This window comes from Acartia tonsa, chromosome 4, assembly GCF_053477335.1.
Source record: "Acartia tonsa isolate MP-2025a chromosome 4, ASM5347733v1, whole genome shotgun sequence".
NCBI lineage: Eukaryota > Metazoa > Arthropoda > Copepoda > Calanoida > Acartiidae > Acartia > Acartia tonsa.
In genome coordinates, this window is record NC_137263.1 from 1,327,507 (window position 1) to 1,615,864 (window position 288,358).

The following is a 288,358-nucleotide window of genomic DNA, read 5'->3' on the forward strand; positions in this document are numbered from 1 at the left end:
GATAATATTATACTTGTTATAGTTGATATTATATTCTTGTATGACATATAGGAATAAAAGATCTGGGTTTATGTACAATATTATACTTGTTATGGTTGATATTATATTCTTGTATGACATATAGGAATAAAAGATCTGGGTTTATGGATAATATTATACTTGTTGGTTGATATTATATTCTTGTATGACATATAGGAATAAAATATCTGGGTTTATGGACAATATTATACTTGTTATAGTTGATATTATATTCTTGTATGACATATAGGAATAAAAGATCTGGGTTTATGGATAATATTATACTTGTTACAGTTGATATTATATTCTTGTATGACATATAGGAATAAAAGATCTGGGTTTATGGATAATATTTTACTTGTTATAGTTGATATTATATTCTTGTATGACATATAGGAATAAAATATCTGGGTTTATGTACAATATTATACTTGTTATAGTTGATATTATATTCTTGTATGACATATAGGAATAAAAGATCTGGGTTTATGGACAATATTATACTTGTTAGTTGATATTATATTCTTGTATGACATATAGGAATAAAATATCTTGGTTTATGGACAATATTATACTTGTTATAGTTTATATTATATTCTTGTATGACATATAGGAATAAAAGATCTGGGTTTATGGACAATATTATACTTGTTATAGTTGATATTATATTCTTGTATGACATATAGGAATAAAAGATCTGGGTTTATGGACAATATTATACTTGTTATAGTTTATATTATATTCTTGTATGACATATAGGAATAAAAGATCTGGGTTTATGGATAATATTATACTTGTTATAGTTGATATTATATTCTTGTATGACATATAGGAATAAAATATCTGGGTTTATGTACAATATTATACTTGTTATAGTTTATATTATATTCTTGTATGACATATAGGAATAAAAGATCTGGGTTTATGGACAATATTATACTTGTTATAGTTTATATTATATTCTTGTATGACATATAGGAATAAAAGATCTGGGTTTATGGACAATATTATACTTGTTATAGTTGATATTATATTCTTGTATGACATATAGGAATAAAAGATCTGGGTTTATGGACAATATTATACTTGTTATAGTTTATATTATATTCTTGTATGACATATAGGAATAAAAGATCTGGGTTTATGGATAATATTATACTTGTTATAGTTTATATTATATTCTTGTATGACATATAGGAATAAAAGATCTGGGTTTATGTACAACAATATTATACTTGTTAGTTGATATTATATTCTTGTATGACATATAGGAATAAAATATCTGGGTTTATGGACAATATTATACTTGTTATAGTTTATATTATATTCTTGTATGACATATAGGAATAAAAGATCTGGGTTTATGGATAATATTATACTTGTTGGTTGATATTATATTCTTGTATGACATATAGGAATAAAATATCTGGGTTTATGGATAATATTATACTTGTTATAGTTTATATTATATTCTTGTATGACATATAGGAATAAAAGATCTGGGTTTATGGATAATATTATACTTGTTATAGTTGATATTATATTCTTGTATGACATATAGGAATAAAAGATCTGGGTTTATGTACAATATTATACTTGTTATAGTTTATATTATATTCTTGTATGACATATAGGAATAAAATATCTGGGTTTATGTACAATATTATACTTGTTATGGTTGATATTATATTCTTGTATGACATATAGGAATAAAAGATCTGGGTTTATGGATAATATTATACTTGTTATAGTTGATATTATATTCTTGTATGACATATAGGAATAAAATATCTTGGTTTATGGACAATATTATACTTGTTATAGTTGATATTATATTCTTGTATGACATATAGGAATAAAAGATCTGGGTTTATGGACAATATTATACTTGTTATAGTTTATATTATATTCTTGTATGACATATAGGAATAAAATATCTTGGTTTATGGATAATATTATACTTGTTATAGTTGATATTATATTCTTGTATGACATATAGGAATAAAAGATCTGGGTTTATGTACAATATTATACTTGTTATAGTTGATATTATATTCTTGTATGACATATAGGAATAAAATATCTTGGTTTATGGACAATATTATACTTGTTATAGTTGATATTGTATTCTTGTATGACATATAGGAATAAAAGATCTGGGTTTATGTACAATATTATACTTGTTGGTTGATATTATATTCTTGTATGACATATAGGAATAAAAGATCTGGGTTTATGGACAATATTTTACTTGTTATAGTTTATATTATATTCTTGTATGACATATAGGAATAAAAGATCTGGGTTTATGGACAATATTATACTTGTTATAGTTTATATTATATTCTTGTATGACATATAGGAATAAAAGATCTGGGTTTATGGATAATATTTTACTTGTTATAGTTGATATTATATTCTTGTATGACATATAGGAATAAAATATCTGGGTTTATGGACAATATTATACTTGTTGGTTGATATTGTATTCTTGTATGACATATAGGAATAAAAGATCTGGGTTTATGGACAATATTATACTTGTTATAGTTTATATTATATTCTTGTATGACATATAGGAATAAAAGATCTGGGTTTATGGACAATATTATACTTGTTATAGTTGATATTATATTCTTGTATGACATATAGGAATAAAAGATCTGGGTTTATGGACAATATTATACTTGTTATAGTTGATATTATATTCTTTTATGACATATAGGAATAAAAGACCTCTATCTGCAGTGCACTTCACTCATGGGAGAATTATGTTCTTAAAAACAAAGTTTGACATCGATAAGACAATTTTAACATGTCTAATTTAACGAACGGAGCTACCCGCGACCGTGGCTCAACACGTAGCGCATCCGCTCGTCGTCGGGAAGGTGATAGGTTCGAATCTCGGGCCGACACCGCGTCATAACTAAAGACGTTAAAAATGGTTCCTACTGCTGCTATGTCAGATGCGCGACATAAATAGTTAGAGTGGGGGGAATACCTTGGCCCAAAACAGGCGCAACTCGTTACCATGCACAGTTGGGACTTCTCAGACAAAGGTCGTGCATCACAGAGAGTTGGTTGTCTGTTGGATGTTACTTAACCTAATATCCTTGGGTGTTTGGACAGAGAAGGATGCGTAACAGTCATCCTTAGTTCTCCTGGATTGCTGGACCAGGACATAGACAGTACACCAAGTCGAAAAGGTCTTGGACTGTAATCCCGCCCGTACGAGGTAATCTAGGTAACAAACGGAGCTAACAGTTACGAACGGACGGACCCTAATTATAGAAAAGATTCGATTTAAAAAAAATTCAAACAAGGTTGACAACATCTATAAGTAGCGAAGTAAAAATGTTGATGGACCAACGGGTAGCGGGACAAAGTGTCTCAAAAATAAGCCATGTGACGTCATTAAAATTAGTGATTATCCCTCTCTTGTTTAGGGGTTTTCTTTCCAATTTATCTCATCTCCCTCATTTTTATAACGTCACATGGCTGATTTTTGAGACACTTTGTCAAACAACAACAAACGGACAAAGTGAGATATAGAGCAGTACATTATAATCTAGTGTAAGATCATAGTATTAATAAGAGATCTATAGTAAAAATGTATATACAGACATAGACAACTACCTCCCTTCCTTTTCAATTACCTTTTTCGTCCGCTTCTAAATTACTTCCTGCTACTTGGCTGTGATTTTCAATGACCCAATAGAAAGGTTGCACAAGGTTGATGCGAAGGGGAGATACAGTTATTTAAACCTTTCTCCCTCTAGTGTTTTACTCTAATATGATAATAAATCCATTTTTGATATAGTTTTCATTTCTCATGAAAGTAATACCTAACCCGTTGAGATGCGCATATCTATTGAAACCAGAAGATCAACTGAAAATGGATTTCCCCTTTGTTCCCTAATTTCCGAAGTTGTACGACAGATAACCTAACTATTGCATAAGCTATTTTCAGCTACTCCGGTCAAAGTAAAGCGATATAATGTATAAACGATTTATACATTTAAAACTTTTTTGGGAAGTTTGAACTTTATTAGCTAGTAGTAATTATTAAGATAGGATAAGGGTGCTATGTACACAATCGTAAACTAAGATTCAGCTGACCAACCAGAAAGAATAATTTAGTGTTCATACATTTGAGACAAAAATAATTTGGTTAACTAGCATATCTAGTAACCTGTTTATTACACTAGTCCCCAAAGTATTATAATCTTATTCTTTGGCTTAACAACTTTGGGGACTTTAGTGATTTTTTTTTATTTGTTAAATTAGTTTAGTGTTCAAACTACTTATTTCAATTTACAGAATGAGAAATTTTGTGTATCATCATTGGGGATGTACATCAATTTATCGTTCATTGTCTTATCCCTCTTATCCCTTTAGATCCCTAATGTTTATATATAGATATTTTGCTATTTTCATCATTTGTGAAAATTTACGAAAAATGTAGAAACATATACAAATAACCCTTCCTCTGTTTATTCTCAAAATACCAGGGATCTAAAGGGATAAGACAATGGACAATAAATTAGTGTACATCCCCAATTATGATAAACTAAATTACCCCTTGTGTAGATTAAAATTATTTATTCCACCAAACAATGAAGATTTATTAAGATTAAAAGTTTTAAAGCCACCGAATAAAAGAACGTTTTTCTAAACTTTGGGTAACAGTACAATTTTTCAGTCCAATAACCTATCCCATCCTGCAAAATAATGACTCATACATACATACACACACACACACACACACACACACACACACATACACACACAAAACTCATTAATATTCTATTTTGTAATAGTTGCTTCCAGGGATAAGACAATGGCCGATAAATAGATTTATATCCCCAATAATGATGCACAAAATTACCCCTTCTGTAGAATTAATTTGGTAGTTGAAACGTTTGAACACTCAACATAATGCCAATCAAATTCAGGAAAAGTCCCCAAAGTTGTTAAGTCAACGAATAAGAAAACATTATTATAAAACTTTGGGGACTAGTGTAATTAACAGCCCATTGTCCCCTCTCTCTCTCTGAGTGGCTTCGCCCCTAGTCTCTAGGTCACGATAATAGAATTAAACAACCTAAAGACACTCATAAATCATCCCTGAAAAGTAAAACACAGTCGTAAAACCAGCAATTTTTTTAATGTTGAAAAAAATAAATCTTAAATTAGCTTCTAAGAAGACATATTACTTAAAGCAAAGTCGATATAGAATTAATGACTTGGATGTTACACCAGATTTTCATTTACACTATTAAAGTAATGATCACAGCTGGCTAAAAAACGATGCTCCCCTTTTACCCCAAACCCTCCCCTTCTACTGGATAAACGAACTTACCAATAAATGAGGTTCATATTAGCAACATAAATTGAAGACAAATTTTCTCCTGTCAATATATCCACGTATTCTACATCCATTTAAAGCAAACAAGCTCTAAAATTCTTCAAACAACATATTGATTGTTTTTCCTATATTCTATAGGTTATTAGGTTTCTTTTCTTTCTAAAGATATCATTTTTCAATCTAACTAACATACATTTATAATCATTAATTTTCAATTATCTATCTATCTATTCATCAATCTAAACACAAATCAATCTATTTCTCCACATATCTATCTATCAATCTATTTATCCATCCATACATAACCATACTTATTTTTTTCATTCATCCATCTATCATTCTATCTTCATTTTGCATTGATCTATCTATCTATCTATCTATCTATCTATCTATCTATCTTTCTATCTATCTATCTATCTATCTATCTATCTATCTATCTGTCTGTCTATCTATCTATCTATCTATCTATCTATCTATCTATCTATCTATCTATCTATCTATCTATCTATCTATCTATCTATCTATCTATCTATCTATCTATCTATCTATCTATCTATCTAGTCTTCTATCTATCTATCTATCTATCTATCTATCTATCTATCTATCTATCTATCTATCTATCTATCTATCTATCTATCTATCTATCTATCCATCTATCTATCTATCCATATATCTATCTATCTATATATCTATCTAGCTATCTATCTATCTATATATGACCGCATGAATGTCTGCAAAATGATGCAGAAAATTAAAAGGAAAAAAAGGTGGTTTTGCATCCAGGGATATTTTTATGGAGAAAAAACAGGATTTTTAATAAATGGCCAAAAAGAGCACTTTTTTAAAGTAAGAAACTTATACTTTTAGTGTAGATTCGTATTATAGTTGAGTTGCATTTTTATTCAATTTAAATTGAAATATTTTTAGTCATATTTAATTAATATTTAATTGCTTTTTCATGATTCATAACCTTTATAACCTCTAGAGGACAGGTACACATATTTTAGTTTACCTAAACCTAGATAACCTCTAGAGGACAAGTACACATATTTTGGTGTAATTAAACCTGGATAACTTCTTTAGGACAGGTACACATAATTTGGTGTACCTAAACCTGGATAACTACTAGAGGACAGATACACATATTTTCGTGCACCTGAACCTGGGTAACTTTTATAGGAAAGGTCCACATATTTTGGTGTACCTGACCTAGATAATTTCTAGAGGACAGGTACACATATTTTGGTGTATCTGACCTAGATAATTTCTAGAGGACAGGTACACATATTTTGGTGTATCTGAATCTAGATAACATCTAGAAGACATAAACACAAATTTTGGTGTACCTGAACCTGGATAACATCTAGAGGACATGACTCCTAATATAGTAATACCAGCTGCGCCCCTGTCCTCTCTACCACAGCTGTAGTATGAGTAATACAAATCTTCTGATATAGTAATACCAGCTGCGCCCCTACCCTCTCTACCACAGCTGTAGTATGAGTCATACAAATCTCCTAATATAATAATACCAGCTGCGACCCTACCCTCTCTACCACAGCTGTTGTATGAGTCACACAAATAATAATACTAGCTGTGCCCCTACCCTCTCTACCACAGCTGTAGTATGAGTCATACAAATCTCCAGATATAATAATACCAGCTGCGCCCCTACCACTCTGGTCCAAATACAATTTTTACAAATTGAGTCCTAGGACAGTTTTTAAAATTAATTTTGCATCAATTTCTTAAACTGGAAATGAGCAAAACAGAATTTAAAAATAATTTAGATTTTACAACAAGTCTAATTTTCCAGAAAGCAAAAAGGATAAAATAGCCTAAAACCATCCTAAGATTTATTTAAGCATTTTCCGAGATCTTTAGCTTCAGACAATATAAAACATCTTTTTGTTTCTAAACGTTTGCTTGCCTAATTTTTCATTACTTATATTTTTTAGCTTTGAAGTTGAAACTAGGAAAGGAGGAGACAATGGACTATAAATTCATACTGCCCCCAATGTCATAAATTCATTTTGCCATTCTTAAGTTTAACACTTTTCGGTGTTATGATTGAACAAAGTCGTACAAAATTATAGTATCCAAACTTCTCCAGCAATAAATTTGATTTATTCATGAGGAATAATTTTGTTCTTCATAATTGGGGGTATGTTAACCTATCGACAATTGTCCTTCCCTTAAGATCCCTGACTTGTTCCCCTACAAGCCAATTTGCTATTAAAACCCGACCTCAAGTATACATTGCTGGTCTACATCAGAAAGGGACAGGACAATGGCGGAATTATTAACCTCCCACCTAATCTTACACCTCTGTATCTTCTAGCTTTCACAGTCATAATTTAGCACCACAATAATTGGGGACAGGATTGACCTATCTTCCATAATCCCATCCCTGCCTCCATGAGTCCAGACAAAGTTGAAAATAGTGCATCAATGGAATTTTCAGTGTGGTTGAGTGTGGGGAGGGAGAGAAATTCAAGATGGCGGGCGGACACACAACAAAATTGGCGCGAAAAGGGAAAAATAAAACAATTGAGAACAGAGAAGGGGTTACAAATTTGGCGGAAAACTTTAGGGGAAAGTGGAAGACATAATGTAAGAGGGACAGAGGGTTGGAGAAGAGGAAAATGGAAATAGTGGAGAGGGGGGGGGGGAGTTGTGACAGCCCAACTGCTGCAGGCAGGGTGTTGCCAATATCGAGGACAGGTCAACAGGAAAAGGGAGCCACCACAGCACACAACACACCAGAGTATTTAGAGCAAGAGGAGTATTAGGAATATGGCTTGAAATCATTTTTAAAAACTTATAGATAAATACAATTACTTGCTGAATTTAACAAAAGTTTCCTCTTAAAGCGAAAAAAATGACTCCAGTTCTTTAAAAAAATGAGAGGGCATGGACTAGTCCACCAGTTTACACTAGTACCCAGGGAAAATGGAATGATTCTGACAAACAACTCTAAAGGAAAATTTCTCCACAACCCCCTTCAACTTTTCCTCCCCTACTTTCCCACCCCTCTTCAGTTACATGACAAAAACAAAATATACAACCAGATACTTTATAAGGTTTCGTGATTTTTTTGTAAAATTGTTGGTTAGAATAGCTACCCCTGACTAGTACCATACTAGCTCGCAGATATACAGGGATTTATTGGATTATGGATGACTAGGGAGCTTGGTGACGCTTCAGATACAAGTCCTCTACACGTCACCTTGGAACATATTAAACTGCAGTGTAATGCACTTAATCGCCTAGGGTAACGCGCATTAGACAACCAACCCTTTGGTGGCAGAATAACTGTGCACGGTAATGAGTTGCGCCTATTTTAGGCCAAGGCATTCCCCCTACTTTAACCATGTATGTTGCACATCTTACATAGAAGCAGTAGGAATCATTTTTAACGTCTTTAGTCTGACTGACTCGAACCTATCACCACTGAGACGACAAGCGTATGTTATTGGCATTGAGCCAATATTAAAGAGATTTAAGAATAATAAAAAGTTGTCATTTGCCATATTTTTTAGGAAAAGTTTACCAGATATGTTTTTCAAACAATAGATATCATATTATTCGCATTAAATTGGGCTGTTTTATAACCTGGTATGGACGTTGCAAAAGCTAAACATACCAATAAAATATTATTAAAAAGTGATCCGCAACTTTCCTTTTTCAAACAGATTTTTTTCCTGGGTCAATTTCATTTGAGAGAGAGAAAGTATGCTCCTTCAAAATAGCTATAAACCTTTCCTGGACCTATCAGAAGTGTCACTGTCAATTTTTACAATTTTTTATGAATTTTTACGAAATTGGCAAATTTTGCGAATTCGCCATTTATTTGCAAAAATTTGCTATCCGTTTGCATTTTTTCGGCTGGATAGGTAATAGAAGATGTAATTATACCTCTTGTGGCAAAGCCCCTAGAGGCTAGGGGCGAAGCTGCTGGTAATACATAAAACGATAGAGTATGATTTTTGAAAGGATAATTTTATGAAATTTTGCCAATTTCACATATTGTCTTTCTACCTATCCTTTCCTTATACCATTATATGCCTGAGACTGCTTGAAAGCAGCTTGTAAGGGCGGGGTTCTTCTGCAGTAATGGCGGGGCAAGGGAGGGGGAAGGGTTGTTTAAAGAGAGAAGAAACAATTTGTTTTTCCAAAGAGAGAAGGGTAAATTTGAAAACAGGGATGGGGTGGAATTCAAGATGGCGGGCGGACACTACAAAATTGGCGGGAAAAGGGAAAAAACAATTGAGAAAATAGAAGGGGCATGGACACAAGTTGGATCAATATTTCCATGGACAACTTTGATAAGGAGGTGATAGGGAGGGAAATATCCCTGGCAAAAAAATTTTGTTGTTATTAAATCAATATAAGAATATAGTTTTAGTTTCATTTTGTCGATATTATGTCAGCCATGACCACTTTAAAGCCATTTAATCGACATAAATCTTTGAAATTGGATATTGATAGAATATGTCAACAATTTTAACAGGGTATAGAGGGGGGAAATGGTAGTTTTGGCTTCGGGGGGAAAAAGGAATGTTGATTGTGGGGGGAAAAGCAGGGATCCAATGGGATAAGACAATTAAAATTATTCGTGGAAAGTTGGGACATCCCCTATAAGCTCTTAGGACTACGAATTCGAGATAACGTGGTTATAAAACTTTGGGTATCAGTTTAATTTCAAGTCCACTGTCCCCTCCCTCCCTGGGGAAAAGTAAAATTTATTTAGGCTGCATGCTTTACAATCATTCTTCTTATACTTTTTATTTACCTTATTTTAGTAGCCAGGCTGCTCTATTTAAAGTCGAAATGTCTGTCCGTCCGTCATTAGGCTAAGCTAAGTTCCTGAGAAACGTGCTTTTCTCTCCTGCTTTTTAAGATAGGCGGCTGAAATTTTTAAAAGTAAAGCTTTTCTATAATTAGGGATGGTCCGTCCTTCCATAACGGTGAGCTCTTTTCGTTTATTTAGACATGTTAGAATTGTCCTATCGATTTCAAACTTTGCCTGATGATCACTACCATTTAAAGCATGTTGGTTTTTAACCTTTAAGGACAAGAATTTTTATGTGATATAATTATAATATTCATCTGATTTTTTAATACTGATTCCTATTACAACAAGGTGAAATATTATAAACGAAGCATCTTTATAATCAAGTCCTAAAAATGTAAGTATGTCGTTCAACAGTATCCTCAATTTTTGCAGTTTTAAAACAAATTTAATAACAATTTTGTTTAGATTATATAATATATATATATATATTTAGATTATGCTTATACAGTTCTGACACTACAAGTGTTAATGTTCGTTTGTCCTACTGTATAAAAAGCATTCAGTATATAATTTACTTCGTCTGTTTGTCTGTTGTAGTTATGATATATGTAGTTTTAAAGCATATATAAAATATATGTGAAAGGTTTCGTGATTTTCTGTATTTTATATGTTTGACTTATGAAGATCTACTCTACAAATCTCTTAAGTCGATATGGTATGTCCATCCATGAGTTTTTTGCGCTTCTTTGTCATCTTTCTTTGGGGGGTTTTTTAAGCGAAGCTTTCCTACTTTTAAGTTATATTCGTGATTGATAGAAGTTTCCTATCAAGTTAAAACTTTTTCTTATAACTATAATTTGATTATGATTTCTCATCGCCTTGATATTATTCTCAAATGGTCATTCCTATGACAATTATTAGCCATTAATCAAAGCATTTCTAATAGCTATTTTTTTTGTCTATTTTGTTGTCTGGTTTGTCGGCCTTTGCTTTTATGAATGTTGTTATCCTTGTTATCAAAAAATTTTACTTTTTAATTAATGACAAAACAAGGATGACAACATCCATAAAAGCGAAGCACTGTAACGGTAGGACAAACGGACGTTAACACTTATATAGTGTTATAACTGAATAATCAGAATATAAATGTATAATAGTCGAAGCAAAATTGTAAGTAAATTTCTTGAAAAACTGCTTGATACAGGATAATGTTTATGGAGATACTTACATTTTAGGACTTGATTATAGAGTTGCTTCGCTCATAACATTGTAGTTTGTTGTCCCAGGACCCAGGAATCAACCAAAAATCAGACCAATCGGTTGATTAGATCACATAAAAATTTGTTGTTGAAAAAGTAGAAAAATCAACATGTTTAAAAATGGACCTACGGACATTCTGGTAATGATTATAGAGTTGCTACCTAGCTACTACAGGAATCATCATGCAAAGATTGAAATCGATAGGACAATTCCAACATGCCTAAATTAACGAATAAAGGCTTTTTATCTCAAAAGGACCGACCCTAATTATAGAAAAGCTTCGCTTTTAAAAACTCATGAATTTTCAGAAATTTTCGATAAAAAACTTAGATTTTATATAAAATTTTAAGAAATAATGTAATGTTAGAAGGGGGAATAATAGATACATTATTAGGTCAATTTACCTAATAGGGGGAAAAGTGGAAAGGGTTATGAGAAAAAAGGGAGGTGGGTAAAAAAGTAACTCTTTTCCATGAATCGGAGCTGGATAAAGTTTCTAAAAAATCAGCCACGTGAAGTCATAAAAATGAGGGAGATGAAGTTGGGAAAAAAGCATAAAAAAGAGATGAATGATCCCTCATTTTTATGGCGAAGCTACTCTATTGTAAGATGGTATGTCCATACGTCCAATGTTCACTTTAGAATAATTAAGATAATTCATTATGATTTCCTTGTATTTTAGAGGATTTTAAAGTTTAAAAACCCTAATGATTTATTGATAATAACTGCCTAAATGAAGATTATTATTTATTATTGGTTAATAATCTATTCCAATATGGCTTCGAAACCGATTAACATCCTCTGGATTATAACCGGTTCTCAGCCATACTAAAGAATCAAGCATAGCATCGTATTACAGACACTGTTCCACAAATTTTAAAATATAAATCACAAAATAAATACCCCTTTTTCAATTCTAATAAAAGTATTAGTTTTTTTGTGAAGTTAAAGATCACAAAAAATGTTGGTCCTAACTGGTTTTACTTTTTATGTAAGCTTTTTAAGTGTCTTGGTGTGGTTTTTGTATACTACAGAAAGGATAATTTTGTGTATTGTCATTTGGGATGTATATCAATTTATCGGCCATTGTCTTATCCCTTTAGATCCCTGAAGTAAAATTGTTTGAATTTACACAGGGAATATTAACCTGGTTATTTCAGAGATTTGGAACATGTATTCCAGTATGGCTTCCAAACTGATCAATATCCGCTGGATATCAACCATACCGAAAAATCTTGTATAGCATCGTATAACAGACAATTCTCCTCTAATATTGAAATAAAAATCATAAAATTAATACCTGTTTTGATAAACCGAGCCTTCGGCCCCTCATGGATAACAAAACTGTAATGTTATAATGAGATAAATGCGCCTATAAATAAAGCTGGTACCCAAAGTCTTCTAACCACGTTGTTGGCTCAATAACTTTAGGTACTTTTTAGAAAATTTTGAAGTGTACAAACTTTTTTTAAAAAAATAATTTATCCTCCATTATGTTATCCCTTAAGCTTAATTTAACAAGGATGACAACATCCATAAAAGCGAAGCACTGAAACGGTAGGACAAACGGACATTAACACTTGTATAGTATCTGAACATCCAACTAAACTCAAGACTGATGAGGGTGCAATGTCCACCGAAATATATTTCAATAAATAGCTGGGAAGTATCAAGACTTTTTCACTTAGTGAATTTATCATATTGAATAATCAGAATTTAAAAGTATAGGAGCCAAAGCAAAATTGTAAGTAAATTTGTTGAAAAGCTGCTTGAAGCAGGATAATGTTTATGGGCATACTTAAATTTTTTGACTTGATTATAGAGTTGCTTCGCTTATAATATTGTTCTTTGTTGTCCCAGGAATCAATATACCAAAAATCAGATCAAACGGATAATTAGAACACTTGAAAATTTGTTGTTAAAAAAGGAGAAAAATCAACATGTTTAAAATGGACGTACGGACATTCTGGTAATGATTATAGAGTTGCTACGCTTTCTAAATCGTACCCAACTACTACAGGAATCATCATGCAAAGTTTGAAATCGATAGGACAATTCTAACATGCCTAAATTAACATTAACGAACAAAAGCTATCTATCTCGGACGGACGTACGGACGGACCGACCCTAATTATAGAAAAGCTTCGCTTTTAAAAATATATATATAAAACAAGAAATAAAAATATAATATGATCCAAATTGTTGAAGAAATATTCCAATTCCTGATTATTAATATTAGCATGACAAGCAAACTTTGTCAAACCAAAAATATTTTCAAGGATTTCTTGGGAAGGCCTCGTGCTGGTCCTTTGGACAGCAGACAGGTCATGGACACACTTTTGATCAACCTATCGTAGTAGGACAAAGTGTCTCATGCCCTGTGACGTCATAAAAATGAGGGATTTTCAATCTCTTTTTTGGGGGTTTTCTTTCCCACTTCTCCTCTCACCTCCCTAATTTTAATGATGTCACAGGGCTTATTTTTGAGACACTTCGTCCCACTACAACCTATCCATACATATATCTATCCATCCAAATATCTATCCATCCATCTACCCATCCATACATCTATTTATCTATCATCCATCGAAGAAACTATCTGTTTTACATAAATCTATCCATCCATATGTCTATCCATCTAATTAACTATCTATCCATCTGATTTTTCATAAATCTATCTATCCATCTATCTTTCTATTTTTCTATCTATCTATCCATCCATCTATCTACCCATCCATCTATCTATCAATCCATCTATCTATCCATCCATCCACCTATCCATCGATCTATTTATCTATCATTTATCCATCCATTTTCCTATCCATCCATATGTCTATCCATCTAATTTCTAATTATCTATCTATAAATCTGATTTTTCATGCATCTATCTATCCATCTATCTTTCTATCTATCCATCTATCTATCTATCCATCTATCTACCCATCCATCTATCTATCAATCCATCTATCTATCCATCCATCCACCTATCAATCGATCTTTTTATTTATCATTTATCCATTCATTTTCCTACCCATCCATATGTCTATCCATCTAATTAACTATCTATCTGTCTGATTTTTCATACAATTATCTATCATATTATCTATTTATCTATCTATCCATCTATCTATCCATCTATCTATCCATCTATCTATCCATCTATCTATCCATCTATCTATCCATCTATCTATCCATCTATCTATCCATTCATCCAGATATATCCATCCATCCATATATATATATATATCCTTCTATCTATCCATCCATTTCCCTATCCAACCATCTATCCTTTTATCAATCCATCCATCTATCATCTGATTTTTTATTAATCTATTTATCCATCCATCTATCTATCTACCCATCCATCTATCTATCTATTCATCCATCCATATATCTATCTATAACCATTGTAGTGACACGTTCTCCATTTTATGGAAGCTTCACATAGGTCCGAGTGTTGTTTTAGGCTATCAAATTATTATTTTAAGTTTTTAGGTCCTGGAATAGTCCCCTTTTCACTCCTTCCAAAACAGAGCACCTGTAGGATAAGGGCGTAGCCGCTGACCTTTTATAAAAGTAATCCTGTAATCGCTGAACCGATCGGGTTCTCCTTAACAGGGTAGCTTCTCATATGTCTCGGGAAAGAAATATTTTGATGGAGGGTACCACCACCCTCCCAAGAGAAATCGCCCATAGAAAAAAATCCCCCCCCAAAAAAAAAAAATTTCAATTTAATTTTTTAACCTAAAATTTAAATTTCCCCCACTAAATTTTTTAAAACTTTTTTTAAAAAATCTAAATTAAGAAATTGGGTTATCCAATTCAATTCCCCCCTCCCTAAGTGCCCCTAGATCCTTCGAGGGGCGTAGCCGCTAGCATCATATAAAGTTGTAGTATTCTTTTTGTATTTTGCTAAAGATATCAGAAAATGCTTGTCCAAATTGAATATACTTTTCAAGAAATTTTATAAATATTATATGATAGTTTTAGCCTATTTTTCTTACCTCCCACGCCTTCCCCTGGTGACTAGGGACGAAGCAAAGTTAGTTTATTAATATAAAGCATGACTATTAAATTGTCGAAAGAAGTAAAAAGTATTGGTTTGAAGAATTTGTTGAATGCGCTGTCTCATTTCATAAGAAATAGTCCAGACTAAACAACTAATAGATAGATAGATAGATAGATATGTAGATAGATAGATAGATAATTAGATACTTAAATAGATAGATAAATGCGCTGTCTCATTTCATAAGAAATAGTCCAGACTTAACATCTTTAGAAACATCCTTTCAATTTAGGCTCATCCATTTATTTAGTCATCTATTATTCTATACATTTATTTTCTATCCATTTATCTATTTATCCTTCTATCCATGTATCAATTCATCCATCTATCTATTTATCAATGTATCCAACCATCCTTCTATCCATGTATCAATTCATCCATCTATCTATTTATCAATGTATCCAACCATCCATTTATCAATGTATCCAACCATCCATCTATTCATTTATCAATGTACCCAACCATCCATCTATCCATTTATCAATGTATCCAACCATCCATCTATCCATTTATCAATGTATCCAACCACCCATTTATCCATCTATTCATTTATAAATGTATCCAACCATCCATCTATCCATTTATCAATACATCCATCTATCCCTTTATTTATCTATCCATTAATCAATACATCAATCTATCCATTTATCAATTTATCCAACCATCCATCTATCCATTTATTGATGTATCCAACCATCCATCTATCCATTTATTGATGTATCCAACCATCCATTTATTCATCTATTCTTATATACAATTGTCATCTATCTAGTTATCTGTATCCATTTATACACCTTTCCATATATTCATTTATATATCTATAATTTAATCCATCTTTCTACTTATTTAATCCATTATACCATTTATCTATCAATTAATTTATCAATGTATCCATCCATCTATCCATTTATCAATGTATCCAACATCCATCTATCCATTTATCAATGTATCCATCCATCTATTCATTTATCAATGTATCCAACATCCATCTATCCATTTATCCTAGCATCCATCTATCCATTTATCAATGTATCCAATTATCCATTTTTTCATCTATTCATTTATTTATCTATCCATTTATACATTTTTATATCTATACATTTATCGATGTATCCAACCGTACACTTATTAATCTTCAAATTTGTCCATTTCCATCTATTCATTTATCCAATCCATCTATCTATTCATCTATCTATCAATTTATCTATCAATCTAACTATAAATCTAGCTATACATATATTTTTAAATCCATCTATCAATAAATTCAACAATCCATCGCTCAATCTATCCATCCATCAATCGAAGCATAAATAAATATTTTTCTAAAGGTTTTAATTGAGATACAAGATGAAGGTATTTTATTGTATTTCTTCTATCATCTAGGAAAATGATAAAAATATTGAAATCCATGCTTTTTCTATTTCTATTTCTGCTGATTCATTATTTTTTCTTGCTAAAAGGTCATTTCATTTATGGAAATTTGAGCTATAAACTTAATAAAAAGGTTGCAATTTCAATTTTTTATAATATTAAATATGTTTTTGTCATTTGGAATCTTGAGGGAAAAGACAATTGACGATATATTTATATCCCAATTGATGATAATCAAAATTACCCTGTATGTAGATCAAATTATTGGTTAAAAAGTTTGATCACTACCACTTTGGAATTAACGTATCAATGTTCAATAAAAGTTACCAAAGTTATTGAGCACAAAAATAAAACTTTGGGTACCAGTGTAATTTTACAGTGCATTGCCCCCTGGGTTTAAACAGCATGGAAAGACGGACATACCAACCAACTCTAGCTAATTCAAGAGTTGCTTTGCTCACAGAAAATGATAAATATTTTTTTAGTCCATCAGTCTGAAGTACTATTACAAGTATTGTTTTTTCTTTCCAAAATAAAAATAACTTCTAAACACAGAGCAATGACCTCTAGCTGTCTGGTTCGTGGCTGGTTCTCTGCTACACAGATATATAGATAGATAGATAGATAGATAGATAGATAGATAGATAGATAGATAGATAGGTAGATAGATAGGTAGATAGATAGATAGACAGATAGATAGATAGATAGATGGATAGATATATAGATAGATAGATAGGTAGATAGATAGATAGATAGGTAGATAGATAGATAGATAGATATATAGATAGATATATAGATAGAAGTAGATGAATAGACTTACAGTTTTTGCAATTAAAAATTATGTTTGATCTGATTATAATAATATAATTGATTTATTTTTACTTGGATCTTACAATAAATTACTTTAATTACTTTAATGATCTTACACCAGATTATTATCTGCTCTAAGAAAGTGAAACTTGTAGCTGGCTGATATAACGTTAACCCCCTTTACACTATCCCCTCCCCCCACCAAATCACCCCCTTCATACTATATCCTCCCCCAAAATAGTTATAAACCTTCCCGGGACCAACGAGAAGCTACCCTGTTAAGGAGAACCTGATCGGTTCAACGGTTACTGCGATAATTCGGTACAAACAAACAGACAGACAAACAAACACACATCCTGTTACTTTATTATAAGGATATCCATTACTAAAATAAAATGTATAAAATTTAAATATTTGTTTTTGCAATTGGTGTCAGTCAAACTTTTATTGGTTTTTAACTTTCAGTAGGGAATAAAATAATTTTTTGTTTAATTTTCATTTATTATAGATAGATAGAAAGATAGATAGATCATGTTACTTTATTATAAAGATATTCTACATCCATTAACGTAAGTACAATGATGAAGTTCCAATAATCCATCTTAACGTTCACGCATGACAATTAGAATACACCTAGTTAGCCTCCAAATCTTAATATATAACTAAAACAATAAAAATTGTATAACATTATGATAAATCTCTTTTAATTTAAATTATTTTTTTATGATTTTCAAAAATTCCTTTTAATAAAAGTAATTTTTTTTCAAATATTTTTTTCTTTTTATATATTGCTCTTTATAAATTAATAATTTAATTGATTGTTTGATATGCCGAAGTATAAATAAAATTTAAAAGAAATCAAAACAATCATCTCTAATATCACCTAGAAACAATTTTTTAGCTAAACTTTTGTAAAATTGAAAAGTTAGTCATTATCAAATTTAACCCTCTCATGGCGAGATTATTAAATTTAAAATAATAATAAATAATCTATTTAAAGTGTGAATTAAAATATTATACCTTATATTAATCTAAATTCTTATCAATAATACAAAGTAGTACGATGTCTGTCTGTCTGTCTGTCTGTCCGTCCGTCCGTCCGTCTGAAGCTTAAGATCTTGGTAACCACTGAACCGATCGGATTCTACTCTTGAGGGTATATACCTATTGGTCCTGTGGTGGTTTTAAGCTATTTTCTTGGGGGGTGGGACACCCCTAACCCCACAAAAACAAAAAAATCCCCCCCTTATTTTTTATTTTGCTCTGGTACAGGCTGCCGCAGGCTGCCCTTTTTATTATTTTCTATTCCAGCATTTATACTGAATGAAAGTGTGGTAAGCCGAATCGTTTCAGCTTACCGTCGCGAGTTCGAATCCAACGAGCCCCTAGCCTTGAAGAATTCTACCAATAACAAACTAGCAGGATTTACTCATACAAAATTATATTTTAAACTGAATACATTTACAATGGGTGATTACTATATATACAAAAATAGATGATAACAATAAGTTAGGTTTGAAGGGGGTGTGGGGAGACAAGGGCGTAGCCCGCGGCGGTAGGCATCTGTGGGGTAAGCTGCAGTAAAGGGGAAGGTAACCACCTCCCGGTAGGATAGTTGCCTGAGGGGCGCGGGGTTGCTAAGTGGCCGCGTCCCTCCCCCATTTAGCCAGTCCAATCTGACCGCTGCCGGTGGGGTCATCAGCGGTCATGAGGTGAATGGTGATAATAGGCTTAGTGCAGAAGGCTTGACTTGATAAGCCACTGCGTAGCAACTCTGTAAAATGCCCGTCCGTATGCTGCCGTCTTACCACAAAAGAATAGCAACATTCTCTCACTAAAAACAATAAATATTAATTTTTTTATCACCTCTTGGGGCAAAGCCCCTAGTTTATAATATAATAATAACATAATAGATAATTATGATATTAAAACATAAAATATTTATTTATCGCATCGTATTATAAACACTAAACAGCTTTCCGCGGATATAGAATGTACGTACGTAGATGCCGAAGGCACGGACTTAAAAAACTTGTTTTAATCTTATAATTGTACATTTTTATATTCGCAGAAAACTGGGTGGATATAATACGATGCTAAACATAAGTTTTTAGTATGGCTCGGAACCGGTTCTAATCCATCGGATACTATTCGGTTTCGAAACGATACGGGAAAATCGTTACCTATATAATAGCCGCTACCGTCGTAACGGTGCGTACTATACGTCTATGTTGATAGCTTTAGTTAGGGTTTAAAAGTTAAAACTCCCAAGTTGTGCCTAATCGTCAAAAGAATCAATTTGTATTACGTTTACTTTTCGGACATCATGTTTGAAATTAATAGGACGATTCTTTGACCTATATAAAGGTCTGGAAAAGATTGCCATGAAAAAAATCCATAGATTCCAGTGGAATGAAGGTAACATTGAACTGTAAAATATACTGGTACCCAAAGTTTTTTAAGCACGCCTTTTAAACCTTGGCTTAAAAACTTTGGGGACTTATTTTGAATTTTGATTGATTTGTTCTGAGAGTCCAAACGTTTTAACCACAAACTGTAATCTACAGAAGGGTTAATTGTGTGTATCATCATTTGGAGATGTACACCAATTTATCGACCATTGTCTTAGCCCCTTAGATCCCTGAAAAGTTCCATAGATTCCAGGGATGAAGGATCATACTGGTACTAGGGTTGGGCCGGATATCCGGCAATTTTCAATATCCGTCCGTATACCGGATATTTAAACTTTCCGGATACCGGATATCCGGCTGATTTATAATGCCGGATAGCCGGATATCCAACTGGTACCAAATTTTTATAAACACGTTCGTTCATTCGTTGGCTTCAAGGTCTTGGTAAATTTTCATTGGTTGTTACAAACTCGACGTAGTGCCCAAAGTTTTCAACCAATAATTGTAATCCAATAAAAGGTAATTTTGTTTATCATAATTTGATATATAAACTTCTTTAGATTATAATTAGTGGTTGAAACTTTTTAACACTCAACTTAATGAAGCAACCAATCAAAATTCAATAAAAGTTCCCAAAGTTATTAAGCTAAAAAAGGGAAACGTTATTGCAACCTTTGAGGACTAATCTAATTAACAGCCCAATGTCCTTTCCCTCCTTGCATTCAAATACTTTAAACGTAATATATTATATCTAATAGATATATTTTATTGACTATTTTGTTTAATCAATATTAGTCAAACAAATATTTTTTCTAAAAACTGAAAAAACGTTTTTAGACAAAATTATACAAGAAACGTAAAATAGTTAAAGCTTTCTTTTATATGGATTCTGTTATGCTTGTTTGAAAAAACTGATCTTTTTAAAATTATTTAAGTAATAAAATAAAGAATTAAATATTAAAAGATTTCGTGATTTTATATTTATTCTATATTAAAAAAAAACGTTCTAGTAAAGTTTCGAAACTGATTGATATCCGCTGGATTAAAACCGGTTCTCATGCCATACTGAAAAATCATGTATAGCATCGTATTACAGACAATTTTCCACAAATATTAGTATGAAAATCATAAAATTAAAATAAATTTGTTAGATCCGAAGGGCCGATACACTAGTTCCCAAAGCTTTATAATAACGTTTTCCTTTTCGTTGGCTTAACAACTTTAAGGACGTTTATTAAATTTAGATTGGTTTGTTCATTAAGTTGAATTTCCAAACGTTTCAACCCCTGATTGTAATATATAGATTGGGTAATTTTGTGTATCATCATTGGGGATGTACATTAATTTATCGACCATTGTCTTATCCCTTTAGTTCCCTGTAAAATCAGCCATTTGATTTGTTTAAACGTTTTCTTGTTAGATTCTTGAAAAATAATTTGTTTATAATTATTTGTAACATGCTAATAAATTATTTAGTAAGAATTTTCTCGTATTCATTCGAATCCGGTGGATAAGAACCGGTTCTAATCCATACGAAAAAAACTATGTCTATCATCGTATTATATCCAGCTTTCTACAAATATAAAAATGTACAATCATAAGATTAAGTTTTTTTTAGCCCGTGCCTTCGGCACCTCGGGGTTATATATATCCGAGGAAAGCTGTTTATAATACGATGCGAGAAATAACTACTAGCAGCCAAACTTCTCCATAACAATGGATATATTATTACTTGGTTCTTACACCAGATTATCATGTACTCTAATAAAGTGAAACTTGTAGTTGGCTAAAATAACGATACACTACATCCATTTATACTGGATGGATGACCGGACCAATAAATGAGGTCCATATTAGCAACCTAAATGGACGACTAGTTTTTCCCTGTGCATGCTATATCTACGTATATATTACGCCCCCTAGAGGCCTCTAGGGGCACTTGAGAAGTAGTTATACACTTGATAGTTATACACCTTCCCGGGATTTTTGAGAAGCTACCATGTAAAGCAGAACCCAATCGGTTCAGCGGTCAGCGAGATCCTTTGGTACAGACAAACAAACAGACAAATATACAAACATCCTGTTACTTTAGTATAAGGATTATCCTTTAGTTTGATATTATAGGAAATGCCAATTACAAAGTCACCACCTGTCTTGCGTGCGCGCGTTTGTGTGTGTGTGTGCGCTTGTGTGTGTCTGTAAGTGGATGTGTGTGAGCTTTTAACAAGGATGACCACAGTTTTTTAAAGCGAAATTGTTATCTATAGTTTCATCCTATTATTAAACTGGTAGGTATTAACTTTATGATTTCTATTTTTATTGTGGAAAATTGTTTGAAATATGATGCTATACATGATTTTAAGTTTAGCTGAGAACCGGTTTCAATCCAACGGATATTAATTGGCGTGTCGAAGAAGCTATACTGGAAAATTTCTTTTAAAATTTAGCTTAGATAGAAAATATTATTCCTTCGCTCCAACGAATTGGTTTCAAATTTTCCCCTTGATGTTACAACATAATTTTTAGACGTTTCATCAAACCTGCTAAAAAAAGAAATACCATTCTTTGATAAACAAAATTTGTCTACATATTGGGTGTCACATAAGACAATAACAGATAAATGTATGTACTTCCCCAATGATGATACACAAAACAACCCCTTCTGTAAATTACATTTCGTGAAACGTTCGTATAGTCAACTAAATGAACTAACCAATCAAACTACATTAAAACTCCCCAAAGTTTTTAAGCCTACGAATAAGAAAACGTTATTATAATACTGTGGGTACCAGTGTAATAAACAGCTCAATGTCCCCTCCCTCTCTAGGGTATCACGTGTGATTGATGTAAAAGTTAACTCCAGTGTTATACTTGGGCATATTGAAATCGTTTTGCAACTTTATTTTTCTCATCATTTAATTGACTTGAATATTGGAGTGGTGATTCCTGAAACAATTTGGAATTATTACATGTGCATAGAATCTCTACAATTAGGATATGCAAAAATTAAGTATTCCACATTTTGAGTCGCTTTATTATTATTAAAGCCCTGGCCTTGTATAATTGATAATAATCGTTTATCCAATTATCTGTTTTATTTATTATCATAATTAAAGTAAAAGAATAGAGGGGTCACGAGCTTAAAGAAAATCTAGGCACGAGGTGGGAAAACTGTTCTGACTTTCAATTCTTTGAATATCACCCAATAGCGTCAGAATTATAAACACAGCCAAAAAAAACAAATTGCTGCAAAAAGCAAAAAGTTTTGGCGTAATTGGTTAAACCCCCTCAAATTTTCCCCTTTATTTCCGGAGCGTTTCCTTGACCAAACCATTACATCAGTTTTTAATGAATTATTTTCATGAATATCTTTGAATCCAATTAATATCAACAGGATTTGAATCGGTTCTCAGTCCTACTAAAAAATCATGTATCGCATAGTGTTTTAGACACGTTTCCACAAATAATGAAATAAGAATCATAAAACTAATTAATTTTTTTTGTATAGCTCTTCCTGCTACTTTTATATAGAAGGCTTGATTTTTAAAACCCACCTTTTCCCTTTATTTGCAGAAAGACATAACTTATTTCATATCGCAGCTTTTCTATAATTAGGGTATGGTTGTATGTACATCTGTCCGTCTGTAAAATTGTCCAACCTGTTTACAAATATTTTAATCAAAAGGAGGGGTACTTTTATCTATAATCATTTGGGAAGCCTGACAATTTGTCGTCCATTGTCTCATCTCAAAAGATTCCTGAATTTTAAGCATATTTTTGAGAGCAATTTATCTTTCATTGTACATTCTCTATTTCTGTGCAAAATGGGATTAATGGATAAGACAATGGATGATTATATAAATCCCCAATGATGACAAACAAAATACCCCTTTTGTAGATAAATATTTTTGAACATTATAAATCTGGATCTAACCAATTAAAATTTAATAAAAAAAACTAATTTTTTTTTGTGCCAACGAATAATTTACTTTATTTATAAAACTTTGGGTACCAGTTTAATAAACAGCCAAATGTCCTTTTCCACCCTGGTAAATTCCCCAGCCCCTTTGAACATTATACTTTTTGTGGTTTCTAGTTCCAAAGTTAAATCAATGGATTTTGGTAGATGACCAACAATACGAACCAATGTTTGGTACACTTTATTTTTCATGTAACTCTCCTTTGATTTTAGTTTGACGAAATTTCGTCCATTAGTACCAAGGCTGTTTGAAATCACATGGAAAATATACAGCAAACCATTGAGCGTTAAAAGAAAACAAGGATGACAACATCCATAAAAGCAAAGCTCTGAAACGGTTTAGTCAGTTTTATGTTATTTTCTATTCTCTAACTGACTCCCCCTTCGAATTAGGGTTGGGCCGGATATCAAACGTTGGCCAGATATCCGGCCCAACCCTACTTCGAATACATAGCCCAAAGATGCTAGTGGGGCAGTCAAAAGACTTCCTCTATAATGTAAAGGCTTTTGTGATAAGAAATATATTTAGAAAACAGCTTGTTCAATTGGGTTTAGCTTCTTAGGAAAAGTTTTGTATTCTTATTTAGTCCACTAGCGGCTATGCCCCCTAGAAGCCTCTAGTGGCACTTTTCAAGTCTCTACGATACCTAGCTATGTTGCGTAGAAGTCTCTATACATAAAAAAAGTTCGATTTTTGTGATTTCTCTAGGGATGGTGGTAGTACCCTCCCCCAAAAAAGTTTTAAACCTTCCCGGGACCTATGAGAAGCTACCCTGTTAAGGATAACTCCTGTTCCTTTATTATAAGGATTTTTACTCCATAGCAAAGCTCCTGTAAGGGGCGCGACCACTGGTAAATCAAATATACCAGTTACGGTACATCAATTACAGTGTACAAATAATCAGTGTCTAAAAGTGTTCCTCATTTCTTCATGTAATGATTGTTATCCAGGGACAAGGGAAGGTTTCTCTGACCAAAAAGTCTATTAAAATCACGCAATCTAATCACGAAACCTTTATGAGTGTGTAATATTATCGATGATTCAACTATTATTAAAAGGGGATTGTAGTATTTTATGTCTGAGTATAATTTCGCTAATCTAAATTCACTAAACCTCATCAAAATTGTGTAGATAATTAACAGGGATCGGCAGCCGCATGTAAGCCGCGTGTAAGCCTCAGTGATATCATTTTATTACTATAATATTCAGCTGGATGTATAAAACTGCTCTTTAGCAGACAATCCTTCTTTCTGAAATTTCTTTTTCTGCTCACAAGCAGGTTTAAAAGTGAGGCTGAGGCGCGGCTGCCGAACCCTGATTATTAATGTTATTAGCAGACCGATTTAAAAAAAATAACACAGTAGGGAGATTAAAAAACATTTTTAAATACTTCCTAAAAATAAAATCTTTAAATATTTTTCCTACCCATAAAATTTGTAACTGTTTAAAGACGAAAAACAAAATATTTTGACAAATTTTTACTTTGGCTCATTTTCAAACACTTCCTAATTAACCCTTTAGAGCAAGTTAAAGTAAAAGTTTCAAATTGATTCAATAACTTAAAAACATCTTACTTTAAAGCTCAAAAATAAAATCCTTTGCTCATTACTTATTAAAACAAGGATGACAACATCTATAAAAGCGAAGCTCTGAATTGGAAGGAAATCGAACATTAACACTCATAGAGTGACAGAACTGAATAAACTGAACATATGTCTATGCAAAATTGTAAGTAAATTTGTTGCAAAACTTATTAAATACATGTTACTGTTTAAGGACATACTAACGTTTTTAAGACTAGTTATAGAGAAGCTTCGCTTATAACACTATACCTTGTTGTAATAGGAATCAGTATTAAAAAAATCAGATGACTAGGATAATTTGAACATATAAAAATTTGTTGTAAAAAAATTAAAAAATCAGCTTGTTTTGAATAGACGTACAGACTTTCTAGTAATGATTATAGAGTTGCTGCGCTTATCATTTTGTACCTAACTGCTATAGGAATTAGCATGTGCAGTTTGAAATCGAAAGGACAATCCTAACCTTTTTAGATTAACGAAAAAAGCTAACTGTAACGGATGGACGTACGGACAGACTTACGGACCGACCCTAATTATAGAAAAGCTTCTTTTAAATAGACATACGGACTTTCTAGTAATGATTATAGAGTTGCTGCGCTTTCGAATTTGTACCTAACTGCTATAGGAATTAGCATATAAAGTTTGAAATCGCAAGGACAATCCTAACCTTTTTAGATTAACGAAAAAAGCTAACTGTAACGGATGGACGTACGGACGGACTTACGGACCTACCCTAATTATAGAAAAGCTTCGCTTTTAGAAAATAAATGACCTAGAAACATAAAGAACTAAATTCTATTTGACAATCAACTAAATTTAAAATAAGCATAAAAAACATATATTGGTGCCTTACCACAAAGTTGCCTATCAAGCACTGATCCCCCTCCTTATTTGAATTATATCTTTTGGTTTCTTTAATGCTATACCAAGACTCCCTCCCCTTTGGTCGTTTACAATTTGTTTTAAATTAATGGTCAGGAAAGTGGGGATTCTGTGCTCTACAAGGCACTATGGGGGAAATTCCCCATATTTTAAATTCTGTAAAAAGTTTGTAAATGTTAATATTCGGAGAAGATTAGTTGGCGTTATCCTGTTACAAAATTTTTTATCAATTTGAAAATTTGAGTACCCCCCCCCCCCCCCCCCCCGACAGTCTGGATAGTCTGCGGGAGGAGGAAAAGATTTGGACACAGGAAAAAGGCAAGCTTCAATTTAATTCAATAACGTGTCCGTGCTGTGTGGGGAAGCCGAGCGAAGCGAGGCTTCTCCACAGCACGGACACGTTATTGAATTAAATTGAAGCTTGCCTTTTTCCTGTGTCCACAACTTGATGTCGGGGTACTCTAATTTTCTAAATTTCAAAAACTATTTTAGGTTAGGTTAGGTTAGGTTATAGGCTAGGGAGCCGAGCGCTGCGGCCACGGATGTTCGTTGTCTGGGGTACTTTAATTTTCTAAATTTCAAAAAACTATTTTAGGTTAGGTTAGGTTAGGTTATAGGCTAGGGAGCCGAGCGCTGCGGCCACGGATGTTCGTTGTCTGGGGTACTTTAATTTTCTAAATTTCAAAAAACTATTTTAGGTTAGGTTAGGTTAGGTTATAGGCTAGGGAGCCGAGCGCTGCGGCCACAGATGTTCGTTGTCGGGGGTACTTTAATTTTCTAAATTTCAAAAAACTATTTTAGGTTAGGCTATTTCTTTTAAATATTGCTACGCAACCCACAAATAAAATTGTTCTTGCTAAAAAAACGCGGACGAGAGGGAGAACATAAAGGGGACTGGGAAAAGGGGGTTGTTGGTCAGATGGGAGAGGAAAGGGGTAAACAATACAGTAAAAAAACGCGGACACGTAGCGGACGAGAGGGAGAACATAAAGGGGGCGGGGATAAGGGGGTTGTTGGTCAGATGGGAGAGGAAAGGGGTAAACAATACAGTAAAAAAACGCGGACACGTAGTGGACGAGAGGGAGAACATAAAGGGGGCGGGGATAAGGGGGTTGTATATAAATAGACTGAAAGCTTGAAGCTGTTTGCTAGTCGACTGCCTTGTAGCGAGGGACTGAGATCCTAAACTGGTTGGCATGGTTGACTAAGGAGGCAAGGCAAGGCTCGTGTCTCGCCTTATATACCCTCCCTCCCTTCCTCCTGTCCAACCTAATAATAGTTTACTTAAATTATTATTTTGTTGGGGGGGGGGGGGGGTACTCAAATTTTCGAAATCGCTAAAAATAATACTAAGAGGAATCTACCGATTAGTTGTTTTTAGTATTGCAGTACATAATAAATCATGATTTCAGGGAAGCTTCTAATTTACATTACCCATTCGCCACTTCCCTCCAACTTGTTTCACAATTAGAGGCAAGAAGTTGTCAAGAAATACCAAATTAAACCACAACATATATTATAAAATTTAGGATTTGGAAAAGAATAGTTATGTAGTTCAGAATTTTATTGATAGGTGTCGTAAAAACTTTTTTTATGTAAAATTTTTAGATGAGATAAATATCTAAACAATCTTAAATATTTTTGAAAATATTACAGCTATCCACTCTTTGGGATTTTCAATAAATTTTATTCACTATTAAACATATAATTTATGAGTAGTCTATGATTTAGATAAAATATATAAAATATGTAAAAAGCATTATTCAACTCGTTCATCTCAAAACTGAACATGGATCTAATCTCTGACTATCATTTTTGCATGGCTTTTAGTAAAGTGAGCAAAAACTAATAAAATAATGCTTGAGATTCTTATCAAATTCTGCCAAAAGTTGCATAATCTCATCATCTAGTTTTAACTGGAAATCTATGAAATCAGCTCTAAAGCATTGTTTGCCAGAATAGCCTTCCCTTGTCCCTGATTGTTATCAAAGTTTCACGGATATAATGAAAAGTACGTGAGCATGACTTCGAAACCGATTAATAATAATATCCGTTGCATTAGAACCGGTTCCAAGCCATACTTTAAGGTTATGTATGCCATCGTGTTACAGACATGTTTCCACGAATATTAAAATAATATTAATATAGGGGAATCTCACTTAAATCATTTTAAATACAGTACCTCTCATGTGGCGTTCCCGAAAGAGATTAATTATAATAGAATCCTTGGATCCCCATAACATAGTCGTGAATGAAAATATCAAAGCTGGTGACTAGATAAATGGCAATCTTTTATTTATAAAATCTGCAAAGAAAATGCAAGTCTCTCAAGCTTTGACAAAAAAATTAAAAACTTAAATAAAATATTAACAAAGTTTAATATATTTTTTTACACTTTTATTATTTCTTTTAAAATATAAAATTTGTTTTGAGAGAATAGCAAAGTTTTAAAAAATACAGAGTAGCTTCTAGCGGCAAATATATAAACTAATATGTACTTTGCAGGCGAGAAAAATTTAACCCTTTGACGACGATATGGTTACAACAAGAATTAAAGATTTAATTAAATATTTTATTTCAAGATTCTTAATCTAAGATACGTTACTACTTTATCGACATAATGAAAATAACGACGTTATAAAGGTTAGGAAGGATTATCTCTTTTATCTTTTTTGGTCATTATTTGGCTGTTTAACCAAGATAGCTGAAAATAAAAGAAATTTATGATTTAATTAAAAATACAGACAATTTTGTTTTACGTAGCGTAGCGTATCGTATCCAGTTTACAATAATTAGATGGAAAGGAAGAGGATGACAACATCCCAAAAGTAGCGAAGCTCAAGAATTATGAATGGATAGCGGGAAAAAATTAACTACTTAGCAGAGTTAAAAAAACACATAAAATTTGATAATCACGAAACCTTTAAAATCAGGAAAACTTGAAAATCTAGGAATCGATCTAGCACCGCAATTAATCGACAAATCTTAATGAACATATGTGAAAATTTGAAGTATTTGAACATATTCAATCCCTGAAAATTGTAGCCGTCTATCTTGAATAATAGTCGAGTAAACCATGAAAACTTGAAATTCTAGGAATTGATCGTGCAACCTGTAACCAATAAGCAAGTCTAAATGAAACTGGAGAAATGTTGAGTGTCAACATATTCAATCCATGAAAATTACAGCCGTCAATCTTTAATAGGAATCGAGAAAATCATGAAAACCTAGAAATATACCTAGCACCCCAATAATTGGGCAAATTTTGGTGAAACTTGGTTAAAATATGTATAATGTGAACTTGTATCATCCCTGAAATTTTCAGATATCTATCTTGAATAGAAGCCGAGAAAATCACGTTTCCCCCATAGCGTTACGGACGGACAAAGTGAATTATAGAGTAGCTTCGCTACTAAAATGAAAAAAAATAGATAAACAGTGAGAGAAGCGTGCAGAAGACTTTGCCATGGAGGTGATTTTTTTGTCTGAAGTTTAAGATTTCAAGAACGACTGGCCTGATTGCATTCTATTTTATAGGTAAGCTTCTCTTCCTCGTAATCGGTTTAAGGCTATCTTAGTTTTAGATTTAAATCTTGAGATGGTTTTACGCTATTTTTATGCTCTTTCCTATCCATTCCAATACAGAATCCCTAGATGCTAGGGGCGCAAAATCTAGAATGATGGTCAAACTGGGCCAATAAACTTTTTAAAAATTCTAGCAGTCAAAAAACTGTGATTATATATTTGTGATATTATGATTCACTAGCGGCTTCGCCCCTTGAGGCCTCTAGTGGCACTTAAGATGTTTGTTATTTAGTTCAAGTCTCTACTATTTTTTGTTATTTCTCATAAGAGGGTGGTGGTTCCCTCCCCCAAAATAATTATAAGCCTTTCCGGGACCTATGAGAAGCTACCCTGTTAAGGAGAACCCGATCGGTTCAGCGGTTAGTGAGATCCTTCCGTACAAGCATGAAATTTATCGACAATATAATTTCCCGAAAGCTGACTTTATCCTAAGAAATTTATCTAGTCATAGATGACTTATTTACTAAGTATATTTGCGATAACTTTTATTTAATGAAATCTTCCAATTTTTAACATGTACAAAACGGCCTGCTTACCTGCTTCAAGATCCATGTCAGATCTATATAGGAAATAAATGTCTATAAACGAGCTCAAGTTTTCCAAGGAATATATGACTAAAACTCATAGTGCTCCAATAATCCATAATAAACTCTCATTGCCCAGAACGATAAGACTCATTATTTTACTTTATTAAAAATAAATTCCTTTTTTTTATTTCATGTAGCTATTTACCTTATATTGATGTATTTAATTTCTAATCATAAAAGAGAAAATTTAAATTTATTATATAATAAATTTAAGAAAACTCTGTTTTAAAAGAATTTGATTGTGGCGACATTTTGTGTGGTCAAATATTAAACTAAAATTGTAATCAGCATCATTAACCCTTTAGTGGTGATAATGTAAAGAAAAAAATATAATTTAAAAAATCTTTTTAAAATCATTTAAATTATTAAATATTTACTTTCTTTTAGATAGTAATGCCGGGTGAGGAAAATAGATTTATTGAGAAATAGATATGCATATAGAAAACTAGCCAATAGGGAGATAATTATATCGAGCCAACTCTAGTTTTATATATTTGTAAAAACCTTCACATTATACGATGGAATATATTACGATGCGATAAGTAACTAGTATACATACATATTTTATTATAAAAAATTATATATTACAATTGAATAGCAATTTATTACACTTAAATAAAAACTAAAAAAGATTTAACAAAAATCAACAAAAAATATATAAATATACGCTTTAAATCCTAGTTTAAAAAGGGATTAAACTGAAACCGACCATTCTAAAAACTTTAACTTGAGCTATTTACTTCTAAACTTATTGCACTTGTCAAATAGGAACGAAGCAAAGCAAATCTAAATAACAAGGATGACAATATCCATGAAATGTTGAAAGCAAAGCTCAAATTTAACATTACATATGGATGTGTTAATTATAAATTCTAGATTAACAGAATGTTTGTATGTATGTATGTATGTTAAATAAGATCTTGTACAGTACCTATAGTTAAAATGGGGGGAAGGGTTGCACCCCCCTCCCTCCCAAAAAAAAGATTTTATACACAAAAATTCTATTCTAATATATCACTTAAAAGTTAAACTAAATCTAAAATTAAATTTACAATATTTGATATACATTTATTTTACTTTAAAAATTTAAAAACAATTCCTATCAAATACTTTGATGATATCAAAAAACAATCACGTTTTTAATAATATAGAGATAGTTCAATAAACGATAGCTTTACCCCCATGTTAAATAGACTTTCCTTAAAAAATTTAAATATTTCGACCACTTCTTCCCCTAAAAAAATATAGTTTGATGCTTTTTCAACAGAATTTTGATTTTATATGGGGGCCTAAATTGATCTATCTCTAAATTCCCTGCCCTCCCCCCTATGGTCTGTTTACCAGTCATCCTCTTCCCCCCACCCCTCCCCCTCACTGGTTATATCCACTGGGGCTGCTGCAAACTTCTCCATCTGAAAATTGAATATGTAAATAATTTTAAACTTTTAGGGGTAATAATGAATCTGATTGTGCTGTACAAAGTAACAGTGTCAGAACTTTTCAACCAATAAACCTAAGGACTAAGGAGTAGTTTTGTTTATTATATTTTGGTACCTTGAGTTTTTTAAGCTCCGAGAGACCTGAAGTACTTTTTGAAAATTAATATATTTATTTTTTACCTTTTTATTATTTATCTGTTGCTGAATTTTTTCTAGATCCAGCCCATTCGTCGGAATATCCGGCGTCATGTCGGCAAAAAAGTCAACTTCATCCTCTGTGGATTTCCCGCGCTGCTGCATCGCGGCCGCCATTTTGTTTTTATTTGGCGCCATTTTCACATCTAAACTTTGTGTATCCACTTCTTTGACTTTTGTTGTAATGGTTGATATGCTGTTGCTTTCTTCCTGGATGATAGTTGATGTAAATTTAGTGTTGTCTGTGACCGCCAGGTGGTGTGAGGAGGGAATGTTGTTAGCAGGTTGGAATGCTGGAGAATTAGGGCTGGTGGCCCGCAGGTCATCTCGGTCACTCAGTACTGGGTCATCTTCCCAATTGTCCCATTCCTAAATCAAATTTATTTAATATTATTATTAAATCAGATAAAGTACTATGAATAGTACAGATAATTATGGTAAGCAGGAATTTTCAGAAATGGCAATGGATGAAAAGTAGATTTATACCCCTCCCCTAATGGTGATAAACAAATTCGCCTCTTCAGTAAAATAAGACCAATAGTTGAGAACTGCAAAGATGAAATAAAAGTACCCAAAGTTTTTTTTAAGACAAATGAGTAAGTCTTTTGAAGGTTTGACTAACATTACAATTTATCTAATATAGCCTCCCTTCCCATAGATTGCAGTTGAATACGTGTGTTTATAAGGTGGAGAGAATTGAAAAAAAACATATTATACAGAAAAAAGGCAGGTTAAATTTACTGTAACATGGTAAAATACTGACAGACAGATTTACACATACTCATAGAGTAGCTATGCTCCTCAAAATAACGTTTCTCACTAACCTCCAGATTGCTGGCACTTCCCCCCAGTCCATCTCCCTCCTCCTCCCCTTCATTTTCCGCGCCAATAGGCGGGATGCGCGTGAATGCCGCGCCGCCGCCACCATAATGGTCACCCAACGTGTGGATCCCGGAAACTTGTTGTTGCGGCTTCCATGAAATGTTGATTGATTGATTATCCTTGTTGATACGCCTGGAGGGGCTGCCATCAGAGAAGACCCGGCTGTTATTCTTGCCGATAACCTTTTCAGGGCCCAGGATTGGTACGATGTCAGCTAGAGATCTAAAAATAAAAGTTTCATTTGAAAACTTTCAGTTCAAATGAATGCAGAATATTTGTGGATATTATGATAGGAAAAAAAGTTCAGGTTGCTAACATGGACATCATTTATTGGCAATTTCGTGCATGTAGGAGGGTAGGGGTCGATGGGTAAGGGGTGAATAGGTGGATAGTTACTTTAGCCAGCTACAAGTTTCACTTTGTAAGAGTACATGATATTCTGGTGTAAGATCATAATAAATCCATTTCATTACATTAAATCCATTCTGCAGTAAGCTATAAAAATTGGAAAGAATTTTAATGAATATAATAGATTTGAAATCTGCATAAAATTTTAAGGAATTTTTATAAAATTCGTTTTTTGTATAATTCTTTATCTATAAGCGCAAATACAAATTAAGTTAAATAATTTTGACATCTGTGATTGGTGGATTGAAAACTATCTGCGCCCTGATTGGAGAAGCTTAAGTGACGTACATCATTCAACTAATTAGAGCGCAGGTAGTTTCCAATCCACCTATCCTATTGGTCAAAATTTATCAACTTAAATTGGATTTGCGCTTTTAAATAATGAATTATATAAAAAACGAATTTTATAAAAAAAATCCTTAAAATTTTATGCAGATTTTAAATCTATTATATTCATTAAAATTCTTACCAATTTTTATAGCTTATTCTACAGGACATGCTTATCAAAAATGCTATAAATATTAAGAGGACTGGATGACTTTATCAATAATTTACCTTTACGTGTATTATAAGATTAATCACAAAAAGAATAGGTTTTAATAAGGACAATGGACGATAATTTATATACATCCTCAATGATGATTATCAAAATTAACCCTCATGTAGATTTTTTGTAACCACTATATCATAAAATACCTAAAGTTTTCAGCAATGGAATAAGATAACGTGGTTATAAAACTTTGGGTACTAGTTTAATTTAAAGTCCAATACCCCCCCTCCCCCTTATATATAATTACCTTAAAGTTTGAGAAACAATAACAGGATTTGTATCTTTCAATCCAAGAATGAGAGCAGGTAAGATATCCTCTTCCAATGTTCCAATATCTAAACATAATCCAAGAATTAATGCAGGTAAAATATCCTCTTCCAATGTTCCAATATCTAAACATAATTCAAGAATTAATGCAGGTAAAATATCCTCTTCCAATGTTCCAGTATCTAAATATAATCCAAGATTAATGCAGGTAAAATATCCTCTTCCAAAGTTCCAATATCCAAACGTAATCCAAGAATTAATGCAAGTAAAATATCCTCTTCCAATGTTCCAGTATCTAAATATAATCCAAGAATTAGGGCAGGTAAAATATCCTCTTCCAATGTTCCAATATCTAAACATAATTCAAGAATTAATGCAGGTAAAATATCCTCTTCCAATGTTCCAATATCTAAATATAATCCAAGAATTAATGCAGGTACAAAATATCCTCTTCCAATGTTCCAATATCTAAACATAATTCAAGAATGAGGGCAGGTAAAATATCCTCTTCCAATGTTCCAGTATCCAAACATAATCCAAGAATTAATGCAGGTAAAATATCCTCTTCCAATGTTCCAGTATCTAAATATAATCCAAAAATTAATGCAGGTAAAATATCCTCTTCCAATGTTCCAATATCTAAATATAATCCAAGAATTAATGCAGGTAAAATATCCTCTTCAAATGTTCCAATATCTAAACATAATTCAAGAATGAGGGCAGGTAAAATATCCTCTTCCAATGTTCCAGTATCTAAACAAAATCCAAGAATTAATGCAGGTAAAATATCCTCTTCCAATGTTCCAATATCTAAACATATTCCAAGAATTAATGCAGGTAAAATATCCTCTTCCAATGTTCCAATATCTAAACATAAATAAAGAATTATTACAGGTAAAATATAATCTGATTTTTTATTTTGTGCATCACGCAAAGTGCCTTCTCGAACACAGAAACCTCCTCCTCTTTATTTAGAATATATAAAATAAGTAATGCCGTAAGCCCTGTGAGGCTACCCAGTACCAAATAGAACTTAACCTAACCTGACCTAAAGTAATCATAAAAAAAAACAATCTAACACCAAATTTTAGAGCTAAACATTAGCCTGTCCCGGATTTGAAAAATTTTGTTAAAATTTTTGCCCCCAGCCATAATATAGTTGGTTTATGCAAAATATTGACCCATGCAAAATATTTTTTCTGTAATGCAAAAATTGCGATGGTACAAGCACTGCAAAGTTTTTAAAATTTGCAAAAAAGACCTGTTTTTAAAGCTCTTGTACCATCTCAATTTTAAAGATTTTTACAAAATTTCAATTCTAGTGTGTCTATATAAACCTGAAAGAAGGTGTATCAACTTTTTTGCTTTTTATTTAAGATAGCTAGCCGGTTCTTTCAGTAAGTAGTAGATGTAAAATTTTTCATAGAATTCAGATATGCAATCGGTTTTTTTTGTAGACCTCTTATTTTTTAAGTAATTTAAGTTTAAAAAAAAAAATAATTAAGTCGGTGTTAAAGTACTAAAACGCAACAAAATAAAAGAAGAAAATGGCCAGTATGAACAAAAATAGTAAGATCTTTAATTTGACACCTTACTTTTAAAATTCTGTTGAGTAATTATTGAAAAAATCAATTTTTTTTACCTCGGTTTAATTAAAACTTTGAAGTAAAATATAATCTTCCACAGGCATAAAAAATATGGGTTCATATATAACTTTAGAATCAGAAAAATATTATGAATCCATTGTAAGCTAAATTGAAAAAGTTTTATAAAACTATAATGAAAAATATAAGTGTATTTTAAGAATCATAATTTTCGGCTTTAAAGGGTTGAACAACTTGAAAACTTGAAACTTGAAATAAACCTAAATAAATATACATACAATGTAACAGATATTTTTCAAACACAAGAAACAATAAAGCATTTTTAACTGCATTGTTTTGAAGTTTATAAACAGATTGAAGCATATTTGTTTCTAATTTTTCGTTCTTTACATGTTATGTAAGTATCACTATTTTCATTGTAGTATCTATTGTATATATTCTATGAACATTATCCTTTTTTTTGTCAATTCTATTGGTTGAGGTTTTGAGGTTAAGCTTCCCGATTAGTCAATTTTTGAGTTGTGATTGGCTAGTTTAATAGTTGCAATTAAGTGTTACATGTAAAAAATAATACGTTAGGCCATTTTTATTATTTTTATTTTTTTACTTATTTCAATTTTGCTTACAATGGATTCGTAATATTTTTCTGACTCTAAAGGTATATATGAACCCATATTTTTTATGCCTGTGAGAGATTATATTTTACTTCAAAGTTTTGATTAAACGAAGGTTAAAAAAATTGATTTCTTCAATAATTACTCAACAGAATTTAAAAAGTAAGGTATCAAATTAAAGATCTTACTATTTTTGTTCATACTGGCCATTTTCTTCTTTTATTTTGTTGCGTTTTAGTACCTTAAAACCGACTTAATTATTTTTTTAAAAACTTAAATTACTTAAAAAATAAGAGGTCTACAAAAAAACCGATTGCATATCTGAATTCTATGAAAAATTTTACATCTACTACTTACTAAAAGAACCGGCTAGCTATCTTAAATAAAAAGCAAAAAAGTTGATACACCTTCTTTACCAAAAAAAAATGGGGGCAGTCTCAATTCTAACATATAATGGAAGAGGGTGTAGCAAGTAATTTTCCAAAGTAAAAATTGCCAGATTTCATACATAAATAATGGGGTTGGGCTGGAATCGATAGATACAGATATCCGGCTGATTCATAATTCTGGATATCAAGTATTTAGGGTTATATTGACACACTAGAATTGAATTTTCGTAAAATTTTTTAAAATTGAGATGATACAAACTTTTTAAAATCTGCAAAAAGACCGTTTTTAAAGCTTTTGTTTCATCTCAATTTTAAAGATTTTTATGAAATTTCAATTCTAGTGTGTCAATAAAAACCTAAATACTTGATATCCAGAATTATAAATCAGCCGGATATCTGTATCCATCCAATCCGGCCTAACCCTATTATTTGTGTATGAAATCTGGCAATTTTTACTTTGAAAGATTACTTGCTACACCTTTGTCCTTCATATGTTAGAATTGAGACTGCCCCCATTTTTTTTGGTAAATTTCAGGTTTATTTTGACACACTAGAATTAAATTTTTAAAAATCTTTAAAATTGAGATGGTACAAGAGCTTTAAAAACAGGTCTTTTTACAAATTTTAAAAATTTTGCAGTGCTTGTACCATCGCAATTTTTGCATTACAGAAAAAATATTTTGCATGGGTCATTATTTTGCATAAATCAACCATATTATGGCTTAGGGCAAAAATTTTAACAAAATTTTTCTAAAACGGGACAGGGTACTAAACATATATAAAAGCTATGAAGCTTAGAATTTCATATCTTTGTAATGAAAAGCATTGCTCGGCAGCCGCTAGTCAGCCGCGACTCAGCCTTAAATTTGAAACCGTTTGTATATTTTGAATTTTTTTTTTGGAAAAGGGATTTTCATATTTCAGGTTTTAACTTTTTTAGAATTTTAAATGATTGATTTCCCTGAGGCTTACACACGGCTGCTGAGACAAAAGGTGAATTAAAGATGTTCAGTGTTCATTTTTTAGAAGTAAATATAAAATCACAAAACCTTTTGTAAATGTTTTATTAACTCTTTTTTGCAACATATATTGGATGCTCGGTGGTATAGTTAAACTTGACAAAAAAAATGCATCTTTCTAACTTGTATAGCAGTAGAGAAAATCTACTTTTCCCAAACACACAAAAGTCTAACGGACATTTTGAATCATAGAGTAGCTTCGCTACTAAATATATACTACCTATAGATTTACAGAAAATGGAGAAATTTTCCAGAAGAATAAGCCGTATTCCAGAATCGTAAACAAGAAACAATGTTTTGATCTAAATATAAAATATATGTATATCCAACACGAACAATTACGAGGTAGGGGACATTGGGCTGTTTATCACCCTAATCCCCAAAGTTTTATAACAACGTTTCCTTATTTGTTGGGTTAAAAACCTTGGAGTCTTTTATGGTAAGTGTCCGAACGTTTAACCACTAATTGTAATCTACAGAAGGAGTAATTTTGTATTTCATTATTATCGGCCATTGTCTTATTGGTCGGTTGTTTTTGGATACTTTCATTAAATCTTGATTGGGTCAATGTCCAAACATCTAAATCTATAGAAGGAGTAATTCTGTTTATCATAATTTGGATTGTACATTAATTTATCCAAAGTTATTTTATCCCTTATATCCCTGAGAAACTTAAAATTACAATAATTAAAATTACCTCTGGAACCACAAAATTAGTAAAATATTCATCTTCAAAAATGGCGTCGGGATTCGAACTCTGGGGCTGCAGGATTCTGGGCACCAGCTTTGATCTAGATAATAGATAGTTTTAATCATGTCGCAGGCTTTAATGTTGCACCAGATTTACATGTACTCTGATAAAGTAATACCCGCAGCTGGACAAAATAACTGCACCCTCAATCCACATCCTTTTCCCTGTCTACTCTCCTAATGGACAAACTGACTAATAAAAGAGTTCCATGTTAGCAACCTAAATTGACGACATCATCTGTCATTAAACCACGTATATTCTATACCTATTGATCAACATGCGACAAATTTGGTCAAGTTTGGTTTGATCCATTTGGTTCAATAACTGGCAGTTTCCTAACGTGTAAATAAACTAATAATTTTAATCTACATAAATAAGGGGATTCATCATGTTTATCATAAATGGGTATTAATTGTACATTAATTTATCGGTTATTGTCTTTTCCCTTAATATTCCTAGGTAAGATAAGGTCCTTAGCGCATCTAGAAACCACCCACCCACTCCCCTCTTCAACCGTATCTGTATACCTAATCGTCTGACCAACAAGATGTACTTGTAGAGTAGCATAGCTACTCTACTAGCCAGTCGGGATGTTGTCAGGTTATCTTCAGGCTACTTAACCTGGCTGTTAGATCCATCATGACGTATCTGTAGAGCAGAGAGGCTTGGCAAAGTATAGAGAAGCTACGCTACTAACCTGGCTTTGAGATTAATCATTACGTATCTAGGGAGAAGAGGCTTGGCAAAGTATAGAGTAGCTACGCTACTAACCTGGCTGTAAGATCCATCATGACGTATCTGGAGAGAGCAGAGGCTTGCCAAAGTATAGAGTAGCTACGCTACTAACCTGGCGGTCAAGTCCAAAAAGACGTATCTGAAGAGAGAAGAGGCTTAGCAAAATATAGAGTAGCTACGCTACTAACCTGGCTGTAAGATCCATTATGACGTATCTGGAGAGAGCAGAGGCTTAGCAAAATATAGAGTAGCTACGCTATTAACCTGGCTGTCAGATCCATCATGACGTATCTGGAGAGAGCAGAAGCTTGGCAAAGTATAGAGTAGCTACACTACTAACCTGGCTGTAAGATCCATCATGACGTATCTGGATAGCAGAGGCTTGGCAAAGTATGGAGTAGCTACGCTACTAACCTGGCTGTAAGATCCATCATGACGTATCTGGACAGTAGAGGCTTGGCAAAGTATAGAGTAGCTACGCTACTAACCTGGCTGTAAGATCCATCATGACGTATCTGGAGAGCAGAGGCTTGGCAAAGTATAGAGTAGCTACGCTATTAACCTGGCTGTCAGATCCATCATGACGTATCTGGAGAGAGTAGAGGCTTGGCAAAATATAGAGTAGCTACGCTACTAACCTGGCAGTAAGATCAATCATGACGTATCTGGAGAGAGCAGAGGCTTGGCAAAGTATAGAGTAGCTACGCTACTAACCTGGCTGTAAGATCCATCATGACGTATCTGGGGAGAGCAGAGGCTTGGCAAAGTATAGAGTAGCTACGCTACTAACCTGGCAGTCAGGTCCATCATGACGTATCTGGATAGCAGAGGCTTGGCAAAGTATAGAGTAACTATGCTACTAACCTGGCTGTCAGATCCATCATGACGTATCTGGAGAGAGCAGAGGCTTGGCAAAGTATAGAGTAGCTACGCTACTAACCTGGCTGTAAGATCCATCATGACGTATCTGGAGAGCAGAGGCTTGGCAAAGTGTTGGCCCAGCACTTGTTGTGGGATTCTGTACAATCTATCACCTACACAGTATAAGGTACTTAAGAATTAGGCCACTTTGCTAGATAGAAACAAACAGAGAGGGCGGGGACTGTAAATTTCTGGAAGCTCTATAATCGTAACCAGAAAGTCCGTACGTCCATTTAAAACATGCTGCTATTAAACCTTTATAACAAATTTTTTTGTAATATAATTATTCCATTCATCTGATTTTTTAAATAATGATTCCTTTTACGTCAAGGTACAATATTATAAGTGAATCATCTCTATAATCAAGTTCTAAAAATGTAAGTATGTCCATAAACATCATCCTGTATTTATGCAGTTTTGCAACAAACTTACTTGCAATTTTGATATACATTTATATTCTGCTTTTTCTGTTCTATCACTATACAAACAATTGTTTATGTTCGTTTGTCCTACTGTTTCAAAGCTTCGCTTTTTAGATATTTTGTTATATTTGTTTTCTTATATTTTTTCTAATTGTTTCTTTAAAATTACCTAATTCAGTAAAACATTCTTCTTTCTCTTTTTCTGTTTTCAACGTTAAATCTGAAATAAAATAGGCTATGTTTTTTTTTGTATAACACTAATAAACAGGTGGCTAAGTTAGGACATCAAAGTATTGGTTGTCTGTTTAACTTAATATCCTAGAGTGGGAGTTAGAGTATTGTATTCTATTACAAGCAATGGATGCCCTTGGCTTCTCTAGATGATCACTAAACTTCAGGGAGTGAGGGGACATTGGGCTGTTTATTACACCTGACCCCAAAGTCTTAATTCGTTGGCTTAACAACCTTGGGGACTTTTATTAAATTTTGATTGGTTGGTTAATTTATTTGTGTGTCCAAACGTTTTAATCACTAATTGTAATCTATAGAAGGGATAATCATTGGGGGATGAACATCAATTTATCGGCCATTGTCTTATCCCTTTTGATCCCTGACTAAAGTTACCTTTTAAAAACTGAGCAATCTGAATGTATTGTTGCTGGAAGTATGGATGGTCCAGAACCTGCAGGATGTTTGGCCGTCTGGACAGGTCAGGGAGTAGCAGGTTCGACTTGGCGTACTCGCAAAATTCTACAGATTCTCTGTCAGTAAATCTGTAGTTTACAGAGTAATAACTTTAGTTATGTTTAAGAAAGGATTTTTAACAATTCAAAAACCATTTTGAACTATATACAATGCCGTAATTATTATCAAGATAGAAGTATAAGTAAAAGAAACTCTTTTATCTGAATAGAAATTTAGTACCTTTAGTAAAAAAAGTATAAAGGTTAAGAACTTTAAATGTTGCCTTATATTATGTAACGTAAATATGTAACAAATCTTATTTAGTAATTTGTGTACTTTAGACTTAAGTAACGTATTTAATCCAAAATTATCGTATTGAAAAATATTTTTTTATTTTGATAGCTAACAAAATCTAAAATTATAAAATAATGGTTAAGGTTTTTTTTCTGAAGCTAAATAACTCGAAAATTGGATTTATAAATATCTTGGTGTTGTTTTAGGCTATTTCACTTGCTACCTCTTGAGTCTTGTATAAATGCGAAGCCTGGATGGTTCTAGGCTATTTTATAAAAGTTATCATCATTCCTTGCGAGAAGTTCTGTAATTAAAATTCCGAGAGCCAAAATATCTCTGAAAAAAACATACTTTTATTATAATGGATACATGATTTAAATGTTCTCTTATAAAATGAAACTCGCAGCGGGCTAAAATAATGATACCCCCATCCACCCCCTTAAACTCATCCCCTTTCCTCCTACTGGATGAACGAAATGACCAATAAATGAGTTCCGTGTTAGCAATCTAAATACGACAATTTTTCTCATGTTATAATTAGGGTTGGGCCGGATATCTGGCCAACGCCGGATATCCGGCCGAATAACAGGATATCCGACTTTAGAAATCAGTCGGATATCCGAGTTTCATTATCCGGGATCCGGCCGGATATTGAAAATGGCCGGCTATCCGGCCCAACCCTAGCCATAATATCCACGTATATATTACACCTATCCATTTTTAATATAAAGGTAAAAATTAAAAAAACATATTAAGGACAACCTAAAGAACCAAAAAGAAATTCACCCTATTGGCAAAATCCTCTGCACGCCACTGCTTTGAACCTTTGTATGCAGGGAGGGTGGGGACATTGAGCTGTTTATTACACAAATCCCCAAAGTTTTTAAATCATTTTTCTTATTTGTTGGCTCAAAAACTTTTGGGAAGTATTGAATTTTATAGTTAAGTGTCTAAACGTTTCTGTCGCTAATTATAATTTAAAGAAGGGATAATTTTGTATCATCATTAAGGTACATCAATTTATCGGTCATTGTCTTATCCCTTTAGATTCCTACTTTTACTGTTTTGAGCGGACGAACAAACGGAAATATCCTGATTAAAGAGAAGATATGCTACTAAAAAAAATATTTTACTATACACCATGAATGTGGTAAAAAAAGGCTTAAAAAGAATTGTCATGCACGAAATAATTATCATCCAGAGATCTAAAGGAATAGGACTATGGTCGATAAATTGTTATACATATTCAATGATTATATACAAAATTATCCCTTCTGTAAATTATAATTAGTGGTTGAAATGTTTGGACATTCTACTTAATAAACCAACCAATCAAAATTCAATGCAAGTTCCAGAGTTGTTGAGCCAACGAATAAGAAAACGTTATTATAAAACTTTGGGGACTAGTGTAATAAACAGCCCAATATCCCCTCCCTCTCTGATTATTATCATGCAATATTATTTTATTTGGCAAATAAGCTTACAATATAATTCATCATATTTGTTCATTTTTGAAACACATGGCCTGGTGTTTTTTTCTGATTTCAGGGGGTGGGGGAATCCCATTCTCAAAGAAATAGCTTAAAACCACCGCATGACCAGTAGCTATATATTCTGAAGAGTAGAACCTAATCAATTCATTGGTTCAGACGAACAGACAGACATCGTTATGTTTTCTATTATAGAAGATTTGAACAAGATCAGATTTTATTAAAACGCCTTTTCAACAAAACAAGGATGACAACATCCATAAAAGCGAAGTTCTGAAACGGTTGGACAAACGGACATTAACACATGTATAGTGTCAGAACTGAATAATCAGAATATAAATGTATAAAAGCCAAAACAAAATTGTAAGTATTTTTGTTGAAAAACTGATTAATTACAAGATAATGTTTAAGGACATACTTACATTGTTAGGACTTGATTATAGAAATGTTTTGCTTAGAACATTGTACTTGGCTGTTCTAGGAATCAGTATACCAAAAATCAGATCAATCGGATAATTATAACACATAAAAATATGTTGCTAAAAAAGTTAAAAATCAATATGTTTAAATTGGACGGACATTCTGGTAATGATTATAGAGTTGCCACGCTTTCTAAATCTTACCTAACTACTACAGGAATCACCATGCAAGTTTAAAATCAATAGGACAATTCTAACATGCCTAAATTAACGAAAAAAGATATCCAACTCGGACAGACGTACAGACCGATCCTAATTATAGAAAAGCTTTGCTTTTAAAAATACTTCGGTCATACAAAACCAATAAAACGTGTAAAAATTCAAATTATCGTCCGATTCTTAAAGCAAAAAAAAATCCTATTTTATTAAGGCTAAGAAACAAAAAATTTCATATAGACAGACACAAATACGGCCTACTACTTTAGCAGTAAAACATCCAATTACTGCATAAACCCTTGGAAAATATTTTCACATACTTTAGGCCAAATAAGATAAAGGTGTCTATAATAGTTATTTATCGCATATAGACAGCTTTCCGCGGATAACAAAATGAAAGATTAAGAGAAAAAAACTGGTGGGTACCTATTATTACAATAATTTTTAGTTTAGAATTCGTGGAAAATTGTCTTTAATACGATGCTATACATTATTTTACAGTATGGCTCGGAACCGTTTCTATTCCAGCGAATATTAATCGGTTTTCAAGCCATACTAGAAAAATATTTCCAATATATTTGAACTTCACATGTACCTTAGCATCTCACTGTCCCTCTGAAGGCTTCCAGGTAGAGTTTGTGTGATGCTGGTGACACTGTCCAGTCCTGCTAGCCTCCACTCTCCAGCTGGGGTCACAAATATTGAGTTCTCAATCAGGTTACCGTGGGTTAAACCTCCTTAATAAAAAAATAATTATCTTTATTCAGATGTGTCTATTTTTTGACCAAGTTGAAATCGTTCCACCACTCCATATTTCTTTCCCCCAAGTTTTTCAGTGTTTTTTTTTTAATGGAACAAAAGTATTGCTTAATTCAACCCACTTATTATTGACAAAATTAATAAGCTATATCTTATTTTTTTTATTGGCTAGGGACATTTTGTACAAAAAAAATATTTTACAGTTGTCAACAAATAATTCCTCCAAAACCTGTTTTTCCATAGCATATGACATTCAGTTTATACATAACATTTGAACCGGAATTGAAAGATATTAAAGAAATCTGTTATACCAAATTACAAAAATGAAGAAATAGTAACCCGTAGGGGGTTTGGTGGTGCATATATGCCAGATATTTATTCTAAAGGGATAAGACAATGGCCGAAAAATAAATGTACATTGTACATCCCCAATAATGATAAACAAAAATACCCCTTCTGTAGGTTACAATAAGTAGTTACAACATTTGGACACTGAACTTAATGAACCAACCAATCAAAACACAATAAAAGTTCCCAAAGATGTTGAGGTGACGAATATTATAAAACTCTGGGGACTAGAATAATTAACAGTCCAATGTCCCCTCCCTCCCTGAAAAGCACTGCACAGTACCTGTTTGATGCAGAAACTTGACAGCCTGGCAGATCTGGAATATTCCAAGTCCTGTGGAATAAGGATTCTGTTGGCTGCGCACCAAGCTTATAGGACAAACCTGTTCAGGGCGGATGTTATGATTTCTTTGATTCAGCATCAAAGATTTTTCAAAATTGAAAAGGTACTTTTTTATTATTTTAAAAGCGAAGCTGTTCTATAATTAGGGTCGATGTCCGTCCGTAACAGTTAGCTTTTAAAGAGGAACGGTTAGTTCTTTTAGTTACTTTAGACATGTTAGAATTGTCCTATCGCTTTCAAACTTTGCATGATGATTCCTAAAACAGTTAGGTACGATTTAAAAAATCGTTACCAGAGAGTCCGTACGTCCATTTAACACATATTTTTTTTCAATCTTTAAACAGGCAGTAAAATATCCATATACTATCTCGAGACTTAAATTTAAAAGTAAAATAGTCTTAACCATTCTAGATACAATGTCAAGCTTTAAAAAAAAGGGTTATATCAATCGAATAAGTTGTATGAGGGATCTTAATGTACAAACAAAAAACCTCACTACTTTATGGAGTACCGCAAGGGTCAACTAAAGATCTCATAATATTAGAGTAAAAGAATAGAGGAAGCACGCGTTATATGTAACTCTACCAAAGGAGAGGGTAATAGTTTACTTTCAATAGGGTGAATATCAGACAATAGCGTCGGAAATACAAACACACCCAAGTCGATACAAAAGAGCAGAAACCAATATGCTAGCAGACGAAAAAGGCCTTTCCAACCACTTGGGCCAGGTAGTTGGTTATACTTATATACTTATACATTTATTCTCATAACAATCTTTCCTTTTCTGTAAATAGATAGACTTGATTTCCATTCGGGGCCCATGCGTAGTATTTCAATATTGAGGGGTGTCTGTACTGCTTCAATCCTTTAGCTGAAATATAAATAAGTAAGAATAAATAAAGTTAAATTACCTATTCTATAAATCAAAATTATTAGTTGAAAGGTGCTAAGTTTTCATATTATGTCTTATTATAGGATTATTAAGGTACTCAAAGTTTTTAAATCAAAAAATGAGATAATGTGTTTTTAAAACTTTGGGTACCAGTGTAATTTAAGAGTACAATGGCGTCTCCCTACCACAAGCTACCAATTTCGGAATTTTGCACAGATATCTAGGTTATTGAAATGGAAACTATTAGATTTTCCATATTTTAAATCACTACTTTAAGTACCTTAACTCATAAAATGCACTTAATGGAAATATCCTTTTTAACCATAATTTACCTAAAGCACTTAGACTGGAGTCTTGAGATGATTTTTGCCCAATAAAAACAGACAAAGGTCCGTTGTCAGCGCTTTCAGCATGGTGTAAACTCCAATCCTTAAAAACTAAGTATATAGTTGCTACACTTGTAATATAATAAAAACAAACAGAAAACGTTGTCCGCGCTGTCAGTATGGTGTAGACTCCAATCCTTAAAAAACAAAGTATATAGTTGCTACGCTTATAATATAATAAAAACATACAGAGGTCCGTTGTCAGCACTTTCAGCATGGTGTAAACTCCAATCCTTAAAAGACCAGGCATATAGAGTTTCTATAATTCTAATACTTGTATGAAAGAGGGAGAATATACAGGGATCTAAAGGGATAAGACAATGGCCGCTAAATTGATGTACATCCCTAATGATGATACACAAGATTATCCCTTCTATAGATTACAATTAGTGGTTGAAACGTTGGGACACTCTATTTAATTAAGCAACCAATCAAAAGTCTCCAAAGTTGTTAAGCCTACGAATAAGAAAGCGTTATTTTACAACTTTGGGGACTAGTGTAATAAACAGCCCATTGTCCCCTCTCCCACTCTGACATAACTTGCCTGTGTTGTTAAAATTGGACTATCATCTATGACTGCATCAGGCAGAGTACTCGTGTTATTCCCCATCTTTATATGAAAATAAAGTTTTATATGTGAGCATTCTACGTATTTCTTTTCCATAAATATAATTTCTATATAATCTTTTTTTTACTTAACCCATTAGTGCCGAGCGCCACTTTTATGGACCGATCGAGCTGAAAATCTCAGGGAAGCTTTATAATGGTAAAAACGGAATTCCAATTTTTTTGTTTTGCTCTAGTGGCGTGCACAGGAAAGTTGCAATAAAACCCGGTTCGGCGCGAGTAAAAAAACCTTGCGGCATTAATAACCGTTTTTGGCGTTTTTTGGTGCTTTCCCCCGGCATTAAAGCCCGTTTGCTACCTAAATACCCGGTTATTTGGCCCAAAAAATTAAAAATGTAATTTTTGAACGCCCAAAGTGAGATGAACACTTTTTAAAACTACGATACGATCCGTAATTGAAAACTACATAACCTCATGTAATTGATAGAGCTACAACTAACATACAAAACAATTTATATCACATTTAAGATTTTGGCTATAGGTACCACCCCTTTTTGGTTAATAAACCCGGTTTTTGTTGTTGTTGTAAAAAAGATCTATTAGTAAAACCGGGTAATGAAAATTTCAGACTTTCCCCCCATATGCCGAGCCGGGTCTATATAGAACGTAAAAAAACGATAAAAAAATCATATAAAAAATAATAATTTGAATAAAACGAATTCACAAATGAATGTAAATGCCAATAAACTTTAAATTTCATGAAAAAAATCACTAACTTTACTTCATAAACAAAAAAGTTAGGAGGGGTATTTTAAAATCACCTTGTTTTTCTTGGTTTTCAAATTTTGTTGAGCTATACCGGCAAACGGAAGTAAGCAAATCTGCCTGCTCCAGGGGGAAATGAAAACCAGGGTAGTAGAGGGGGGATTCATACTGAGAATGATGCAATCCTAAAACTGAGAACCGGTTTTTTTCGGCATTTTCTGGAACCGGGCGTTAAAAGCCGGTTCGTCACTAATGGGTTAAGGGAGGAATTTAAAGATTAATCTAGGTTCAAAAAGATAAGAATTTTTTTTGTAGGATAGATCAAGTGGGGTTAGGGCAACCCGCAGGGTATATAAAGAGAAAAGGGTAAGAAAAAAAAATTATGGGGGGGATAAACGATACAATGTTAATGTAAATTTTAAAACAAAAAGCCTTTTATCAGCAATTTAAAACATAAATGTCAATTGAAGATTCTCTCACTGCACTGGTGGCATGTTGTTGAGAACAACAACAACAACATGTTGTTGATTATGGTCGTATCAGGGATCTTAATGTATAAGACATTGGATGATCATTTGAGGTAAATCCAGGATGATGATAAACAAAATTACCCTTTCTGCATATTATAATTATTGGTTGAAAAGTTTTGACACAACAAAATTCAACAAACAAATCAAGATTGAATAAAAGTACCCAAAGATTTGAGCCAACGAAGAAGCGAATATGTTTATAAAAACTTGGGTACTAGTATAATTCTCACTCAAAAGGCCCCTTCCTTCCTTGGTTTTATATACATTGGACTGTACTTTATGCTAAAACACAATCTCTTAATCGTTGGCTTAAAAACTTTGGGGACTTTTATTAAATCTTGAGTAGGTTGTACAAACTAGTATAGCAGTGTCCAAACATTTTCACCAATAACTTTAATCTACAGAAGAATTAATTGGTTAATTTTATTAAACATAATGACTTATCTGTATTGTCTTATCCCTTAAGTCCCTGGGCACACGAAAGTTAGATTTGTAGCAATTATGTTAAATTATATATGTCTCTAAAGTAATAAAATATAACTAATATGGCATAAATTTTAAATATCACATTTTAACAAGGCCGAAATCACAGGGAGTAAAGGAGGGGACAATGGATCAAATATTCAATTGTTAGGAATCTCAGACTGTGGGTACTGGCTTAAAGGGAATGTGCAAGAATTTCGCAGGTTCTGACTGATTTTGGGTACTAGCGCATCATTGACGCGAACTCGCTGAGTTAGTTTTGAATATAGCAGACAAGTAGCAGACAGAAATTTTTTTATTTTTAACATTTTTTTCTCTCCAAAAATTATCATTTCATAAATAAAAACTTTATTGTGATATTTGTGTAATAAACAATCGAAGAACCCTTAAATTTAATTCTTGTATTTAGTGGCATTTTAAAATTTAAATATGGGGTGAACGAGTTCCAGAAATGATTTTTCTAGTAATTAATTACAGAATGGTTAAGTCAGTCTGATGTGCTGGTAATCTAATTTTTAAATGAATGCTTTTTTTCTTAGAACTATTTTCTTATTTATATCTCTATAAATTTTATTAACACACCCTTTACAATTTTCTTCAAATTTTCTGATTAAATCTGGATTTCATGGCATTTCAGCGAAAACTCTTAAATTGAATTAATTGCTCATTGTCCTCTCCCCTACTCCCTGTCGAAAACATGATCATTTTAATAATTTTAATATAACTGTCAAATAACAATTATGCTATAACATGAGAATAAAATAGAACTAAAATAAGTTATCTACGGCGGCCTGAAACCAGTTCTAAAAAATCGGTTTCAAGGGCCGTCGGATCAAATAATTTGCTGTATGGCTTCGAAACCGATTAATATCCGCTGGATTAGAACCGATCTTCAGCCATACAGAAATATCATATATCGTATGCGTATCGTATTACAGACATTCTTTCACGAATATAATAAAATCACAAAAATACCAGTTTTATTGATCCTGGCCTAAGAGTCAACAAAACAGGAATAAATCTGATAATGCTTTTACCATCCGCGAAAATATGTCTTTAATACGATGCGATCAATAATTGCCTCAGCTCATTGTCATGTTGATATTTTTCTTATCTGGTTTGACTAGCGGAGTTTGGAAGCTGATCTTGTGACGATAATGTTTGGAGGGAACCAGAGCTCTCAGCACCTAAAATAAGTTGTTTGGTTGTTTAAAATCTCGGGGACGGCAATGGAAATTGAATTATTAGGATGTTGCTTAAGATTTTCATATACTATAATAGTACTTGTACGCACAGCTGGCTAAAATAACGATGCCCCCAGTCACCCCACGTCCCACCCCTACGCACCTGGATGGACGAACTGACCAATAAATGAATTCCATGTTAGCATTTTAATAAAGACGACAATTTTCCCCTGTCATAATATCCACGTATATTCTAAATACTTTTGTACTAGAATTTTTAGAATGGAATTTCAAAAATCAACCTTAAAGTTATTTTCAATAAAAAGCTTCTTGTATAAAAGCGCCTTTAAAATAAGAAGCAACGAAAATTTTATGCATCTTGCATTAGGACTTGCAGACAAAGGTTGAGTGAGCTACCTGATATGTAATAATAGCTGTGAGTCCCCAGATAGGAAAGGGAGGCACGTCATACATTGGCATTGAGTAGCCGGGGGAGCCCTGAACAAAAATAATCAAATCTGGGACATTGGACCGTTGAGTAGGTGTACGGGTACCCAAAGTTTTATAACTAAAATCTTCTATTAATCTTGATTAATTGGTTCATATTTACAGTGTCAAAACTAAGGGGGGTGGGGGAAGGGTTCTGACACTTTTGCGTAAACATAGATTATAGGCTTTGTCTTTGGAGTGATAGGATAGGTTATTTGGCATAAAGTTTCCTTTTGGGATGTAGTTTAGTTTCCCTTCATCAAAAACATTTTGGATTTGGCCTCCACGTTCAGGTGCTGCATGCCTCCAGATTGTCTTTGGACGGGTAAAAATTAAAAAAAAAATTCTATTTAATAGTTAGAGGTCAACTTATAAAACAAAATATGCATCTTTTATCTTCAAATATCCCCTCACTCCTAAGACAAAGTCTATAATCACTGTTTACGCAAAAGTGTCAGAACTCCCCCCCCCCCCTTAGTTTTAATCTGCAGAAAAGTAATTTTGTGTTTCTTCAATTTATATTGGAGAAAGATATCATTTTATAGTTCATTGGTTTTCCCTTATTTTCCCCTTTAAATCTTTTTTAGCTCCTTATGGTTGTTATTTGATAGGATCTTTTCAAAAAAACTAAAACTTACATCGAATCTAAACTGTGTGTATTTACAATTCTGCTGGCTGCATAGTTCTGATAATTTGACAGCAAACACGCGGTCAACCTCTTCAGCAGATATCACTAGCTTACTCTGAAAATAACAATATCCATATAACAAAGTAAGAGGATCTTTGTCTGTCTGTGTGTGGTTACCGAAGGATCTCGCTTACCGATGTTATTCTCCTTTACAAGTTAGCTCCTCATAGGTTTCGGGAAAGTTTATAACTATTTTTAAGGGACGGTATTTTTTTTACGAAAAGATAACTATCGTAGAGACTTGAACGCAAAAAAAAATTTAGTGTCACTAATGGCCTCTAGGGGCGTAGCCGCTAGTGTAGAATAAAGTAATTAAATGGAAGGAATATTTACAGCTGCTATTAGAGAAGTCTTCAGTTTCTCGTTAAGAAATTGTTAATAAGTAATAATGTTGTTCTATACATACTAAGGGTAACTATATTTACATTAGGCAATAGATTTGTTCTCTAAGAAAGTGAAACATGTAGCTGGCTAAAATAACCTCCCATTCACCATCTTTACCCCATCCCCTTCTACTAGATGAACGAACTGATCGATTAGTGATGTTCATGTAAGCAACCTAAATTTATAACAATTCTTACCCTGTCATAATATCCACGTATATTCTATATCCATAGCAGTACCTGATCAAAATTGTTGATAAATCCTACGACGGGGGTGGCCATGGCCGCACTGGCCCCCCTCTGACTGGACACAAGGGCGGGGAGAGTCGCCCACACCTCCACAGATTCAGGGGGTATACCTATCTCCTCCCAAGTTTCTCTAAAAAATAATCATGATATTGTAAATTGTGTAAAGTACCTACCTAGTGACTGAAGTTACAGATCTCGAAAAATGAATTGGTTGCACTTTTCAGGGTAGCTATATAAACTTATAAAGGGTGTGCAAAAAAAAATGCGGACATTTTTAAAATTGAAATTGCGCGGCTTGTGATAATAGTAGAAAAATGTTACGCATATTGTTAGAGCCGTTAGGAAGTCTATTTTTAGGAAATATAAAAACGATTCCTCTGCTACGCATAGTTTAGTAGCTACGTGTTAAAATGTCCCAACTGACTTAAAACTTGACTTGCGAGTAAATTTTGGGACATTTTTCCACCTAGCTCCTAGATTATTGGTAGCACAGAAACCGTTCTTATATTTCCAAAAAATACAGTTCATAGCGGTTCTAACGGCATGCGTAATATTTTTCTACTATTAACACAAGCCGCACAATTTGAAATTAAAAATGTAGGCATCTCTTTTTGCAAAATATCTTGTCTAATTTTTAGTTATATTTTAAAATTTACTCGCAAGTCAAGTTTTACATCAGTTGGGACATTTTAACAAGTAGCTCCGTAACTATACGTAGCAGAGGAATCGTTTTTATATTTCCTAAAAATAGACTTCCTAACGGTTCTAACGATATGCGTAACATTTTTCTACTATTAACACAAGCCCCGCAATTTCAATTTTAAAAATGTCCGCATTTTTTTTTGGAACACCCTTTAATTGTCTTTGGGTGGTCATATGCAGTTTTCCTTATACCCCCCCCCCCCCCCTACTCCTTAAAACTTTTCCCAGTATGGCTTCAAAACCGATTAACATACGCTGAATTAAAACCAGTTCTCAGTTATACTAAAAAATCATGTATGGAATTGTATTACAGGCAATTTTCTACGAATATTAAAAGACCCATAAAATTGATACCATGGTTAGGGAAGCATAAAAGTTTCATAAAAGCACGAAAATGTTGATAGCTAACCTAAGAGCCGTTTGTTCAGGTCCCGAGTCTGTTTCGTCCGAATTACCACCGGGGAAACTAACTTGACTTCTAAAAGAAATTAGTGGTTGAAACGTTTAGACTCTTAACTTAATGAACCAATCAATAAAAATTTGATAAAAGTCCTAAAGTTGTTAAGCAAACGAGTAAGAAAACGTTATTTCAAACTTTGGGTACTACTGTAATAAGCCGCTCCATGTCACCTCCCACCATGGAAAAAACGCACAAACTTGAAATATTGCAGATTTGACGTCTTAAATACAATTACTAAATCTTCTAATATAGATACCTAAGCTATTTTAACTTTTTTAAAAATGAAAAAAAAAGATTTTATTTTGTGCTAAAATACCACAATATTATGAATTATCCTTTTTCATTGAATAGGTATTATTATACTAAGAAAAAAACTTACTTGTGATTTGTTAAATATTTTGATCTTTTCGTGTAAACTAAAGCAGGTTCATTCTACATTAAATAAATAGAATATATACATCGTATAACTATTTTTTTGCAGAATCTTCTAAAGGGGGGAGATGGATGTGCCACTTTTTGAAACCAAAAGTATAACTTGCATGATCTCAGCCCATAAAAGAGTAACAGCTCTAAAATTCGACACAGCAGTTGCTTTTGTGGAGAACAATATGGAACTGTGAAGAAACGGCGGCGAAACCGCCGCTACCACCGAAAACCGTCAATATTAGAAAAAAATTGCAAGTGTAAAATCTTACAAGTGTCATGTGAAAAAATAAGCGAAATTTTTATGAAAAAAAGTTTTATCTCAGATGATTGAAAATTGTCTATTATGGCGAGAAAAGGCAAAACAAAATTTCGGCGGGAGCGGCGGTTTCGCCGCCGTTTCTTTACAGTTTCATATTGTTCTCAACAAAAGCAACTGCTGTGCCGAATTTTAGAGCTGTAACTCTTTTATTGGCTAAGATCATGCGCGTTTTACTTTTGGTTTCAAAAAGTGGCACATCCACCTTCCCCCCTTTGTTATTTAAATATCCTATTGCAAAGACGTCCAAGGTGGGGGTAGAGGGTTGTCCCCCCTCAAAATAAAAACTTGTACGTCCATGTCCTATTGCTTAAAGATGTTGTTGAGTATCTTTACTTTCAAACAAATATTATGTGTAGGGGTCAGAATAGTTAAAACCCGTTTTCTTTTTAAAAAATAATTCAACCCGGGGTTTCATGTTATTTTGTTCATTCATTTACTAGGGTATTTACAATTTTTATTTTTCTGTACTTCATATGTTTTTTCATAGATAAAATGTTCTTCATCAATTTTTAAAAAGCAGTTATTTGTACCATGCATCATTAGACTAAAATGTCCTCAAAATGTTTAGAATGATACAAAGGAAAATTACTTACTCCTATGTGTCAGTCAATATGAAGAGAAAATAAACGAAAAAGGATATACTTTGGGGGGGGGGGGACGTTTTTGGAGGAGCGCAGCCAATAGTAGTAGCTTTGATGTATTGAAGGACCTACGGACAGATATACCCTTACCATTATAAAATAGCGATGCAACTAACTTTTAATTACTTATATATTTACTTGAATTTCAACAATTGGCACTAGAATCGCAGCTTGTTTGGCTATTTCAGCCTTTCCATGGGGCCTCAATGATTGTTTAATACCTTAAATATTTAAATCTATTATTTAAAATCTCCATTTAACGGAAATTTCCGATAGGTAACTGTGGCTATTTTATTTAAAAATTTAGGTTTTGGGATGGTTCATGGCTATTTTTTCTGTCCCCTTCCCTACTCATATCTTCGAATACAGAAATTTAGAATTAACACATTAATCAAATAAAAACATTACATAGCAAAAACTTAAAACTGTATTTATTTATGAAAATAAGAGTCTTACACGAAAAGGAAAAGTACAAAAATTATCAAACCATTATAAAAAAAATATACATACCTTTTAACTTCTTAATGCAAATTTCTTTATTCTGTAAACTAACCAGAGACCTGTAGGGGCTGGGAGTGGGGAAAGAAGAACAATTTCTTATAAAATTTAAAGACATTTGTGAATTTATTTTAATATATATTTTTCAGATTTAACTTTATATTTACACATAAAAAAAAATAATAATGTCTGTATTCTGTTTATTTTTCGCGTAGCAGACAGACTTGTAGTAAAAATAGAAAGTTTGTGCAAATAATAAAATTGAAATAAAATATTATTTTATACTATTTTACTAAAAGCCAATAATGCCGCGTTTAAAAAATATTGTAACATGGTTGCCAACTTTGATTTTATTAAATGTTAATCGGAATAAGTAATAAATCACTTTTTACTATTTTCAAGATTAAATTTTATTTGTAAGATCTTGGAAATGGTTTCTATTTTTTATGAAACTATATATTAACATCTTATTTCCAAATTTTGTATAATAAGTTTGAAAATATGACCTTTTCAGATGTTTCAAATTCACTTATTGAGATGGTTTTAGGCCATTTTCAACTCCAATCTTAGATTCTAAACTGAATCAGCTAGTTAATCATATACTTTTTTCATGATTTATTAATTTTTTTAATATAATAAAAGAAATTATTTTTAAAGTTGGCAGCCATGTCTAAAAACTAGTTCCATAAAAGTTCGATAATTTCTTTCTGCTCGTAAAGTTCGTTGAAGGCATGCAAAATTATTTCAAATAATAATATTTTTGTTTTTGTTTAATATTCAAGTTATTTTTAGCTAAGCTGTGTTATAATTTACTTTGTCTGTCAGGCCGTCAGTAACGCTTTGAGGGAAATGTCAATTTTTCGGCTGTTATTTAAGATAAACTGCTGAATTTTTCCTATGAAGATACGAGAATCGAACACAACTTTTTTTACTTCTTAAGACATTTTTTCTATTTTTTGTTGTTGTAATTATCTATTAAGATAAATATCGTTGGTTTAATGTTAAGACATTAGGTATAATCAAGATTTAATTAAATTGCCAAAAATTTGATCGACTAGCCGGCTATCGAATTAAGGAACATGTTTACATAATTTACAGCCCAATGTCCCATCCCTCAATGTCTGTCACTATGTTAGCTTGCTATTACTAAATCAAGAATAGGTATTTATTTGTTATTTTTCAGATTGTATCAATTACACGAAAATCTGACTTCAAATACTGAATTGAATAGCAACGTACCGGTAAGTTACATTTCAGAATAAAATTGAAACTATTTTATGCTTGCCGTTTCGAAGGTGTAAAGTTCTAGTTTTGACCACATTGCTTTATACTAGAGACGTTAAAAAAAAGTATTTATTTTTGTGCTTATTTCTGGCGCGGGACAAATTTACTATGAGTAGGATGAATGCCTGGGCCCATAAGCAGTTGCAAATAACTTATACGTATAGTTGGGAATGAAAGTACAAAGGAAATTTTGTTTGAATAAAAAGTTTGTCTCAAAAGATTTAAAATTGACTACTTTTGCGAGTAAAGCAAAAAAATCGGCTGTTTTCGGCGGGAGCGAAAGCTCAGCCGACTTTTCCCCCCACATATCCACGTTACCCCATTAAAGCAACGACTATGCCAAATTTTAGAGTTCTACACCTATTTGAAAGTCTTATCGTACCATAAAAAAATGTCCCCCTTTTTTATCTTAAATAGATTTTGTAATAATGTCATATATAAAAATATTTAGGTACTTTTCATAAAATTTTTTTCTTGCAGGATAAATTGAAATGAAGAGATCTTACTCAAGCAGTGGTATCCCCGACCACAAGAACTCCAAAGTTGCCAAAAAGGATGAAAATGTTATTCCTGAGCCGAAAGATTATCTAAACGATCTTCTGGATGATGTATTTGAGATTCTTTTAACTTATCTTGACATAAATGATAAGAAAAACTTGAAGTTAGTTTCCAGAAATTGTGAGCGCAGAATTATTGAACTTGATGATTCTATGAGGAAATGGAATGTTACCTTTTGTGGAGAAAGAAGTTCCAAGCTGGCCACGGATCTTATTCAGGCTAAAGCAAGGCATATTAAGGATTCTAACTTTCATCTGATCCAACTGTCTGTTGCATTCCAATATACAAAATATTTTACATCCTATTTTGTTATGCATGAGTTCCATTCCAACATTGTTCATTTGGAGCTTAATATTTGTGGTGATGAGCTGTACCTGCTGGAGCCTGCGATAAAGTTAGTGAAATTAAAGAGTCTCACTTTGAAATCTGAGTCTAGAATGGAAGAAAATCGTTGTAAAACGTGTAATCCTTTGGCCATAAGAGAACATGAAAAGAAAGATCTAGCTTATTATAGTAAAAACAAGGCAGCAATTGCTTACGCTACTATCAAGAATCATTCTGATACTTTAGAGGCATTACACCTTGAGGATCTAAACGTTGTCATTGACTTTGATTTAAATCTGAACAGTTTTACTGCTCGTTATTTGGAAGATTATACTCTATTGTCAGTTATGCAATACTCAAGCAAAAGTTTGGAAATCTTTACATGGCGCGGTGAAACTTGGGATTATTCTTCTTTTTTAAGTTTCCCAGTGGTTAACCTTAAAGAATTTTCTGCCATTGATATTGATCCATGGTTGATTTATCTGCTATTAGAGAGTTGTGCTACAACCATCAAGGTTTTGTCAATTAAGGACGAGGCTGACAGAGATGATCCTGAGGATATTGATGAAGAATATTATTCACCATTTCCAAAGTTGAAGTTGAAAAGATTGGAAGTAGAAAACTGTGAAGACTATCTTTTCATTTCTATCATGAAATCATGCAGTTCTACATTAGAAGAGTTAATATGTGTAAGTTTTCTTGATAAAGATAATATAGTTACTAACTTTCTCAATGGCTTGCCCTATTTGCTTAATATAAAGGTTTTAACAACATTCAGCGTACAAATCCGCCTCCTGAAGACAATCCTGAAATTGTCAAGAGAAAGTTTGACCAAACTCTATTTGAATGCTTATCTGTTGGGGAACGTGTTAAACTTTTCATCGCCTAGACTGAAGATAAGAAAGTTACAATGTAATGCTATAAGCAATTATGTTGTGGCTTCCATTTTGACTCAAAGCGCATCAACTCTTCAAGAGTTGAAATTAACCATAATTCCAGATATTGGTATGAGTGATATTCCAAGTCTTAATATAACCAAGTTATCATGTAATTATGTTGACTCAAATATTATTGCCTTGATCTTAAAATCCTCCTATAAGACTCTAAAAGAGCTGAAGATTGCCAACAGCTCCAGTTCCTTTCAAATTGATGTCAAACTCAACCTGCAGTCTTTCCATTGCAATGGAATATCAGATACAACTTTCAATACAATCATGGCCGCCCAAGACTCAGCCCTGCATAAGTTAATCATAGGAAAGGTGGTCCATGGGGAATGTGATGGAAGCAGCTGCTGCGACTCTGTGAATCCAGAGCTGATCACCACTCTGCTGAAAGTGAGATTAAACAATCCCAGCTCTTTGATTTATGTGAAAAATAACAAAATGCTTGCTTCAGTCTAATATTAAGCTCGTTGCGGTATTAGTAATTATATGTTCCATTTGTGTTAAAGTTTTGGCTTAATTTAGTTGTGTAAATTACTGTTACCTACATATTTTATTGTTGATACAATTTTTCAATCACAAAGTTTTCTTTCATTATTTTCAACTTTTAAACTCAGGGTTTATAGATACTTAGGTTTCCAGTTTTAGAATAACTCAAATGGAAAAAAATAATATTTTGTAATACTATTTATACCTACCTAATACCTTTTCAATAATATTTGTGAAGCTGACTTTGCCTTGCCAGATAAGATATTATTCCCACAATCAAAAGGCAAAAGAAGTTAATATTATATCGTGTTTTTTTTTCAGATTTATTTTCAGGGTTCAGGCAGCCTAACCCAAAAATGTCCGGGAGGAGAAAGGGTGGGGGGCGGGGCAACAGGAAGAGCGCGGCTGGGGCCACAGCTAAGTACAGCGACCAACCAGTCTCAGACGATGATGAACTTCCAATTCAGGAACATTTACTTGTAATAATTGCCCAGGGATAAGATAATGGACGATAATTTGATATACATTCTCAATGAGATCAAACAAAACAAGCTTTTCTGTAAATTTGATTTTTCGTATCTGCTTGGAGACTTACCTATAGTTTAATCCGATTAATCAAGTTACTGTAGTTTATAGAACAATGTCCTTTATCATTAAGTCCTTAATTACAAAATAACTAGGTACCTATTCAACACGTATTGCAAGTATTTGTGAATACCTAGTCATTTGATGTGAGTGAAAAGTTGAGATCTAAGGATTTCCCAAGATTTTTCATCAGAGAATTAACAGGACAGGAGGTAAGTAATAATATAAACAAGGATGACAACATCAATATGTATCGAAGCACAAAAGAAAAAAAGATATAGAAGGACGGACAGACAAACTTAATTATAGAATAGCTTGGCTACTAAAAACAACTCTTTTACAACTCCGGTATGTCTGTCCGTCAGTAATTCCTAATGACTTCCAATTTAGGTAAAATAATTTGTGTCGACCCTAAAAGAGAATCTTTATTGAAACTGACGTGCACAACGATCCCCCCCCCCCAAAAAAAAAAATCTTAGAAGAAAAAGAATTTGTCTGATTCTGCGAAAATTGATGGAGAAAAAATTTTGTGGGGCGGAGGCGGAAATAGGCGGTTTTTGAAAATGATAACATGGTCTCGACTCATTCCAAACTATCTGATTTTGCCAGAAATGATAAGAAATCAACATTCCCAAAAATCAGATCAATCGGATAATTGTATCACATGAACATTTTTTGCTAAAAAGTTAAAAATCAACATGTTCGGAATGGACGTACGGACATTCTGGTAACGATTAGAGTTGCTAGTCAAAGTTAGAAATCGGTATGACTATTTTAATATGCCTAAATTATCGAAAAAAAACTATCCGTCCCGGACGGACGGACGTACTGACTGACCCGTATTATAGAAAAGCTTCGCCTTTAAAATGCTTTTAATTTTAGTTGAATATTTTCAGTTGACCATAGAGTACCTTCAAAAGAAGGGGTTTACCCTTCCCCTGTTTATCCGAGAAAAAGGTGGCCTACACATGAACATGCCGGATCCAGTGGATTTCTCGATCGCAGATGTAAGTGTCATCTTTATTTGAATAAAAAGCGGACGGTCCAAAAGTTACACCTACTACTAATCCAAGAGGACAAACACTCGCCCCCCTTATTTTCAATTTAGTTATTAAAATGATGGGGTTGGGTTCAGGACTCGACAGTCACTTCGAATAAAACCACCATTTTTATTTTTATAGCCTATTCATTATGAAAAAGCACTGTTTACAAATGTTCTTTTGTAATGTTTGATTTATTAAGCATGGATTTTGTCATGTTTGTATTCTACCCTATTCTAGGTGAGATCTATGGTGGGAGGGAAGCGTGTGATCGACGTGATGAACTGCGCCACCCAGCACAACTCAGAGATGACCATGAAGGAGTGGGAGGACTTCTTCACTGATCCTCACAGGTATCATTTTAGCGAAACCAAAGGGGGGGGGTTTTTAATGCAACCATCTCGTAATCAGTGAGCAAATGGCACTTAGAATTCGAATTTCGATCTGAAATTTTGCATGAGTAATCCTTGATAGGTCTATTTTCCCTAAATCGAACAAAAAGTTGAAAAAGTAACGGCTGGCGGCTGGCAGCTCAGCCGTTTAGCCGTTTTTTGTCTATTTTTAGGGCAAATTCATCATTAATTACGTAGGAATCAACTTTTTAAAACATATTTCTAGTTTAATTCATGTTAAATGATAACAATAACCATTTTTTAAAATTTTTAGTACCAGCTGCTAAACGGCTAGAACCGGCTGAAAACGGCTGGGAGCCGCCAAGAGTATAAAGGGTAGATAGGGCTTGTGACATGTCTAGGGGTAGGTTTTTATGGGTGCTGAGCTCAAAAATGCTACTAAAAATAGTGAAGGCCAATCCATATGGCAGCTGGGTAACAGCTGCAGCTCAGCTGCGAGCGGCCAAGAGTAGAATGAGTAGATAGGGCTTGTGACGTGTCTAGGGGTAGGTTTTTATAGGTGCTGAGCTCAAAAATTCGAACAAAAATAGTGGAGGCCCAACCACATGGCAGCTGGGTAGTGGACGCAGCTCAGCTGGGTAACGGCCGCAGCTCAGACGAGATAGGCCAAGAGTAGAATGAGTACATGAGGCATGTGACGTGTTCAGGATTAGGTTTTTATGGGTGCTGAACTCAAAAATACTTCTAAAAATAGTTTCGGCCAATCCCTATGGCAGTTAAGTAATAGCTGCTGCTCAGCTGCGAGCGGCTAAGAGTAGAATGATTAGATAGGGCTTGTGATGTGTCTAGGGGTAGGTTTTCATGGGTGCTGAGCTCAAAAATGGTACCAAAAATAGTGGCGACTCATCCACATTGCAGCTGGGTAACAGCTGCAGCTCAGAGGTAGGTTTTTATGGGTGAAGAGCTCATAAATGGTACCAAAAATAGTGGCAGCTCAGCTGGTAGAGGCCAAGAGTAGAATGAGTACATAGGGCATGTGACATGTCTAGTGGTAGGTTTTCATGGGTGCTGAGCTCAAAAATGCTACCAAAAATAGTGGCAACCCATCCATATGGCAGCTGAGTAACAGCTGCAGCTCAGCTGCGAGTGGCCAAGAGTAGAATGAGTAGATAAGGCTTGTGATGTGTCTAGGGGTAGGTTTTCATGGGTGCTGAGCTCAAAAATGGTACCAAAAATAGTGGCGACCCATCCACATTGCAGCTGGGTAACAGCTGCAGCTCAGCTGCACGCCACCAAGAGTATAATGAGTAGATAGAGCTTGTGACGTGTCTCAGGGTTAGGTTTTTATGGGTGTTGAGCTCAAATATGCTACTAAAAATAGTGGCAACCAATCCATATATGGCAGCTGAGTAACAGCTACAGCTCAGCTAGGAGCGGCCAAGAGTAGAATGAGTAGATAGGGCTTGTGATGTGTCTTAGGGTAGGTTTTTATGAGTGCTGAGCTCAAAATGCTACCAAAAATAGTGGTGACCCATCCATGTGGCAGCTGGGTAATGGCGGCAGCTCAGCTGGGAGAGGTCGAAAGTAGAATGAGTACATAGGGCTTGTGACGTGTCCAGGGGTAGGTATTTGTGAGTGCTGAGCTAAAAAATACTACCAATAATAGTGGCGGCTCATCCATATGGCAGATGGGTAACAGCTACAGCCCACAAGCCCTATCTACTCATTCTACTCTTAGCCTCCCCCAGCTGAGCTGCAGCCGTTACCCAGCTGCCATATAGATGGGTCGCCACTATTTTTGGGAGCATTTTTGAGCTCAGTACCCATAAAAACTTACCCCAAGACACGTCACAAGCTCTATGTGCTCATTTTACTCTTGGCCGCTCCCATCTGAGCTGCAGCTGTTGCTCAGATGCCATATAGATTGGCCGCCACTATTTTTGGTACCATTTTTGAGCTCAGCACCCATTAAAACCTACCCCTAGACACGTCATAAGCCCTATCTACTCATTCTACTCTTGGCCTCTCACAGCTGAGCTGCGGCCGTTACCCAGCTGCCATGTGGATGGACCGCCACTATTTTTGGTAGCATTTTTGAGCTCAGCACCCATAAAAACCTACCCCTAGACACGTCATAAACCCCATCTACTCATTCAACTCTTGACCGCTTGCAGCTGAGCAGCAGCTGTTACCCAGCTGCCATATGTATTGGCCGCCACTATTTTTGGTACCATTTTTGAGCTCAGTTCCCATAAAAACCTACCCCTTGACACGTCACAAGCCCTATCTACTCATTCTACTCTTGGCCGCTCGCAGCAGCTATTACTCAACTGCCACATGGATTGGCCATCACTATTTTTGGTAGTATTTTTGAGCTCAGCACCCATAAAAACCTAACCCTGGACATGTCACATGGCCTATGTACTCATTCTACTCTTGGCCTCTCCCAGCTGAGCTGCCGCCGTTACCCAGCTGCCACATGGATGGGCCGCCACTATTTTTGGTAGCATTTTTGAGCTCAGCACCCATAAAAACCTACCCCTAGACACGTCACAAGCCATATCTACTCATTCTACTCTTGGCCGCTCGCAGCTGAGCTGCAGCTGTTACCCAGCTGCCATATGGATTGGCCGTCACTATTTTTAGTAGTATTTTTGAGCTCAGCACCCATAAAAACCTACCCCTAGACATGTCACAAGCCCTATCTACTCTTCATACTCTTGGCCGCTCCCAGCCGTTTTCAGCCGGTTCTAGCCGTTTAGCAGCTGGTACTAGAAATTTAAAAAATGGTTATTGCTATCATTTAATATGAATTAAACCAAAACTATGTTTTAAAAAGTTGATTCCTACGTAAATAATGATGAATTTGCCCTAAAATAGGCCAAAAACGGCTAAACGGCTGAGCTGCAGCCGCCAGCCGTTACTTTTCCAACTTTTTGTTCGATTTAGTGAAAATAGACATATTAAGGATTAACCATGCAAAATTTCAGCTCGAAATTCGAATTCTAAGTGCCATTTGCTCACTGATTACGAGATGGTTGCATTAAAAACCCCCCCCCCTTAGTAAAAAGGGATAAGACAATGGCCGATAAATTGATGTAAATCCCAAAATTATGGTACACAAAATTACTTCTTCTGCAGATTACAATTAGTGCTTGAAACGTTTGGATACTCAAGTAAATGAATCAACCAATTAAAGAGGACTATCCACGAACGAGAGCACATGATTCTAAGTACCTTCCAGCATTGATCCTAAGTATTTTCTTTCAGAATATAATAGGTCACCATATATTATTAATATATTGACGAGAAAATTTATGTTTCACCATGTTTTTTAGGTATTTTAATTGATTTTGAAAACTTTTATGTAGCTAATTCTTTTAATAAAATGGATACTTGATAATACATATGCGAATACTCGTGTTATATAGATTGTAAATTAATCCATATTAGCATTAATTTAAACATAACATATAAGATATAGTAAATGTGCTTTTGACTTTTTTAAATTTTTATCATTTGACAACATGGACAATTAAAGACACCCCGAACTCAACAAAACGTTTGATAGAATTTTAACGAAAAATGGTGGACATTTTTTTACTTTTCTTCAACTTGAAGTGGTGAAACATAAATTTTCTCGTCAATATATTAATTATTGATAGTGACCTATTATATTCTGAAAGAAAATACTCAGGATCAATGCTGGAAGGTACTTAGAATCACGTGCTCTTGTTCGTGGATAGTCCTCTTTTATAAAGTCTCCAAAGTTGTTAAGCCAACGAATATGAAAACGTTATTATAAAACTTTATGGACTAGTGTAATAAACAGCCCAATGTCTCATCGCTCCCCGGAACCAAATACTATTTGAAATGTGGGTGTTTGTAGCCATAGTTTCTTGGTGTTTGGATTTAGTGCTATTGCTCTCTCCCTGCGAAGTTAAAACTTATTGGGTCCTAATTCAAATTATAGTAAAGGGGCACTTGAGGTGGGGGGCGTTTGGGATGAGAAAAGTCGACCCCCTCCACAAAATAGTTAAAAAACTTCACTAGACCTCTAAGAAGCTTAACTGTAAAGGAGAACTACATCGGTTCAGCAATTCGTAGGATCCTTCGTTACAGACAAAAAAAGGTTACTTCTTTATAAAATAGGATACCTAAACTTGTTAATGGAAGTACCACTTTTATATTGCATATTTCAGGCCGGATGCGAAGCTAAACGTGTTGAGCTTAGAATTTAGTCACACCAAGCTAGACAACTATGTTTCGGCTCCAAGGTAAAAATTACGGGGGTGTATATTTCGCATGGTATCCCCCCCCCCCCCCCCGCGTGATGGGGGGAGAAATTCTTAGTAAGGAAATATTAATAAGGAGGATTACATTTAAAATTGGGAAAGAAAATAGATACATAGGGTTGTGGGAGGGGGGAAGAAATTCAATTAGATTGTGAAATATTCACACCCCTGAAAAACCATTGCCAAGTTGGCTTCGAAACCGATTAATATTCGCTGGATTAGAACCGGTTCTCAGTCATACTGAAAAATTATTTAAAGCATTTTCCGCGAATATTAAATAAAAATAATAAAATTAATACCTGTTTTGATTTTAATGTTTTTTTTTATTTTAATATCCGCTGAAAGCTGTCTATAATACGATGCAATAACCGGCTAAGCACTTCTGACATCAAGGGGCTGTTTTTTTCAGGGGTTGCGTTCATGTCTTAAACAACTCAAAGAAATATTGAATTTGAAAGCCATGTGAAATACAATGATATTTGGTCGTTTAAGGAATCTTTTGCTTTAAAATAATTTAACTTTTAATCATATCTGTAATTTCAATCGTTCATTCTTCGCTACTAATGGATGTTGTCATCCTTATTTTATTATTTACTCTATGCTAATGAATTTATAGTTCTTGGATCTTACACCAGATTATCATGTACTCTAATAAAAGTGATAATCGTAAATGGCTAAAATAACGATAACCCCATTCACCCCTTTACCTCCCTAGCCGCAGCGCTCGGCCCCCTTGTCTGCCTAGCTGCAGCGCTCAGCCCCCTTGCCTGCCTAGCCGCAGCGCTCGGCTCCCTAGCCTAAAACCTAACATAACCTAAAATAGTTTTTCGTCGTTGTCGGAGGGGGGGTGGGGGGGGGGGTACTCAAATTTTCAAAATTGAAAAAAAAATTCTAAGAGGATAACGCCCACTCTATTCTACTATTTAGGGTTGTGCGTCAGATTGATTGGGTGGACAACGTCTGGCCGCGCCACTTCAAAGAGGACCAGGATGAAGCTACCAATGCCATGAACAAAATGAAATATCCAAAGGTGTGCGCGACTCTCAGTTTTTACAATCGATATATTATTACTTGGATGTTGCACCAGATTTTCATGTAATCTGATAAAGTTAAGTGATATTGTAACTGGCTAAAATAACGAACCCCCCTTTACCCCATCCACTCTCTTCCTACTAGATGAACAAACTGGCCAATAAATGAGGTCTAATTTAGCAAGCTAAATTGACGACAAATTTCCCTCTGTCAATATATCTACGCATAAATACAAATATAACAATTTTCATGATAATCCCAGCTAGTATTTAAGATAGACTTCTGAATTTTTTTTAACAATGCCTTGGATGGACCAATAAGCTTCCGTATTGTAAAGGGGGGGGGGGGTTTATTGCAACCATCTCGTAATCAGTAAGCAAATGGCACTTAGAATTCGAATTTCCATCTGAAATTTTGCATGAGTAATTCTTTGTAGGTCTTTTTTCCCTAAATCGAACAAAAAGTTGGAAAAGTAACGGCTAACGGCTGGCGGCTCAGCCGTTTTGCCATTTTTTGGATATCTATATTGCAAATTAGTCACGAAACCTATCAAACCTATCTCCACATAAGACTCTTTTCCACTCCAAAACGCTATCAAACGGTTCTAGATGGTAGCTGTTGGTACTAGAAGTTTTAAAAATGGTTATTGCTATCATTAAACATGAATGAAACCAAAAATATGTTTTAAAAAGTTGATTCCTATGTAATTGATGATGGATTTACCCTGAAAATAGGAAAAAAACGGCTAAATGGCTGAGCCGTCAGCCGTTACTTTTCCAACTTTTTAATCGATTTAGGGAAAATATACCTACCAAGGATTACTCATGCAAAAGTTCAGATCGAAATTCGAATTCTAAGTGCCATTTGCTCACTGATTACAAGATGGTTGCATTAAACCCCCGTCAAAGCGATATGAAGCATTGCCTATTTAATGTAAAAAAATTCTCGGCTACTACAGTTGATAGACGACTACCTAACTAATGTTTTTTTTATTAAAAAGGTAGTATATAGGCTTTTCTTTTCTTAATTATGATTGCGAGCTTAAATATTAAGCATTTCAAAAATATTTATTCTACATTTATAAGTGGTATGTTTTAAAATCATGTTTTTTTCTAGGTCCAGAAATATTGTCTAATGTCTGTAGCTGGTTGTTATACAGATTTTCACATTGATTTTGGAGGCACCAGCGTCTGGTACCATATTCTAAAGGGTCAGAAAGTTTTCTGGCTGATTCCCCCGACAGACGCTAATCTCAAGGTTTGTTTACATAAGGTTTTATCCTTATAATAAAGTAGCAGGATGTCTGTCTGTATGTTTGTCTGTACCGAAGGATCTCGCTAACCGCTAAACCGATCGGGTTCTCCTTTACAGGGTAGCTTCCCGGGAAGGTTTATAACTATTTTATTTTTGGGGGAGGATACCACCACCCTCCCAAGAGAAATCGCCCCCCAAAAAAATTCCTTCCCCCTAAAAATTTTTTTACTTTGTCTTTTAAAATCTTAAACAATAAATTGGGTTTTCAAATTCGACTCTCCCCTCAAGTGACCCTAGAGGCCTCTATGGGCGTAGCCGCTAGTGCTATTTAGAGTAATTCGTGTCTGTTAGTCCGTCTGTGTGCATCTTGATTTTGTCTATTTAAGCTTCTTTACCCTGCGTGGATAAGAGGAGTTGTCGCAACGATTTATGCGGGACTAACACCCAACTTAACCTAAACTTTTTGTTTTTGGAATTAAGGGATATGACAATTGAGATAAGGGGGGGGGGAAGTTTGTACACTTATAGGAAATGAAATTCAGTACCAAAGTTTGGGAGGGTCGTATGGGCTTGTTTTTAAAGTTATCAACCTAATTCTTTTTGTAGGCTCTCTTATATGACTTGATATACACGGAAAACTTTGAAAATTGAATTTCGGTACTTTCCTTCTAGGGGCTTGTGGAGCAAAAGACCCCCCAAAACACTAAAAATATGAGTTCTGACCTTATTTTTAAAGATATCGACCTGATTTTTCTTTATAATACTTTTTTAACATAACCGAATTAACGAACCATAACAGATTTCATTTTGTGACTTTCCTTCTAGGGGCTTGTGGAGCAAGAGACCCCAAAAACACAATAATATACACGGAAAACTTTGAAAATTGAATTTCGGTACTTTCCTTCTAGGGGCTTGTGGAGCAAAAGACCCCCCAAAACACTAAAAATATGAGTTCTGACCTTATTTTTAAAGATATCGACCTGATTTTTTCTTTATAATACTTTTTTAACATACCCGAATCAACGAACAATTACAGATTTCATTTTGGGACTTTCCTTCTAGGGGCTTGTGGAGCAAGAGACCCCCAAAACACAAAAATATGAGTACTGGGCTTATTTTTGAAGATATCGACCTGATTTTTTTATAATACTTTTTTAACATAACCGAATTAACGAACCATTACAGATTTCATTTTGGGACTTTCCTCTTAGGGGCTTTTGGAGCAAGAGACCCCCAAAACACAAAAATATGAGTACTGGGCTTATTTTTGAAGATATCAACCTGCTTTTTTATAAAAAAAAATAATATTTAAACATAACCGAATCTACGAACCATTACAGATTTCATTTTGGGACTTTCCTTCTAGGGGCTTGTGGAGCAAGAGACCCCCAAAACACAAAAATATGAGTACTGGGCTTATTTTTGAAGATATCGACCTTATTTTTTTATAATACTTTTTTAACTTAACTAAATTAACGAACCATTACAGATTTCATTTTGGGACTTTCCTCTTAGGGGCTTGTGGAGCAAAAGACCCCTAAAACACTAAAAATATGAGTACTGGGCTTATTTTTGAAGATATCAACCTGCTTTTTTTTATAAAAAAATAATATTTAAACATAACCGAATCTACGAACCTTTACAGATTTCATTTTGGGACTTTCCTTCTAGGGGCTTGTGGAGCCAGAGACCCCCAAAAATCATAAAAATATGAGTTGTGGGCTTCTCTTTTAAGATATCAACCTTATATTTTTATATAATAAAAAATACTATTTTAACATAACCGAATCTACGAACCATTACAGATCTCATTTTGGGACTTTCCTTCTACGGGCTTGTGGAGCAAAAGACCCCAAAAACACAAAAAATATGAGTTCTGAGCTTATTTTTAAAGATATCAACCTGATTTTTTATATAAAAATACTATTTGAACATAACCGAATCTACAAACCATTACAGATTTCATTTTGGGACTTTCCTTCTAGGGGCTTGTGGAGCAAAAGACCCCAAAAACACTAAAAATATGAGTTCTGACCTTATTTTTAAGTATATCAACCTGATTTTTTTAGGAACACTTTTTTGAACATAACCGAACTAAGAAACCATTACAGATTTCATTTTGGGACTTTCCTTCTAGAAGCTAGTGGGGCAAAAGATCCCCAAAAAATATTTTTAGAGATATTGAGCTGATTTTTTTCATGAAAACTTTTTTCACATGTTTGAACTAGGTAGCCACTAATAATTTCATTTTGGCACTTTCCTTTTAGGGGAAAGTAGGGTAAAACACCTCCAAAACAAAATAAATTGAGTTCTCAGGTTATCTTAAAAAATAAGCTCAGAACTCATATTTTTAGTGTTTTGGGGGTCTTTTGCTCCACAAGCCCCTAGAAGGAAAGTCCCAAAATGAAATCCTTAATGGTTTCTTAGTTCGGTTATGTTAAAAAAGTATTATTTTAAAAAGATCAGGTTGATATCTTTAAAAATAAGCTTAGAACTCATATTTTTAGTGGTTTTGGAATCTTTGCTCCACTAGCCCCTAGAAGGAAAGTCCCAAAATGAAATCTGTAATGTTTTCTTAATTTGGTTATGTTAAAACAGTATTATTTTTTAAAAATCAGGTTGATTTCTTAAAAATAAGCCCAGAACTCATATTTTTAGTGTTTTTGGGGTCTTTTGCTCCACAAGCCCGTAGAATGAAAGTCCCAAAATGAAATCTGTAATGGTTCGTAGATTCGGTTATGTTAAAATACTATTTTTATATAAAAAATCAGGTTGATATCTTAAAAAAGAAGCCCACAACTCATATTTTTATGATTTTTTGGGGTCTCTTGCTCCACAAGCCCCTAGAAGGAAAGTCTTAAAATGAAATCTGTAATGGTTCGTAGATTCGGTTATGTTTAAATATTATTTTATATAAAAAAAAGCAGGTTGATATCTTCAAAAATAAGCCCAGTACTCATATTTTTAGTGTTTTAGGGGTCTTTTGCTCCACAAGCCCGTAGAAGGAAAGTCCCAAAATGAAATCTGTAATGGTTCGTAGATTCGGTTATGTTAAAATAGTATTTTTATATAAAAAATCAGGTTGATATCTTAAAAAAGAAGCCCACAACTCATATTTTTATGATTTTTGGGGGTCTCTTGCTCCACAAGCCTCTAGAAGGAAAGTCCCAAAATGAAATCTGTAATGGTTCGTAGATTCGGTTACGTTTAAATATTATTTTTATATAAAAAAAAAGCAGGTTGATATCTTCAAAAATAAGCCCAGTACTCATATTTTTGTGTTTTTGGGGTCTCTTGCTCCACAAGCCCCTAGAAGGAAAGTCACAAAATGAAATCTGTAATGGTTCGTTAATTCGGTTATGTTAAAAAAGTATTATAAAAAAAATCAGGTCGATATCTTCAAAAATAAGCCCAGTACTCATATTTTTGTGTTTTGGGGGTCTCTTGCTCCACAAGCCCCTAGAAGGAAAGTCCCAAAATTAAATCTGTAATGGTTCGTTGATTCGGGTATGTTAAAAAAGTATTATAAAGAAAAAATCAGGTCGATATCTTTAAAAATAAGGTCAGAACTCATATTTTTAGTGTTTTGGGGGTCTCTTGCTCCACAAGCCCCTAGAAGGAAAGTACCGAAATTCAATTTTCAAAGTTTTCCGTGTATATCAAGTCATATAAGAGAGCCTACAAAAAGAATTAGGTTGATAACTTTAAAAACAAGCCCATACGACCCTCCCAAACTTTGGTACTGAATTTCATTTCCTATAAGTGTACAAACTTCCCCCCCCCCCCCCCTTAGATGTATATCCCCAATAATGAACAAAATTACCCGTTCTGTTGAATAAAATTATCGATTGAAAGGTTTCAACATTTCTAGTTTTGATCAATCAATCAGGATTTAATTAAAGCACCCAAATGTTTACCTTGTTCTATTTAGAGGGTGTAAGTTTTATTGATATAATCTTGTTCTGAAATTAAGCAGGGAGGGATAAGACATTTGACTGTCAGTATATTACTCTGGTACTCAAATTTTTATAACCACTTTATCTCATTCTTTGGCTTAAAAATTTTGGTTACTTTTATTGGATTTTGATTGGTTGCTTCCAAAATATTCCGAACTTTTTAACCAATGATTTAATCTACAGAAGGGGAAATTTTGTGTATCATTATCAGAGATGTACATAAATTTATCGGCCATTGTCATATCTTTGGTAATTTAGGCCTTTGAAGAATGGACACTGTCCGGCAAACAATCCGACGTCTTCTTCGGCGACGTGGTGGAGAAATGCGGCCGCGTGATCCTGGACCGCGGCAACACGCTGCTCATCCCCTCCGGCTGGATACACGCGGTCTACACACCCCGCGACTCTCTCGTCTTTGGCGGCAATTTTCTCCACTCCTTCTCGATTGAGAAACAGCTGCGGGTCGCGGAAATTGAGGAGCATACAAAAGTACCTCATAAATTTAGGTTAAATAACTTTTTATTTATTATTATAATTCACTCTCTGTGTCTGTCAGTCCGTAACATGTAAATATGATTGCATGTTTTTTTTATGTTCTTGTGAAGATACCCCAAAGAGGTTGGGTTCTTATATAATATACTATTTTTACTTCCTGTCTTTTATATAACTATTAAACATTTGCTCTATGATTCACTTTATCCGTTTGTCAATATTTGATAATTTTGTGCTCTCCTACTTATGGATGATATTATACCTACTTCTTTATTATATTTTGATTTTAGAATTAATTTTCAAAAAAATTGCCCTCGTATGTAAGTTGATATTAGAAAAACGCTATTTTTTAGAAAGCTTAACAAAATCCAAAACACTTTACATTTAGGAATTATCTATAGAAAAATGTTTGCATGTTGAAATTGCCTAATAGCCCAAAGCTAGAAGCCTTTTATTTGGATGATTGACATACATGAGACTATCTGGAAATGTTGCTACGCTTTCTAAATAGTACTTAAAGGAATCTTAATGCAAAGTCTTAAATCGAAAAGACCATGCCAAATTAACGAGAATAGCTATCCGTTATAAATATAAATAGGTATAAATAATATCCGCTTTTTAAAAACGGATGTAGTACTTTTTTGTTCAAAGTATTAAAATTATCTTTTTTAGGTTTCCATTTTTCACCGAGATGCAATGGTATGCGTTGGATAAATATGTGTACGCTTTACTTGGACGTTCTCATTTACAGGTAAGCGTTGTTCTGGTTGTACGTACGATCAATATAAATATATACATGTACGTACGCTTTATTTTTATGTTCTCATATACAGTTGTTAGTTGTTGTTAGTAGGGATTAGGCATACAGAATCCTCACTCCCTTCATCTTATTTTCATTTTATTTAAAAAAAATAAGGGTTTCTGTGCTCGCTAGGCAATTTAAATGAAAAGCATCCTCTTAATTAAACCGCCCTTCACTTGCTTTAAGAATAGATTATACGTGGATATTATGACAGGGGAAGAATTGTCGTCAATTTAGGTTGATAACATGGAACTCGTTTATTAGTCAGTTCGTTCATCCAGTTGGATGGATCGTTAATTTACCAAGCTGCAAGCACCACTTTATTAGAGTACATAAAATGCTGATGCAACATCCAAGTAATGACATATCCATTCGTTTAGGTAGATGATGAGACACGATTACGACTATTTGGAGACGATTATTGCCAGGCCGAGTATAGGAAACAGCTGGAGGAACAACAACACATTACACCTCAAGAATTATATGGCCTCAAGGAAACCGGTTCTTATTAGTTAACAGTTCATTACCAGGGAGAGGACATTGGGCTGTTTAATACGCTAGTCCCAAAAGTTTTATATTAACATTTTCTTATTCGTGATTTTGACAACTTTGTGGGAATTTATTGGTTGGTTCACTAAGTTATATTTTCGAACGTTTTAACCACTTATTGTAATCTACAAAAGGGGTAATTTTGTGTATCATCATTGGGTATGTCTTATCCTTGTTAAAATAGACATAGAGAGGATGATTTTAAAAAGAGCCTTCCTTAAAGATAACAATAAAATAAGATCCGAAATTAAACACAGGCCATAGTGATGTTTATCCACTCGTTGCCGGTGACACGTAAATGTGTACCCAATCTGATCACAGACCCAGTCACCCTTATCAAGGATATCAGAACTATCATCACTAACCATCTCAAGGTATGTTTCTATGCTTTTTCTCAAAGTGCTTGTGTGCAAGAGCTGCATTTACATAGAAATGAAACTTGTAAATTTTTGTTTATAAATGTTTAATTTCTTCCCAACCATAGCATAAGTGATTTTGATCAGGGATCTAAAGGGAGTCTAAATCTAAAGGAGTCCTATCATAGGACAATGATAATTCACAAAAAAACCTTCTTTAGATTACAATTAGTTGTTAAGAGGTTTGGAACTCAATGAAGAAAGAAAAAACAATTAAATTTCAATTAAAGCCCCCAAAGTTGTTAAGCCATCAAATAAGAAAACGCTTTAAAACTTTTGGGAGTAGCCAAGTGTCCCCTCCTACCCTGATTTTTTATGCTTTCTCTCAAAGTGCCTGTTGAGCACTGTTAAGTTCCCCCCCCCCCCCCCCCATTACTTTTATCCAGTACCATCCAGTACATAACCTTACATTACCTAAAGGAATAAACTCACAAAGAAAAAACTACCCTTTCCCTTAATCTACAGACAAAAAAAAACCTTACTACCTACTTTATATAATAGGATAATCCAAGCCTTGCTGTGACTGGACGGCCTCTGTTATACTGGACAGGAATTAAACAGGACAAAAATTTGAACCTCAAGATGAAGAACAAGGCCCGCAGGGATTTAAAGGTAGAGAACTTTATAATTTTTGTAGCGAAGCTTCTCTATAATACACTTTGTATGTCCAAGTCTGTGACGTTATGGGGAAAATATGTGAGATAGACTGCTGAAAGTTTAAAAATAATTCCCTAAACCTGAGAATCAGTGTTCCGGAGCCGGGAGCAGCAACATTTTTGGTGGAGCCGGAGCCGTATTTTTCGTTAAAAACGGCTCCGGCTCCGGACTAGCTAAAAATAATTTTTTAAAGTAATATTATAATTTGGCAACGGTCTATTTCCATATAATAAACTGAAAAACTATTGTTACTTAACAAATAGACACACATCCTTCTTTTATATAGCTTTAATCAAATAAAAGCAAAATATTTTATATTATTTATTTTATTTTATCAAATTCAATAATGAAAAAAAATTGATATATTAATTTTAAGGTAGGAGCCGGAGCCGCATAAAAATTATACGGCTCCGACACCCTGCTGAGAATCCAGTATAAAGTTTACGTTGTCCGTTTGTCTGTTAGTCATGCTTTTATATATAAAAAAAACCTTATGTAAAGGTTTTGTGATATTTTCATTAATCCTTTCTTCGTTAATGGCCATTGGACATCTGCATCTTAAATCACTTTGTCCGTGTTTCCATACATATTTTTTTGTGTTTTGCTTATTATGAATGTTTTCATCCTTGTTTACCGTTTAAAAACTTGATTTATTCATTTTATTTGTCTGGTCGTCAAAGCATTTTTATCTATTAGTTAATCTATCTACGAGGGGCTTCGACTCTAGAGGCCCCTCTCCCAATTTTTATTTTTTTATAAAAAAAATTTTGGTCGGTAATTTTTTCTTCCCAGGGGCGATTTTTCTTCGGAGGGTTGTGGTACCCTCCCCAAAAACAATTAGTACCTATAAGAAGCTAAATTGTAAATGAGAACCATATCGGCTCAGGCGGTTATTGAAATCTTAAGCTACAGACAAAAAAAACCTTACTACTTTAAATAATCTATCTATTTGTAAGGATAGGAGAGAGAATAAACTTTACAGTATGGCTTTAAAATCGTTTAATAGCCGCAGGATTAGAACCGGTTCTCAGCCATAAGGAAAAATCATGTATAGCATCGTATTACAGACAATTTTCCACGTATATTAATACCAGTTCAGTAAAACTGGAATTAATGTTTAATGATTTTTCATTTTGATATCCGCAAATGTCTATAATACGATGCGATATTATACTATTAAGCGCTGTATTAATAATCTTATTTAGGATGAGAAGCCGCGGATAGGAGAGAGAATAAACTGTAAGAGTTGCGCGGGATGTCTGGTAAAAGAGTGCGGAAAATGCCCTAAATGTACTTCATATCCCAGAAAAACGTAAGTTCTCAATTTTAGACTATATATAAAACAGAGATTTTGGTTGGACGATATTGACAAATGGAGGGGCTTTTTGAAACCAATACTAATTGTCAAACGAACTCAACTAAAAATAATAGTTACAGCACTGAAAGGGGTAGTTGCACGAAATACATTTAAACTTGAATTTAGTGAACTGCATATTTTTTCCTGTTCAATGGTTTAAACTAGATTTATAGGGCATTTATTTGAAAGAATTTAAATTTTCTACCATGTAGTTTTTAAAATTTCATGACTTGAAAATCTAATTCTTGTGATAAATGCAATTTGTAATTTGTATACCTTGCTTATTTTCACTAAAACTACATGACAACTAATTTAGTGATGTCTAATTGTTTGTTATTTATTGTAATACAAAATTATATATGTTTGATTGTATACTTGTAGCTTATGCTTGAAAGAATTTTTCTGAAATGCACTTCATGTAACTATCCCTTTGTTTTGCAGTTGCTTTAAAAAGGTATAATGTGGAAATTAATTTTGAAAATATATGAGACAAAGAGGGTAAATTCTTTCGCGTATTTTCCGTGTAGTTGTGTGTTAGCGCGTAGTCTAATGCGCTTATTAAGTCAAACTCATAACTTATTTAATTATAATCCTAATTCAGATGTGAACGGAGGCGCTGTGACAGTAAAGTTTTGGCGGTCAACACTATTTGCTGTCTTTGCGGGCTAGATGGTTGGTATGCTGAGACTAGTATGACTTTAATTACTAGGTATGTAGTATGCAGGGCGACCACTGCATACAATATATACTATTTATACTATATAGGATGAATTTGGATACTATATCATACTATATGACCAAAATTTTGCTATATATACTATATATTATTACCTTTACTTGACCAAAATTTACTATATATACTATATAATATTACATTTATATAACAAAAAACAAATAATGTCAGTTTTGTGACAACGCCGCGCCTCTTAAGGAGCGTTTTGGTTTATTTTCACAGTAGGTCTTCTCCTATTTCTAGCCCCTGCGGGGGGCTCAAAAGATACTTTGATACGACAAAAATGCATAAAGCTCTAGGTACAGTAAAAAAGATATGAAGAAAATCCTTTAAAATATATTTTTGTTTCTGATTATGATTTAAATATCAGTTAGGTATTTTTCATAGAATTAACTTAAGGGTGAGGGGGAAATTTTACCACTTTTGCTTACTCCGTGATTATTAGGCTAGGTATCAATGTGGGACTATAGGTTATTTGGGATAAAAGTTTACTTTTGGGTAGTAATTCACTTATTATATTTAGTTTCCAGGTTCAGGTGCTGCAGGCTAAATGGTGGTTTCTGGACAGGTAAAAAAATTGTAAAATTTACAGTTCAACTTATTAAACAGAATATGCATCTTTCAGGATGTTATTAACATATCTGAAGAAAAAAATTAAAATTGGCCTCCAAGTTCTGGTCCTGCAGGCCACCAGGTCCACTCTGGACTGGTAAAAATTCAAATTTTTTGTTTCAAGAGTAAGAGGTCAACCTATAAAACAGAATATGCATCTTTTTGGATGTTATTAATATATCTGAAAAAAATTTAAATTAGCCCCTAGGGTCAAGCCCTGCAGGCCTCCAGGTCCACTCTGGACAGGTAAAAAATCAAATTTCTTATTTTAAGAGTTAGAGGTCAACTTATAAAACAGAATATGTATTTTTTTGGATCTTAGTAACATATCTGAAGAAAATATAAATTAGCCCCTAGGGTCAAGCCCTGCAGGCCTGCAGGTCCACTCTGAACAGGTAAACAATCAAATTTCTTATATGAAGAGTTAGAGGTCTATTTATTTAACAGAATATGTATTTACTTGAATAATATTAACAATCGGGATCCAAGTTCAGGTCCTGCTGTTATTAACATATCTGAAAAAAAATTAAATTAGCCCCTAGGGTCAAGCCATGCAGGTCCACTCTGAACAGGTAAACAATCAAATTTCTTATATGAAGAGTTAGAGGTCTATTTATATAACAGAATATGTATTTACTTGGATAATATTAACAATCGGGATCCAAGTTCAGGTTCATTCAGAACAGAGTCTACATGGAAGCCTGAAGCACCTGGACCTGGAGGACGAGGTCAATTGTATTTTTTCTTTAGATATGTAAATAACATCTAAAAAGATGCTTATGGTGTTTTATAAACTAACCTCTAACTACATAAATAAGAAATTTTGATTTTTACCTGTCCAGAGTCCACCTAGAGGCCTGCAGCATCAAAACCTGGAGGTCGGTTGTCATTTTTCTTTAAACATATAAATAGCATCTATAAAGATGCTTATGTTGTTTAATAAACCTCCAACTCCTTAAATTTAAAATTTTTATTTTATTGGCCTGCAGCTCCTAAACCTTAAGGCCAAGTTTATTTTTTCCTTCAATTATATAAAGAACATCCAAATATAAGCTCATTTTGTTTAACAAATATACCATTAACTGTTCAATTGAGGGAAGTTTGATTTTTACCTGTCCAGAGTCTGCAGGACTGCAGGGCTTGACCTTAGGGGCTAATTTAATTTTTTTTCAGATATGTTAATAACAGCAGGACCTGAACTTGGATCCCGATTGTTAATATTATTCAAGTAAATACATATTCTGTTATATAAATAGACCTCTAACTCTTCATATAAGAAATTTGATTGTTTACCTGTTCAGAGTGGACCTGCAGGCCTGCAGGGCTTGACCCTAGGGGCTAATTTATATTTTCTTTAGATATGTTAATAGCATTCAAAAAGATGCATATTCTGTTTTATTAGTTGGCCTCTAACTCTTCAAATAAAAAAAAAACTAACTTGTCCAGAGTGGACCTGGAGGCCTGCAAGTTCAGAACTTGGAGGCCTATTTTAATTTTTTCTTCATTTAGGTATGTTAATAACATCCAAAAAGATGCATATTTTGTTTTATAAGTTGATCTCTAACTCTTCAAACAGAAATTTAAATTTTTTACTTGTCCAGAAACCACCTTCCAGATAGCCTGCAGCACCTGAACCTGAGACCTTTCCAAAAACTGGTTAGATATATGTGAAATACTAACCAAAAGTAAACTTTTATCCTAAATAACCTATAGTCTCACATTAATACCTAGCCTAATAATCACAGAGTAAGCACCTTCTATGTGAAATTGCTTTGATAACAGCTATGCTTTGAGTTATTATTGATGATGTATACTATGTATTACTTAATAATTCTAAGTCCGATACTATATCATACTATATGAGTTTTAAAAAATATACTATATATACTATATGAATTAAAAAAATATACTATAAAAATACTATATTTTTTTTGTTTTGGAGTGGTCGCCCTGAGTATGGTATTATTATATATCTACACTATTTGTTGTCTTTGTGGGCTAGATGATTGGTATGCAGAGACTAGTATGACTTTAATTACTAGGTATGTAGTATCAGAGATCTAAAGGGGTAAGATAATGGCCGAAGAAATGATGTACATCCCCAATAATGATGCAAAAAACTACCCCTTCTGTAGATTACAATTTGTGGTTGAAACGTATAATTTCAAGGCTAATGTTGTGTAATCAAAGGGTTTGTTTTATGTAATTGTTGAGTTAAAACGTATATTAACCCCTAATTATAATAAACTAAATCACCCCTTATTTAGACCCCTGGAGACTAGCAACCTAATGGAGTGCGCTGTATGCAGAGAAATTAGTCATCCCAGGTAATAATGGATATATTATTACTTGGATCTTACACCAGATTGTCTAGAACTCTAATAAAGTGAAAAACACAGTAGGCTAAAATAACGATTCCCCCTTTACCCCATCCTCTTCCCTCATACTGGATAAACGAACTGACAAATGACGGGGTAAATAGCAACCTAAATTGACGACAATTTCCCCCCGTCATATTATCCACGTATATTCTACATCCAGTAAGGTAATTCATATATATTCTTTTTCAAATTTTGGCATTTTAACTCAAAGTGCCTTTCTGAGCAAAGAACCACACACCCCTTACTTGATATAAATTAAAAATAAGGGGGTTGGGTAGCTTTTCTTATGTTAGTTTTCCATTTAGGTTATATAATATTGGGTACAGGTTAATCCCGCAAGGTTAGGGCTCCGGAGGTTTAGGTCCCGCGTTATGTTAGTATTATAACCCCTAGAAAGTTAGTTTATACATGTTCCTATCTTTTTAGCTGTCACACAGACTACGGGCTTGACGGTCAAATCAGCGAGGTGACTCCCAACACATGGTTCTGTCCGCGGTGCATGAAGTTCAACCCGCCGTCTGAGGACGAATTGGCGGCTAAGCTGCGCCGCCAGGATGATATTAAAAAAGAGGTATTCTTGTTTTACATAATGATATAATAGATGTATTACTCCAGATAGTCAATAAGACACATAAATAATGCGTCCAGCCTTAAAAAGAAATTTGTTTATCGTTTAGTCAGATATGATTCAACTCTACAATAAGAGCAACAAAATTTCCTACTGTCACCACATGTATAGGCCTAGCAGGGTAAATACCCCCGCGCCGCAGGGCTACGCAAACGAAAAAAACTACCAACCAACTCTTTATTTAAATAATTTTTTTTAAAAATAAGGTTCATGTTTCATTTCTCGAAAGGCACTCTCCGTGGAATGTACCAAATGGTTTTCGTTGAAAAAGTTTTGTTTTTTAATTATCTTATTTACCTACAATTTTCTTAAAAACTTATGCTTTAAACATTTCTCAGGAGGAGGAATTTGTTGTCCACGGCCGTTCTGACCAGCCGAAATCTGAGCTGCGCAGCGCCCTGGCCGACCAGATCATGGAAGCCGCCAACAAGAACAAACCCCTGAAGACGGCGGCGTATATTTACCGCCCTCCGCCGTTTGAGGATAACTTAGATGAGGTAAATATTTTTCAGTATCGCTTCGAAACCGATTAATATCCGGTGCATTAGAACCGGTTCTCAGTCATTCTGAAAATGCTAAATATCGATTCCCCTTTACCCTATCCCTTCCCTTCCTACTGGATGAACGAACTGACCAATAGCAACCTAATTGACGACAATTTTTTCGCTGTCCGAATATCCACGTATAATATTGAATCTATCCATTATTTTCAGAAATAATATTCTATTCCAGGTATACAGGCGGCTTCGGGCAGCCCAGGAAGATGGAGGCGGGACAACAGAGGTCCTGATCCAGGAGAGAGCGGTCATGCTGCCAGTTTTCCAGTTTCTTACAACACAGGTACACAGCAGGGATGTAAAGGGATAAGACAATGGCCAATAAATTGATATACATCTTCAATATTGTTACACAAAATTACCCCATCTGTAGATTTAAATTAGTGGTTGGACCGTTTGGACACACAACTTACGAAACCAACCAATCCAATTCAATAAAAGCCCCAAAGTTGTTAAGACAACGAATAAAAAAACTTTTGGGACTAGTGTAATAAAAAGCCCATTGTCCTATCCCTAGATATTGTTCTTCTATCTTACGCACCTAATAAATATAATATATGTACAATGTACATCCCCAATAATTTTACACAAAATTACTCCTTATATAGATTGATATCATTGCAATTGGTTGAAAAGTTTGGACACAACATTTAGAACCAATCGAATCAAGATTCATTAAAGTACCCAAAGTTTTTAAGGCAATAATTAAATATAAATTAGCATAAAGAAGTGGCTCACCTTTGCGGTATAACAGGCTTGATCACTCTGAAACAATCATCCAATTAGATCCAGTCATGCATCATCAATAAACATAAATCTGACAACATTGCATTAACGACATATTAATCTTGGCAGCTGCTGATTCTTCTTATATTAGCAGCTGGCTATAGTCTTGATAAATCTAAGCGCTTGCAGCTTATTGTCTTCATTAGATACATTGTAAGGGTCATCATCTTGTCCATTAAGATCTTCTTCTTCTTAGTCTAAAAGTAGGAAGAATATAGATCTGCGTAGTATGATTAACAGTAGTTAATGTGCCTTCCATCCCTACATGAAATGTTAACTTTTTTGTAGGAAGTAGCCAGATGTTCTAAGGTTTGTCGGTCCTGGCATAGAATAACCCTGGATCCAACTCTGTGGTCCACTGTCAACCTTTCAAGTAAGTCATTTTCTTATTATTCAAGCTACTCTATAATTAGTCAGTCCATTCAATTGATGTAGGTAGAATATATTTAGATATTATTAAAAGTGAAAAGGGTCGTCAATTTAGGTTGCTAACATGGACATCATTTATTGGTTAGGTCGTAAATCCAGTAAGAGGGGAGGGTATGGGTAAAAGGGTGGATAGAAGTGATATAAGTTTCACTTTATTACAGTACATGATTATCTGGTGTAAGATCCAAGTAATAATAAATCCATTTCTGTAACACTATTATTTGGGAAATTTGATTTTCTCTGCTTCTATTTAAGATAAAAGCTAAGGTTTAGGTGATGATTTATTGTACCACAGAACATTCAGTATATGATTTACTCGGTCTGTTGGGTAAGCCACAAAAGACAGAGATACTTTTATATAAAGGTTTCGTGATTAAAAAATTAATATTTATGGCATATTTTTTCTTATTTTTTTCTATAACAACTGAACATCTGCTGTATAATGCGTTTTTATTTGTAGAACAAAAGTTGAGTTCAACTCTGCTGTCTGTGACTGTTCAAAAACAACCAGTGAAATTGATTCTAGACTGGTCCAATGTGGGAAAACAGCATTTAAACTGGCTTCTACCTAGGTAATTATTTTGTTAGACTGGAACAGTATTAATAAGCAACCAGTAAAATTGATCCTAGACTGGTCCTGAACAGCATTCAAACTTGTTACTGTAAGTATTTGAATAGTTATTTATCGCATCGTATTATAAATAGCTATTCGCGGATAATAAAATTAAGAATTATAAGATTAAATCCAGTTTTGTTACCCCCAAGGGGCCGAAGGCCCGTGCTAACAATTGTGCGTATGGCTGAGAACTAGTTCTTATCCAGCAGATATTAATCGATGTATTGTATAAACCATACTGGAAAATATTTTCAGACTTTCTATGTGGTTTGTATGTCTATAAACAAAAGGACAATAATCTTTTTTCATTATAAAACAAGCATAAGAGATTTCTTGTTAATCAATCTTGTTTGATTTTAGAATTCCTCAGACCAAAGAACTCTCGCTGGCAGGACTGGATTATTATCCTACAGTAGCTTCTCTCAATACCTGTAATACTCCACTCTTACAGGTAAGAGCCCCTAGAGGCCTCTAGCGGCACGTAAATGTTCTCTTTTCAATCTATGTTAAGATCAGCTGTTTACCAAAAGTAACTAAAAGGCCGCTAGGCGGTGCTAGTTATATTTCTGTTTTGATTTTTTGGCGTTTCTCTTGTGAGGAGTGTGAGGATCCTAGTACAAAAAGTATTATATACTAGCTGCATCGCCCCTAGAATCTAGTTGAGGGCGAAGGAGGTCAAGAAAATAGCCTGAAACCACCTAAAGACATTGATTGTAAAGTGCAATCCATTCGGTTTAGCATTTCCGAGATCTTTAGCATCAGACAAAAAAAATACTACTTTGTATTATAGGATAGTTAGAACCTACAGACAAAGGTTAACGAGGAGAACAATATATGTTGCTTCGATGCAAGGATGACCTAATATCCGGGAGGGTGTGGCCTTTGGCCTGTTTATTACACTAGTCCCCAAAGTTTTTTATAATTACGTTTTATTATTAGTTGGCTTAACAACATTGGGGACTTTTTAGTAAGATGTGAATCAATTTATCGGGGATTGTCTTTTCCCTTTAGATCCCTGACCTAATATTCTTTATTCTTAGGGATTAAATCTAAGTCATGTTAGCAATCTAACAGATGTGTCCATCCACAAACTTTTGTCCAATCCAGGGGATTCCAGACCAGGTAAATTTTTCCATTCCGATTAATTTCCGCTGGATTAGAACCGGTTCTGAGACATAATTTTAAAAATCTTGTAGTGCATCGTTTTATGGACAATTTTGCACGAAAATGAAATACTAATCAAATGATTAATTCCTGTTTAATTTGCCGGAGCCTGCGGGCCTCAAGGGTTAAAGAAACTGACAATATATAAGGTTAACTTTAATCAAGCCCAAGTTTCTAAAGGAATACGATAATAGATAAAAAATTAATTTATTTGTTATGTGATGATAAATAAAGTTGCCCCATCTGTAGATAAAAATTACTGGTTGAAATTGTATTAAAATCTTAAAAATGAAAGAATGTCCTTTTACAGTATACATTAGGTACTTTTTCAATTTGAAAACAAATTAATGTTCAATTTTGATTAGACTTTCAAATTAATGCTTTATTTAGTTCTGACACATTACAAGAATTTTTTTGTTCTTTTGTCCTTCCTTCTAATTTTAGAGCTTCTTTTTTATGGATGTTATTTTCCTTGTTACATTACAAATATTATTAAAGGTTTATTGGACAAAAAGACAAGATTAAAGAACCTGAAGAAACTTGTGCTAAGCGGAACAGAAATATCAGATGTCACGCTACGCTACATCACACAGTACCTGCCCTTGGTAAGTAGTTTTGATTTATAACCCGCGACCGTGGCTCAACACGTGGCGCATCCACTCGTTGTCGTTGTCGATTCGAATCTTGTCTTAATACCGCGTCATTACTAAAGAGGTAGAAAATTGTTCCTGTTGATGCTATTATATGTGCGTCACATTAATAGTTAGTGCATGGGGAATACGTTGGGCCAAAACAGGCGCAACTCATTACCATGCACGATTAGGACTACTCAGACAAAGAAGGATGTATGGCCATATAACAATCCACACTATATACACAGCATTAAACAAGGTTTGGTTCAGAGATTCACTAAAATAAGAATCTTTATTGATAGTTTCGAAGCTACTGTATGACTATTTTATTTTTTCATTAAGATCTCCGAATTGAATATCTCAAATTGTTGGAAACTAACCGACGCTGGTCTTGCCCAGCTGGGCGCACAAGGTAAAAACTTATTCCAGTATGACTTCCAAATAAATTGATATCCGCTGGATTAGAACCGGTTCGCAGACATACTAAAAAATCATGTATATCATTGCATCGTATTACAAACGATTTTCCACGAGAAGTGGACATCCCACTTTCCATTGTAGTTTAAAAGAAAATTATATTCTTAATTTTACGGGGGGGGGGGTCAACTTTTTTTGTGGGCTTCTTGTGGGTTACCACATAAATAAGACAAAAACTCAACTCACCCGGTTATTATAAAAAGCTTGTTCTGAAAGCAGCAACATATTTGAGATCTCCATAATACATCCATTATACACCCAATAGTCAAATAAGAGAAATAAGCGCCATCCTGATATGTAGGTATTGTGTGCTTCTTATTTGCAGATAGGCTTTGTGAGTCTTTGCAAAGGTTTCGTGACTTATTATTTTAATATCCATTTATTGTTTGTTTGACTTTCACGAGGCCTTTGATAGTCAGTTGATAGTTCTTCTTGGTTATCTAAAACAAGAGAGCATTACTGATTAGCGCCATATCCCCCAAAATTGTTTAAAATATTCCCAGGACCTATAAGAAGCTTTCCTGTAAAGGAGAACCATATCGGTTCAGTGTTTAGCGAGATCCTTCGATACACACACACAGATCCTGTTACTTTATTATAAATATTTTCATTAAACTTCTTTAGATTCTCCATCAGTTGAAGCGCTAACCTCACTGAATATTAGCAGCTGTAGAGGAATAACAGACAGGTATATGGAATAGGTTAAAAAGGGGGGGGGGTGAGAGCTGACCTCACTGAATATTAGCAGCTGTAGGGGAATAACAGACAGTTATAAGCAATGGATTTAAGGGTGGGGGGGGGGGGGTGAGAGCTGACCTCACTGAATATTAGCAGCTGTAGGGGAATAACAGACAGGTATAAGCAATGGATTTAAGGGTGGGGGGGGTGAGAGCTGACCTCACTGAATATTAGCAGCTGTAGGGGAATAACAGACAGGTATAAGGAATGGATTGAAAAGGGGGGGGGGTGAGAGCTGACCTCACTGAATATTAGCAGCTGTAGGGGAATAACAGACAGGTATAAGGAATGGATTAAAAAGGGGGGGGGGGGGGTGAGAGCTGACCTCACTGAATATTAGCAGCTGTAAGTAATAACAGACAGGTATAAGGAATGGATTAAAAAGGGGGGGGGGGGTGAGAGCTGACCTCACTGAATATTAGCAGCTGTAGGGGAATAACAGACAGGTATAAGGAATGGATTAAAAAGGGGGGGGGGGTGAGAGCTGACCTCACTGAATATTAGCAGCTGTAGGGGAATAACAGACAGGTATATGGAATGGATTAAAAGGGGGGGGGGTGAGAGCTGACCTCACTGAATATTAGCAGCTGTAGGGGAATAACAGACAGGTATAAGGAATGAATTAAAAGGGGGGGGGGAGAAGTGTTGACCTCACTGAATATTAGCTGCTGTAGGGGAATAACAGACAGGTATAAGGAATGGATTGAAAAGGGGGGGGGTGAGAGCTGACCTCACTGAATATTAGCAGCTGTAGGGGAATAACAGACAGGTGTAAGGAATGGATTGAAAAGGGGGGGGGGGTGAGAGCTGACCTCACTGAATATTAGCAGCTGTAAGTAATAACAGACAGGTATAAGGAATGGATTAAAAAGGGGGGGGGGTGAGATCTGACCTCACTGAATATTAGCAGCTGTAGGGGAATAACAGACAGGTATAAGGAATGGATTAAAAAGGGGGGGGGGTGAGAGCTGACCTCACTGAATATTAGCAGCTGTAGGGGAATAACAGACAGGTATAAGGAATGAATTAAAGGGGGGGGGGGGAGAAGTGTTGACCTCACTGAATATTAGCAGCTGTAGGGGAATAACAGACAGGTGTAAGGAATGGATTGAAAAGGGGGGGGGGTGAGAGCTTACCTCACTGAATATTAGCAGCTGTAGGGGAATAACAGACAGGTATGTGTAATATATTAAATGGGGGTATGGGGTGCGTGACATATATTTCTACATTGAAGCCAAGGAGAACTCATAATGTTAAACTTGTGTTTTTCAAAAACTAGATTTGTTTTGAATTTATGGTTGGTTGGATGACAGTGGTCTAGTTAAGATTTGTAATTTCAAAACTAAATTTTAATAGTAATGATCTGTGTTAGGTAGACTAACCAGCTACTCCCCCCCCCCCCCCCCCACTTACAAAAAATGCTTTCTATTTTTAATGTTGAAAATATTTTTTTTAGTGGCATTGATCATTTGAAGAGGTGTTTAAACCTGACCAGACTCGACACAACCCACACACAGGTAACTAGGAAATCAGGGAGGGAGGGTACAATGGCCAGTTTATTATACTAGTTCCAAAGTTTCAGGAGTTTTCTTATTCGTTGGCACATATACTTTGGGGACTTTTATTGCATTTTAATTGGTTGGTTCATTAAGTGGAGTGTCAAAAAGTTTCAACCATTAATTGTAATCTAAAGAAGGTTTAATTATGTATAATATCTTTGGGGATGTACATCATTTATCGACCATTGTCTTATCCCTTAAGATCCCTGGTGGCTATGCCATAGCCTACAATACAAAAACAAGTACAAGTCCTATTTAGCCTAGCAACAACTAGAATATTTTAGATTTATATTGATGTATGATAGAGGGGGTAATTTTGTTAATCAATTTTGTAGGTTTTCACAATTATATGAAATGTGGTGGCTGATTTATATAAAAAAAGGTTCCATTAAAAAAATCAGCTCGATATCTTAAAAAATAAGCTCAGAACTTATAATATAAGTTTAATTTTTGGGGGTTGTTTTGCCCCACTAGCTCATAGGAGAAAAGTGCAAAAATTCAATTTTCAAAGTTTTATGGGTAGAATCAAACATATGAGACATGTTACAAAAAGAATTGAATTGATAATTATAAAACAAGCCCACACTTCTAAGGCAAAATTTTATTCTATTTCATTTCATTTCCTAGAAGTTTACAAACACCCCCCCTCCCTTTTATAACACTTTGTATAAAACGTGTGACCTAATAAAAACTTTTGTTACTTTAGATCCCTCTTTTATAACGATATTTTTACTTGTTTATATGTGATAAAAGTATAATGAATTTCGTATTTTAGATCTCAACCAAAGCCTTGGAGTCCTTTGTGACGCACTCGAAGCACAAGCTCAAGGTGTACGGTGCAGTCGTGGACAGAAAAACAAGCTCAAAAAAATCCACCAAAAGATAATAAAAAATCTACGAAAAGATAATTAAAAAATACACCAAACAGTTATAAAGGGGGGGGGAAGTTCTGACACATTTGCGTAAACCTGGTGTATAGGCTTTATCTTTGAACTGAGAGGATAGGTTATTAGGGATAAAATCATTCTTATATGATGAATTTCCCCCAGATTTAAGATTTTTTGGATAGGCCTCCAGGTTCCGGAGCTCCAGGCCTCCAGGTGGTCTCTGTACTGGTAAAAATTAAAAATAAGATTAGAGGTTAGAGGTTAACTTATAAAACAAAATATGCTTCTTTTTGATTGTTATTCACATATTTGAAGAAAAACATACATATTTTGTCTCATAAGCTGACATCTAACTCTTAAAAAAAAAATTTTTTTTTCATTTTTACCTGTAGAGAGACCACCTGGAGGCCTGGAGCTCCGGAACCTGGAGGCCTATCCAAAAAATCTTAAATCTGGGGGAAATTTACCATATAAGAATGATTTTATCCCTAATAACCTATCCTCTCAGTCCAAAGATACAGCCTATACACCAGGTTTACGCAAATGTGTCAGAACTTTCCCCCCCCCTTAATTTTTGAATTGAGTAAGAAATCTTTCATATAAAAAGAATCTTTTAATATTGTTTAATAAAAAAATATTACATCATCCATTTTTCAAATGTAAATAAAGTTATTTCAATTATAAACATTTTGACTGGCATTAACTTGGAGGTAACATAGTATTTTATATTTAATTTGTATATAAGTAAATAAGGCAGGGGTGTATATTCTACATGGGATCCCCTGCTCAGGGGGGGGGGGGGAAATAAAAAAATAAGTGGTTGGAGGGAAAAAAAATGAAAAAATTAAGAAAACTGAAAACATTTTTTCCATTTCCCCCCCTCCTTGGTGAAAAAAAACTTTTAAAAATGTGTGGTTGGAGGGATAAAATAAATAAAATATAGAGTTCTTTAAATATTTTTCCATTTTCTCCCTACTTGGTGAGAAAAAACTAGGGGGGGAAGAAAAATAAAAAAATTTGTAGCAGGGGAAAAAAAATAAATCTTGTGCAGAATATACACAACTGAAATAAGGGCAATAAATATTATGGAATATAATGGTAACTTATGTATTATAAAATCTTAATTACAGATAGTATTAAAATCATATTTTTATAATTGCAAAGTATTACAGAATTAAATAAAATGTTAAATAGGACGTTATTAAATCAAAACAGACTTGTAATTTAAATGAATTTTTACCCTTATTGCGATAGCTTGTAAAAGATCAACTCACTCTTTCTTTAAAAATACAAGAATCTATTATTTGTTATAGTTATATTATCATTTATATACCTAATAATTTATTATTTTACATGATGTATTTAAAGTTAGATAGGTATACATATTTTGTTTATTTTCAGATTAAAATAACAAATGGTTATTGATGTTCAGTCATCATAACAATGAAAAAAAAGAGAGAATGTACAAAAAATAAAGAAATCATAATTCATTAAACAAATAACATTTACACATTTAAAAGCCTGATCGACAGACAAACGGACAAAACAATGTATAGACAAGATGTGATATCTTATAGGAATTTTCACTATAAATTTTAGCTCCTGAGAAAATCACATTTCCCCCTGAGGATTGACAGACGGATAGAGTATCTTCGCTTCTAAAACCTTTTTACTCGCGTCCCAAGATTGTTAGTCTCAATTTTCACCAAGTTTTGAGTAGAAAAGAAAAAAACTTTTCTATTATCGTAAAACAAATAAAATTTCAGTGAAGAAAAATGTCGTTAAAGGGGAGTGCGGCAGCGGTAGCTGCCAGCGGACCGCCGCTCCAGGCGGCTAAAACTGCCGCCGCGGTCGCAACCACCGAGACGGGGAACGGCGGTGCCACTGGCGTCCCCAAGTGGGTGTATGCCCTAGCCATTGGCGTCCCTATTACCGCGGCGATGCTGTACGTCCTGTTTGGTCCGGATGACGGTGACAATAAGGTACATACACCTAAGTAAAAATGTAAATCTGTATCTCAAAAATATTCTGCATCATTGAGCTTTAGACTAATGGTCTTAGAAAATATTTGGATATTATGCTAGGGGAAAATTTTCTGAAATTTAGGTTGCTACAGTGTGCCTCGTTTATTGGTCAGTTATTTCATCCAGTAGGAGGCGAAGGTAAAGGAGGTGGAAGGGGGGAATCGTTATTTTAGCCAGCTACAAGTTTAACTTTGTTAGGCATGATAATCTGGTGTAAGATCCTATTAAGAATAGATTATCTTTCAGTTACTCATCCCTTCTAATGATTTTCAGGACAAAAAGAAGAAAAAGAAGGGTGGTACAAGTAGTGGGACCTCCACCCCTCCGGTCACCCCCGCCTCCACAACTCCAGCACCCTCCACTCCGGCTCCAAAGAAGGGAGGGGGAGCAACGGAGACACCCTCTAAACAATCCCCCAACAAATCTGATGAAATCAAAGTAAGTATTTGAAGTACTGCATTCTCTCGCATATGTAACATAACCTTATATAAAAGTTACAGGATATGTGCCTGTCTGTTTGTAGTTGTACCTAAGGATCTCTGAAGGATAAAATATGTCATAATTGTCTTACACCTCAAGATCTCTGATTAAAAAGGATTATTATATATAAGTAAAGAATTTCAAATGTTCATATGTCTTCGTTGTAATGAAAGTTATCATCCTTTTTTATAACATTTAGACAACAGAAACTAAAGCAGAACCAGAATTACCAACAGACCCGCTGCAGAGAGGAATTGCACTTAAAAACAGAGGTAATTTATTTTTGGACTGTTTAATATTTGTTACACCAGTACCCAAAGTTTTATAATAACGTTTCTTTTACGTTGGTCCAATAACTTGAACTTTTATTGGATTTTAATTGGTTGATTCATTAAGTTGAGTTTCAACCACTAATTGTAATCTACACAAGGGGTAATTTTGTATATCATCATTGGGGATGTACTTTTGTATTTTTGTACTTGCAAATGACAGAATACGACACGTTATATTGTTCAATTTTGAACTAAAATATTGTTTTAATGGATATATTAACAGGGGAAAATTTAGCTTGCTAATATGGACCTCATTTATTGGCCAGTTCGTTCATCCAGTAAGTGGGAAAGGGATTGGGTAAAGAAGTGAATCTTTATTTTAGCCAGCTACAAGTTTAACTTATGATTAGAGTACATGAAAATCTGGTGTATGATACAAGATATAATGAATTTATTTTGGCACAAAACTTTCATTGTTTTTAGGCAATAAATTTTTCCGCGGAGGCCGGTACGAGCAGGCGATAAAGTGTTATTCCGAGGCCATTGAGGTGTGTCCGACGGATAAACCAACAGATCTCGCAACTTTCTATCAAAACAGAGCCGCGGCGTATGATCAGCTGGAGGTAACCATATTTAAATAAGATTACCAGTATGGCTTCGAAACTGATTAATATCCACTGGATTAGAACTGTTTCTTAGCCATACTGAAAAATTTTATATATCATTGTACTACAGACAATTTTCCACAAATATTAAAATAAAATCAGAAATTATACAGTTTTGATAGCCCGGACCGTTGTAACCTCAGGGCTAACAAAAGTTATTAGATTATCCTGCTAAAAACATTGATTCTTTATTTTTTTAGAAACTTGACTGTGTGCTATCAGATTGTGATGTAGCCCTGAATTTAAATAATAAATACGTCAAAGCTCTGGACAGACGGGCCAAAGCCCTCAGAAAACAAGCTCAAAAAATTGAAAATTTCGAAATACAGGTATGGGGACTTTTTACATTATTTTGAAAAGATAATGATAACAGTTTTAAGCAGCAAAGCTCTTAATTGATAATTATACCTTATTTACAAGAAAAGTCCAACAGACGGACGGCCAAAGAAAAGTATATAAGCAGTAGATGATTAATGGTTAATGAAATCGAACATTTGTTTTTGACAGCAGCTGACCAAGTCAATACTTTCTCCTATAGAATTATCGGGTATTGTAGGTTTCGTGACATCGTCTCTTAAGGGGCGTTTCGTCGTATTTTCACAGTAGCTTTTCCCCTATTTCTAACCCCTCCGGGGGACTCTAACCATCTTGGGATTGCCTAACCCTGCGGGACAATCATTAACATTTACCTAACCTAAAATATTCAATCAAAAGCTACTGTGAAAATACGTCAAAATTCCATTCCCTATAAGACGCAATGTCACGAAACAGAAAATACTCGAAATTTCTGATTAACTAACGTGTAATGGCCGGTCAAACGTACATTATAAATTAATTTACAGATTTGATTTGATAAAAATATTTTTATGTAGGTAGTCGTTATGTATGTATTGTATTATACTCCAAATACAAAACCTATTAATTGTAATATGATATTATATTTTAGGTTGAAAAGCTTCGGCAGTGCGTCGAAGACATTACGGGTGTCTGTCTTCTTGAAGGATTCCAGAAACAAGAACATTTAATATTGGTAAGCTTTGTAATAGCGCAGCTACTCTTTATATAAAATATTACGGATGTCTGTCTTGAAGGATTCTAAAAACAAGAACATTTAATATTGGTAAGCTTTATATTAGTGCAGCTACTCTTTATATAAAATATTATGGATGTATGTCCTCTTGAAGGATTCCAGAAACAAGAACATTTAATATTGGTAAGCTTTATATTAGCGCAGGTACTCTTTATATAAAATATTATGGATGTCTGTCCTCTTAAAGGATCTCAAAAACAAGAACATTTAATATTGGTAAGCTTTATATTAGTGCACCTACTCTAAATATAAAATATTATGGATGTATGTCTTCTTGAAGGATTCCAGAAACAAGAACATTTAAAATTGGTAAGCATTGTAATAGCGGAGCTACTCTTTATTTAAAATATTATGGATGTATGTCCTTTTGAAGGTTTACAGAAACAAGAACATAAGTGGTATGCAATTTATCAAGCTACTCTTCATTTTGGACGTTGTCTGAAATAAATTATCATGAATAAGTAAACATTTCATGTTAAATTTTTGAACGAATTTTGTTGTTTTAGTTAGGTTGACCAGGTGTTACGAGAGCTGGGCAGGGCAGAGGCCACCCTCTCCTCCAAGACAAGAACACCCATCCTTGTTTTATTTAGGTTGACCAGGTGTTGAGAGAGTTGGGTAGAGCAGAGGCCGCCCTTTCCTCCAAGACAAGAACTCCCATCCTTGTTTTATTTAGGTTGACCAGGTGTTACGAGAGTTGGGTAGGGCAGAGGCCGCCCTGTCCTCCAAGACAAGAATACCCATCCTACCCTCCAATCATTTTATCAGCCAGTATCTGGAATCTTTTGCTGAAGATCCAATCTATAAAATTATTGACAAGGTGATTTTTTTGTTGTAACGTAATATGTTTTAAGACATTAATTTAATATAGAATTGCTTCATTTTTTAATTGTAATCTACAGAAAGATTACTTTTGTGATTTATCATGGGGGATGTACATAATTTTTTCGACCATTATCCCGTTAGATTTCTGGGAAGATTTTGACGTTATTTTTTTCAAGTGACTTGACCTAAAATGGTACCATGAATTATTATTTTTAGGAATCTGAAGGCGACGTAGACGAAAAAGAAAATGGGGTGGAGCTCGACCTTTCGGGATTTAACAGGTATATATCGTATCGTACTATAGACAGCTTTCCGCGGATATGAAAACAAAAATTATGTATAACATTAAAGTCAGTTATTAACCCCGTTTATAAAAAAGACTTCTAATAAAAATGATAATTTTCTCCTTTTCAGGGCAAAGCAAAACTTGAAAGAGGAGAAATATGAAAATATCATCGATGATTGTACACAAGAAATTGAACAAAACCCAGATACTAGTGTTGGTCATCTTGCAAGGTATATTTTGTACATTCTGTACTCTGTAAAGTATGATAATATCTTGTATAATTGTACACAAGAAATTGAACAAAACCCTGACACCAGTGTAGGTCATCTTGCAAGGTATATTTGGTACATTCTGTACTCTCATAAAGTATGATAATATCTTGTATAATTGTACACAAGAAATTGAACAAAACCCTGACACCAGTGTAGGTCATCTTGCAAGGTATATTTGGTACATTCTGTAACATCATAAAGTATGATAATATCTTGTATAATTGTACACAAGAAATTGAACAAAGCCCTGACACCAGTGTAGGTCATCTTGCAAGGTATATTTGGTACATTCTGTACTCTCATAAAGTATGATAATATCTTGTATAATTGTACACAAGAAATTGAACAAAGCCCTGACACCAGTGTAGGTCATCTTGCAAGGTATATTTGGTACATTCTGTACTCTCATAAAGTATGATAATATCTTGTATAATTGTACACAAGAAATTGAACAAAACCCTGACACCTTTGTAGGTCATCTTGCAAGGTATATTTGGTACATTCTGTACTCTCATAAAGTATGATAATATCTTGTATAATTGTACACAAGAAATTGAACAAAACCCTGACACCAGTGTAGGTCATCTTGCAAGGTATATTTGGTACATTCTGTACTCTCATAAAGTATGATAATATCTTGTATAATTGTACACAAGAAATTGAACAAAACCCTGACACCAGTGTAGGTCATCTTGCAAGGTATATTAGGTACATTCTGTACTCTCATAAAGTATGATAATATCTTGTATAATTGTACACAAGAAATTGAACAAAACCCTGACACCAGTGTAGGTCATCTTGCAAGGTATATTAGGTACATTCTGTACTCTCATAAAGTATGATAATATCTTGTATGATTCTACACAAGAAATTGAACAAAAACCCATATACAATTACGGGTCATATTGCAAAGTATATTTTGTACATTCTGTACCCCATAATATACAAACCTTAAAATCACTACTGTTGGTCATCTTCAAATGTATATTTTAAGAGTACACAACTTAAAAAGTCAAATATTTTAAAGACTAAAAATTATTATGGGATGTTTATTGCACTAGTCTCCAAATTTTTTAAAAACGTTTTCTTATATGTTGTCTTAAAAACTTCTGGGACTTTCATTGAATTTTTATGGTCATTTTCTTATCCCTTTAGATCCCTGATATCTTTAAGTACACAACTTGTAAAGTTTAAAATCTTAAAGACTAAAAATTACATCAATTTTAGATTGCTACGTGGAACATTCTACGCTCTGCGCAAGCAACAAAACCTCGCCATGGACGACCTGACCGTTCTTATTGACGGCGGCGACGCTGTGGACGCGGCCGTGCGCGTGAACGCGCTCATCAAGCGTGCCAGCCTATACATTCAGATGTGCAAAGATCCCAAGAAGGATCCGGAGCTGAGTTTGGAGGATTTTGGGCGCGCGGCGGATATTGATCCGAATAATTCTGATATCTATAATCATAGGTAAATTATTATTTTGGTGCTTTCACATAAAGTGCTTGTAGATCACTGATAACCCCTCCTCATTTTGAAATAAAAAGAAAATAGGTAGGGGGGGGGGGGGCACAGTGGGTTTTTTGGCTGATTTGGGGATTTTTTAACTTTATGAGTCACAAATGCCAACAAAAGCGTATTCTATCTAAAAATAAAGTTAAAACCTTTCATATACAGGTTATAGCTTATGTAATATAACATATTATATACATATTATTGTGATTTTAATAAGAAAAATGTCCCTAGAACTACTCTACTCATATAGTTAAAAATTCGAAATTTCTTATATTATTCTGCTAAAAAGAATTTTTTTTTAACATCGACTTAGACCTAAATTAAACTTTTGGAGAGTTTTTAAGGTGTACGTATATGATTAATATACATATCATATGCTTCTAAGTTTTCAATAAATAGTATACAGGGCTCGGCAGCTGCGCATCAGCTGTGACTAAGCTATAAATTTTAACCCATTTTGATGCTTTAAAAGATCTTTGATAAAAGGGATTGTCATACTAGGGTCAGGTTCGACCTTTTAGTTGATATTTAAAATTGTAAAAGGTTTGCCTGAGGTATATTTGCCGAGCCCTATTACAATGTCCTTAAAAATTATCCTGTAATTATTCAGTTTTTCAACAAATTTACTTACAATTCTGTTAAACTTTTATACATTTACGTTCTGATTATTTAGTTATGACAATCTATAAGTGTTAATGTTCGTTTGTCCCACCGTTTCAGAGCTTCGCTTTAATGGATGTTGTCATCCTTGTTATTTTTAAATTTTGATAGTTGGATGGAGAGTTTAGGTAATACCTACAGTAAATGAATGTGGATTCAGGAACTACTATTAGATTTAGAAACCAAGGGCATTGAAAGGAAAGAACAATATAAATTAAGTATTTCAAACAAAGTTAAAGGACAGACAGAAAAAAATAGTGGCTTAGAAATCAAATTTAATTTAAATGTTTCAGAAATACAGAAAGGAAGACATACGCACATTTATAAAAATTGAGCAGCTTTGTTCCTAAAACTATTTCATAATAATCATTGTATATATGTTTTCAGTATATCCCATAATATAAAGTACTAAGCTTTTTTTGTGTGTAGCGAAGAATCTCACTCACCACTGAACCGATATGGTTCTTTAGAGGGAAGCTTCTTATAGGATGGTTTTAGGCTATTTCATTTTTATAAATAAGCCTGGGTATTGTTTTAAGCTATTTTTCTGCCCTTCTATATCCCTTCGAATACCCTAGATGCTAGGGGCGCATTACCATCAATGAGGTAAATCTTTCCCCCCCCTCCCCAAAAAAAAAGCTGTCTATCTAAAATTACAGCGTAGCTTTTCTATAATTAGGGTCAGTCCGTACGTCCCTGCGTCCGTAACGTTAGCTTTTTTGTTAACTTAGGCATGTTAGAATTGTTCTATTGTTTCCTGTATTAGTTCTGTATGATTTGGAAAGCGTATCAACCCTATAATCATTACCAGAATGTCAATACGTTTATGTTGGTTTTTAACTTATATTATAAGTACAATATTAAAAGCGAAGCATCTCTATAATCAATTCCTAACAATGTCCGTTTACCCTTAAACAGTATTTTATATTTAAGAACTTTTGCAACAAATTTAGGCAAAATTTTGACAAGACTTATTTATATATACTTTACATATTCACGCTGTTTGTCTGTCACCCCGTTTCAGAGCTTTGCTTTTATGAATTTTGTCATCCTTGTTCAAATATAAATCAACTGGTTGTCAGACCATTACCAATAGACTGAAGGACTTAGTAAATTATAATCTGGATGCTTCTTAGTATGGTAATAAAGTCTTTTAAATATCAGCCGAGATATTCACGTTTTCCCTAATAATGTTTCTAACGGACAGATGTACTGACAGACGGACGTATCATTTACAGAATAGCTTCAATATTAAAAACGGAAAGGTAACCTTTAAAGATTAAATATGTGTGTTATTAAATTATATAAATTTTTAGTAGTTTGACTTCATAATGGTATTTAATTTATATTAATACAACTTCATAGTATCTATTTTCTAAGCTGGATTTCTCATTTGGGGCTACGAGGTGCCAAGAGTTATGAACTAATCTTGAATTATGAATACTTGAATTTAATCAGGACCTAAATAACTTTTGGCACCTCGTAGCCCCAAGTGAGAAAAACCTTTAAACGTAAAAAATACATGTTATTTTAAGATGCAATATTAGGTGTTCTTGGATTTTAAATTACAGATTTATGACAACTTTTCTTATTTTTCTTTGCATTTTAAAGTAGAAACATCTGTATATATCAATGAAATATTGTTACATATCATTTAATCAGATTTTTACACCAATTTATTCTAGGAAAAAGTGGGAAAAGCAATGTATGATGATTTTAATGAAAAAATTCACTTTTAAAAAAATATTCCTTTGACCACGTTCAGCAAAACGGCTGTATTTTGCCTAATTTTGTAGTATATAAAAAAATCTGTTGCATGGCAACTTTTGAATGGTAATACTAGCCCCTGGGACATTTAACTCAAAATTGAGGAAATTTAAAAAATGACCAAAAATCCCACTGTGGGGGGGGGGGTCATGCAGGGCCTACACCTGAATTGCCCAAACGAGGCTGCCTATTATCCAATATAACCTAACCTAATCTGTTCTAATGAGGTGTATGAAAGATTTATATTTATAATCTATTGTATATTTTTAATTTATGAGGGGTTTCATAGTTTCAGGGGGGTAAACACCCCTTATCCTTCAATTTTTGCCTAAGTAATCTACAAGTTTTAGACTACGTTATTATTTAATTAATTTTTGACGGATTTTTCTATTCCAGAGGTCAAGTGTACTTACTATTGGAAGAGATGAATAAGTCAATTGTTGACTTTAAGCGAGCTGTTGAACTTAATCCCAACCATCCCATTGCTTATGCTCAAAAACTATATACAGATTACAGGAAAGCAAACAAATAAAAGTAGCCAAAACCCTGTCTAAAAGTAGTATGACCGCCATGGATGAATTTAACTTAATTATGCTCCATACTGATGGGAATAATGTCATGAAGTCTCAGCTGTCTATCTTTTACAGGAGCCGAGAAAATCCAAAAACGTTTTAGACAAAATTCCAAATTATAGAGTTGCTTCGCTACTAAAACAAAGACAATAGTATTAATCCTTTGTAATAAAAGTGGTAAGGATTTTTATTCCAGTTTGTTAAAATTTCATTTAACCGGATTAAGTTCTTCATTTTTTGGAATCTGAACATAGCTCCTAGAATTCTTTAAAGCTATTTTATTTCTAATTTCATTTCTTAGGCTAGTATTAGCCTATTTAAGCCTATAATCTACTTTTTAAAAATAGCCCCTACTATGGTCCAATCCCTTAGTAATATTTAAAGTATCTTTATTTTAGCCCGCTGCGAGTTTCGCTTTATTAGAGTAAATTAAAATCTGGTGCAACATCCACGTAATATTATAGCAATTAAGTAATGAATAACATGAATTAACATGTTTGTTGTCTTTAAATAGATGTGCAGTTATGATTGGTGATATGACAAAGGTAAATTATGCTTATTCCAGTAGAATCCTAATCTAATCTAAACCCTGCGGGACTACTCAATATTACCTAACCTAACTCTAGTTCACATTAGTCGAACATGAACATTGAACACTTGTAGAGTGTCAACACCTAATAAGCAGAATATTAAGGGGGGGGGGGGGGTTAATGCAACCATCTCGTAATCAATGATTAAATGGCACTTAGAATCCGAATTCCGTTAATAAACTTGGCATGAGTATTCCTTTATAGGTCTATTTTCCTTAAACGGAACAAAAAGTTGGAAAAGTAACGGCTAACGGTTGGCAGCTGAGCCGTTCAGCCATTTTTTTGCTATTTTCAGGGCTAATCCGTCACGAAACCTATCTCCACACCCTTTGTCGCTCCAAATCGTTTACAAACGGTTCTAGCCGGTAGTTGCTGGTACTAGAAATTTGTTTTTGGTATCATTTCACATGATTTAAAGCATACATTATATATGTTTCAAAAAGTTGATTCCTACGAAATTTATGACAGATTTGCCGCAAAAATAGCCAAAAAAAAACGGCTAAACGGCTGAGCTGTTAGCCGTTACTCTTTTTCATCTTTTTGTTCAATTTAGGGAAAATAGACCTACCAAGGATTACTCATGACAGGTTTCGTAACGAAATTCGGATTCTAAGTGCCATTTAATCATTGATTACGAGATGGTTGCATTACCCCCCCCCCCCCCCCTTAGGTCTTTTGTAGCAACGTCCGGTATTGAGCGTTTAGTTGCGAAATTCGATGATTTTGATTATTTAAGAAACTAAAAACTGTTATCAGGAGCAAAGTTCCCTTCCCTACACGAGTATTATTCCAGCCCATTCCCCTTTTAATCAAACTTCTTATTTCCAGATTCATACCGTAATATCCGACTTCTATGAAGCCATAGAGAAGTACCCCAAGTGTGTGGAGAACTACTCCCTGGCGGCCCAGGTAATAGAGATAACCTAGAGACATTTTGTTTAAATCAGCCAATAGGAGAGAACTAAAGGTACATTTAAGACATCTCATTGGTTCAAACATTTTACAGATTTAAGTACGTTATAAATTGTCGCATATCTTAGGATAAAGCTTTTATTGTGTAAATTGTTTTGTGTAAATATTTCTAATTCTTCCCTCGTACAATGTGTAGTTAGTTATGAATAGTTTAATGTCTTAGAATAATGTTAGCTCTCTAAATATTTTATCGTCGAAAAATTTCGTCTTAATTATCCTCGCCCGTATCTCGTAGGTATAAAACAAAAAGTAAACAAAGGTTTCGTCTGCAAAAATCCCTGCTTAAGTTTGACGAAAAATGAGTCAGATGGAACATCTAGACATATTATATCTATTGCCCAGGTGCTCAACTCACAGGAGCAGTTCAAGGAGGCGGACGCGCTGTACAAAAAGGCGCTGGAGATTGACCCCAACAATGCCAACTTGATGGTTCATAGGTAGGAGAAGTTTGAAGAATAGTTATTTATCGCATTACAGACAGCTTTTTGCGGATATTTAGAATGAAAAATAATAAAATTAAAATATTTTTTGGATATAAAATATAGGGGGATATTATGACAGGGGAAACTTTTTCGTCAATTTAGCTTATTAATATGGACCTCACTTGTTGGTCAGTTCGTTCATCCAGTAGAAGGGGAGGAGAGTAAAGGGTTTTGATGGGGTGTATTGTTTTTTAGCCCGCTGCGAGTTTCGCTTTATTGTAGAACATGAAAATCTGGTGTAACATCCAAGTTATAAATACATATTTTAGAGGGTTGATGGCACTACAGTCCCGTGGTGATATAGCCGAAGGAGTCAGGCTTATGGAGAAAGCGCTGGAAATGGACGAACTTTGTGAGTTTGCCTACGAAACCCTGGGAACTATAGGTAAACATAATATGATACAAGAATGACAACATCCATAACAGAGAAGCTCTAAAATTAGAAGGAAGGATAGTGAACTATAACCCTTGTCAGAACTTAATAAAAAGAATATTGATCTGTAAGTCTAAACAAAATTTTACATAATTTTATTTCAAAGGACATACTTTTATTTTTATGATTTGATTATATACTTTTTATCCTAGGAATCTTTATTTCAAAAATCAGATGAATAGGATGATTATATCTTACAAAAAGTTGTCAAAAAGTAAACTAATAAGCATGGTAACGATTATAGAGGTGCTACGCCTTACAAATCTTACTTTACATAGGAATCATCATCTAAAGTTTTTAGAAAATTCTTGGGGCTTGATCTCATTAGGTCCAGCCGTTACGAGATCTTATTGTACATACTTTAATCCTTAATTTTATTTACCAGAGGTCCAGAAGGGGAACCTAAAGCGTGCCATCGAGCTGTACAGCAAGGCCATCCCCCTGGCCAACACAGAGCTGGAGATGGCGCACTTGTACGGGCTCAAGGAGGCCGCCACAGCTCAGATCACCGTCAGCAACAAGTTCGGCATCGACATCAACCAGCGGGGCATGCCGATGATGTAAAGAAAAGAAAATTGGTGGATTTTTTTGTGAAGAAATTCGGATGCAATGTTGAGATATTAGAAATTATTGTGTAAGTTTTGGAACAAAATTGTTTGTTAACTCAAAGTTTATGAAAATGATATTATAAATTTGATTAAAAGTAATGAACAATTACAAAATTAAACTGCCATATATATAATATTTTCAAAAGACCGTTTGAAAGTATCATTTTATAGGGAAGATATGTTTTTTAAATAAGTAGTTTAGCAAGGCTGACAATAATTCAATTAGGAATTTGAAATATAAAAAAATGCTCTTGTATAGTTAAAGATTTTTTGAACTAAAAATAATTAGGTAATCTTTTTTTTATAAACTACCCAATGCCTGATGTTTTTATTGGTTAAAAAAAGCCTCCACAAGCCAATATAAGCTTCCAAAACTGTTGTGTTTATACAAAAGGGGTGGTGGTGATTTTTGTATGGATCTCGTAATCATGGAATGAATGGCATTAAGAAACAGGAACCATATTAGTTATTTTTCGCATCGTATTACAGACAGTTTTCCGTTGATGTTAAAATGAAGATTAATTCTATTAATTTTATAGTTTTTATTGTGATATTCGTGGAAAATTTTCTGTAATGCGATGCTATAATATATGATTTTTTTAGTATGGCTGATAACCGGAAATTAATCGGTTTCGAAGCATTACTGGAAAAAGCGTTCTTTTTCTGTTTTTTATTCTTCGTCTGAAAACACATTACCATACGGATGAGTAGCATTTTCGACCCTCCCCCATCTTTTTAGGTTTCTGACATATTTCTAAGTATCCTTTACGTCTGTATTACGAGATTTATACAAAATAGCCGCCGCCTTACTTCGTTCGGATCTAGTACAGTTCATGGTGAAATGTTCCTGGTAACCATTATCTCAAAAAATTTACGAACGTCGACGGCTGCTAATGGCCATACGTTGAAACTTTTAAATTATGCTCGCACAAAATTTGAACAATCCAAAGAAGGCCTACAAATAATCTGGAAGAGTCATTATTTAAAAATCCACACTTATCTCGCAGTGTACAAAAATGCGCGAAAAAGCTTTCCCTGTGCATCATTTGATCTTGGCTATTCCAGAATATTTATAGGCCTTCTTATGCTGCTTAACACGGTGTGCGGGCCTGACATGTACGTTCAGCCATTTGACATCTAGGAGCCGCAAAAGTTCATAGATTTTTGGAGATAATCGTTACCAGGAACTTTTTACCGTGAACTGCACTAGATCCCCTTGTTCAAATGTTATTTTGATGACCAGAAAGATTTATTGCATTTCTAGTCTTAGTTTCATCATGATGATTAATAATTATGATACCTCAGATGATTTTTTTTTTACATTCTGTTTCAGAGATTTGTTAGAGCTTAATAAAAATTTAAAATAAATGTGGTGTTTTTTATTTTGTAACTTAATTCATTTTGCTGTAATCGAAATAGTGATTTATTTTTATAGTATCTTTTTTTATGAGGTTTGTATTTACTAAAAAAGACTTTTTGTTAACGAAAAATAAGTTTGTGGGCCACTAAATAAAGAAGGTTTAGAACAAATTAATATTAAAGGCATATTTTCACAAAGCGTAATTAATAAGATGAGCTACTTAAAATAGTTATCCTTCAAATATTTCTGTAGTATCTAGAATATAATATGACAATTGCTATAGATAATGTATGTGGATTTAATGGCAAAGGAAAAATTGTCGTCAAATTAGGTTGCTAACATGGACCTAAGAGGGTTAATTATTAAAACAGGAGTAGAACGCTATTATTCATTACATAGCTTTCTTCCATCTTGAAAACAAATAAAAGAAAAATTATCGTTAACAAAATTGCCAAAGGGGGGGGGGGGGGAAATGTGGTGACTCGTGCCACGACATACCAGCAATTTTATTTTGGGTGCTACTCCCCTAGTTTTAGAGATAATTGGGTGAAATCTTTTGGGCTGGGTCACTAATTACCCCAACTAGAGGTATCTTTCAAAAAAAACGGCGGCGGGTCCGCCGTTCGCCGCCATTTTCCGCCGCCGCCAAAAAAATTTTTTTTATTGCATTTCTCGCCGAATTAGGCAATTTGGATTCATTTGAGACCATGTTATTTTTTTCAAAAATTTTTCCCCTTATAACCAACCCTGCGGGGGGACTTGAGTCATTTTTTTCAAATTCTCGTTTATCAAGGTGCCTCTCCTAAGCTTTTAAAGATATTGAGACAAAACCTTTTGAGGTAGATCAGTAAAAAATATTTGAATAAAAAATGGCGGCGGTACCGCCGCTCCCGCCGTCCACCGCCATTTTCCGCCGCCGCCGCAAAAAATTTTTTTATTGCATTTCTCGCCGAATTAGGCAATTTGGAATCATTTGAGACCATGTTATTTTTTTCAAAAATTTTTCCCCTTATAACCAACCCTGCAGGGGGACTTGAGTCATTTTTTTCAAATTCTCGTTTATCAAGGTATATCTTAAATTCAGTGCTTCTCCTGTGCTTTTAAAGATATTGAAACAAAATCTTTTGAGGTAGATCAGCAAAAAAATATTTGAATAAAAATGGCGGCGGTACCACCGCTCCCGCCATCCACCGCCATTTTCCGCCGCCCACAGGACGGCTTGTAAGGGGAAAAATTTTTGAAAAAAATAATATGGTCTCAAATGATTCCAAATTGCCTAATTCGGCGAGAAATGCAATAAAAAAATTTTGGTGGCGACGGCGGAAAATGGCGGTGGACGGCAGGAGCGGCGGTTCCGCCGCCATTTTTTATTCAAATATTTTTTACTGACCTACCTCAAAAGATTTTGTTTCAATATCTTTAAAAGCTTAGTAGAGGCACTGAATTTAAGATATACCTTGATAAACGAGAATTTGAAAAAAATGACTAAGTCCCCCCGCAGGGTTGGTTATAAGGGGAAAAATTTTTGAAAAAAATAACATGGTCTCAAATGATTATAAATTGCCTAATTCGGCGAGAAATGCAATAAAAAAAAATTTTTTGGCGGCGGCGGAAAATGGCGGCGAACGGCGGGAGCGGCGGACCCGCCGCCGTTTTTTTTTGAAAGATACCTCTAGTTGGGGTAATTAGTGACCCAGCCCAAAAGATTTCACCCAATTATCTCTAAAACTAAGGGAGTAGCACCCAAAATAAAATTGCTGGTATGTCGTGGCACGAGTCACCACATTTCCCCCCCCCCCCCCTTTTCATCACATTTTTAGTAAAACGGACAAAAATTCACTTTTAACATATTATATTAGAGCTTATATTTTTTTGGGATATCAGAGGCATGTGGTAAAGTTAAAGTAACAAAAATGTTTTCATTTTTAGACTTCCTCCTTTTTAAAATGAATCAACCAACAGAAAAAAATTTCAAAATTAAGTACAGGTCAAAATCTGTGGATGCCCTTCTATCCAACAGAAATGAGATTTCTAAAACAAACTTCAATAAAGTTAATGACAATATCAAAGCATTTGATGAATATACTACTAGAGGTGCTTATGATGTGGATAATCTTAATGCCAATGGAGTAAAGAAAGAGATAGCAGAGGAAGTAACTGATCATAATTTTGTAAATTCCAAGCCAAACAGGAAAGGATATTTCACCAAAAGAATAACTATTTGTCTTTATTTAAAATAATTGCTTATCATAACGGGGAGAGGTGTTCCTCAAGGTTCTATTCCTCGCCATAATGGATATAGAATATGTGTAGATATTATGACAGGGGAAAAATTGTCGTACATTTAGGTTGCTAATGTGTAACTCATTGACTGGTCAGTTCGTTTATCCAGTAGGAGGGGGTGGATGGGAAGTATTATTATTCTAGAACATGAAAATCTGGTGTAACATCCAAGTAATAATATATACAATAAGGTTCTATTCCTCGCCATGCAACTTGAATCATACTTTGTATCCCTGTTCCCAAGTAGTATTAGGTTTAGATAACAGACAACAAACCCTTTGATTGCACGACACTTAAGTCCTAAATGCATTTGTTGCACCTATTTATGGGCCAAGACATTCTTCTTAAGCTTACTATATTAATGTAATGCACTTGACAGAGCAGCAGAAAGTTATTTCAATAACATGCATGATATTTAGAACTTTCAGACAAGGGTTTTGTAATTAAAGGGTTTTTCGCATGAACAAGAGGGGGGGGGGGGAGTTTTGACACATTTGCGTAAACAGTGAGTATGGGCTTTATCTTTGGACTGAGAGGATAGGTTATAAAAGATAAAATCATTCTTATATGATGAATTTTCCCAAGTTTTAAGATTTTTTGGTTAGGCCTCCAAGTTCAGGAGCTGCATGCCTCCAGGTTGGAGCTGCAGGCCTCCAATTGGTCTCTGGACAGGTAAAAACAAAAATTGAATTTTTTTAAAGAGATATAGGTGAACTTATTAAGCAAAATATGCATCTTGATATATGTAAATAACATTTAGAAATATGAATTTTTTGTTATATAAAATGACCTCTAACTATTCAAAAAATTATTTTTTATTTTAATTTTTACCTGTCCAGAGACCACCTGGAGGCCTGCAGCTCCTGAACCTGGAGGCCAATCCAAAAAATCTTAAAACTTGGGAAAATTTATCATATAAAAATGATTTTATCCCTAATAACCTATCTTATCAGTCCAAAGAAAATGCCTATTCTCACTGTTTACGCAAATGTGTCAAAACTTCCCCCCTCTTTTTTTATAGCTAAAATATTCCTCCTAAAAGAAATTATGACCAAACCAACCATTCTGCTGTTAGTGAACAAGCTCCATCAAAAATGCGCAAATCAATTAATACAAAAAGCAGAAGCAAATCTTTCTATCATCCTCCTCCAGTTGACCACTCCCAGCATGCTGAGTCGTTGTCGAGGCGACAATCGATGAATTCGTCGAGAGCGTCAAGACGTCAGTCGTCGTTCCATGGCAAGATTAGAAAGAGTTTTTCCTCGTTTTTTAGAAAGTGTAAAAACCGGTTTTCCACCGGGACAGGTAAATCAACTTCGTATCCAATTATAGACAGCTTTCCGCGGATAATAAAATACTATGCAAGTTTAAAGTAGGCTTATATTAATTAGTATAGAATAGATCTGAAGAAAAAGTTTTAACGGTTTCGTGATTGCTTAGATTTTTTTTTTGCATGTTATCTCCATTTGTTTATTACTTTAAAACTCAACATCTGCTATATAACTCCCGTTGACCATTTGTCCATATATGCTTTTTTTGTGCTTCACTTCTTATGAATGTTGCAATCCTTGTTTAAACTTACCCGTTTGAAGATTTACAAACGCTTTACTAATGTCAAACATACATAAATAATTTTTTTTTTCACAAAAATAGTAGATCCCAGGACATTAAGCTGTTAAATACACAAGTCGCCAAAGGGGGTGGATGAATTATTATCACCCTCCCCAGAAATTATCTATCACAATTTCTAAAAAATGTACTAAACAAAAAACAAATAATTATCAGGCAGACACGCCGGCGAGTCGAGTAGCCCAGAAATAGAGTCTAATTCTTTTATATTTACCACTGGAGGAGAAGAGGACTGGGGAAATCAGGACAATAAAAGGTTCCAGGATTTTTACCTATCAATTACGATGAAGAGAACGTCACTCAAAAATCAGCCACATGACGTCATAAAAATGAGGGATTATCCATCTCTTTTTTAGGGTTTTCTTTCCCACTTCACCTCTCATCTCTCTCATTTTTATGACGTCACATGGATCATTTTTGACACAATTTGGGCTTTGTCGTTGGAGGTTTTTAACCTATCAATCACCTCATATGGGCGAGGCTGCTGTCCATGACACTCTAACTTAAGATCTAAAAACTAATTGGAGCCAAATTTATTCAAACACCTGGGGTATCGGGTTAAGAAACACCCAACAGACAACCAACTCTATGATTGCACGACCTTGGTTTGGAATGTAATGAGTTGCGCCTGTTTTGGGCCAAGGCATTCCATCTACCATCTATGTTAGTGAAACGTTCCAGACATAGCAGCAGTAGGAACCATTTGAATGTCATTAATTATGACACTATGTTAAGCCAAGATTCGAACTTATCACCTCCCCGACGATGCACTACGTTATGGAAAAAATACACCCCTGGTATCGAAACTTCTATAACATTCCAACTAATTAATGACCATTGACTATAGTCGGTCTATATAGAATTCCAAAGTACATTTGATTAGTTATCACCTAAACTTCTCAATGATTAAAACTTAAAAGAATATGATAAAAATTTTTAGTGGAGATTCCTCCGAGTCCTGGGAAAGAATGCTTATTGATCAGGAATCAAAATATTTCTTAACTCAATGGATATATGAAATAAGTGGTTATATTGACAGGGGAAATTTGACGTCAATTTAGCTTGATAATATTGTTCTCATTTATTGGTTAGTTCCTTCATCCAGTAGGAGAGGAGGGGATTGGGTAAAGGGCAGGGTTTGGAAGCCGCAGCCTCAGCCACCATCAGCCGCGCGGCTTACGAGAAGCCTCAAAATCAGCCGCGCGGCTTCCTCAGCCACCCAATAAGCCTCAGCCTTAGTCGCAGCCGCGCGGCTTAAAGAAAACATAAGCCACTGTAAGCCTCAGCCGCATTCAGCCACTGTAAGCCTCAGCCACTGTAAGCCTCAGCCACAAAACTCCAATTCAGCCACATTAAGCCTCAGCCGCACTAAGCCTCATTCAGCCAACGCCCCTCTAAGCCTCAGCCGCAATCAGCCGCGCGGCTTATAGTTGGGGAAGCCTCAGCCACACTCAGCCGCGCGGCTGTTAATAATTTGAAGCCGCAGCCGCACTCAGCCGCGCGGCTTCAAGAAAGCCTCGGCTGCAGCTGCAAAGTTATGATTATGCCGCAGCCGCGCGGCTTGATATTTGTAAGCCGCAGCCTCAGCCGCAGCTTAATTTTTTAAATTCAGCCGCAGCTTTGACACAGCCGCGCGGCTGAGATATTGTAAGCCCCAGCCGCAGCCGCAGGTGCTAAATTAGTACAAGCCTCAGCCCTCAATTCAGCCGCGGGGCTTAATTTTCATTTAATTTTGTCTGTCTGAAGCTTAAGATCTCAGCAACCACTGAACTGACAATGTTGTCCTTCTCAGGAATCCTTTTACTAAAGTAACAGGATGTCTGTGTATCTGTGTGTCTGTACCGAAGGATCTCTCTAACCGCTGAACCGATCGGGTTCTCCTTAACAGGGTAGCTTCTCATAGGTCCTGGGAAGGTTTATAACTATTTTTTTGGGGGTGGGACACCCCCAACCCCCAAAAAAATTAAACCCCCCCCCTCAAAAAAAAGAAAATTTTTTAAACTAAAATTAAAAATGAGGGGGGAGGCCCCCCCCCCTAAAAAAAAAAATTCCCCCCCCCCAAAAAATTTTTTTTTTACTTTTCTTTAAAAATTTAAAATAAGAAATTGGGTTATTAAATTTGACTCTCTCTCTTCCTCAAGTGCCCCCTAGAGGCCTCTAGGGGCGTAGCCGCTAGTTATATATATATTGACATTGGATGGTTTTGAGCTAATTTTGGGGTGGGGGTCAGACATTTCCATCGCCCAAAAATAATTTTTTTTAAATGTTATACTTTTAATTTTTTTTATATTCTTTTATAAAAATTTTATCTTAAGTTTTTTTTAAAATTACAACATAGAAACTACCATCTCGAACAACTACAAAAAGTTTGAACCTGTAATGTAAGAGCTCCAGTGGCGCAATCAGTTAGCGCACGGTTCTTCTACACTGTTATGCCGGGGTCATAAGTTCGAATTTCACCAGGAGCAATACGTTTTTGAACGTTGATACTTATGAATATTATTGAATACTATTTGCCTAATTTTATTGTTTTTAAAAGATACAAATTTTTCAGAATTTACTTAATATTCACTATGAATTTATATTATCTTAAATTTTTTTCTTGTACAAGTGGCCTATTTAGCTCAATGGTAGAGCACTCGTCTTGTAAACTAGGGACCGTGAGTTCAAACCTCACAGGGGGCAATCAATTTTTGTGATACTCAAGTTATATAGTAGCTTCTCTATTATTTTTCCGTTTAGGTACGCAATACTTGTTCTATATAATTAAGCTTCTCCTACTTAGATATTTCTTCAATTTTAAATGTATTTAATACTTTGTGGTTGATGAGAGACACTGAAAAAGTTATGCAAAAAAAAAGATTTATACATATTTCATTTTTCATAGTATTTTTAAATTAATGAAAATAATTAAATTAAGATTTGGGGAGGGGGGAGGGTGTGCGTGTGTGTTTATTTTGAACACAAATTATCCTAATATGTTTTCTAACAAAAAAAAATTTAAACAGCGATGTATTTTACTTTTTAAAGTTGGTTAAAAAAAGGTCTGTAAAATGCAATAAATTGTCCTGTATAATATGCAAAAAAATCTACATAATCTTTATGTACTCGATAGATTGAAATAGTTAAATGATTATCATCCGATTTTGATTATTTTACAAAGATGCTTACTAAAATTGATTTTATTTTCGAAACTGCAATTATTATAAAAAAAATGTTTCTTTATCTTTATCATTATGTTATACAGTTTCTGAATTTATAAGCAATACATGAATCGATATATTATTACTTTGATGTTGTCCATATTTTCATGTACTCTGATAAAGAAATAATCTCAGCTGGCTAAAATAACAATAACCCCATACACCCCCTTTAATCCATCTCTCCCCTCTTATGGGATATATAAATGAACTGGCCAATAAATGAGGTCCATAATTTTATTAACAAATTTTCTTTTTTTTAATATATCCACATATTCTATTATATAAAGTGGTAATGTGAAGCTTCTTATTGATCCAGGGAAAGTTTAAAATTTTTTTGGGGAAATGTATCTTTTCCCTCCCAAAAAAAGATGACCCTCAAATAAATTATTTTTGCTTCCCTTAAGTATTCCTAGAGGTTTTAGGGGCGCAGCCACTAGTATCCTTTAACCATTAACTCATTACATATTAAAACAAGTATGTACATAAGAGTTATACATATGAAATTTAGCACCCAATAATTTATTAAATTGTGATATTTAGACCTAAATTTTTCTTCAAAATTTCTGTCACCTTTGGTCTAGGGGTTAGTGTGGCAGTCGTGTGTTGGAAAGGTTCTTGGTTCAATTCCACCAAGAATTGAATGTGATTAAAGTTTTTATTCTGCTATGGACATTGGGACAATGGACAATAATTTTTGTTTCCTCTCATTTATATTTAGTTATTTTCCTCTCAAGTTGAAAAAAAATTTTAAAAGGAGGGTGGATATAATGTGTAAAAAAAGATTAGAGGAGATTTGTTCTAGGTAAACTTACTTTATTTGTAATATTATTTACTAAATTTTAATATAAAATTGCTTTACACCTATGTTCTAAGGGTTAGTGCACCATAATGTGTAAGAAAGGTTTTCTGTTCAATTCCACCAAGAATTACATATGATTATTTCTAAAACCTTGTATAAAGTATGGAGAGTTATTTTGTCTGTAGATTAAGAATTCGATAACTACTGAACTAATGAAAACTTTTTAAATTGCCTTTTCCAAGTTTTTGAATTTTTAAAAAAACTAAAATTAAAACTGGTGGGTGCTCAACCAAACTCCCCCCTATTTTCCCATAAAAAAATAATAAAAGTCACCCTTCATCCCCCCAAATTTTTTTTTCTTCTGGGATTCGAACCCGGATGATAGATGGTTCAAAGCTGTTACCGTACCAAAAAGCTATCAGAGCTCCAATATTTCAAAATGAAAATTTGTCTTATTTTTAGATCATTAAGTATTATGATGTCTGTTTGTTTGTCTGTCTATATGTTTGTACTACAGGATCTCGCTAACTACTAAACCGATATGGTGCTTCTATTCAGGGTAGTTTCTTATAGGTACTGGGAAGGTTTACAACTATTTTGGGGGAGGGTACCATCACACTACCAGAAAAAATTGCCTTAGAAAAAAAATTAAACATCACCCCAAAATTAAAAATGGGATTTACTTGCCCTGGCCCTCCCCACCCAATAAAAATAACCCTACCCCCAAAAAAATTATTTTAATTCAGTTCTTCTTTTTCCAGTACCTATTGTTTAGTATTTTTTTTAATAACTTCATAATTACATTGTCATTAAGATTATGTGACATAAAAAGTTAGTCATAAAAATTATACCCATGAATAATTGTAATAAAAAGCACTTTTGTAAAAAAAACATTTTTCATAAGAGGTAAGTTTTTATGACAAATACATTTATTGCAAGTGTACATATGATAAGCATTTTAAAGACGATTATTTTTAAGACAAATTTAACCTGCGTACTATGGCTCAACATGTAGCGCATCTGCTTGTCATCATGGAGGTAATAGGTTCGAATCTTGGCCAGACACTGCGTGAAAACTGAAGACGTTAAATGGTTCCTACTGCAGCTATGCCAGGTATGCAACATGTAAAGTTAGAGTATGAGGATTTCCTTGGCTCGTAAACAGGCGTAACTCATTACCATAGGACTTTCTGGCAGGAAGTTGGTTGCTGGATAGATGTCACTTAAATTGGAAAGAATTGGTTCCCCTTAACTATCCATAACTAGTCATAAAAATTATACCCATGAATAATTGTAATAAAAAGCACTTTTGTAAAAAAAACATTTTTCATAAGAGGTAAGTTTTTATGACAAATACATTTATTGCAAGTGTACATATGATAAGCATTTTAAAGACGATTATTTTTAAGACAAATTTAACCTGCGTACTATGGCTCAACAAGAAGCGCATCTGCTTGTCATCAGGGAGGCAATAGGTTCGAATCTTGGCCAGACACTGCGTTATAACTGAAGACATTAAATGGTTCCTACTGCTGCTATGGCAGGTGTGCAACATGTAAAGTTGGAGTAGGAGGATTTCCTTGGCTCATAAACAGGCGTAACTCATTACCATAAAACTTTCAGGCAGGTAGTTCAATAAAAAAAAGTTGGTTGCTGGATAGATGTCACTTAAACTAATACAGAAAAGGAAAGAATTGGTTCCCCAAGGTTCAACAAGTAGCGCATCTGCTTGTCATCAGGGATGTAATAGGTTCGAATCTCGCGCAGACACTGCGTTATAACTGAAGACATTAAATGGTTCCTAGGTGCTAGGTGTGCAACATGAACAGGCGCAAAGGAAAGATATAATTCCCCTTAGTTATCCAGGGTTGTTGGACCTTGAGTTAATGTCATAGAAACCCTCGACCGTGGCTCAACATGTAGCGCATCGGCTTGTCGTCTGGGAGTTGATAGGCTTTGTACTGCATCATAACTAAAGATGTTGAAATAAATTCCTACTGCTAAAAAACTTGTATAAAACTTTGGGTACCAGTATAAAACTTTGGGTATCAGAATAAATTTTTGTCTATTAGTATAAAACTTTGGGTACCAGTATAAAACTTTGGGTACCAGAATAAATTTTTGGCTATTAGTATAAAATTTTGGGTACCAGTATAAAACTTTGGGTACCAGTATAAAACTTTGGGTACCAATATAAAATTTGGGTACCAGTATAAAATTTTGGGTACTCATATAAAACTTAAGGTACCAGTATAAAACTTTGGGTACCAATATTAAAACAAAATTTTAGGTATTAGTATAAAATTTTGGGTACCAGTATAAAACTTTGGGTACCAGTATAAAACTTTGGGTACCAGTATAAAACTTTGGGTACCAGTATAAAATTTGGGTACCAGTATAAAATTTGGGTAACTGTATAAAACTTTGGGTACCAGTATAAAACTTTGGGTACCAGTATAAAATTTGGGTACCTGTATAAAACTTTGGGTACCAGTAAAAAACTTTGGGTACCAGTATAAATTTTTAGTACCAGTATAAAACTTTTGGTACCAGTTTAAAACTTTGGGTACCAGTATAAAACTTTGGGTACCAGTATAAAACTTTGGGTTCTAGTATAAAAACTTTGGGTACCAGTAAAAAACTTTGGGTACCAGTATAAATTTTTAGTACCAGTATAAAACTTTGGGTACCAGTTTAAAACTTTGGGTACCAGTATAAAACTTTGGGTACCAGTATAAAACTTTAGGTTCTAGTATAAAACTTTTGGTACAAGTAAAAAACTTTGGGTACCAGAATAAAATTTGAGTACTAGTCTAAAACTTTGGGTACCTGTATAAAAACTTTGGGTACCAGTATAAAACTTTGAGTACTAGTATAAAACTTTGGGTACTAGAATAAAACTTTGGATACCAGAATAAAATTTGAGTACTAGTATATAATTTTGGGTACTAGTATAAAACTTTGGGTACCAGTATAAAACTTTGGGTACCAGTATAAAATTTTGGGTACCAGTATAAAACTTTGGGTACCAGTATAAAACTTTGGGTACCAGAATAAAACTTTGGGTACCAGTATAAAACTTTGTGTACCAGTATAAAACTTTGGTTACCAGTAAAATTTGGGTACCAGTATAAAACTTTGGGTACCAGTATAAAATTTTGGGTACCAGTATAAAACTTTGGGTACCAGTATAAAACTTTGTGTACCAGTATAAAACTTTGGTTACCAGTAAAATTTGGGTACCAGTATAAAACTTTGGGTTCTAGTCTAAAACTTTGGGTACCATTATAAAACTTTGGGTACCAGACTAAAACTTTGGGTACCAGTATAAAACTTTGAGTACCAGTATAAAACTTTGGGTACTAGAATAAAACTTTGGGTACCAGAATAAAATTTGAGTACTAGTATATAATTTTGGGTACCAGTATAAAACTTTGGGTACTAGAATAAAACTTTGGGTACCAGAATAAACTTTGGGTACCAGTATAAAACTTTGGGTACCAGTATAAAATTTGGGTACTAATTCTGAATCAAACATTTGAAAAAATCCTGCTGTCCTCCCCCCTCTTCCCTCCACTCTTATTCTCACAACCCCTAACCACCCTCAACTCTCCAAAAAATGTCCTAGAATGCATTTAAAAAATCCAATTTAGCCGAAGCCTCAGCTGCAAAGCTTATTTTATAATCAGCCATAAGATCAGCCGCAAGGCTTAATATTGTATTCAGCCGCATTCAGCTGCGCGGCTGAATTTAATTCAGCCACAACCTCAGCCGCTCGGCTTTCAGTAAGCCGCAGCCTCAGAATCAGCCGCAAGGCTTAATTATGTTATCAGCCACTCTCAGCCTCACTCAGCCGCGCGGCTTAATTTTCCAATCAGCCACTGTAAGCCGCAGCCGCTATGAGCCGCGCGGCTTTCAGTAAGCCGCAGCCTCAGCCACTGTAAGCCTCAGCCACCCTCAGCCACTGTAAGCCTCAGCCGCTCGAAGCCTCAGCCACAAAATTCCAATTCAGCCACTGTAAGCCTCAGCCACCCCAATTCTTATTAAGCCTCAGCCGCATTCAGCCGCAGCCACTCTCAGCCGCACTAAGCCTCAGCCACTCTCAGCCTCAGCCACTTCCATAACTTTAAGCAGCCGCAGCCGCAAATTAGGATTCAGCCGCAGCCGCGCGGCTGATAGCGCGGCTTCCGAACCATGGTAAAGGGTGTGGATGGGGGTATCATTATTTTAGCCACAGGAGATTGAGTTTAAAAACCAATAAAAAATATAAAACTTAACATTTTGAATCCTACTTAAGAATGTGGAAGACTTGGATAGTTTCTTCAAGAGTGGTGGGCACGCAACGAATGCAAATGCCACCTCCACACCAATTTTCGTGCATCAACATAGTATTTTTACAAATGTATCCTATTATACCAAGTAGTAAGTTTTTTTTATGTCTGCAGCTTAAGATTTCAATGACTACTGAGTTCTCATTTTTTGGAAGCGTCTTAAAGGTCCCTTTGTGGATTTAAGCTATTTTATTTTTCTATCTAAGTTTGGTTTCAGGCTATTTTCCTACTTTCTTCACTCCTTCTAATACAGCTTCTAGATGCTAGGAGCGCAGACGCTAGTTATCTCATATATTCATAACTTAATCCCTATATAAAAAGCAACAGGATTCCTGTCTGTCTGTTGCAAAGAATCTTGCTGACTGCTGAACCTATATCATATGGTTTACCTTTACAATGTAGCTTTCTTTTTTTTCTCAATAGGGTGGTAGAAAATAGTCTAAATCCATACCTATGTTGAGCTGTCTAAAAAAAAGTGTTGTAAATAATGATTTCGAAAGTTTTATAAACACATTCTCTCTTTAAAAAAATTGTTCTTATTAACTAACCAACGATGATTTTAATCTAGGTACGAAACGGGAGTTTTGTTAAACATAATTGTGCTTAAACATAAATTTATCGTCCATTATCTTATCCCTTTAAATCTCTGATGGGGATCGAATTAACGGATAATTAACATTATTATACAACTTTAAAGACTAGTGTAATAAACAGCCCAATGTCCCCTGCCTCCCTGGGATCGGATATTTATAGAGTAATTTGGTTTTAAAACAAAGATAGGAGTCTGAAATTTGTGTAAAACTACTTTGTTGAAAAAGATCTTGATGCTTCTGATGCTCCTTACAACGATGTCGCTGATCACACAAACAATATTATGGGTATTAGACATAATCAATACATCAACTTTTAACAAGCAAATTAGGGTTTGCATCTTAGAATGCCTATAGTGGTACTTGAAGTTAGGGGGGGGGGGGATAAGTCGATACAATCTTAATTTTAGTTTTAAAAAGAAAAATATAAAATGAAATTGTGGGGGCGGTTAATATTCTTTTAGGGACGATTTCGCTTTGGAGGATGTTGGTACCCTTCCCCAATATAGTTATAAATTCCCAGGTCTTATGAGAAGCTACATTGTAAAGGAGAACCATAGCGGTTAGCGAGATACTTCGGAACTGACAGACAATTACAGATCCTGTTACTGTATTATAGGGATGGTCATAATTTCAACTAATAATAGTAATTTAACAAATGGATATTTTGTGTATCATTATTGGGATTCTTTAATTTATCGGCCATTGTCTTATCCCTTTAGATCCCTTTAAATATAGTGACTAGGTCTAATTAATAGGAATAGATGATCAAATGTTCAAGGACATGTTCAACACTAAACATGTTCCTGTGTTCAACACACAGCAACATGTTTCAATGTTCAACACACAACAACATGGTCTAATGTCTAAAACACAAAATGTTCCTATGTTCAATACTCAAAATGTTCCAATGTTTAACACTCAAAGAAATGTTCCAATGTTCAACACACGACAAAACCAAATGTACATGCAGCCGGCTAGGAACATAATATATTGATACTTGATGACCTTTAGGGGGCTCTGTGTCGCTTCGGGTTCTAAACATTTTACCATTAACCCGTAAGGGTGGGATTTTCCTTCGATTTAAGTAATCATCTAGAGAATCAAGAGCATCATCCAAGTCTAATGGGATGCGATACTCTAACACCCACGGATTTTAGGTTAAGTAACATCCATTAGACAACCAACTCTTTGATTGCACGACCTATGCCTGAGAAGTCCTAACTGCATGGTAGTGAGTTGCGCCGGTTTATGGGCCAAGACATTCCCCATACTCTTAATATTTATGTCACGCATCTGACATAGCAGCAATAGGAACTATTTTTAACGTCTTTAGTTATAAAGCGGTGTTGGCCCGAGATTCGAACCTATCACCTCCCTGGCGACGAGCGCGGATGCGCTACGTGTTGAGCCAAGATATCTGGCTTACCTTGAAAAATGCTACACCTCTGATAATTGTAGTGTAACTGTAAAGCGTCTATTCGCCCGATAGACAACCAATCAATATATAAAACGTATTAGAAATATTGAAGAAAAATATTTTGACTTAAACAATGCTTTTGATTATGCTTCAGAGTGCAAAGGTAAAATATTGATTTATAATTTTGAAGATTTTCAAATTCCTTTTCTACCATATCAGGGATCTAAAGGGATAGGATAGTGGCCGATAAATTGATGTACATTCTCATTGATGTTACACAAAATTACCCCTTCTTTAAATTACAATTAGTGGTAGAAAAGTTTGCACACTCAACTTAATCAACCAACCAATGAAAATTAATTATAAATATTTTTTTGAGTTTACGAATAAGATCTCTGGGTTATAAAACTTTGGGTACCAGTGCAGTGTAATTTACAGTTCAATATCCCCATCCCTTCTGTCATTAATATTTCACCTAATTTTAACTGAATTTTTTCCAGGGAGGTAGGGTACATTAGTCTGTTTATTACAGTAGTCCCCAAAGTTTTGTAGTAACATTTTCGTATTCGTTAACTTAACAACTTTGGGGACTTTTATTCAATTATGATTTTTTGGGTGTCTAAAAGTTTCAACCCCTATATGTAATCTATAGACGGGATGATTTGTGTATAATTCTTGGGTAAGTACATCAATTTATTACCCATTGTCTTATCACTTTAGATACCTGGATTCATTCTCTGCCATATTTTTAAACATAACAGAAATTGATTGTCTATTTTATAGATCTTATTGAGCATATTTTCAGAATGTGATGAGGAAACTCTTGTCCAACGAATTCTACAACAAGCTCTAAACATCAAAGGTAGTGTCTTAGCACTTTGTTTATTAGTCAGTGCTCAAATCAAATAGCCCCACTTTTTGGGGATTTTAAACATTCTACCTACTGATTTATCTTCCATTCGCAGAATATATTTCTTAAAATTATAGTCAATCTTGCGAACTATTGTGACGACATAATAGAATAACGTTTACAATTCACCTCCTTTACCCTATCCCCTTCTACTGGATGAACGAACTGACCTGAAAATGAGGTCTATATTTAAGTCAAAGTTTCCCCTGTCAATATATCCACATTTACTACATCCATTTCGACCATACACTATCAATTTAAGCATAAAAATAAAAATATTTTGTGGGAGGGGAAATATTATTCTAGTGTTGATTATTCTTAGGGGTTTGGATCTACCATCTCACAAAATAGTTTTGCATCTTTTAGGCCCTATTAAGAGAACCATATCAGTTCAGCAGTTTCGAGATCCTTTGCTACAGACAGATTCTCTGACAGACAGAATCTAATCCATCCTGTTACTCTATATTATTATTTAGAGATGAAGAAAAGCATGCAGGGTCTTGAGCAGAATATTCACCAAGAATTTCAGAGTCTACAGGTCAAGTTTTTAGGCGGTTTCCGGAATATTGCATATAGAAAATATATTATTTATGCTTATTTTAGGTTAGGTTTTGTTAGGTAAAGTGATGTTAACCCAAATAAGTAGGGCTTATACCGTATACCTGGGTAGTAAGTAACCTTTTAAACCCCATCCCCCTTGGCTTGCTTGCCTATGTCCCAGTTAAGTATCTACCAAATAAGTAAAACTATCTTAGGAGACAGATAGGTACACCTATATCATTTTATCATTTCATAGCATCGAATAACAGACAATTTTCCATGAATATTTAAATAAAAATCATACAATTAATACTAGTTTTGTTAACCCGGACATCCGGCACATCAGTTTTAATCTTATAATTTTAATATCCGTGGAAAGCTGTCTTTAATACAATGTGATTTATTTATTATACAGGATAAATTTGAGCAGTTACATCTTGTGCGCCAATCTATGAAGAAGAAGGAGAAGGCAGACACAAGAAAAGAGAAGGAGGGGAAGGGGGATACTGGAAAAGTGAAGGGGGGAGAAAGGGGAACAGAAAAGGATAAGGATTTGCGAAGTTGTCAAGCTAAAGGACTTTGGATACAAGTTCAACAGATTATTTCAGGTTAGAAATATACATAGATAGATTCAAAACTACTATAATATAATTTTTAAATGAGTAGATATAATATTAAAAATGTAAAAATAGCTAAACAGACAGATAGATAATCGGACATATAAATATTTTACAACGGATAAAAGTTTCTGATTCTACTCCTCAATTCCTTATCCGTTTCAAATATCTCGTTCCTAGCCTGAGAAAATCTCCAAAAATTGGCCAATTCTCAAATAACCCTTAAAGTAGTGGATTTTCAGTCATTTCTACGGCTAGGAACTAGATATTTTGAAACGGACAAAAGATCCTGATTCTTCTCCTCAAGGAGAACCATGAAGCTTCTGATGCAATGAATTTTTTACCCCATTAGGGGAGCCTAATAATTTCAAAGTGAAATTGCTGAGCATATTATTACTTGTCCAAAAAGGGTTCTAATTTTCACATTTTTAAGTGTTTTTTTACCAAAAGGCATAATAAATGCAACTGCACTACTTGAATTTAAAAAAAAAATCGGGAAAAAATCCCCTAATGTAGACAGCTGGATAGATAGATAAATATATTCTTTATTTAGACGTTGATAACAGACGAACAGCTAGCGAAGCAACTCTACTAAACCTACTAATAGATAGATATATAGATAGATAGATAATTGACAAATATATTCTTTATTTAGACCTTGATGATAGACGAACAGCGAGCGAAGCAACTCTACTAAGCATAATAGATAGAGATATAGATAGATAGATAATTGACAAATATATTCTTTATTTAGACGTTGATAATAGACGAACAGCAAGCGAAGCAACTCTACTAAACTTAACTTATTTGATAGACATTCAGATAGATAGATAGCGAGACATTCAGATAGATAGATTGATAATAGACAAATATATTCTTTATTTAGACCTTGATAATAGACGAACAGCGAGCGAATCTACTCTACTAAACTTAACTTATTTGATAGACATACAGATAGATAGATAGCGAGACATTTAGATAGATAGATTGATAATAGACAAATATATTCTTTATTTAGACGTTGATAACAGACGAACAGCCAACGAAGCAACTCTACTAAGCCTACTAATAGATAGAGATATAGATAGATAGATAGCGAGACATACATATAGATAGATAGATAATTGACAAATATATTCTTTATTTAGACGTTGATAATAGACGAACAGCTAGCGAAGCAACTCTACTAAACTTAACTTATTTGATAGACATTCAGATAGATAGATAGCGAGACATACAGATAGATAGATAGATAATTGACAAATATATTCTTTATTAAGACGTTGATAATAGACGAACAACTAGCGAATCTACTCTACTAAACCTAACTTATTTGATAGACATACAGATAGATAGATAGATAATTGACAAATATATTCTTTATTAAGACGTTGATAATAGACGAACAGCGAGCGAAGCTACTCTACTAAACTTAACTTATTTGATAGACATACAGATAGATAGATAGCGAGACATACAGATAGATAGATAGATAAACAATAGACAAATATATTCTTTATTTAGACGTTGATAACAGACGAACAGCCAGCGAAGCAACTTTACTAAGCCTACTAATAGATAGATATATAGATAGATAGATAATTGACAAATATATTCTTTATTTATACGTTGATAATAGATGAACAGCTAGCGAAGCAACTCTACTAAGTCTACTAATAGATAGATATATAGATAGATAGATAATTGACAAATATATTCTTTATTTAGACGTTGATAACAGACGAACAGCTAGCAAAGCTACTCTACTAAGCCTAACTTAATAGATAGATAGATAGATAGAGATAGACAAATATATTTTTTTATTTAGACGTTGATAATAGACGGACAGCGAGCGAAGCAACTCTACTAAGCCTAACCCCTGCTTCATCAATTTGTTTTATTGGAGAGCCAGGTTATTATATATTTAAACTAGCGGATACGCCTCTAGATGCCGCCTCAAGGGGGAAGATTAGTCGACCTTTCACCCCTCTTCTTAAGAGGTGTGGTACACTGTTCAAAAATAAGGTGGGGGGGGGGGGGGAAGTTCTGACACATTTGCGTAAACCTGGTGTATAGGCTTTATCTTTGGACTGAGAAGATAGGTTATCAGGGATAAAATCATTCTTATATGATGAATTTCCCCCAGATTTAAGATTTTTTGGATAGGCCTCCAGGTTCCGGAGCTCCAGGCCTCCAGGTGGTCTCTGTACAGGTAAAAATTAAAAATAAGATTTTTTTTTGAAGAGTTAGAGGTTAACTTATAAAACAAAATATGCTTCTTTTTGATTGTTATTCTCATATTTGAAGAAAAAACATACATATTTTGTCTCATAAGCTGACATCTCACTCTTAAACAAATTTTTTTTTTTTTCATTTTTACCTGTACAGAGACCACCTGGAGGCCTGGACTTCCGTAACCTGGAGGCCTATCCAAAAAATCTTAAATCTGGAGGAAATTCATCATATAAGAATGATTTTATCCCTAATAACCTATCCTCTCAGTCCAAAGATAAAGCCTATACACCAGGTTTACGCAAATGTGTCAGAACTTCCCCCCCCCCCCCTTATAAAACTTCTTTGTAAAGGAAAACCATATCGGTAAAGCCGTTAGCAAGATTTAAAGCTACACAAAGACATGATATCCATCTACATCTTGTTCTTAGAAATTATCGAGGGGTTGATTTCTTTACAATTTTTTTGATCATTAAAACAATATTTGGGGGTGGGGGATCATTTTCTCTTGGGGTCATTCCTACGAGAAGATGGGTTTACCCTTCGCCTTCGCTGGGCTTATTTGAAACTTTTCTTGGACTTTATACATATACAAACATCCCGGTACCTTGTCTTGGTCGGTAGCCGAGTGTAACCCTCAGTGAAAACGTCATATTATAACTTTAGAAATTCAGTTAGATGTCTAAACCACTATCTGAAAAGACAACCCATCTTTTGGATTTATTTTAAAATAAGGCAGGTTCAAAATTAAGGCTTATGATAGAATTGTCGATGAATTAAACTGTTTAATTTAGAAAATAGAAACAAAGAAGATTCAAGAGGACAGCCTAATGAAGAACCCAAAATCATTATCAACAAAAGGAATGTATTGTAAATATAACATTGAGCTGAGCTGAATCTTTAAATCATTTTGGTGGTGCGCCAAATCGGGGTTCGTCGAATTTCAGCCAATCACAGCGCGGCATATCATATAATGCTGTGCTCTCATTGGTGGAAAGTTGGCTCACCCCGATCTGGCGTTCCACCAAAATGATTTAAAGATTCAGCGTTGGACAATTAATGTCGGTTTGACTATATCGTAGCATTTGATATAAATATACCATGAAAGAAACAATCGATTTATAATTACTTGGATGTTGCACCCAATTTTTATGTACTCTAATAAACAGGGTGACCACTATGTAAGTTATGTTCAATATGTTCATATTGAACACCACTTTTAGGTTTTTTGGTACGTTTTTGTTCGTTATTGATTTTTGTGTACAATATGAACATTTCAGCATACGTTATTGTACGTTTTTCTGTAATGTATGAATAGTATTAGTAATCATTAATGTATTTTTATTTAATAAAAACTACAAAAAAATTCGCCGCGCTTCGCGCGCCATTTTACCAATTTATCCTGGGATTTATGACGTCATAATGAAGCTTCCATTAAATAAAAAAACTCAACTCAATCAAGCATTTCAGTAAATATAAAAAAAATTCCTCTAAACCAATTACAAACCTTATCAGGACATATGCGAAGTTAAACTTAAAAAAAGTATGACATTTGTTCATCAGTTAGCAAGATAATTTTTAGTTGATATTTATGTTTTCTTTTACTTATAGGGATGAGATACTACTTTCTATAATACAAAGTAGAACGATGTCTGTCTATCTGTCCGTTTTTCTTAAGCTTAAGATCTCGGTAATCGCTGAACCAATTGGGTTCTACTCTTCAGGTAATTTAAATACCTCTTTTGGCGATGACCCTAGAGGCTAGGGGCAAAGATGCTGGAATATTTAATCGTACTTAAATAAATGAATATAAACCTCATTATTAGTTGGTACTATTTACATGATTAAATTGGGGTAAATTTTTTTAGGGGAGGTAATTAAGGGGGGGGGGGTAGTTAACACCCAAAACAGATTTCAAGGGGGTAGAAATAAAAGTAAAAAAAATTGGGGGAAGGAAATTTTTTTTTTTTTTTTGGGGGGGGGGGCGGGGTAGTCAAACTTTGCTTTTATGATTTCAGTTTTAAAGGGAAATTTTTTTTAGGGGGGGTATTTTTCATTTTTTTGGGGAGGGGTTGGGGGTTTCCCACCCCCCAAGAAAATAGCTTAAAACAATCCCAGGACCAGTAGGTATATAAATTCCCTGAAGAGTAGAGCCCAATCGGTTCAGTGGTTACTGAGATCTTCAGACGGAGACAGACATCGTACTACTTTGTATTATAGATGTGTTTTATGGTACGTTATTTTTCAAAAAATGTACGTTATTGTGTTCATTGTAATCTTTTTGTAGTACGTTATTTTCAATATTAATATCAAAAAGGCGGTGGCCGCCCTGAATAAAGTATTGCTCACAGCTGGCTAAATAATGATAACCCCCATCCACTAACTTTACCCCATTCCCTTCCCACCTACTGGTTGAACGAACTGACCAGTAATAAATAATTTTCATGTAAGCAACCTAAATTTATTACAAATTTTCCACTGTCATAATATCCACGTATAATCTATATCTATTCTCATAATGCCGACATGTTATATTTTTATTTATTTTTACAATATAAAATTTACAGGAACTGTATTTCAACAAACCCCTGGATCAGACGGAACCATAGTGCTTTCCAAACTAAAGTTAATATAACCAGTCTGTAATAGTTATATATTACATCGTATTATAAACATTTTTCTGTGGATATTTTGCAAAATTTTAAGTTTAAAACCAGTTTTGTTAGCCTCAATGATTTTTAGTATGGATGAGAACCGGTTCTAATCCAGCGGATATTAATCGATTTCGAAGCCATTTAAATTACATTTTCCATATTGCTAAAAATATGATCTTTTTCTTCCAACAATAATTGTAATCTACAGAAGGGGTAATTTTGTTTATCCTTATTAGTGGTGTATATCGATTTATTATCGATTGTCTTATCCCTTTAGATTTCTGAAAGCTAAAAGACTAGTTGTAAAGATTGATTGAAAAATAATTTTTAGCTTACTTTCTTCATTCTTTTTCCCTCCATCTTATTTTTTAAATTTCAATTAGCTTTGCTATTGTTAGATGTAATTGTTCTCGTTCATTATAAAGTTTTGTTTAAATGTCAGAAAATTGGTACAATTATTAAATATAATATCAACCTATAGATTTTTTTTCTTATTTTTGTTGTAAAAAAATTCTCTGTGATCCAATTTAACGATGTACCTGTGTCAAATGCTTTTATCATATCAAAGAAAATTATTGTATTATAGGTTTTAGTGATTATAATTTCACTAAGAAAATAAAGGATCTTGTTCAGTTCACGGTAAAATGTTCCTTGTATCAATTATCTCCAAAAGGCTATGAACTAGCTGCTAAACGGCATGGTCATGCCCGCACACTTTTATAAGCTGCATAAGAAGGCCTATAAATAATCTGGAATAACCAAAATTCACATGGAAAGCTTCACTGAAGAAAAAACACGTAAAAAAAGTCTTTCTCACATTCACACTGCAAGATAACTGTGCATTATGGAGAAATTACTATTTCAGATTGTTTATAGGCCTTCTTTTGTCATTAGCAGCCTATAAATTTCATAGATTTTTGGTGATACTCAATGTCAGGAACAATTTACCATGAACTGCATTAGATCCAGAAAATTTAATTTAAAATGATCTTGTATTAAGAATGTTTTTCGTCCAGTCCAAAGAATGCTTTTTACGTACCTAGTTGTTTAGAATAAATAAAAATTAATAGTAAATTATTTCAATAAAATTTATTTACAAGAAATGTTAATGTAACATTAGCAAAGCTGCTTTATAGATTCTTTGTCTGTATGTTTCTCCATATCAAAATTATTGGATGAACGTGATTTTCTCACCTGCTATTAAAGAAAGACTGCATATTTTTGTTGTTGTAAAGATTAGTCGGTTTGATAAGCATTACTTTAACAGTCTGTATAATGATGTACATCTCCAATGATATTATAATAAGTGGTTTAAACGTTTGGACACTCAAATTAATAAACTTCAACCCCAAAGTTGTTAAACCAACGAATAGGAAAACGTTATTATAAAACTTTGGGAACAAGTGTAATTAACAGTCCAATGTCCCCTCCCTCACTGCTTATTTCACATAATAACAAGGATGACAACATCCATAAAAGCGAAGTACTGAAATGGTAGGACAAACAGACATTAACACTTGTATAGTGTCAGAACTGAATAATCAGAATATAAATGTGTAAGAGTCGAAGCAAAATTGTAAGTAAATTTGTTGAAAAACTGCTTGATACAGTATAATATTTAATGTTCATAGACATACTTACATTTTTAGGACTTGATTATAGAGTTGCTTCGCTTATGATATTGTACTTTGTGGTCCCAGAAATCAATATACCAAAAATCAGATCAATCAGATAATTAGATCACATAAAAAAATTTTGATACAAAAGTAAAAAAAATCAACATGTTTAATATGGACGTACGGACATTCTGGTAAGGATTATAGAGTTGCTACTTAAATCGTACCGTACTACTACCAGAAATCACCATGCAAAGTTTAAAAATCAATAGGACAATTCCAACATTGCTAAATTAACGGAAAAAAATATCCGTCTTGGACAGACGGATCTACCCTGCTTATAGAAAAGCTCCGAAGTATTCATTTAGAGGTCTCAACGGACAGAGAGAAAGACAATCGTTATAAATAATTTTAAACAGTAAATAAAATCAACAAATTTTTCTATATTTAGCAATAAAAAATCCAATTGTGTCATGAACAATATTCGTATTATTCGGATGTCCAAATATTAAATAATTCACATTGAGATCTGGAGAACAGCTTGGTCCAGGAATCAGCTGGGGGTGAATGTTCCATTCCTTGACAGGTATTGGCTGGATCCTGCTGGAAAACGGCTGGTCTGCTGCCCATTCTACTATACCCTGTAAAAAATAGAGCTTATTTGTTATTCAATTTTAACCTTTTTTTTTCTTTGACAAGTACAAATGTGGTAATAGGCAGAGGAGCATAACAATTTTAAAATAGTTGTAAAAAAAATTCAGCATGATTTAAATGGACGTACGGACTTTCTGGTAACGTTTATAGAGTTGCTACGCTTTCTAAATTGTACCGAATTGTTACAGGGATCATCACGCAAAGTTTGAAATTGATAGAACAATTCTAACATGTCTAAATTAAGGAAAACAGCTAACCGGTACAGACGAATCTATCATAATTAAAGAAAAGCTTTCCCATTTAAAAATATTGACCTGATTTTCTTGAAAATTTAGTGTACAGGTAGAATATACCAGGATGCCTCCAGGTGCTAAGTGCTCAACAGCTGTCTAAATAAATACCAAATAAAAACTTTAGGTACACTAAACAGTAAACATAAACATCAAAAATATAAAATATAGATAAAATTAAAATAACTATAACAATAAAGAACCTAAATCCCGATCAGTTCTGCCCGGGAAACCATGAATAGATCACCATGGATCTGTCAACTTTTCCCAAAATTGATTAAATATAGGTATATTGGATCCCTTTACACTACTTCGTAGAAGGAATAATCTACAGTTTTATAAATCAGACAATATAAAGTCAAAATAATTGAAAATGCATATTCATTAGAGGAATCAAAAGAAAAACAGTTTGAGAGACTATAATCAAGAACAAGAATAACAAAATCCATAAGTAGCGAAGGACAAAAATTATTGCTCATTGGTATAGGGAATTATCACAAAAAAACAGCCGTCTATCTTGAATATCAGTTGTGAATTTCCCTTATAGCGTTACCAATGGACAGACAAAGTGAATTATATAGTAACTTCGCTACTAAAATTCAGAAAACAGTTAAAGCGGTTAAAAACAATCAAGCTCAGTAGCAATATTTACCTGGAAAAGTTTTCTCTGGACCCGCGGGAACGAATCCAACTCTTTGGGGCGTAGCCGATTATGAAACTGGGGGCGTTGACCTAGCGCGGAGCAGGGAGCGTCCAACAACACCCGGTCAAATTGACCGCTGGGATAGGGGGGTGGGCCAGAAAGAAGGTCAGCTTTGTTCTCGTTGTTTTGTAAATTAGTTTCGGCTAAAATCACACTCTAAACAAAATTAAGAAAGACTTAAAAGTTAGAATAATGGTTTATTATTACTTGGATCTTACACCAGTTTTCATGTATTCTAATAAAGTTCAACTTGTAGCTGGGTAAAATAACGATACCCCCCATCCAACCCCACCCCCTACTACTGGATGAAAGAACTAAACAATAAATGAGGTCCATGAGAAAGGCGTTTTTTGAGATAGGCGTTTTCTGAGATGGGCGTTTTTGAGGTAGACGATTTTTGAGATGGGCGTTTTTTGAGATGACACTTTATATCTATTTAACTGTTTGGCACAAGACATTAAAAGGCAAAGAACATTGATGTCACAAAAAAGAACAATAAGACGCACAAACTTCTAAGTTCATCAGTGACTGAGATCTTAAGCTTCAAACAGACAGACAAGCCGACATCATGTTACTTTTCTTTAAGGATACCCACCTTTCTACTATCACAAGCATAAGCACGGACAAGATTTGTGAACCCATGGGCATCTCTGTTCCTTGTTATTTGTTTAATTTTAGCAGCTGACTTGTCCAGAGCTATCACAGTTCCAGAACAGCACATCCTAAATATTCAGGGATATTAGGGGATAAGACAAGATTAGTATAGTCATGGGCATCTCTGTTCCTTGTTATTTGTTTAATTTTAGCAGCTGACTTGTCCAGAGCTATCACAGTTCCAGAGCAGTACATCCTAAATATTCAGGGATATTAGGGGATAAGACAAGATTAGTATAGCCATGGACATCTCTGTTCCTTGTTATTTGTTTAATTTTAGCAGCTGACTTGTCCAGAGCTATCACAGTTCCCGAGCAGCACATCCTTAATATTCAGGGATATTAGGGGATAAGACAAGATTGGTGACGTCATGCGCATCTCTGTTCCTTGTTATTTGTCTAATTTTAGCAGCTGACTTGTCCAGAGCTATCACAGTTCCAGAGCAGCACATCCTAAATATTCAGGGATATTAAGGGATAAGACAGTCTACGATAAAATTATAGACATCACCAATTAAGATTATTGATATTTCCACTTCTTTAGTTGAAATTATTGGAGAAAAAGTTTATAACTTGCTGGAATGAACCAACTTATCAAGATCAACGAATGAGATAACGCTGTTACAAAAACTTGTAACAGGTGTAATGTTTGGTCCAATGTCCACTCTCTCTCTGTTAAAATGAAAAGATTATGGCTTCGAAACAGATTAATATCCGCTGGATTATAGCCAGTTCTCCGCCATACTGAAAAATCATGAATAGCATCGTTTTACAGACAATTTTCCACGAATACTAAAACAAAAGTTATATTAATACCAGTTTTGTAAGCCCAGGACAAAACTGGTTTTAATCTTAAAACTTTCAATTTCAATATCCGCGAAATTCGGTCTATGATACAATGCGATAAGTAACTAATAATTCATCTCTTTCTCTCTCTGAGAATTACCTGGCAGCTATATGCATAGTCTTGCCTCCAGGGGCAGCGCACATGTCCAGTACTCGGTGCCCAGGTTGTGGATCCAGCTCTATGACTGCCAGGATGGAGGGGAGGTTCTGCAGCATCACCTGGCCGCTCAGCTCACCACCCTCGTCGATACTCGGACAGTTGTATAATCTAGACGAGGATTAGAAATTATTTTTTGTTTGTTTTGGCTTTCCAATAAGTAAAGACATCAGAGGATCGGCTTACAAATATTCAGGGCCCTTTATTTGTACATATGTTGTGTAAATGTATTTAAGTGTACAAAATAAAGAGATTTTTTAAAGCAAATATTTGTTAACTTTTATAAGTTACATTTTAGTGGTTATCTTCCCTTATTCTTTAAACTTGCATTAAATCAATTACGCAAAACAAAAAAAATATTTGTTTTTATTGCAGCTTGCTTATATATAGTTTATTAAGTTTAGATTTGTTTCAGTAAGATTTTCTAGTTTTTACATAAACTGTTAAACATGGAGGGGGACTTTTGACTGTAAAATAGACTATAAAAGTTGGAAAGATTTTTAATCAATATAATAGATTTGAAATCTGCATATTTTAAGGATTTTTTATAAAATTCGTTTTTTATATAATTCTTTATTTAAAGGCGCAAATACGATTTAAGTTAATAAATTTTGACCAATAGGATAGGTGGATTGGAAACTACCTACGCTCTAATTGGTTGAATGATGTACGTCACTTAAGCTTCTCCAATCAGAGCGCAGAAAGTTTTCAATCCACCAATCACAGATCTCAAAATTATTTAACTTAATTTGTATTTGCTCCTTTAAATAAAGAATTATATAAAAAACTAATTTTATAAAAAATCCTTAAAATTTTATGCAGATTTCAAATCTATTATATTGATTAAAAATTAAAAAAAACTTTTATAGTCTACTGTAAAATTAAACTATTTCTCAAAGTTTATTAAATACGTTCTCCTAAGAAGATATCTTCTTTGACGTTCTCCCATTAGTTGTGATTTTTAATCAGGATTAACAATTTTAATCTACAGAAGGACTAATTTTGCTTTTCATTTGGAGGGTATATCAATTTATTATAATAATATATAATCCCCAAAAATCCACGAAAACTGCAAAGTTGAAAAGTATACCTTTGTGTCATAATAACTCCGTTTCCTCTGATATTATCTCTGAATACCTCCTCCCTGGACACCTGCAGCGCTCCATTTCCAACATGAACCTGAGTCCAGTCAACAGGTATACAGGGTTAGATCAAATGGTACACAATTTTAGGGTTTGGGTTGGAAAAGATAGCAAATTCCCCTGGCAGACCCTACATGAACACTCCACTTACCAACTTTGGGGATTTTTGATTTGGTCGGTTCATTAAGTTGAGTGTCCAAACGTACAACCCCTAATTGATTATCCCCGTATGCCTTGCCTTGTTTCCAGTGTACATCTTGGCATATCCGCGCAGGCACTTGTGATCCAGGTCCACGTATACAGAAACCTTAAAAATATATAATCTAGAGTATCAAAGGAGTAGGTTAAGACATAGCATCCTTCTGCCTAACACCTATGTCATAACTACTTTCATGTGATGAAATTCAAATTTGCATATCAACTGAAGAATGCCAAAATATTAGGCTATCTATTTCACTAGTCCCCAAAGTTTTATAATTACGTTTTCTTATTCGTTGGCTTCATAACTTTGGAGACTTTTATTGAATTTTTATTAATTGGTTCCTTAAGTTGAGTCTCTAAACATTTCAACCCCTAATTGTAATCTAAAGAAGGGGTAATTTTGTGTATCATAATTGGGGGTGTACATCAAATTATCGGCAATTATCTTATCCCTTCAGATCCCTGAACACACAGCCTTACCTGGTCCCCCTGGGCTGTTCCAGGTGAGATGGAGAGAATGCCTGGGGCAAACACATTGGCCCCCCGGAGCACTGCAACTCCACAATACTCGTCTACTATCACCTCGTGATCCAGTGGGTTTATCTGAAATATGGAGATAATCGATGCCAAAAATATAATTTACCGTGAACTGCACTAGATCCAATTACAGAAGCTTATCTCATATAGCGGCCGAGTTATATTCATTTGTCACAGCGTTACGGAAGGGTAGACAGATGAAGAAAGTTTTTTTCGAGAGAAATCTTCACAGAAAATGACAGCCTTCTATCTTTAAGAAAAGTCGAGAAAGTTACATTTTGCAGATAAAATTCAAACCAAAAATTGTACAATTATGATGCTGTCAACTGGTCGTAGGAATATTCACAAAAGTTTCCTTATTTATTAATATATAATTAATATCAGCTAACAAAATCCTAAACAAAATTAATTTGCTACTGAATTACCTGATTTTTAAAGCCAACCTTACTTCTAACAGTAAGAACTTCTGGTGCACCATTTAATTCTTCTATTTCAAAATTATCACAGTCCTAAAGAAAAAATATAATATAAAAACTAGGGTTGGGCTGGATACCCGGTCGGATACTTGATATTGAAACTATCCGGATACCAGATATCCTGCTGATTTCTTATGCCAGTTATCCAGCCGGATATCCGGCCATTTTCGTTATTCGCCCGGATACCGGATAGTCGGTATTAGAAATCAGCCGGATATCCGGTATCCGGTCAAAAAAGTATCCGGCTCAACCCTAATAAAAACACTGCATGATTGATTATAACCGATTAGTTTGCTAATTATCTAAATTACAAATCATAATGAGGAATAAAAATGAAAATCCTAAATATTTCTGGGAAATTTGAAAGAATCTCTGACATGCGCAGTAAAGAAAATCATATTCAAGTACAGATCACAATGACTAGTTGGACAAAACTAAAATAATTTAATTTTGATTAAAATCTAATATATCTTGTTAAATAATAGTTATATCTACATAAGTACCTTTATAATATTTCAAAGCTATTAAAAAATTAATGTTTAACAATTATCAAATGTCCATAGTTATCTGTAGTGAATAGAAGGTAATCTATGACCCTTTAAAATCTGGTGTCACGCAAGACACACCACGTACACACCTCTCATGGTGCTTGGTCGTTTTAGAGAAAAGTTACTGATAATAAAGTATGTTTGACCACAATTACAATTATAAGAGCCAGTGTTATTGGTCTAACCCCTAAGGAAGGGACATTGGACTGTAAATTATACTAGTACCCAAAGTTTTATAGAGATTTCTAAGGGGTACCTACCTTGCCAAGATGATTTTCCAGTAGGAATTTTGCTTCCTTAACAGAAGTTTTTTCAGTGTTCACTCGTACAATCGTCAGTTCTGGTGGGGTTCTAAATAATTTCAGTTATAGAAGTGTAGCTACTCTTCAAGAGTTTTGTATATAAGGCAGTCTGTCTGTCAAATTTCTGTTTGTTTATGTAGTATAAATGGATACAGAATATACGTGGGATATTGTGAACAGATTTTAGTATGAAAGGGCAAAATGGATGTTGAAATCTTTTTTTAAAGTTACCTTAACCAAGAATTTAATTCTTTTTCTGTAACTTCATTTTTTTCATCACCATTAACTCCAGTTATCTACAGGGATAAGACAATGGCCGATAAATTTATATACTTCCCCAATGATGATAAACAAAATTTCCCCTTCTGTAGATTACAATTTATGGTTGAAGTGTTTGGACACTCAACTTAATGAACCAAACAATCAAAATTCAGCAAGTCCCTAAAGTTGTGAAGCCATCTAAAAAGAAAACATTATTATAAAATTTTGGGGACTAGTGTAAAAAACAGCCCAATGTCCTCTCCCTCCCTGATTAACTGTAATCCTTGACAAATATTTCACTACTCCAGCACCAATAACACCATTCTCTTCAGTAAACACATTATCACTATCATTCAACATTTAAGGATTAGTTTTGGACGATTTTTAAAGGAAAATTTAAAAGATTTTTCAAAACATTTTCTTCTGAAAATTTATTAGGTATTATAATTAGGTTTTTAAGTACAACATATCTGGACCTTCTTTTGTTAATTGCTAATACTTAAAGATACTATAAAGTTTAATTCATTTGTCTGAAGCGTCAAATCTAGGAAAATACTTGGCCAAATTAATCAAAACTTTTAAGAGAAGCTATATAGGTTTCTTTGGATGTTTTTGGACTTTATTCCTGACCAACCCCGTCCTTTCCTAGAGGCTATACGTGCAGAAACTAGTATTTAAAAAAGAAATAAAATGTATAGAATAAATCTTAAAAAATAAATTACAATCTTTTTTATGTAGAGCAATTTATTCTGACAAGAATTCTCCCTACAACTCTCTTCAGTTGTAATACCATATCGTTTATTGACTAGATGAACTAAGTTTAAAATCTTGAATAAGTTGATTAAAAGCTTCTTCTCTATCATACTCAACCAAGCCGTTGTGGAACTCTTCAAGCGTCTGAAAAATATCACAATTATAATCCTTTAAAATTGTTCTTTTGGAAGGGTAGAGTAATAACATCTTTTTAAAGTACGTGAATTTAATAATTGTCATTATGACCATAAAGTAGCATTTGACGAAATCTAACACTTTTTCAGTTATTTTCAAGAACCGAGTTTATCATAAATTTTCTTGTCAATAGATGTTTTCAATAAAGAAGGAATCTATGTAGTGAATTTCATCTTTCTCCTCTCATATCAAAAGTTTTAGAACACATACCTTTTAAGCAAAGAAGCAAAAAAATGACTCAATTTAAAGGTTTTGATATATACTTAAGACATTGACTCTTTTTTAGTTTGTAGTAGACGAATAAATATTGATACTGTGAATGAGGGTTTGTTTGCAAGCCCTAAATGTGCATGTTATTGAGGTGCCAAGTTGTTTATTGGCCAAGGCATTACCCCGTACTCTAGCTATTAGTTTCCCGTGCCAGACAGAGCAGTGGTAGATTTTTAACGTCTCTAGTATGACGCGATGTTGACCAGACTCGAACCTGACACCTCCCCGACAGCAAGCAGGCAAGCTATTATTTACGCTAGTGCGTCTAGTTATACAGACGGACATACATTAATTCATAAACACACGCTAGTTGTAGAGTCGCTGTGCTGCTCAAAAGTTATGTTCACCACTGGATATACTATACGTGGATATATCGTCAGGGGAAAATTTGTCATTAATTCAAGTTGCTAATATAGACCTCATTTATAGTTCGTTCATTCGATAAGAGGGGATGGGATAAAGAGGGTGGATTTGGAGTATCATTATTTTAGCCAACTGTGAGCATCCCTTCATTAGAGTACAGAAAACTCTGGTGTAACATCCAGGTAATAATATATCCATTACCTCAAAACCATAATCTCCGGACATGAAGGCGACAATATTGGGGAAAGTTTTGGATATTTTTAGCCGGTGCTCTGTCACCATGTGACGGCTGAAGTTGTAGGTTCGAATCTTCTCATTTCTAAAATATTATATAGGTTAGTCTATGTTTGCAGGGAGGGAGGGGAAATTGGACTATTTATTACACTAGTACACAAAGGTTTATAAAAACGTTTTCTTATTAATTATTCAACTTTGGGGACTTTATTGAATTTTGATTGGTTGGTTCATTAAGTTGAGTGTCCAAACGTTTCAACAACTAATTATAATTTACAGAAGGGGCAATTTTGTGCATCGTCATTGGGGGATGTGCATCAGTTTATCGGCCATTGTTTTATACCTTAGATCTCTGCTATGCTTGTAATGAGCAGGGAGGGAGGAGCAGTGGACGGTGAATTATAATGGTCCACAAAGTATTATAAGCACATTCTCTCATTAGAACTTTTATTAAATTAATATTGATTGGTTAGAAAAAACTAACAGTTTCCAATTTTTTTCTACTATAATCTTATCACTTTAGATGTGCTACGCTTTCAAAAATGTACCTTGCTGTTACAGGAATCATCATGCCAATTTTGAAATCGATAGGACAATTCTTACCTATTCATGTTGCCAATCTGTAATTTTCTAGAAGAAGATAATTTACCCATCATCTCGTCAAATTCATTTTGATACAACATTCTCTGTCATCAAATACAAATTCTTTATTAATCTAATGGATATATTGACAGGCGAAAATTTAGGTTGCTAACATGGACCTTTTATTGGTCAGTTCATATATCCAGTAGGAGGGGAGGGTTAGGGTTAGATCGGTGGGTAGGAGGAATCGTTTTTTAAGTCAGCTGCGAGTATTCCTTAATTAGGGTACATGGAATTCTGGTGCAACATCCTGGTGCATATATCGATTATTAAACTTGGAGGTGATTGTCTTGATTCTCGGACAAGAACCTATACAGGGATAGAACAATGGACAAAACAATGGGGGAGGGAGATGGGGAAAGTAGCTAGTTATAAGTAAAATGATTTTGTATTTTCCTGCAATTTTTCTAATGCCTTCTTCTTATTTTGATGTTGAGATCTTTCCTCTTGACACTTGGCAACTAATCCTAGAAACAAGGAGAAACATATTTTAATATTCGTGGAAAATTGTCTGTAATACGATGTATACATGATTTTTTAGCATAGCTGAGAACCGTTTATAATCCATCGGATAAAAATCTTTTCGTCGAAGCCACAATGGAAAACCTATTATTTTAGTTAGGTTAGGGTAAGTCGAATCCTCAACCTGTAGGAAGATAAGTAACCCTGCAGGCACTGTCTGTAGTATTAACTATCTATACCTGTAGGAAGATAAGTAACCCTGCAGGCATTATCTGTAGTATTAACTATCTATACCTGTAGGAAGATAAGTAACCCTGCAGGCACTGTCTGTAGTATTAACTATCTATACCTGTAGGAAGATAAGTAACCCTGCAGGCACTATCTGTAGTATTAACTATCTATACCTGTAGGAAGATAAGTAACCCTGCAGGCACTGTATGTAGTATTAACTATCTATACCTGTAGGAAGATAAGTAACCCTGCAGGCACTGTCTGTAGTATTAACACTCTGGCCCCCAGCTCCGCTTGAACGCATAAACTCAAACTTGAGATCCTACGCAACACAGATACTTCACTTTTAGGGGAAGATTTGTAGTGGTCTTGTGTAGGGTTTAGATGGGGGATATTAGACAGTAAATTAACAAGCACTTACTGTTATTAATTAGTTTAACAACCTTTGGTACTTTTTATAATAAATCTAGATTGGTTGGTTCAATCTTGGAGTGTCCAAACTTTTCAACCAATAATTTAAATATGCAGAATGGAAATTTTGAAGGGGGATGTACATCAATTTAACGTCCATATTGTCTTATCCCTTTAGATCCCTAGGTAAAACTCACAGCTACAATTAAAAGTATCCGTTCCTTTTCTGGAATATTCATGTCCAGGTCCCGTTTCTTGGGCAGGATGGCCACCGAACAGGTGGAGGTCTGCAGGCGGTCACTCTTGGTCCCGGTCACAGGTACTCGCTGCACCCTAGACAGAACATGCTAGTTGTAGAGAACATGCTAGCTATAGAGAAGCTACACTTAAAGATATACCTAGCTAGATGGATATAGTATAACGTGGTAATGTTAAATATAAAAGCATAAGATTAATTCCTGTTTTGTTGGGCTTCAGAGGCCGAAGGCCCAACCCAACAAACTGGTTTAATTTTATGATTTTTATTTCATTATTCGTGAAAAACTGTCTTTGGTAGATTACGATACATGATTTTTCAGTATGGCTCTAACCGGTTCTAATCCAGTGGATATTAATTGGTTTCGAAGCTACATTAGAAAAGCTTTCTCTTTTTTCTGTAGGGAGGGAGCACAGCGGTCTAAGGCCGGACATTTCGCCAAAAATCAACTTTGGAGTTTCTCTAAATTAATAAATTATTTTGAAAATATATACCCTATCTTATATAAAACAGAAGAGTTTTTGTCTTTTTAATTATTGGTTGATGAATTATGAACTTTGAAACATGAAGGTTAAGGATTATTTTCACGTCATGAATTTTACCTTTTGAATTTTCACCATCTCTGGAAAAAATATTTTTTTTCAGTGTTACATTGATACAATCAAGTTTCTTCACCTATTTATATTTATAATACTACATGATCTATTAGGAAATTGGGGATTAAAATTTTTTTTTTACTTTTTTCATCCATTTTTATGTTGTTTTTGAAAAATTTTCATGTCATTTCTTAAATATTTTTGCAAAAAATGTTGGCAATAATTTTCAGTTTTTTAAGCTTTTCACCAAAAACCGGGCCCCGCAACATACCAAACCATATATTATTCTTAATATACAGGTATAATGCCATAGTTTGATGTTTAGTTTAGGTTGTTGCAGGGCCCGGTTTCTTGCAAATTTTAACTTTAATTTAAGGGGCCAAACTCTAAAATTACAATACAAGAAGAAACAATTGTTGCATTTTTCTTTTCTTTTCATTGTTAATTTTAATTTCTGATGCATTTAAACTGCTTATAAAGTGCCTACGATAAATTAAGAGACTTTATGAGACTTAAAATGAATGTTTTAATCTTTTTAAGGGGGGGGGGGGGTTTATGCATCCTTTTCGTAATCAAAGCGCAAATTGCACATAGAATCCGAATTTTGTTATGAAACTTCGCATGAATATTCCATGGTAGGTCTATTTTCCCTAAATCAAACAAAAAGTTGGAAAAGTAATGGCTAACGGCTGGCGGCTCAGCCGTTTAGCAGTTTTTTTGGCCATTTTCAGGGCAAACCCATCATTTATTACATAGGAAACAACTTCTTGAAACATAATTTTGCTATAATTGATTTTAAATTCTTAAAATGTTAAATAGCCATTTTAAGAATTTCTTGTACCAGCTGCTCAACGGCTAGAACTAGCGGAAACGGCTAGGAGTGGCCAAGAGTATGATGTGTAGATAGGGCTTGTGTCGTAGCTAGGGGTAGGTTTTTATGGGTGCTGAGCTCAAAAATACTTCCAAAAATAGTGGGGGCCCATCCATATGGCAGCTGGGAAACGGCTTCTGCTCAGCTGTTAGCCATTTTATAAGACTATTTAATGATATTTTTTAACAATAAGAATTTCGGTAAATTTAACTTCTTTCATTAATACCCATTTCTAATTAATTTTACTGGATATATTAATAATTTCTAGATTTAGCTGTTAAACAGCTAAAAACATTACTATATAGAATAAGTATTATTACTTATCTAAGAGAAAATAACTTCGTAAAAAAGGGTGATGAAACTTGAATTAGTTGTATCAAATGTATGTTGCACAAGGTTGGTGATTGGGCATTTACCTTTATATAATCATTTCTACAGTAATATTTATTAATGCTTAAAGGTTTTTCAATGTTTTATTGCTATAAAACATCGAATTTAGGCACTTTACCAATTAAGAAAATATTATGAAAATATGAAATTTTAGCTAAGTTTCAAAGTATTTTCTAGACCAGTTGGCTTTTGTTTTTCTTCTCTATATGAATATACGAGTTGCATTGGGTAATAATAAGGCGCAGGCTTTGTATTTTGAACGATTCTATCAACTACAAGCTGAGAAAATTGACTTTGAGTAGAGGTAGGTGAAATGTCCACCAAAAGGCCAAAATAGACCACTGTGGGGAGGAGACATTGTCTGTTTATCACACTAGTTTCCAAAGTTTTTAATTCATGTTTTCTTATTCGTTGGCTTACAAACTTTGGGGACTTCTGATTTCTGATTGGTTTGATTCATTAAGATGAGTGTCCAAACGTTTCCACCACTAAACTACACAATGGGTATTTTTTTGTATCATTAATGGGGATGGACATTAATTTATCGACCATTGTCTTATCGCTTTAGATCTTTAATTTACCTGTGTACTCCGGATTCATATTTGAGCTGGCCAAAAACATTCATTCCAGATATTTCAGCAGATGCCTGGTATGATATGATATGGGGACATGTGACAGGTATGATAATTGGATGTTTGCATGTGTTTGTTTAATTTTTACTTAGTGTCTAAAATACTCCTCTTTTAACATCAATATATTGGCCTAACCTCTGCAACTTTCAAGCAAAGATATAGTAGGCACAAATCCTCTTTCGCACGAGACACAGCTTGCACAAAGCTATCTGATTTCATCAAAACACAAAGACAGAAAAACACAAACTATAAAATTGGATGGTCAATTGAAAAACTAGCAAACCCTTACAATCAAAATTCCAAAAAATGCAATCTGTGCTTGACAGAAAGCTTCGAAATAATGAAAGCTTTCAAATCTAACATACAAACTTTCAACACCAGAAATGAAATCTTCAGCAAGTGTCCACACAGAGAAAAGTTCCTTCTTTCAAAGTGCATGACGTGAAACATATTCAAAGCAGTATTTTTTATATAATATGTATTAATTTGTAAAACTGCAAATGATAAGTATGACCTATTTTTGTCTCTTTAAAGATTTCCTTTAAACACCTCCCCCTTTTTATATAAAGATGCTAATTCCCCCCCCAACCCCAAGAGGATATAAGCAGTAAAAAAAACCCGCAGGGGGCACAATTTTCTAACACTTCTTTCTCATTTAGTCTTTTAAAAGGATTCAAAATGCATGGACATATATCTTTTTAACTCTTATTTTATACATCGTAATTGGAACTGATGATCTATTTTTATAGAGAAACATATCAGATACCCCGGGCCTGAGTTACCCAGCAATAGGGGATTTTAAATTTCACACCTCATTTTGAAGGTCTCAAGGCTAATTATTGGGGTTGAACACCCGGAATAGCGCTCATAAGCATTATAGATAGAATTTGTACAAAATGTGTTATGTTGTTTTGTGCCAAAAAAATACAAATATTTTATAAAAAACTAGCGGCTTCGCCCCTAGCCTCTAGGGGCTTTGCCCCAAGAGGTTTGATCAACCTAATTTTTCGTATTTTAGATTTAAAAAGAAAAAGTAAAAAAAAATGTTTTTTGGGGGGGGTTGGGGGTGTCCCACCCCCCAAGAAAATAGCTTAAAACCATCACAGGACCAGTAGGTATATTCCCTGAAGAGTAGAGCCCAATTGGTTCAGTGGTTACTGAGATCTTAAGCTTCAGACGAACAGACGGACAGACAGACGGACAGACATCGTTCTACTTTGTATTATAGATATGTTGGGTGTTAAAAAATAAATTAAAGTACTCAAAAATGTTTATAAAAAAAAATACTAAAATAGTCAATTTATTATAAAACTAAAGCATAAGGGATATTTACCCCACCCTCCTTATGAGAATTTATCCATTCCTTATAATCCTTTCCTAATGTCTCCCCCCCCCCTCATTCCCGTTCATCACACAATCTTCAAAGAAATAGGAAGTATCACATTTCTAAATTTGTCCCCCCCACCAGTATATGTTTTTAAAAGCGAAGCTTTTCTATAATTAGGGTCGGTCCGTCCGTCCGTACGTCCGTCCGTCCGTCCGTAACGGATAGCTTTTTCCGTTAATTTAGGCATGTTAGAATTGTCCTATCGATTTCAAATTTTGCATGGTGATTCCTTTAGTAGTTAGGTACGATTTAGAAAGCGTAGCAACTCTATAATCATTACCAAAATGTCCGTACGTCCATTTTAAACATATTGATTTTTTTACTTTTTTAAAAACAAATTTTCATGTGATCAAATCATCGGATTGATCTGATTTTTGGTATATTGATTCCTGGGACAACAAAGTATAATGTAATAAGCGAAGCAACTCTATAATCAAGCCCTAAAAATGTAAGTATGTCCATAAAAATTATCCTGTATCAAGCAGTTTTACAACAAATTTACTTACAATTTTGCTTTGACTCTTATAAATTTATATTATGATAATTAAGTTCTAACACTATACAAGTGTTAATGTCCGTTTGTCCCTCGTTTCAGTGCTTCGCTTTTATGGATGTTGTCATCCTTGTTTAGAAGTACTTTAATAATTATGATAATTAATAACATTTATAATCTTTCATGAAAGAAACCTTTAATATGCACTAATCTGTCTGGATGTTTATGTGCATCTTTTTAAAAGCGAAGCTTTTCTATAATAAGGGTTGGTCCGTCCGTCCGTCACTCCGTACGTCCGTCCGTCCGTCCGTCCGTAACGGATAGCTTTTTTCGTTAATTTAGGCATGTTAGAATTGTCCTATCGATTTAAAACTTTGCATGGTGATTCCTGTAGTAGTTAGGTACGATTTAGAAAGCGTAGCAACTCTATAATCATTACCAAAATGTCCGTGCGTCCATTTTAAACATGTTGATTTTTTTTACTTTTTTAACAACAAATTTTTATATGATTTAATTATCCGATTGATCTGATTTTTTGTATACTGATTCCTGGGACATCAAAGTACAATATTATAAGCGAAGCAACTCTACAATTAAGTCCTAAAAATGTAAGTATGTCCATAAACATTATTCTGTATCAAGTAGTTTTTTAACAAATTTACTTACGATTTTGCATCGACTCTTATGCATTTATATTCTGATTATTCAGTTCTGACATTATACAAGTGTTAATGTCCGTTTGTCCTACCGTTTCAGTGCTTCGCTTTTATGGATGTTGTCATCCTTGTTTAGATATGTAGTATCTCTATAAGTCCCTTCTTCCCTCATACACTTTGTCTTTCTTTCTTGCTGTAGTTTATTACTTAAGATCAATCAAAATTCATAATTTGTAAATTGCATATCAAAAACTATAAATTTAAACAAAAGTGCACATATACAACTTGTTTAACATAAAAAAATCAACATATTTCATGAGTAGCATCCCTCATAATGACCTCATTCCTTTCTTTTCTCCTTTCTACCTCTTAAATGGATTCTTTAGTTCTACTTGATGCCATTGGTGAAAATGTCTTCTTTCTCCGTCTCTAATTCTACATCTAATTCTTATTTTATTTATAGTACATTTTGGACTATTTTGACCTTGTTTAATAAACCCCCCCTCCTCTCAAACTCTTTCCTTTTATTGGGTAGAGAGTACTACTAATTAGTGACACTTGGCTTCCATAAATCCTTTTCACACCTTTAACTTACAGACTAAACAAGGATGACAACATCCATAAAAGTAATTTTCTAAAATCAGAAGGAAGGACAAACGAACAATAACTCCTGTAGAGTGTCAGCACTTATTAAGCAACTCAATAATTTATAAGCCTCAAAAAATTGTACAGAAAATTGTTGCAAAATGGTGTAAATACAGGGTACAGTAAAATCACTTTCTTTCATCATTAGAATTTGATTATAGAGACGCATTGCTCATAATATTGTACTAGGATTCATTATTCAGAATATTAAATGTATATAAATAAGATGTTTTTGTCAAAAAATCAGCATATTTTATAGACATGCGTACTTATACTATACTTATAATTATAGATTTGCTACCAGATCATACCTAACAGTTATAGGAATCATCATATAAAGTTTAATAAGAAGACAATTCTAATATGTCTAATTTAACGAAAAGAGGTAAACGTAACGGATGGACGGTCCAACGCTTATTATAGAAAAGCTTCGTTTTTAAAATCATAGAATAAATACAAGTTTTGTTAGCCGAGACCTTTGGCCCCTCGGGAATAACAAATTTGGTTTTAATCTTATATTTCTCTTTAATATCAGCGGAAAGCTGTCTATAATACGATGCGCTAACTAACTTTTCTCGTATTTTGGGGATTCCTTCAATTTATTGACCATTATATTATTCCTTAAGATCCTTGTGATTAATTTTGATTAATTTGAATGCATTACATAAAAAGGGAAGGATTTAATGATATAGTAAATTAAATGTTGGATGCCAATTGGTATAGAAAATCTCTACAAAAAAAATTCCATTCGTAGCTCTTGCATAGCAGCCAAGAAAATCAAAGAATAAAAATTTATAATTAATGAGTGGCTTTGCATGGTGTGTGAAGTGAAGGATCTCGCTAACTATGGTTCTCTTTTATAGTGAAGCTTCTCATAGGTTTATTACAATTTAAGGGGAGGGTACCACCCTCTCTAAAGAATCCGCCCGTTAAAAAACCCCACTCCATAATGCAAGTGCTCCTAGAGGCCTCAAGGGTATCAGCAAGCTAGCAATATTGTATCCATTTTCCCCACTACATAAAACTAGCATTTTAGGAAGAGAAAAATATTTTCAACTTCTAAGCTAGTAATTGAAATGTTTTAATACATCTATAAATAAAACAAGAATGACAACATCCATAAAAGCGAAACTTTGAAACGGTAGGAATCAGTATTCTAATAATCATATAAATAATGTTATTTTATCACTTAAAAACTGTTGCTATAAATGTAACGATCATAGAGTAAATTTGCTTATTATTAAAGACTTATTACAGAGTGGCTTCGCTAATAAATCAGTTGTTGTAGAAACTGCAATATTAATGTTATGCATGGTTTAAAGATTATAAAATATGAAATAAAGTCATTGATTTAATAGGAAAGCTGCTCTATGTTACAGAAGTTACTAAATGATCAATAACGTTGTAAAAGCTGCAATATTAATATTATGCATGGTTAAAAGATAATAATAGATGAAATGAAGGCTTTGTTTTAATAGCGAAGCTGCTTCCTGTTACAGAATCTCCTTCCATCTTTCCATTCGTCTGTCTGTCTTTTTGTCCATTGAAACAGTATGGGGAAATTTCTTTACTGCTATTCATGATAGACGGCTAATTTTTGACTGAATATTATCTTTACCGAGATGAGCATCCATTGCAAATCTACTCCAAAAAAGTTTTTAATTTGTCGGTCAGTTTGTATTGCTCTGAAATAAACCAAATTTTCACAGGAAATGAACAAAGAAAAATTTTCACCGCTCATAATATTACAGAGCTTCTTTTCAACTCACGATATCCGTCAGTCTATATGTTATGCTGTGTTTCGTATTTTTAAAAGTCTTTCTATAATTAGGGTCGGTCCGTCCGTACGTCCCTCCGTAACGGATAGCTTTTTTTCGTTAATTTAGGAATGTTGGAATTGTCCTATCGATTTCAAATTTTGCATGGTGATTCCTTTAGTAGTTAGGTACGATTTAGAAAGCGTAGCAACTCTATAATCATTACCAAAATGTCCGTAAGTCCATTTTAAACATGTTGATTTTTTTACTTTTTAACAACAAAGTTTTATGTGATCTAATCATCGGATTGATCTGATTTTTGATATATTGATTCCTGGGACAAAAAAGTATAATGTAATAAGCGATGCAACTCTATAATCAAGTCCTAAAAATGTAAGTATGTCCATAAACATTATCCTGTATTAAGTCTTTTTTTGCATCTGTTTTTCAACAAGTTTATTTACAGATTTGCTGACTCTTATACATTTATATAGTGATTATTCAGTTCTGACACTATACAAGTGTTCATGTTTGTTTGTCCTACTGTTTCAGTGCTTTGCTTTTATGGATGTTGTCATCCTTGTTTTATTCTGCTGACTTTTCCTTCACTATTTCTTCTATCTTTTGGGCTATGTTTCTGCCTTTTTATGGATATTATTGCTACTTATAGACATTGTCCTCCTTGTTGTTTATTTCTTAAATTGGGAATTATAAAACGGGAGGGATTATTCTATGTATTACAAATGTAATACTTAATCATATGTTCGCCATTATAAACATAGCTTGCTAACCCAAATTTTTTTCCAAATTCTATATAAATTTTCAAAGAACCACTTTGTCTTATTTCACTTGTAATTGCAATATTTTACCATTCCTATTTATATAGTAGTGGCACTGCATAAACAATATAATCTTCAGTTAGAATTTCCCTCCTTTTTGTGAGGTTGTTATGAATTATAATACAACTCCTCCCCATCTTAAACAGTTTATTAGGGAGAGAGGGGACATTGGGCTGTTTATTATGCTGGTACCTAAAGTTTTGTAATAATGTTTTCTTATTCGTTAGCTCAACAACTTTGAGGGACAAAGTGAATTTTTAATGGTTATATCAGTAAGTTGAGTGTTAAAACGGTTAAAGCACTAATTGTAATCTACAGGAGGGGTAATTATATGTATCATCATTGTGAATGTATATTAATTTATAGGCCATTGTCTTATCCCCTTAAATCCCTGCAGTTTATTTATCATATAGCCCGGTGACCTTAGTTGGGTTTATGACACATTTATTACCTCTTTCCTCCCCCCCCCCATCTTCCTCGATATAGTAATGCCACGTCTCGCGGTCGTTGCGGTCATGCGTCATATTGGAAGGGTGACGCAAATTTCAGATCTCAGTTTTTGCTATTTGATTTACTATTTTTCTCTGTAAGATAACAACGATGCTTGCAAGATTATTTAATTTGCTATAATATAAAGATATTTTTTTCAAATCGCGAAATCTGGGATCTGAAATTTGCGTCACCCTTCCAACCTGACGCATGACGGCGTATGTCCGGGAGATATGGCATTATTTAGTACACTATCTTTATCAATTCTAAATCGATTTCCTTTACCTCATATACCCCCTCCCGAACCCTTAAAATCCTTTTTAAAGTGTAAATTTCAACCTCAATAATTTGCCTTGAGATTTATGGGATTTCTGAAATTTGAAACAAAAAGTTTATTACTGGCTTTCTGAGTCGGGCTTTCTGTATCCTAACCCAAACATATGTATTCCACCAATAAATAGTTAAAAAATTAAATGTGTTTATACATATAATAATTTTACAAATATAGTAATAAACTAAAACAGTTCACGATTAAATTATTTTTACAAGGGCTGTTTTTTTGTTAGTGAAAATGTCAATGATTTCTCTTTGATTGTAGAGCCTCGTTTACTCTAAGATACACTTTGTCGGGGGGGGGGGGGGGGGGGAGGGTGTTATTCCTCGAAAAATTTCACTCTGAAGGGTGGGGATACCACAGGAAAAAAAGGGGGAATCATTATTTCAGTCCGATGCTTGTTTCACTCGATTATAGAATATGAAAATATGGTGTAAGATCCAAGAAATAATATCCATATGTGTAAAATCATTCTCCCCACCCCCAAAAAAAAAATTGTAGCATACATGCCCCTCAGCCATGCCTGAGTGATTCCGCTGGTGGAGGAGAACTTGCTCTGCTTCCCAACATTACTCATTGTTTTCTCAATATCTCCAACTATCACAAACAATTAGAACCAAGGACATCTAAGCTTTTTCTTTTGAGTGGGATTAATGAAAGTTTCAAAAGGTTTGATAAGGGTAATCTAATGTAAGGGGGGAGGCGGATGTGCCACTTTTTGAAACTCAAAGTAAAACGTGCATGCCTTTTTTCGCCAAATTAGACAGTTTTCATAAAAATTTCCCTTATATTTTCACGTGACAGATGATTGAAAATTGTCAATTATGACGAGAAAGGGCAAAACAAAATTCGGCGGGAAACGACAGTTTTCGGCGGGAGCGGCGGTTCTATCGCAATTTTTTTTCACAGTTCCATATTGTTCTCCACAAAAGCAACTGCTGTACCGAATTTTAGAGCTGTAACTCTTTAATGAGCTGAGATCATGCACGTTTTACTTTTGGTTTCAAAAAGTGGCACATCCGCCTCCCCCCTTTTAAAATTTGAGAGAGTAAAATCAGGGGTTTTTAAGTTTAAGGAGGCTGGGGGTAAACACCCCTTACCCCCACCATTGGACGTCTATAATTAGAACTATCTTAAGAGTTTGTTGGAAATTATGGGATGCTGGACTGTATATTACACTGGAACCAATCATTTGAAAACACATTCTCTCATTAATTGGCTTAAAATCTTTACATTTTTGTCATATCTTGATTTGTTGGTTCAAACCGGCAGTATTCACATTTTTCAACCATTAAGTCAATTTACAAATTGTTTAATTTTCTTTATATGTTTACGCTAATATGGACCTCATTTATTGGTCAGTTCGTTCATCCTGTAGGAGGGGATGGGGTATTTTGGGGTTATCGTTATTTAGCCAGCCGCAAAAATTACTTTATCAGAGTACATGAAAATTTGGTGCAACATCCAAGTTATAATATGCAATACACAGAAAGGGGACAATGGGCTGTTTATGACACTAGTCCCCAAAGTTTTATAATAACGTTTTCTTCTTCGTTGGCTTATCAATTTTGAGGACTTTAAATATATTTTGATTGTTTGGTTTATAAGTTCAGGGTCCAAACGTTTCAACCACTAATTGTAATCTACAGAAGGGGTAATTTTATTTATTAACATTGGGAAGTACATTTATGTATCGGTCATTGTCTTATCCCTTTAGATCCTTGAATAATAAATAGATTGTTGTAATATTCCTGAGAATCCCAGCTGCGCCACATAAGCCAGGTACATGGAGAATATTTCCTCTGCGAACATATTTGCTTCCAATCCACCTTAATAACAACATTCTGGTATATATTTGTTTGTTAGAATAGTTATTTATCGCATCATATTATAGACAGCTTCCCGCGGATATTAAAATGAAAAATGTTAAGATTAAAACCAGTTATGTTTGCCTAGAAGGGCCGAAAGCGAGATCTAACAACTGGTATTAATTTCATTATTATTTTAGTATTCGTGAAAAAGTGTCTCTAATATGATGTTATATATGTCTTTTCAGTATGGCTGAGAACTGGTTCTAATCAAGCAGATATTAATCGGTTTCCAAGCCATACTGGAAAATAAATTCTTACCTGCCCCTGGCATGACCTCAATGATGGCGTCCTCCTCATCGTACATCTCCTTGGGCACCAACAACTCCTATCACCAGCATGTCAGGGTTCACATCAACATCCATTTCAAGAAGTATCATAGGGTTTCTATACCTTTTGCTATTTGAGGGAAGCCTCACATTTGTCCCGGGGTGGTTCTAGACTATTTTTTCCAGATCTAAGTCTTTGGATGGTTTTAGGCTATTTTTTGCCCCCTATATGCTGGGGTTGCAGTTACTAGTTAATAATGCCTGTTAAAACGACCACTATATTTTAGCATGGGGGAGAAAGTTATAGGGAATCTTCCTAATAATTTGGTAAAAAAAGTGCTTAGTACATTAAAAACATCCTAGAAAGCAAAATTTTATAGGTATGTATTTTCCTCTAAGTATTCTATATTCTACAAAAATTTATCAAGGATCACTACTCCAAGTATCACAACTCGTTAATTCGAACTATCAATTTAGTGATTGAATTAGGGTTTGCAATTCGTCCAATTTTTAGGTCGGATTCGGATTTTTACAAAAATCCATACCCAAAAAAGCGGATTAATTCGTTGACTTTGCGAATTGTGGATTCTAGCCACAATTTTAAAGGTCTTTAAAAAAAATAGGAGAATTCTATCCCCTTTAGCGGTCATTTTTAACCCTTACTTAACCTAACCTAACTTAAAATAAGCCTGAAAGCTACTGTGAAAATAAAACACATATAAACTTTGGATGTTACCCATCATTTTACTTGTAAATAAGAAACAATTAAATACTTCTTTGGTTTTGCCTGTCACATTTTAAATAAATAATTTTTAAGTGCTCCAAAAGTCATAAAAAATTAACAATCCGTATCCGCAATTAATATTGCGGAAACGGATTCTGGGTCCAAAAATTTGACGGATTGCGGATTGCCAACCCTAGATGAAATAAAGGCACAATAACAGAAAATAGATATTGATGTCCCTTAATTTGTTTGATCAGGTTGGCCATATTTGTCTCCAGCTGTTCAATATCCTTGGCAGCCATCTTGCCCATTTCAGGGTCAGTTAACATTTCTGTGTTCATGTTGGTTGCTTTAGTGTTTCATTCCAGGAAGAGGGAGGGGACAATGGGCTGTTTTTAACACTATTCCTCAAAGTTAAATATTCGTTGGATTAATCACTAAGGGGATTTTTTTTTAATCTTAATTGTTTGGTTTGTTAATTTGAGTGTCCATACGTTTCAACTAATAATTGTAATCTACAAAAGGGGTAATTTTGAGTGTCATTATTGGGTATTACATCGTTTTATCGGTAATTTTCTTATCCCTTTAGATCCATCTGGTTTGATTCAAACCATAAATCTTAAAAGAGATATGACAATGGACAATAAATTGATAAGTATCTCTTATGTTAAGAAACAAAATTACCCCTTATGGAGATAAAAAATGATTGGTTGAAAAAATTGGACTCTAAGTTTGAAACCAACAAATAAGAATTACATAAATGATCTCAAAGTTTTGAGCCAACGAATAAGATAATGTGGTTAAAAAACTTTAGTTCCAGTATGATTTAAAATCCAATGTTCCCTCCGTCTCTGGTTTAAAATTATACTGGTACCCAACGTTTTATAAACACGTTCATTTATTCGTTGTCTTAAACACAAAAGCAAATTCCTTGAAGTTCTTTCTTATCCTCTAAACTTGATTGTAAATCTTCAATGCAACTTTGTAAGGTATTTATAATTCCAAAATTTGATAGATTTTCGTCTGGATTTTTTATTTTGTGTTGCGCATATTCTAGTAATCCATCAGGCAAACTTAATTCATTATAATTTCTCTTTTTCAAGAATGTCATTATATTTTGGTATATATGGACATCATTTATTGGTCAGTCAGTTCATCCAGTAGTAGGGAAGTGTATGGGGTAAAGGGGGTGGATGAGGGTATCGTTATTTAGCCAGCTACAAGTTTAAATTGATTAGAGTACATGATAGTCTGATGTAAGATCCAAGTAATAATAAACCCATAAGTATAGCAGCAGCAAGAAAACGTAGAAAAATAAACCAATAATGTAATGTAGGTAATCTAACACCTATCAGACAACCAACCCTTTGTCTAAAGGTCCTAACTGTGTTTAGTAATAGGTTTATGGGACAAGGCATTCTTGATTCTCTTACTTTTGAATTCATTTGTAAAATATATGGTAATAGGTACAATTTTAACGTCTCTAGTTGTACGGGTTCCAGAAAAGAATTCGACACTACAAGAAAAAAATAGAAAAGATTCACTCCAAAATAAAAAGCTATGACATTTTGTAAGAGAAATTAACCTAAATTCTGAAGTATTTTGGTTGGATTCATTTGAACAATATCTTTCTTGTTTTAATAAACATTTATTATTTATATATTTTGTTATCTTCAAGTTTTCAATAGATATTGATATATCTTTATTAGTTAAATGACTAAATGGCCTTATTCCAAGCCGGGGCACGGCCCTCGTTAAAAAACAAGTCAAATCCACAGCCAACATTTTTGTAATAAATAAATCTGAAATAACTTTTGATAAAACAAAACTTAAACCACTCAGTTTATTAACACAAAATGCAACAAGAAAATATTTTTGTAAAAATATTTTATCACAGTTTAAATATTTAATAATAACAAATAAATAATAAGAAAACTATTTTAAATAAAAATAAATATAAATAAAATAAAAAAAACCCACAAAAATCCAGGAATGTAAGGTAACACAAAAGCTCATACAATTTAATTAGCTACCTACCTAGATAGAAAAGCAGAATTAATTTTTTTAGTTATGGGTCCTTAATCCCCCATAAAAAAGTATTTGCTGTGATGTTTCATATAAATTAGACTAAGACTTGTTCTATTAATTCTTCGGGGGGTTTAAGGGGCCCATTTTCAAAATATTAAACATCTATATCATTATCAGAGACAGGGCAATACATGACAAAAACTCTTCCCCCCAATATGAACTACTGATGTAATTTGAAAATTTTAGGAGTAATTAACTTTTTTAAAATAAACATTAAATAAACTCTTATTAACCCTTTATTAACCCTAACAATAGTTAATTTAAATAAAATGTTGGAAATTTATGTTAGTTTTCTTTAAAAAAGAGTTTTAACATATGCTTATCCTATAAACAGTTTTCGATATACCATGCTTCAGATAAATCCTACATTTTTCCCGCCATTTTTTCTTTCGCGCCAAATTTTCCCGCCAAGTGACTTAGTTATCTAATTTGTCTTCTTTTCAGCGGCAGATGTCTCTGGTGTTGAGCTTGGCTCCTCGTCCATCATAACACTGAAAAAAAATATAAATGAGATTTATTTTATTTTATTTGGTAAAAACAACGTTTTTTTACTTCAAGTTTATATATCTTAAAACTTCATGCTTTTTCAATCTTCAGATACTTAAGATTTCTTTATTTTCATATTTATTATACTCATACAAAAAAGTAACAGGATGTCGGTGTATGTCTATCTGTTTGCAATTTTGTAATGCTTTTTTATAGTTCCAGGAAGGTTTTTATTTGAGGAGGGTTACGTTAGTGTCTTCGCCCTTCTAAGCAAAAAAAAAGTCCCTAGAAAAAAATAACTATAATTTTAAACTAAAATTCAAGATGACATGGTGGGTATATTTCTAAATTGTATAACATACCTGGTATCAATTCTATTAGGGTCCACAGGATAAAGATATCTCTGATATAAATAAATCAGGAACACGATATCATCTCTTAAAAGTAAAAAATAATCAATTTAAAATAGTAATGACATTTCGTAAATGTTTGAAACTAGGGTTGGGCCGGATATCCGGTATGGCCGGATATCCGGCCGGATATCCGGCCATTTTCAATATCCGGCCAGATACCAGATATTGAAACTATCCGGCCGGATATCCGGCTCTATAATTTTTTATACTTTACACCAAAAATCTCTGCTTTTTAAAATCTTAAATGGCTATAATTTTCTTATTATTGAAGCTAGAAGAACATTTTTTCTGAATAAGTTTAACTTTATGTAAATTTATATAAGATTTCTGAAGAAATTATTTTTTTACTACTTTAATATCTGGTAATTTGGCCGGTTATCCGGCCGGATATCCGGTAATTTGGCCGGATAACCGGATATCCGGCGTTGGCCGGATATCCGGCCGGTTACCGGATATCCGGCATTTGAAATCAGCCGGATATCCGGTATCCGGTATCCGGCCAAAAAAGTATCCGGCCCAACCCTATTTGAAACTTTATTACACTAGTTTATAAAGTTTTATAATAACATTTTCTTTTTCGTTGGCATAACAACCTTAAAGACTTTAATCGAATTTTTATTGGTTGGTTCATTTAGTTCAACCACTAACTAATTTTGTATATCATCATTGAGGATGTACATCAATTTGTCGACCATTGTCTTATCCCTTTAGATCCCTGGATCGTATTTACCTGAAGCAAGCGACTCTATGAGCTGTTGGCATAGTGATGATGAATGCAAACAGATCATCTATGAATGTGTTGAAGGCTTTATACATAAAAGCTCGCCTAAAAATAATAAAAATTAGTTTATTCATTTCACATTTATCAGGCATGGAGGAGACATTGGACTGTAATATTACAATGGGGCCCAAAGTTTAATAGCTACGTTCATTGGCTTAAAAACGTTGGGTACTTCAATTAGTTTTCAAACTAGTAGTGTCAAAAATTTTCAACAAATAATTTTAATTTACAGAAGGGTCAATTTAGTTTATCATCATAAGACATAAACATCAATTTGTCGTGCATTGTATTATCCCGATGAATATGGGATAATCGTGGATATATTGACAAGAGAAAATTGATCAGTCAATTTAGATTGCTGACATGTCCATGGACATCATTTATTGATCAGTTCGTACATCCAGTAAAAGGGGACGAGATGAGAAAAAAGGGGTGGATTGGGGGAATCGTTATTTTAGCTAGCTACAAGTTTCACTTTATTAGAGTACGATAATCTGATCCAAGAAATAATGTATTCATTAACATGACCCTTACCAAGGCAAGTGAGCCACGGACTTGAGCTTGTAGTTGAGAAACAGTTGTGGCAGCATGAACAGGAACCCGAAGGCGTACACACCGTTCACGGTCGTCTGGATGGTCCAGCTGTACCAGGACTTGTGGGGGGTGTACAGCAGGCTGTATACAGCTCCTCCTACAATAATTAAATTATTATATAATAGTAACAAGATGTCTGTCTGTACAGGTGGTCTGGATGGTAGAGCTGTACCAGGACTTGTGGGGAGTGTACAGCAGGCTGTATACAGCTCCTCCTACAATAATCATTATATAATAGTAACAGGATGTCTGTACAGATGGTCTGGATGGTACAGCGCTACCATGACTTGTGGGGAGTGTACAGCAGGCTGTATACAGCTCCTCCTACAATTATATAATAGTAACAGGTTGTATGTCTGTACCGAAGGTGTGTCATAATCTCAAAAGAGAAATCGCCCCATGTTGCTACGCTTTCTAATTCATACCGAACTGTTAAGGGAATCACCATGCAAAGTTTAAAATCGATAGGACAATTCTAACATGTCTAAATTAACGAAAAGAGCCAACTGTTACAGACGGACGGACCGACCCTAATAATAGAAAAGCTTCGGTTTTAATAACACGGCGCTGTTCTAAATCCTTAATTCTTTTGAAGGAAGCTTCCTTTAGGCCCAGTAACTAAAACTAACCTAAACATAGAGGATATAGAACCCAACTGAGATATTTCATGGCCGTATCATCAAGCTGCGCCGTATTGGCCTCGTCCTTGGTGTCCTGTCCATATGTTATACCTCGCAGACTAACCTATAAAGATGGTAATTTTAATAATATAGAATATACGTGGATATATTGACAGGAGGAAAATTGTTGTCTATTTAGCTTCCTAATATGGACCTAATTTATTGGTCTGTTCGATCATCCAGTAGGAGGGGAGGTAATTGGATCTCAAATACAAGTTTTTATTTTTTTAATGCCTAAAGTTTTCAAATTCAAATAATAAAAATTGCTAGGAAGGATTTCGATAAATAATTTCCTATTTGTATAAATCATGCAGTAATTTTTTTGTGTATCTCTTTTTTTAGTTGAGTTCCTTTGACTTTTAGTTTTGGTTTCAAAAAGTGTCACTTTCGCCCCCCCCCCCCCTTTACATAAAGTTAAACTTATTCAGAAAAAATGTTCTTCTAGCTTCAATAATAAGAAAATTATAGCCATTTAAGATTTTAAAAAGCAGAGATTTTTGGTGTAAAGTATAAAAAATATAGAGCCGGATATCCGGCCGGATAGTTTCAATATCCGGTATCCGGCCGGATATTAAAAATGGCCAGATATCCGGCCGGATATCCGGCCACACCGGATATCCGGCCCAACCCTATTATAAACCTACCCGACCTCTGAGAAGCTGCCCTGAAGAGAACAATTTTGGTTTAGCGGTTAGCGAGATACTTTGTACAGATAGAGGACATCCTGTTACTCTATTATAAGGATTTACAATATTAGTTATACAATACAACAAAAGAAAGAAATATTAGAAAAAACCCAATTTTTCTTGGTGTGATATATCTCTTATTTTCAACAAACCTTGATGTGAAGTGCTTTAGTTACTTTCCAGATTTCAATGAGTGCACCGATACCAGCTAAAAATATATACAATTTAATTAGAGTTGTTGTGTTGGCTTAATCAGGGATCTAAAAGGATAAGAAAAAAAAAGTGCATCCCCAATGATAAAACACAAAATACCTATTTCTTTACATTACAATTATTGGTTAAAAATTTGGAAACTCAACTTAATGGCCCAGCTAATCATATTCCTAAAGTTGTTATGCTAAAAAATAAGAAAACGTTATTAAAAAACTTTAAGGATTAGTGTAATAAAAAGTACCATGTCCCCTCCCTCCCTGCTAGCTAACTCTTACCTGGAATGAGAACCAGCAGCGAAGTTTCTTCGTCCATCAGATACAGGAAAATAACGCTCTGACTGAAGGCTCGCCATACGATTGTCTTGCGACTTAAGCCTAAATAATATTTTTATATCAAGAACAATATTTTAGAATAAAATATTATAGAATAAAAACAAAAGTAAACTAGAATACAATAAAAAAGTGGAATATTTATGGCTTGTTCAACAAATAACCAATTGTAAAGGTTACAAGAAGTTGTATAAAAGTAAATTCGTGCCTTATGATTAAGTAGTATGTAATAGATACAAAGTAGCTACGCTACTAAACAATAGAAATGTAAGAGTAAAGCTACTCTAATATAACTGTCGGCTACGCTTCTATAGGCTTTTTATGGTTATTTGAAGTATAAAGTCTTGGGGAGGTAAGTCGACTCTTCGCTTTCCATGTTAGTTTTAAAAGAAAAATTGAATTTTGGGGGTAATTTTTTAGAGGCTATTTACCTTTGAAGGTAACTTTCCCAAAAAAAATTTTAGTTTTAAACCTTTCCTGTCAAACCGTTTGCTAGATCTTAAGCTACAAACAGACATCCTATCATTTTTATATAGGCCTACCTTCAACCGTTTTCTTTCCCCTCCAAAAGTTGACATCATTCTTAAACGCCAGAAAATCAAAGAGGAGATGAACTGCGGAAACGCCGAAGGTCACCAATAGCAGGGCGAGGTTGGTGTCGGCAAAGATTCCCTTCACCTCGTCCGTGTCCTTTTACAATGGATATAGAATATATACGTGGATATTATGACAGGGGAAAAATTGTCACCAATTTAGGTTACTAACATGGAATTCATTTATTGCTCAGATGGTTCATCCAGTAGGAGGGTAGGGGATGGGGTAATGGGGGCATCGAGTTTTAATTTATTAGACAACATGAAATTCTGGTGTAACATCATCCAAGTAATAATATATCCATTCCTTTTCCGTGAACCCCATGACGTGCATTGAGCTCAGCGCTGCGTAGAACTGCAAGAACAGCCGCAGCTTGCCGAATGATATCGGCCGATAGACAATTTCTATATCGGAGGACGTATCGGTGGCGTTCACTATACGAAGATCCTTCATGCGCATGGTTAGCTCGTCCACATAGAGGATGGGCAGGTAGGACTTGCGGTCACCGGTCAGCGTGATCACACGTGCCAGCTCGGGCGGCACCTGGTGCATCGACATGGTCACCTGGTCGGTCATGACCGTCAGGATCATTTTTGACCGCAGATGGGTTACTGGCCTGTTTTGAAAGGTTGGTTTATTTTAATATTTAGAATAATTTTTTCTGTCAGGATTTGAAACTAGATATCAGTCATACTAAAAAATCATACAAAGCATTGTATTACAGACAATTTTCCACGAATATTAAAATAAAAATCATAAAATCGGGGCTAACAAAACTGGTTTTAATCTTGTAATTTTTTATTTTAATATGCACAGAAAGCTGTCGATAAGATAAATAACTATTTCTTTTTTTCAAAAGCAACCGATTTTATCTGCCAAAAGCTTACATTTAACGTGTGTGTTTTAAAGGGGTGTCTTAATCACAAGACAAATGTATTCATGATCCGGAAGGAAGGAAACAATGGGCTGTTTATTACACTAGTCCCCAAACTTTTATTAATAACGTTTTCTTTCTTATTCGTTGGCTTAACAACTTAGGGGTACTTTTATTGAATTTTTTTTGTTGGTTAATAAAGTTGGGTGTCAAAACTTTTCAACCACTTAATGTAATCTACAGAAGGGATAATTTTGTGTATCATCATTGGTGATGTACATTAATTTATAGTCCATTGTCTCATATTTTTTAACCCTGATTCATGATCCACCATCCCAAATGATGCGCTTCTTAGTTTACTAACGATATTGTAAAACAAACATTCCTAGAGCGATCAACACTTTTGGCCTTTTTCGCTTTTTCAGTCGCAGCCGCTTCCGTCGTTTCCCCGCCGAGCAGATTAAACGTCTCCGCCTCCGGTATCGAGTATTCTGTGAGGCGGGTCAGTGAGTAGCTGGTTCGAGGCCCGGAAATCGCTTCCCGCCACCATTCATCTTTGCTTTTGTCGGCGGCTACGGTGCTGGCTTTGGGTACGGCAAAAACGGCCAGATACATGGTACCGTTTTTGACCACAGACTTTGGTAGCTTGACGCTGGCGGTTTCCGTTATTTCGTCCTCTACTTTTACGTCAAAATGTTTTAGAAACTTGAGGTCTGAACCCATTGACGGCCTGTTTTGGTAAATTATCATTATATTATTTTTAGAAGCGAAGCTACTCAATAACTCAACGTGTCTGTCCGTCTGTCATACTTTAAAAGATTTAAATGTTATTATTTAAGGTTTCGTGTGAATTGTCAGTTGCTATACGAGATGGACGGACAGTAGGCTTCTAATATTTCTTGTGAATATTCCCCCACGACTAATGTTCATCTATTCTTTTACTTATTTCGTTGTTGTCTTCGCTACTTTTGGATGCTAACATTCTTGTAATATCTATAATTCAAAGTAGTACGATATCCGTCTGAATCTTGATATCTCGGAACCCGCTAAGCTATTTTCCTGTATAATATTTAATATAATAATAATCAATGCCTTGATTTTGTGGTGGTGAAAAGTATTAATGATAATTCTGATTTTTCTGTCAGGGAATTTGAGATACAGTGTTTATCACCCTGATGTTACGTTCACATTTTATACATTTGTTTTATGATAAAGAATATAATATACATGGATATAATGACAGGGGAAAAGTTGTCGTCAATTTAGGTTGCTATAACATGGAACTCATTTATTAGTCAATTCGTTCATGCTGTTGGAGGGAAGGCGTTGGGGTTAACGAGGGTGGACGGGGTTATTTTCGACTGCTGGGAGTTTCACGTTATTGGAGAATGAAAATCTGGTGTAACATCCAAGTAATAATATTATGTATAGATTATTTAAAATTGATGGTCATTTAACTTATAAACCACTTAACTTGGTGTATTACTGTATAGCTATAAAAATACATTGTAATAAGTTTTTAAGTTGAACCTTATTGTTCAGAATTCAGGAATCATAAGGAGTTAGTTGACATTGGCCCCAAGTTATAAAAGTTTAAAATATCGTTTTCTCATTCGTTCGCTCAACAACTTTGAGGACTATTAAAAAATTTTGATTGGTTAGTTCATTCAGTTTAGTGTCCATACGTTTCAACCACTAATTGTAATCTATAGAGGGGATAACTTTGTGTATCATCATTGGATGTACCTAAATTCATGAATGCCATTGTCTTATCACTTTAGATCCCTGACTAAAAATGTTTGTATATAAAAAGTGTGCCTCTGGACAGGTTGGTGGGATGTAGAGCTTGACCAGGCTCCACATACTGTTGGCCATGTACGCCAGGAACACCACGGACAGGATGGTCGTCAGGGACGGACGCTGCATGGCGGCTGGCTGGCGGTCAAAAACCCTTAATAGAGTGCGAAAACTAAATTGGTGCCAAGTTTATGGTTGTACAACAAAGATAACGCATATCCTCAAAATCATAGCTAACAACAGTTGGCGAGAAATAGTAAAAAAAATGGCGATAAACGGCAGATTTTGGCAACAGCAGCGTTTTCCGCCGCCGTTTATTTACAGTTTCACATTTAACCTCACTAAAGCAACATCCTTACTAAATTTTTTATCGTTGAGCTTTTATTGTTACAAAAAATGTCTCATCCACCTCCCAACTTTCAACATTTAAACATAGCTATGTCCCAACTCGAAATTTCCTTGTCAATTTTATATTTGTATTATTCAACTTAAGACAAGTACAAACATTAATGATCAAAATCTAGAATAATTGCTGTTCAAGGTTTAGAAAACTGTCAATTTTCCTATTCTATTTTTCAAACATAACAGGGATGAAAATAAACATATAAGCTCAACAAATCCTACAGTAGATAAAACAAACATAAACTTCTAGAGGCAAGAAATAAACATATTCCAAATGGAACTCCAATAATAATCAAAGTTTAACATCGATAGGATAGTTCTAACATGTCTATTATATTAACGACAAAACTAAGCGAGGCGTGCGTTACGTAGGCACGAACGAAATGACCCTAAATGTAAAAAGACTAGCTTTTTTTTAAATGCGCAAATTTAAATATTCACTTTGTAAATTAAAAAATACTGTTTATTTTGAGAGTATTATTTATTCACTTCATTATTTTTGTTTATTTCATATTATTTTATCTGAAAGAAAACTGTATGTGGATTTTTATGTACATGTTTTTAAAAATGAAAGGATAAGATAATAAATTTCAATTATATACGCGGGAAAAATAATAATATAGATATCGTCATATAAAAATATGTTAATAGTTATTTCTCGTATCGTATTATAAACGGCTTTCCGCGGATATAGAATGTACAATTATAAGATTAAAACTAGTTTTTTTAGCCCCGAGGTGCCGGAGGCACCGGCTAAAAAACTGGTTTTAATCTTATGATTGTACATTTCTATATTCGTAGAAAACTGGATATAATACGATGCTAGACATAGTTTTTTCGTATGGATGAGAACCGGTTCCTATCCACCGGATTCGAATGAAAACGAGAAAATGTATTTTTTTACGACATCGATACAATAATATTTCCCCCCTAAATTAAAATAACAAAAAAAATACAATATTGTACAGAAAAAAAATACAATATTGTACAGAAAAAAATACAATATTGTACAGAAAAAAATACAATATTGTACAGAAAAAAATACAATAACACTTGGTTTAACTTTCATTTTTGAAACAACTTATTTGTTAAAATTTATTTTGACTCTATAAAAAAAAGAGCAAAATACAAAATGTTATTTTTTTCCAGTATGGCTTCGAAACTGGTTAATATCCGGTGGATTAAAACAGTTTCTTAGCCATACTGAAGAATCATGTATAGCATCGTATTACAGACAATTTTCCGCGAATAATAAAAGAAATTCATGACATTAAAACCAGTTTGGCCCCCAAGGTTCCAAAAATAGTTTAATCAAATAAGTTTTCGTTCCGATAAAAGCTGTCTATAATACGATGCGGTAAATAACTATTATTATATTATTTTTTCAACTGAATGCAAGGTTTTACAGAGACTAAAGAAAATTACAAATTTTAATAAATCAAGTATCTATCTATCCATTCACTCGCAAAAAAAATATTTTAAAATGTGCAAAATAAATCTAAAATCTTGTTTAGATTAATAATAAAATGCTGATTATTTTAATTTTAAAGTTGACTTAAGATAGAGATGAATCAAAGGGTATGTAGGCTAGTATTTTTTACATTAATTGTAAGAATGGGAAAAAATCCGCTTAACTTTTACTTATTTTCATTTTTTACCCGTTAAAAATTCTATTTTATCATAAGAGGTAAAAACTATGAATATAATCCTTAACAATTGATTTACAAATAAATTGAATAAAAATATCAATTTTACATGAACATAGACATGATAACAACCATCCCAAACATTTGAATATCATCCACTCCGCATAACAACAGTCTTTAATCATAATCCTTTCTTCTTTTGCGGTCGCGGTCCCTGAAATTTAAAAGGTTTTTTATGCGGTAATAACAACTTTGACTAAGAGGGGTGGGAATTTTACACCAAAGTGAGAGAAAACACTTATGAATCAACAATATATATTGAATCAAGTCCTTATACAATATACATCAACCTAGTTATATTCCGAATTTGCTCAATTCTTTTTTAGGTAATCAGGTAATAAATATTAATTAGTTAGTTTTATTGAAAACTAAAAAGTAAGCATGACTAATAATTCTTTGGTACATAGGTAGGTAAGAATAATAGTTAGTTACATAATAAATCTTAAATTTGATAGTGTCATAAAAAAAACATTAAAGAATAAATATGCTAAGCTTTTTACAACCAAAATAAAACTTCCTTTATGTTCATAAGATATTAATAGATTTACATCCTACCACTTCAATAAAACAGCTGGGTACTAAAAATATTACTAAAAACTTGTTAAGACAGAGACACAAAATTAGTGAAAAAAAATTCCCACCCCTCTTTTCCAAACCCCCATCCAAATGCCCTCACCTGTCTCTCCTATCATCCTCGGTGGCTCTCTTTCTCTCCGTGTTCTTGGCCGTGTCGAGGAAAGCAAACAGACCGAATGGATCCTGCTCCTCTTTCTGGAACTGAACCGGACCGGACCGACTGGCTCCGGCCCCGCGATCTGTGCCGCTAAATTCTTTGTCAGGCACAAAGCGTTTGTTGGACCTGAAACAAAGAAAAAAAAACTTTATTCTTCAACATTAATAAAAGAAAGCTCTTAAAAGAAAACACAATTTCTATGAAAGACAGTTAAACATAATCTAATGGAAAAGTAAAAACTTAATTCATCATGAAAGACAGTAACACTAAAAAGTTAAAAAATATTAAGCATTTCTGATAAAATAAAGGGATCATTTATGAAAAAACAATATTATGAAATTCTTTAGCTAATGAATAGTTTTAGGAAAGAACAGAAGCCACTCTGCTTTGCTTTATTCTAACCTGAGTTCTTCTAGATCTTCTGCCCCACCATACATCTCAGAATCCAAATTCTTGCTGGGTCTGTAAATATTATTAGCCGTGCTGCCCTCCTTCCTCCAGGGCGCGTCATACGCCGCGTAGCTGTCCTCGTCGTTGAACCCAGAGTCCATACCGCGCGATTGGTTGAACAAACGCGCGTCAAACATGCCCTCGCCGGTGGCCGCCGTTTTGGCGGGCAGACCCAGAGCAATCTGTTCGGACACATCACGCTCGCGGTCACGATCCAATTTGGAGCGACGATCGGGCGCGGCACGATCAATGTTGCGCTGACGCGCACGTTCTCTGTGACGCTCGTTACGCAACTCGTCGCGCTCTGCCTCTGTCTCGTCCTTAGCACCGCCGGACCTAATGCCAGCGCGCTCTTCACGCGCCCTCTGGGCCAATTCGCGCAATTTCGACTCCTTGGCTTCCTTTTCTTTCTGTGCTAATTTCTTCTCAAGAGTAGTTCTCATCTCCACAGCTTCTCTGGCCTTTCTATCAGCAATGTACAGCGCCTCTGACAGCTTGGAGAAGTTTTCGTTAATATGAACCTGTTGCAAGCCACGACCGTCAGCAGCCAAACGTTTATCCAGCGGAATTGTGTAACCCTTTGCATTTTTCCAGTTAGAAATACACGGCGGGATTTTCCAGTCGGCCTGTTCTTTGGCCGAGACTTTACGGGTCGGCGAATGCATGACGGGTGCCGGAGGACTGGGCGGTCCACGGGGCACCTTTTTATTGATCTTAAACTTGGGCGGCTCCATTGGATCGTGCTGTACCTCCACCATCCTAATAACCCGCTGCTTGGCGCCGGAATTAAATGCCATGCCCTGTTGGCTGGGCGTGTAGCGGATATACTGGGCGGGCTCTTGTTTCTCCGCGGCTCTGGTGGGCAGCGCCGCTGTGATTTTACCTTGCGTTAGCTTTTCCAGTGCCTGTCTGGTCTTCTCTGTCGCTTCCAGCACCTCATCCTCGTCAGGTTTCTGTAGGTCAGGATCAGTATCGTCACGCACCTCGGCCGGTAATAGGTCAGTAAATTTTGAATAGATAATTTTGTCTTTTCTGGCGCCCTGCCTGGCTAGCAGGTCGTATTTCACCTTGCCGGACGCGTCCAGCTGAACAGCCAGCGCATTGGACTTGCTGCCCTCTCCATCGCCTCGACCCATACCTGAAATTAAAAATATCTTGATAGATAGGTCTGTTTTGATAAATAAAGAGAAAAAAGCACAAGACAGAAGAAAATGGAGAAAGTTTGTCAGCGGCCAATGCTTCCCCTAAGCGGATTGAAACGGCTGGTACAGGTCTGTTTAAGTACTACCTATCCATTTTATTTATATAAAATTAGAATATAATGCGTTATCTAGTTCCTGAGATATTTACTGATAAACTGAATGTAAGAAATAAAAAATATTATTAAAGAAACATATAAACAAGCTAGAAACATTTTGCTTCTGAATTTTATATTTATAAGGACAATATTTATTATATCATAATAGTACAAAAAAATCAAATAAAGTACCCAAAGTTTTAGAGCCAACAAGGTGGTTAAAAAACTTTAAGTACCTCATTTGAATTTTGATTGTAAACTAAAAGTGTTCAAACTTAACAACCAATAATTTTAATCTAATTAGGGGAAATTATGACAGGAGTTGTAAATCAATTCTATCATCCATTGTATTTTCCCTGCAGATCACTGGCCCTATCATAAATAACCTTACCTAGGGGATACTGTGCAACATGAATCTCGGGATAAGCGCCTCCGTCCCCGAAATCATCGACTGTCCTCGGCACCCAGCCCTTGCGCTTCCCATAGGGAGGCGCTGTGCGGGAGGCAGAGACAAGGCTGGTAGAACTGCTGGAGCCGCCGCCTTCGCCCGTCTGCTTGGCTCTAGCCTCGTCTCTGTCCCAGTTATTTTGGGAGGGGGCGGGCAGCAGACTAGATAATGTTATTCCTCCGGAACTAGCCATTTTTATTTATTAATTGATGGTTCTATTAGGTATGTTTTATACAATTTTAGTCTGAAAAAAATATTATAATTCATATAGGTATGATATCATCAACTTTAAAATTAATAAGAAATTGCTATTTTGTAAAAAAATCTGTTCAATATTTGATAGGAATCTAAAAAGTTTCATTCAACTTGAGATGTCCAATACCACAACGTGGAGGTTTCAAAGAATGAACATATTGAATAAAAAATTCATTTTGGTAAAAATAATTAGGAAAAAATTTATCTTATAAGAATTTGCATGTAATAAAATAATAGAGTGTTACTATCTTGAGGGCGAATTAACTTAGGAAGATGGGATCTCTAAGGGTTTTAAGTGTAGTACACCCCCCTCCCCCCCCCCCCCTATGAAAAAAGCATATTCTAGGGGAAATAACACAAGAAAAGTCATTATATTATGTTGCATAGATTAAGTAATACATCCATATGGGCCTTAATAATTCTTAGTTCATTCGTTTGATGTTTTAATTAAACTAATATAAACGCAATATAAAAAAATGTTTTACGATCTTTAGAGAAAATAATAATGCTCTGACATAAAATAAGAGTTAAGACTCTAGGGGGCTAGGTGTCGCTTCGGGTACTAGACCTCTCTCCACTCACTTTTGAACATACATACAATGCTTATGATTGCGGTTCAACGCGTCCATTCACCCATCAGACAACCAACTCTCTGAGATGCACGGCCTTTGTCTGAAGTCCCAACTGTGCATGGTAGCGATTTGCGCCTGTTTTGGGCCAAGGCATTCTCCGCACTCTTAACTATTTACGTCGCGCGTCTGACATAGTATCAGTTTGTGCTATTTTAAACGTCTTTAGTTATGACGCGGTGTCGGACCAAGAATCGAACCTATCACCTTCCTGACGACGAGCGGATGCGCTACGTGTTAAGCCACGGTCGCGGGTTCTCATACATAAAATTGTCACGTATTAGTTCCAGCAGAGATTTGTTGATTGTTTTACTTTGTATGAGAATATTAGTATTGTCATTGCAAGCATTTATTAATGAAGATACCAATTTAGATGATGTCATACGATCAAGATTATCCAGATGAACTTTCTTCAAGCAAGGAAGCTGGAGGTTCCTTACAGATTCAAGAGTTTTATGTTCAAGAGGAGAAACACATAGATAAACTTCTTCCAAAGTATTCTTTGAGTTTTCAATTAGTGTTAAAGCATCAGTTTCATACATGTGTCCGATGCGTAAGTGCTTCAGTTTGGAAAATTTTATATCCTTGAAGTCAATTTCATATTTATCCATAATACAAAAATCAATCACCAACTTTGTAAGTGTACTTGAATTATTTTTCAATAACCTTGTAGACCAGTGCTCATCAACATCACATAAACTCAAATCTGAGAGATTCCTTATATTCAGATCTTCAATATCAATGTTGGGACTGTCAAATAAATACAAATCTAATTTTGTTACATTTTCAAAATTAACCGATTTCATTACAAATGAAGCTTGACCTTCACAAGATCTATGAAGAGATAAAGATTTCAGATTAGGTAGATGGGGTAGGTCATTACCGTTGCTATCAACATACCAATCATTTAAATGAGAAATTTCAAAATGTTCAATTTGATTGGCATATCTTGAAATAAAATTATTACAAGCTTCCCACACAAAATTTGAATGTTCATGACAGAAGTCTTCGCTTTTACACTCCACCAAAATTATGTCTATCTTCTCCAAATGTTTAAAATAAAAATCATCTTCTAGAAGATAATTATAACTGTCATGACACAATCCAACTCTAATTCCAGTAATATTATTCTTGTACTTGAGAACTTCTTGAACAAAATCTGCATCAGGTGTTCCCATGTCTTCATATTCATCACCCAATTCCAAATTAAAGGCAAGCTCAACTCCTGGTCTATTAATATCATCAATTTCTTTTGGCACTTGCAGTTTCCACTTCTTTCCAGTATCTGAGCAGGCGTCTGACACTAGTGAGTGCATTTTGATATGGTAGGTTCCAAACACTGATTTGGGATCATGTTACTATTAGACTTAGCGCTTAGTCTTTAATAACATGTAATCCATTTTACAATTTGTGCATCTCAATATCATATGTAAAAATTTAATAATATTTTTAGCATTCAAATCTAATAAATAATTAGCTACTTAAAGAATTAATCACAATAATTTAGATTTATAGAAATCTAATATCTTTAGAAAATGGAGGAAAGTTATAGCTTAGTCAGTTAGCCTATTTGTAACAAGTGGTATCCGCAAAGCTTATTAGTAACATGATCCCTGATTTGAATTCATCTGATACGATTGTGAAGAACCAAGAAGAAACACATCTCAATTCTTTCAAATCATCAAAAGATAGAAATTCAAATACTTTTCTCATGGCCAGCAAAGGAACAATACTGAAGTTACCAGCAGTGTCCTTTGGACATGTACAGTTTTCTTTTAACTGGCGGATTTCTTGTTCTAAATCTTTGTTGGAGGTCTCCAATTCTAAAATTCTGGCCTTCAGTGCCAATTTCGCTGCCTCCAATTCTTCATTTTTGCTTTTAAGGTTATCCCGTGGATCTAAAGTGATAGGACATTGGGCCGATTTGATTTACATCCCCACATGATTATACACAAAATTACCCCTTCTGTAGATTCCAATTTATTAGTGGTTGAAACGTGTGGATACTCAACTTCATAAAGCAACCGTCAAACTTCATTAAAGTTCCCCCAAGTTGTTAGGCCAACGAAAAAGAAAACGTTATTATAAAACATTGGGGACTAGTATAATAAACAGCCAAATGTCCTCTCCCTCCCTGGGTTATCCAAATTTTCAGGTAACTCAGCATGTTTTCGTTTCTTGCCCATGTTTAGGGCTCTCTCTTCTTACCGAAGTAAATCAATTAAATTGAAGTTTGTCAATTTCAAAATTCTTCTGTAAAATGAAATTATTAATTTAAAAGTTTGGACATACTAATACAAGAAATAAATGACCAACAAAGTTACTCGCCAATAGTAGATTGTTGTCATACTCATTTGATAAAAAATTATCCTTCTTAATTAACTAGTAAGGATTTTTTTGACTGAAGCTAGTTTAGGATTTATATAACTCTGATGAACCGATTGGGTTCTCTATAATATAGGTCCTGTGTTGGTTTAAGGCTATTCCATTTACAGATTAACTTCTCAGCGCCTCTAGATATTCTAACGTGAATGCTAGTACATTAAAAAGCAATATGTCTTGTGTAATAAAAGTCTTTGATAACAAAAATCTAAAAGGTAAAATATAACTATTTATATGATTTTATACTGTGTTAATTATCATATCATAAAAGGACTGCAATTACAAGAATTTTCAAAGTTTAATAACTATAATATCTTATTCGTTGGCTTAAAAAATGAAGACTTTATTATAAAATGTGCTATGTTTAATTATTAATTCCAAACTATTTTAACATGCAGTGTCCAAACTTTTTAACCAATAACCGTATTCTACAGCAGAGAAAATGTCTGTCATAAAAACAAAGTAAGTCAATTTATCGTCCATTTCTTGTCCCTTAAGATCTCATAATAATTTACAATATCAGAAAATTCTATAACCGGCAAATAATATAATGTCTGTGTTACAACTTCATTAGACTTAAAAAGACAATAATTTACGCTTCAATGTTACTTCATGATACACAAAAATCTATATTCTCGTAAAAAATCATTGAATTTACATCAATTTAGGCATTAATTATTAATTTGAATTCATAAACAAGAAAATATTTATGTCAAGACTTGTGAGACGAACACATAAAACAAGTTTGGTTTGGCATCGCATGGATAACACAGCGTTGCCAAACATTTAAAGGTTTTAAAATTGATTTAGTTTTACATGGAATTTTCACCAGATAATCATGTACTCTAGTAAAAAGAAACTTGTAGCTTGCTAAAACGGTATCCCCAACCATCCATATTACCCCATCCCCTCCTGTACTGGATGAAAGAACTGAACAATAAATTAATCCATGTTGGCAACTTTATTATGGTTTTAGGCTATTTAATTCCATTCCCTATCCCTAAAAACTATATTTTAATGAAAGACACAAAAGAAAGTAAATTTAAACATAAATATGTTTTTTTTTTCTAAATTAGATAGGGGATGGAGAATTATAATCTAGCCTAAAACCATCCCAAGGCTTAAAGTTTAAAAGTAAAAATGCCTGAAACCATCTAAGGATCTATACAAAGCTTCCCAAAAATGGATAGCTTGATGAATTCAGCGGTTAGGAAAATCTTGAAGAAAAATAACTACTACCTTTAAAAAGTTAAAGTTGGCAACTACGTTTTTTCTCGAAGCGCAAAATGCCGCGTAACAATTTTATCTTTTGTTTACCTTCATTATAAATTAATCAATCAATAACATAACAAACAATAACAATCAATAAAACAGAACGACAGCTCCCAAAAAATGCAAAGATAAACAATTGATAAGACTATAATTGTTGGAAAATGTTTCGATGATTCCATGTTTGGAGGGTGTTAAAGCTATGCCAACGGTTTACTGTGCCCGACAACAAAATGATTTTTCGGCTAGGACCCAGAGGTAAAAAATTACGGCGTAATTAATCATTAATACTTTTTAACATTTTTCCAGTATGGCTTTAAAACCGATTAATATCTGCTGGAGTAGATCCGGTTTTCAGCCAAACTGAAAAATCGTGAATAGCATTGTATTATAGACAATTTTCCATGAATATTAAAATAAAAATCATCAAACTGGATTAATCTTAACATTTTACGTTATATTATTCGCGGAAAACTGTCTGTAATGCGATGTGCGATAAATATTCATTACAAATTTTCGTGAATCTCATTTTTACGCAGCTACTTTAGTAATAAGTTAAGTACGTTCTGACACTGCACTGGATAAGACTTTTTTTGTGATTATATATTTTGAAACACTTACTATAAATTTTTTTGATGACCTCAATATTTTTATAAAAGCTAGGTATTTATGATTAAATAGAAAATTATTGTAAATCCATCCCAAGACTTAAAATTGGAAGTTAAACAGCCTAAAACCATCAGTTGACCTATCTGAAGCTTACCCAATAAAGAGATCTCAATCGGTTAGGAAGTTCTTGACATCTTAAGCTGAAGGCCAAAAAAAACTTACAATAGGACTCTTACTATATGTGGGTTTCTTCTTATAATGTATTAATCTTATTGCTTAGCGAGTCACAAAATGGATTATCCTTATTTGCTTTGCAAAGTTTTGAAAATGAATATTTAATTACTGTCATATTCTGATTAAAAAAATATAGTGAATTATGTTCCCGAATCACTATATGTATAAAAAAATCTTTTATCTCATTATTTTTTTTCTTCGATATCTAGTGAGAGGCTGAGCATACGAGGTAGCCCACCTACTAAACTTGAAAAGAAAACAACCACAAGAACGAAGTCACACACAGCTAGATATCCACATCAAAGATTAAGATTCATGAATGGAACAGGTTGGTAGTTGAATAATTTACGAAAACAACATAGTAAATTGTTGTGATCTAAAGAAAAAATACAATGACCGATAAATGGATGTAGATTTCCAATGATATTACACAAAATTATCCCTTCCGTAGAATTGGTCAAAACGCTTAGACACTTAACTTAGCTAATAAACCAACCAATGAAAATTCAATTAGAGTCCCCCAAGTTATGAAACCAACGAATAAGAAAACGTTATTATAAAACTTAAGGGACTATTTTAATGTCCCATCCCTCCCGGGTAACTCCGTGTATTGAAACGTTGGAACGTAAAATTAAAAGTAAATAATATAAATAATATTCAAAGTCTAATAATATTGTTTCTACATATACCTTAATTTGGTCTTCAGTAATATGCTAGAAACTTTTTAAAAGTATTTTTTCCGTAATGTTTTTAAAAAATTTATGAACAAAAATCTCCAACAGTTAGTTGTCAATCCATAATCCATTTATCTTTTTGTTGTAGAAGAAAGTGAAAGTGTTAAAGGGTTGGGAGTGCCGGTACCTCTGGGAAACCATCTCGAGTTACAACTCAGGTAAGTAATATAATTTTTTAATGTTTGATATGAGGGGGGGGGGGGTACCGAGGTATAAAAAAATTGTTATCAAAAGTGTTTTGGTTTCACCTATGCTGAAGCAGCCAAATACAACACTAAGCCAAATTTTTGGCTGACCATTTATACTTTAATATCGTCGTTCTGAAATAATACGTGAATCAATGCAAAAAAAGAAAAAACAAAAAAAATCTTCAAATGCTCATCTGACGAAAATGGCGAGATAATAACAATGAATAACCGTTTTGTATCCGGACGTTTATACCCTCAAAATTTAAAATATTTTTTTTTCTAGGTTTCTTAGTCCTGCCGACATAGACACAGTGAAGGCGCTGTGCAGGTCCTGGTTCCCTATTGATTATCCAGACACTTGGTTCCAGGAAATCACCTCCAATCCAAGGTTCTACTCCCTGGCGGCCACTTTCCAGGTATAATTGCTGATCTTATGGTCTAAGATAAAAAAGAATGACAACAACCATAAAAGCGAAGCTCTGGACAAACTAACATTACACTTGTAGAGTGTCCGAATTGAATAAGCAGAATATAAATGTATATTTGTTAATAAAATAAAAACAGGACACTGTTTAAGGACATATTTACATTTTTAGGACTTGATTTTGGAGATACTTCGCTTATAACATTATACCTTGATATATTATTGCAAAAATTAGACGAATAGGATGATTATAAGATATAAAGAAGTTGTCGCTTAAATCAACTTGTCTTTAATGGATGTACGGACTTTCTGGTGAGGATTATAGAGTTGCTACGCTCCTAAATCTTACCTAACTGTTATAGGTTTCACCATACAAAGTTTAAAATCGATAGGACAATTCTAACATGTATAAATTAACGAAAAGACCTAACCGTTACGGACTGACGCACATAGGATAATAATGTTAGTTCAGAGTCAGCCCTAATAAATATGTTATGAAGTAATTCAGGGAGGAAGGGGACATTTTGCTGTTTATTACAATAGTCCCCAAAGTCTTTAAATAACGTTTTCTTAATCGTTTCATTAACAACCTTGGGGACCTTTTTAAAACTTTTATTGGTTGGTTCATTAAATTGAGTGTCCAAACGGTTCAACCACTGATAATTATCCACTTTACAGGGAAGCATCATTGGATTGATAGTGGCTGAGACAAAGGAGTTGCGTCAACTTGCAAAAGAAGATCGCACAATATTAGCCACATGCTTCAATAAACTTACAAAGGTCGCCTACATCCTTTCATTGGGTAAGATTCTTTTATATTTGTTTCTAGTATGGCTTCGAAACCTGTTAATCCGATGGGTTCGAACTGGTTCTAAGCTAGACTGAAAAGTCATGTATAGCATCATTTCAGACATTTTTCCACGAATTATAAAATAAAAATATTTATATCAGATTTGTCAGCCTGGGCCTTCGATCCTTCGATTCTAACAAAACTGGATTCAATTTACTCTTATAATTTTTTGTTTAAATATTTACGGAAAGATTTCTATAAAACGATGCGATAAATAACTATTTTATCTAGTGACGTAGTGTTTGATGGACTTTTGGTGGACATACCTTTAAAATAATACATTAATCATTAGCAGATGCGCTAACGGCTGCACCCCTAGCATCTAGGTTCACTTAATTCGAAGGGGTAAAATAGCCTAAAACCATCCATCCCATGGCTTAAATAAGAAAATCTCCGTCTTCTAGATATCATAGGTATTACTTTTTTGCAAGGTAAATAAATCTATTGTTTTTAAAACTTAAAATAAACCTGAATTAAAAATGCTAAGGTGTACGTGAGGAATACAGGTCCCAGGGTATAGCCAGCCTGCTACTGGAGAACCTGGTCGGTCATCTCACCTCTGACTCTCTTACTATTATAATATTCAGGTGTACGTGAGGAATACAGGTCCCAGGGTATAGCTAGCCTGCTACTGGAGAACCTGGTCGGTCATCTCACCTCTGACTATTATAATATTAAGGTGTACGGAAGGAATACAGGTCCCAGGGTATAGCCAGCCTGCTACTGGAGAACCTGGTCGGTCATCTCACCTCTGACTCTCTAACTATTATAATTAGTGATGGCGATCCGTCGAATTTTTGGGCCGGATTCGGATTCCGGATTCTTAAAGAATCCGTCAAAAAAGTGGCGGATTTCCGCGGATTCCGGATTCTTATTTTTGGCGGATTCCAGATTCAAAACCGGATTCTAGCAATATTTTAAAAGCATTTTTTTTTTTGAATTTAAAAATTAAGTGCTACATATGTCCTAAAAATCAATGTTCTTTGTGTTCTCTATAATTCACTTCCGAGAATCGAACCAGATTTTAAAAGATTTTTATATATAATGATAAAAATCTTTGCCTTCAAAGAGGAGAAGTTGAAAGAAAAAACTCAAGACGCTAATTTTAGCCTACCAAATAAGAATCCGGAATCCGCTATTAAAAAACTGATTCCGGATTCGGATTCCAAAATTGGCCAAAAATTGGGCGGATTCCGGATACGGATTGCCAACCCTAATTATACGGGAGGAATAAAGGTCTCAGGGTATACCCAGCCTGCTACTGGAGAACCTGGTCGGTTATCCCACCTCAGACTCTAACTATTATATTATTAAGGTGTACGTGAGGAATACAGATCCCAGGGTATAGCCAGCCTGCTACTGGAGAACCTGGTCGGTCACCTCACCTCAGACTCTCTGCTGGAAGTGAAGGCTGTCTATCTTCATGTTCTCACCACAAATTCTCAAGCCATTAGGTTCTATGAACAAAGGTAGGAATGATAATACAGTGCAGTGGACATTGGGCTATTCAGTGTTCATTACACTAGTCCCAAAAGTTTTATGATAACGTTTTCTTATTCATTAGCTTAACAACCTTGGAGAGACTTTTATTGAATTTTGATTTGTTGGTTCATTAAGTTGAGTGTCCAAACGTTTCAATCACGAATTGTATTCTAAAAGGGTAATTTATTTTTAAGAATTTTATTATTTTTTTCTTATCCCTTTAGATCCCTAATAATAAATCGTCCTGCTTATCAAAAGTAAAAACATCAACCTTCATGATCAACTTTAACATTACTGTTCATTGCTGTAATGGAAATAGGATAAACGTGGATATATTGTGACAAGGGAAAATTTGTCGTTAATTCAGCTTGCTAATATGGTCAGTTCGTTCATCTACAAGGAGGGAAGGTGATGGAATAAAAGATGGTGGATGGGGGTATTGTTATTTTAGCCAGCTGCTATCATCACTTTATCATGGAAATCTGGTGCAACATCTAAGTAATAATGTATCGATTATTGTTTCAGAGGATTTTTGGCTCACTCTTTCCTGCCGTACTACTACTCCATCAAGGGGAAGAGAAGAGATGGGTATACCTATGTGCTCTACTTGAATGGCGGCCATCCCACCTGGGGCGCTCTGGACTATATTAGGCATAGAAATCATTCAATATTAATATTTAGGGAGGAAGGGGACATTGGGGCTGTAATATTACACTAGTCCCCAAAGTTTACAATCACGTTTTCTTTACAACTGTGACGACTCTTATTGAATTTTGATTGGTTTGTTCATTACGTTGAGTGTCCAAATGTTTCAAACGCAAATGGTAATCTACAGATGGGGTACTTTTGAGTTTCATCATAAGGATGTACATTAATTTATCGGCCATAGTCTTATCCCTTTAGATCCCTTATTAATGCTGATTATTGGTATCGAAAGCTACGGTTCGTCCGTCTGTCTGTACGTTCGTCTGTAAGAAAGTTAACAAAAATTGGATTTTCTCAGATACTATGAAAGATTGAGGTCTGAATTTTCTAGGGTAGATTCCGCTGACTATAGGACAAATTTAACCATAAAATATTATAGGAAGCCAAACCACCGCCTTACTATTTTTAAGATATTTCAACGAATATTAATTGAATGCTTCTATGTGGCTAATCAGAACTTGCGCCGCCATTTTCTGTTCACTGTCACCGCACCGCGCTATTGGATACATCTGGCGGAAAGTTCAGGTACTAAATTTTAAACAATACATATTCCAGTATGGCTACGAATCCGGTCAATATCCGATGGATTAGAACCGGTTCTGAGCTGTACTGAAAATTGTGTAACATTTCGTATTATAAACAAGTTTTTGAAGGTTGGGGTAAAGAGGGAGAAATTATTATTTTAGCCAACTGCGAGAATTACTTTATCAGAGTACATAAAAATCTGGTACAACATCCAACTAAAAATATATCGATTGTTTCAAGTTGCCTGGCTGGCCGCAGTGCCCAAAGTTCGCAGCCTAGCTCACAGCTCATAATCCCCTCCTTGTTTCAGGTTGCCTGGCTGGCCTCAGTTCCCAAGGTATGGAGCCTAGCCCACAGCTCATAATCCCCTCCTTGTTTCAGGTTGCCTGGCTGGCCGCAGTTCCTAAGGTGCGCAGCCACAGCTCATGATCCCATTCTTGTTTCAGGTTGCCTGGCTGGCCGCAGTTCCCAAGGTTCGCAGCCTAGCTCACAGCTCATAATTCCCTTCTTGTTTCAGGTTGCCTGGCTGGCCGCAGTTCCCAAGGTGCGCAGTATAGCTCACAGCTCGGCCAACCTTCTCTCGTGATGAACTGCAACACCAAATCTATTCTCATACTCACAACAACACTCAACTAGATCAATCCCAGGAAGATTGGGGACATGGGTAATCAATAATATAAGTTGTAGAACAGGACAAACAAAGATTTATTAAATATTTTAGGATAACAAAATTTCATTTCACGGTTAAATGATCCTAAGATCGATAGTCTCCAAAAATGTATGAACTTTAAAAGCTGCTAGCTGCCAAACGGCTGAACGTACATGTTTTTCCCGCACTTGGTTTTTAGCAACATAAAAAGACACATATATAATCTGAAATAGCCAAGATCCAAAAATGCATAAGGAAAGCCTAACTGGAGAAAACACGCGTAAAATAAGATTTTTCCCAGCTTTTATGTGTGCCTCGAGATAAATGTGAATTTTCGTCTTCCGGTTGAAATTTTGTGCGAATAGGTATAAAAAATACATTCTCAGCCGTTTTGCCGCTAGCAACCTTAAACGTTTATTGTTTTTGTGTTTTTAAAAATCGATCCTAGGAATATTTTACCAAGAACTGCACTTGATCCAAAAATTAGCCAAAGACAAAACGTTATAATGAAAAAAGAATAAATAAGCAAATTAAATTTAAATCTTTGTTTGTCCTGTTTGATATTTTTGCAAATGTTTGTCCCTAACTCCTGAAAAAAACTGCACATTTTCTTCATCCCTTTTTTCTCACATACATACAATCACAAAAATAAATAATTATCATGAAAAAGAAAGCAAATTTTTAAAGCTTGATTTTTAAATTAGGTAGGTACTTAATATGGAGATCTAAACTTTAAAGGCCAATTGCAGATAGATTATTTTCAACATTAATTTACCTCCAATTGTCCTTACTCTGTTTCACTAAAATAACCCTTAATTATGAAGAAAATTAAAGAATTGCCATATTAGTAAGCTGATAGGTAACCTCTACTTGTAATATCTAAAAGTGTTAAAATGTTTCAAAATTTACCTAGTAAAAGTAATTTCCCGCGTATTAAAAATGAACCCGGATACTTATTCAGCGATTTTAATCTATTTAAAATCTTGTTATATTTGTGAAAAATAAACGCCAATTTAAGAAATGAAAATTTTTTCTGTAAAAATTCAGGATTTCAAATTAGGTTTTAAATCGACTAAAATCGCTTTTTTTTTGTACTAAAAGTTAAAAAATGTATTAGAAAAATATTAAAATTGCTTGGCTGCATTTAGAATAGATAATGTTTCAATTATAATTACTTGAAATACTCAGAATGATATTTAGATAAAAAACAAGCGGGGATTCAGGGAAAAGTTAATATTTATTAATATTCACAGCGTATCAATGCTCAAAATAAGTCATAATAGTTATTTATCGCATCGTATTATAGACAGCTTTCTGCGGATATTAAAAAAATAAAAAAAATTAAACCAATTTTGATAGACCCGATAGGTCGGGTTAACAAAACTGGCAAAAATTTTATGATTTTTATTTTAATATTCGTGAAATATTGTCTGTAGTTCGATGCTATACATGATTTTTCTGTATGGTTGAGAACCGGTTCTAATCTTGCGAATATTAATTTTTTCTACCATTTTACTTATTCCTGAATCCCTGTATGTTAAAAGTTTGAAAATGTATTTTTGAAAGCAACACAGAGAAACTTTTCAGAAAACTTGAATCCACATATTTGTCAGATTAACAGTTATAGACAGTCTTATTTTTTAAACAAACCAGTAATAGTTATTAATCGCATAATATTATAGACAGCTTTTCGCGGCTATTAAAATGAAAAACTATAAGATTCAAACTAGTTTGTTATCTTTCGTGGAAAATTGTCTGTAATACGATGCTATGCATGCTTCTTCAGTCTGGCTGAGAACTGGTTCTAATCCAGCGGGTATTAATCGGTTTCAAAACTTACTGGAATAACCCTTAATAGTTTCAAGTCTAGTCGAAAATACGAAGAAAGATAATTTCCAATTAAGACTACAAGGTTGTTTTCAAAGCTAAAAATATGAAAACATCCAGAAATATCTTGTTCTTGCATTTATATGCGCTGCGCATTGAGTCTTTCCTATGATTTATCATCAACTGTAGGCATTGGAAAATTATAATTCTTTCGAATTTCTGGCTTGATTTTCAGTGATGTTTTTTATTTATCATTTCTCCCCTCTCAGGATTCTAAAAAGGAATTGAAATTATACTTTGTGAAAAAATATTCCCCTAAAAATATTTTATAATAAACAGCATTTTATTTCATTGCTCTAGAAACGAAAACCAGTCTAAAAAAATTATTCTGTGGAAAAAAAGCTTTTTTTTCGAGTCAAATGTTTTTTTCACACAAAAATTTACCTTAAAAATAACTTTTGCGGTCCTTTATGAGTACATATCTCAATAATATATTAAACATATTAACATAGTGTCATATAAATTCATGTATAAATAATATTATATTTCTATATACATAGTATGTAATGTAACAAGTAATGCTTTGATTAATTTATATAAAAATAATTAAGTTTTTATTTTAAAACGTTATATTTTTAGTTTAGCAATGATAATCTTTAAATTTTATGTTGAAAAGGAAGGAATATTTCATATGAAGAATAGTTATTTATCGCATCGTATTATAGATAACTTTCTGCGGATATCAAAATAAAAAAATATAAGATTAAACTAATTTTTTGGCCTTGAAGGGCCGAAAGCCCGGGCTAACAAAACTGCAATTAGTTTTATGATTTTTATTTTAATATTCGTGGAAAATTGTTTGTAATACGATGTTGTACATGATTTTTCAGTGTAACTGAGAATCGGTTATAATTCAGCGGATATTAATCGGTTTCGAAGCCATACTGGAAATAAATTTCTTACTAATGAAATATCCCTCCGAATGCAAATTTTTACTTAAAAATTATTTTAGGTATTTCCAATAAATCCAAAAATTAAAATGTTAATTTTGCCAAAAAAAAATAATTCCCGATGCAAGGTGAAAAAAATGCAAATTACAAAAAAATGTTAATTAAAAATTTAATGCAATTAATAATGTTAAAACAAGGATGACAACATCCATAAAAGCGAAGCACTGAAACGGTAGGACAAACGGACATTAACACTTATATAGTGTAAGAACTGAATAATCAGAATATAAATGTATAAGAGTCGAAGCAAAATTGTGAGTAAATTTGTTGAAAAACTGCTTGATACAGGATAATGTTTATGGACATACTTACATTTTTAAGGACTTGATTATAGAGTTGCTTCGCTTACAACATTTTACTTTGTTGTCCCAGGAATCAACATATCAAAAATCAAATCAATCGGATGATTAGACCACATAAAAATTAGTTGTTAATAAAGTTAAAAAGCAACATGTTTAAAATGAACGTATGGACTTTCTGGTAACGATTATAGAGTTGCTTCGCTTTATAAGTCGTACCTAACAGTTATAGGAATCATCATGCAAAGTTTGAAATCGATAGGACAATTCTAACATGCCTAAATTAACTAAAAGAGCTATCCGTTACGTTCGGACGGACCTACCCTAATTATAGAAAAGCTTCGCTTTTAATTAATAAATAGTTATTTATCACATTGTATGATATACACTGATACAGTTTGTCGCGGACGATATTGAACTGAAAAATGATAAGATTGTACCAGTTTTATTTTAATATTTGTGTAGAACCGGTTTTAATACAGCGGATATTAATCGGTTTCGAAGTCATATACTGAAAAAAAAACTATTATTATTATTTAAAGAATCTTACCTCCGCCATTATCTCGATATAAATCATAAATTAGATTTAAAATTTTAAATTCGTGGATTTTTCAAATTTTTGTTGGAGGATTTTTTTATGAAATAATCTAGTTCAAAACTTTCAAAAAAATAAAGTAGAATACACATTTACTTTGATATATCACAGATAGTTGCCCGCGGATAGAAAATTAATTTTCCAAAAACAAGGATGACAACATCCATAAAAGCGAAGCACTGAATTGGTAGGACAAACGGACATTAACACTTGTATAATGTCTGAACTGAATAATCAGAATATAAAAGTATAAGAGTCGAAGCAAAATTGTAAGTAAATTTATCGAAAAACTGCTTGATAAAGGATAATGATTATGGACATACTTACATCTTTAGGACTTGATTATAGAGTTGCTTCGCTTAAAATATTGTTCTTTGTTGTCCCAGGAATTAATATACCAAAAATCAGATCAAACGGATAATTAGATCACATAAAAATTTGTTGTTAAAAAAGTAGAAAAATCAACATGTTTAAAATGGACGTACGGACATTCTAGTAATGATTATAGAGTTGCTACGCTTTCTAAATCGTACCTAACTACTAGAGGAATCATCATGCAAAGTTTAAAATCGATAGGACAATTCTAACATGCCTAAATTAATGAATAAAAGCTAACTATCTCGGACGGACGGACGGACGGACGGACGGACGGACGGACGGACCGACCCTAATTATAGAAAAGCTTCGCTTTTAAAAATACTCAAAAATCCTAAAATGCCAAATAGATATAACTATAACAAGGTCATGTATGATTTAAAAATTGCTTAGCAATAACAACCAATTGTTTTTTATTCATTTGAAAAGAAGTCAGTTAAAGTTATTGTATGATACAGTAAAATCATTCAAATATATTGAAAACAAGTTTGGTTGTTTACGCTACATTTTTTTGGACAAACATACCTACCTAAGTTATAGAGTAGCTGCGCTACTATTAGTAAAGCACTGAACAATGCCTAAATGGATAAACTTAAGTGTCATAATTAATATCAGGGCTCGGCAGCCGCGCTTCACCCGCCTTTAAGCCTCAGGGAAATCAACCTTTACAATTTTAAAAAACACCTGTAAGTCTTAACCTGACCAAAATATGACTATCCCGCATTTCAAAATATTCAAACGGGGTTTTAATTTAATTCTTATGCGCGACTGCCGAGCCCTGATTAATATTGTAAGTTATTTTGTGTGGCATTATTTCAATTTATTCAGGGATAAGGGATCTTATATATATGTTAATGTTGTATATTTGTTGTCAGGAAAGTAGGGATAAGTAATGATGTAGTAGAGGATTTATAAATGAGAAATTATCTTATCCCTTGTTTCTCAAAATAAAGTTTAAATAGTTTAAAACTAGGGAGGGAGGAGACATTTGGCGATTTATTATACTAGTCACCAAAATTTTATAATAACGTTTTCTTATTCGTTTAAACACTATTGGGAATTTATTTAAATTTGATTGGTTGGTTGATTAAGTGGATAGTCCAACCGTTTAAACCACTATTTGTAATCTAAGGAAGGAATGGGTAATTTTATGTATCATCATTGGGGATGTACATTAATTTATCGACCATTGGCATATCCTTTTAGATCCCTCAAAAGGAAATGAAAAATATTCTTGAAATAAATAATTTTATGAATAGATAAGTAAGGGAAAAGACAACGGACGATAAATTCATACTCTCAACAATGTAAAGCAAAATTGCCCCTTCTGTGGATCAAAATTGTTGGTGAAATAGTTTAGACAATGATGATTTATACCCTTCGCTCAAGATTCAATAATATTTTCCCAAAGTTTTTAAAGCGAACGAATGAGTGCCAGTATAATTCACAGTCAAAGGTCCCCTCCATCCCTGGTGTAAAGTAATAGGTTATAGTAAAGAATTAGGTGAACAATTTTTCTTATATTATTTGAAAATAAATTGATAAAGTTTTAATCTTTACAATTTAATTTAATCCTATACTACTTATATTAAGTCAATAGATTATTAATTAATTACGATTAGTCTCAATTCTGTAAAAAAAAAAGTAAGTTTTGTTAATCTAAAACATGCAATGTTTGTAAAAATTAAAATGAGCTATCTTTAAAACTTTCCCAAATATGCAGACAGGGAGGGGGCATTGGACTGTAAATTACACTGGTACCCAAAGTTTGATAAACATGCTCGCTCGTTAGTTGGCTAATAGACTTAGTTGGTTGGTTCAAATTAGCAGTGTATATACTTTTTATCCCATAATTCTGTTATAGGTAAAGAATGGGTTATTTTGTTTATCATAATTTGGGATGAACACCAATTTATCGTTCATTGTCTTATCCCTTAATATCCCTGCAAATATGAGAAAGCATATTCCGTTCCTATTTAATTTCATTAGAGGCTCAATTTAAAAAAATAATTTAATTGTTATTTAAATTCTTTCACCATTTTACCTATATATATAGTTCCATTTAAACCAACCATAACATGATAGATATACTATACAAGGTTTTTAAAAATGTCAGAAATTTTTTCTTTTATAAAGTTTATTTTATTTCTCCCCTCTAAATTTGCCCATTCATTAATGATATACTTAGATTTTAAACAATTTGAATCATTTGTTAAACTTGTTATTAGATTTAAAGTATAAATGAATCAGCTAAAACCAATATATAGAACAAAAAAAAGTTTTTCGAAAGTTGAATTACTAACAATTAATGATTCTTCAAACTGATTAAATCTCTGTTTACAGAAGAGGAGACATTGGATTGTAAATTATACTGGTACCAAAATTTTAAAAACAGTTATCTTATGTTTGTAAGGTTTTCTAACTTTGGGTACTTTAATTGAATTCTCATTTGTTAGTACCAAACTAATAGTGTTTATACTTTTTAACCAATAATCTTTATCTACAGAAAGGGTAATTTTATTTATGCACATTAATTTATCGTCCTTTGTCTTATCCCTTTAAAATTTTTGCCCCCTATTTTGAAGATTAACCCATTGTTATTTGATTGTTACACACAGTTTAATTTCTAGATGTTAAATAATATTTGTTAAAATACTCATTATAATTACAGAATATATTAATGAACTAAAAAAAATGGTTTTAAAAGCGAAGCTTTTCTATATTTAGGGTCGGTCCATACGTCCGTCCGGAACGGATAGCTTTTTTTCGTTAATTTAGGCAGGACAACAAAGTGCAATGTTATTAGAGAAGCATCTCTATAATCAAGTCTTAAAAATGTAATTTATGTCCTCAAATATTATTCTGTATCTAAGTAGTTTTTCACTAATTTTGTATGGACTTATATACATTTATATTCTGACTTTTCAGTTCTGACACTCTACAAGTGTTAATGATCTTTTGTCCTACCGTTTCAGGGCTTTGCTTTAATGGATGTTGTCATCCTTGTTTTTTTTTACATTCAAAGTGTGTTCTATAAAGATTTGATTTTTTTTGTATGCATTTACTGGTTCTAAGGGAACATTTTAATTGTTAATTAAACCGGTTTTTAAAAAACACAAACTCTCATTTGTTGGCTAACACCAACTCTGAGCCTTATTATTTTATACAAACAAGAAGTACCTAACCTTTCCACCAATAATTTCAATCTACATAAGCCCAGCTCATACGAATAACGGGAAAATTAGTCCGGGAAAAAATCTTGAAACCTATGCGTGTTTCTCAGCTGTCGTCGGGGGACAACATATTATAGTAGAATTGACGACCTTTCCATCTGCCAAATATTATTTTAGATTTAATTAGCTTGTTGGTTATGGTTATACCTTATTCATGACATAAGCCTATGGTCCATTTGTTTCTTTAAATAAGGGATGTACGTCAATTTAACTTATTCTTTTGTAATTTGTAAGCTGAAATTGACTGCTAATGTAAATTGTTAGTTATTTGAAATGTTTTCATCACTTTTTTGTTTAGATCCCTCGTCCATTTAAACTTCTTTATTTTTTGTTTCGCTGCTTTTTGATGCTTTCTCCCTTGTTTAGTTTTTAATAAGGTATATAATGATATTGCAATCAGAAGGGAACAGGCAATGGCCGACAAATTGATGTACATCCTCAATAATAAAACAATAAACTACTAAACTTATCTTATCTTCTACTAAGAGACATAATATATCTAGATGGTGAATCTGACCTCAGAACTCGTCAAAGTTAAAAAGGGATTCCTTAGCATACAAGTCATACAAGCTACGTAACTGGAGGATAAAATTTCTCGTAAGCAAACTTTATTTTAAGAAATTAAACTAATGACAAGTCTGGAATGTACCTTCACTGTTATTCTATTGGCTACATTAGAGAGTAAGTCTCTAGATTATATATTTTTACCAATTAGCGGACACACCCCAAATAACCCTCTAGAGGCACTTGAGTTACCGTATAAGCTATGTGGTAAGCGAGATCCTTCACTACACACAGACATACATCCTGTTACTTCCATGTAAAGATATAATAAGTAAGAAACTCATGATGTGCCTATTTCAGAGTTTATTTTAGAAGAAAATACAAAATATTGTTTTATTTTACTGTATAAATATATATTCCCATCACCTTTTTATGTTCATTTATGTTTTGCTATCCTTTTTTTTGGCTTTTTCTCTACAGTATTTCTTCCAATGAAATTTTTTAAAGACTTTGATGTAATAACTTTCAAATTCTAAAAAGATAGAACATTCATGAAAAATAAGAAAGTACTTATTAAAATACATTTTTTTGTGTTTAAAATTGGAAATTACATGTAAATCTTTTGTTTGAGCTTAGTAAGTGATCTACAGACAGACGTACAAGAATATATTGTATATACAATTATTGTTAAAAATAACATTTCAGAAAACTGGCTATTAACATAAATTACAAGAATATAATTTAACATTTTTATGAATTTAACTCATATAACAATGAGGAAGACACAGTTTTGCACCAGTAAGATTGTAATAAAGTAAGACACATTTCCAGTATGGCTTCGAAACCGATTAATATCCGCTAGATTTGAACCGGTTCTCTTTCAGCTATACTGAAAATTCATTTACATCATTGTATTACAATTTGCCACGAATATTAAAATAAAAATCCTAAAATTATTAGGCCCAAGCCTTTCGCTTCTCTGGGTTAACAAAATGGTTTAAATCTTAAATATTTTAATCTTTTTATTTGTGGAAAATTGCTCATAATACAATATGATAAATAACTATTATAAGTTGCATACATCACTACAGTATGGTAGGAAATTAAAATTTGTTAAATTATAGCTAAATAAATGCAAATGTAATTGGAAAAATACTAATCACTGGTTAAGAGTTACAATGCATTATGTGAAATATTCTTTGAAGAACATATATCACAAAGAATTAATTTTCCAAACGGGATGGTACTAGTAGAATAATAAAATCCATTCAATTCAAATGCAGACGTAATCATTAAATGGGCAAAATATTTGACTGATTTAAGTTCAAATTCTTTGAGTGGAACTATCTCTTTAAAATGATATAAGCTTGCTTTTTTATGGGGATAGTATTAGATGAGACATGTATTTTCTAGTATTTTAAACTAATTTGGTTTCATTAAAATGTTTCATATATTACAAAGATTTAATATTCAAAACTTGATACTTTAAAAACTACATAGGTACTCAGTACTGGTAAAAAAAATTGCAGATTTAATAATTAAACAGAAAAACAGTTGCAAACATCACAAAAGTTTAATTTTCAAAACTTGATAGGTAATTTGAAAACTGCATACAAAAAAATTAAAGTTAAAAAAATCAATCACAAGTGAATAAATACAGATGAAAACATTTAAATAGAAGCAAATACTTGAAATCACTAGTTAACAGTTGGAACGCAATAAGTGGAAATATTCTTCAAAGAGATTTGAGCTTGGCTTTTGATGGGGACAGTATTATGTAGTTGAGGAAAGATGTCTTGTATTTTATTCTCACTTAGTTTGATGGAAACAGGAGGTATAGAGAGCAATGATGGTTACATTATAGTTGAACAAGTTCCCCCAGATCTTGGTGGTGCATGTATAAAGTTGTGTAGATCTGTTATCTTGGTCAATTTAACCATAGATTTCATTTCAGGTAGAATAAACTTCTCCATGTCATCAGGCTTCTTATGAACTATTATTACACGCTTGGGTCTTCCACGAATTATTCGATTTCTAACTCTATATGTATAATCATCATGATCATTATCATTTATGAAAATAACAATGTTTGGGGTAGAAGATAAAGGGCTACTAAACCAATCACTATCCTCCTCCAAATTCAATTTACCTCTGGAACTTATAGTTGGCCATGTGGTAAATAAGTAAACATTTTCTGGTTTAACATCACTTGAACAAATTTTATGGATGTGTTCTGAATAACGTGGTAATACTTTTACATCCCTTCTACTTTCCTGCAATAACTTGTAATCTGGACCACCTTCAAAATAACCAAGGTTGTTGAATGCCACAACAGTTTCATTCATGTAATGTGGAAAATATTTGTTTAAAATTGCATAAGTTAGTGAATGGCTGTCATGATTATGAATATTTTCATAATGCAAGCATTGGACAGGGGAATTATTTGTCATGTTCATAAAGTCATGAACAGAAGAATCAAATGTCATTTTCATAAATTTTTGAACAGGGGAAATATCTTTCATTATAAATTCATGAAGATCAGTGTCCTCACAGATCCCAGGCACATCTATCAACCCTTCTTCATTGGATATAAAAATGCTAAATGATAAGGTTCTCAGCATCATATTTCTAATGTGTTGAAATTTTGACACACTCGCCTGGGCACACAATATGGTATTCCTAGCCTGTGCTCCGTTGAAATTTCTTATGTTTGTTATAAAAACTCCTTCAGGTTTCTCCAAATATTCTTTTACTTTCAGAATTGGTTGAAGTGGGTGCAGACAAACTATTTTTCTATCCGTAAAATGCTTGATTACTTCAATGTAAGCTTCTCTTGCATCAAGATCATCACAAAGTAAGACAACCACACTCTCAAGAGGATCTCTGGAAAAATATTTCTTCAATGCAGCAACTATCAAACTATAATCAGAATAAATTTCATTATTTTGATAATGATAGTTCATATTTCCAGGCACATTCTTCTTCGGCATCAGAAATTTAGGACTAAATGGTTCATAAGCAGTAGCATCAGCCATTTCTACAATATTTTCAGAATTTCTCATGTTAATTGTTAGATTAACTAGGGCTGCTTTATGTTGAAAGTCATCCTTTATTGTAAACCATTTCTCAAGTCCATCCATCTTTTCACAATTATATTTCAGAGTAATACAGATTGTTCTACAAAGTTTTAACAGATTTGAAAGATCACTTCTGGAATAATTAGCATCATGTAATTCATCTATGAAAATATGATCAACCTCACCCAAATGCTGCTTTACATATAGAAATATGTCAGACACAGTTATTTTAGGCATTTCTTCATGGTCAGGTAAGTATTCAAAAAGTTCTTTACAACAAATCACTCGAACATTAGGATATTCTTCAAAGTATTGTTCTGCAATAAGGTCCATTACAGTGGGAGTTAAATATTCAAAATAAACTCCTCCATCAGGCTCCCTAGTAGCTGTAAGGTTGAAATACACTATTTTTCTATTCCTGTACTTTTCACATAATCTCCTAGCTCTTTCTTTGAGAACATAGGTTTTACCAGTTCCAAAATCACCATAGAGAACCATAATTGGTTTGTTGAGGTGGATTGCATTAAATTGTTTGGGAGTAAGCATGTAGTATTGCACTTCATTTTCTCCACTTATACCAGGATTCTTACCAGTCAATCCCCTTTCTGTTTGTTTGCTGTAATCTATGGGATCAACAATAAGTTTATGAAGCTTATTACATCTATTTAAAGATGCATATCCAATGATTCCTGATACAATGTTATCAAATTCAACTTTATACTCTTCTTTGCTTACTGAATTAAGATTATTCAAAATTGAATTGAATTTTGGAAGCAAATCAAACATATCTTTTTCCTTTAGGATATATTGTTTACAATTTGAACATGGTTTGTAATAATTTTCAGATACTGTTAAATATGGAACACAGGCAGCCCTAACAAAATTCCAGCCTTCAGATAGAGTTGGTCCAAATACTTTTTGAAAGTAGTCATTATGTTTCTCTGTTTGTTTTGCTGCATGTTCAAGCAAATCCAACTTATTACCAAAATGCTTGTTTCCCAGTTTGACTTCAATATTAATCACTGTCTTGCACTGTGGTAAAATAACTAGGGAGTCCCATTCCAACTTTGTTTTCTGTACCTCAAGACTGTAGTATTGATGCTTATAGAAATTTTCAAGCTTGTCATTGGGAATTTGTTTTAAGGAAGAAGTATTATTTTCATTTTTGGGTCCTCCATTCAAATTTAACACCTGGTTGTTACAATGATTAATAGTTCAAAAATTGAGAATATATCAAATATAAATTAATAGCTAAAATATTTATTAAGACTTTCCCAAAATTTATCCAAAAACTTTTAAAAACACTTTAAATAAAAACTGAATGCACTTATGGTTCTATGGAATTTAGATAGATAAACCAACATTAGATTAGGTTATCTATAATTGACCTATCTGCTGATGATTAATTCCTATAAAAAATTGACTAATTGTTTAAATTATTATAATCATTCCTTATGAAACAGCTCACTAGATGAATCATCCTCAAAACACTTCTGATCCTTCCTCCATTTCTTGTGATTCTCAATACACAAATCTAAATCTTTCTTTGATATATCTTCAATGTCAAGTATTCCTTGTATTTTCTTTTCAAATTCATTAAGTTCAGCAAACCTATCTTTCTTTCTAGCTTCAGAAGCTTGTTCATATAAAAATTTTAGACAATCTTCTGATTGAAAGCCCATCATTACAAAACATTCTAGCTTTAGTTTTCTAGCTGTTGCCACAATTTGTTGGTGTAAAATTTCTTCACAATTTTGATTTATGTATTTTATATCATACTCTCTATTTTTAGGATTTCCCAAAATCCTAGGATGCTGAGGTAGTAACCTTGAGTTTGGTATGGCTACAACTTTTGACTTTTCATCATAGTAATATTCTGATATTTGATCCTTTAACTCATCAATCTTGTTTTGAATTTTTGTTCTCTCATAAGAATTTGCAGGGCCAAGAAAGTCAATGTTCTGATTTCCAACTTCTTTAAGTATATTATTATTTTCTTTGTGTTGTGTATTAATTGGATGAATACCAAGTTTAAGTGAACAGTCGCAAATAGGAGGGTTGGAAGCCATGGCACCTGAAAAAATTAAAGATCTTCCATTACAAATAAAGGAAAATTTTTCATTTTTAAAAAGTATAAAGTTGGAGAAGCAGCTCGTAATATTTGAATAGCGGCTACGCCACTATCATTTACGGGGCTCTTTATTCGAAAAAGGGTAGATATGAGGCAGAAAAATAGCCTAAAACCATACCAAGATCTATTCACCAAAATAAATAGCCTAAAATTAACTCAGGACTTAAGAAGCTTCACTGTAAATGAGGACCATATTGGCTCAGCAGTTAGCGAGATCCTTCGATACAGACAAATAAAGCTTAATACTCTAAATAATAGGATAGAAAACCTCCCATGACACCCATACCTGATATGCCAATGCCGAGACCGCTCATGTTACTCATCTTATCTTCAAGGTCTCTGACACCCTAAATTACATTTATAATATAAAAAATCCTCCATCATCATTTAAAAACTAAGACGGAGGGAATGAAAAAATGTAATGTTTAATTTAATTGTTTAAAAGGGGGGGGGGCGAAAGTGACACTTTTTGAAACCAAAACTAAAAGTCAAAGGAACTCAACTAAAAAAAAGAGTTACAGGTCTGAGATTTTGCATGGCAGTTGCTTTATAGGGGTACAATATGGAACTGTGAAGAAACGGCGGCGCAACCGCCGAAAACCGCCGAGAAAAGGCAAAAAAAATTCGGCGGGAAACGGCGGTTTTCAGCGGTTGCGCCGCCGTTTCTTCACAGTTCCATATTGTACCCCTATAAAGCAACTGCCATGCAAAATCTCAGACCTGTAACTCTTTTTTTAGTTGAGTTCCTTTGTTGACTTTTAGTTTTGGTTTCAAAAAGTGTCACTTTCGCCCCCCCCCCCCCCTTTGAAAGTGAAATTAGGTAGGGTAGCGTGGGGTAATTGCGGTAGGGGGGGGGGGGGGTCAATTCCGGTCACCCTACCAACTTTTTTAGAACCGTTTTTTAACGATGTTCTAAACGTTTGCGAGAGATCTTCAGAAAATCAAAGTTGTAGTTTATTGCCTATACATTCATTCGTTACTTCAGCAAATTTTTGTCAGATCACTCCTTCTATGATTTTTTTGCCCTCAAAAATGGACCAAAAAAATTTAAATTTTTTTCCCCAAATAGGCTGTGTTAAACCTCAAATTGTGAAAAAATGGTAAGTCCTAGCGACCTCAGGGTTTTTGTAAATGGAAACTATGGCCTTCAGTTATCATTTGCAATTGGAGGCGTTGTTTTAACTTGATTTTTTCATAATTTCTTTTTCATTTAAAAAAAGTGGGGATATTCCGGTCAGCATTTCTTTCATATGAGAGGGTGATTGCTATTTTTGCGCGGTTAAAATTTTTAATGTCAAATCGGCTAGGATTGAGCTAGAAAGGTGTTTAATGTGTCTATAGAAAGCTCTTTGCATGCCCTAACAAAAACTCTACAGGATATGGGTTTTATCTCCAATATTTAAAGTACATATTCAAGATTTTGTATTTTTCAAAATTCCTGTTGCATAAAATGTGTTGAAATATTAGAGTTAGACCTCATATCATTTCGAGTTTATTGTCAGGCATGACACCTTAACCACCCTTGTAGGTCAATCCTAGCCAATTCGAGACAAGAAAAAATGTATCGAGAACTGCTGTCAAAACTGGCAAGATTTTTAAAATAAAAAATTTTTAGGGAAAAAATCACTTTTTTAAAAAAATTCCAAGACCTGCGAAATAGAAATTGCCTCTAATTATGTATAAAGCTTAAAAAACACAATCATATAATAAAAAGTATGATTTTTTTTATAAAGTTTGCATGAAAATTTTTTTTGCGATTCGACCAACTTTTATCAAATGGGGAAAAAGTGGTTTAAAAATTGTCCGATCTGCATGCGACTAGTACCGTAAGGAAGCTAATGACCTCAGCTTTCCATTCATAGTTGAAAATGTTGAAAAAAAATATTTTAAGGGGGTGTACCACCCCCCAAAAGTCAAGTGACCGGAATAGGCCACCCGCCGCCCTTTAGATCGATTTTTGACCAACTTCTAGTTGCGAGATCTTAATCGGACCCAAGGACAAAGGATAGTCTTTCTGGGCAACAATTCTAGGAAAATCACGAAACCTACTCTGAAAACCTTATAGGGTACAGAGCAAAAAAGAAGGTGCAACATACTTGTATTTTGTAGTATTGTTCAATTCAGAAAGTATAAATCATAAGCTATCACCAAACCTCACCTCATTAACCGTCTGTTTTTAGAATCAAAACAAAGGCTTCTTACTATACAATTTAGAATTAGGGAGATTTAAAAAATATTTTATAATACTTCCTGAAATTAAAATCTTTACATTTTTTTCTTATTCATGATATTTGTAACTGTTTACAAACAAAAACAAAATATTTCAACAAATTTCTAATCAAAAGCACTTTGATTAACACCTTGATTAACCCCTCGAGGCAGGTTAAAGCAAAAGTTTCAAAATGATTCAATAACTAAAAAATATCTCACTATATAAATCTATAAAAAAAGAAATTGGACAAATTCAACCCTAACGAATTGGATCTTTACAGAAAAATTGAAAATAATTAGAAAATAATCTAACTTATGCATAAAGCTTAAAATTAAATTAATTGTTCATTACTTATTAAACAAGGATGACACCATCTATGAGAACAAAGCTCTGAAACAGTAGGACAAATGGACATTAACACTTGTAGAATGTCAGAACTGAATAATCAGAATATAAATGTATAAGAGTCGAAGCAAAATTGTAAGTAAAAATTGCTTGATAAAGGATAATGTTTATGGACATACTCACATTTCTGGGACATGATTATAGAGTTGCTTCGCTTATAATAATGTACTTTGTTGTTACAGTAATCACATAAAAATTTGTCCATGTTTAAAATGGACATACGGACATTCTGGTAACGATTATGGAGTTGCTACGCTTGCTAAATCATACCTACTACAGGAATCACCTGCAAAGTTTTAAAATGATAGGACAATTCTACCATGCCTATGGACTGACCAATCCTAATTATAGAAAAGCTTCTCTTTGAAAAAAAATAACCCTAAAATATAAAATACTAAATTCTATTTGAACATCAACTTAATCTAAAATAAGCTAAAAAAAGCATATATTGGGGCTTTACCACAAAGTTGCCTATCAAGCACTGTTCCCCTCCTTTTTAATTTTTTTTTGGTTACCTTTGCTATAACAAAAGGACTAGTGCCCCTTTGATCGTTTTCAATTTGCTTTACATTAATGGTAGGGAAATGGTGGGGCTCTGTGCTCTACAAGGCACTTTGGGGGAAATTACCCATATTTTAAATGATTAAAAAAGTTTGTAAGTTGTAATATTTAGAGAAGATTAGTAGTTTTTAGGTTTAATTATTGCAGTACTTAATAAATCATGATTTCAGGGAAGCTTTTTTATTTTACTTCCCTAATTCGCCACTTTCCTCCAACGTGTTTAGCCATTAGATACAAGAAGTTGCCAAGAAAGTCAAAATTAAACTACAACAAATATCATAAAATGTATAATTGTGAAAATACATAGCTATGTAGTTCGGAATTTTATTGCTAGATGTCGTAAAAACCTTTTTTGAATTTAAATTTGTAAATGAGATAAATATTTAAACAATCTTAAATATTTGTAAAAGTATTACAGCTATCCACTCTTTAGAATTTTTAATAAATTTATTCACTATTTAACATATAATTTACGAGTAGTTTATGATTTAGATAAAATACCTAAAAGTTGTTAAAAAAGCTTTAAGCCTGCTCATACATCTTTAAACTGAATTTGCAGACAAACTCTGACAATCCTTTTAGCATGGCTTTTAGTAAACAGAGCAAAAAGTATTAAAATAATGCTTGAGTTTCTTATCAAATTCTGCTTAAAGTTGCTTTATCTAATCATCAAGTTTAAACTGGAAATCTAAGAAATCAGCTCTAAAGCATTGTTTGCCAGAATAGCCTTCCCTTGTCCCTGAATCGGACCAAGACATGCTTCTTCCTCATTGCCATATCATTCATTAGCGATCAAAAAAACCGGGAAAAGTTTTTTGGAAGTATGTTTTTTTTGGGTAGAAGCAAAAAAGTGACCGGAATAACCCCACGCTACCCTACTATGAAACTGACTTATTGATATTTTTAATTAATGTAAATACTAACCTTTCCTTGTCTTGTCGACTCGTTTGTTCTCTCTCTGTTGCCAAAAAAAGCCCCCGAGGCCTGACGAGCTTCTCTCTTTATTGCCAGGGCATCCAAAAAGACTTTAAGTTTTACCATCTCCTGAAGGACTTCCTGGACGCCTGGAGGAAACGGTGAAGGGTTGTCCGTTGACACGTCCTCGTCTGTACGCTCATATTGTTGCATAATTTTGGTAGCCAGGAGGCGGTACTTCTGGTAATCCCTCTGTGTCATACAGTCTTTTGCCGTGAATTCATTCGTCCACTTGTCCTCGTCCTTTTTCTTGGAGAAATCAGGCTTCAGCCAATGCTGCTCTGTTTTATCGGCCAGAAGGCGGGGCCAGGCGGGACCTTTCTCAACCTGAAGAAATACAAGTATGAAAAGATGGGTAGATTATCCTGTAGAGGGTAGCTTATAATAGGTCCTAGGAAGGTTTATAACTATTTTAGGTAAGGGCATCACCGCCTTCTCAAGAGATATCGCCCCTTGAAAAAATTATCCTCCCCACAAAATTTAGTTTTTACTTCTATTTTTTAACCTATAATTAAAAATTAAATTATGAGTGGACGACTCCCCCCCCCCCCCCCCCCCTCCTCCCTCGTAGAGATCCTACGGGGATAAACAACACAACAATTAACAAATAAGATATAACTTGCATTATTTACTAATTTAGTTCAACGAGAACTTTACATACCACTCTAAATTTTTCATGTAATAGTTTGAAAGAGAAGTATGCACGAACGAGTGCAAGTAATTCTAAGCATCTTTCAGCAGTGATTCTAAAGATTCCCTAGCCTTAAACCTAACCTAACCAAAAATAATTGTTCTGTCAAATACTCAAATTTTCAAAATCGTAAAAAGAGGAGAACGCCAAGTAAACTTTTTCAATAAAATATGTTAATTCAGAAAAAGAGCAGGCTTGTAAATTCTGCAAAATTGACCCTGCTAAAGAGGGGAGGAGGGGGGGGGGGGTTAAAAAATATGTTATTGGGGGAAGAAAAATGGAAAAAAATGTTTTCTTTCTCTAAATTTTTTAATTTTTCTTCCCCCAACAACATACTTTTTACCCCCCCCCCCCCCCCATTTAGCAGGGTCCTTGGTGAAAAAACTAAAAAAATGTGTGGGAGGGGGGAAAATGCTTAGGTAACATTTCAAAGTTTTATTCACAAAAAAAATATTTAGAATTACTGCTGGAAGGTGCTTAGGATCACTTGCTCTCGTTCGTTTATAATTCCTTTTTAAAGAAGTAAGTAATAGTTTTAAGCTGCTGCCCCTAGCTGCTAAGTGTGCAGCCGCTAGATAAAAAAGTAACCTTTTCAAGGATAAATTTAATGCACTTTGGATTGAGAGTGCATTTAACTGTGTCCAACATGATTTCTCCAAAGAGTTTTAGGTTTGTTGTCGCAAACAGTTTGTTATCAGGTCCACCTCTATCTCTGAAGTACAAAGTATCTTTCTCCAACTAAGAAAGACAAAATGAAGGTTTAATTTTTCAAATGCCAAGCAACTTTTTACAGTAAAGGGGGGGGGGGGGGTAACGAATCAATATCAGATTTTTCAGTATGAATAAGAACCAGTTCTAATCCAGCGGATATTGATTAGTTTCAAAGCCATACTGAAAGTATTTTTACTATATGTAGCAGTATATTTAATTAAATTATTGACAGAAAAATGGAACTTAGAGATACACTCAAAACATCAAATCCTACCTCTGAAGAAATTCCAAGGTTAAATAACGAAATTAGCTCCCTTATTTTTGAACATAAAAAAGAAAAATGGAAAAAAACCGTTGAAGAAATATCCCCAAATTCATCAAAACTTTTCAAACTTATCAAACGGTTAAATGGTAAAAATAGCATTTCTGGTAATCAACCCATCAAATTCAAAGGTAAATACATATCCTGCCCAGCTAAAATCGCTTACAACTTTAACAAACAATACTCTACAGTCGTACATCACAAAAGCTCCAGATTAAGCAGAATTGTAAAAGATAACATCATGAAAAATAACGTGGAGACTCCAGAACTTCACACAGACGAAGCTACCAAAGAGGCCATCAAGAATAGTAAGGCCTCCAAAGCACTAGGCCCAGATAAAATGTCAAATCTCCATCTTAAACATTTGGGACCTTTAGGTATTAACTACCTTACCAAAATTTTTAATTTGTCTGTGTCCTCCAGCCAGATCCCAGCAATCTGGAAAAAATCACTAATTGTTCCTCTGCCTAAACCTGGGAAAGACCACAGTGAAGCCACATCCTACCGTCCTGTTTCTCTGCTCTGCCCTGCTATTAAGATTTTAGAACGACTCATCCTCCCAACTCTTGATGAACACCTTGAAGTACCATCTTTTCAACATGGTTTCAGGAAAAACCATTCAACTGTCACTGCTCTTCGCGATTTTAACAAAGCTGTCACAGATGGCTTTAACCTATATCCGCCGCCTGACAGAACTGTTTTGGTACAGCTTGACTTATCCAAAGCATTTGATATGGTCAACCATGATAAGCTCATCAATGGACTCAAAGAAACATCACTACCGGGCCACATCAAGAGATGGCTAAACTGTTATCTCAGAGGAAGACAATCCTGTGTTCAATTTAGGAATAAGAAATCATCCTCCAGAAATATCCGTACTGGAGTCCCTCAAGGAGCTGTCTTATCTCCACTTCTTTTTAGTTTTTACCTGGCCAAAATTCCTCTCCCTCCAAAAGGAATTGAAATTGTGCAATATGCAGACGACATTTCTATATATGCGTCTGGAACTAATATAGATGCTTTAACTAGTCAGATTAATGTTTACTTGGAAACCCTACTTAATTTTCTGGAAGAAAGGAAACTGCTAGTATCACCAGAAAAATCCACAGTAACACTATTTTCGCCGGATACCAAAGATTATAAAATTCACCCTCAAGTCTTTCTCAGAAATCAACTTGTCAGATTAGAAAACAAACCAAAGCTATTAGGAGTTACTTTTGATACATTACATAAATTTTGCCATCATATCCAAAATGCAATTGATAATGCTAAGAAAAAAGTCAATATTCTTAAATGCTTAGCTGGCACCAACTGGGGCTGCGATAAAAAAAACAATTATTAACACCTATAAATCAATCTGCAAAAGTGTATTGGAATATGGCTGCCAGATTTGGGCTCCTATAATTTCTCCCCATCTCTGGAATAAACTACAGATAATTCAAAATCAAGCACTGAAAATTGCCACTGGATGCCTAAAAATTGCGAGTTTGGACCACATCCACCATGAGACTAAGGTTCTACATATTCAACCCCACGCCATGCTACTGACCAAACAGTTCTTGCTTACCAACCACCAACCTGGACACCCTGGACAAAAACATCTTGACAGACCACCACCACCAAGAAATATGAAGAAAACCATCCTTCACTATAAAGACGACATTCAACAATGCCTACCAGTAGTTGATAAACCCAGCCACAAAGCTGGATTAAAACATCTACACACAATAGCAGTAAACAGAACTATCGCCAATTATGCTGATAATAGAGTTCTGAAACGGAAAGCACCGCCTCTAAATACAGAGGAAGAAAGTCTGTCCAGGAAAGTCCGTACAGAAGTATCAAGACTTAGGTCTGGATTTAGCAGAAATCTGAATGACTACAAAAACAGACTTGATCCAACCATACCTAATACCTGTCCCCTCTGCAATAACTCTCCACATGACGTAACTCACCTCTTCAACTGCCCCAACAATCCAACAACATTTACCCCCACAGATCTGTGGAATAAGCCTAAAGAAGTGGCTTCATTCCTGCAACTTAATAACGAGACTTGATGACAATCCTGATACAGGAGAGAACGTGGCTACAATCATTATCATTAAATTATTATACACTAGCGGCTTCGCCCCTAGCCTCTAGGGGCTTTGCCCCAAAAGGTGATAAAAAAAATTCGTAAAAGAACCAAGGAAATCTTTAGCAAAATAAAAAAATGAAGTTTAGGTTAATACATATTTAGTCAAAATAGATAAATACCCATCACCCATTAAGCATAATCTAAGGACTAATTTTGGGAGACCTTCTTAATAGAAAAATGCTAACCCCCATGCTTTAGCTAGCAAGATTCTGATACTGGGCCATTGTTGTCGAATGATGTCTGTCCGTCCGTCTGCCTGTCCTTTAAGATCTTGATAACCACTGAACTGATCGGATTCTACTCTTCAGGAAATATACCTATTGATCCTGTGGTGATTTTAGGCTATTTTCTTGGGGGGTGGGACAACCCCAAAAACAAAAAATCCCCTCCCCTCCAATTTTATTTTTTACGAATTTTGCAAATTCACTATTAATTTGCTATCCATTCGAATTTTTTTCCGCTGGGTAGGTAATAGAAGAAGTAATTTTACCTCTTGGGGCAAAGCCCCTAGAGGCTAGGGGCGAAGCCGCTAGTATAAGTATAATTTTATAACTAATGTCTAGCAGATTAAGAATGGTATGTGGTGGCCGTTTAGGATACATTATTTTAGGTTGCAGAAGTTGATATTGGTGACATTTGCTGTTAAATCAACTTGACATAAACAAGTTTAAACTTAAAAGATTATAAAATTTTGAAGATGAAGGGTTGTTATTGGCTTGGAAACGTGGTTGACATTGATTTGGGTTTGTAGCTGTTATCACTTAGATCCATTTTAGGTTGTAGATTCTTTAAGTTTTGTCTTGGAATAAACATTTTTATATAACTAAAGTTGATTTTATAAGTTAAATTTTTTGTGTGAAGTTACTCACTGAAGTCACAAGTGAGTTTACTGCAGCTTTCTCATTGTGCATGCGACTATATGCTCTGAGAGCTCACACTAAACTGAGAGCTTACACTATATATAATCTTAGTGATGATCGAACAGACAATGACAAATTAATAGAGTTGCAGCACTACTCTTCATGTACAAATATAAATCAGCAACCGCCTGTAGTCCTCAGAAAAATCAATATTTACAATTTTAAATAAGCAAGACGTCTAAATCTGACCCAAATATTCACTCTATTCAAATTCATTTTAAAGCATCCCATAGTGTTTTAATTTGAGGCTTAGTCGTGGCTGACAGCGGCTGCCGAGCCCTTCTAAAAAAATACTCCACCTTAATCTCAGGATTTTCACAGTCGGTGACGTAAATAGTGATAAAAACCAAGTGAGGCCTCTGTCCCCACTCGACACAGTGATGCAAAGCTTCACCCATCTTTAGATAACAGTTCAGTAAGGGTTCTATAAAAATATAAATAGATAGATATTTAAAAAGTAAAACAACGTTTTTACTTCAACTTAATTCTATTTATCTTTAACTTTAAGATTCATGCTTTTACAACCTACAGAAAGAAACTAATGAATATTACAAAATCAGTTGGATGATTTTTCAAAATGTTTTAGAGGATTTTTTCATAATTTTCAATTTAAAAAAATGCTTAACAGCTACATTCTTTAGTTTCTTTAGAAGACTATATGCTTTTTTCTTCTACAAAAGGCATAAAATGTCTTACCTTTCTATAAAAAAGTCAAACTTGAAAAGATTTAGTGTATTTGTTAGAGCCCAACTGATTGTTGCCTATCAAAATTAATATTATCTTTGAATAAGTAAATGAAATCTTAGCTACAAAAATTACTTTTTTTAATAACATCTGAACTCAAGTAGTATTTTTTTGTTCAATTAACTCATCTTTGATCAATACTACACTAAATGTATAAGTATAGATGTATAACTCAAATAACTACCTGGTCCAAGTGGTGGGGATTTTTTTTCGTCTGTTAGCAAATTGATTACTGTTCCTGTATAGCGACTTGACTGATATTCAACGCTATTGGCTGATATTCAAAGACCCAATTGTGAGTCGGCACAGGGTCCAACCCCGTGAGTGGAGTTGCATAAAATTCGTGCACCCTCTATTCTTTTACTTTAATTTTACTACATTATGTATCTGAAAAATATATAAATCAGAAAACACAAGAATATTTTTAATACAAAAAGACAATATTTAAGGAAATTATATAAAAAAATAACATTACATAAAGTCAATACAATTTAATTTTTGGTTTATCTAATTCAAAATTGAGACAGAAATTTATAGCTATTCTATCAATAGTAAGTAATGTGGTAATCACCATCCAAGTTTATGTATCCCTATCCCTGTTCACATTCCTATACTTCTCTGGCTGAGTCAGACCTCCACTTGTAACCGCCACTATACTCCATCCTGCTGTGTTGAGGGCTAGTTGATTGTTGCAGGCCAAAGAGTGAATACGCTTCCTCCCGTCTGCATTTGGTTAGATACAAGCCTATATGTCTAGGCTGGCGGTATCTATATTTCCCACGTGTTCAAGTACGTCGTTTCTTACCTAACTAAGAAACAGGACGTCCAAGCCTTTAATTGATATCATATTAAATAAATCCTATAATAATAATCCCATTAATCTGCCTATTTCTAACCAGTTTTAATTGTTTAATAAATGTGTATTTTTTAGAAATACTTTGTTAGATTATTGATTATTAAATTGTATCGGAGCTACTCTATACTCGTATTCCAGTCTGTCTGTACATCCCCTCATACGTCATTTTGGCGCAGTCTTGTCTACCACTCATTTTTTGAGGGGGGAAGGTTTAGATAATTAGCGTACAGACAAAATTAAATTGTAAAGTAGCTTCGATTGCAAAGTGAAATTAATATTTTCCTGATAACTAAGTTTATTCACGGAAACGGTTTACAGTAACAATTTGTTACAGAATATTTATAATAATTATTTCGTGGCAAACTGCCAAATAAAGATAAAAAGGAACCCGCCTTTTATTTTCACACTAGTATTTAATTTCACACATTTCCATATTTTCTCCTTAAAACAGGAAGAAAGGGATATTCCCAAGTTCTCAAAAAGTTTCGTGGTAGACAAATCAGTGTTAACGAACACTACACTCCAGCACCATGACCGATAAGAAAGGTGATAATGATAAAACCAAACCGCCGCCTCCGCCGGCTCCGGCCGTCTCTGGTACCTCGCAGCAGCAGCAACAGCAGCAGGCTGACCCGCTTTCCCCTGAAAAAATCAAAGATCTCATATCGGAAGCGTTAAATGATAAGTTAAACGAATATTCGTCACATTATAGAGATTTAATAAAACAAGAATCCGAGATTATGCAGCTCGAAATAGAAACAAAATGGGCAGGGTTTAAGGACACAGAATCACATCGCAGATTATTAGCCGACACCGACATTTTAGATCTAAAACGCAGAGTATCAAAACTCCCAGCGGACGGAAATCTTGGCCCATTGTTTGCGGAAAAAACGTTAAACGAAAGTCTTAACATGACTCATTTTAACACCATAGGTGATGATTCAATTAATGCCACTTTTTATGACCGGATATCGGTCCAGCAAAAGATAAACGTGGTTGAATGGGTCGCCAAGGATAGGATGACAGCCCCAGGTTGTATGGCCTATTCAATTGTAGGCTTTATAGGTCCGGCGGATAATGACAATTGGATGAATGTAAGAGAAACTTCTCTAACGGAATATGAAAAAACCTTGCTAGAAAGGATTCCCTTTATCCCTGATAGGATTAAGTCGTTAGAACCCCTCCGTAGACCTACAAGGTCTGCACCCAATGTAGCAACAAGACCCTCTACAAGAAATACGCCAAACACAGGCACAGCCGCAACGGCAACAACTAGCGCCGCCGACGATGACTTTATTAAAGAATGCTTTATTAAGGGACAAAAATGGGATTCCGATTTTGCGAGGGATGCCCCTAGGTGGGACGGTAGGGCTGACTTTGATAACTTCTTTTCTAATATGTGGAGGGTTGCAAAGACATACAGAATCTGTGACCCAATTCTTTTTAAGGATATTTTATACCAGCGAATTTATGACTCTAGAGGGGAACGATTAGGAGACTTAATTACGCCTGAAAGAAATCAGGCCTTATCTGCTTTAAGTTATTACCTGATGATTAGGAGGCTGGTCACTCCTTTCTCGGATCCAGAAGTAGCCTCTCAGTACTTCTACAACCTAAAACAGGAGACTAATCAACCCCTTGACACCTATTTTGAAAACAAACTTAGGGTGTTCAAACTCATGAATCCTGGCCTCATACCTAAAAAGAAGTGGAAGGAATTCTATCTTAACGTTAGCAAAAATCTGCTGTATACCAACCTTGCCATGGACATGGCCAATTATGTTGAGAGTATGCAATTTTTGGACGATTACAACGCTTACTTGAATAAACTTATTAATCTCGGACAAAGATACGTTAACTGGGATGGGTCTGGCCATATTAGCAAGGAAAACCTTTCGGCTTGCTATTCTCAAGCCATGGAAATGTTCCTACCTAAAAATTCTGCGGAAACGAAAAAACAACCCATAATCAGCATTATCGAAGATAATATCCCCACTAACACGGCAATGTATAAGGAAAACTTAACCGAAGAACCTGACGAGGTTCCCTCTTGGGTAGATCATGAAGACGATCCTATTGCTTGGGATCAAATCGAGGGCGTTATAGGAGCCTTTAATGGGAGGAGTAAAAATATTAAATGCTGGCATTGTAATATCCCTGGCCATGTAGTGCAGAATTGCAACAAAAAGAAAGCTGGGGAGCCCCCAAATCCTGAGTCCCGCTTTGGTAAAACACGGAGTAAATTCACGCCTAGAAAAGCTCCAAGTAATAGTAATAAAATACCTGAGCAGTATGCGCGTAAAACTATCAACCAAATGGATCAGGAAGCCAGCGAAGAATCTGAAATAGATAAATATGTACAAGCGATTGTTAAAAATCACGTCCACTAAATGTAAAAGTGGATTTATGCGATATTAATTGTCCCTATCCCAGAAAATAAAAATTTGCTGAATGAGTTTCATATTTTGATATGAAAGATAAACAAAATATCCCATGCCAAGCTAAGCTTGCAAATTCCTTAATATCAAATATCCCTTGCCAAGCAATGCTTTGGCGCGAAAAAATAAAACAAATTATTGTTATTAAGTCTGACTAAGCAACACAAAATAAACTCCTCCCCCTCCTTTCCCTATCCAAATGTAGCTGATACAGGAAATTGGGGGAAATAGGGAAGTAACCTGAGGAGCATTTCACATGCACTTAATATTTCCATTTTTTAAAAATCTAATAGTCTTTATCAAGAAGCTAATAAGTGAATACCTATTTTCTATTTAGTAGTATTTATTTTTAATATCGCATGACCTATCTAAAATGTAAATATCGTATATTTTAAATGTATATATAATAGAATTTAAAACATTCTAGTTCAATTTTTAACCGCTAGGGGAACTTAAGCGAATTATCTGTATATAAACAATGATTTTTGAGTTGAACCCTCAGTATCAATTTTATCTGAGAGTTGCTCACTCTTAGCCTCTGATTTTTGTAGCTGAAATATCTCAGCAATTATGTATAATAACTTATCCATATGGATAAATATTATTGCATTTTGTACAGTGACAATAATAGAACTATATTTAATTTATTATGTATCCGAAAGATGTCGCCTAGAATGCTACCGCGGTCCGTATAAGTAAATGATAAGATTAAGAAGGGGGGGGGTCTATGGAAAATCTGTATAAATACAAGCAAATTTCCAAATCTAACTCAGTTGTCCTTCAGTTCTTTGTTGTTATCATTTACTCATTTTTGAGCTGCAATCAAGCAGCATTTAAAAATTAAAATCTTTAATCACTTAAGATGTGATTAATAAAATCTTAAAACATTTTGATTAAATTATTTTCCGCTAGGATTACTAGCAGAATGAAATAAAGTTAGTTCTATTAGCTTCCGCTAGGATTACCAGTGGAATAAAAAGTCTATATAAAAGTGAATGCACATTATTAATCGAGGCCAGTTACTATCAAAGCAGTTACTACAAACCACATCCTATTTTTTTAAGCTGATTTCAGCATTAATTATACTCTAGTAAATATATAAACTTGTTCTACCCCATAGGTGGAAAAATTAAGTATAAATACTAACAATATCAGAATAATAAACCAGTCATCATTGACCCTCTTTATTATATTAGCCATATCTAATAATTTTTGAGCTATAATTTAGCGCTAACCTTAAATTATTTGTATCGTGAATCAGATACTAACTAATGACACTATATTTTGTATAAATACAGACATAAGTCAAAAAATGAGTCAGTCTGTTTTTAATGTCTTGTTAGTTGCAAGCTGAACACTTATTTTTAAGCTACTTTGTAGCCCTTCAATCTTTTAAAACTTTTTAGTTCAGTTTTATTCCGATAGGTTTCTATCATATATCCAAGTATATAAATAAGGACCCGTAGTAAAGTTAAGTAGTTTCTTTAGAACTATCAACATTCTCATGCTTATTGAGAAATTTCTGGAGCTGAAAAGCGCTTAATAAAAAAATTTGGAAGATATTATTGCACAGGTTTCCAAAAAATCTAAGATCTATTTAGAGTTTCAAAATAAATCTAGGAAGGCTTCATCTCCCCTTTTCGTTAACGACGTGGTCTTTGCATTTTTTAACCTAGTCAAGATAGGGGTCAGTAAAAAATTGCAATCTTTCTATGGGGGTCCTTTTATTGTAACAAAAAAATTCTCAGAGGCCCTTTTTGAGCTCAGTCCCTTTGGATCAAATCCAATAAAAACTAACCAAGTTGTTAGTAGAGATAAAATACGGAAAATAGATTCTAAAATAGAATTATTGGGGGAAACACTTTCCTTTAACGTCTTTCCTATTGAGGAAATCGTCCCGTCTGAGGAAATAACCTTAACAATAGATAATACCGGGCAAACCGAAATAAACGATAATAAAGGTATGGAAAATGACGATTTTACCTACCTAGATAACGATGGTGACGATTTTATAGAAGGAAACCCTGAAACTAGTCAGGATTTACCCCAGGGGGAGGTGGATTGTGATGGGGGAGGGGATATAATGGAAAAAAACTCACCATTTGAGTCACAGCCCAAAGACCAAGAACCCCCTGGCGCAGATCGGTCATCCGGTCCTCAAATTCACGTCGAAAATAGTTTCTTGGAAGAAACCGTCCCGTCCGAGGCTTCTTTCTTCGCACAAAGACCCAAACAATCCAGCCCTGAAAAGGTTATTAACGTTAACAAACAAAGCATAGTACCCAAGTATATATTAGAAGAAGAAAGAAAAACTAGGTCACAAGGGGGGGATAACCGCATACATGTCCAAATCGGACTGCATAACCCAATTAAAAGGAAGAAATAAAATGTATATAAATGTATTATATAAAACCAAGGTGGCAAATGTATATAGCTTAATCTACGTATGTATAATAACGAAAATAAACAAAAAAAATATATGTTAAAACTAACTAATTAACATATTTCAGAGAAAAACGAGAAGCATAAAAATAAAATGCAGCATCATTTGGCAAAGGCACCAGGAGCTCGAGGTAAATTTATTTTGGGATTCTTGGGGCTTTTTATTATTTTGGCAAAATCAAATGCGTCCGAAATAATACAAATAGATGCGACTCAATGTGTAGCAAACGAAAATCCGCGTTTGAAAATCTCTGAATGCGCTGCGTTTCTTAATATTACTAATATTGAACAAAAACAATTTCACCTGCTGCAAAAGGTTGAAAGAAAAATTATACCTGGAATTCGTTGCCACCTCCGAACCAGTACTCATTACTGGTATTGTGGCAGATATAGCCACATACACCTCGCTGCTCCAGCACTCGTAGAGATACCGAACCTCGTAACTTATGAAGACTGTTACACCATGTCCAAAACTAAAATATTTAACTTTGAAGGGAAATCAGTCTCAGTGTATGAACACCAGATGTCATACACGCGTTTCCTGGTAAACGGGACACTTACTTACCCCAACGACCTCCTTAACGGCATCGACCCCGCCTGCGAGGGAAACGGCGTAAACATTAACGGCATTTTTATCCCTGGGACATTTGAGGAAAAACAAATAGGGGTACAGGCTGAGCCTGTTGAATTATTACAAACAAAAGCGGGCTGTTACCTGGGCAGTCACTGGGTGGGAAACAATTGTTTAGATCACAATCTGAGAATAGGCTACGATAGAATTATCTCAGATGATAAAACTGATAGCGCACAAAAATTCACTTCTCCTTGGCGAACGGTAGACATCTTTAATATTTCATTGTTTACATTTGAAGGAGAACAGGGTGCCCAAAAATATCTAGTGATCGATCCCCAAATTACTCTAGCACTAGAACTTAAAGATAAAAAACATTTTGAAAGTCTAATTCCCGAATTATTTTATTACAAAACTAATATTGATAACTTAATGGTATGGTTCACAAATTCTATAAAACCATATTTCCCACTCTTAAACGCTAAAGAAAAAGATGACATGTTACCACTAGAGATTTTCTATTCCTACCAACAATATAACAAATTAATTATCCCCGAAACTCGCTGTTTACAGAACCATTTTCTGTCTAAAAGCAGTATTCAGACTCATCGTAAAAAACTAGTTAGGGCGCTCGGTGAGCTGGATTTAGTAATACAGTGCGATAGTCTTAAAATCAATGTTTCTTTGGGAGAAAATTTACCCTGTTTTGTGGATCATTTTTCGGTTTCAATCAATAATAAGACTATGGGAATATCACCATTTTCACGCAGATTGGTTAACACCACCCATTTAACCCCGACTAAATGTGCCGAAAATCCAATTTTCTTACATTTGTACCAAGGAAAATTCCTTGGTAATCAAGGGCAGGGTATGCAAATACTAAATGTAAACCAATATCTTATGGATAAACCGATTAGCTTATTTCTATATCATTCTTGGCAAAGCCTAGAAAAAACTAATTTCTCAGAAAGTGCCGAGGAATTATACCTCAGCCAACTCGCCGCAGACTCCAATAATTTTGAAGTAAAAATAACTGACTCCTGGTTTATTCAAACGTATCATAAGGTGGTTGATTTTCTATCCAGTACTTGGTATCATATAGTGCTTGTAGTAGCAGCCATCCTTACAGGAATAGGGTCGTTATTATGCGTCGCTTTTATCATTTACATATTAGCCTGCACCAAAATTCACGCGTACAAAGAAGGAGGTACGAGTGAAACACACGAATTGCGGGATTTTACAAATAATGGGGAAAACTAATCCCCTCAAAAACGGACAACCTGTATCAAACATATATACCTATAAGATTGTCGTCCCTAAAGGTCGTCTTTGTAAAATATTTCCTTATTCGGTATAAGGAATTAATGACCCTTAATTTTAAGTTTATTATTTTTGTTTTAGGATATCCCAGGCGGAATTTTTCAAGGGGTTTTCACCACTCCCATGGGGCCGGTCACTCTTCATACCGTCGAGAATATGAAGAGGCACCCTTTTACAATGAAGAGGACTATTATTATGACAGCAATCATGGCTATCCCCAGGGCGGCCCTGAGGAAGCCTACTATGAACCTGATGAAAACAGGTATCAGCCGCGTGTAAAACCGCCGCGCAACCCTGAAAACCTCAGTGAACTGCAATGTGTCTCAAGATCAATCCACGTTTACCGCACCGCGAGAAAAGATGTTCCAAAGGAACTCCTTGACTTGCAAGAAAAATTGCGGCAGGCTAAAAACTTAGAAGCAAACGAATATTCCGATAAAGCCAGGCCTAGAACCAGGCCTCTAATGGAACAAAATAGGGGAGGGGAACCGCAAAAAAATCGGGTGGAATCGCCACCAAAACGTAGTGCCTCACCTGAATTGGAGGTAGTCGCCGTAAAATCTGCCCCAAAAGCGGTAGAAAAACGTCCGCCAACACCAACAGGCAGCGGCGGCCCAGTAGCCAAAAAGGCTAAGGTGGAAATTCAACCGCCTCCATTACCCCCTAAAAAGAAAGAGACATTAGCAGAAAGCAAAAGCGAGCCTAAGGCTTTTTGGGTGACCGCTGAGGAATGGAAAAAAGTCCTATCCTCCACTGTAAAAGAAGCAATGGAGGAAGCTCTTCTCCCCTTCCAGAGAAGTCTGGAAACTAAAATTGCTAGCAATGCTTCATTTGTTGAGAAAGCATATATACAACATGGCAAGCGCCTTATTGAAATTTCCGCAGAATTACTGCGGAACCGCAAAACCTTGCGCGACAAAATTCGCACTGTCTCTGAGGACTCGACCGTTGAGTTAAAATCACGAATGACCACGGTTATTGAGGCCACTAGTCGACTGTTGGACCAAAACTCTGACAGGGTAATTAAATATATTAATACTCGTTGTAATGTAATGAATGTACCTGGGCAGAATGTGGCAACCATAGAGGCACCTCTTCCCGCTGGGGACGTACCCCGGCCAGATGATGATGGAGTTGAGCTGATCTCTCATTATGGCGGTTCTGAGTGCTCTGATGAGTACAGGCCCACCGATAGAGAAGGCAATCCAGAGGTCCTGGATCCTGCAGAGGGAAACAGTGACACAGAGCTCGATGCTCAAATCAGTGAGCTCTTTCCATCTGGAATTGATCTGCCTGTTAATCCGCAGGCTGGCGCTGCCTCTGAAGATCCAGTAGCCACGGCTCCCTGTGAGGGCATGTTAGCCCTCCAGAATGCTGTTGCTCCAGAGCCTCCAGCAGCTCCAGAAAATCCTACTTCCGCTGAACCCAATCCTGTTGATATCATAGAGAGGGCTATGGCCGCAATCGAAGAACCTGCGAGTACCACATCAACCCGCAGAAGCCGGCGTGCAGGTCAACTGTGAGGGAATATTTCATATTCCCTCAGAGGGGGCAAGTGTGGTAATCACCATCCAAGTTTATGTATCCCTATCCCTGTTCACATTCCTATACTTCTCTGGCTGAGTCAGACCTCCACTTGTAACCGCCACTATACTCCATCCTGCTGTGTTGAGGGCTAGTTGATTGTTGCAGGCCAAAGAGTGAATACGCTTCCTCCCGTCTGCATTTGGTTAGATACAAGCCTATATGTCTAGGCTGGCGGTATCTATATTTCCCACGTGTTCAAGTACGTCGTTTCTTACCTAACTAAGAAACAGGACGTCCAAGCCTTTAATTGATATCATATTAAATAAATCCTATAATAATAATCCCATTAATCTGCCTATTTCTAACCAGTTTTAATTGTTTAATAAATGTGTATTTTTTAGAAATACTTTGTTAGATTATTGATTATTAAATTGTATCGGAGCTACTCTATACTCGTATTCCAGTCTGTCTGTACATCCCCTCATACGTCAGTAATAATAAAGTTTCTAATATTGAAATGGTAGAAAAGATTTAAGAAATAACAATTATTATGCAGTAGAGGGGAGTTCTTATTTAAAATTTCTACAAGATTGTTTTTTAAAAAGTCACAAAAAGGATAATTATACAATGAGGAGAGTTTACATGACAGGTATTTTTTGAAGTTTTTTTTAATATATAAAAAATGAAGAAAATAAATATATAATCCCAAATTGAAATGAAGCGAAGCTTTTCTATAATTTGGGTAGGTCCGTCCGTATAATTTAGCTCTTATTGTTGATTCAAACATGTTAGAATTGTACTGTCGATTTCAAACTTTGCAAGATAATTCCTATAACAGTTAGGAAGCGTTAGCAACTATATAATCGTTAGGTACCAGAAAGTCCATTTAAAACATACTGATTTTTTTTTTACTTTTTTGACAACTTTTTGTATGATATAATTACTCTATTCATCTGATTTTTGGAATATTGATTCCTATAACAATAATGTACAATGATATACCTTTCATGAAAACACTGCTGAAAATTTTGAAGTACTAAAAACTAAGTATAATGTTGAACTAAGTGGTTTTCAGTTTTTTCCTCTCATTTTCTTCATCTTTGTCATCTACGTCTATGTCCTAAAAATAGATATAGGATATACGTAGATATTAAAACAGGGGGAAAATTGACGTCAATATAGGTTGCTAACAATTGACAGGGACATGACTTATTGGTCCGTTCGTTCATCCAGTAGAAGGTGAGGGTAGGTGGTAAAGGGGGTGTGTCATTATTTTAGCCAGTTATAAGTCTCACTTTATTAGATAGAGTAATAAGAGTATATGATAATCTGATGCAAGATACATGTAATAATAAATCCATTGTCCAGAATTATTTTATATTTTGTACATTCAAAATCATTTAATTGCTGAGCTTTATTTGAATGTTGTTTTCCAGTATGGCTTCGAAACCGATTAATATACACTTGATTAGAACCGGTTATCAGAAATGCTTAAAAATCAAGTATAAGATCGTATTACAGAAATTTTCCACATATATTAATAAAAATCTTAAAATCAATACTACTTTTATTAGCCCAGGCCTTTGACTCCTCGAGGCTCATAAAACTGGTTTCATCTTATAATTTTTCATTTTAATGACCGCAGAAAGCTATGCGATTAATAACTATTCTGGTTTTTAAAACTACTTGAAATAGACTAAAAATTTTTTGAGAAAGAGCTCTAAAATGTATATTCGGTAAACTAATATCACACAAACAACACATGATTAAAATCTTTGAAAAACCTATTTTTTTAGCCCGTGCCCTCGGCATCTCGGGGCTAAAAAAACTGGTTCTAATCTTATAATTGTACATTTTATATCCGCGGAAAGATGTTTATAATACGATGCGAGAAATAACTATTCTCCTATAATAGAACCTATTTGTAACCAACAGAGTTCGTTTTAGAGATACTTTGCGACAGACAAAATGCCTTCAGGAGATTCTATAGATATACTTTTTAACTGACCTTTATCAAATCAAATTGTCCTGTAGACTTGGCCTTCTCTAACAGTTTGATCTAAAAAAAAAAAATATATACATTAGATCCTCTCTTTTACATTAGATTAGTTCTTATCAATTCAACCTTCCACCCAACCCAATATGAAAATATAATATTTTTTAGTAGCGAAGCTACTCTATAATTTTTAGTAGCGAAGCTACTCTATAATTTGAAATGTCCGTCTGTATGTATGTATGTCTGAAACGTTTTGGGGGAAACGTTTCTCAGCTCCTACAAAAGACGGAAGGCTGAAATTTTTTGTCAACATTCCTATCAATAAGGAGCATAATTAAGCATAAAACATCGTTAGCGGTCGGACTGCTTTAAAGCAGCTTTTTAGCCGCTTTTATTTTTCAAAACTGATTTTCTTGTCTCCTGTAAAGGAGAGAAGTCCGAAACTTCTTGTCAACATTTCCATCAATATGGAGCATAATTATGTATAAAACATCAATAGCAGTTGGACTGCTTTTAAGCAGCTTTTTGGCCGCTTTTATTTTTCAAAACTGATTTGGTCGGCTCCTGTAAAAGAGAGAAGGCTGAAACTTCTTGTCAACAATCTTATTGATATGAAGCATTATTAAGTATAAAAAATCAATAGCGGTAAGACTGCTTTTAAGCATCTTTTTAGCCGCTTTAATTGTTCAAAACTGATTTGCTAGGCTTCTGTAAAATATATAAGGCTGAAACTTCTTGTCAACATTCCTATTAATATGGAGCATAATTAAGTATGTAACATCAATAGCGGTCGGACTGCTTTTAAGCAGCTTAGAGCCGCTTTTATTTTTTAAAACTGATTTTCTCGGCTCCTGTAAAAGATAGAAGGCTGAAACTTCTTGTCAACATTCCCAACAATATGAAGCATAATTAAGTATTCATCATCAATAGTGGCCAGACTGCTTCTAAACATCTCTTTAACCGCTTTTACTTTTTGCAACAGATTTTCTCGGTTCCTATCTTTGGTAGTGTGATTGCTTTTAAGCTGCTTTTCTTTTTAAAACTTTCAGAAACCTTAATTTTTCAAAGTTTCATGATTTTAAGTTTTTGCATATTTTTCTCTTTCTTTTCTTTGTTATGATAACAGTTAATCAGCTCTATAAATTACTTTCTCTGTTTGTCTATTTTATTATATATTTTGTGCTTCGCTACTTATGGATGTTGTCATCCTTGTTTTATTTATAAAGCTCTGGGAACTTAATTGATAAGACCATAAAAAATTGGTCTGTTGTAGATTAAATTATTCGTGATTAAGTTTGGACAGTGACACTGCTAGTTTGTATCGCCCAATGAAATATAATAAAAGTCTCCAATTTTTTACGCTAAAGAATAAGAAAACTTTGAAAACAAATATGATTCACAGTCTAATGTACCCTCCCTTCCTGATTAAGTCTACAGCCATGACCAGACGACCACCCACCTGATTTTCCAAATGCTGGTTCTGCCTCCTGAGATCTTCGATATCACTGGTGTGGGTCGAGTTCTTCTTCCGCATGAAGGCGATGTACTCGCTCGCCTTCTTCAAGATCTGCGCCCGCGACGTCTTGTCGCCCTGAAAAATGGATATATAATATACATGGATATATTGATAGAGGAGAATTTCTCGTCAATTCAAGTTGCTTAAATGGACCTTATTTATTGGTCAGTTTATTCAGTAGGGGGGGGGGGGGGATGCAGTGAAGGTGGATGGAGGTCATTGTTAAATTGGCCAACTGCAAACATCAATTTATAGAGTACTTGAAAATCTGGTGTAAGATACATGAGTAAAAATAAATACTTTCTAACTGGACTAATTGTGCATTAGGTACATTCCAAATTTCCTGAATACTAAATAAAAAGTATGAATTTAGTCATTGTGAATGTGTAAAATAAAATCACAAAAAAATAAGTAATAAGTTAGTTAATTTAAGTGAGTGATAAAGAAAAATCTAAAGAGGTATATGAAAAAGAAAATTCATTTAATTATTTAAACATAGTCGTTCTTGTTATTCAAGAAAAGAGCAGAAAAAAATATTTTATAAAATAGAAGATTTTGTAAAATTAGGAATTTTATGACCCCCAGTGAGTGCAATGTTTATAACACCCGAATTTTTTAACTTTTCTTATCATAGCTGTATAAGTTCATGTGTTAAAGAAGTCTTGGTTTCATCTGGTTTGGTCCAATCCAGCGTCAGTCTGATCTTGGGATGGCCTTCTTTAGGCATCATGTAGATTTCGCCGTTTTCGTCAGAGATGAATTTGTGGTTTTTTTTGTTCTTTTTCAACTGTTTTAGTTCGCGTATCATATTAGAGCGACGAGCTGAGAGCATGAATGTGATCCAAAAATTTGGCTTTCCATCATTCTTAGTGGCGTCTGCATAGGTCTTCTCTTTTCCCTCTTCTGCCCCCGTAACCCCCTTCTCGTTCTCCCCCTCAACCACCCCCACCCCACACCCCCTACTTGGCCTTTCTCCGTCCAGATTTGATGGCAGAGCAAAGTTTGTCAAATGCACTGTTGGTTTTGCGATTTCCGAATCTGATTATAGCTCCACCAGATTTTGTTGGGTGACAATTTATGATGTCTTGTATGGATATTTTAACTCCATAGTGTTCGTCGACCAGTCTGATAATTTGTTCTGTGTGTGTTTCTTCATTGAGATCTTCTGGGCTTTTGATTATTGTTTTGAGCTGTTTTGCAGAATTTTCAGGAGAAAATACAAGGACTATTCCTTTCAGACTTTTCTGGTGTAGAAAGTCAGAGAAATCTTCTTGCTTGCGCATTCTAGATTCCAACTTCTCTAGCCAACTTTGGTTAATAGGCGTCCCCAAAGTGTCTCCCTTTCCCCCCTCTCCAACTTTACTTCCCCCAGCCCCCTCCACAGTTTTCCCATTCTTGCCTCTTGCTCCCTTGTTACCTCCCGGTGAGCTGCTAGAAGTACAATCACTTGCAACAGAGAGTAATTTTAGGATTTTGATAAGCAAGTTTTGGACACTGGTTTTATCATCAAGATTGAAATCCTGGTCAAGATTACATTTTTTCAGCAACAGTGACAGCTCATTGGCCACTTTAGTATAGCTTTTCACTCCTTTTCCAGTCATTTTGGTCAAGACTTTTTCCACTCACTTGTCACGTCTAGCTTAGTTACTCGATGGCATTGAGCAACACACAAAAAACGTCCGTATGCTATGAAGGCTAGACTAATACATGCATGAAAATAAAGATGGACATCAACAAACAAGTACAAATACCTGCAATGTTGGTATAGATTCTTTCAGTCCAGAAAAGCTGTCTTTGATATGGTCTCTTCTTTTTCTTTCTAAAAATAATTAGGACATTGATGACTCGATTTAGGATGTAACCAAAGGGAAGTTGGTATCAAGGGGAGAAAACTAAGTAGCTTGGTAGATCAAATTGAATTTTTAAAAAAATGTTCTTTTTTAATTTAGAATGCCGTGATGACCTTGATTAATTTTGATATCCAAAGTGCATATTATTTGGCTTTGAGAAAATAACTAATGATAAATTTTTCAGTATGGCTTAGAAACCGATTGATATCTGCTGAATTAGAACCGGTTTTCAGTCATAATAAAACTGATGTATACTGTATAGCAACACGGTATTATAGCCAATATTCCACTAATATTAAATAAAAAATGACGGAACATTCAAATTTTTTGTTTAATTGGTGGAAGAACCGAACGCTAACAAAACTCTAGGGGTCACGTTAATGTTACTTCCATCACTGCTCAACAAAAACTGAACCGATTAGATGTGTGTGTGTGTGTTGACAGTAAAAGGGGGAGGTAACCCTTGATTGACCACTAAGCACAGCAATAGAGTTAATAGTATAGAGTTCCACCACACAGCTTAAATGAATCCAATTACCAAACTTTGTTAAATGATAAGTCTTAAAAGCTTTGTGGAAAAACTGGTTTTAATCTCATATTTTTTCATTTTAATATCCGCGGAAAGCTGTCTATAATACGATGTGATGATTAACCTAATAACCATTAATATTTTACCCTCCTGAATGAATGAAAACTAACCTAATGCATTGTGATGCGCTCTCTTTCCATCCTCTGTGCTTAATCTAAAAAAATAAAAATAAACTTTTCATGGGGATCTTGTGGGATGAGACAATGAATAAGACAGACAAAATTAGGTACGCCTTGAAAGTATTGGTTGAAAAGTTGCAACATAGATTGTACAAACCAATCAAAGTTTACTCCCCATTTTAAGCCAACGAATGAAAAACATGTAAATAAAACTTATGTATACAACAAAATCTACATTTTAATGTTCCCTTCCTCCCTAACTATATATGGAAAAAAATAAGAATCAGAATAAATAGGTACCAAAGTAGTCTTCGACTTTTTACAAAGAAAAAAAATAAGAAGAGAAAAATAAGACAACTCGTTGGATGAACTTTGTGGAACTATCACATTAGTATTTGAGATGTATTAATTGGCATTGTTTCTTTTAGTGATGGCAATCCGTCGAATTTTTGGGCCGCATTCGGATTCCGGATTCTTAAAGAATCCGTCAAAAAAAAGTTTCGGATTCCGGATTCTTATTTTTGGCGGATTCGGATTCCGGATTCTAGCAATATTTTAAAAGGATTTAAAAAAAATTAAAAATTAAGTGCTACATATGTCCAAAATATCAATGTTCTTGGTGTTCTCTATAATTTACTTCCGAGAATCGAACCAGATTTTAAAAGATAATGATGAAAATCTTTGCCTTCAAAGAGGAGGAGTAGAAAGAAAAAATTCAAGACGTTAATTTTAGCCTACCAAATAAGAATCCGGAATCCGCTATTAAAAAACGGATTCTGGTTCCGGATTCGGATTCCAAAATTGGCTAAAAATTTGGCGGATTCCGGATACGGATTGCCATCCCTAGTTTCTTTATGTAGAGAAATACGAGATGAAAATGTTCAAAAATTTAATTTGAAAGACGGAGCAAATAGGGGAAGTTTTCTCAAAGTGACAAGTCGAGCACTGAAGTTCCCCCTTTTTTTAACTAAATTGAAATAAGAAAGTGAGGAGGGGGCAGTAGTTTTCGTTGTTTTTTTCTTAACGTCAGGTCAGGTTAGGTTATATTAACTGCAACAGAGTTCTTTCAAAGGTAGAGGAAAACATACCCCCCTATTACACTAAAATTCAATTTGTTCAAAAAGGGGAGTGACACTTCCAGTGCTCCACATGACGCTTTAAGAGAAAGCACCTAAATAGGACAAAATCCTATAGTAAACTCACCCATTCTCTTGAGTATTTTCTTCTTCAGATTCAGCGTCAACTTCTCTCTCTTCATCTGACATTTTTGTGAATATATATTTTTTTTCTGTAAAATAATATAAAAAAAAGAAAATCATTGGTCCTATCACTTCACCATTTACCCCTTATAAAAGCTTAAAACCTGTCCTGGATAAATACTGAACTTCCCTGTAAGATTAATGAACGATATGTTCAGCTGTTCACGAGATCTTTTTTTTGGTTAACATGCATACAGGCAGACATCCTGCTACAATATATATAATCTTTTTTCTTTTGAAGAAAATTGTCTCAAATTTTAAAGCTGTTATAATTGACATTTTATTAATAATCTGAAATTTTTGGGGGTAGATAGGTCCAAATAACTTCATAAATTTAATTTCTCTTAAAAAATAAATTCATAATACCTAGGTATATTTCTGAAATAAAATTGCTAATATATCAATAAAAAAATTTTTACTAGGCAGGTAAGTTAAAATAAAAATGTGACAAATATATTACCTAGATCAATTATTTTAATTATTTTTAATGTTGACAAATAAAAATTGAACATAACAAAATTATTATTGTTTAGGAAGAGGATCCAAACCATTTTTGTTCAAAAGCTGTTATATATTGCTGTTGATTATTTTGTTCATTAATATCTGTACAACTGCTATTTGATATTTGTGAAGATTTTGCCAAGGTTTCTTCAATGGCTTTCATCCTTACAGATCTTCCTGAAAAAAAAAAGATGGGTTAAAATTCCATACTAGATATGTGTAATTATTTCGGGTATAGTCCCTTTTGTGACAACGCCTCTTAAGGGACGTTTCGTCGTATTTTCACAGTAGATTTTCTCCTATTTCTAGCCCCTGCGGAGGGCTCTAACCCTGCGGGACAATCACCTAACCTAACCTAAAATAACCTATCAAAAGCTACTGTGAAAATACGACAAAACACCACTTAAGAGGCTTTTTCACGAAATGAACTATACCCATTATTTCAGTAGCATCCGAAAAATTATAGTTTTTCCTATAGAAAAGCATAACCGACAAACTAATGGACAAATTAAATTAAGAAATGAATACATTTCTTATTGGTATTGTAAAGAATACTTCATAAAAAATTAGCCATTTACCTTGAATAGTCAATGAGAAAAAAAGCTTTTCGCCAGAACATAGCAGACGGGCGGACAGACGGTCATTAGGAATTAAAGAGTATCTTTGCTTATAAAAGAGAGTAATTGTATCTTTCTCATCTATTTTACCTAAATCTGTAAATTCTTCCTGGCTTTCTTCATCTTTACTTTCAGTACTTGGTTTTTCATTATTAGTTGATAAACTCTCATCAAAATCATAATCTAAAAAGATTTAGTAGCTCAGAGTGATGGTTAATGGATTTTTATAAAGGATGGATTGTAAAATTCTAGTTTGTAGACCTGCAGTACATAAACCAGATCAATGCAGGGATCTAAAGGGATAGACAATGGCCGAGAAATTGAAGTACATCTCCGATGATGAAACACAAAATTGTATTATAATTAGAGGTTGAAAAGTTTTGACACTCAACTTAATAAACCGACCAATTAAAATTCATAGTTGTTAAGCCAACGAATAAGAAAAAATTATTATAAACTTTGGGGACTAGTGTAATTTATAGCCCAATGTCCCCTGAGATTATGTAATGTAGAGAAGCTCTGATTAGAAATATTAAAATACTGATAATTATTCAGGACTTTGATTTAATACCAAATACATCTTTACCCCATAATCATGAAAACTCAAAGTTCACCACTTCACCAACTAGATATCATTACCTGGATATTTGTCTTTGAGTTCTTGAATATTTTTATCAATTCCAAAGTCCACAATATGAGAACTATTTTCTTTGGCTTTCAATAGACATCCCATGGCAAATCTAATAGTAAGATTAGTTTTCATTAAAACTTATTTCTTTTGAAATGAAAAAAGTGAAAAAAACATTCAAACCCAATAACAACTTGTCTAGAAAACTTAAACAAAAAATATCAAAATATTATCAAAATCGATTAAGATATAAGAACGGAGGAGAAGGGCAGAAAAATAGTCTAAAACCATCCTATTACTTGAATCTAAAACTAAAATAGCCTAAAACCATCCCAGAACACATGTAAATCTTCCCTTTAATGGAGAATTCAATCGCAATTTAGTAGTCATCGAAATCTAAATAAAGCTACACAAAAATAACCTTACTACTTCATACAATAGGATGGATAATACCTAATATTTAATATGTTGGTATATAGTATAGCTAGTATAATCCAATATCTAGCAAGACTGGAATGCATGTCCAAAACTCTCATAACACTCATCATAAGGTATCTAAATAAAAAAAGAATTAATTAATTAAATAAAAGATAAACAATCATCTCTATAATCAAGTCATAAAAATGTAAGTAGGTATGTCCTTAAAAAGTACCCTGTATTTAATCATTTTTGCAACAAAGGGGGGGGTTTTTAATGCAACCATCTCGTAATCAATGTATAAATGGCACTTAGAATTCGAATTTTGATCTGGAATTTTGCATGAGTAATCCTTGGTAGGTCTATTTTCCCTAAATCGAACAAAAAGTTGGAAAAGTAGCGACTAACGGCTGGCGGCTCATCCGTATAGCCATTTGTTGGGTATTTTCAAGCGAAATCCATCACGAAACCTCTCTCCACATAATGCTCTTTTCCGATCCAAAACGTTTTCAAACAGTTCTAGCCGGTAGTTGCTGGTATTATAAATCTAAAAAATGTTTTTTTGTATCATTTCACATGATTTAAAGCAAAAATATGTTTCAAAAAGTTGATTTCTACGTAATTTATGACAGATTTGCCCTAAAAATAGCCAAAAAACGGCTAAACGGTTGAGCCGTTAGCCGTTACTTTTTAAATTTTTTTTCGATTTAGGGAAAATAGACCTACCAAGGATTACTCATGCAAAATTTCAGATCAAAATTCGAATTTTAAGTGCCATTTATACATTGATTACGAGATGGTTGCATTAAAACCCCCCCCCCTTTTTAAAAAATTTTGTTTAACTTTTATTTATATTCTGCTTATTGAGTTCTGACACTATCCAAGTGTTAATGTTCGTTTGTCAAACCGTTTCAGAGCTTCGCTTTTATTGAAGTTGTCATCCTTGTTAACAAGAAAAAGAATATTTGTTTAATTTATAACAAATGATAAACTGCAACCTTTTACAATGATCAACATCATTCTTGTTTTCTTGTGAAGATTCTCCAGAATTTTCCAATGTCTTGAGTTGATGTTGTAGAATATCAACTTTGAGAGCAAGAGCCACTATTCTGAAGTCATCGTGGTCAGGTGTCGTCGCAAGAATCTTTGTAGAAGATGATATTTAATTTTTAAAAAGTTAATACAATTTTACTGGAAGTCAATATTACTTAGGTACTAATTAAATATTTCCTAAAAAAGTTCACAAAACTTTATAAAATAAAAAATAAAGATAAAGGGTATACTGTAGTGAAAGATCTCGTTAACCGCTGATCCGATAAGGTTCTCCTTTATATTAAAGCTTCTCATAGATCCAGAGATTGTTTATTATTATTTTGGAGGGAGTGTACCACCAATCTCAAAAGAGAAAATATTCCTAGAAGGACAAATATTTATTTCTAACTTTCTGAGGTATACTGTACTGTACATCAATATATTGTTCATTGTCTTATCCACTAAGATTCATGTTCTAAATTGAAAAACTATTTTTTTGTTGAAATTTCTAATTGAAATTTCTAATTGTAATTTTAAATGCATTTTGCATATAAATTAAATAAACTGAACTAAAATAAAAATAATTATATCATTCCTGATCAGCAATAGCAGAAGCTTGATTAAAATCTTCCATAGCAAGTAGGGCCCTGGATTTTGATTCTAAAATATCTCTCCGCACAGTTGCACCTTTCACAGCCTTGTTTGACAACAATCTATTTGTTTAAAAACATGTGAAGAAATTAATAAATATTCTTAAATTGAAGTAACAGGATGTCTGTCTGTAGGTATGTGTAGCGAAGGATCACACTAACCGCTGAAGTGTTAAAGTCACTAAGAGACATAAGTATATTTCTAAAAATCAGGAAAGGGGAGGGAGGAGCCATGGGACTGTAAATTAAACTAGTACCCAAAGTTTTTTAATCACGTTCTCTCATTTGTAGTGTTAAAGAGTTGTTAATCTTGATTTGTTGGTTTAAACTAGCAGTGTCCAAACTTTTCACCAATGAATTTATATGAAAATGTGGTAATTATGTTTAATATCATTGGGGAAAGGAATGTACATCAGTTTAAACTCAAGTGTCTTATCCCTTAAGATTCCTGATGAAACAAAATATACCTATAATGGACAAAATAAGTTTAATGCAATTTGAAAAAAAAAACTTCATTGAGAACTAAAAAATTTTACTCATGTGATTTACATAATTTTCAAAGTAATAAAAAACCTACCATTTCAGCCTGTTTGTTTCAGTATTTATGTATGGGTTGGGAATTTAAATTTAAGCTTACTTTTATTGTTAGAAAAGTGGGAGATTAAAAATAAAATTTTAAAAATAAACATTTAGGTTTTAAATAATCTACACAAATGGATATACTTGGATATATTATTGACCGAGGAAAATTTGTCGTCAATTTAGCTTACTAAAATAGACCGCATTTATTGGTCAGTATATTCATCCAGTAAGAGGGGAGTGGATGGGGTAAAGTTAGTGGATATAGTGCAACATCCATGTGATAATATATCAATTTCTACACATGCCTATTATATAACTCTAAACATTGTGGAAATTCTTTTCTGTAAAACAACAAATCTGCCCGCGCTTTTATCCCATTCACATCGTCCGCAAAATCGTTTTCCGAGCCGCACATTAGCGGCACATAGTCCACGCGTTGGCGGCTGCGTGCCGCCTCAGCCGCAGAATCTGCGGTTGTACTGTCATCTTCTTCTCCAAAGTTAAAGTCTGTTAGCAACATTTTATAGAATTTTGCGGATTTTTTCTGAAAAGTTAAAAAATATTTTTAAACATTTTTATTTTAAAGATGTGTTTGAAATATCGTTATTTTATTTTAGATAATTGTCATTTTTGAAGCCTAATAATCATTTTTTTCTTTTTAATATTTAGCAAGACGCAAATATAAATATTATTTAGAATTCCCAACTTTAAAGAGGTTACCTAAAATCATTACGTGTATTAAACTAAAATGCAACATCTTTTTTAATGTTTAAATATAAAGATTTTTTATTCTCTATCGATTAAATTTTATTTTTATCTAATACCAAACACAATTTTAAAGAAGTAAAATAAATAAATAACACAATTATGCATATTAAATAAATATTTTATTTGAACTACAAGAAAATCAAGTTTATTAATATATAAATATAATACAAAGAAAAATAAAAAAGCTGTTATATCGAGTGCATACTTTTGAGCGATTATTAAAACATATGTAAAAAATCAGGTTTAAGCCACATAAACACAGAATTAATAAATATGTGTTCATAAAAAATAAATATTGGATCAAGTTGGATTTACAGGGATCTGAAGGGATAAGACCATGGATGATAAACTAAAGCACATCCCCATAAAAACATTAAAACCCCTTCTTTTGATTTATTGTTGTCAACCAACCATTTTGATTTACAAAAGTAACCAACGTTTTAAGCCAGCAAGAATATGTTTAAAAAACTTTGGGTACCAGTATCATTTACAGTCCAATGACTCCTCCCTCCCTTCGAATTTACTGAAAGTATTTTTGGTTACTTTAAACTGCTTCTAACGGACAAACGGCTGACCGTTAAAACGGATTTTCGTATTTTTTTCTTGATCCATAATATTTATTTATCACTAACCCAATTTTGTTTTTCTACTGGATATTGCGCACTCATTTATTATTGTGTTGTTTAAATCGGAAGTTTTTTTCTTTACATTAACAAAGAATTCATTAAAAGTATTACTATTAAAGTACAAAAAATGCTATAATAAGTACAGTAATTAAGTGTAAAAATATAAAAAAGGCACCAGACTTTTTATGAAAGTTATTGCTGAAAAAAAAGTTTAAATAAGCAATGATGACAAAACAGTTTAAATGATGAGATTCTTAAATTTTTAATTAAATAGGAGAATGAGTATTCTTTTTGAAAGCTCTTAATCAACAGGGAGATTAATGAATTTAGGGATAAGTGTTTTTTTATAAGGTAGGTATGTAATTGAAATAAGTAGGAAAGATATGAAGGTAGATAGATAATTAAACAAGAGGATAAGAAGCAGAGCTGGCGACGCCGCACATATTTCCCTTGTTCCTGGCGATCCTGACATAGCCCTGGTCTCCCCAGGAGGTGCCCCAGCTGTTCTTGACCAGCCAGTAAGCCTCCCCGGTCTTGTCGTCCACACCGTAGCCGACAGCCAACACGCCGTGGTCGAGGTTCTCGGGGCTGCATTCTTCGTCACTAAAAATTAATTGTTGTTGATGGATTTAGAACATACATGGATATATTTTAACGGAAAGTTAGGTCAGTATGTTTATCGAGTAGGAGGGGAGGGGATGGGGTAAAGGGATGGAAAGTGGAAATCGTTAGTTTAGACATCTGCAAGTTTCATTTTAATAGGGAACATAAAAATTTGATGTAAGATCCAAGAAATAATATATCCATTTTAGTTTTAGTTGAAAAGTTACTCTATAAATCACTCGAGGCGGTAGGTCCGATCCTTAAGCTATCGTACTTCTTTGTTTTAATTGAAAAATGCAGGAAGGGAGGGGACATGGTGCTATTTATTACATTTATACAATAACTTTTTCTTATTCGTTGGATTAACAACTTTGGGAACTTATGGAATTATTATTAACTTATGGAATTATGATTGGTTGGTTGCTTAAGTCAAAGGTTTAAAAGATTCAACCAATTGAATTCATTTTGATTCCATTTGAAATTGCCGAAAGATATTTTGTAGCACGCCAGTTTTGATGTAACTCAAGGGAAGTGGGTAAGAAGGGGGGGGGGGAGTAATAAGGGATGAGGGCTGTGGAGAAATTTTCACTTAGAATTATTTGTCAGAATCCTTGTCCCTTGTACCTAGCTGTAGCTAACGTGTACTATACAGAACTACCGATCTAACTGCACTGTACCTGTAAACTCCGTGGCTGTAGAACTGGAATGACTCGTGGCTGGCATCGATGGCAACGCTGCAAGGTCCCTGGGTGGCAATGGCGTGCTTCAGAGCCTTCTCATCACCTTAAATAAAAATAGTAAAATAAATTAATAATTAATAAATTAATGTTCTTAGTATATGCTCATTGGTACAATGAATTTTCACAAAAATAATCAGTAGGAAGTCTATCTTGAATTACAACTGAGAAATTTATGTTTCTCCCCTTTTGTTTCTTAGAGACAGACTGACAGACATTTCAAATCATAAGGTAGCTTCACTGCTATAAAAATTAACAAGAATGCAACATCCATAAAAGCGAAGCTCTAAAATCAGAAGGAAGGAAAAACGAATAATAACCCTTGCAGAGTGTCAGCACTTAATAAGCAGAACATTAATTTGTAAGTCTAAATAAAATTGTACAAAAATTTGTTGCAAAATTGCGTAAAGGACAGTAAAAGGACATACTTTCAGTTTTAGGATTTGATTATTTACGGACGGGCTGACCCTAATTATGAAAAATTCACCCACCTGACTCAACATCGACAAATCCGACGTCATAGGCTCCCTTGTTCTTGGGGTTGTAACGGCACTTGTCATCCTCGCCCTCGTAGGGGTAAGACTCCTCGGTGTCAATTCCACCGTTATCCTACAATGTAAAGTATTATTATTATATATAAACACAGGTTATTTCTTTAACTTTTTATTAATGGAAGACAATTGTTTCAATATTAAATAGATCATCAGTTGCAATTAAGATGTATAAAATAAGAGTTTAAAAAAATAGATTTTCTTGCATTTTAAATCCTTTTAATAGACTTAATAATAAGAAAGAAGTAGGGTAGTGCGGGGTAATTCCGGTCAATTTTTTGCTTCAACTTAAAAAAAAAAACATACTTCCCAAAAACTTTTTCCGGTTTTTAAGAGTGCAAATGAACGATATGGCAATAACGAAGAAGCCTGTCTTGGTCCCATTAAGATCTCGCAACTAGAAGTCGGTCAAAAATCGGTTTAAAGGGCGGCGGTTGGCCTATACCGGAATAACCCCACCGGTGGGGCTATTTCGGTCAGTTGACTTTGGGGGGGGGGGGGGGAACACCCACTTAAAATATTTTTTTTTAACATTTTAAACTATGAGTAGAAAGCTGAGGTCATTAGCTTTCTAACAGTACTAGTCGCATGCAGATCAGACAATTTTTTGACCACATTTTCCCCATTATAAAAAAGTCGGTAAAATCGCAAAAAAAAAATCAATTTTTTTCATGCAAACTTTAAAAAAAAAATCATACTTTTTATTATATGATTAGGTTTTTGTAAGCTTTATACATAAATTAGAGGCAATTTCTGATTCGCAGGTCTTGGAATTTCTTGAAAAAAGTGATTTTTTCCCAAAAAATTTTTAATTTTAAAAATCCTGCCAGTTTTGACAGCAGTTTTTGATACATTTTTTCTTGTCTCAAATTGGCTAGGATTGACCTACAAGGGTGGTTAAGGTGTCTAAAGATGCAAAATTACATGCCTGACAATTAACTCGAAATGATATGGGGTCTAACTCTAATATTTCAACACATTTTATGCAACAGGAATTTTGAAAATGCAAAATCTTGAATATGTACTCTAAATCTTGGAGATAGAACCCATATCCTGGGGAGTTTTTGTTAGGACATGCAAAGAGCTTTCTATAGACACCTTAAACACCTTTCTAGCTTAATACTAGCCGATTTGACATAAAAAATCCAAACCGCGCAACACCCTCTTATACGAAAAAGATGCAAGGGTTTTATATGGAATTTTAAATCTTCTAGCAGTCTTTCTAATAGACATACCCCTTCTTACATGAGCCAATGCAGCTGATACATCTTCAGGAAAATATTTAAGGCGTTCCTTTGGGTGATATACTCTTCCCATTACTATAAAAATGTGTCTGAAAAATTTTTAATGTCTTTACAAATTGAAAAGCTTAGGCAACAAAACATGACATAATACAAGCAGTAAAATGACTAGTAATGTACATCACACAACAGGCAAGGCAATGATTAAAGCTTAGGTCATGCATTTAGGTTGTTTATGCTTCCAGATCACCTAAATTAAACATTAGGGTATTATACAGTTATAAATACAGTAATAAAAAAAAGTAAAAAAAGTGACCGGAATAGACCATTTTTTTTAGACGAAAAAAAAATTATGAAAAAATCAAGTTAGAACAACGCCTCCAATTGCAAACGATAAATGAATGCCATATCTTTCATTTTACAAAAACCCGGGGGTCGATAGGACTTACCATTTTTTCACAATTTTAGATTGAACATGGCCTATTTTGAAATTTTTTTTTTGCAAATTTTTTGCAACTTTTTGAGGGCAAAAAAATCATAGAAGGAGTGATTTGACAAAAATTTGCTGAAGTAAGAAATGAAAGTATAGGCAAAAAACTACAACTTTGCTTTTCTAAAGAGCTCTCGCAAACCGTTAAAAAACGGTTTTAAAAATGTTGGTCGTTTGACCGGAATTGACCCGATGACCGCATTAACCCTGCACTACCCTATGTGTTATAAAATTGTACCCCCTGAACTTTGAAGGTTTTTTTACAACTTATATCCTACATGGGCTTGGGGGGGTTAGCATCTTTATATAAAGTAGTAATGTTTTTGTCTGAAGATTAAGATATCGATAACTACTGAACCGTTTGAGTTTTTCATGAAAGCTTTTTTTAGGTCCCTGGATGGTTTTACAACTTTCAGAAACCTATGTCTTACAGCAGACTAAATAATATTGACTGGGTACTTTGAAATAATACTTAAATCATAGCATAAAGACGGACAAAATAGATGCTTTGTCTTAAATAGCAGCTGAGATAATAACATTTCCCTTTGAGAAATAATATGTACGTTATAGTTTAACAGACGAACAAAGAGATTTAGGAAATAATTGCTCATTGACTAAAGTCATAAAGCCGTTTATATTTAATAGCAGCCGAGAAAATCTCACCTTGATGTATTGGAAGGCATTGTCCATGAGGCCACCGTTGCATCCCTGGTTACCATAGGACCTGCTGCAGTCAATCAGGTTCTGCTCGGACAGGCTCACCAGCTTACCTGTCTTTCTGTAAAAAACACACAATAGAAATTGTTGGAAAAACAATTCAAATAAACTTCGAGCCACAATATTTTAGTCAGGGGGTAAGGACCCATCCTAACTTTTTTACAAGCCCAAGAAATCCCAATAGTAAATAAACTTTTATTTCTTTTACATTGCCTTAAAAAGGGTTAAGCTGTACCCAATACAACCTAACCCGACCCTGAAGTAAAACACAAATACAAGAAGAAAAAAATACACGACCCCCTACTTTGAATACATTTTAAATGGTAAGGATAAGGGATTCTCTGCTCGACAAGACACTTTAAGAGAAAAAGGCGAGTAACTCTTTCGAAGTCCGAGTCCTCCTTCCCCTCTATACATAACTAAGTATTAATATCAACAAATTTAGTAGAGATCTTAAGAATTACCTGAAATTCATGGCCTCCAAGGCTCCAGTGGTGGAAAAACTCCAGCAGCTACCGCATTGTCCCTGGCATCATCACAATTAAACTTATTTCAGGGTTTCTGCTATTTTTTTGTACAAATAAATAAAAAAGATCTATACCTATATCTACTTGGTAAATTGTGCCAAATGTAAAACTAATCCAACAAAACTGAGACTAATCCTAAAATCTTTATTAACTTTTCGATGCTATAATGATTTTTCATTTTGGCTGAGACCAGGTTCTAATCCAGCGGATATCAATCGGTTACAAAGCCATACTGGAAAAAAAGTTATACTTATTTAAAAGTTAATCCAAGCTTCTCTGAAATGGAAAGAATAATTTCCTGGTTCTTGACGGGGGTGACAGCTCCGTGTTCGCGCCAATCCACGTTAGTGGGCAGGGACTCGACATGGGCGGGCATCAGGAAGGTGGCGCCGACAATGGCGGGCATACCAGCTCCCAGGCCGGTCAGGTTCTTACGCATCTGTAGCAGGGAGGGATACTTTCATATTTTTTTTTCTGTTAATATAAATGTCTGTCAGTCCGTATATAAGAAATGGGAAGAGGGAAGCGTTAATTACTAAGTTGCTATTCAAAATTGACAGCTGTATTTCACAGTAAAGATTCTATTTACCAATGAGCATCTGACCGACGTCTGTCTGTCGGTCATGCAAAAGACTTGAATGTATAATTATTAATCATGCATAAGGTTTTGTGATTTTAATTATGTATATCTATCATCGGTTAACAAATCTGGTTTAAATCTTAAAATTTTTCATTTTAATTAATACTCATGGAAAACTGTCTATAATACGATGCGATAAATAACCATTTTAAAGCAGTCTGTCTACTGTCAAAATTAGGTTTGGTAAGGAATAATTTATTAAAATATGAAAGTATCTCCATCACATGCCTGGAAACCATTCATGGTGGCCACGAACTCGTGGTGGAGCATGTCTCCGTACTGGTTCATCTTGAGCTGGTAGGTGTGGTGACCAGAGGCTGCCTTGCGGTTGTGACGCTCAATCTTGGCCTGGGGAATATAATGTTAATAATTCTTTGTTTGAAATTAAGAAATCTGAAAACAAATGAACTGCGAAATAAATAATATTATTTTTTTGGAACCGTGAAATAAACAAAGCATTTGATGAGAAATGGCCAATAAATTGATGAACATTCCCAGTAACGATGTACAAAACTACCCCTTGTGTAAAGTGCAATTAGTGGTTAAATGTTTGGCCATTCAACTTAATAAATCAACCAATCAAAATTAAATTAGTGTCCCCCAAAGTTGTTATGTCAACGAATAAGGAAACGTTATTATAAAACTTAGGGGACTAGTTTAATAAACAGCCCAGTGTCCCCTCCATCCCCGGCAAAACGTAACTAACCTTGTTCTCCATGAAGATCTTGAGCCTGAAGTTGTCCTCAGTCTTGGTGTCATACCCCTTGCCATGGGTCAGCTTCCAGGTCTCCCATTCCTGTTACAACACACGGTCATCATAACATCATTATTTAGGTCATGGAATGGTCATGTGATCATTATAATAGTTATTTCTCATTTCGTATTATAGAGTTGAAAATCAAAATGAAAAGTTACAAGATCAACACAGTTTTTTAGCCTCAAAAAAACCGAAGGCCCAGGTTAGCAAAGCTGGTATTAATTTTATGAGTTTTATTCTAATATTCGGAAAAATAGATTTAGTAGATACGATACATGATCTTTCAGAATTGTTTAGAACCGGTTCTAATCCAGCGGATAATAATCAGTTTAAAAGCCATACTAGAAAGACCATAAAAAGAATGATTTTAAACGTTTAGTCTCTTTAATTGAAAAAAAAACAAGTTGTTTTTGCCCTTTTTTCTGTATTTTATGCATCTGCCTATCTTTTAAAGGGTGTCAAAGGGATGGTGTTTTTTCGTTTCATCAAATTTTTCTCTCATAAATACTCTTTAAATTAAATTGTATACATTTATGAGTGATTATTTTGGTTAATTAATAACTTATAATATGCTGTAAAAAAAATAAGGTTCCGTTTATTTGCTATTTTATTCCAGGACTGAAGTATGGCTTTAAAAAGCAAAAGTGGACAATTAGCAGCTGCCCTATATGTGTGGTATAAATATTTGTTATAATATTATATCCAAACTAGCGGATATGTCCCCAGAAGCCTCTAGTGGCAATAAAGTTGTATTTTTTTCTAATGGCGATTTTTCTTGATAGGGTTGACATACTCTCCCCAAAATAGTTATAAACACTACCATAGACCTATAAGAAGCTTCACTGTAAAGGAGAACCATATAGACTCAGTGGTTAACGAGACCCTTACAAAAAAAGCTTACTACTACTAAAAAAGAACTATTTGTAGCTTTGTTATGACATCCTTCTAATGCAGCTGCTCAATATGTTAAAAATTATTGCGAATATATATATATCATTCTCTTTGTTATCAAATAAGTTTAAACTCCCCCAAAATCTCAAATATCAAGTACATAATATACCTTAACAAAGGGATATCAATCAATTAGGGTTTCCATTAATTTAAAATTTTCTTTGTGTGATAAAAATTGGGGGGGGGGGGGGGGGGGGTTGCGATTTCTTTGTTTTTTTTCTATTCTTAAACAATTTTTCTTTCTCTCAACAATTACACCCCCCAAAAAATAAAGGAATAAGTTCGATAAATATAAAGATAAAAAAACTAAAGAAATAGATTCAGAATATACATGCTTGCTATATCCCCTATCATTTATACAGTGAGAAATGGGGGGGATAGGAGAGATTGTTATTTTAGCCCGCTACAAGGTTCACTTTATTATAGTACATAAAAATCTTGAGTATGATCTAAGTAATAATAAATCCATTACAAAAGCCGTTTACAAACTTAACAAAGACGGAATTACGTACTTTTCAACTAGAGAGGAAGAATGTTTTGGCGAGAATAAGATTGTAAATACCGTGTCAAGATAGTTTTAAAAGCTTTTGTAAAAATAAGTTATCAGATTCAACTAAATGACAAGAAATGATATTACATAAGAAAAGATCTTTTACAACAATAAAAATATCATTAATTCTAAAATGTTTTTTTTAATTGAAATAATTACAAAAATAGAAAAACTTTCAAATTAATCTATATCTCCCCAATAAAAGAAAAAAAAAACATGGGATAAGATGAATTTATCATCCATTATCCAATCCCTGTCCAATAATGATGTTATGATATTCCTTGCCTCGACAACGAGCTCGAAGAATGAGATGGCGCTGATGGTTGACACACAGAGGGTGAGCGCGAGTATAGCTGCCAGCCCGCGCATTTTTACCAATCAGCTGTTTCTGTGTCCGGTCTGTCTGAAATCCAAGTAGTTACTGATCAGATCAACATTTAAAAATCTAGGATTTCTACTTCCCGGATTTTCTCCCCCTTCCCCCAAATACTACCCTTTCTCTTTGTTAAGTATATGCGGTCATAGTTTTGGGTGTTTGTGTGTGTGTGTTTGTGAGTGTATTTTAAACAGCAAGGCTTTTCTACATATAAGGCAAGTACATTCGCAAGGATCTATGGCCTATAAATTTATGTACATCTGTAATAATTATACACGAAATTAGTGGTTGAAACGTTTGGACACTTCACTTAATGAACAAAGCAATCAAAATCAATTAAACACCCCAAAATTGTTAAGCCAACGAATAGGAAAACTTCCCCCTCCTTTCCGTATCAATTCGTCCTAACTATAGAGTCAGTAGGTGTCTTAAATTTAAGCATGTTAACATCGTCCTATTGATTTGATACTTGACATTAAAATTAATCTTTCAGCAAACTATTGACTGAGCCCCTATCATCTAGAGTATGTGTATTTGAAAATTGATAAAAAATGTAAAACTCAATAAGATCAGTAGCTAATGAAATTATAAGCTTTAGGATAGTTCAATACTTTTTGACATAAAATATTCTATAATAGAATTCACTATTAACTTGATTTGTTTTTGATTATTCCTGGGACGATTAGAAATAATGTAAAACCGTAGCGTTGTATATAAATATATCTCAAAATATAATTACGTTTATAATGAATGTTGTCATCCTGTTTTTTTTTAACAAAGAGACGCACTTAAACATATAATAATACAGGACACACACACATACAAACATACACACACACACACACACACACAAACCCTAACACTATGGACAAAGTGAACATTAAAAATCGAAGCTTCTTAACAAGTAGTGCAGGCAGTCTGTCTGTTTGTCAGTGAAATTAACTCTTTTAAGAAGCCTAATCCTATTAAATAAGTAGTAAGTCTTTTTATCTAAAGCTTAAGTCTTTAGTGTGAAGCTAAAGATCTCGGAAATTAATGGTCTGAATGGATTGAACTTTTTAAGGAAGCCTTATAGATGTCTTGGGTGTGTTTTAGGAAATTTCCACACCTCTTTTTCACCCTCCCCTAGAGGCTAGGGCAAAACAACTAGTACTAAAAAGGCACCATTTCTGTAAACTTTTACTATGGCTATAATATTAAAAGCATAACTAATTCATACTTTAATCTAAAACTATCTTCGCCTAATTGGATATTGTAATACTTGTTCATATATGCAAGAAACAATATATGCCGTTAAAAACTTATTATGTAAGTATATTCAAATTTTCATTAAATCAATCTTTAAATATTTATATTTAAAATCGTACAAAAAAGTATCGTGACACAATTAAGAATATCCATTAAGCATCTCTATAACTATAAACAATTCTTTAAAATTAAATGTAAGTATGTCCACACTAAGCAGGAGGGAGGGGACACTGGACTGTAAATTACAAGTGTCTGGTACTCAATGTTTTATAACCATGTTTCTAATTCGTTGGTTTAAAAACTTCGCGTACTTTTATTGCATCTTGATTGGTTGGCTTAAACTGGCTTATTTCACCAAATTGAATATTAAATAAAATAGGTATTCAATTGTTGATAATATCTCATTTTAATATATTTTTTATCTCTGAAATAGTACAGATACAATGACAAAGAACTTATTGATCTAGATTAGAACCTGATTACTTATAGTAACAACAGAGGAAATGCAAGAAAGAAAGAAAGATTATGATGTGTCAAGCAGGGATCTAAAGGGATAAGGCAATGAAAGATAAATTTATGTACGTCCCCAATGAATATACACAAAATTACCCTTTCTGTAGATTACAATTAGTGGTTAAGTCAACAAATAAGTAAACCTAATAATAAAACTTTGGGGACTAGTGTAATGAACAGCACAATGTCCCCTCCCTCAATGTGTGTCAAAAGTTCAATACTTAAAATATGAGACTATACATATGTTTGTTAAAATTACCAATTACTAAACAATCACATTCTTTTCATTAAAATTCAGGGATCTTAAGGTATAAGAAAATTAATTATAATAGATGTTAATTCCCAATGATAATAAATATAATTACCCCTTATGTAGATTAAATTATTGGTTAAAAGTTTTAAAACTACCTTTGAACAAACCAATCAGGATTTAGTTAAAAGAACCCAAACATGTAAACCTACAATGCATATGAGAACGTATTTCAGAAAAATTTGGGTACCAGTATGAAATACAATCTGATGTCCTAACAGAACAGAATATTAATGAGAAAAAAATAAACCTTGCAATGAAAATGAATTAGAAGATTTTTTAAGGCCATGACTTTGTATTTTATACTAGTATAAGAACTTGATTATCAAGTAATTTAACTGGAATAAAAAAATAACAAGAACAATATTTCTCTATGCAGCAAAGCAACAAATATTTAACTTTGAACTAAAGGTATAAAATAATTTTTTTTTCAAAAATCATTTTTTAAAAAAAAAGGAATCAATGCAACCTTTGTTTTCTCAAGAACAGCTTCATAAACTGTCTAGATATTTTGGACTAAAAGCTTTTCAACAAAAAAAAAATTTCTTCAAAAGAAATATTTTCATCTATTGTTCTTGAGGATGTACGTACATTGTACATCAGTTTATGGACCATTGATTTGTCCCTTCTTATGATGTCAGTGCAGATTTGTGGAAACTATATTCTTAAATTTTTTGAGTGACGTACGGCATTTATCAACGGACAGACATGCCAAACTTATAAAAATAGCTGTGTTACTAAACACAAGTCAATACGACGATAAGCAAATTCGGTGCCCGATTTTGTACAGTTCATATTCTGTACTTTTAAGTTTTACAAGGTTTTACTCAGGGATCTAAAGGGAAAAGACAATAGCCGATAAACTGATCCCCACATACCTAATGACGATACACAAAATTACCCTATCTGCAGATTATTAGTGGTTGAAACGTTTGGACATGCAACTTAATGAACCAACCGATCAAAATTCAATGAAACTCCTTTAAGTTGTTAAGCCAACGCATAAGAATATAATATTATAAAACTTTGAAGACTAGTCTAATAAACAGCCCATTGTTACCCCCCCCCCCCCCTCCCCATGAGCATTTGCTGTACTAGAACTTTTTAGAACATATGTACATTTTTCGACAACATCGACAGATTAAGACAAAACAGATATAAATATGTGGAACAAAGTGTCATTAACTTCATTATTTATGCACATTAATCATTTTTAATCAATTAACACATTTTTAAATCAGAATAAATTGAAACATGTTAAAAAGAGCGTAGCTTCGCTTTGAGCAAATATCTTACTTCTGGATATATATAAAACGTTATTGTCAATTTAGGTTGCTTATATGAAACTCATTTAATGGTCAATTCGTTCAAGCAGTTAGAGGGGAGGGAATGGGGTAAAGGGATTTGATGGGGTATCGTTATCTTAGCCAGTTGCAAGCATTACTTTATCAGGTTACATGAAAATCTGGTGCAACATCTAAGAAATAATATATTGAAGCCTGTTTTTCTGTGATCACTAAAATAAAAGTTAAGGGTAAGGGGCAGAAAAATAGCATAAAACAATCTCAAAACATAAAATATATTTTGGCCTATTTGAAGCTTTCCTAAAATGGAGAAATACAAAAATCTTTCAGTGTTTTTGTCTGTGTACTGCCATTTCCACGATCCCATTAAGAATAGTTATTTCTCGCATCGTATTATAAACGGCTTTCCGTGGATATAGAATGTACAATTATGAGATTAAAACTAGTTTTTTTAGCCCCGAGGTGACGAAGTCACCGGCTAAAAAAACTAGTTTTAATCTTATGATTGTACATTTCTATTTTCGTAGACAGCTGGATATAATACGATGCTAGACATAGTTTTTTCGTATGGATGAGAACCGGTTCCTATACACCGGATTCGAATGAATACGAGAAAACATTTTTTAAGTTTTAAAAATCAGCAATAAATTGATGTACAAAACATACCCAAATAATGATAAACAAAATTACCCATTTGAAAAAAGTTTACAAACTGCTAGTTTATAAAAACCAATCAAGATTTAACTGAAATATGCAATGTTTTCTAAGCCAACAAATGAGAGAAACTTTACCAGCAAACAACTAGATCATTACAATGCTAAAACAAGCATTTCATGGTAGGAATCTAAATTGAAAAGACAATGGCCGATAAAATTATGCACATCACCAATCATGATACACAAAATTACCCTTTACGTAGATTACAATTAATGGTTGATAAGTTTGTAAACTGAACTTAATGAAACAGACAATGAAAATTTATTAAAATACCCTAAATTCAACGAATAAGAACCTGTTACTATAAAACTTTGAGGACTAGTGCAATAAACAGCCCAATGTCCCCCCCTTCCCGATTTCATAGGAAAAAAATAATATTAATTCTAATCGTATCAAAATCAATAATCTTAAGAACGATTACGAAATAGCATTCGTGGAAATTTTGCATTAGTAATGCGTAATTTAATATGATAATATGATAAATATTTATATGCAAGAAAAACAATTTACATTACAGCTAAACTTAAATCCACTAAACCGTATAATTAGTTAAGTTTTTTTTTATAGTTAATCATTATATTAGTCTCATACGGTATAAAAGCAAAGATTTTATACATTTATGGACAATAATTTATTATAGAATTGTCCTACTGATTTCAGATTGTCTTAGCATGACGATTTCAGTAACAAGGGGGGGGGGCACATCTGACACTTTTGCGTAAACAGGGATTATAGGCTTTGTCTTAGGAGTTATAGGATAGGTTATTTGGGGAAAAAGTTTAGTTTTTGGGTGTATTTTCCTTATAATTAAAAAAAAATTTGATAGGTCTCCAGGTACAGGTGCTGCAGGCTGGAAGGTCACTTCTGGACAGGTATAAATGAAAAAAAAATTTTGTTTAAAGAGTTAGAGATCAACTTATTAAACCAAATATGCATCTTTTGGGATGTTATGAGCATATATGAAGAAAAAATAAAAATCAGCCTCCAGGTTCAGGTCCTGCAGGCCTCCAGGTGAATTCTGGACAGGTAAAAACTGAAATTTTAAATTTTATAGTTAGAACAAAACTTATTTTACAAAAGTTGCTACTTTATGGATGGTATGAACTAATTTGAAGAAAAATTTGAAATCGGGCTCCAGGTACAGGTACTGCAGGCCTCCAGGTGGATCCTGGACAGGTAAAAACTAAAAATTTTCACTTTTAAAGTTAGAGCATAACTTATTTAACAAAAGTTGCTACTTTTTAGATAGTATTAACCAATTTGAAGAAAAATTTGAATTTGGGCTCCAGGTACAGGTACTGCAGGCCTCCAGGTGGATCCTGGACAGGTAAAAACTAAAAATTTTCACTTTTAAAGTTAGAGCATAACTTTTTAACAAAAGTTGCTACTTTTTGGATAGTATTAATCAATTTGAAGAAAAATTTGAAATCGGGCTCTAGGTACAGGTACTGCAGGCCTCCAGGTAAATTCTGGACAGGTAAAAACTGAAATTTTTACTATTGAAGTTAGAACAAAACTTATTGAAAAAAAGTTGCTTCTTTATGGATGGTATTAACCAATTTGAAGAAAAATTTGAAATCGGGCTCCAGGTACAGGTACTGCAGGCCTCCAGGTAAATTCTGGACAGGTAAAAACTGAAATTTTTACTATTAAAGTTAGAACAAAACTTATTGAACAAAGTTGCTACTTTTTGGATTGTATTAACCAATTTGAAGAAAAATTTGAAATCGGGCTCCAGGATCAGGTACTGCAGGCCTCCAGGTGGATCCTGGACAGGTAAAAACTAAAAATTTTTACTTTTATAGTTGGAACAAAACTTATTCAGCAAAAGTTGCTACTTTATGGATAGTATTAACTCATTTGAAGATAAATTTGAAATCGGGCTCCAGAGGTTCAGGTACTGCAGGCCTCCAGGTGGATCCTGGACAGGTAAAAACTAAAAATTTTTACTTTTTAAGTTAGAGCATAACTTCTTTAGCAAAAGTTGCTACTTTATGGATAGTATTAACTCATTTAAAGAAAAATCTGAAATCGGGCTCCAGCTTCAGGTACTGCAGGCCTCCAGGTGGATCCTGGATAGGTAAATGCTAAAAATTTTCACTTTTAAAGTTAGAGCATTACTTATTTAACAAAAGTTGCTACTTTTTGGATAGTAAGTATTGACCAATTTGAAGATTAATTTGAAATTGGGCTCCAGGATCAGGTACTGCAGGGCTCCAGGATCAGGTACTACAGGTCTCCAGGGGAATTCTGGACATGTAAAAATTAAAATATTTAACTAAAGAGTTAGAACTATATCTATTTAACTAATACAAAGAAAAATTTGAAATCGGGCTCAAGGTTCAAGTTAAATCCAACCATTTTGAATTATATCTGCAAAAAAAAATATTAAGCATTGACTAGAATATATATAAAAAAAACGTACTGTTAACAGGTCAGTCACTAAAGGAAGCCTGCAGGAAATACACTGCTCTAACTGCGGTAAAAATCCAACCAAAATCCAACACAATACCCTCAATTTGATACAAAAAAGTTATTGAAGCTGCAGGCTTCAAATTTGGGGTATTAAGCATTATTGTGGCAGTCTTTCAGCAATTAGAGCGGCATATTTCCTGCAGGCTTTCTTCAACTATCAAGTATAAAAAAAGGGATATGAAAACTTTCTGACAAAATTAACTTAAAAGTAACAAACAAACCAAACAAATTTTGTTAAAATAGACAATTAGAACTAAGATACAAGTTAGACATCATCTGTTCATTGTCAGATTGAATTGCCAATAAATCACATGTTTCTGCACAAACTTCTCATCAATCTCATGAGGAGCATGAGCATCGTCGTTGAGAAAAAATCTGTCGCCAATCTTTTGCACACAAACATTGTGCCCAAGATTATTTGAATGAAGACTAGAAAATTTTTTTTTTACATTCAGTTCAAGTTAAATGTGACAAATATTCTAATATTTACTTACCAATGAAAGACAGACTCTACAACCATTATATAAAAAAAATAGATTTAATGTTGTCCTAAACCATATGGAATTGTTGTACTGTTAGGTTTTTGTTTTCTTTAGAAGATCTCATTTTATTTTGAGAAAGAAAATGATATTGCAAATAGCTAGATTAAATTTAAATTGATTTAGACTTTAAAAAAATGATTTTTCATTAAGTTTGAAATATGCAATATAGTTGATATTACATTACATCCGCTAAAATCTATCAAAGCATTTATTGTGGTAGCAATTAAGTAATGGACAGTCAGACACAGAAGGTGAGCTACACAATTGATAAATATTATTTTGTATATCAGCCAAATTTCAGATACATTTAGAAATTATTACATTTCCTGACAATTTGCATTTGATGGAAAATATTAAACCATTCTAAATTATCTGAAAGAAGAGAGTTAAAAAAGTGTATTCCAAACTAAAATCTTTATTTGATGCCATAGAAGCTTTACTATATAATTTTAAACAAGCTTGTTTGTTTTTTAATTAGTTAAAAAAAATTTAGTTTTAACCTGTCCACCTGGAGGCCTGCAGGACCTGAACCTGGAGCCCGATTTCAAATATGTTAATACCATCCATAAAGAAGCAACTTTTGTTCAATAAGTTTTGTTCTAACATCAATAGTAAAAATTTCAGTTTTTACCTGTCCAGAATTTACCTGGAGGCCTGCAGTACCTGTACAAGGAGCCCGATTTCAAATTTTTCTTCAAATTGGTTAATACCATCCATAAAGAAGCAACTTTTATTCAATAAGTTTTGTTCTAACTTCAATAGTAAAAATTTTTAGTTTTTACCTGTCCAGAATTTACCTGGAGGCCTGCAGTACCTGTAACTGGAGCCCGATTTCAAATTTTCTTCAAATTGGTTAATACTATCCAAACAGTAGCAACTTTTGTTAAAGAAGTTATGCTCTAACTTTAAAAGTGAAAATTTTTAGTTTTTACCTGTCCAGAATTTACCTGGAGGCCTGCAGTACCTGTACCTGGAGCCCGATTTCAAATTTTTCTTCAAATTAGTTCATACCATCCATAAAGTAGCAACTTTTGTAAAATAAGTTTTGTTCTAACTATAAAATTTAAAATTTCAGTTTTTACCTGTCCAGAATTCACCTGGAGGCCTGCAGGACCTGAACCTGGAGGCTGATTTTTATTTTTTCTTCATATATGCTCATAACATCCCAAAAGATGCATATTTGGTTTAATAAGTTGATCTCTAACTCTTCAAACAAATTTTTTTTTTCATTTATACCTGTCCAGAAGTGACCTTCCAGCCTGCAGCACCTGAACCTGGAGACCTATCAAAATTTTTTTTAAATATAAGGAAAATACACCCAAAAACTAAACTTTTTCCCCAAATAACCTATCCTATAACTCCTAAGACAAAGCCTATAATCCCTGTTTACGCAAAAGTGTCAGATGTGCCCCCCCCCCCTTAGGTACAATTTAGAAAACTATTAGTAAGGTTGATCATTAAATACGTTATTACTTTATATTTGTTAATGTTTGTAGGTCTCCCCGTTTTATGTCTTTTATGGATGCTGTCATCCTTGCTTATCACTACCATAGGACCTAAACTATTTATTAGGATGTGTACTATTATAGTACACATCGACTCACCCCCCCCCCCCTCACACACTCTTCCACTATTCAAACTTGTTCTAATCTACGATAGAAACCAAGTCCAAGAGGGATGGGAAATTAGGCTGTTTATTTCACTTGTCCCTTAAATTTTATAACAAAATTTTCTTAACCGTTTGCTCATCAACTTTGGGGACTGTTATTGAATACTTATTGATTGGTTCAATAAGTTGCGTTTCCAAACGTTTAAACCTCTAATTGTGATCTACAGAAGGGGTAATTTTTGGTATAATCATTGGGGTTGTACATCAATTTATCGTCCATTGTCTTGTCTCGTTAGATCTCTGGATGGAAGCAGACTATATTTTGAAATATTGTCCAAAGAATCGCCCATCAAATTTTCTTATTTTAAATGCATATTCGCGGACAACTGTCATAAAAACCATTCAAGAATTACATATAATATGATATACATATAATGAAACAAACAATAATTTGAAGTAATAGATGAGTAGCTAATGCATGTAGTAACACAAGTTGTAATTATCAAGAAATTGACACAAGTAGCCTAGATTCAAATTTCACAAAGATTATTTAAGATAAAAATACTGTTGATATTTTCTTCAGGGACAAAAGGGATAAGACAATGGACTAAAAATTGATATATTTCACTTTTATGTCAATAAAAATATCACTTTCTGTAAATAAAAATAATTTGTTGAAAAGTTAAGACACTCTAAGTTTGAACCAACCAACTCAAGATTTAATATCTAAAGTTTTATAGCCAACCAATGAAAAAAATCAAATATCAAAAAACTTTGGGTACCAGTATAATTTACAGTCCAATATTATATCCCCTACTTCCTGGTTAAGATGTTATTTCAACTTACAAATGAAGGAAAAAGGATAACCAAATACTTAATTTTGAGACGTAATATGAATAATTCTTAGCTGCCAATTAACCTTACTGTAGAATACAAATAACAAGAATTTTTAATTTTAAAAAAAGTCGTGTACTAGCCTAAATCAAGGACACACAGATTTTTTGCTAAAGATACTTGAGGTTTTGCGATTTTCTGAATGATGATTATAAAATTTACATCTAAGTAGATGGATTCCTAATTGCTTTACAAGCTACATGCAATTAACCATTTAACTAATCAATAACTTTCAAGTGAAAAAATGATAAAAAACATTTAATTTTGAAACATCTACTAAAAATACGTACATACTAGATACCAAAACTTTGGATAGTGGTACTATAAACATTTTAAAAAAACTATTTATCTGAATTTTCAACGCATTTTCTGGTTTTGATAACTTGATCACATTTTCTACAAATCTGAAAAATATTATAAAATATATAAAATGATTAATACATAGATAAAAAGCTATGTATATTATATGATCAAAATATCACAAACATATTTAAACGAGATTCAATTATCACAGATATAGAATTTAAAATTAATGCTTTTCTTTAAATGTAGGGATCTTAAGGGATAAGACAATGGAAGTTAATTAATGTTCATCCCCCCTGGTGAAAAACCACTACTGTACTTTAAAATTTATTGGTTGACCTGTTGGTTTGAACCTATTATTCAAGATTCAATGATTACCTCAACTTATCAAGCCAACAAATGAGAGGTGGTGTTTATAAAACTTTGGGTACAAAATACAATTTACATTCCAATGTCGTCTCCCTCCCAGTGCAAATAAAAAGAATAAAATCATCGTAGCCATTATATAAATATTATCACAAAACTTTTATCACAGCGCCTTTTAGGTACATTGTAGATTGTACAACACATAGGACCAGATACAATATAATAATGAATAAATATCACATGAATTCTTCAATTAGAAAAATAAAATAGAAGGCTATCATTTACGAACAAACATTAGATTTATCAAGTATTAAGGACATTCATCTCTTTTTAAGAACTATATAACAATACTTTTAGCTATGCATGATGTTTCTAAAAGTCCTTTAAACTTGATTTAAGATTTATCACTTATTATAACATTTTAAAATCAGTTTTAAAAATTAATCTTTCTGTTGTTAAGATTTATTACTCACTTTACTCTAACTATGTTATAGTCTTTCTCTATGGACAAGAGAGGTTTACACCATCTGAAAAAAATACATTGGATTCAAATGGATATAGATTATAAGTGGATATTATGTCCAGTGGAAAGTTGTCGTCAATTTAGATTATATTAATAACAAGGACATCACTTATTGGTTAGTTTGTTCATCCAGTAGGACGGGAGGGTATTGGGTAAAGGGGCTTGATAGAGGGGGGGCATTATTTAGCCAGCTACAAGTTACTTTATTAGAGTACATGATAATCTTGTGCAAGATTCAAGTAATAATAAATCCATTACAAAATAAATTGATGATTTAGTGGGACGGTTCAACCTAATTATCTAATTTTCGATAGCGGAGCTTCTTTTTAATTTATTAAGAACGATCACTCTTGAAGAAACTTTTTATTTCTGTGTTTTATTATGCAAGAAAATACAAAAACTAGAATAGACATGCCAAAAAAAACATCTCAATAACACTAGGTAGCTAAAACTCTTTTCCTACCTGCGCTCTATCTATATTTGAATTGTTACATTGTTGTTACCTAAGGCATAATGGGGCTATCACATAAACTCAATGTATTACATTGTTAATTATGAATAAAAAATTTACTTACGCTTTAAGAAAAAGAAAATGTTGGACAGTGTCATCGTGCTGCTTTACCATCCTGCGAACCAATGTCCTCACGTCCTGAGCATCCTCTAGGGCATCGTGACTCTGATATTTATCGACTCCAACCTTCTCCAGCATGGCGTTGAGTGAATAAGGAGGGTGGTCGTAGCATCTACGGCTTGCTACGAGGCTGTCAGAGAAACCTCAAATTAACCGTTTTACTCTGTTTTATTTAAGCATATGAATAAGAGCATATAAAAATAGCCGAAGGGTGGGCCTAACAAAACTAGTTTTAATCTTATGCTTTTTATTTTAATATTCATGGAAAATTGACTGTAATACGATGTTGTACAGGATTTCTCAATATAACTGAGAAACGGTTCTAATCTAAAGTTTATTCAACGACTTTGAAGCCATACTGGAAATGAATTTCAGCAGGGTCAAATAACCAGTAATAAAAATAAGTTGTAATTTTTCTGTCCAAAATCCCTTACCGAGAAGAGTGGGAAAAAGAATTAAGATTTACCTAAACACTTGCCGAAACCACAATTTGATAATTTACTATCCTGGCTTATATTTTTTTGTTTACTTTTACCTTTGAACTGGCTTAATTTTTTCATGCTACATATGCTAAATACCTGCTATATTTTACACCGTACTGTATAAAGTTCAGCAAAAGTACCTGCAAGATAAAAGTAAAATTGAATATAAAATAATTTTGTAATGTATTCAAGTGGCGCTTTTTCTATCTTTGTCCGAATTATCATTCCGATTTATAGAATATGGAAAAAAAGAATTCGTTGGCAAGTAGACTAGTGCAAGCATTTGCATGAGAAAAAAAAAAAAAAAAAAAGAGTTCGAACACCCCGCCTTAACTCTGAGAGGCCTTAACCTGCGGTGCCCTAAACATGAGGAGATACCATGTAGCTAAAAAATAACCTCTCCCATACCTTCTATTTAATCCAAAAATAGGGGAGGGGGATATGAAAACTCGACTATGCACTTTAAGGGAAATCACAATCGTGAATACATGAATATACCTTGGCATCAAATTTGAAACAGTTATGAGATACTAAGAGAACTGGCTCATTGTACTCATTATCCAGCCAATCCAGAAAAGATTCCAACCCTTTCTTCATATCCATCCCATTCACTATTCTGCCGTGCAGACAAAGATATTCAGTTCCAATAAATCCACTTCTGGTGTAATATCTCTTGGTAAATCCATTAACTCTGGAAGCGCCGGGTGTTATGTCTATTTCAGGGTGATAAATGACGTCATAAGTGAGGTTTTTGTCATAGCAGTCTACAGCACCGAGATTTATGATTTCGGGTATGTCCCCACCATCACCTACAAGACCTGTGGTTTCCAGGTCAAAGAAAACAATGGGAACGTGCCTCCTGGAGGACATTATAGATAAGCGTCTGAAAAAAAATATTTAATCCTATATTTGTAGTAAGGTTTATATTTAAACTTTAAAATGGTAGGTAAATATGTGTTTAATTGTGTTTCCACTAAGATTTAGTTTTCTAATGGACACTGCATAAAATTCTCGGTTATAAGTCTTAATCTATCTTTAATTGGTGTGCATCAACTCCGAGAAGATTTTCGTCTTCAAGAAAGGCCCCCCCCCCTCCCCCTACAAATAAGAAATTTATTCTTACTGTTTTCAAAATAAAAAAAGTTGGGAGGGGGTTGAGGGTAATACAACTCAATTTCCGGATGGACACAATTATCTATAGGAAGTTCGTAGTTACAAGTTTTAAGTTCTGTTCTATTTTTAATAGGGGAGTAGATCAATTCATCGCGTAGATTTTAATTTCCAAGAAAAAATAAACCTGCCATCAAAAAAAAGATAATCATGTTTTTGAGACAAAAAAAATAATTTGGGTTGGTGGGGGTTTATACCACACAAACACCCCTTTATGGTGTAATGCCCCTAATGGATATGGGTGAAATCAATAGTAAGCTAGATTAAAGAGATTCTTCTTAAATTAAGATTGACCACATGAATATAAAAAATTTGTGGTCGCTGAAAAAAAAGATGTATAATTTCCCCAAAAGCTAGAAGCGCAGCAGCTAGTCCTTATAAAAAAAAGTAACAGGACGTCTGTCAGTCAGTATCTTAAGACCTCGGTAACCGTATGACCGATATGGACCTTCTTTACAGTGAAGCATCTCTTATAGGTCGTCCAGGGAATGTTTGTATGGGTGGGTATCTTTAACCCTCCTATGAAAAATCGTCCATAAATAAAAATTTAACCTATCCCCCTCAATCAAGTGCCCCAGGGGCCAAAGCCTCTTGGGGCGTACCCACTAGTACTTTTTCTACTCGTAAGTTTTAGAACTTTTTATCTGAATTTTCAACATATTTTCATTAAGGCTTCGACCACCCATGACATTTTACACAATTCTGAAAAATATATGTATTAAAATATATAAATGTTTAACAAATAAATGTATAAAAAATATAAAATATTACTAACAGTTTCACAGAAGATTCAATTATCATAGGAGGTATATAGGAGACTTAATATATATATGAAAATGTACATAAGATTGCTCATTACATAAAAGTTAACTTCTTCAACATGTAAAATCCTCAGATCATAAAAAAACTCAAGGCATCAGAATTTTAAATTTATTCAACGTTTCGAGGGCTAAACTGCCCTCATTATCAGGAATTTAACAAAAAAAAATGGCAAATAAAATTTATAAAAATGTGCATTTTTAGTCAATCATTGATTAATATATGTTTTTAAGGCATTTTTACATATAAAAAAGGCACTAAAATTCCTTATGGTTACACATTGATACAAATAAAGTGAACTAATATGACATTTATTTATACAAGGTTAATTAAATGCAAAATAGGACAGTTTAAGTAACAAAATTGAATTAAATTTCTATAAAATTTTTACTTTTTTCGTTCATGAACATTGAACATTGTTAACAAAACACAAAATAAAACTGGCAATTTTTTTTTGTATATTTTTGAAAATTTTTTGTAATTTTTTTATAAAGAGAGGGGTAGGTTTCTAGTAGAATCTGTAAAGGTGTGTGTTTTAAGGCTTAAAAATAGTAGTAGACCGCAACGATAATATTCACTAAATATGTGTATTTCTTATTGAAAAGAACTATAGACAAAAAAATTTAAAAAGTTAACATAAATTTTTATCATTCTACTACTGTTTTTTACTTATAACACATAACCTTTACGGATTTTACCAGAAACCTACCCCTCTCTTTTTTTGTAAATTTTTTGTAAGTTTTTGTAAATTTTCTGTAAAGGAGGATGTGCATAACATTGGACCAAAATTGTGCTAACTTTGGATTTAAGCTACTACAGGGCCAAAGTTCCTTTTAATATTATCGGTGACCGCCGCTCCCGCCATCGCAAAAAATTTTTTTGTTGCATTTCTCGCAAAATTAGGCAATTTGGAATCATTTGAGACCATGTTATTTTTTTCAAATTTTTTTTCCCTCACCAGCAACCCTACGGGTGGACTTAATCATTTTTCCAAATTCTCGTTTATCAAGGTATATCTGAATTTCAGTACTTCTTCTGTGCTTTTGAAGATATTGGACAGAAATCTTTTTTGGTGGGTAAGTAAAAAAAACATTGTAATAAAAAACGACAATTTACCACCACTCCCGCCATTTTCAGCCGCCGCCGCCGCCAAATTTTTTATTGCATTTCTCACCAAATCAAGCGATATGGAATCATTTGAGACCATGTTTTTTTTTGTGGCGGTGGAAAATGGCGGTGAACGGCGGTAGCAGAGGTCTCGCCTCCATTTTTAATTCAAATATTTTTTACTGAACAACCTAAGAAGTTTTTGTTCCAATATCTTTAAAAGCACAGAAGAAATACTGAATTTAAGATATACCTTGATAAACGAAAATTTGAAAAAATGACTAAGTCCCCCTGCAGGGTTGCTGGTAAGGGGGGAAAAAACTTGGCCTCAAATGATTCCAAATTGCTTAATTCGGCGAGAAATGCAATAAAATGTTTTTTTTTAACAGCGGCGGTAAACAGCGGTCACCAATAATTTTAAAAGTAACTTTGGCCCTACAGTAGCTTAAATCCGAAGTTAGCACAATTTTGGTCAAAGGGTTCTCGAGTAACCCCCCCCCCCCCTCCTCAGACCATTGTTATGCCATTGCACATCCTCCTTTTTTTGTAAATTTTTTGTAGGTAAATGTTTTGTAATTTTTTTGAAAGGTGGACGGTCAAATTAAACTAGTTATTAAATCATTTGCTCTAGAAAAAACTTTCGTATTGCATTGCAGGTCAGTCTTGAAGTAAGAATTTGACTAAGAATTTTTATTAAAAGCAAATTTTTTTATTGTAACTAGCAAAAATGTACATAAAATTATTGTGAATTTATATTTAATTAAACCTTGCTTAACTGTCTCCAGGTTACGCAACCCACCCATACAATTTATATTTCCTACTCTAACTATTCCACAGTCTTTTTCCATGGACAACAGAGATTTACACCACCTGAAATAAGGGGGGGTTAATGCAACCATCATCTCGTAATCAATGTGTAAATGGCACTTGGAATTCGAATTTCGATCTGAAATTTTGTATGTGTAATCCTTGATAGGTCTATTTTCCCTAAATCACAAAAAGTTGGAAAAGTAACGGCTCCGTTCTCTAGTTATTTTTTGGCTATTTTCAAGGCAAATCCATCACGAAACCTATCTCCACAGAACACTTTTTGCCTCTCCAAAACGTTTTCAAACGGTTCTAGCCGGTAGTTACTGGTACTAGAAATCTAAAAAAAATGTTGTTTTTTTTTAATCATTTCACATGATGTAAAGCAAAAATATGTTTCAAATAGTTGATTCCTACGTAATGTATGACAGATTTGCCCTAAAAATAGCCAAAAAAAAAAACGGCTAAACGGCTGAGCCGTTAACCATTACTTTTTCAATTTTTTTTGATTTAGGGAAAATGGACCTACCAAGGATTACTCATGCAAAATTCCAAATCGAAATTAGAATTTTAAGTGCCATTTACAAATGATTACGAGATGGTTGCATTAACCCCCCCCCCCCCCCCCCTTATATTGATAATCATTAAAAGAGGTTAATACTTGTGCTGTATTTTGTGGAGTAGCATGAGGATATGTTATCTATAGCTAACACATCCTATTTTCCATTGTCCACAAATTAACTTTACAATGAGTACCTACTTAATAATAGATACCCACTTTTTAAAGAGCAATTATATATTTTAAGTAATGCAAAATTTAAATTATTTTTTGTTGTTTTGACAGATTTTCATTTAATAAATATGAAACAAGCCCTAGTTAAGTGTTTTATTAAAAAAATAGTTACTTGCCTTTTATCGCGAACAAATTCTCGAAAGGTGAAACGATTCTGCTTAGCCATCCTACGAACCAATTTCCTTACGCCCTGCGCGTCCTCTAAAGCATCGACTCCAACCTTCTCCAGCATGTCACTGAGCGAATAAGGAGGGTTGTATATTTCCCGGCTTGGTATGAGACTATCAGAGAATCCAAAAATTGCCTCTTCTACTCTGTTTAATTAATGCATATGGAAACATTATAGTATGAATTTCAATGGAGTAAAAATTTTGTAGTACCATAAAGGGGGAGCAGGATGAGACAAACAAAACCTAAAACATAAAGGAAATCAACCAAAAAAAGCGTTCAAGCATTGAAATAATTTGGTATGACAGTTGCTTATAAAATGTTACAAGGTACCTACAATGTAGAACTGTGAATAAGAAGTGGTAGACCCAACACTGGTAACGTAAACTGCCTATTAAAGCCCAATCTTTTTTTTTAAAAGCAAATTAGACGATTGTAATTCATTTAAGACAGAATTATTTTTTGCTCTAATTCATCTTTGGTTCAGTTACTTTGTGTTTTAGGTTTAAAATGTGTCTCATTAGCCTCCCTCTTAAAAATAGGATTAACTCTGATGAAACTAAATGAATGTATTGGCTATATGATATCTATACTGTTTTTTTAAACAAAAAAGGTTTCCATAGCTTACAATGTTCTACATATGCTAAACACCTGCTCCATTTTACACCGTATTCAATAAAGTTCCGCAAAAGTACCTGAAAATCAAAAAAAGTAAACTATGAATATGATAAAAACTTTTCAAAATTTAAAGTTGAGCATTTCTCATTACCTTTGTCCAAATTACAAAAAGATAAATGATGCATAAAATTGCAATAAAACAAATCCTTAGGCAAGTTGACTATGTAGTTAACATACTTCCATGAAAATTTTATTTATTATAATTATTTTCTAATTGTTGAAAAGGTATACACCAATATATGCCTTTTTTCAATATATTTTTACCTTTGCATCAAATTTGAAACAGTTATGCGCTACTAACACAACAGGAACATTATACACGTCCTCAATCCAGTCCAGAAAAGATTCCAGACCTTCCTTCATATCCATTCCGTCCACTCTGTTACCGTTTAGATAAAGATATTCACATCCAATTAAAGAAGGTTTCTTAGTAAATCCATTAACTCTGGAAGCACCGATTTTTATATCTTTATTTGGATGGTAAATCCTATCATAAGTCAAGTCTTTATCATAGCTGTCCACAGCTCCAATATTTATAATGTCAGGCAAATATCGTTTACTTAAAAGCCCAGTTGTTTCAAGGTCAAAGAAAACAATGGGAATATTCCGAGAGGGCATTATAAATTTTGTCTGAAAATAAATAATCAAATGCAATGTAGTATTGTAGTTAAGTAATGTAGACCTCGTCATTTGAAATGGAAATTGGGGTATACATGAGGAGGGGGGAACGTTTTAGTCATATTCATCAGGAAAATATTATTTTTTTCATCCCGATCCCCCCCCCTACCCACCACAAAGCAATTTTAATATATTACTTAAGACAAACAAACAAAATTGTTGAAGTGAAAAATAGACTTACTTAATAATAATACTAATGACGAATCAACTAGTAATTGAAAAGTGGATCAAAAATCTACTAAAAGATTCAAAATGCAAAGAGACATATATTTCAAAATTTTTATTTTTTAACATCTTAATTAGAACTGATGATTTATTATTAACTAGCGGCTTCGCCCCTAGCCTCTAGGGGCTTCGCCCTATATAGTTTTGGGAAGTCAACCCTCCTTAATAGAAATATTCAAAAAAATTTTCTTTGTTTAATTACTCTGTGGTAAAATTAAACCCAGGTTGTGCACTTTATGCACAAAAATTTTAATTTGTACAAATTAAACCCAGGTTGTTTGCCGTATACACAAAAATTTCAATTCGTAAAAATTAGACCTAGGTTGTTCGCATACACAAAAATTAAAATTAAAAAAAAAAATATTTTGATTTTTTTTTTCGGGGGGGGGGGATTCATGGTGGCTTCGCCCCATGTTGCAGTGGGGTTCCCCCACCCCAATTACTGGTTTTTGTTTAAAAAAAATTAAAAAAAAAAAATTTTGGAAGTGGGGATTTATTTTTTATTTTTGGGGGGGGTTGGGGTGTCACACCCCCCAAGTAAATAGCTTAAAACCACCAGAGAACCAGTAGGTATATTCCTAGAAGGGTAGAGCCCAATTTGATCAGCAGTTACTGAGATTTTACAAAAAAAGTAAAAAAAAATTTTGGGGGTTGGTTTTTTTTTATTTTTGGGGGGGTTGGGGGTGTCCCAACCCCCAAGAAAATAGCCTAAAACCACCACAGGACCAGTAGGTATATTCCCTGAAGAGTAGAATCCGATCGGATTAGTGGTTACCGAGATCTTAAGGGACAGACAGACAGACGGACAGACGGTCAGACGGACAGACATCAAGCTACTTTGTATTATAGATATGTGAAACAATTGTTTTCCAAGAATATTAAGAGAAAAAAATAAGTTGTGTTTTTATCTTTAGAACAATTAGAAATTCCTTTTAAATCAAGATTAGCTATATAAAAATAACAAAAATTCATGGTCACTAAAAAAGATGTTTACTTTGATATAAAGCAAAAAAATTGTTATATAATAAAGTACACTCTTTCGCCTGAGGCAAATAGTCTTAATAATAGACAAAAAACCAGTCCTAATGCGTAGTAAGAAACCACAAAGCGAAGTGAAATTAAAATTTCCTCGACGCGATTTTGTCTGCTACGAAGTTGAATTCTTTTGTTTACATCTGAAACCGGTTTCACGTTCTATTACGTAATCGTTCCCTTCTTCCACAGATTAATAAAAATATAGAAAATAAATTATGTTCCAAAATAATCAAAATCTTAAAAACAATGTTTTGGGTCTTTTTTCACAAAAATCATAAAAAATACATATTTAAAAAAATATTTATACTATCTAATTTTTTGTCTATGATACTATAAAAACTAGTTTTTAAAATAAATAGTAATTTCTATGGTTTTTAATATTAAGGTAATATATAAATAAACATTATTTACTAATATATTTAAATCTAACAGCAATTTAATTCGAATTTTTTTTTAAAATTAAAGACTAACTTTAATTATTTAATTTTCGGCGGAGTAATATTTTTGTTTCTATCTTAAGCAGCGTTGCCATATTTTGTACAATATTTGATTCTAAAAAAAAAAATTTTGAGATTGATATTTTGGCTTTGTGGCGTGCTTTTCTATTTTAACAGATAATTGAATTTTTTTATGAATTAATTCAAATTTTGAAAAATTAGATTCTGGCAACTTGGTCTCTTCTCCTTAGCAAAGTACGTACGCACATCTTCATTGGCTTATGTTAAAATTTTTTTGTGACAATTTTCCCCACAATGAAACACATAATTTGTTGGTATTTTTTCACCCTTTGTCGTAAAAAATGACTACTTAAACGTTATGTTAAGAAAATAAAGATAATTCTATTGATTCGTAAAGTTTATGAACAAAATAAGTTTTAATTTAGCCATTTTTAATAAGGGGATAAATAGTAGAGAAAAATTTTCCTATTTCTCTGTTCAGAGTTGAAACAGCTGACTGCATTACTAAAGACAGAACAACAGAAAAGGTTGAAGGTTACGCACGTCTCTCTCTCTCTACAAACAAATGTCATCAGAATATTTGTGACTCAAAGTTTTTATTATTTTATATAAGTGATTTTTATTTTTGTATAAGTTTGCACGCATGTTATTTTAAGTTTAATAAGTGATTTAAAATAAAGTATAAAAATGGGGCTGATTTTGGCCAAACTTTGGAATTTGTTTGGAAACGAAGGTAAAAATAAATTTTTTGTTCGGCATTTATATTCTTTTTACTAGTAGGTAAGCTACTATCTGTACGTCTGTTAGAAACGTGAGTTATTTGGCTGCTATTTAATACAGGCTCTTTGTATTTCTTGTTAAGATTCAAAAAAATTTTAAAGTCTGATTACCAATTCAACGAAATTTCATGATTTATTAGCAATACCTTCCTGATTTTTTACTGTCCTGTCCTAAAATTTTGAGCTGGCCAAAACCATTCAAAGACTTAAATCTATAAATTAAATAGCCCAAGATCACCCCGGAACCGATGAGAAGCTTTCTTGAAATGGAGAACTCTTAATTGGTTCATTATCTTTCGAGTACTTAAGCTACAGACAAAAAAAAATATCTTGCGAATGTAATTGTCCCTGATTTATCTAGATGGATTTGTCTGGTAAAATTTGTTTTCTCTAATATTTATATTTGTTTTTTTTAGAACATAAGATTTGTATGGTTGGTTTAGACAATGCCGGGAAAACTACAATTTTATATCAGGAAAGTTTACATATTTGCAACACATTTTGTTTGGTTCATTCCCATCTTTTATTCCTTTGGGCAAAAAATATTTCTTCCTTGCCATAGTGTTAATTAGAATAATACTTTCATACTTATTATAGCTATATATTTCAATCGTTTAATGTAAGTTTGGAAATGGGTGTGTTGTTAAAGTTCCTATTTTAGTTCATCAAAGTGTAGAAAAGTAGGACATATGCCAAACTCGTCAAGACTAGGTTAAAAATTAATCAGAGATTTGGCACTTGTTGGTAATCTTGGACTATACATTACATATTATCAGACAGTGACTTCCCTCGAAATGGTTTGTCAAGCATACAACCCCTCCCCTTTTATGTAATATTTTGAAAATTTTGAATCAGCTGCGAGTTATACTTCATGAGAGTATATGAAAATCAGGTGAAACTTCCAAAATAATGCAACGATTAACATAAGTATGAAATGTAAACTTGAACCCCGTTAGTTTCTAATGAACGAGGTGGTGCACACCTCCCCAACCATCGGCAGCAACGTGGAGGAGGTGGTGTGGAACAATATTCACTTCATCATGTGGGACCTGGGAGGACAGGAGTCATTGAGGACATCATGGAATACATACTACAGCAATACAGAGGTACATACATTATCTCAAAAAACCATAAAATTTCGCAAGTAAATTCCAACAAATCTTCCAAGTTTTTTTTTGGAAGAAGTAGAGGGATTCCAATTCAGGTCTAAATCTGTGTCATAACGCTAGACGTTAAAATCGTTCTTATATTTTATGTTTGTAATTTATATAAGAGATTTTTAAATTCTTCCGAATGAAAAAGAATCTGTTATCTGTAATGCAGCAGATAAAGTTCTTATCCAACTGAAGCGATATTGAGAATTTTTTTATTTTTCTTATTAAATGCGAACAATACATTAACCAGATTTATTTCTGTTAATTTAACGTATACTTAGTATTCTTTTTTTATATTGTTGTTTGTTTTACGATTCGTCTTAAATACCTTAATTTTTTAGTTTATCATCATGGTGGTAGATAGTACAGATAGAGAGAGGATATCATTGAACAAGGAGGAGCTTCACAAAATTATATTATTTAGTTTATCATCATGGTGGTAGATAGTACAGATAGAGAGAGGATATCATTGAATAAGGAGGAGCTTCACAAAATTATATTATTTAGTTTATCATCATGGTGGTAGATAGTACAGATAGAGAGAGGATATCATTGAATAAGGAGGAGCTTCACAAAATTATATTATTTAGTTTATCATCATGGTGGTAGATAGTACAGACAGAGAGAGGATATCATTGAATAAGGAGGAGCTTCACAAAATTATATTATTTAGTTTATCATCATGGTGGTAGATAGTACAGATAGAGAGAGGATATCATTGAACAAGGAGGAGCTTCACAAAATTATATTATTTAGTTTATCATCATGGTGGTAGATAGTACAGATAGAGAGAGGATATCATTGAATAAGGAGAAGCTTCACAAAATTATATTATTTAGTTGATCATCATGGTAGTGGATAGTACAGATAGAGAGAGGATATCATTGAATAAGGAGGAGCTTCACAAAATTATATTATTTAGTTTATCATCATGGTGGTAGATAGTACAGATAGAGAGAGGATATCATTGAATAAGGAGGAGCTTCACAAAATTATATTATTTAGTTTAACATCATGGTGGTAGATAGTACAGATAGAGAGAGGATATCATTGAATAAGGAGGAGCTTCACAAAATTATATTATTTAGTTTATCATCATGGTGGTAGATAGTACAGACAGAGAGAGGATATCATTGAATAAGGAGGAGCTTCACAAAATTATATTATTTAGTTTAACATCATGGTGGTGGATAGTACAGATAGAGAGAGGATATCATTGAATAAGGAGGAGCTTCACAAAATTATATTATTTAGTTTATCATCATGGTGGTGGATAGTACAGATAGAGAGAGGATATCATTGAATAAGGAGGAGCTTCACAAAATGTTGGAGAGTGATGAACTGAACAAAGCAGCAGTACTTGTATTTGCCAATAAACAGGTAAAATATTATAGTATGGCTGCGAAACCGATTAACATCTGCTGATTTAGAACCGATTCCCAGTCATACTGAAAAATTAGGAATAGCATCGAATTACAGACAATTTTCCATAATTAAAAATAAAGATCATGAAATTAATATCATTTTTTGCCCGGTCCTTAGGCACCTCAGGGTTAACAAAACTGATTTTATTTTAATTTTTCATTTTAATTTCCGCGGAAAGTTGTCTTTAATTAGATGCTATGAATAGATATTCTCTATATCGATAACTTGTCAATTTGGGGAAATGGGATGTTTAACTAGTAACTATTAGGTATGGTTTTATTAAGTTAACATTTTCAAATATGTTCGCATTCGTATTTTCCAGTTTTCGTCTAATTATATGAAATAAGTATTACTTGAATAGGACAATAGGCAATAAATTAAGTTTTAACTTAGTTCTTGTATATCTAGTTGTAAATACACACATACAAAAGATGACTTAAAATTATTAAAATCGTATTATTTCTAACTTTTCATAAACTTAAGATTCTCTATCCAGATAAATCTTGATGATATAAGTTATAACTTCACAATGTGCAAAATATTAAAGTAGAAAATACATTTAGAGACATAATTTAATTCACACATTCCACTTTATTATGCATATGAACACAGGGATTGATGTACATCCCCAATGATGATACACAAAATTAATCTTTCTGTAGATTTTCTTGGAAGTGTTTGAAACGTTTGGACATTCAACTAAATTAACTAACTAATCAAAATTCAATAAAAGTCCCTACCGTATAAGAAAACGTTATCTTAAGACTTTGGAGACTAGTGTTATAAACAGCCCAGTGTCCCCTTCCTTCCTGATATTAACATTAGTTACTGCATTTATTTATCTAAACAAACATGGACAATTATGTCAACAAGTAGCGTAGCAACAACAAGGGACTGGGGGGTTCCTTGCTTACATTTTATTACAAATTTTGAGTGACAGATAGATACACGGACATGTTATTATTAAGTAGAAAAATTTAGATAAAATATGAATGTATATATTTGTTAATTTTTTTCGCTGATTATACAAAATGAAATAAAATAATTTTTGCTGATATAACATAAACTCCCTTTTCTAAACAAAGCAAATATAGAAATTCAAACAGCAACTTCTTTACAAATATCATGTCTATTTGTAAATGATTTAAATAAATAGTTAGTAATTTCAAATATTCTACATATATTCTGTAAAGTTCTGACACAACAAGTTTAAATGTTCGTTTAATTAACCGTCCTATTTGAGAGCTTCACTTTTATTAGATGTTGTCATCCTTGTTGATTTATTAACTTGAAAAGATTACATAACACAACTCAAAGATAATTTTCTTTCTTTCATGGAATGTCTTAAAAATGCATCAAATATTTTTAATGGCGAAACTACTCTATAGTTCACTTTGTGTATCCATCAGTCAGTCCGTAACGCTATTGGGGAAATGTGATTTTCTCTACTGCTATTTAAGATAGACATCTGGAATTTTGGGTAAAGATTCCTATTTATACATTGTTTTGTCAGTCAGTCTGTCGGTCATGTTATAAATGCAATTTGTATAAGATTTTGCTTAGTTGTGAGAACATACATCTGCACTATAACTTACTTTGTCCGTTTGTCCATTTCATGATATTTATGTGCTTTGCTACTTGTGGATGTTGTCATCTTTGTTACGTATTAAGTACAAATGTATAATTTTCTCTGCAAAAGATAACACTTACATAATTACTATTTCTAATTATTTATTTATATAACTTTTAGAAAGAGAGTAGAATTTTATCTTTATTTTTATATAAAATTAGCAAATTTAATTGGCGATATGTTATGCATTTGATTTTTAGGGCTTTATTTAGCGCAGCAACGATCCAAAATATATAAGAATAATCGATATATTATTACTTGAATGTTGCACCAGGTTTTCGTGTATTCTAATAAAGTGATTCTCGCAGGGGGTTAAATTAACGATATGCTCCCCCCCTCCCTATCCAACCCCTTTACCCCATCCCGTCCCCTCCTACTGGATGAACAAATTGACCTATAAATATCTATTAGCAAGCTAAATAGGCGACAAATTTTCCCTGTCAATATATCCACGTATATCCTATATACATTGTTTTATCTCATCCCTGATACATGATTTCAGGACGTATCTGGTTGTATGTCCGCGACAGAAATATCGCGGCAGTTGAACCTGCAGAATCTCATCCATATACATTATTTTAGGATGTTTCTGGTTGTATGTCCGCGACAGAAATCTCGCGGCAGTTGAACCTGCAGAATCTCATCTATATACATTATTTCAGGATGTTTCTGGTTGTATGTCCGCGACAGAAATCTCGCGGCAGTTGAACCTGCAGAATCTCATCTATATACATTATTTCAGGATGTTTCTGGGTGTATGTCCGCGACAGAAATCTCGCCGCAGTTGAACCTGCAGAATCTCATCCCTATACATTATTTCAGGACGTTTCTGGTTGTATGTCCGCGACAGAAATCTCGCGGCAGTTGAACCTGCAGAATATTAGGAAACATAAATGGCAGATACAGTCCTGTTGTGGCCTCACTGGAGAAGGGTAAGTCAAATATATTTTTTCATTTGAGTATTTAAGGACACTGGAGCTTGAATTAAGCTTGGGTAGTAGCGGCTTCACACATATAGGTTTCCAGGTTACTTGAAGGAAGGGAAGTGGGAGTGAGACTGAGGTGGTAAGTCGACCCTCCACTTTTTTTTTTTTTTTTTTAAACCAAAAAAATACTTGGGGGGTATTTTACTGGGGCGATTTCTCTTGGGAGGATGGAGAACTATATCGGCCTAGCAATATGCAAGGCTATACTTATATAAACTTTATTTAGCACAATAACAACAATAGACAACCAAGACATCTGCCTTACTTAGGCCAGGTTTAAGTAAGCAATGGGTTTACAAGTAGCTATGCAATTAAATATTTAATCAAACTATTTTTTGTGTTATTATACATATTTCTTTTCACGAGAACATTGAAGTCAACACAATATTTACCTAATGGACGCAAAAGATATCTTTTTTTTTTGATGTCACATTTAACTTTTCTGGATTAGAGCTTAAAGTTTATTAATTCATACTTTTGAGCGCATTAGGTATAAATTCTGGATACTAGCAATGATTTAATGTAGACATTGTCATGAAAAAGTTATTTGCATACATCATAAGTTTTAGCAAATATAGTAAAAATTCCTAACATTGTAAATGTCAAAAATTGCAATATTTTTAGATTCTAATCTATGTCTAATGTATTTGAGTACGTGTGTGGGCGATTAGCGGTTTCAAAATGTGCTTTTGACCAAGCATATTGGGATTGGATAATGGACGATAGAAAGCATATGTTAGATTTTGATAAATCTGATGTTTAGTGTCCCAGGAATGTAGGCCGGGGACAATTGGAAAGATTATTACACGAGTCCCCAAAGTTTTAAATTGACGTTTTCTTTTCGTTTGCTTAACAACTTTTGGGACTTTTATGGAATTTTGATTGGTTGGTTTATTTATTTGATTGTCCAAACGTTTCAACGACAAATTGTAATCTATAGAAGAAGTAATTTTGTGTATCACCATTCTGGATGTACATCAATTTATTGGCCATTGTCTTATCCCTTTAGATACCGGATATTTAGTATTTTATTCACTTGACGACTACAGAATTTTGGGGATTTCCAAAATCTTTGTTTACCAATTAGAATGCTTATCCGTTTTTCTCTGATTTTTGGCCATTGAATTTGGTTCATGTGATGTGTCATTGAGTTTATTTGTTTGTTTTTAAAAGCGAAGCTTTTCTAGGATTAGGGTCCGTACGTACGTCTGTAACGGATAGCTTATTTCTTTAATTTAGGCAGGTTAGAATTGTCCTATCGATTTCAAACTTTGCACGTTGATTCCTGTAGTAGTTAGGTACGATTTAGAAAGCGTAGCAACTCTATAATCATTAACAGAATGTCCGTACGTCATTTTTTAACATGTTGATATTTTTACTTTTTTAACAACTAATTTTTATGTGATCTAATTATCCGATTGATCTGATTTTTGGTATACCGGTTCCTGGGACAACAAAGTAAAATATTACAAGCTAAGTAACTCTTATAATCAAGTCCTAAAAATGTAAGTAGGTCCATAAACATTATCCTGTATCAAGCAGTTTTTCAACAAATTTCCTTACAATTTTGCTTCGACTCTCTTACATTTATATTCTGATTATTCATTTCTGACTAAATAGCTAAATCAAACATATTTTTGATTTTTTAAACCTAACATTTTTTGGGGGGGTGAAGGAAGAAAAGAACATTAAAATACTTTTATATTTTGGATTCTCCCTCTTTGAAGCCTATAGTTATTTCAAATATATATTTTATTATTGCTGCTGCACTACTTAAAACATTTATTCTCTTGTATGTACGTGCTTCAATGTAAACAATTGTAATTGATGTCGTAACTTTAGGTTGCTAACATTGAACTCATCTAATGGTCAGTTCTTTTATCCAGTAGGAGTGAAGGGGATGGGTTAAAGGGATTGGATTGGGGGTATCGTTATTTTAGCCCGCTCTGAGTTTCACTTTCCTAGAGAACATGAAAATCTGGTGTAACATCCAATCAATGATAAATCCAGTACAACTGTAAGCATTTTAGAATCAGGAAATGAGATTGTTTTCAATGAGTGTGTCTATTTACTTTATATAATTAGGGAATAGCTTTTCGTCAAGAAGGGATCTAAAGGGATAAGACAATGGCCAATAAATTAATGTACATCCTCAATGTTAACACACAAAATTACCCCTTCTGTAGATTAGAATTAGTGGTTGAAACGTTTGGACACTCAACCAACCAGAATTAATATGGTCCCCAAGGTTGTTGGCTAGGCTTTGATTCTCTATTAAACATATTCAGCTTTTAATCGACATTTACAAGTACTCAGACAGACGTTCTAGTAACGATTATAGAGTTGCTACGCTTCCTAAATAGAACCTTAAATCATCACAAAATCAATAGGACAATTCTAACATTCTATAAAAGCGAACCATTACGGACGGACAGACAATAATTATATAGAAGCTTCGCTTTTAAATATACATAAAAGCGAACTCTTATAAATTCAGTACATGTATCGAATTGCGTTTAAAAGACACTTGCATATCACGTAAAGAATATATTTTAATTATCGCAGCGATTCTATACTATGCTTTTGTCTGTGCGTCCTTCTTAAAGTTGGTAAATATATTAAAGAATGGCTGACATAAGACTATGGATGATAAATTGACCTCCTCACACACAATGAGGAAAAACAAAATAATCCCTTGTGTAGGTTTTAATTATTGTCGGAAAAAGTTTAAGAACTTCTAGTTTATATAAACCAATCATGGTATAATAAAAGTACCCAAAGTTTTCAAGCCAACTAATGTGCTCTATAATATTCCAATAACCCCTCCCTCCCTGCATATTTATTAAATTGACAATATTTTTTTAATTTTAATAAATTTTATAAAAATAAAAACATCAAATCCGTGATAAGTAGATAAATATTGGATAAAATGTGAACAAAATATTATTTTGTACGACTTCAGATATTAGTTAGGAAAAGTTTGATAATAAAAGATTAAATATGTTTGTAGCTACTCTAATTTAATTTGAATTGAACATTTTTATTTAAATTTAAATCAAGGGAGGGAGTGGACATTGGGCTGCTTATAACACTAGTTCACTAAGTTTTATAATAACGTATTCTTATTTCGTTGGCTTAATAACTTCGGGGGCTTCTATTGAATTTAGTTGGTTTGGTTTATTATGTAGAATATCCAATGATTGTAATCTACAGAAGGGTTATTTTTGTATAACATCGTTTTTCAGTTATTCTAAATTGTCCATTTTCTGATTCTTTTATACTTGTTATAGAGCTTATTATTGCTGCGCTTTTTCATATATTTTTCTAAAACTTTATTTGTGCTTTTTTGGATATTGTCATCCTTGTTATAAAATCTCTGCTAAGAGTTTTATTTTTTTACAAAAACTTCTCTCATAATTTTATTTTATGGAATATTATTAGGGTAAGTACGTTAATATGCCGTTGTCGCACCCATATCCTCACCTCTATCAAGAATTTATTATTACTTGGATCTTACACCAGATTTTCATGTTTTCTTAAAAAGTAAACGTTGTAGCGGGCAAAAATAACGATACCGTACATCCATCCCCTTTACCCCATCCTTTTTCCTACTACTTGATAAATGAACTGACCAATAAATGACAGAGAAATAGCAACCAATTGACGATAATTTTTCTCTCGTTATAATATCCAAGTATAATCTACATCCATTGTTAGAATCTTATCTCACACCGTGTCATAGCGGATGACGTTAAAAAATATACAAAACATGCTGTTGAATTGTCATAAAAGCGATGTTAATGATAAGAATAGGAAGAGTGCTTTGGCCAAAAAACAGGTGCAAATGAACCATTCAAAGTTAGGACTTATAATAAAAGGTGTTGCAATCAAAGTTTGGTTGTATGACACTTAAATAAAAAAGCTAAATCAGAAATCTTAAGGGATAAGACAATGGTCGACAATAATTTTATAAAAGATAAAAGTTGATAATTTACTTTAAAATCAACTAATCAAGATTCGTGAAAAGTACAAAAGTTCAACGAACAAGATACCGTGGCAACAAAACTTTGGGTATCAGTGTAATTTACAGTCCAATGTCCACCCACCCTCCTCTCTCTCTTTCATTCCTGATATTCATTAATGCTAGGTTAGGTTTAGTAAAGATAAGGGTTAATATTATACAGTGGTAATATGGGGGGGGGGGGGTCTTTGGTAAGTTTGTTGTCATAAGGAATTCTGCCTATTTTTTCTCTCTCACTCTCACTTTTTTGGCGTTTTAATTGAGATAGAGTTGAGGATTTTTCTAATTAAGGATTTATTAATAACTAGCGGCTGCGCTCCAAGCATCTAGGAGCTCTGTATTCGAGGGAGCAAGGAAAGGAAGAAAATAGCTTAAAACCATCCAGGCTTAAGAAGCTTCCATTAAATTGAGAACTCAATAGGTTCAGCAGTTAACGAAATTTTTAGTTATAGATAAAAAATTTAGACGTTTTAGTATTGTCCTATCTAATTAAAACTCATCCTGAAGATTCCTGTACAATTTAGTTAGCGTAGCAGCTCTATAATCGTTACCAGAAAGTATTTGGGTCCATTTTAAAAATGCTGATTTAGCCTACCGTGCAGTGTGATTTTAGAACTTGCCTTTTATGGATGTTGTCATCCTTGTTATATATTAATGAATTTATTAACACTTGGGTACTTACACCTGATTTTCATCTTATATAATAAAGTGAAACTGGAAGCGGGCTTAAATATCGATTACCCCCCCTCCCCTTTTTTACCCATTTCTCCCATCGTACTGGAAGAACAAACTTTCCAATAAATGATATCCATGTATAATTTATATCCATTAACTATCATATATGTTTCAGGTTGTACCAGGGGTTGGAATGGATTGCCAGCAACATCAAGTCTCGGTGATTCAACCATCCAAACCTGCAATGCTGCACAGTAACCAGGCAGGGAAGGGACACTGGACTGTAAATTAATTAACACTTGTACCAGGGAGATGGGTGACAATAAGCTGTTAATGACACTGAACCCAAAGTTTATAATAAGGTTTTTATCATCACTGGCTCAACAACTTTGAGGAATTATATTGTCTTTGATTGGTTCTTTCATTAATTTGAGTGTCCAGACGTTTCAACCAATATTTGCAATTTACAGAAGAGATTATTATGGGATGTACATCAAGAGGGCTGGAAATTTTAACTCTTTAGCGTAAACATTGTCATATCTTTGGACTAAGAGGATAGGTTATTAGGGATAAAAATCATTATTGTATGAACTAATGATTTAAATCTTATGAAGGTGTTATCTTGTTCATCATTATTGGGATGTAAATCAATTTGTTGTCCATTGTCTTATCCCTTCAGATCCCAGACAGTAACCAATCAATATACATACCACCACCTACCAACACGATTAGAATTCCATTAAATTCAGAAAATACACAAATTGTTACAAAATAAATCTGCTAAAATTGACACATGAAGTGATTTTAAAATGATTACTTGACTGTGATTGGTCGAAAAGTATGTGCACAGTTTGAGAAAGAAAAATATCAAGAAATATAAAGGTGATAGCCAAATATTCTTTGGCTTAATACAAAAGAAACAATACTTTAAAAGTGAAAGATCATATTTTAATTAAGTTTACTTATTAATTGTAAATTAATTAAACCCGGTACAAAGTTCTTATAAATCATGAACTTAATATATTTTAAAAGATTATAAACTTATATTTGATAAAAAGTGGTTAGCTATAGTTTACATTGCGTAATATATAAAACAGTTTTTTTTAAGCATAAAAAGTTTGTGATACACTTTACCATATTTTTTCATCATTGTTGACTAAATCATCGTGATTTCATAATTATAAATCTAAACCTTTCATTTTACATTGAAATATTAGTGAATATTGTATCATTTATGGTAGTTTTATCGTATGTAGGTATTTTATTAATTGTAGTAGCGGTTTTTTTAATTGCATGTTTAAAGTATGGAATTATTTATAGAATAGATTTTTATTTTATTTTATTGCCATATTTTTCTACTTAGGCTCTAAACACAAGTTACACAAATTTTGCCAAATGTTTAGTATAAAGAAGGAGGGAGGGATTATTGGACTGTAAATTACACTCGTACTCAAAGTTTAATAACCATCTAATCATAAAATTTTTTGTTACCTTTATTCAATTTTAATGGACTGTTCCAAAATTTGTTTCCAATAATCTTGATCTAAAGAAGTAGTTATTGGGGACCAAATAGTTATAGATTATCGTTCATTTTCATATTCTCTAAGCTTTCTTAATTACAAGATTTTAAGTTCCCACTCTTAATTTGTATATAAAAACAAATATTTTAATTAAAAAAAAACTTTGTCCTGGTGAAGTTTGCTAAATCAACCTTCGGGTTTAGTAGTCTTTAATTAAATTTATTTAGAATATCAAAAATAAACAAGTTTGGGCATTTATGTCGGCCAAAAATATTTTAGAATTTTTATTGTATTTCATTGTGTTTTTTTTGGAATTGATCAACTCGCCGTTTCATATTCAGCTCACCCACCATTTTCAATAATAGACAAGTTTAATATAAATATATTTTGTAATAGTTTTCTATTAAATATTTTCATGTATTTCATACCTACACAATAGTTCTTGCATTTAGCTCAGTTTTTGATCATGTTTTTTTTCAATTAATAGTTTTTTTTTTGTAAAAAAGTTTTTTGGAAGGGTCTCTTTAGCACTGAACCTACCCCCTTACTTTTTTGTAATAGGGGGGAGGTTAGTCTTTTCCCCTATGCATAACACCTGCGGGGGGGGGGGGGGTGGCCTAATCTTCCGGGGCCTAATTTGGGTATATGCCCTACATCAAATATAACTTAACCTACATTTAGTAAACAATCAAACTAAAGCCTATACCCGACTCCTTATGTTCAATTTATTTAAAAATAAAGGGGTTCGAGTTCAGTGCTAAAGAGGCAATTTGATGGAAATTACACAAATAGTTTGATAAATTTTAATATAGATCTGATAATTTACGATGTTCAGTAGCAGATATTCAACGGTTTAAATATTTAAAAATGGATTTTTTCGACACTTGAAAATATTGTACAAAATACCTAATAATTTACATTATTTTCAGTAATCCCAATAATGTTTATGTAAATAAATAGATATTTAATTTTAGTATAGATGACATAGGGAAAGTAGAATTGACAATAAATCATTCCTCCCCACAAAATTTGAAGTACGGTTAAGAGGAAGATAATTTTTCTTTTACCAAAAGTTTGAAGCCATGATAATGAAAGACAAAATTTGTTTTTGCTACGTGTCTAAAGACCTCTAACTTTATTTGAGTGAAGGGGGCATTGTTTCTAAGCACGATTTCTCTTGGGATCGTGTAGAGCCCTTTCAAAAATAGTAATGACTCACCCTGGACTTCAAATAAACTTCATTTTAAATGTGAACCATGTTAGTTAGCGAGATCTATGGCTACAGACAAACAAGTACAACAAATAGGCAGACAGACATCCTGTTACTGTAACTTTTATATGAGGATAATAATTTGGGAGAAGAATCCTTTCTTGTCCATTTTTACATCTCTATATTTGAAAGCAATATAATTATATATTATCATTATTTTATACCATAACTTTTTATCATTTACAACATAATATTATTTCATAATAACACTTTTTGGATCTAGTTCAGTAGTGCATAAAATGTTTCTCTTAACTATTATCTCCAGAAATCTTTAAGGCTACTAGCTGCAAAACGGCTGAACGTACAGTACATGTGTTGCCCTCACTCCGTGGAAAGCGTAATATTAAGGCCTACAGATAATCTGGAATAGCCAAGAACCAATGGTGCATAGGAAAAAACTGTCAAAATAAGTTCTTTTCGCGCGTTTATGTTCTCTGTGAGATAAATCTGCATAATAGAGTAATTCTAGATTACTTGTAGGCCTTCTATTCTCGGTAAATATTTTTTGCGAACATAATCTATACGTTCCACCGTTTGGCCGTTAGTAGCCTTTAAAGTTCATAGATTTATGGAGATAATCGTTACCAGGAACCAGGGTTTCGGATCCGCATTGATTTTATGCGGATCCGGATCCTCAAAATTTGGTCAGTGCAGATCCGGATCCGGATCTTTGTCAATAAAAATAAAATCACCAAATTTTTCAAAAAAATTTTATTCTTTAATTCGAAGTCAAAAATACTTTTAATTTTAAGTCTGAACCTAAACCTTAAAGATTGGCTCTCATCAAGAGAATGTCTGAGATTTTATATAAATTTAGGTAGATTTTTCTATTTTTTCCGCATTTTTTGGAGTCTAAGGATCCGGATCCTTGGACTCAAAAATATGCGGATCCTTGCGGATCCGGATCCGGATCCAGATCCGGATCCGAAACCCTGCCAGGAACATTTCACAGTGGTCTGCACTAGATCCAGACATTTTCTTCATAATCATAAATATGACATATAACCAGTTTTAATCTTATAATTGAACTAATTGTATCTTCCATTTTAAACCAAATATGAAAAGATTTTGGTCATGAATTTTCTATGATTTGAATTCATACAGAAGAATATTACATATTGTATATTGATGTTCGTATTTTTGTATTATTATGATAACATCCCTCGATTTGTAAGTGGGCCCCATATCCCATCACTCCTCACAAAAAAATATATATGTATAAATCATAGCCCACCCGTCCCGTCATATGACCAAATCTTTCATTTACTAAAATTCTATTAAGACAAACCTTTTTTAATGGATCTTGCCTAATTTTTATTTGATAATAATTTAAAAAATATATTTTCTTTATAGTATCTATAGGAGTGTAATTGATTTTTTTAGTATGGCTTTGAAACCTTTAATATCCGCTGGATATGAACTGGTTCTCGGCCATACTGAAAAATCATGTTTAGCATCGTATTACAACATAGTATTTTCCACGAATTTTAAAATAGAATCATAAAAATAAAAACCAGATTTGATAAATTTTCATTTTAATATCCGCGGAAAGCTGTCTATAATACGATGTATTGGTATTAACTTTTAAGTAATTTTAGTCTTTATTGATTTAGTTATTTTTACGATATTTAATTATTATTTCGTTAATTAATTAAATTATTATGGTCTTATTTCTGTATACACAGTTATTAATTTTTATCATGAAATTTGTAATATTATTATTATACCTATATTTTATTAGTAAAATTTTGTTTTAACAGTTTTTGTATTCGTAATGTCGAAATGAAATAAAACATAAACGGAATTTATGATTTTAGGTATTTTCTTTTTATTTTGGATATTTAACATTATATTTTCAGATAAAAAATGGCTTCTAATTTTAATGAAAATTTCAGCTTTATCCTGTAATATTCTTGTGAAACTTGACGTATAGACGAGTGATATTAGAAGATAGTTAATTATGATAATCGATATATTATTATTTGGATGTTGCACAAGATTTTAATGTACTCTGTTAACGCAACTGGCTTAAATAAAGAATTTCCACCTCTGACCTCTACCCGATCCCCTCCATTCTACTGGATGAACAAACTGACTATTAAATGAGGTTCTTGTTAGCAAGCTAAATTGTCGACAAATTTTCCCCTGTTAATATATACACGTATACATCTGTTTGTTCTACCCTCTGCGTATATATTACTGAAGCCATACTTAATTTATACTTTCATTACTATTCATGTGAAACACGTAAAACATCAAACGGTGCAATTTTCCTTTAGAATAAAGAGATAAGTGTCCAATCTTTTCCACTAATAATTCTATTCTATTGGGGAAGGAGTAATTTTGCTTCTCATCATTGGGAGTTACAGTTAAAGTCTGTTGTCTTAGGATTCCTAGGAACATCTAATATATACAAACATTAGCCCGTCCCGGATTTGAAAAGTTTTGTAAAAAAATTTTGCCCCCAGCCAAAATATTGTTGATTTATGCAAATGACCAATGCAAAATACTTCTTCTGTAATGCAAAAATTGCGACAGTACAAGCACTTTTGAGGCCCCCCTTATGGAGGTCAAAAATTCATTGCATCAGAACTATGGCTTCATAGTGCTCCTAGGAAAGGCCTTGAATAGTAGAATCAGGAACTTTTGTCCATTTCAAAATATCTCGTTCCTAGCTTTAGAAATGACGAAAAAATCACCATTTTTCATAATTTATGGAGAATTGTCAAATTTGTAGAAGTTTTTGATGTTTTTTGTGATTTTCTCAGGCTAGGAAAGAGATATTTTGAAACAGACAAAAGTTCCTGATTCTACTCCTCAAGGCCTTTCCTGGGAGCACCATGAAGTCATAGTTTTGATGCAATGAATTTTTGACCTCCATAAGAGGGGGGCTTCAAAATTTCAAAGTGCTTGTACCATCGCAATTTTTTCATTACAGAAAAAATATCTTGCATTGTTCATTGTTTTTGCATAAATCAACGATGTTTTGGTTGGGGACTAAAATTTTAACACAATTGTTCAAATCCGGGGCAGGCTAATGTAGAGTTGAAACTCGTATGCTATTTTGACAATTTTGACTTTAGAAGATTACTTGCTACACCTTCATATATTATATTCGGGGCTGCCCCCATTTTTTTTGGTTAATTTCAGGTTTATATCGACACACTAGAATTGAAATTTTGTAAAAATTTTTAAAATTGGTATGGTACAAAAGCCTTAAAAAAGCACTAAAAACAGTTTTTTTTCACATTTGAAAAACTGCAGTGCTTGTACCTTCGTAATTTTTGCATTACAGAAGAAATATTTTCATGGGTCATTTTTTGGCATAAATCAACCATATTTTGGCAGGGGGCAAAAATTTTAACAAAATTTTTCAAATCCGGGACAGGCTAACAAACATATATACAGCTTATTGCAAACTCCCAATTTAACTTTCACGTTTACAAAATTTTTCTCCTAATTTCTATCCTACTACCGTATAAGTGGTAAGGTTATTGTGTATTGTTTCTTAAGATCTCTTAAACTGCTAAACAAATTAAGTTCTCCATTTTAGGAAGCTGTACAAAAGGTCCTGGGATGTAATTTTTTCCAACTTGTCTTGGAAAGGGTTTAGGCTATTTTCCTGCCAATTCCAATAAAAAAAAACCTGGATGGTAGCGCCGAAACCGCTAAAGTGTTAGAAAATATATATTTAAAAATGAGAATATGAATCTCAAATTTTACTTTGCCGATTATTATTATTCATGGAAAAGCGCCAAAAATCCTTACTTCACAACTGAAAATGTAACGCGGCAAAAGCGCAGAAATATGTTTTGAATTGGGTTGTCAAAAGTTTTCCTTATTTTTACGCATTTTAAGATAATTATTATAATTCATAACTAAATATTTAGAATTTATATGGTTTAGAAAATGAAATATTTTCAAAATAAATGTTTTAAAAAACTATGGAAAACTTTTTTTAAAATTCTTCTTTGAATGAAATATGACACCCTTGTTGCAAATGGCAGTTATGAGTTACTTGATATATTTGATTATTTTGTTAAAATCATTTAGTCAAGAATAAATATAGTTATTGATTGTATCGCATTATAGACAGCTTTCCGCTGATCTTAAAGTAAAATTTATAAGATAAAAACTGGCATACATCTAATGATTTTATTTTAAATATTCGTGGAAATTTTAGGTTAATACGATACGATTATTGCTTAAATATGAAAGTCAAAATCAAGTGCATAATTTTTGGAAGGGATGGACCATTGGATGATTAAAAACCTTTCCGTGTATGGCTTCGACGCAGATTAGAACAGATTCTCAGCGATTCTGAAAAATCATGTATAGCATCGTATTACAAACAATTTTCCACGGATTTTAAAATAAATCATAAAATGGGGGGGGGGGGGGGTTAATGCAACCGTATCGTAATCAATGCGCAAATGGCACTTAGAATCCGAATTTCATTATGAAACTTGGCATAAAACGGCTAAACGACTTAGCCGCCAGCTGTTACTTTTCCAACTTTTTACTCGATTTAGGGAAAATATACCTACCAAGGATTACTTTAAATTTCATCGCGAAATTCGGATTCTAAGTACCATTTGCGCATTGATAACGAGATTGCATCACCCCCCGCCCCTGGGCCCTCACCCCCATTATATTTGGTTTAATATTATAGTTTTAAATTCGCGGAAAGCTGTCTATAATACGACGCTTCAAATCATTATTATATTCAGGGTTATATTTGTAATATTTTGCCCTCCGTAGATAAAAAGATTTAGCTGGTTTTATCACAATTTGGTGGGTAGTGTCCAAACTTTTAAACTAATAATTTCAGTTTACAGAAGAATTGTCTTAACTGGCCAAGCATAATTGATTAATTTACTTCAGAAAGAAGAGAGAAACCTAAAATGGGCAAGAAACGAAAAAATGCTGAGTTACCTGAAAATTTTGATAACCCAGGCGGGTAGAGGACATTGTTTAATGCACTAGTCCCAAAAGTTTTACAATAACGTCTACTTTTTCGTTGGCTTAACAACTTGGGGAATTTTAGTGGTTGGTTCATTAAGTTGAGTATACACAGTGCACACGTTCAAACCACTCATTATAACTTACTACAGGGGTAATTTTGTATATAATCATGGGGATGTAAATCAATTTATCTGCCAATGTCCTATCACTTTAGATGCCTGGGATAACCTTAAATGCAAAAATGAAGAATTAGAGGCAGATAAATTGGCACTGAAGGCCAGAATTTTAGAATTGGAAACCACCAACAAAGATTTAGAGCAAGAAATCCAGCAGTTAAAAGAAAACTGTACATGTCCGAAGGACACTGCTGGAGACTTCAGAATTGTTCCTTTGTTGGCCATGAGAAAAATATTTGAATTCCTATCTTTTGATGATTTGAAGAAATTGAGATGTGTTTCTTCTTGGTTCTTCACAACTGTATTAGATGAATTCAAATCAGGGATCATGTTACTAATAGGCTTAGCGGATACCACTTGTAACTTAAACCTGACTAAGCAATATCGTTTCTACATTTTCTAAAGATATTAGATTTATGTATATCTAAATTATTGAGATTAATTCTTGAGCCAATTATTTATTATTAGTTAAAGTATTTTATTAGATTTGCATGCTAAAAATATTATTGAATTTTTACATATGATATTAAGTTGAACAAAATGTAAAATGCATCACATGTTACTAAAGTCTAAGCGCTTAGTCTATTAGTAACATGATCCCAAATCAGTGTTTGGAACCTACCATATGAAAATGTTCTCACTATTGTCAGACGCCTGCTCAGATACTGGAAAAAAGTGGATACTGCAAGTGCCTAAAGAAATTGATACAGTTAAAAGACCAGGAGTTGAGCTTGCCTTTAATTTGGAATTGGGTGAGGAATATGAAGACATGGGAACACCTGATGCAGATTTTGTTCAAGAAGTTCTCAAGTACAAGAATATTATTACTGGAATTAGAGTTGCATTGTGTCATGACAGTTGTGATTATCTTCTAAAAGAAGATTTTTATTTTAAGCACCTGAAAAAGATTGATATACTTTTGCTGGAGTGTAAAAGCGAAGATTGTCATATTGAACATAAACATTTTGTGAAGGAAGCCTGCATTAATTTTATTTCAAGATATGCCAATCAAATTGAACATTTTGAAATTTCTGATTTAAATGATTGGTTTGTTGATAGCAACGGTAATGATCTACCCCATATGCCAAATATAAAATCTCTATCTCTTCAGAGATCTGATGCTTCATTTCTAATAAAACCGGTTAATTTTGAAAATGTAACAAAGCTAGAGTTGAAATCATTCTTTAACGAGTATGGTATTAAAAATTTGAATATCAGGAACCTCTCAGTTTTGAGTTTAGATGGTGTTAATGAAGAACCGTTTGTAATGTTATTGAAAAATAACTCAAGTACACTTACAGAGTTGTTTATTGATTTTGGTATTGATGATGAATATGATTATGAAATTGACTTCAAGGATATAAAATTTTCCAAACTAAAGCAACTATACATCGGAGAAATGTGTGAAACTGATGCTTTAATACTAATTGAAAACTCAAAGAATACTTTGGAAGAAATTCATCTATGTGGTCGTCCTTTTGGACATAATACTCTTGAATCTTTCAGTGACCTTCAGCTCCCTTGCTTGAAGAAAGTTCATCTGAGTTTTCTTGCTCGCTTTTTGTCGCATTACTTTAAATTTTTTTTAATTAATGCTTGTAATGACGATACTATTATTCTCATGCACAATAAAGAAATCAACAAATCTCTGCTACAACTTTATCTATTGAATCATTGAATGTCATTTAATATAATGACTTTTCTTATGTTATTTCCCATAAAAAGAAATCAACTTTATGTGAGATGCTTAAACCATGTGTAATATTTGCTTTCTTTGTAATTTCATGCGAATTCTTGTGGAGTAGATTATTTTCTAAAATACTTTTCCTATTTTACCTACATATATCTTTTTATACCTAGGTATGCAATATGTTTATTTTAAAATCCTCCATGTTGTGTGATATTTTTATAATTTTTTTTACAGAAGGAAAATGAAGGGGAAAATTAATTGCTGATGAAAAAGAGATTTTTCAATTCTGATACCAAACTAGCTAGCTATTAAGAAAGTAAGTATCCTATAATATAAAGTAGTAAGGTGTTTCTTGTCTGTAGCGAAGGATCTCCCTAACCACTGATACGGTTCTCGATCCTTTACAGTGTAGCTTCTAATATATAGGTCCTTGGATGGTTTTTAGCTATTAGGGTAAAACTACAACCCCCCCCCCCCTATTTTTTTACTTACTTAATATTCTAAAAACTAAAATAAAAAAAAGTTGGAAGGAGTCGAATTCAAACCATAATATTCACGCAAATTTATTCTTATCCGACCTTACTAGGAGCGATATTAGGTTTCCCTTAGATTAAAAATAACGCGTTCATCATTAATGATTTACAGAATAAATATGTTTATCATCTAAAGTAGTATGTGTACATCAATGTATCGTCCATTGTCTTATCTCTTACTTACATTTATGCACCAAACCGGTTTTTTAAACTCTTTAGTGGCCGTGGGAGATGAAAATTATATTTTTTTATTGAGGTTTAAAATGGAGATATCAGATTGTATATGGGATGAGGGGTTCCCTTTGACAGTTGAAGAACTTGGAGACTTGGAGGAGAGTCTGTCTACAAGTATTGACAGGTAAATATAGGAGAGTTGGTTCATTAGAGTTAGGATTTTGTATGGGATCAGGATGAGGGGTTCCCTCTAACAGTGGAAGAACTTGGAGACTTGGAGGAGAGTCTGTCTACCAGTATTGACAGGTAACCATAGGAGGGGTGAGTTCTTAGAGTTAAGATTTTGTATGGGTTCAGGAGGAGGGGTTCTCTCTGACTGTTTAAGAACTTTGAGACTTGGAGGAGAGTCTGTCTACCAGTATTGGCAGGTATATATCACAGGGATGGGTTAATAGAAGTTAGATTTTATATGGGTTCAGGATGAGGGGTTCTCTCTGACTGTTGAAGAACTTGGAGACTTGGAGGAGAGTCTCTCTACAAGTATTGACAGGTATATATCACAGGGATGGGTAAACAGAAGTTAGATTTTATATGGGTTCAGGATGAGGGGTTCCCTCTAACAGTGGAAGAACTTGGAGACTTGGAGGAGAGTCTCTCTACAAGTATTGACAGGTAAATATAGTAGGGATGGGTTAATAGAAGTTAGATTTTATATGGGTCCAGGATGAGGGGTTCCCTCTGACAGTTGAGGAACTTGGAGACTTGGAGGAGAGTCTCTCAACCAGTATTGACAGGTAAATATCACAGGGATGGGTTAATAGAAGTTAGATTTTATATGGGTTCAGGATAAGGGGTTCTCTCTGACAGTTGAAGAACTTGGAGACTTGGAGGAGAGTCTCTCAACCAGTATTGACAGGTATATATCACAGGGATGGGTTAATAGAAGTTAGATTTTATATGGGTTCAGGATAAGGGGTTCTCTCTGACAGTTGAAGAACTTGGAGACTTGGAGGAGAGTCTCTCAACCAGTATTGACAGGTAAATATCGCAGGGATAGGTTAATAGAAGTTAGATTTTATATGGGTTCAGGATGAGGGGTTCCCTCTAACAGTGGAAGAACTTGGAGACTTGGAGGAGAGTCTGTCTACAAGTATTGACAGGTAACCATAAAAGGGATGGGTCATTATATGGGATCAGGATGAGGGGTTCTCTCTGACTATTGAAGAACTTGGAGACTTGGAGGAGAGTCTGTCTACAAGTATTGACAGGTAAACATAGGAGGGATGGGTCATTAGATCTGATCAGGATGAGGGGTTCTCTCTGACAGTGGAAGTACTTGGAGACCTGGAGGAGAGTCTGCCTACAAGTATTGACAGGTAAAATTGCACTGGTACCCAAAGTTCTCAGATGGACCCTATATAATTTCTAGTTTACTTGAGGGTGCACAACAATTTATTGTCTTATTATATGCCTTAAGAACAGGCGACCGGTTGAAGACACTTTAAAGATACCGGTTCTCGTCATTTAGAAAAATCATGTATGGCATCGTATTAAAGACAATTTCTACGAATATTAAAAATGAATAAAAAACTTAATTTAAGTTTTGGTAGCCCGTTTCTTTGGTCCCTCGGGGATAACAAACCTGGTTTTATTTTTATAATTTTTCATTTTAATTTCCGCGGAAAACTGTCTATGATTCGATGCGATTTATAACTATTACCTTTCTGCCATAAAAAAGGTAACTTTTAAATTTCTTGAAACCTGATGTTAAATAGAATTGTCATTTAATTTGTTTTAGCCCCGAGTTGGTGCCGTTTCAGTTTGCGGGTGGTCCGCTGTTGGACGAAGCGGATAATGCGGACATGACGCCGCAGTGCATGCCCGTCATAGATCCAAACTTTGTCAGAGAGAACTTCATCGAGGGATGTGTGCTAGGTAAATTCACTTTTTGAGACCGATTAATTTCCGTAGGATTAGAACTGGTTATCATCCATACTTAAAAATTATGTATAGCATCGTAGTACAGACAGTTTTCCACGATAAATAAAATGAAAATCATGAGATTGAAACCAGTTTGTTAGTCCGGGACTTCAAACCCCCGGGGATTTCAAAATTGGTTTTAATCTTATGGTCTTTCATTTTAATATCCGCGGAAAGCTGTCTGTGAATATTAACTATTTTGATTTTTACTTTACTCCTAGTGAGTAGAACTCATCAGAAAGGCGTATGGAATTCATATAATCAAATCTTAAGTATCGGTTTACTTTTAGTAGAGGGTGTCCCATAGAGTAGTGGTTAGCGCACTACGCTGTGGTTGGGAAAATCCGAGTTCAAGTCCCCTCATAGATATTGCACTTGGATGACAAATGCTGTTGCAATTTGTCAGAATATAATCATACAACCTTCCCTGAGATGCCCTTAGGTTGTAAGGAGGGAGATTTGTAGGAAGTTAGGATCCTACCTATCAAGCAACTGTAATCGTGCTTTCCCTCGTCCATGCTCCTCATTCATATGAGAGTGCCATTAATTAGGGTGGCTTAATATGGAACACCTGCCAAAACTCTAGGCCAGGGTGATGTAATAATTGAGTAGCTTCCACGAGAATTGCGGGTCAGCTTGTAATGTAACATAGAATACACTCAGCTGTGCGCGAAGCTTACCAATCTATGATTGGCCAAAGGATTCTCACCTTCAATCTCCTCGTGCATCTGAATCCTAACTTCAGAGAATCAAGGCTACATACATACATACATACATACATACCTAAAAGTAGGTGGATCAGCTGCTCTTATTTTATTACTTTTGTCTTAGACGGCGTGAGCGATGTTATCAGTGCTAGCGGAGGCGACGATATTCTTACAGATTATCTAATAGGACAGGTACTCACTTTTAGTTTATCTTTAAGAATTTAATTGATATTTTTATGAGGTTAAATCATGTTCGTGACGTCCAACTCATGGACAATAGGTACGTAGTAAATTCCTGTATTTTTGTTAAAATATTGTGTGAAATAAAAATCATGTGACATTCAGTAAATAAATTGCTTAGCTTTAGCGATTTTCTTTGAGTATCTTGATGCTTTACCTCAAAGTACCCCTCGAGCATTAACCCCCGTTAACTTATGAAATAATTTGTATTTTTTCCCCAATATAGTAGGCCAATATAACATAACCTGCCTTAAAGTAAGCTGTTGGTTTCTTTGCTCGAGTAGGCAATTTAAGGGTAATCGTCAGTATATCTGATGCAAGCGTGTTTTTTTTTACAGTGTACCGGCGTAAATTGCATTTCTATAGAATTCTTAAATTTTTCACAATTGGACGGACACACCAGAAGAACATAGTTACAGAGTAGCTGCGCTCTAAAACCTGTTAATACTTTTCAGGAAAGCTGTGATATATTCCGATGTCTTCATATTCTTGTTTGTGGATATTGTCAAGCTGTCTATCATACTGTAGAAGAATTTAAGAGGTAGTTATTCTCAAAATGTCTATGATAAAAAGGGAATTAGATGTTAAAAACCAGGGAGGGAGGGAACATTGGAGTGCCAATAACACTGGTACTGGACGAACTGACCAATAAATGAGTTTTATGTTAGAAACCTAAATTAACGACAATTTTTTCCCTGTTGTAATATCCACGTATATCATATTTCCATTATTTTAGTCACATCAGTACATGCAGCTACAGCTACAGCCGACAGTCAAATAACAGCAAGATTACACCTGAATTAAGCACCAGGAATGTATATTTTCAAACAATGTTGTAAGATTTGTTGCATTTAATTATATTAATAAGAGAAAATGCCTTAACTTGGCCCAAAACAGGCGCAACTCATTACCATGCACATTCAGGACTTCTAAGACACAGGTCTTGCAATAAAGGGGTAGGTTGTCTGAAATACGTATGACTATTATAACCATGCTGCACAGCATTAAGGAAGGTATGGTTCAGAGATACACAGGGGTGTATATTCTACAAATTTGACCCTGCTAAAGGAGAGGGGGGGGGGGGGGGATAAAATGAATAAAATATACCTAGAGTTCATTTTTCCATAAAAATGAATCTTCTTCAGAAAATACACCCCTGGAGATACACTAAAAGTAAGATCCAGTCCTCAAGGCTATCCGTGGCTAACAAGTATTATCGTCATTTGAATTTACATTTACTGCAAGTAGTATAAATAGCGGGAGTAGCAACGGTCTGGCTCTGGTGTTGTGGACCAGTGCCGTGCTGCGCAGGGTCAGGCACACCAACTTCACACAGGTTATCTCACCTGACCTCCAGCTAGATCTCTGCTCCAGGATCCAGGCAAAGTGGGGCAGCCTGGATACACAAACTAAACAGGTGCGGATTTTTATATTTTATTCATCCTCAGATCAGAACCGATATTTTATTACTTGGATGTTGCGTCTTATTTTCATGCACTGCCGAAATAACCATAACCCCCATCTATCCCCTTTACCCTAACTCCTCCCCTCCAATTAGATAAATGAACTGAGCAATAGATGAGGACCATTGTAGTAACCTAAATTGACGGCAAAATTTTCCCTGTCATAATATCCACATATTATATATCCAGGTATGGAAAAAGGCAGCTGATGCACTGCAGGAGCTGGCCAAGGTTGGCGACCTTGTCTTTCCAGAACAACAACAACAGAGACAGCAGGAGGACTCGAACCACCAACACGTCCAACAGCCACATCATCTTCAAATCAACCAGTTTCAGGAATAAATAGACAAAGATTTTGTGAAACAACACAATAAAAGTGGATATATTATTACTTGGATGTTGCTCCAGAATATCATGTACACTATTAAAATGAAACTTGTAGCTGTCTAAAATAATGAACTCCCCATTTACCCCTTTTTTTACCCAGACCCTCCCCACCACTCCTACTGAATGAACGAAATGACCAATAAATGATCTTCATGTTAACAACTTAAATTGACAAAAAAATTCCCCTGTCGTAAAATCCATGTCCTACTTTATATCTTTTAATTTCTTGATTTTAACATTATAAATCTTTGTCTATTATTAGTCCGAGTTCCAAGACAGTCTAGCCTCTGGGTGTGAATATATTGATGAAATAGAACTTCCATGTGTCACCAGCAATTACGACCAGACTCATGACAATGCACGTCTGCAGAATGGCTACGGCCCTACAAATAATTATCAAAGAAGTGATACTAATATATCCAGTGCAATTTTAAGCAACCATAATATGCAAGAAAATAGAAATAATTCAAGAAAAAGAAAATTTTCTATTAGGAATATTATTTTTTATTCTTTAGCGGCTTCGCCTCTACTCGCCTTTTTAAAAGCGAAGCTTTTCTATAATTAGGGACGGTCCGTCCGTCCGTCCGTACCGGATAGCTTTTTTCGTTAATTTAGGCATATTAGAATTGTCCTATCGATTTCAAATTTTGCATGGTGATTCCTTTAATAGTTAGGTACGATTTAGAAAGCGTAGCAACTCTATAATCATTACCAAAATTTCCGTACGTCCATTTTAAACATTTTACTTTTTTAACAACAAATTTTTATGTGATCTAATCATCCGATTTATCTGATTTTTGGTATACTGATTCTTGGGACAACAAAGTATAATGTTATAAGCGAAGCAACTCTACAATCAAGTATTAAATATGTAAGGAAGTCCATAAACATTATCCTGTATAAAGCAGTTTTTCAACAAATTTACTTACAATTTTGCTTCGACTCTTATACATTAATATTCTGATTATTCAGTTCTGACACCATATAAGTGTTCATGTCCGTTTGTCCTACCGCTTCGCTTTTATGGATGTTGTCATCCTTGTTTTTCTAAAAAAGCCGGGATAATACAATGGACGAGAAATGGATGTATACTCCAATAACTATCAACAAAATTATCTATTGTTGGAAAAGTTTGGACACTAAAGATATTTACAACCTAATGAAGATTCAATTCAAGTCCTTAAAGTTTCTAAGCCAATCAATGAAATATTGTATTTTTAAAACTTTGAGTACCACTCCTTGCCTGCTAAATGTAATGTAAGCTTATTGTTGCTACTCTACTTATGGAATTGATCAGGGATATAAAGGGATAAGACAATGGTCGATAAATTTATGTACATCCCCAACGATTGTAGAAAATTTACCCCTTCTGAAGATTACATTTAGTGGTTGAAACGCTTGGTCACTCAACTTAAAGAACCAACCAAAATTCAATAAAAGTCCCCAAAGTTGTTGAGTCAACGAATAAGGAAACGTTATTATAAAACTATGAAGACTTGTGTTACATGTAATAAACAGCCTAATGTCCCCTACCTTCCTTAGATCTGATTAAACTTGTTTTAAGAATAAATGATAACAAACACTGTATAATAGTGATACAATATCATTACATCAAGAACAAGACACAAATAAGAAGCGCAGCTCCTCAGAAAACCAACAAAATACCAAAGATAAATGTGATAAACCTAAAACCATTAACCAAATACGTGATAGGTGATTTTTATTTTTAATTGAAATAAAAGTAACAGGATGTATGTCTGTCTGTACCTCAAGATCTCGCTGAACCGATATGGTTCTCATTTGCAGTGAAAATTCTCATAAGTCCAGTTAAGTTAAACTTGCAGCTGGCTAAAATAACGGCTCCCCCCCCCCCCTCCATCCACTCTTTTTACCCCATCCTCACCCCTCCTACTGAATGAACGAACTGACCTATTAGTCCATTGTTATTTTCTAGAAATGGACGATGGTACAATCCAGAGAAGGTTTCCCAGGCAGACAATGCTGTCAAAATCAACTGTGATCCTTGCAGGAATGTGCATAATTTTGTTTTAGAACCAGTCACGTGTGTTTAAGATTATCTGAGATAATCATTATAGGACAAAGATGAAGTAATCTTCCTCTAAAGTATACATTGATTGATTGATTGATTGATGAGCCATATTTTCTTGGTGTTTGGACCTAACTCGTCATGGAGTAGGTTGAGACACTTTTGTATAGGCATAAGGGCCTGATCAAGCTCCACGTTTAAACATTACTTGACCCGCTATCTCATGAGAGCCCTTCATTACCTCGCCGAGTATGGCAGGCATCCTAAATTAGATTACTGTAGGTAATGAATGACACTTTTTCCTCAAATACAGGGGTGTATATTCTGCACAAGATTTTTTTTCCCCTGCTACAAAATTTTTTATATTTCCCCCCCCCCCCTAGTTTTTTCTCCCGGCCAAGTAGGGGGGAAAATGGAAAAATATTTAAAGAACTCTATATTTTATTTATTTTATCCCTCCTACCACAATTATTTTTAGTTTTTTTCACCAAGAAGGAGGGGGGAAATGTAAAAAATGTTTTCGGTTTTCTTAATTTTTATATTTTTTTTCCTCATATTTTTTATTAGCCCCCCCCCCCCCCCTGAGCAGGGGATCCCATGTAGAATATACACCCCTGCTCAAATATCATAAATATCTTGGCTATTGAAGATATCTTACTTTTCACACAGACTCACTAATAACATCTTTATCATATACATAAAAGAAAAAAATTACAAATGAAAATTTGTATTGTATTAGTGTTGGAAAGAGAACAACGTTTTCCATTAAGGATTTCTCAGCCATATCGAAAATTCATGTATAGCATCGTATTACAGATACTTTCTCACAAATATGAAAATAAAGATCATCAAATTAATACCTATTTTGTTAGCCTGGACCTTCGAACCCATAGGGTTTAATGATGCCTAGGTACCTACTTGAATAAAATTATGTACAATAATGTCAGGTTTAGCACAACTAACCCATGGAAATTTACAAGACACACCCTCACAAAAAGACACCTTGAAATAGTTAATAAGGTTAACATAGAATCCGTAACAGGCGATGTTTTAAATATATCAGCTGATCATACAAATAAAACATCTGATCAAACGTACAAAACAGCTGATCATACAAACAAAACAGCTGATAATACAAGCAAATTAGCTGGTCCTGTGGGTCAATCAGCTAATCAAATGTACAAAACAGCTGGTCATATGGATCAATCAGCTGATCAAATGTCCAAAACAGGTGATCAAATGTACAAATCAGCTGATGCTACAAACAAAACAGCTGTTAATGCCAACAAATCAGCTTATCATACAAACAAAACAGCTGATCTAACGAACAAATCAGCTGATAATTTTAAAGATGCAAGAGAACATGAAATTAGTGAAACAAATGATGAGATTGCTGTTAATGGCTTTGCACTTACAAAAGATACTCAAGAAAATAATCTTGATGATAGCACTGAAAAGAAACAAGAACAAGCTGTAACAAAAACTCAATCGCACTGTGATAATGAAAATAAAAGGTGTAATGATTTAAAAGATGAAAATTTTAAAACAGGTAAAACAATGTACATAAACAATATACATGTACATTTTTATTAGCGAAGCTACTCTATAATTTGACAAATCTGTATGTCCGCCTGAAACGTTTTTGGGTATTTTCTCGGCTCTTATAAAAGATGGTTGAAACTTTTTGTCAACATTTCCTTTAATATGGAGAATGCTTAAGTTAAACGTCCATTAAAAGTTGGGTGGTCGGACTACTTTTAGGCAGGCTTTTTGCTACTTTTATATTCTTAAAAAATTATATTTAAATTTTGAAATAAACACTATACAATATACATACTTACATATTTTCAGTCGCAACTCAGCAAGCCAGTAATATTGTAAGAGAAGAGAAAAACAATAATTCAAACAATATTATGACGGCCAATGAAACACCTAAAGAAATTGATAATGATAATCTTAACACAACATACAACTCAAATAAGAGTGAGGTTAATCTGAAGCGTAAAAGCAAAGTTGATTCAACATCGCTTGGTTCTGTTCCATCTAGCCAGCGAATATCCTCTAAGCGGTCAAGTGCGCTGGCAGCTGGCAAACGGCTGCAGGATTGGACTACTATCCTGGGGAAAAGATGACCTTAAATCAATGTAGAATTGTTCTTTTGTTTGTATGTTAAGATCTCGCTAACCACTGACCGATTGGGTTCTATGTGCTAGCGGAGCTTTACATTAGTCCCGGGATGATTTTAGGCCGCTAAGTCTATCTATTTATTTTTTAAAGGATTTTAATTTGTCTTTTTATAATTAGTGCCTTATTTTGAACTTTTATGCAATAGATTGATTACTTAACTTATTTTTGTGTTGTTTATGATTTGTTGATACCTTTACATATTAAAGTATTGATTTTATTTCTAATATGAATCCAAATCTCTTTCATTTCCGTTGAATTTAAACCATTTCTTAGCCTCACTGAGAATAAAATATTTTTTTTATGGTAGGTATTAGGTATAGACAATTTTCCAGGAAAATGAAAATAAGTATTCATCCTGAATCGTCGGGCCCAAATCTTTTTTTCTTTACTTTTGATTTTTATATCATATACCTACCTACAAACTCATCAATATTTTTAATGCTTTGTGATCAATATTAGATTTTTAATATGGAATATTTTGGTTCTATGATTATTACTAATATTAGAACATTTTTATTACGCGATTTTGTTGATTTTTCTTTATTTATAGAATTTTATTTTGTGTGATGTTCATTGATTTGTGTGCTTTCATAATTTTAGAGCTTTAAATAAATTCTAGTCGCCTGCTAAATATTTTGTAAATCATAATGGATATATTATTACTTGGATGTTGCTCCATATTTTCATTTACCTTAATAAATTTCTGCTTGCAGCTGGCTTTAATAACAATACCCCCTCCCCCCCCCCCCCCCAATCCACCCCTTTAACCCATAACCTCCCCTCCAACTGGATGAACGAACTTACCAATAAATGAGGACCATTGTAGCAACCTATATTGACGACAACTTTTCCCCTTCTACTGAATAAACGCACTGACCAATAAATGAGGACCATTATAGCAACCTGAATTGACAACAAATTTTCCCACGTCAATCCACGTATACTGTATACATTGTTAAAGCATTTAGTTTCAGATATAAAAAAATGTTGAAATCCTAATTTATTTTGAATAATTAAAATTAAAAGATTTTAAAATGTCTGCAATCACTGCTATGATCGAGAACAACCCGTATTTTGGGGCGGGGTTTGGACTGATGGGGGTGGGTCTGGGGGCCACCATGCTGCGTAAAAGCGCTCAGGTAAGGGGGATGGTAGGGTTGGTATCCCGCAGGGGCAGGTATGGCGGAAAGTGCATTCTTACGTTTATTGTATCAGAAGAAAATTAAAACGGTGGTCGCAAATTTTTTTGTTAGTATATAACACGTTATAATTGAAATTTTACTTGGCCGTTTTTTTTTTGCTAAAGTGATAGATAAAATTCTGTTTGTCTGACCTTTTTATAAAAATGCGCATGTTAACCGTTGTTCATCGTTTAAAAAGCATTATAAAAATTTACATTGTCATGTAACTTTTTCTCATGTATTCCAGGTTTGTATTAATCTGAAGTGTCATGTAAGGATAAATATTATGTCATGTATGTCTTGATTTCTAGGTTGGTATGATACTATTTTTACGTCAATACATGACAACTGTAGATAGAAGTGTCTTGTAAATAAAGCTTTATGTCATGTATGTCTTGTATTATAGGTTGGTTTGATTCTGTTTCGACGTCAATTCATGATAATCGTATGATTATATTTTGACGTCACTACTTGACTACTGTAGATAGAAGTGTCATGTAATGATAAACATGATAATATGTCATGTATTCTAGGTTGGTATTAGACGTGACATGACAATAACAGTAGAAGTGTCATGTAAGAACATAATATTATGTCATGTATGTCTTGTATTATAGGTTAGTATGCCAATGTTTAGACGTCACTACATGACAACTTTGAAAGTGTCATGTATGGATAAATATAACAATATGTCATGTGTGTCTTGTTATGATTCTGTCTAGACGTTATGCATGACTATATTGAAGTGTCATATAAGGATAACTATCATATCATGTACGTCTTGTATTCTAGGTTGGTACCTATGATTCTTTTTTGACGTCACTACATGACTACTGTAGATAGAAGTGTCATGTAAGGGTAACTATTATGTCATGTATGTCTTGTATTCTAGGTTGGTATGATTCTGTTTCGACGTCACTACATGACAACCGTAGAAGTTACCTGTAAGGATAAATCCTATGACTGGTTGTTGGGGTGGATTTCAACTAAAGGTAAATGCATTTTTAGGGTATAATAATACATGATAAAGAATATATGTGGATATTATGACAGAGGAAAAATTGTCGTCAATTTAGGTTGCTAACATGGAACTCTTTAATTTTCAGTTCGTTCATCCAGTAGGAGGGTATGGGGTAAAGGGGGTTGAAGGTGGGATTCGTTATTTTAGATAGCTACAAATTTCACTTTGTTAAAGAACATGAGAATCTATTGTAAGATCTATCATCCAAGTAGTAATCTATAATACAAAGTAGAACGATGTCTGTCTGTCCTTTAAGATCTCGGTAACCACTGAACCGATTGGATTCTACTCTTCAGGGTATATACCTATTGGTCCTGTGGTGGTTTTAAGCTATTTTCTTGGGGGGGGGGGGGACACCCCCAACTCCCTCAAAAATGAAAATCCCCCCCCAAAAAAAATAAAAATTCTGGTGGTGCCCATAAATTATGGGCGCAGCACCAGAATTTTTTTTTTTTTTTTTTTTTTTATAAATTTTTTTATAAATTTTTAAAAAAATTTATTCATGGGGCAAAGCCCTAGAGGCCAGGGGCGAAGCCGTTAGTATATCATCTATATTATATTATTATTATGTCAACATAATTCAAAGAAATTAATTGTTCGAAATTGCTGTTTTATTATTTCTTTTACGAAGACGCAACATTTATTGTTTTTTTTGCCAGGAGCCAGGAAGACGCAACATTTATCAGTGGACACTAAATTTGTGGAGAGTGAGAGTGGGAAGATCTCAACACAGTATAATTTTCAACCAAGTGTTGGCACTCATTTAATGAATTATAAAGTAAGTTGTCATTTTATATTAGGGTTGGCAATCCGAATCCGGAATCTGCCCAATTTTTAGCCAATTTTGGAAACCGAATCCGGAATCCGTTTTTTAATTGCGGATTCGGATTTTTAATTGGTGGGCTAAAATTAGCGTCTTGAGTTTTTTCTTTCAACTCTGCCTTTTTGAGGGCAATGATTATCATCATTATATATAATATCTTTAAAATTTGGTTCTATTCTCGGAAGTAAATAAGAGAACACCAAGAACATTAATTTTTAGGACATATTTATTTTTTAAAAAGCATTTGAAAATATTGGTAGAATTCGGAATCCGAATCCGGAATCCGCTAAAAATAAGAATCCGGAATCCGCGGGAATCCGTCTTTTTTTTGGACGGATTCTTGTAAGAATCCGAATCCGGTCCAAAAATTTGACGGATTGCCATCCCTATTTTATATAAGATTAACATGATGTCTTTCTCTGTGTTTGTAGGGAATAATATCCCTAACCGATGTACCAATATGGTTCTCCTTTTATTAGGAGAGTTTTTTTATAACCCCTAGATAAAGAGTATCCTCCCCCCTCCCTCTTTTAACACAATTTTTATCGTTAATGGGCGATTCTCATTCGAGCTCAACTTCCTCTAGGTGTGTAAGTATGTAAAAAAAGGCTGTATTTTCGGTGAAATTGGATTAAGGCATGACACCTGCCATATGGTAGGTTTCTTGTTTCTTAACATATGACATTGACGGATGAACGAACGCGCTATAGCAGATGTTTTTTTAAACCTGGAAGGTTGCATTCATTACGATACATACATACATGTCCATGCAAGAAAAAGACGTACTCGGTACATACAACAAACTTTAATCAGGGAGTAAGGGAGGGGACAATGGGCAGTTAATTCAATTTTATAGTTGTGACCCTTTAAGGTTGAAAACCCAGATATTTCCAGATAAAACAAGTATTTGCAATATAGCAACCTTTAGTGGAAATTTTTGACTTTTTGAATTGTTTTTAATTCGAAATGCACCATCCTTAAACTGATGCTTTACTACAAGCCTTTGATTCTAGAGATCAAAACCCTTGTTTACAATTCATTTCCATAATTGTTATTATTTAAATTTCAGAAAATTAAGGAAACTGACCATTTTACTTTTACAACTTCTTCTATCCAAATTTTTTTTATTGTATTTATTAAAAAGCTTAGACATGAAAAAGCCTTTAAATAATTATATTACAAAACTTACTAAAACAATTACCTTCCTACAGAACTTTTAACTCAAGTTATTTCATTTAACGAAATAAAAATGAGATACCTTGCGTCAAAAATTCATACTACATAAATAAAATAGTTGAGAACATAAGTACATCTTAATTTTAAAGATCTTAAGGTTTAAGTAACATATCTTAGGATAACTGGTAGCTGCGCTCCTAGCATCCAGGACAGAAAAATAAAATAACACCATCTTGGGATTTTAATGATAAACAAACCTTGAACAACTCAGGACTTCGTGAATTTTCCCTAAAATTTTGAAATTAATCGGATCATTAATTACAGAAATATTAAGCTAAAGACAAAAATCTTTTGCCTTTACATTAAATCAATAAGAAACATCTAACATGTCTAAAGTAACGAAAAGAGCTAACCGTTACGGACGTACAAATGTGCGGGACCTAATTATAGGAAGGCTTTGCTCATAATAACTAATAATCTTAATATAATTTCTTTCTACAACGCACTAATCGGAATGTATTAACATTAAACAAGAATTAGATATAAAAGATGTAATGATTCAATTTACAAAATAATTTTCAAAATCAAAATATTCTGTCTGCTTGTTATTGTTTATCTTTTTGTTGACGCGCTAGTTTGCCGCGAGATTATGCATGATTTTGCGTGACGTCATTCATAATTGGTCCCCAAGATTGGTTAGAAACTGCTAAATTCTTGCATGTTCCCTTTAAGCCAGTCCCCAAAGTCTAAGACTCCTAAAAATTGAATATTCGATCCATTGTCCCCTCCCTTACTCCCTGAACTTTAATAGTACTAACCTATAGGTATACAAAACTAACGGATAGACAAATACAATAACTTAAAGAGTAGCTTTGCTTGAAAGTTTCAATTCGACATTTTTTCCACCATGTCTATAACCGTCAAAAGCTAAAATTGTAGAACAGCTCGGTACTAAAGAATTTAGAAAACACAACAAAAACTTTTCTTTTCCGGTAAGGTAATGGATATAAGATATATCTGGATATTATGACAGAAGGGAAAATCGACACTTTAGGTTGCTAACATGGTCATCACTTATAAAGTAATAGGGACGGGAAGGGGGTTGGATTGTGGGGATTGTTAATTTAGCCAGCTAGAAGTTTCACTTTTTTACAGAACATATTAACCCCGTTTAATATCCATGTAATAATAAATCCATTGTCAGGATACGAGATCCCCTCCCCTTGTACTGGATGTACAAACTGTCCAATAAATGAGTTCCATGTTAGCAACCTAAATTGACGACAATTTTTCTCCTGTCATAATATCCACATATATTCTATATCCATTAGCAACCTAAATTGACGACAATTTTTCTCTGTCATAATATCCACGGACCACATATATTCTATATCCATTAGCAACCTAAATTGACGACAATTTTTCTCTGTCATAATATCCACATACATAACATTCTATATCCATTGGCAGGGTACCTGGATACGAGTAGAGCGGACACGAGAGCAGAGGATGATGGAACCCTGGGAGACTGTACAGCTCACCACCATTGGCAAACATAAACATCTATTTGTCGACATTCTAGAGGAGTCCAGACAGTTAGGTAAGTGTACTGTACAGCTCACCACCATTGGCAAACATAAACATCTATTTGTAGACATTCTAGAGGAATCTAGACAATTAGGTAAGCTGTATTACTGGCCGCCAATTGGTGATTGGTTGATACAAAACAAGCCCAAATCACAGAACACTATTGGTTTAGAGCGGTAGCCAATATGAGCCGTCCGCGGGGGAGGGGGGAAGTTCTGACACAATTTTTTTTTACCTGTCCAAAGACAACATGGAGGCCTGCAGCACCTAAACCTGGAGGTAGGTATAGGGAAACTACATCCAAAAGGATATTTTTTGTGAAATAACCTATCAAAGACAAAGCCTATTATCATTGTCTACGCAAAAAGGTTAGAACTTCCCTCCCCCTTAACCATTCTTGTAAAGCATTTGGGGGTAGGGGACAATTGTATTTTAAAAGTTAAATAAAGTTTCAGGTAGGTTAAGTTAAATTTGGTACTCGTAGCCCCAAATGTTTAGGTTCCTCGGCTTAATAAATCAGATTTTTGTCATTTTTGTAGGTATATGTCATACATTAAATTTTTGTCAAAAAAGTTATATTCTTAATGTATTAAATGGACGTACGAAATTTCTGGTAAAAATTATAAATTTGCTTTCTAAATAGTACTAAACTGTTATAGGAATCATCATGTAAAGTTTGATAGGACACGTACGGGCGGACGGACAGACCGTGATTATAGAAAAGCTTCGCATTTAAAAACTACATTCTTTGTTTTGAATTTTGAAATTATTTCAAAATTAGCTGAAGAACTTTTTTTAAAGCACCTAAATATCTTTTACTTAAACTTATGAAATTTACGTATCATTATCAATTTTGAATTCGGTAAGCTAAATAACAAAGATTTTTATCTTAGATTATTATATATATTTCAAATTTAACAGATTAACAATAATATTATTTACAAATATAGATACTATAAATTTTCAACAAATATATGTATGCAATTATGAGAGACTAAAATTAAAAAATTTTAAAAACGTCGCACAGAAAATGTGTTGTGTGAATTGAATGGTTGTTTGAAAAAGCTGCGGAAAGTTCGTTGTCTCGGCTGTTCTGTTGTTGTAGTAGTAGTTGTGGTTGTTGTTGTAGTTGTTGTTGTGGTTGTTGTTGTAGTTGTGGTAGTGGTTAATGTTGTTGTAGTTGTAGTTGTGCTTTCATTAAGTTCATTAGTTGCTGCTGCTCTAAATGTAAGTGGCTGAACCTCAACAGTTTCAAATGATTTGAAAGGCCTGTTGAAAAAATTGCGGAAAATTCTTGGCCTGCTGATTTCTACCTGTTTGTTCAAAGAACTTCTTTGTTTTGGCTCTTCTGTTGTAGTTGGGGTTGGGGTTGTAGTTGTAAGATCTGCAGTTTTTTCTCCAACCATTTCGAGTGCATCTTCAGCTTTAGGCATATCAATGCTTGGATCTTCAATTCTTGGTTTCTTGTTTCTAATGCTTCCACTTGTGCTTTTGAATTTGGATAATCTTGCAGGTTCTTCAACATTCTCATCAGCTATTTCAAGTGAAGCTTCTGCTTTAGGCATATCAATGTTGGGATCTTCAATTCTAGGTTTCTTGTTTCGAATGCTTCCACTTGTGCTTTTGAATTTGGATAATCTTGCTGGTTCTTCAGTATTTTCATCAACTATTTCAGGTGCAGCTTCATCTTTAGGCATATCAATGTTTGGATCTTCAATTCTTGGTTTCTTATTTCTAATGCTACCACTGGTGCTTTTGAATTTGGATAATCTTGCAGGTTCTTCAGTATTTTCATCAACTATTTTAGGTGCAGCTTCATCTTTAGGCATATCAATGTTTGGATCTTCAATTCTTGGTTTCTTATTTCTAATGCTACCACTGGTGCTTTTGAATTTGGATAATCTTGCAGGTTCTTCAGTATTTTCATCAACTATTTTAGGTGCAGCTTCATCTTTAGGCATATCAATGTTTGGATCTTCAATTCTTGGTTTCTTATTTCTAATGCTACCACTGGTGCTTTTGAATTTGGATAATCTTGCTGGCTCTTCGGTATTCTCATCAACTATTTCAGGTGCAGCTTCATCTTTAGGCATATCAATGTTAGGATCTTCAATTCTTGGTTTCTTATTTCTAATGCTACCACTGGTGCTTTTGAAGTTAGATAATCTTGCTGGCTCCTCAGTATTCTCATCAACTATTTCAGGTGCAGCTTTATCTTTAGGCATATCATCAATGCTTGGATCTTCAATTCTTGGTTTCTTGTTTCTTATACTTCCACTTGTGCTTTTGAATTTTGATAATCTTGCTGGTTCTTCAACATTCTCATCAACTATTTCAAGTGCAGCTTCAGCTTTAAGCATATCAATGTTTGGATCTTCAATTCTTGGTTTCTTATTTCTAATGCTACCGCTGGTGCTTTTGAATTTTGACAATCTTGCAGGTTCTTCAACATTCTCATCCACATTTGACAGTTCCTTGTTGTCGTCTTGTGTAGTAGGCTCAAGAGCATTTGTAGGCTCTTTTTCTTTGTCAACAGTCTCAGTTTGCTTGATTGGGTTAAATAAGTTTATTATATTTTCCTCTGTAGTAGTAGTAGTAGTTGTAACATCAACAGCAGTTGTTTCTGATGTAGTTTTTTTGGTTGGAGGATTTTTGGGGGCATCATTTGCTGGATTTTCTTCGTCCAAAGAACTTCTAAAAATGATACCATCATCTGGAAATGTTCTTGTTGGTGGTGTTGCTGTTGGTTCCGGCGTTGGTGATACTGCTGTTCTTGGCTTGAATAGGGAGATAATGTTGGCTGCTCTGGCGGTAGTTTCTTCAGATGTGGTTGATGGCCCAGTAGAGGTAGGTTCAGTTACAGGATCAGTGACAGGTTCAGTTACAGGAAGGGGCTGTTCATTGTCAGCTGGTTGAATAGTCTGTACAGTTGTCGGCTTTTCTGGTACCTTGTCCTTAAATAAAAAATTTATATCAAAGGAAATTTTTAGGGATAAAGGGATAGGACAATGAGCAATCAATTCATTTAAATGTCTTGAGGGCAGCTTTATCTAGAAAATTTATACATTTGACAAGTGGAAATCTTTTCAAAATGGAGAGAAAAAATAATAAATAGTTCAAATATGAAGAAAAAAATATTTTATGTTTTATTTTCTATAATGAACTACCTAAATATTCGTGAATTTTTTTTTTAACTGTTGTTTTCCTTCCATTGAAATGGAAATGATTCATAATTTAGCCCCCCTTTAAAAAAAAAGAAACAAACAAGGATGACAACATCCATAAGTAGCGAAGCACAAAATCTATAATAAAATAGACAAACAGACAAAGTAATTTATAGAGGTGAATTAACTGTTATCATATCAAAGAAAAAAAAAGATATATATGCAAATAAATATGCAAAAACTTAAACTCATGAAACTTTGAAAAATTAATGCTTATATCTGAAAGTTTGAAAAAGAAAAGCATCTTAAAAGCAATCAGACTACCAAAGATTTTTCATACCTAAGTATGGGGCATAAAGTCAGTAATATTGGCAAGTTTCAGTAGTGTATTTTTTGTAGGAGCCGAGAAAATCTATTGCAAAAGGTAAAAAGCGGTTAGAGAGCTGTTTAGAAGAAGTCTGGCCGCTATTGATGATGAATACTTAATTATGCTTCATATTATTGGGAATGTTGACAAGAAGTTTCAGCCTTCTATCTTTTACAAGAGCCGAGAAAATCAGTTTTAAAAAATAAAGGCGGCTCTAAGCTGCTTAAAAGCAGCCCGACCGCTTTTGATGTTTCATACTTAATTATGCTCCATATTGATAGGATTGTTGACAAGAAGTTTCAGCCTTCTCTCTTTTACAGGTGCCGACCAAATCAGTTTTGAAAAATAAAAGCGGCCAAAAAGAGTCCAACTGCTATTGATGTTTTATACATAATTATGCTCCATAATGATGAAAATGTTGACAAGAAGTTTCAGCCTTCTCTCATTTACAGGAGCCAAGAAAATTAGTTTTGAAAATTAAAAGCGGCTAAAAAGCCTCTTAAAAGCAGTCCACCGCCAACGATGTTTAATACTTAATTATGCTCCATATTGATGGGAATGTTGACAAAAATTTTCAGCCTTCTATCTTTTGTAGGAGCTGAGAAAATCACGTTTCCCCAAAAACTTTCAGACATACAGACGGACATTTCAAATTATAGAGTAGCTTTGCTACTAAAAAATCTATTACCTTTAACTTTTTATCATTGATTCTTGCATGTGAAAAAAGTGACAGCTTAGGGGTAGATTTTTCCTCAACATCCTCTAAGATAACTTCGGATTTCACTTCAAGGATAAGGTCAGAGTCTGATAAGGAATCATCTTTTTCATCAACATCAAGTGCGTCGACGTCTGTCAGAATGGCTGTTTCTTCATTGGTATTCTTCTCGAGTACAGTTTCTTCGTCACTTTTAATTTCATCCACTGCTTCATCAACTGTTATACTGTCAACAATCGCTTCTTTGGGCTCTGTCACTGCTGCAGGCTGTTTGTTCGTTGTTGGTTCTGGCTGTTGTAATGTGACTGGCTGAATTGTCTCCTTGCAGGCAGCCTTGTCGCACTCCTTACATTTCTGCACACAATCAAGCCCGCTGCATTCAATATGACAGATCAGTCCAAAGGAATAGATGAGTGATGTTGCCTTGTCATGGACGGATGCCACCTGAAAGTTGGGAACAGCTGTCTCATCCGCCGGTTCGACCCAGCTGCCGAATATTTGGCTCAAAAGATCGTCAATGGCGGTTATCGGGTTAGTAAACTTGGGCGCGGCCATCGGATCTTCTTCTTCTGATTCGAGCTCGTCTTGGCTGCTTCGCTGTTCAGTGGTGGATAGGGTATCGGCGGCGGTTTGCAGCTGTCTGGCGGCTTCATTATAGTTGATGGCTACTGGTTCAGCAAATCTGTTGTGGAAAAGGGACAGCGGGCCTCCATGTGTTACTCCCTGAAAAAATATATGCATGAAATTTGGATGTATAAACTGTATAATATGATCAATCAAAGATGACAACATCCATAAGAGATAAACAAATATCGAAAAACATAGAGTGGCTGCAATTTAAATTTTGATTATAAAAATATTTAGGTATTTTGAGTTACACTTTGTCGACATACAAGTTGGTGTCTAATCGTCTTAAGAATCGCTTTTTTTAAAACCATGGAAATGGTAATAATATATTAAATATTGATATCAAAATATTTATAAAAATCGTACCTAGGTATTTTAAAAAGGAATCACTTTTCAAAGTTTGAAATTATCAGGACAATACTAAATCATCTATTACGTCAAGGATGTTAGTAACTACCCTACATGTAGAAAACTTATTAACCGTAAAAATTTATATTAAAAAAAAAAATCTGGCGTTTGTAAAATAATAATATTTACTTTTTATCACTAGTTTTTCCGCCAATCAAGATAACCAGTTTATAAGGGGGGGGGGGGTAATGCAACCATCTCGTAATCAGTGAGCAAATGGCACTTACAATTCGAATTTATATCTGAAATTTTGCATGAGTAATCCTTGGTAGGTCTATTTTCCCTAAATCGAACAAAAAATTGAAAAAGTAACGGCTAACGGCACAGCCGTTTAGCCGTTTTTTGGCTATTTTTAGGGCAAATCTGCCATAAATTATGTAGGAATCAACTTTTTGAAACATATTTTTGCTTTAAATCATACAATCAATGAAATTATACAAAAAAAAAAACATTTTTAGATTTCTATTACCAGCAACTAGCGGCTAGAACCGTTTTGGAGCAGCATAGAGTATTGTGTGGAGATAGGTTTCGTGATGATTTCCCTTGAAAATAGTTTTAAAAATGGCTAAACTATTGAGCCGCCAGCCGTTAGCCGTTACTTTTCCAACTTTTTGTTCAATTTAGGGAAAATAGACCTACCAAGGATTACTTATGCAAAATTCCAGATCAAAATTCGAATTACAGGTGCCATTTGCTCACTGATTACGAGATGGTTGCATTAAAAAAAAACCCTTTACTCACAGATGTCGTCTAATTTAAAAAAAATAGGAATAAATTTTACTTACTGCAAATATTAGAA

At 33.8% G+C, this 288,358-nt stretch overlaps 22 protein-coding genes, 2 long non-coding RNA genes and 1 other non-coding gene across 30 annotated transcripts in view; 11 read left to right on the forward strand and 14 right to left on the reverse strand.

The window, feature by feature from the left end:
• Positions 1-31,675: 31,675 nt before the first annotated feature.
• LOC145318132 (uncharacterized) lies at positions 31,676-41,754 on the reverse strand. The gene is made up of 10 exons (XM_080159481.1): positions 41,741-41,754; positions 41,540-41,688; positions 41,085-41,135; positions 40,513-40,606; positions 38,784-38,877; positions 38,307-38,388; positions 34,441-34,528; positions 33,178-33,457; positions 32,339-32,722; positions 31,676-32,131 (listed from the first exon to the last, which is right to left on the reverse strand). Exons 1-10 carry the CDS (start codon positions 41,752-41,754, stop codon positions 32,057-32,059), a joined length of 1,311 nt encoding a protein of 436 aa, XP_080015607.1. The 3' UTR covers positions 31,676-32,056.
• Positions 41,755-42,153: 399 nt separating this feature from the next.
• Positions 42,154-47,361, reverse strand: LOC145318134 (protein-associating with the carboxyl-terminal domain of ezrin-like). The gene is made up of 6 exons (XM_080159482.1): positions 47,291-47,361; positions 46,693-46,789; positions 46,247-46,339; positions 45,409-45,507; positions 44,614-44,755; positions 42,154-42,229 (listed from the first exon to the last, which is right to left on the reverse strand). The coding sequence occupies exons 1-6, from the start codon at positions 47,354-47,356 to the stop codon at positions 42,154-42,156; spliced, it is 573 nt and encodes a 190-aa protein (XP_080015608.1). The 5' UTR covers positions 47,357-47,361.
• A 967-nt stretch (positions 47,362-48,328) lies between these two features.
• LOC145315617 (mitochondrial coenzyme A diphosphatase NUDT8) lies at positions 48,329-55,380 on the reverse strand. The gene is made up of 8 exons (XM_080155601.1): positions 55,143-55,380; positions 54,771-54,853; positions 53,626-53,678; positions 53,196-53,264; positions 52,076-52,214; positions 51,403-51,507; positions 50,693-50,773; positions 48,329-50,278 (listed from the first exon to the last, which is right to left on the reverse strand). The coding sequence occupies exons 1-8, from the start codon at positions 55,246-55,248 to the stop codon at positions 50,174-50,176; spliced, it is 741 nt and encodes a 246-aa protein (XP_080011727.1). The 5' UTR covers positions 55,249-55,380; the 3' UTR covers positions 48,329-50,173.
• Positions 55,381-56,304: 924 nt separating this feature from the next.
• LOC145315618 (uncharacterized) lies at positions 56,305-59,048 on the forward strand. The gene is made up of 2 exons (XM_080155602.1): positions 56,305-56,371; positions 56,895-59,048. Exon 2 carries the CDS (start codon positions 56,906-56,908, stop codon positions 58,694-58,696), a length of 1,791 nt encoding a protein of 596 aa, XP_080011728.1. The 5' UTR covers positions 56,305-56,371; positions 56,895-56,905; the 3' UTR covers positions 58,697-59,048.
• Positions 59,049-59,051: 3 nt separating this feature from the next.
• Positions 59,052-101,619, forward strand: LOC145318135 (lysine-specific demethylase 2A-like). The gene is made up of 43 exons (XM_080159483.1): positions 59,052-59,191; positions 59,447-59,523; positions 60,208-60,318; positions 60,592-60,704; positions 64,907-64,981; positions 65,927-66,029; positions 67,148-67,288; positions 71,500-71,747; positions 72,406-72,484; positions 72,916-73,036; positions 73,349-73,458; positions 74,002-74,112; positions 75,363-75,469; positions 76,116-76,223; positions 79,127-79,186; positions 79,667-79,811; positions 80,207-80,365; positions 80,601-80,708; positions 81,500-81,584; positions 82,101-82,212; positions 82,617-82,707; positions 83,297-83,378; positions 83,919-84,025; positions 84,395-84,464; positions 85,154-85,217; positions 86,724-86,784; positions 87,602-87,706; positions 89,483-89,695; positions 90,011-90,175; positions 90,417-90,489; positions 90,973-91,112; positions 91,355-91,483; positions 92,101-92,184; positions 92,921-93,064; positions 93,286-93,350; positions 93,484-93,585; positions 94,855-95,097; positions 97,966-98,083; positions 98,654-98,686; positions 99,560-99,640; positions 100,046-100,140; positions 100,455-100,570; positions 101,004-101,619. Exons 1-43 carry the CDS (start codon positions 59,083-59,085, stop codon positions 101,180-101,182), a joined length of 4,842 nt encoding a protein of 1,613 aa, XP_080015609.1. The 5' UTR covers positions 59,052-59,082; the 3' UTR covers positions 101,183-101,619.
• A 307-nt stretch (positions 101,620-101,926) lies between these two features.
• Positions 101,927-102,594, forward strand: LOC145315619 (uncharacterized). The gene is made up of 2 exons (XR_013878094.1): positions 101,927-102,062; positions 102,437-102,594. It is a non-coding gene; the product is annotated as an uncharacterized LOC145315619 (long non-coding RNA).
• A 3,315-nt stretch (positions 102,595-105,909) lies between these two features.
• LOC145318136 (uncharacterized) lies at positions 105,910-115,422 on the forward strand. Its single transcript, XM_080159484.1, has 5 exons — positions 105,910-106,174; positions 106,655-106,754; positions 107,439-107,479; positions 114,796-114,888; positions 115,400-115,422. The coding sequence occupies exons 1-5, from the start codon at positions 105,964-105,966 to the stop codon at positions 115,420-115,422; spliced, it is 468 nt and encodes a 155-aa protein (XP_080015610.1). The 5' UTR covers positions 105,910-105,963.
• TRNAT-UGU (transfer RNA threonine (anticodon UGU)) lies at positions 109,112-109,183 on the forward strand. The gene has a single exon. It is a non-coding gene; the product is annotated as a tRNA-Thr (tRNA).
• On the forward strand, positions 115,314-119,742 carry LOC145318137 (uncharacterized). Its single transcript, XM_080159486.1, has 7 exons — positions 115,314-115,709; positions 116,180-116,399; positions 116,940-117,004; positions 117,647-117,703; positions 118,228-118,289; positions 118,707-118,899; positions 119,663-119,742. Exons 1-7 carry the CDS (start codon positions 115,706-115,708, stop codon positions 119,740-119,742), a joined length of 681 nt encoding a protein of 226 aa, XP_080015612.1. The 5' UTR covers positions 115,314-115,705.
• Positions 119,743-125,833: 6,091 nt separating this feature from the next.
• LOC145315621 (tRNA (cytosine(72)-C(5))-methyltransferase NSUN6) lies at positions 125,834-132,609 on the reverse strand. Its single transcript, XM_080155604.1, has 12 exons — positions 132,448-132,609; positions 132,151-132,215; positions 131,878-131,968; positions 131,019-131,102; positions 130,537-130,659; positions 130,094-130,162; positions 129,804-129,892; positions 128,657-128,824; positions 127,653-127,779; positions 127,007-127,213; positions 126,379-126,453; positions 125,834-126,051 (listed from the first exon to the last, which is right to left on the reverse strand). Exons 1-12 carry the CDS (start codon positions 132,538-132,540, stop codon positions 125,839-125,841), a joined length of 1,404 nt encoding a protein of 467 aa, XP_080011730.1. The 5' UTR covers positions 132,541-132,609; the 3' UTR covers positions 125,834-125,838.
• A 330-nt stretch (positions 132,610-132,939) lies between these two features.
• On the reverse strand, positions 132,940-149,758 carry mRF1 (mitochondrial translation release factor 1). The gene is made up of 13 exons (XM_080155605.1): positions 149,533-149,758; positions 148,878-149,020; positions 148,186-148,278; positions 147,216-147,281; positions 146,838-146,915; positions 145,610-145,683; positions 138,436-138,500; positions 135,961-136,074; positions 135,559-135,650; positions 135,034-135,104; positions 134,599-134,681; positions 133,963-134,080; positions 132,940-133,077 (listed from the first exon to the last, which is right to left on the reverse strand). Exons 1-13 carry the CDS (start codon positions 149,730-149,732, stop codon positions 132,979-132,981), a joined length of 1,296 nt encoding a protein of 431 aa, XP_080011731.1. The 5' UTR covers positions 149,733-149,758; the 3' UTR covers positions 132,940-132,978.
• Positions 149,759-149,776: 18 nt separating this feature from the next.
• LOC145318138 (lipid scramblase CLPTM1L) lies at positions 149,777-158,426 on the reverse strand. Its single transcript, XM_080159487.1, has 13 exons — positions 158,326-158,426; positions 157,504-157,636; positions 156,778-156,857; positions 156,040-156,415; positions 155,116-155,447; positions 154,760-154,905; positions 154,164-154,262; positions 153,828-153,883; positions 152,939-153,053; positions 152,250-152,406; positions 151,665-151,760; positions 150,884-150,958; positions 149,777-150,526 (listed from the first exon to the last, which is right to left on the reverse strand). The coding sequence occupies exons 2-13, from the start codon at positions 157,609-157,611 to the stop codon at positions 150,460-150,462; spliced, it is 1,707 nt and encodes a 568-aa protein (XP_080015613.1). The 5' UTR covers positions 157,612-157,636; positions 158,326-158,426; the 3' UTR covers positions 149,777-150,459.
• On the reverse strand, positions 158,347-162,759 carry Bx42 (Puff-specific protein Bx42). Its single transcript, XM_080155603.1, has 4 exons — positions 162,462-162,759; positions 160,726-161,911; positions 160,267-160,449; positions 158,347-159,744 (listed from the first exon to the last, which is right to left on the reverse strand). Exons 1-4 carry the CDS (start codon positions 162,709-162,711, stop codon positions 159,708-159,710), a joined length of 1,656 nt encoding a protein of 551 aa, XP_080011729.1. The 5' UTR covers positions 162,712-162,759; the 3' UTR covers positions 158,347-159,707.
• Positions 162,760-167,109: 4,350 nt separating this feature from the next.
• On the forward strand, positions 167,110-174,126 carry Naa60 (N-alpha-acetyltransferase 60). 2 transcript variants are annotated; one of them, XM_080155606.1, is made up of 10 exons: positions 167,118-167,311; positions 168,106-168,224; positions 168,719-168,788; positions 169,102-169,234; positions 169,921-170,044; positions 171,408-171,561; positions 172,100-172,225; positions 172,735-172,804; positions 173,186-173,212; positions 173,349-174,126. In XM_080155606.1, exons 1-10 carry the CDS (start codon positions 167,226-167,228, stop codon positions 173,388-173,390), a joined length of 951 nt encoding a protein of 316 aa, XP_080011732.1. In that variant the 5' UTR covers positions 167,118-167,225; the 3' UTR covers positions 173,391-174,126. The 2 variants fall into 2 exon arrangements, with proteins under 2 accessions (XP_080011733.1, XP_080011732.1); XM_080155607.1 differs by lacking the exon at positions 173,186-173,212 and having other exon boundaries at positions 167,110-167,311; positions 173,322-174,126.
• An 11,691-nt stretch (positions 174,127-185,817) lies between these two features.
• On the reverse strand, positions 185,818-196,555 carry LOC145315625 (uncharacterized). Of its 2 annotated transcripts, XM_080155608.1 has the most exons (7): positions 196,367-196,555; positions 196,135-196,199; positions 195,738-195,862; positions 191,937-192,086; positions 190,607-190,984; positions 186,791-186,851; positions 185,818-186,447 (listed from the first exon to the last, which is right to left on the reverse strand). In XM_080155608.1, exons 3-7 carry the CDS (start codon positions 195,834-195,836, stop codon positions 185,819-185,821), a joined length of 1,317 nt encoding a protein of 438 aa, XP_080011734.1. In that variant the 5' UTR covers positions 195,837-195,862; positions 196,135-196,199; positions 196,367-196,555; the 3' UTR covers position 185,818. The 2 variants fall into 2 exon arrangements, with proteins under 2 accessions (XP_080011734.1, XP_080011736.1); XM_080155610.1 differs by lacking the exon at positions 196,135-196,199 and having other exon boundaries at positions 196,367-196,503.
• A 9,801-nt stretch (positions 196,556-206,356) lies between these two features.
• On the reverse strand, positions 206,357-212,737 carry LOC145315630 (protein max-like). The gene is made up of 6 exons (XM_080155617.1): positions 212,610-212,737; positions 211,398-211,441; positions 210,600-210,667; positions 208,792-208,923; positions 207,345-207,395; positions 206,357-206,456 (listed from the first exon to the last, which is right to left on the reverse strand). The coding sequence occupies exons 1-6, from the start codon at positions 212,723-212,725 to the stop codon at positions 206,397-206,399; spliced, it is 471 nt and encodes a 156-aa protein (XP_080011743.1). The 5' UTR covers positions 212,726-212,737; the 3' UTR covers positions 206,357-206,396.
• A 286-nt stretch (positions 212,738-213,023) lies between these two features.
• LOC145315627 (uncharacterized) lies at positions 213,024-217,632 on the reverse strand. Its single transcript, XM_080155612.1, has 7 exons — positions 217,398-217,632; positions 216,456-216,573; positions 215,827-215,972; positions 214,865-214,966; positions 214,423-214,523; positions 213,874-213,966; positions 213,024-213,343 (listed from the first exon to the last, which is right to left on the reverse strand). Exons 1-7 carry the CDS (start codon positions 217,610-217,612, stop codon positions 213,195-213,197), a joined length of 924 nt encoding a protein of 307 aa, XP_080011738.1. The 5' UTR covers positions 217,613-217,632; the 3' UTR covers positions 213,024-213,194.
• A 325-nt stretch (positions 217,633-217,957) lies between these two features.
• On the reverse strand, positions 217,958-226,693 carry CtsL1 (cathepsin L). Its single transcript, XM_080155611.1, has 9 exons — positions 226,536-226,693; positions 224,699-224,788; positions 224,221-224,340; positions 223,650-223,791; positions 223,290-223,350; positions 222,772-222,886; positions 220,318-220,435; positions 219,767-219,872; positions 217,958-219,089 (listed from the first exon to the last, which is right to left on the reverse strand). Exons 1-9 carry the CDS (start codon positions 226,617-226,619, stop codon positions 218,888-218,890), a joined length of 1,038 nt encoding a protein of 345 aa, XP_080011737.1. The 5' UTR covers positions 226,620-226,693; the 3' UTR covers positions 217,958-218,887.
• Positions 226,694-236,643: 9,950 nt separating this feature from the next.
• LOC145315632 (uncharacterized) lies at positions 236,644-239,461 on the reverse strand. The gene is made up of 4 exons (XM_080155618.1): positions 239,042-239,461; positions 238,640-238,683; positions 238,006-238,224; positions 236,644-237,434 (listed from the first exon to the last, which is right to left on the reverse strand). Exons 1-3 carry the CDS (start codon positions 239,411-239,413, stop codon positions 238,206-238,208), a joined length of 435 nt encoding a protein of 144 aa, XP_080011744.1. The 5' UTR covers positions 239,414-239,461; the 3' UTR covers positions 236,644-237,434; positions 238,006-238,205.
• Positions 239,462-242,191: 2,730 nt separating this feature from the next.
• On the reverse strand, positions 242,192-244,720 carry LOC145315628 (uncharacterized). Its single transcript, XM_080155613.1, has 4 exons — positions 244,350-244,720; positions 244,059-244,102; positions 243,356-243,553; positions 242,192-242,509 (listed from the first exon to the last, which is right to left on the reverse strand). The coding sequence occupies exons 1-4, from the start codon at positions 244,701-244,703 to the stop codon at positions 242,320-242,322; spliced, it is 786 nt and encodes a 261-aa protein (XP_080011739.1). The 5' UTR covers positions 244,704-244,720; the 3' UTR covers positions 242,192-242,319.
• Positions 244,721-246,747: 2,027 nt separating this feature from the next.
• Positions 246,748-258,071, forward strand: Arl5 (ADP-ribosylation factor-like 5). 3 transcript variants are annotated; one of them, XM_080155614.1, is made up of 7 exons: positions 246,748-247,214; positions 247,677-247,733; positions 248,215-248,366; positions 249,669-249,794; positions 252,292-252,401; positions 257,327-257,413; positions 257,831-258,071. In XM_080155614.1, the coding sequence occupies exons 1-6, from the start codon at positions 247,169-247,171 to the stop codon at positions 257,373-257,375; spliced, it is 540 nt and encodes a 179-aa protein (XP_080011740.1). In that variant the 5' UTR covers positions 246,748-247,168; the 3' UTR covers positions 257,376-257,413; positions 257,831-258,071. The 3 variants fall into 3 exon arrangements, with proteins under 3 accessions (XP_080011740.1, XP_080011741.1, XP_080011742.1); XM_080155615.1 differs by having other exon boundaries at positions 257,327-257,414; positions 257,828-258,016; XM_080155616.1 differs by lacking the exons at positions 252,292-252,401; positions 257,327-257,413; positions 257,831-258,071 and adding an exon at positions 252,052-252,192.
• Positions 258,072-260,069: 1,998 nt separating this feature from the next.
• On the forward strand, positions 260,070-261,127 carry LOC145315633 (uncharacterized). The gene is made up of 2 exons (XR_013878095.1): positions 260,070-260,168; positions 260,894-261,127. It is a non-coding gene; the product is annotated as an uncharacterized LOC145315633 (long non-coding RNA).
• Positions 261,128-266,993: 5,866 nt separating this feature from the next.
• On the forward strand, positions 266,994-277,150 carry LOC145315634 (uncharacterized). Of its 2 annotated transcripts, none has more exons than XM_080155619.1 (13): positions 266,994-267,088; positions 267,562-267,663; positions 269,278-269,414; positions 270,291-270,358; positions 270,862-270,947; positions 271,143-271,215; positions 271,650-271,823; positions 272,059-272,203; positions 272,517-272,745; positions 273,847-273,969; positions 274,211-274,282; positions 275,248-275,852; positions 276,155-277,150. In XM_080155619.1, exons 2-13 carry the CDS (start codon positions 267,569-267,571, stop codon positions 276,433-276,435), a joined length of 2,088 nt encoding a protein of 695 aa, XP_080011745.1. In that variant the 5' UTR covers positions 266,994-267,088; positions 267,562-267,568; the 3' UTR covers positions 276,436-277,150. The 2 variants fall into 2 exon arrangements, with proteins under 2 accessions (XP_080011745.1, XP_080011747.1); XM_080155621.1 differs by having other exon boundaries at positions 271,653-271,823; positions 276,155-277,149.
• Positions 277,151-277,454: 304 nt separating this feature from the next.
• Positions 277,455-288,358, forward strand: part of Bcs1 (mitochondrial chaperone BCS1) — a 14,730-nt gene continuing 3,826 nt past the window's right edge. Inside the window, exons 1-4 of the mRNA XM_080155630.1 lie at positions 277,455-277,629; positions 278,564-278,663; positions 279,352-279,470; positions 282,162-282,291. Of these exons, the coding sequence (XP_080011756.1) occupies positions 277,525-277,629; positions 278,564-278,663; positions 279,352-279,470; positions 282,162-282,291 (454 nt within the window). The 5' untranslated portion in view covers positions 277,455-277,524. The remainder of the gene's footprint in view (positions 277,630-278,563; positions 278,664-279,351; positions 279,471-282,161; positions 282,292-288,358) is intronic.
• LOC145315637 (uncharacterized) overlaps positions 283,160-288,358 on the reverse strand; it is a 5,274-nt gene continuing 75 nt past the window's right edge. The window contains exons 1-3 of the mRNA XM_080155626.1: positions 288,345-288,358; positions 286,498-287,247; positions 283,160-285,232 (exon numbers count right to left, since the gene is read on the reverse strand). The exon at positions 288,345-288,358 is cut by the window's right edge and continues 75 nt beyond it. Of these exons, the coding sequence (XP_080011752.1) occupies positions 283,289-285,232; positions 286,498-287,247; positions 288,345-288,358 (2,708 nt within the window). The 3' untranslated portion in view covers positions 283,160-283,288. The remainder of the gene's footprint in view (positions 285,233-286,497; positions 287,248-288,344) is intronic.

What these genes read in the sequence shown, in the direction of transcription:
- Naa60 (XM_080155607.1), top strand. Translation starts at nt 167,226, where the DNA reads ATGATTCCATGTTTGGAGGGTGTTAAAGCTATGCCAACGGTTTACTGT. An exon ending in GGCGCTCTGGACTATATTAG is followed by an intron (nt 172,226 to 172,734) that starts GCATAGAAATCA and finishes GTGGCTAATCAG; the next exon opens with AACTTGCGCCGCCATTTTCT. An exon ending in ACATCTGGCGGAAAGTTCAG is followed by an intron (nt 172,805 to 173,321) that starts GTACTAAATTTT and finishes TTCTTGTTTCAG; the next exon opens with GTTGCCTGGCTGGCCGCAGT.
- LOC145315625 (XM_080155608.1), bottom strand. Translation starts at nt 195,836, where the DNA reads ATGGGTGAAGCTTTGCATCACTGTGTCGAGTGGGGACAGAGGCCTCAC. An exon ending in TTAAATTTATCCTTGAAAAG is followed by an intron (nt 190,985 to 191,936) that starts GTTACTTTTTTA and finishes GTATTTCTTCAG; the next exon opens with GTTGAGAAAGGTCCCGCCTG. An exon ending in TCTCGGCATTGGCATATCAG is followed by an intron (nt 186,448 to 186,790) that starts GTATGGGTGTCA and finishes TAATTTTTTCAG; the next exon opens with GTGCCATGGCTTCCAACCCT.
- LOC145315617 (XM_080155601.1), bottom strand. Translation starts at nt 55,248, where the DNA reads ATGTCTTTAAATTTTATAAGAAATTGTTCTTCTTTCCCCACTCCCAGC. An exon ending in TTGCATTAAGAAGTTAAAAG is followed by an intron (nt 54,854 to 55,142) that starts GTATGTATATTT and finishes TAAATATTTAAG; the next exon opens with GTATTAAACAATCATTGAGG. An exon ending in CAGCTATTATTACATATCAG is followed by an intron (nt 50,279 to 50,692) that starts GTAGCTCACTCA and finishes AACTTATTTTAG; the next exon opens with GTGCTGAGAGCTCTGGTTCC.
- LOC145318134 (XM_080159482.1), bottom strand. Translation starts at nt 47,356, where the DNA reads ATGGGGAATAACACGAGTACTCTGCCTGATGCAGTCATAGATGATAGT. An exon ending in CTATCTATTTACAGAAAAGG is followed by an intron (nt 45,508 to 46,246) that starts AAAGATTGTTAT and finishes GCCCTGAACAGG; the next exon opens with TTTGTCCTATAAGCTTGGTG. An exon ending in CAAGTTTCTGCATCAAACAG is followed by an intron (nt 44,756 to 45,408) that starts GTACTGTGCAGT and finishes TTTTTTATTAAG; the next exon opens with GAGGTTTAACCCACGGTAAC.
- LOC145318138 (XM_080159487.1), bottom strand. Translation starts at nt 157,611, where the DNA reads ATGCAGCGTCCGTCCCTGACGACCATCCTGTCCGTGGTGTTCCTGGCG. An exon ending in TCCCACCAACCTGTCCAGAG is followed by an intron (nt 156,858 to 157,503) that starts GCACACTTTTTA and finishes ACGTAACATCAG; the next exon opens with GGTGATAAACACTGTATCTC. An exon ending in GGGAAAGAAAACGGTTGAAG is followed by an intron (nt 154,263 to 154,759) that starts GTAGGCCTATAT and finishes AATATTATTTAG; the next exon opens with GCTTAAGTCGCAAGACAATC.
- LOC145318132 (XM_080159481.1), bottom strand. An exon ending in ATTGTTTCTCAAACTTTAAG is followed by an intron (nt 33,458 to 34,440) that starts GTAATTATATAT and finishes TTTTATTTTTAG; the next exon opens with ATCTCTAGCTGACATCGTAC. An exon ending in GAAGTGCCAGCAATCTGGAG is followed by an intron (nt 32,723 to 33,177) that starts GTTAGTGAGAAA and finishes AATTTGATTTAG; the next exon opens with GAATGGGACAATTGGGAAGA.
- Bx42 (XM_080155603.1), bottom strand. Translation starts at nt 162,711, where the DNA reads ATGGCTAGTTCCGGAGGAATAACATTATCTAGTCTGCTGCCCGCCCCC. An exon ending in TGTTGCACAGTATCCCCTAG is followed by an intron (nt 161,912 to 162,461) that starts GTAAGGTTATTT and finishes TTTTAATTTCAG; the next exon opens with GTATGGGTCGAGGCGATGGA. An exon ending in GAAGATCTAGAAGAACTCAG is followed by an intron (nt 160,450 to 160,725) that starts GTTAGAATAAAG and finishes TCTTTGTTTCAG; the next exon opens with GTCCAACAAACGCTTTGTGC.
- LOC145318137 (XM_080159486.1), top strand. An exon ending in CAAATGTACATGCAGCCGGC is followed by an intron (nt 116,400 to 116,939) that starts TAGGAACATAAT and finishes TATAAAACGTAT; the next exon opens with TAGAAATATTGAAGAAAAAT. An exon ending in AGTTCAACAGATTATTTCAG is followed by an intron (nt 118,900 to 119,662) that starts GTTAGAAATATA and finishes TTCTTTATTTAG; the next exon opens with ACGTTGATAATAGACGAACA.
- mRF1 (XM_080155605.1), bottom strand. Translation starts at nt 149,732, where the DNA reads ATGTTGGCTGTGGATTTGACTTGTTTTTTAACGAGGGCCGTGCCCCGG. An exon ending in GGCGCAGCTGGGATTCTCAG is followed by an intron (nt 145,684 to 146,837) that starts GAATATTACAAC and finishes TGTTTGTGATAG; the next exon opens with TTGGAGATATTGAGAAAACA. An exon ending in CCGGAGATTATGGTTTTGAG is followed by an intron (nt 133,078 to 133,962) that starts GTAATGGATATA and finishes GATATTTTTCAG; the next exon opens with ACGCTTGAAGAGTTCCACAA.
- LOC145315618 (XM_080155602.1), top strand. Translation starts at nt 56,906, where the DNA reads ATGAAGAGATCTTACTCAAGCAGTGGTATCCCCGACCACAAGAACTCC.
- LOC145318135 (XM_080159483.1), top strand. Translation starts at nt 59,083, where the DNA reads ATGTCCGGGAGGAGAAAGGGTGGGGGGCGGGGCAACAGGAAGAGCGCG. An exon ending in GCTCAAAAAAATCCACCAAA is followed by an intron (nt 87,707 to 89,482) that starts AGATAATAAAAA and finishes AAATTTCAGTGA; the next exon opens with AGAAAAATGTCGTTAAAGGG. An exon ending in AAAAACTATATACAGATTAC is followed by an intron (nt 98,084 to 98,653) that starts AGGAAAGCAAAC and finishes TTGTCTTTAAAT; the next exon opens with AGATGTGCAGTTATGATTGG.
- Arl5 (XM_080155614.1), top strand. Translation starts at nt 247,169, where the DNA reads ATGGGGCTGATTTTGGCCAAACTTTGGAATTTGTTTGGAAACGAAG. An exon ending in CATACTACAGCAATACAGAG is followed by an intron (nt 248,367 to 249,668) that starts GTACATACATTA and finishes TATATTATTTAG; the next exon opens with TTTATCATCATGGTGGTGGA. An exon ending in TGTGGCCTCACTGGAGAAGG is followed by an intron (nt 252,402 to 257,326) that starts GTAAGTCAAATA and finishes TATATGTTTCAG; the next exon opens with GTTGTACCAGGGGTTGGAAT.
- LOC145315628 (XM_080155613.1), bottom strand. Translation starts at nt 244,703, where the DNA reads ATGCCCTCTCGGAATATTCCCATTGTTTTCTTTGACCTTGAAACAACT. An exon ending in GTTTCAAATTTGATGCAAAG is followed by an intron (nt 244,103 to 244,349) that starts GTAAAAATATAT and finishes TTTGATTTTCAG; the next exon opens with GTACTTTTGCGGAACTTTAT. An exon ending in TACGGTGTAAAATGGAGCAG is followed by an intron (nt 243,554 to 244,058) that starts GTGTTTAGCATA and finishes TTAATTAAACAG; the next exon opens with AGTAGAAGAGGCAATTTTTG.
- LOC145318136 (XM_080159484.1), top strand. Translation starts at nt 105,964, where the DNA reads ATGCGCAAATCAATTAATACAAAAAGCAGAAGCAAATCTTTCTATCAT. An exon ending in GGAAATCAGGACAATAAAAG is followed by an intron (nt 106,755 to 107,438) that starts GTTCCAGGATTT and finishes AAAAATTTTTAG; the next exon opens with TGGAGATTCCTCCGAGTCCT. An exon ending in AATTTTCGTGCATCAACATA is followed by an intron (nt 114,889 to 115,399) that starts GTATTTTTACAA and finishes ATTTTAATCTAG; the next exon opens with GTACGAAACGGGAGTTTTGT.
- CtsL1 (XM_080155611.1), bottom strand. Translation starts at nt 226,619, where the DNA reads ATGCGCGGGCTGGCAGCTATACTCGCGCTCACCCTCTGTGTGTCAACC. An exon ending in CCACCATGAATGGTTTCCAG is followed by an intron (nt 223,792 to 224,220) that starts GCATGTGATGGA and finishes TCCCTGCTACAG; the next exon opens with ATGCGTAAGAACCTGACCGG. An exon ending in ATGCCTTCCAATACATCAAG is followed by an intron (nt 220,436 to 222,771) that starts GTGAGATTTTCT and finishes TTTACATTGTAG; the next exon opens with GATAACGGTGGAATTGACAC.
- LOC145315621 (XM_080155604.1), bottom strand. Translation starts at nt 132,540, where the DNA reads ATGTTGAATGATAGTGATAATGTGTTTACTGAAGAGAATGGTGTTATT. An exon ending in CAAGGATTACAGTTAATCAG is followed by an intron (nt 132,216 to 132,447) that starts GGAGGGAGAGGA and finishes TTATCCCTGTAG; the next exon opens with ATAACTGGAGTTAATGGTGA. An exon ending in ACTATGCATATAGCTGCCAG is followed by an intron (nt 127,780 to 128,656) that starts GTAATTCTCAGA and finishes CTGAATATTTAG; the next exon opens with GATGTGCTGTTCTGGAACTG.
- LOC145315627 (XM_080155612.1), bottom strand. Translation starts at nt 217,612, where the DNA reads ATGTTGCTAACAGACTTTAACTTTGGAGAAGAAGATGACAGTACAACC. An exon ending in CTTCTGCTATTGCTGATCAG is followed by an intron (nt 215,973 to 216,455) that starts GAATGATATAAT and finishes TCTTCTACAAAG; the next exon opens with ATTCTTGCGACGACACCTGA. An exon ending in ACCAACATATTAAATATTAG is followed by an intron (nt 214,524 to 214,864) that starts GTATTATCCATC and finishes TCTTACTATTAG; the next exon opens with ATTTGCCATGGGATGTCTAT.
- LOC145315634 (XM_080155619.1), top strand. Translation starts at nt 267,569, where the DNA reads ATGGAGATATCAGATTGTATATGGGATGAGGGGTTCCCTTTGACAGTT. An exon ending in TCTTCAAATCAACCAGTTTC is followed by an intron (nt 272,204 to 272,516) that starts AGGAATAAATAG and finishes TTGTCTATTATT; the next exon opens with AGTCCGAGTTCCAAGACAGT. An exon ending in AGATGAAAATTTTAAAACAG is followed by an intron (nt 275,853 to 276,154) that starts GTAAAACAATGT and finishes ACATATTTTCAG; the next exon opens with TCGCAACTCAGCAAGCCAGT.
- LOC145315630 (XM_080155617.1), bottom strand. Translation starts at nt 212,725, where the DNA reads ATGATTTTCTTTTTTTTATATTATTTTACAGAAAAAAAATATATATTC. An exon ending in AATCTATACCAACATTGCAG is followed by an intron (nt 208,924 to 210,599) that starts GTATTTGTACTT and finishes TCCATTTTTCAG; the next exon opens with GGCGACAAGACGTCGCGGGC. An exon ending in GACAATTTGATTTGATAAAG is followed by an intron (nt 206,457 to 207,344) that starts GTCAGTTAAAAA and finishes ATCTATTTTTAG; the next exon opens with GACATAGACGTAGATGACAA.
- LOC145315632 (XM_080155618.1), bottom strand. Translation starts at nt 239,413, where the DNA reads ATGTCCTCCAGGAGGCACGTTCCCATTGTTTTCTTTGACCTGGAAACC. An exon ending in GTTTCAAATTTGATGCCAAG is followed by an intron (nt 238,684 to 239,041) that starts GTATATTCATGT and finishes TTTATCTTGCAG; the next exon opens with GTACTTTTGCTGAACTTTAT.